Source organism: Tetrao urogallus (genome assembly GCF_951394365.1).
Source record: "Tetrao urogallus genome assembly, chromosome: 21".
Taxonomy (NCBI): Eukaryota; Metazoa; Chordata; class Aves; order Galliformes; family Phasianidae; genus Tetrao; species Tetrao urogallus.
Genome location: NC_136834.1, coordinates 3,877,285 through 4,140,019, shown reverse-complemented (window position 1 = coordinate 4,140,019; position 262,735 = coordinate 3,877,285). Strand labels below are relative to the sequence as shown.

Here is a 262,735-nt window from a genome sequence, read left to right as displayed (position 1 = left end):
GACCATCCCTCCTCTGCATCCCCCGAGTGCTGCGAGTGCTGTTCCCTCACCCCTGCAGTCTGTGTGTGTGCCAATCCTTTATCTCCTCTGGACCATGAGCACAAATTCGCTGAAGATAGGAACAAATGAATCACATTGAGCATTCAGAGCGCCATCCGAGCCTACCAAAATACCAGAGGTCCCATAAATCTGTCTGAGTGCGGCACAAAAGTGGTTTTATAGGGTCTGTTGGGTCCGTCTCAAACCGTGCTCCTCAGCGCTGCCTTCAGCCCCAACTTCTTGGCTTCTGCTAAATCCCTCCAGCTCTTCTCCTGCTCCCAAACCTCAGCTTCCGTCCCATAAACCAACACCTCAACACCCAAGAAAGGCCGCCCCTTGATCGTGCCTTATAATGACTTTGGGGATGCAATTATCTGAAGGAAGCGGCCCACAACAGAGCTGGTTTTGGGGAAGGATGCTCAGCACGGTGGGAAGAGCTCAACCTCCACCCCCCTTTATGGCCCTGGGATCCCAACCTCTGCGCAGCATAAAGGACTCCATGGCATTCTGCTCCCGTTACCCCCCAGCCAAATACATTTCAGCCCCCAGCAGATTGTTTTCGTCATTCCAATTAACGATTTGCATCGCGCTCCTCTAAATCACAGCGACGACCTCAGCTTGAGGTGGGAGAAAGCGACGGTGATGTTCTCCTCCCACACCTCACAAAGGGGAGAGGGGAAGCATTATGGATGCTGCGTTTGGATTCTTTTCTATTTGCTCGCTCCCTCCCAGCCCCACCCCACCATCTGCTTCCAAAGAGAAAAATGGATGTGCGAGCTTTTGGAGTGGGTTTGCCCCTCTCTTTCAAGCAGAACACATCAAACTTGTAGGTTTTGGGCAGAAGGACCGATGGAGTGCAGGCCATGGGTGGAGAGGAGTTGGCTTTCCAAAGGAGAGCGCTGAGCCTTTCTGCTCCTTGCTCTGCTGGCGCCGTTGGCTGAGCGACTGTGGGAAAAGTGAAACAAAATATTTGGCAAATCAACGCACAAAATAAATAAACAGTGTCGCTGACAAAAGTGTGTAAATCACCAGCTTGGTTCAGACGCTTTACGAGACAGCTATTGTAAACCTGGGGCTTGCAAAACCTCCAGTGAATCAAGCAAAGTGTGGCATTCAGCTTCTGAATGGGTGGGAGAACGGGAAGGGATGGATGCTGTGTGTGCTGCCCGGCACCTCTGGGTGTCTTTGCTTTGTGTCTCCAAGATTTTCTTGCAGGAGGGGCCTGGATTTGCAGGGAGAGGAGAAAGAAGCAAAGCAAAGCAATGTGGTGCTTACAGAGCAGTGGTGACAGGCCAGCAATGCACAGATCCTCACTGCTAGGAGCCCATTGCTGGGCTGGATGACAGCAGCCCATCACCTGCTCAGCTTCCAGCCCTGGCTACGCTTTGGTGATGCCCACGTTGTGTCTCACCCATCCCAGTGCCCAACACATCTCTGCCTCCTCACCTCCTGCCTCCAGCTGTCACCTTTGAAACAAGGCAGTCATTTTGCAGATCCTTTGAAGACGGTTTTGGTTTTGGTTGTGTTTTCTTTGTTTTTTCTTTCCCGTTTTAACATTGGCAAACTTGCTCCTTTCTGGCCGGGCTGAGTAACCCAGCCAAGGTCTCTCATTTATTGCGAGTTATTGCCTCTGTGTGATGACTGTGCAGCCACTCCCGCTGCGCTCAGCACTTCCACACCAGCATCTCGCTGCTGTTTGACCCTGAAGCACTTCCCTCTTATTGCCCCACTGTCAGACTTTCATTTCTTTCACTGCCACGGGAGCAGCACCTCCAAAATCACAGGGCTGCTCACCTCTCCCTGCCCCTCTGCACTCCCATAGTGTAGGAAACCCTACCAGGAAGCCCTCAAGGCCAAGCCCTCAAAGCAAATAGAAGAGCTGCGTGAGCTCCCAGCCAAGCAGAACCCCGACCTCAATCACAGCCAGCCACTCTCCCCATCCCATTTGTTGTCCCCCGCTTTCTCTGCCATTCGTTTGCCTCTGTGCTCTGAAGCTCCCCATCTCTGATAAGCTCTAAGACGTGTTTTGATGTGTTTTTATCCCCCCTTCACCACCACTTTTCTCTTTCAAGTTAATCCCTCTCGGTGTTTTCTGACGTTGTCAAATGGCTTTTGTGTTCTGTCAGAAAACCTCTTGATGTAGCTACGGAGCAGCTGCTAACAAGTCGCCCCTGGGATCCTCTATCTATGAGGCTGTCTGCCTGGATAATGATTTTCAAATAAGGAAATCTATTAATGAGGTCTCGACGGGAGAGGGGTGAGGGTCCCTATGGCCAAGGGAGAGTTGGGTGCTCGTCACTGGGGATGAGGTCCCCATGTAGCAGAAGGGGGACACAAGCACGGTGCGATGGCAGCAACCTGGACAGTCCTTCCCCTTCCTTCTGGGGGAAAGGCAGAGAGCAATCTGGGATCTAGGTAAAATTCAAAAGGGGAACTAAAAATTATTCTTCTCCCCATGTCAGGATGTTGGCTGTTCTATAACCGTTCTTTGGGTTTGTCAGCTTTGGGGTTGGTAGCACCCAAGGTTTAGGAGCAGCTGTGTGGATGTGGCACTGAGGGATGTGGTGGGATGGGTTGATGTTGGGCTTGGGGGTCTCAGTGGTCTTTCCAGCCTTCATGATTCCATGGTTCATTGGATTTGAGATCCAAGCTTTCCTCAACAACACGACCTCAAAACATCGACCTTGGGAGAGGAAAAGCATGCTGAGACGTGCTGACTTCATGCATGGCTTCACACATCACCTGCACACCTGACTTTGGGAGACGGGAGGCAAAACCCAACCCGTTGCCCATCAGAAGCATTGCAGTATGGCCGTGGGTTGGGCAGAAGCCAACATCCACGTGCACAGTGCCCACCCCACCGTGCCCTCCCAAAGCAGCTGCTTTACTCTCATAGAATCACAGCGTGGCTTGGGTTGGAAAGGACCCCAAAGATCATCAAGATCCAACCCCTCTACCACCAGGGAGGGCCACCAACCTCCAGGTTTGGTAGTAGACCGGATTGCCCAGGGTCCCATCCAACGTGGTCTCAACACCTCCAGGAACAGAGCATCCACAGCCTCTCCTGGTGATGAGCGCACGGAGGCGTCACCCCGCTGGGATGTGTTGGTGTGGTTTGGGAGTGGGGAGGAAGCATCCTATGAACCACGGTGACTCTTAATTAAAAGAGATTTAAAAGGAAACAGAGAGAAGATTCGGTGTGAACTTCAGGCCAAGCATTCCTCCATTATCAAAGCCCATCTTAAAAGACGAGCGCGAGGCTAATTGAATCGCCCTCGCGGGGTTTCTCTGCGGCCATGAAGGCTTCTTAATGTGGATTGATGGCATAAATCTGTTCTCCATTGAGGAAAAAGCCAACGCTGGCCCCGACATCTATCTTTCTCTCCAGAAAACCCATCTTGCTGGCCGCTTCCCTCGACCCCTCCCCAGGGAAGATGTCTCTATCCATTACCCCCAGCACGCAGTGAGAAGGGATGGAGGTCCGCTCACATCCCATTACTCCCCCTCCTGGATTTATGACGATCATGCTGGGATTAATTGAGAAAGTAAAAATGCTTCGTCGGGCGATCAATCTCCTCCGAGTTACTTACCTTGTCACCCGCTAATCACTGTAAAATAAAAGTGGCCCCTCTTCTCTGCATCTCAGCAAATGGGTTTCTGTAATACATCGCGAGGAATCTTTAAGAGGCATTTGAAAGCAGTAAGGAGACAAATTGGATTAGCTGTGGAGAAAGTGCAAACCCAAGCAATTTTTTGTCCCTATAAGCACAAATTTCCCCTCTCCGGCGCTGCAGGTAGCGGGGCAGCTGCTCCCATTTGGGTCCGAGAAATACATCCCATTTTCCTCCTGCAACAAACTCCTTCAAAAGGGAAGGCATTAACATTCAGGGCATGCAGGAATGGGGCTTTTTCCTTTTTTTCCCCCCATTTCTCAAGGTTTTAGTGCTCCGGAGGAGGGCACTTGGCAACGCCTGCAGAGCTGCTCCGCTCCCTCCTGCGCAGGGACATGCACAAAGCATCTGCATGGAGCAGGGCTGCGGAGGGACAGAGCATCCCGGCCCCACATCACCCCAACCCCATTTTATCAGCTCCAAAGATTTCCTTTTCTGCCTGAAAATCAGTTCCCCAGTGCAGATCCATGGGGTAACTGGGAATTATTCCATCCTCCCAGCACCGATGCTCAGAGCAATGCTGCATCTCGCGGGCGCTCCCCTCTGCATTCATTATTCTGTGCACACACACATGGAGCAGGGATCCGGGCTGGGTTAACCTCTTCCTTCCCAGTCCTCCCTGCAAAGCAAAGAAATGGTGCTGTGACAGAGTAGAACACCCCACCACAGCCTGCAGGATCCCCTGGCCACCCATGCCATGGCCCATAGGATGTCACCTCCCTTCCTTTCCACATGCGCTGGGGAAAATGGAGGTGATGTCAGTGACGGATGGATGCAGCAGCAATCCTGCATCCCCAGCATGTGATGATTTGCACAGCCTGCCCAAAGCAACCCCCACTCCTGCAGTATTGCATCGCTTGGGAGCTGAGCTGCCTGCAACACTGCTCTCTGAACAACTGCTCCACTCAGCAAGCAGCTTCTGCACAGGGGATCGTGCTCTTATCAGGAAGCATTGCTGGGCATTGCAAAGGGAAAAACCTGCAACCTGTGCCACAGACCAGAGCTCGGTGTTGCATCCAGCTGTCAGCAGGCAGCAGCCTTCCACCAGCAAGGCAAAAGCACAAGCTGGAGGATGCACAAGGAAGATGCATGGGCACACGCACCAGGGGATGCACAGGGGGATCCACAGCCCTGGAACCACTGCAGCAAAAGGCTGGATGTGAGGCACAGCCTTCTGCAGGGCCACTCAGTTTGCTGCAGGGATCGGGAGGAGAGCCAAGATGCAAGCACAGCAGGGCTGGGGACAGAGCTGCCATGCATTGTGTCATCTACTCGGCCCGTCAAAGAAGCACATTCCAGCTCCCCTTGGCAGCTATCAGCAGAGTCTTTCAATTAAAGAAAGTGCCCGGGTGAATTGCTGCCTCATCCATTAGGCTCATCTGAGTCAGGCGCTCGCAGACTTGTCTGCTTTCTGCTGCTCTTCATTTGGGAAATTAGTTTCTTCTCAAAAAAAGCAGGAAGGGAGAAGGAAGGATGAGGTTTGGGCAAAGGGAAAGGAATGACCACATGGTGATGAACCAAATCGTGCAGCAGGGGTGGAGTGGGGCGGGCAGTGCAATGCTCTGGGCAATGGGAGTGGATGGAGGCTGCAGGGAGGGCGATGCGATGCCCTCACACTCAGCACCACCTGCAGGTGTGCAGACACACTGGAGGGGCAGCCCTTGGTGCACACGGTGGGACTGGTGCTCCTGAGCCACACTGCTCCCAAATCATAGCACTGCTCCAGAGGAAAAAGCAATTGCTGCTCCTGAAAGCCACAGTGATGGAGGATTCATCTTCCTGTCCTCTTTGTGGGGGCTGCCATGGGCTTAGCCAGCACTGCGTTCGATCTTTTCCTTCCTGGAAGAAAATCAAGGCTGAATTTGCAAAAAAACAAAGAAAGAAAGTGACACAAGAGAATAATGTTCAATTAAAGCCACGCTAAGAGCAGGGCTGACCCAGGAGGATGAACGCAGTTAAAGTAAAAAGAAAGGATGGAGAGCTCTGGCAGCTGGAAGGCTCTGAAATGAAATGCCATAAAGCTTTACCAAGTGGTGGTGCCAAGATGCAGAGCTTGGATATGACTCACACCAATTGGGTTATCGACTGGCTGCTGCAGGAATGAGGAAATCAGGCCCTGAGTAATTAACGTGGCTCTGTAGTGTCACAGGTAAGAGGAGGAGCCAGGAGGTGTGGTTTTGGGCACTGCACTCTGTGACAGAGCAGACCTCACCCCCAGGTGTCCATGGAGCTGCACATAGCAGCAACAGGCCCTGATCTTGCCAAGCAGGGCAGCTGCTCAGGGATGAATCAGAAAAGCTGCAGGGCTGGTGGGGCAGTCAGAGTGATGCTGGAGTTGCATTGCTGGGTCTCACGTTGGGGTTGCATTGCTGGGTCCCACAACAGGGTTGCATTGCTGGATGTCACACTGGGGTGGGTTGCATTGCTGGGTCTCACACTGGGGTTGCATTGATGGAAGCCATACTGGGGTTGCATTGCTGGGTCCCATGCTGGGGTTGCATTGCTGGATGCCACACTGGAGTGGGTTGCATTGCTGGGTCTCACACTGGGGTTGCATTGCTGGGTCTTGCATTGGGGTTGCATTGCTGGATGTCACGTTGGAGTGGCTTGCATTGCTGTGGCTCACATTGGGGTTGCATTGCTGGGGCTCACATTGGGGTTGCATTGCTGGGGCTCACATTGGGGTTGCATTGCTGGGGCTCACATTGGGGTTGCATTGCTGGATCCCACACCAATGCTGCACTGCTGGGTCCCAGGAGGGAGCTGAAGCAGCTGTGCTTGGGACCATTTGCCTTTCCAATCCACCACTCTGCTCTGTTGCATCCCAGCTCAAACTTTTGCTGCGGTGCAAGAAGCCCTTCAAAAGACAAACCCAGCTTCTTTACGGGCTGGAAGCGGCGTCAGAGCATCCCTCCGTGGGTTCATCCCCGCAGGACACCGTGAGAGCCGTCCAGCAGCGCGCCTGCTAGGGGGCACAGCTTCTAAGCGGTCGCACGAAGTTGGGATGAAGCAGAAAGGCAACGACAGGAGCGGCTCGGTACGGCTGCAGGTGGCCTCTGGTGGCCTCTGGTGGCCTCGAACAGCCGTGCAGCTCAGGTCGCAATGCTGCCCGGCAGAGGGCACGCGTGGGCCGCGGAACGCGTCGGGGACACGGCGGGGGGGGACATGGGAGGACACGGGCAGCCCCCAGCACCGACGGCATCCGGCACGAATTCAGCGTCTCCAAACTGGGTGGCTTGGCGTATGCAGGATCCAGCTCGGCCCCGGTGGCTGCTGCTTTATTAAAACATCAGCAAGGACAGCAGACAGCAGCAGACCCCCGGTGGGGTCAATGAGCCGCGCTGCCAGGACAGCTCCTGCTGAGCATCGCCCCCCCTGCAGTGCTTTGTGCGGGATGGAGCTCCATCCAGCTCAGCTCAGAGGGAAAGAACATCTGAGCACTCTGCTAAGTGATGGTTTAGTCCTGTCCAGCACAACAGGGCTCTGGGAAGGAGCTGCTGCTGTCAAAGGGCACCTCCACAACGCTGCAGGTTGCACCAGGGAGGCCAGCACAGCCTAGAAGCATTCTCCCATCCGTTTCCATTCTCCGGTCCCAAACTGTGCCCTGTACCTCTGAGCCCAGGGCAGGTGTGCAGCTCACCTCACACCCCCAGGAACCCAGCAGCAGAGCTGGTTAACGAGCACCTCTCACAAGACACCATCACAGCACTGCCCAGCCCTCCCCAGGGCGCACGACGCACAAAACAAACACAGCAATGCTGCAAAACATCAACACCTGGGCGGCACCGAGAGGCACTTTGCTTCTCCCTTCCCTAACGCAGGGACGAACGACTGCTATCCATCCTATCAGGGGGGCGACGCGATGGGAAGAGCCCTCGCAATGCAGCCTGGCCCCACTATTGTGGCAGGGGAGAGAGAAGAGCAGGCCTGGAGCAGATTTCATTCTGCTGGCGAAGATCCATCACGGCGCTGCTGCGCTCCACGGCCATAGAGTCATCAAAGCGTCCGTCAGAGCTAAGCGGCACTGACAGCCGCGCAGCGGGAACAAAGGGGCCATAACACTTATTAATCATATCCCTCCCCGGTGAGCCCAGCCCATCAATCAGTCACCGTGGCCTTGTGCTTTGCATTCCCAGAGCAGCCGATCCCATGGCCGTCACGCTGCGGGATGCACCGTTGCTGGGACGACGCTCGCTGCCGTTTCCTGTTCCCCCAGATGTCGGCCATGTGTTTCCCATAAGCACTGGGATTGTCCCCAGGGCAGATGGAGCTGCGGGGCTCTTTCAGGCTTACCGAGGCAGCTCTGTGCACAGATGTTGCCCTGCGCTGCTGTTCTGAGTCCTGGTGGCTCTTCCCAGGTGCACAACGATCGCAGAAGGTTGGAAAAGAGCTCTGAGGTCCCCATCCCATCCCCATCCCATCCCCACTGACCTTGTCCCTCAGTGCCACATCCACGTCTCCTCCATACCCCGAGTCAGGAGATGGTCCTCTTACACCCAAACGTTGTACCTTGGCTGTATCTCATGTTGGGAAATGCCAGGAATCCCCAAAAAAGCATCCCCAAAAGATCTCCATCTTTAGGGTAATGCCCTCTGCCCAATGCAGGGATGGAGAAGTGACCATGAGAGCGAGGCACAGCTTGGTTCCATCTCCAAATCCTTGTTCCATTTGTGGGAAGCAGATTCATGGAGCAGACACATCCTTGTGCTCAGACCCTTCCATACCACGCACTGCCTGCCCTTCCCCACCCCCACCCCCCATTCCCACCCCCTCAGCCCCCGCTGTGTGGGTCAGAGCAAACAAAACCCACAGCAGAACACGCCGCCACCCAAACCCACCGCCCCATATTCCCCGTTGCCATGGGGATGTGACAGCAGTGGCACCCGGATGCAGCATCACCACATGGCCACCAAAATGGCACGTACCTGGTTGTGCCATGGCGAGCCAGAGCACAGCCTGGGAGAAGCTCTGAGCACGAGGGCTGGGGGGCTGAGTTTCATTACAAAAGTTCAAAAAGCAAAGGCAAAAACAAGCGTTGCACCCTTTCCTCATTTCCCTTTATTCCCACCCCAACCCAAACCAGAAAGCCTAAATTATGATTATTCTAGGCTCTGAAGCAGCAATAAGGCCCAGTTTTAGGGTGCTGAGCACTCAGCCACGTGCACGGATCCCAGTGGGGCTGACAGGAGGGGCTCCTCCACCCGTTTTGCACCTCCACCGTTTCACCTGCTGGTGAGAGCAGCATCTCAGTTGGGCTCTCTCTGCAATTGACCATGCCTGAAGTCGCTGCAGCCGATGCCAGGTTGTACACCCACCCCCGATGCTCCTCTCTCTGGGGCTGGGGGCACTTTTCCCACCCACAAACCCCATCCCGTGTGGGCAGCAGCAGCAGGATGCACCTTCCAGCTCTGCGCCATCTCCCCCTGCCGTGCACCGCGTTCCCACACTCTGGTTTTATGCTCCTTTCTCCCCCCTCCCACCCCGTCCCTTAATAAGATTAACCAAGAATAAATTACGCAGAGCCCACCCCTCTCTCCTCACCCCCCTCCCCACTCCCAGGAGGTTTCCCTGCGTGCTTTCTAATTAGCATCATTAATAGGGGTGGGGGGCAGCCCCGCTGCCACAATCGGAGCTGTCAGCGCTGTTCAAGCATCCCGGGGCTTTGTTCGTGGGCAGAAGGGAGCCCGGGGCTTAAGGCCACTCTCCTTTTGTGTGGGGCTGGGGGTGAGGGGGGGGGGGGGCGGGAGGAGTGGGGGGGTCTCCTTTTCCACCCTGATTTATCCCTAGGACCACCAGGAGAGGCAATGCCCCCGCAGCCCCTCACTCTGGACAGGTGATGGTGCTCCTCTTTCCCTCCCCATTGATTCATCCACGGGATTTCGAGCTGCTCCCAAAGGATGGATCCAAACAGGTGGCCGTCCCCAGTGCCACCACAGCCCCCTAACGATGGGCTGGGGGGGAGGGAGGGGAGAAGGAGGAGGAGGAGGAAAGGGGGGGGGGGGGAGGGAGCGGATGTGTTAACGGTTTCTGGTTCAGCGGAGGGAAAAATCCCCACAAAGGAAGGTGTACAAATATTGTGGGAAATCTATTGGCCCCATCATATTTGATGCCATTCAGGCGGGGTGAATTCCACGGCGAGGTCTCATTCAGGCGGCGTCAATGGGAAACTTTTAATTGAGAGGCACTTCATTCAGGGCCGGGGGTCATTCAGCTCCAGGGGCTTTCAGCAGAACAGAGGGGCCTTTCCAAACTCGAGCCAGAAGAAAAGCTGCTGTTTCCTGCACCCTGAGCCTGAATGCTGAAGGCTTTAATCCCCCTGGAAGGGAAAAGGGATTCTTAGCTTTATCTTTCTTTAATAATAATAATAAAAAATCATTTCTCAAGGAGGGGAAAAAGAAGGGAGGATAAAAAGGGAGGCTGGGCAGCTCCCGAGCATCACCTTCACTGCAGCACAGAATCACAAGGTTGGAAAGGACCTCCAAGATCATCCGATCCAACCGTACACCCATCACCACTATTTCTCCACTGAACCCCTCAGGACAACATCTACGAGTGCATCCCACAGCTCTTCCCTTGGAGTGCAATGGGATGTTCCACTTTAACACACCATTTCGGTGTCATACAAGGGAAAAGAATGAGAACGAGGTGGGAACACCCATCTTTTCCCCATCTGACATTGGGTCAGGGGGTCTGCGTCACCCTTCCCTGACCCCCCCCCCCCCCAACCCATCCTGAAACACAGCAGCATCTGCCCTATAACAGCATTCAATGCAGTGATGTGCCATGGGCTGGGCTGAGGGGATGGATACCCCACATTCCCTGATGGGGAGGGGAAAAAAAAAGGAGAGAAATGGAGAAGAAGGAATTAAAGAGCAGCAGGAGGGCTGGGATGCTGGTTTCCAGGGAGACAGCTCCATCCCTCCATCCTTCCCATCCCATCCCACATGGAGTGTGGCTGCAGCTCTGCCCCTGCTCCATCCCATCCTGGTCCCCTATGGTGAAAAGAAAGCTGCAGTGCAATGTGCTGTCGGATTTCCCCCCTGGAGCAGAGCACTGACTTTTCTCTTGGTCCCCTTTTGTGTCCCCATCAGCCCACCCACCAAACCTCATGCACAGGGGCCCAATGAAGTACCCACATACGCACCCGATTCGTTCTTGCACCAACACCCAATTCATTCACGTTTCACTGCTCCATTACACCCCGCTCGAGGAGCCAACGGGTTCACATCAGAGCTGCCAGCTCTGCCCCAGCTCCCAACCACCACATGCACGAGTGAACCTTCGCAGCACAGCCGAGCACCCGATTTGCTCACGCATCAGCACCTGGCAGCATCACATCCCCAGCGAGCACCCCGCTGGTCATCGCACGAGCAAACAGCTCTTGCATGCATGACACTGGAGCACCGTGCGTTGAATGTAGGGTTTCGGGGAAGCAGGAGCTGCCTTTTGCAGATGGCAGCTGTGAGATGCATGCAACGTCCCAGTGCCTGCAGGAAGCTCAGCCCTGCAGGGCAGCGGTGGCAGAGAGGGGAGGATGCACAGACATACAGGGGGTGCAGAAGGGGATGGATGCGTGGGATGAAGCAGGTATCTACAGCACGGCCCCGGCTTTCCCAGCTTGTTCCCCTCCCCTCACAAAGGCCGAGAAGGAGGAGAATGCCACAGAATAGCGCAGGGCCCATGAAAGCCCCCCGACAAACCCCATTGAAGCGGCGGTCCCGTTCCCATCTGTCAGAGGCCGCCCGGTGAATGGATGCGGGGGGGGGGTGGGGGGTGGGGGGCTGCCACAAAGAGGAAGAGACTGATTATGCTGTTATTTCTCCACTTTCAACCCCCATTAGGGGGACACGCCGGGCTTTTCTCAGGGTCTTTGGGATGCTTAAGCTGCCCATTTAGCAGCGGGAACGGTCCAATTAAAAGAAAGACAAAAGAGGAGCCCGGCCTATCTTAATTGAAATGGGTTTCAGTCTAATGAGGATTAGGTTCAAGAACAGACCTAAGGGAGCAATCCAATACCCATTACCCTCCCGGGCTGTACCACCACCAGAGCAGCAGTACTAGAGCCCTTCAGCCAGCGAGGGGCAGTGGGAGCTTCTGCAGCCCCGGGCCCAGGAGGAGGCTCCCACCGTTTCCATTTGCCTCTTTAGTAGCAAACCTCTCTGCAAAGGCCTGCCTGCAGCCCTGCCCTTCTCCCCAGCTCACTCTCTGCACACCGATCCCTTTGCTGTGCTCTCTGCCCTGCAGACACCCACCCTGCATGGTTAAGAAAGTCCTCTGTGGCTCGGGGTGCAACGTGCACAGCTCTGCTTTGCTTTGCAGCTTGCTGAAGTAGGAACATCCTGCACTGTGTCCACGGGAGTGATGTGGAACGAGGTTACAGATAACCAAGAAGTTGGACTTGATCTTCGTAGGAACTTCCAACTCTTCTGTTCTACTCTATTCTATCCTACTTTTTGTATTTCATCCCACTCCACTCCATTTCAACCCATCCCACCCCATCTTGCTCCACCCTATCCCACTCTATCTCATCTCACTCCATCCGTTTTCACCCCATCCCATCCCACCCCATCCCATTCCACCCCATCCCATCCCACCCCATCCCATCCCATCCCATCCCATCCCACCCCATCCCATCCCATCCCACCCCATCCCATCCCATCCCATCCCATCCCATCCCACCCCATCCCATCCCATCCCATCCCATCCCATCCCACCCCATCCCACCCCACCCCACCCCATCCCATCCCATCCCATCCCATCCCATCCCATCCCATCCCATCCCATCCCATCCCATCCCATCCCATCCCATCCCATCCCATCCCATCCCATTAAACAGCTTTAGCATCACCTGAACTAGTCCAGATTTTCACAGGGCTGCTAAAAGCCACAGCTCTGTCACGGGGCTTTTCCTCCTTCCTCTGTCCCGTCCCACCGCCAAGCTGCAGTGCGCTGAAACAGAACAAGAGAAAAAAACACCCATTTCATTTTATTTTGTTTTGTTTTATTTTACATCTGTGCAAAAACTGTTCAGCAACCCGGAGTTGACGCAGCGCCCGGTGCCACCAGAGGGCAGCGCGCACCCGTCGGGCCCGCGGATCTGGCACGGCTGGGATGTTGGGACACCGCTGTTGGCACGGCTGGGATTTTGGGACGTTGCTGCCGGCAGCTGAGCCGCTTCTTGCCAACTCTCCCCTCCATTCTGCAGCCGGACCATTCCCCAGCGCAGCTCCAACCCGAGCAGCGGAGCCGCTGCTCACCTCTCCCACCCAGATCCTTCCTCTTTCAGCATCTCTCCTCACCCCCCTCCCAGCCCCACGGATCCTTCCAAGCAAAACTTCCTGGATCATCTGGATTCCTGCAGCTCTCAGCTGCCAGGAGCCGGGAGGGAGGGAGGGAGCAGCACGCAGCCTGGGAGGCAGCTGGGATGAGAGACGCACGATTTTTTCTTTTTTCTTTTTTTTTTTTCTTTCCATTTTCTCATCTGAATTACGAGCTCCAATAAATAAGGCTGGAAATCTCACGCAGCGCCGGCCTCCTCCCAGGTATCCCACGCTCGGAGCCAGCGGAGGTGGCAGCGGGTGGTGCTCACGATTTATCACGTCGTTTTTTTTGTTTGGAGGGGGGATTTCTGGCGGTGACTGACAGTGGTTCCTTTCTGTTCTCATCTCCTCCAGCCCTCGCTTTGATAAGCACTGCTCAGCCTGCCCGCCTCCCCCCGGCGTTAATCACGCTTAGAGATGCTGCCCACGCCGCTGCTGGTTTCACCGGGTCGTGAAACTCTCATCCCGCCCACCTGCAGCAACCCAGCGCCAGCCTCAGCCTCCGGCAGAGCCGTGCGGAGCTCTGCTGGATGGAGAAAACCCCGCTGCTCATTAAGCCTGGCTGTTCATTAACCCCCATTGCTTATCTGCAGCCCCCCTTTCCCTCCCCTACCAAGAGTGATGCACTGAGGGGCACAGCTTCCCCAGGGATCTGTCCCATTTCTCCCATCCAATCCCATCTCATCCCACTCCACTCCATTCCATCCCATCCCGTTTCATCTCTTTTCACTCCATCCCACCCCATCCCATCCCACCCCACCCCATCCCATCCCATCCCATCGCATCCCATCCCATCCCATCGCATCCCATCCCATCCCATCGCATCCCATCCCATCCCATTCCACCTCATTCCACCCCATCCCACCCCACCCCATCCCATCCCATCCCACCCCATCCCACCCCACCCCATCCCTCCCCATTCCACCCCATCCCACCCCATCCCATCCCATCCCATCCCAGGGGCTCCGGAGGCTGCCAGGTTGGAGGAGATTGGGGTGAAGCTATTCTGAGCCTCACTTCCCTCCTGTTCTCCTCTTCCTGGTGTGGAGATCAGGGGCTGGGAGGGGAGGGGAGAGGTACAGGGATGGATGTGGGGTCGGTGCACAGCATCTGTGCCAGTGGGAAAAACCCCAGGTCACAGATGTGAGCAGTGTGCTCAGGCACACAAACTCTGTGCACAGCCCCTGTGCTCATCTCTGTGCCACGGCCCTTGATTTGCAGTGACTGTGCAGCTCCCTATTGCTCCACCATGGGCAAATGGCACTGTATCAGGAGAGCTCTCACCTGGACCCGGGCCCCAGTGTGGTCTGGAGGCTGGAAAAGGAGATTAAACACAGTGATTTGTTTCTCCACGCTGGGAGCAAAATAGGGCCGAGGGATTAGCATGGGGCGAATGCGTCCCGCCGCGGTGAGAAGTGCTCCCATCCCATCTCTGGTTGCAGACCCTATCTATCTGGCTGCAGCATCACATTCCCAAGCACAGGAGAATGTCTCTTCCCAAAGGGGGTATCAGGCTTTGCGGTACAATGCAGCCAGAAGCTGAGGAAGGGCAATAAAAGAAGACAAATGACATGCAGGTGCTGGCGGGGATCCCCTGGAATGAGCAGCACTCAGACCTCTCACCATCCCACATGCTTTTCCCACCGGCTCCCATTGCAGGGTGGTTTTCTTTTTTTTTCCTCCTGATGTGTGTGGTTCACGTGCACCGAACGTGCTGGGAATTTCTGCTCCCCAGGTAATGGATCCAGCTGCAAAGCTGCTGTGCTTTCTGGCCCAGGGTTTGCTCACTCAGGTCTGTCTCGTATTTTGAGGTTAAACCAAGCAAAATGTGACAGATTTAAGAGCAAAGCTGGGCGGGGGAGGACCTGGGGGGGGGGGGGGGGGGGGGGGAGAGGAGGGTTGAAAGCTGAGTGGGAAGCAAACAGAGCTGTAAAGCTGAGGTTGGCCTCTACAAAAGCCTCCCTTCCCCCCATGAACTGCCTCAACTTCCAAACCACCGCTGGTTGCGGTCCCTGAATTACAGCATGGTTTGATACCTGTAGGAACAGCACCAGAGCCATCAGAGGGTGAGCTTGGCAGTGTTACAGCCACCTGGCTGCACCCCCAGCCCCAAGGACTTGCTCTGCCTTGCAGAAAGAAGCAGGTCCTGCTCTGGGCTGGAGCAGCAGCACGGAGTCCCTGTGCCCTCACCGACTGGACTTTCACAACTCATCTCTGCTTCTCTGCAGGGAAGCTAAACCCAGTGCCTTTGGATGTTGCCCTCCACGAGGGTGCTCAGCATGGATGGGGATGGCGTGATGATGGGAATGCTGTGATGCTGGGGGTGCTGCGATGTTTGGAATGCTGTGGTGTTGAAGATGCTGTGATGTTTGGGATGCTGTGGTGTTGGGGATGCCGTAGTTATGGGGATGCTGTGGTTCTGGGGATGCTGCGATGTTTGGGATGCTGCAAAACTGGGGATGCTGTGATGTTGAGGATGCTACAGTGATGAGGATACAGCGATGTTTGAGATCATGCAACGATAGGGATGCCATGATGTTTGGGATGCTGTTGTATGGGATGCTGCAATATTGGGAATGCTGTGCTGTTGAGGATGCTACAGTGACAGGGATGCTGTGATGTTTGGGAAGCTGCAATACTGGGAATGCTGTGCTGTTGAGGATGCTACAATGACATGGATGCTGTGATGTTTGGGAAGCTGCTCAGTCCCCATATCTCACCAGCAGCAGCCCCATCCCTGGTCTCCTTCCAGGCAGGGAGGGCGTGCTGGGCTGACTCAGCAGCTGGATGGAGCCTGATAACGCCGCGTTATCAGCAGCCGTGGGGTTGATGGTTGCCTTGGGTGCTTTCCAGATCTCGATCCCTGCGGAGCCGCGGTGACTCACGGGGCGTGCCGGGAGGAGGGCACGCTTCCACGGCAGCGATTCGGAGCGGGCCGCCCCCGTTTCGGCAAATGAGGAAATCAGATTTGTGCCAAAGGAGCGTGGCCGCCTGACGGAGGCGTTTCGCAGTTGCTGCTGACACGATCCCATCTTTCAAACCGCACTGCGGGCGCCGGGGGATCCAGCAGCCACATCCCTGCTGCCAGCGGTGGTGCTGTGGAGGCGGGGATGCTGCGTGCGTCCCCGTGTGACATTTGTCACACTGCTGGGAGCCTGCTGGGGTGAGCCGAGCGGGCTGGAAGCGCTGCAGCTGGGAGAGCACCGGGCTGACTCACTGCAGTGTCAGGTTTGATGGCGAATGGGTTTTTCTGCACCTGCTGGCAAAGGGCAATGCTTCCCTCCAGGCCTGGCTCATCCTTGCAGCTTTTGCTGCCCGTCAGCCTGCCTCTCTGGCTCCTGGTGTGCATCCCCTGGGATGCTGCGTGCAGGCATCAGCAAGGAGAGCTTTCCAGGAAGGCTGCTGCTCACAGCCCCCTCCCTCCCACAGGGCGAGATCTGAAGACGTGCTTTGGTTGTTTTTTTCACATGTGCTGAGCACGCTCCTGCCATTTCCTTATCAAATTTCATTGCATTGATCTGAGGCACGGCTGTGAGCCAGACTCAGTTCCTTCTTAATGCATTTCTGGTGGGTACAAACGTCCTAACAGCATCCCAGCAGGGTTTCCTTGGCTCTGCCTTCGGCTCCCAGCCCTGCTGCCCCACATCCTGCACGCTCCAGGCTCATCCCTGGATCGGAGCCCATCACATCTGAGCACCCCGTGCTCGTTGTCCTCACGGGTGCAGACCTGCTGCTGACCATCCCTCGGCCACGTCCCCACGTGGTGGCTGTCCTTGTGGAGCTGGTGACAGCCAGACGTCGTCGTGACAGCCGGGTTCACACAGAGGCGAAGGGCAGAGCTCAGCTCCCACTCTGACTCACCAGCACAAGCAGCTCATTTAGCTAGTGCCCTATTGAGACATCTCAGCAGCCTCATCCAGAGCAGTAAAAGCCACAGACAGGACGTGGGGCCGGGTGTGGGGCTGAGCCCTGCTGCTGGCAGATCCTCCTGGAGCCGACTGGCAGCTCTGTCGATTGCAAAGGTGCTGCAGCAGCAGATTGGGTTTTGCTGAGGTAGGGATGGAGCAAAGCATCCCCCCACGGGGACAGCCCACCTGCCAGATAGCCATGGCTGCGTGGGGATGGGAGCTTGGAGCCCACAGCATCCGTGATGGGAAATGCAAACCAGATTTGGGAAAGGGTTATTTGTGCATCTGGCATTGCAGGGCAGGCATCATTAGCAAAGAGTGTGAGACAGATGTTGGGACAACAGCTGGGGACTGTCTGTCTGCAGAGCACTTCTGGTGAGCAAAATGCTTCGGAAAGAACAGGGAAGGGGAAAGGGGGGCTGATGGGACGGGCTGGTTGCCCTTAGCGCCTTGTCAGTGCTGACTGCATGAAAGCAGCCTTATTGCAAGGTGAGGAACACGTGCTGGGCCGTTCACAGCAGTGTGGGTGTTGCTGGGAGCATCGTGTCCCAGCTGTAATTGCTGGGCTGCAGGAGTTTCTCCCTGTTCTCCCGTGCCCAGACCTGCTCCTGCAGCAGCAGCCCTGCAGATAAGCAGGTGTCAGGATGGGGATTAGAGCCTATTTACCACCTCGCTGCCCAGACATGCAAAATAACAAAAGCAATTAGGAAAAGGTGGTGAGGACAGCAGTGCTAAACCGGGAGCAGGTTTGCATTTCTGTGCCCAGGGTAAGAGGGGTGAGTGCAGCCCAAAGCACTGAAGGAAAGGGCCAATGGCAAAGTGTGAGTCGCTAATTTGCTCCCGGTGGTGCAGCCACGGAAGGAATCCAGTCTGAATAAAGTCCTTTCTGCTCTGATTAATTGTCCCCCCCTGGTTACGAACAATGCAGAGCAACACAGGGATAATATTCACGCGAGGGAAATGGGGAAGACGGGCACCCAAACGCTGCCATTAACGAGGCTAAATAGCCAAGGCTGGCCCTGAACGCATTAAAGTGGCGGAGGGAGCCCTGGGAGGAAGGAATGTCCCCTATTAGCCGAGCCCCGAGTGGCCCTGCCACCACAATAGGGCCGAGCTGCCCTGCTCTGCACTGCCTGCTGCTGCCCCGGGTTCAGTTCAATGTCAGCCCAGCATCCACAAGCTGCAAATTACCAGAGGGCGTTGAGGCTCTTTCAGCCCCACTGAACCCTATCCACGGGGAAATAATCCCACTGCACATCGGGGAGTTCCTTCCAGCACTGCAGCTCGGTTGTACCCACAGCACGAAGGTTTTACAGATGGAGAGCTTTGGGGTTTCTTGCCAGCCACCCGTGGGGGAGGAATGCAGGGAGAGCTGCAAAGCTTGGCTGTATTCCTCTGGGTTCCCTGCAGGCTCAGTGTTGCCCTGGGCTGGGAACCCACTGCTGTTGGCATCTTTGCATCCCCAAGAAGTGAATGGTGCAGGAATACCAAAGCAATGGGAACCATCGCAGCGGTGCAACGGGGGACAGCTGTGCTCCAGCTGTGAGTCTCCCCCCCAGGTCACCTGTGGCTCAGCAGTTAATTGCCTTCCCTTTAAAGCAGGGAAATAAATGTGCTGGGTTTACTGGGCAGCCTGGGCATGTTTTATTGTTGCCACCCACCGCAGTCCGGACCCAACGCCGCCTTCAGGCGACGACCTCCGTGGCAGCAGAAGCACTGGGAGCAGTTGAAATGTGGCGGTAAGGATTTGGCTTCATCCTTAACCGCTGCCTTTCAGCACGTCATCCTTCATCCCTCTCTCAGCCTGCTGCTCCCCCAGCCAGCCCCGCTCCCATTGTTCCTCTGGGTTTATTTGTTTCGAAGAGCTGCATTTCCAGCTGATCGCTAGCATTTCTGGGGGAGTTTGTTGTTAATTTTTGTAGAACAGCCCCCAAAAGGCACCGAGCTTCGCTGCTGTGGGGTGAGCCTCATCCAACCCCACCTCTGTGCTGCACCCCAGCTCGCAGGGCGCAGTGTGGACGCTGTTGGGTTTGCTGTGTGTGGCATCACCCGTAGGTGTGGGGCTGAGGGTGTGTGGGATGTGACAGCCCCAGGGGCTGCAGGAGGCAGGATGGATGTCCCTGGTGCTCTGGCGGAGGTGGGAGTGGGATGCAAAGCACTGTGAGCAAGTCCCAAAGGCGCCTTCACTTCCCTTCTGCAGTGCGCTATGGAAGTCCCTAAAGACCTCAGACCTATATGGGATGCCCTGTAGGGGATGCTGGCAAAAAGAAGCCAAGCAAGTAGCAGCTTTGCTGACTGTTTCTAGTTGGAAAAGGAAGGGTTCGTGGCTGTTTCCTGTTGGGAAGGGAATGGTCTGTGGTTATTCCCCGTTGGGAAGGGTTCGTGGCTGTTTCCAATTGGGAAGGGAAGGGTTTGTGGCTGTTCTCAGTTGGGATGGGAAGGGCTCAGGGTTATTCCCCATTGGCAAGGGTTCGTGGCTGTCCCCAATTGGGAAGGGAAGGGTTTGTGGTTTATTCTCCATTGGGAAGGGGTTGTGGTGATGCCACGGGCTCAGCCCAGGGTCCCTGCCCCTGCCCATGTCGAGGCATTCCCATGAGAACAAATTCCTGTGCCCAGCCACCTCCACCTCCCCTCCTCTTCCCCCTGCTTAATTGCTTTGCAAATGTCAAATGTTTTGGCTCAGCATCCAGACCCCTGTCTGGCTCCTGCAGATACAGCCTAACCCTAGGGGAGCGCCGGGGCACCGGCCCCTCCGGTCCCCTCTTTGCCATAGCAGCGAGCCCCCGCCAGGATGGCCATTGTGTCCCCCTCCCCTGGACGGAGCACCTGGAGACCTCCTTGTAAAAACTTCATTTGCTGGGGAAAGCTTTGATTAAAGCTGCCTGGCGGGGGGCTGCCCCACTCCCGAGTCAATATTGGTTTTGGAGCAGATGGGGGTGAGATGGGGGCTGCGGGCTCGGGGCCGGGGGATGCCTTGGGGGCCCACGGCAGCGCTGCTGAGATCAAAGGGGGGCAGACCCGGCGAGGTGGGGCAGCCCCGCACGCTGGAAACCTCTGGGAACAAAAGCATCAAAGTAAATCAAATGAAACTAATTGAAGAGCTTTAGCATTAAATAACGAGGGAGAGGCTTTCATGAAACGCCAGCTTCTTCCCGTCAAAAAAAAAATCCGGGGGACTCGCTTCCAAGAAACCCAACGCAACCGTCCTTCACAACAACAATCCCTAAACCCAAACAGCGTGCACAAAAGGGAGAGATCAGGATGGATGTGTGAGCCCAGGGAGGGAGGTGGGCACCCCAAGCACGTTTTCCCATATCGCTCCAGGCCCTGGGATGCGGGCAAGTTGTGATGCAGGCACACAGGGATGCTCAGAGCAACGCTGCACTCGTCCAGATCCAGCTCCCAAAGCACCCTGCCTGCCCTGTCTGCACCAGCTGGGCCATAGGAGGTGTTTGCCCATTGCCACCAACGACACTTTCTCATCCTTTGGGTTTAACCCACTCTTGGCCGGGCGTGAGGTCAGTTTTCCATCCCAAAACAGAGTGGGAGCAGTGATGGGATCGACACACAGCCCCGCACCCCCCTGCCAGCCCCGCCTGGGAAATGAAAGCAGAGAGAAGCGGGGATGGTTTTCCCTGTGAGAAGGAAAGCCATTGAAATGTCCTCGTTAGCCGCTGGCTAAACCGGATTGTGGCCATGATGAAAGAAACCCACATGAAGACAATTAGACTAAATTATGTCCAGTCACAGAAGACAAGTTAACAGCGAAATGCGAGGCAGTCCGACTCCAGCCAGGCTCGATGTCTGGCTTACCCCATCGCTGCCACTCATACATCACCGATCAAGGGAAGCCCCTGCAGGTTGTTTTAAACCAGGGCCAGCAGGAGGTTGGGCTAATGAGTAAAATCTGAACATTCCTCAAATTTCCCATCCATCCCAGGGTGAGGGGAGGGTGGGGAAAGGGGGATGGGGACACGGCGGCTCACGGCGGAGTGACAAAGCGCTGGGAGCAGAGAGATGCCAACCCCACATGGAGCTGAGCTGTGCCAGCCTGGAGGAGAAGCCCTCCACCAAAGCATCCACCTCTCTGCCCATCCCAATAGGATGAAATGAAGGTGGGGTGATTAACGGAGTGGTTGCTGCCGTGGTTGGGCTGGGTTTATCCAGTGAAGCACCCTTCTGTGGGGTATGCAGGGATGTGGGTGCTGGGGGCACAGCTGGCACAAGGGATGCTCAGAGCAATGCGGGGCTGCTCAGCCCCCAGCGTTCCCGCAGAGACAACCCAAGAGCCCACTCAACTCCCAGCCTCATCCATAGCAAAGCCAATAAATAAATAAACCTCGCCCACCTCTTTGGGGTTCTTTAGCAGGGGTGTGTGGAGGAGGGGAAAGGTAATTAAAAGACATCAAAGAGAGGGCAGGAAGAAAAAAGGCATTTTCAAGAGGGAAGAAGAGGGGAAGCAGCCATTGCTGATCAATACAATCGCAATGCTTGAAGGCACAGAGCAACTCACCCATGGGACACCCCAAGGACCCTCCCCAGGAGCGAGACCCCAGCAGAGTCCCCTCCTTTAGCATCCCTGTGATGATGAAGGTGATTTTGGCTTCTTGATGTTGACAATGGCCAACTCTTTCTGCAAGGGAGCAGCGTGGGGATGTGGGGTACCAATGGGATGTGCAGCCATGGGGAGTGGGGTGGATGGATGCAGAGCCCACTGGGTTGAGCATGCGCAGCAAGTCAGAGCATAGGATTTTACTCATCCTTCGAGCCTTAAACCCATGAAATTAACACAAAAAAATGCAATTAGAAGAGAGGAAAAGACGGGAATTAATCAGTAATCAACTTCTACCCTTTCTCTTCGTTAATGAAACCAGCATATGGTCCCCATCCCGAAGACCAGCCGCCTCCTGCTCGTGGCTCCTCTCCCTCTGCCACGCTCGTTCCCTCCACCGCGTCCCCGTCTCCATCGCCCTCTCCCTGGGATTTTAATTACATTCATCTATTTCCACTCACTAGGTCTGTCACTTTGCAGTGGGGCCGCTGTAATTATGCTGTGGGAAGCAGAGCTCACTTCGCCGAACCCTGAGCGGATTAAGGATCCTCCGTGCCTTTTCCCACCCCTCTCTGCCAGGTACCTGCACAAAGATGACAGATGGTCAGGGACCATTTATTTCCCCTAATGAGCTGGTACAAAAGGAGATGGCTCCCAAAACGCGTGTATATTTTCGGTTAACTCAAAATGCCCCAAACTCCCGTGGCTTTGGTTGGGAGATTGGGAAGGGTCTGAACCTGGAGCGTGCCAATAAAATGGGGATTTGGGACTTCTGTGTGTGGGAAATAGGGTTGAGGGACGTTAAAAGTTTCAGCACATGCTCAGCTCAGCCAGAAGCCAACACAACCGTGAGGCTTAGGGCTGCTGATGGGCGCTGGGGGTTGCCAAAGGATGAGGAAGATAATTCCAACGTGCAGAGATTATGGCATGAAAAGGGCGCAGGGATGCGGAGCCTGAGCTGATGCAAAGCACCAGAGCTTGGAGGATCCACACAGATTTGTGCCAGTGGACGGCTAATCCACGCAACTTTGGGATTTAATCTCCATGAGCACCTTTTTCCCACGCTGCCTTACACCAGGCATGGGCGCCCACCTCCAGCCCGCAGCCCCCAGCCTCAAAGCTTTGGGATGGCACGGGTTTCTTACCCAGGAGAGAAACGGGTTTGCTGCTCCCATACATTTGCTGGAGGCAGCACCAACGGTGGGTCCCAAAGTCAGCGCTGAGGAATGGCGCCATGGCCAACGAGACTGTCCTGGGAGGAGAGGTGCTGGGAAAGCCAAGGGTCCTGACCCGTGCTGGTAATTAAAGACCCCAACTGTGGTTTTTTGCAATGGGCAGGGCTGTGCTGGCTGGGCTCCAGCTCGGGTAATTGCATTCAGCCCTGCAGCCCCGCGGGCGGCTCGGTGGCAGCTGTGACATGGCACAGTGAGCGCCGGGGCTGCGGGGCGACGTGGGGGCACCCAGATAAAAGGTGAGCATGGGGTATTCAGCGCCCAACCCCGCCGCTAGCTCATTAAAAGACAACATTTGCAGGTCCCCTTTAAACTGTTTATCCACTATTGAAAATACCATATGTTACACGTCCATGAAGATCAGCTTTCAGCCGCAAGATAAGCTGCCTCCATTTATTGTTCTTCCTTTTCTCCCTCCTCCCTCTCTCCCTCCCACCCCCTGGGCTTTTAATTACATCCATCGCCTCCCAGCCTGGGGATGGTGCCTCCTCACAGCCCTGCAAAGGAACAGGGCCCAATGCTTCCCTATGGAAGAGAGTGATGGTTTTGCTTCCCGCACGCAAGTCCTAAAGCGAGCGACATTTAGCAGCCGCCGTGAAATCTCAGCCAAGATTGGAATTTATTTTAAGACGCCGGCCTTTAAAATTTTCATTAAACCTTTTCCCCCTGTGATGCAGCAAGCTTCTGCAGGGACCGGGGGAACGGCGTGTTTGCATGCTTAGCACGTCAGGAGGGGAGGAGGGCGTTGCTTGGGTAAAGATGCCCCAGTGCACATCTTTGTGCTGGAGCAGGAGCTTGCCCCAGGCTCCCTAAGCTCTGGGTGGGCTCTTGCAGCGCTGCCTGCTGCTGCAGGGCTTGCTGGAAGCACGCTGCCAGCAGGGTTGGCTGCTTGCAGCTCTGTCAGCCTTCAAGCTGAAATTCTCTGTGACTTTTGCAGGGAAGGCAATGCCTGGAGGAGCACCGAGGGGATGAAGCAGCCTGCAGGAGATCTGCTGCCTTCTGTCCCTGCTGGATGCACGGCACGGGCTCTGCTTGCTGCTAGATCACCCCTTCCCATCAACACATCTGCGACACCGGGAACTTCTGCAGAGCACAGCTGCATGCAGGGTGCACCCAGGCACACGGCAAGGCAGCAGCTTCCAGCCCGAGCTGCCTTGTGTTCTGTGTGCAGCAGAGAGGTGTATCATTAATCTATTAATTATTCACACCGCGCCAGACGGGCGCGCGGAAGATCAGACGGGGATTGCTGGCTCCCAGCGAGCTCCTCGACTCTCCTTATGTCAAGAACTGCTCTTCAGTCACAGGCACGTTGTCACCGGCCACCTGCATGTGACAGGGCAATCTTTGTTAAAATCCCAATTAGCAGATAATAAGGGCAGCACGAAACAATCTCTCAAGCCAGATTGGCACCCGCCCTCCTATTCTTTTCTTTTTTTTTTTTGTCCTTTCCCTCTGTAAAATAAATATTTCTCGCCAAAACTTGAGGGCAAGAGGCAGCTCAGGTGAGTGGAGGAGGGACGGAGCAGAAGGGTGAAGGATGCTGGAGGGAAGCCATGCATAGAATCATAGCATTGTAGAGTCATAGAGATGTAGTATCATAGAACCTTAGAGCTGTAGAATCATAATGCCATAGAATCATAGAGTGATAGAGTCATAGAACCACGGCATCATAGAGTGATAGTCATAGAACCATGGAATCATAGAGTGATAGTCATAGAGCCATGGAATCATAGAGTGATAGAGTCATAGAACCATGGAATCACAGAACTGTAGAACTGTAGAATCATGGAATCATAAGATCATTCAATTATAGTCATGGAGTCGTGGACTCAAGGAACCATTGAATGATCAAACGGTTGGGTTGGAGGGACCATTAGATACAACCAAGTTCCAAGCCCACCATGGAGTCCATCCCGACCTGGATCCCACAGTGTTGGGTTGTTGGAAGGCCCTGAGCAGTTTCCTTTTCATTACTTGCTTGTAGCTGCCACAAACCATTAATGCAGTGTGATGAAGGCTGAGTGGGGCCAACAGGCCTGAAAGCCACTCTTTCATCCATGTCTTCAGTAAGAACAACTGGAGGAAGCTAGAAGAGCTCATGGTCTGCATGGTGCAAGGCATGGAGAGAGAAAGCTATAGAAGGAGATGTGAGATTCCCTTTGCAAGGCTTAGAGCAACAAGCATTGGGCTCAGTGAAGGTCTTTCCAACCTAGGAGCCATGATCCCATGAGGTACACAGTCCCAACCCTGGAGGTGCTCCAGACCATGGGGATGTGGCACAGAAGGTCAGTGGGCACGGTGGGGTGGGTTGGACGTGGTGATCTTGGAGGTGTTTCCAACCTGTGATCCCAAGCACCACGACTGCCACAACTTCACGGGGAGCAGCGTGCCAAGATGGGTGCCCTGTCCCCCCCACCTATCTAAGATCACTCCTCTTGCCATTCCAGGAGATTTTTTTTAGTACAAAATCAACACCATGAAAGATCGTGATCTTGTCAAAGGAAGACATCAGGGCACTTTTCTCATCACTGTGTGCACTGCGGTGACTCATTTGCTTATTTTTAACTGGGGCAGGTCCTACCGAAGGAAAAAAACGACTCCAAGCCTGAGTGACAGTGATGGGGGATGGAGTCCCAACGTTAATCTTCTCCATGCAGGTCTGAAGAAGTGGAAACCTCCACTGAACGCCACGTCGTCCCATAACCCTTGTAAACAAGGCGGACTTCTTCAAAATATTTATTTTAGGTATCAAATTGAATGTTCCAGCTCTTTGGGAATTCGATTCGCTCTTTCCAGGCAGGGATCCCAGTGCCTCAGCACACAGCTTTAAAGGCATTGCTCCACTCTTTTGGATTAGTGACCCATTCTAACAGGTCCTCATTGACCGCCGCTGTGGGTCTCTCAAAGAGTCCATTGGACGCAGCTTACAAAGGAGTTGAGCCGGAGATGAAGAGTTTACAAAAAGTTTGTAGGAAACCGTGGAGTCCTTTTAAAAGAGAATAAACTGCCACTGCTGTGTCTGGGCTGAGTTAATCTGATTAGGCCAAGCTCATCAACAGCCCTGCTGAAAGGAGTGAGGGGGAACTCAGGCTGGGGCGGCCCCAGAGAGAAACCAGGGACCTTTTTAGCATGGAAGTCAAACAAAACCCATTGTGGCAGAGCGTGCTCGCCTACAGATGGCAAAACGACACATCTTTGCAAAGGCAAAGTAAATATCCTTGATGGTTTTTCTTTTTTTTTTTCCTTTTTCTCCTCAGATGTGAGATTAACAGATATCAAAGTGAATGGGGCTGTGAAGCACTGTGGATACGTGTCCTGGCTGCTCAGGTTGATGAAGTTCACTTTCTCTGAGTAAAACGTGGAGGGATAGGCAGCCCTCACACCCAGCACTGCTTCTCCCTTGTCCCTTGGTAATTGCATGGGTATCTACATGGGAAGCAATGCAGACCCAGCGTCCACCAAAGCACACGGTGGTGGTGGGTTGGCAGTTGGGCTTGGTGATCCTAGAGGCCATTTCCAGCCTTAATGACTTGACAACTCTATGATTCCATGCTCCATCATCACCCGCTTTGGGCCGTCCCTCCGTGGATGACCAGGCAATGCACCACCAAGGCTCTGCAGCAGCCTCCTTGCAAACCCAACCACTGCATCTTCTCGTGGCCATAACATCCCTAAGCAGCAGCACTGCACTGCAAGTCACTGCACTTGGACAACGTGCTTGCATGATGCCCTTATATGATGCACTAGCAAGAAGCAATGACACCATGCACTTGTATGATGCACCAGCATGATGCACTTACACGATGCACCTCCACAATGCACTTGTATGATGCACTTCCACAATGCATTTCTATGATGCACCAGCATGATGCACTTACACGATGCACCTCCACAATGCACTCGTATGATGCACTTCCACAATGCATTTCTACGATGCACTTTGCACAGTGCAGCCAAGGAAACGCTGCCTACCAGGTCTTCTCTCCTCCCCCTTTTCACCAGGTTTCAGCACGGCAATCCTGCAGTTTTGACCTTGGAAAGCACTGCAGCATTTGACCAAACACCTGAACAAGACTTCAGCCCCCACTGCATCTCGTAGAGGCTGTGCAGGACCAGGCAGCGTTCATTGTGGGCAAAAGAAAACCCCTAATTAAACACCCCGTTGGGAAGTGACATCCCCACCACTGCTCTGCATTAGAGGAGCCAGGGCCGTGCTTGGATTTACCATAGGCAGCTCCTTAGCCAATATAATTAAGAACAGTATCAGTGGAAGGCATGTAAGGAGATTTTCTCCCCGAGGCCACCTAATACAGATGTAATTGACTCTATTTTCTGCTTTCTGCACATGGATTGCCGCAACTCAGCCCCTATTATCCGCCAACAAATGAACAGGATCCGCTGAAAGGACCTCTCCAGCCAGGGCCAGGCGCAGAGAATGGAGCACTGGGCTGTGTTAAATCCGGACACAACGCTCTCCTTCCCTCCCTTTTCATCTCCGCCGCCTTTTCAAGATGTTTTCCATGCGGGATAAGTCAGCAAGATTTGGGTTTTGGGCAAAGCGTTGGCACTCGGGGAAAGAAGGGAACATCTGTCCCAATCAGCTGTGCTATTCTGTGCCGCCCCACAAAACCGGGCGATGCCTTCAAGAGGGGCTTTGTGAGCACGGCTGCAATTTCCTTTCGCTGCGATTTCGAAGGGCGGGGAAGGAGGAAGGGAGGTGAGAAAAGAAATTAAACCCCATTGGCTTTGTGGTGAAAGAGGCCCTGAAAAAAAATCTCCATTTCTAACGCTGCAAAATCCCCGCCGCGTTCCCACAGCCATCCCCCAAAAGGATGTCCTCAGCAGCAGAGGCACAAGGAATAATAGTTTGTTAGTGCAGATAGCAATTTGCTTAGCAATACCCTTGCTTACAGCTGGAGGGGCCCCAACGCTTCCTTGGAGCAAGAGATGCTCTGAGCATCCCAATGGTGCACGTGGGATGTGGTGGTGCAATGATGCAAGGGATGCATCCCAATGATGCACGTGGGATGCAATGGTGCAAGGGATGCATCCCAATGGTACACGTGGGATGCAATGGTGCAAGGGATGCATCCCAATGGTGCACATGGGATGTGGTGGTGCAGTGGTGCAAGGGATGCATCCCAATGGTACACGTGGGATGCAATGGTGCAAGGGATGCATCCCAATGGTGCACATGGGATGTGGTGGTGCAATGGTGCAAGGGATGCATCCCAATGGTGCACGTGGGATGTGGTGGTGCAAGGGATGCACCCCAATGGTGCACATGGGATGCAATGGTGCAGTAGTGCAATGGATGCATCCCAATGGTGCAAACGGGATGCAATGGTGCAAGGGATGCATCGCAATGGTGCAAGGGATGCATCCCAATGATGTACATGGGATGCAATGGTACAAAGATTTTCCCTCTCCACTTTTGGGAGCCTTGGCCTGTCTGACCCTGCTAATTAACTGTGGCTGATCAGAGCACTGAGCTCCAGAGGGAAGACTTGTCCCATGCTGCCTCCCATGCAATCTGCCAGCCCTGATGTCTTCATTCCCTTCCAGCATCCCTTCATGGAACACAACCCCAAGCACACTGCGAGGCAAGGGATGAGCACAGGGGATAAGGTGGGAGAAATCTTGGGGGGTGACAGCCTGGCCACACACAAACAGCAGCAAAAGGGCCCAGCTGCCAGCCCCACACAGCCCCAGCAAAGCCCCTTGCAGCCCCCACCACCCTGGGCCGTTTCTCAGCTGCAAAGCTTTTCAAAGGGGCTCCCATGTTTTCCGAGCACGGCTGCAATCAAGTTGGGTTTAGGGATCAAAGTGCACGCATCTGAGGGAGCTGTTTGCGCTCCTCTGTCCTCTGATCCAACAGAAATACGGGGATTAAATCCGTGATGCAGCGCTTGGAGAGCAAAGAGCCCTTCAGGTAGTTTGGTGTGGGGGTTATGTGTGTGCAGGGGGGGGGTCTAAGTGTGCAAAGGCCGTTGCAACAGCAGCAGTGCAATCTGGTGCAGGAGGGTGTGAGCGTGCAGTGATGGGGGGAGCAAACGGGGAGGGGGGGGTTGTTGCAGGAAGGTGAAAGCAAAGCAGAAAAGCAAAGCATGGGGTGACAGCAGGCGTCGTGTTCTGTGCTGTGTGTGGTTTGGTTATGATCGGGTAAGAGGGAGTTTGTGAAGAGTCAAGGGGGTGGTGTGAAAGGAGAGTTGGAATTGCTATGGGGTTGGTGAAGGGAATGAGAAAGGATGGGGGGGGAGGGGGGAAGGAAGAAAAAAGAGAATAAGGGAAAAGGGAGAGAAGGAAAAAAGAAGAAAATGAGAAGAAAAGAAGAAAAAAGAAGAAAAAGGAAGGAAAGGGGAAAAAATGGAAGAAGGAAATAGAAGGAAAAAAGGAGGGGAAAAGGAGGGGAAAAGGAGGGGAAAAGGTGGGGAAAAGGTGGGGAAAAGGTGGGGAAAAGGAAGGGAAAAGGAAGGGAAAAGGAGGGGAAAAGGAGGGGAAAAGGAGGGGAAAAGGAGGGGAAAAGGAGGGGAAAAGGAGGGGAAAAGGAAGGGAAAAGGAAGGGAAAAGGAAGGGAAAAGGAAGGGAAAAGGAGGGGAAAAGGAGGGGAAAAGGAGGGGAAAAGGAGGGGAAAAGGAGGGGAAAAGGAGGGGGAAAAAAAGGAGAAAATGGAGAAAAAAAGGAGAGAAAAAGGAGGGGAAAAGGAGAAGAATGGAGGAGAAAAAAAAAGGAGAAAAAAAAGGAGAAAATAGAGAAAAAATGGAGAGAAAAAGGAGGGGAAAATGAGGGGAAAAGAAGGAGAAGAAAAAATGGAGGAAAAAAAAAAAGGAGAAAAAAGAGAAAAAAAAGGAGAAAAAGGGGGGAAAAGGAGAAAAAGGAGAAAAACGAGAGAAAGGAGAAAAACAGAGAAAAAGGAGAAAAAAAGGAGGGGAAAAAAAAAAAGGACGAAGAAGAAGAAAAAAAAAAAACAAAAAAAAAGCAAAAGGGAAAGAAGAAAGAAAAGTCAAGAGAGGGAAGAAAAACAAAAAAAGAAGGGAAAAGAAAAAGAAATAAAACCTAACAACCGAAAAAAGGACGAAGGACGCAGCGCGGCCCGCCGCTCGCCCCCCCGCCGCTCGTCCCCGCCCCACACGCACGCGCTCTGCGCACGGCCGCGCGCTCCCCCCCCTCCCCCCGTTTTCCCGCCCCTCCCAGCCCCGGGGCTGCCCTCGCGCGCGCGCCATGCCCGGGTGCGGCGGCGCGAGGCGGCGCGCGCTGTCGCGGGGCGGGGTTTTCCCATGCGGCTGCCGGCCGCGCGGCGGCACGTGCTCCGGGCGGGGGGGGCGGGGGGGGGCACGAGCGCCGCCGCCCGCCGCTCGTTGAGTGACAGCGGGCCCGCCGCCAGCCAATAGGAAGGAGCGCCGCCGCTCAGCCCGTCGGCCGTTGGCTCGCCAGGTCGGGAGAAGGGAGGGGGCGGTGCGCGTGACGGACGGGCGCGGGGAGGACGGCCAATCGGAACTCCGCGTCCGTCCGCCCCGCGCTGCTATTGGTTGAGGGGAGTGTGGGAACGGCCGCGGCGGCGGGTTCACACGAATGGGGAGCCGGCGGCGGGTATAAAAGGCGGGGGGGCGCCGCTCGCGGGCATTGCTGGTCTCGCCGCCGCCAGCGCTGCACGCGTTCGTTGCCCGCTTGGAGCGCCTTCCTTCCCGCGCTTCCTTTTTATTTTTTTTTTAACCTCTTTATTTTTTTTCCCCCAATTTCTTCGTTTTTAACTGAATTTCTTTTAGTTACTTTAATTCCCCTTTTTACCTCGCCATGCCCGCCGACACGGGCATGGAAAAACCCACCGCTTCCCCTATCGCGGGGGCGCCGGCCAACGCCAGCCACACGCCGGATAAACCGCGGAGCGCCAGCGAGCACCGGAAGGTAAATGGCAGCGGATGGCGGCGAGCCCGCGGCCGGGCCGAGGTCGGTGTGCGGGGTCAGGGGGCCGGGGCCGGGGGCGAGCAGCGGGCGGTGACGGTGTGCGCTGTGCCCGCAGTCCTCCAAACCCATCATGGAGAAGCGACGGCGGGCGCGCATCAACGAGAGCCTGGGGCAGCTGAAGATGCTCATCCTGGACGCGCTGAAAAAAGACGTGAGTACGGGCAACGCTGGGGTCTGTAAGGGGGGAGGGGTTGCCGCCGGGTTGTGATGCGGGGAGGGAGCTCTGAGTGCCGGTGTTGTTCCCGCAGAGCTCGCGGCACTCCAAGCTGGAGAAGGCTGACATCCTGGAGATGACGGTGAAGCACCTGAGGAACCTGCAGAGGGCACAGATGGCCGGTGAGCGACCCCCCCATCCTCACCCCCTGACCCCGGGGGCTGGAGCCCCCGGTGGTCCCCCAGCCCTTGGGGAGCCCCTAAGGAGCCCCTAAAGCTCATGCGAGGCTCGGACTGTCTTAGAGACCCCAAACTTGCATGGAAACTACTAGGAAGCTCTCAAACCCGTGCAAACCTCAGAAGCTCATGGGGATCCCCAATGAACCCGTGCAAACCTTCCAGAACTTGTAGGGAGCCCTAAAAACTCTTGCGGCCCCCAAATTCAAGCCTCAAAAAAATCTTAAGACCCAAGGAAGTTCGTGGAAATCCCCCCCCCCCAAAATCAACTTTGGGGAAAAACATTTAGGGATATGCCCAAACCCATGTGAACGTCCTAAACTTTTTGGGACCCCAATGAAATGATGCAATCCCCCAAAAAAGCTCTTAGTGCTCTTCCAAAAAAAAAAAAAAAGAAAGCAGCCTCTCAACACCACGCGAACCCAAGTACTTCAAAGGACCCCAAAAGCCTCTGCGAACACTAAGGACTCCCAGGAAGCTTCTTGAGACCTCCCTGCCAAGAAATTTGTTGTGTTTTTTTTTTTCCCTACAGCCGCCCTCAGTGCTGACCCCAGCGTGCTGGGCAAATACCGGGCTGGTTTCAATGAGTGCATGAACGAGGTGACGAGGTTCCTGTCCACGTGTGAGGGGGTGAACGCTGATGTGCGAGCCCGCCTGCTGGGCCACCTCTCTGCTTGCCTGGGGCAGATCGTGGCCATGAACTACCTGCCCCCCCCTCCTGCTGGCCAACCTGCACATCTGGCTCAACCTCTGCACGTCCAACTGCCTCCTACCACCACCGGAGCTGTGCCGGTGCCGTGCAAGCTGGAACCAACCGAAGCTCTTTCCCCTAAAGTCTATGGGGGTTTTCAGCTCGTTCCAGCTACCGACGGTCAATTTGCCTTCCTCATCCCCAACCCGACGTTCCCACCTGGCTCTGGACCGGTTATCCCACTCTACGCCAACTCCAACGTCCCAGTGTCCACAAGTGGAGGCTCTGGGAATTCATCCAGCACCCCGTCAGCATCCCCCGTGCAGGGTTTGACATCATTTGGGCACAGCGTGGTGCCCGCATCCCAGGCAGGCAGCCCTATTGCCGAGCGCAGGGAGTCCGTCTGGAGGCCGTGGTGACCAATCCCATCCCTCATCCCAAAAACTCTGCCTTGGCTCCGTTCTATGGAGCCCTGTTGTGGTTGTTGTATTTTTCCTAAGCAGATTTCAACACGAGGGGGGAAAAAAACAAACAAACAAAAAAACAAACAAAAAAAAAAAAACAAAAGGACCTCGCTAGGAACTCGCTATTTATTATTCTCAGAGGTTGGGATCTCGATTTGTATTTTTACTCCTTTGAAATGCCTTTATTTGAGATACTTTTTTTTTTTTTTTTTTTAATTAAGGAGAAATAAATGAGAAATAGTTTTGTAACAAAGAACTCAAAGTACGATGCCAAAGTTGTTTGTATCCCCGTCGGTCCGTGCGTGTGTTGCGTGTGCCTGTGTTGGAGACCTCCAAAAACAAAAAGGAACAAAATAATAATAATGCAGGTGTCGAAATAAACTCTTTGAAATAGAACTTTTACTTTCTCCTCTCATTTGAATGGGCAGAGACAAAGCCGACGCTGCAGGAAGGCGATAGGGGCCAGCTTTATGGCCTTGAGTGTGGCTGTAGGAGGGCTCCGTGCAGCAGATAGGGGAGGTGATGAGGGGCTGTGCGAGCACAGCTTCCTAAATGCGTGCTCCTGGAAGCTGGGCAATGCATGCTTGCTGCGTGAGATAATCCAACTTGAAGCTTTCGCTCCGTATTATGGCTCTGCATTACCTTTCCGTGGGGGTGGTGCGTGCAAAAGTTACTATCTCGGCCCACAAAAGAGGCAAGAGAGTCCGTCCCCATTGTGAGGAGGGTAATTAGAAGGTATAAAGGGTCTCATCGAGTATGCAGCGGGCTCTTTGGGAAGTTGGGAGCCCTATTGAAACGCCTGGGAACTCGGAGCTGAGGGTTAATGTGTGTCTTTTTTTTCTTGCTTTCTTTCTTCCCTTCTCTCTCCCTGCTCTCATTGACATGGCCAGATAGACTCCGATACTCAATGCTGTTGTAAATTCAATTGCCCGGCCTCACAATGCCGACCTCATAAAAGAGAATCACTCGGGGTTGTGGCTTTTATTTTATTTTCTTCCAGTAAGTATCGGAGCTGAGGAAAAGACAGTTTTGCCACCCATTCTGCCTCACCCCCAGCACTTGAATCCCGGCCAAGTGGAAGCAATGGCAGCCTCACCCACACGGAATTAACCGCTTCCAATTGTCACCAATTAATAAGGCCACGGTGAGGAGAAAGACCATTGAGTGGTATGGGAGGGAGGGAAGGCTGGTTGTGTGCTTTGCTCTGCGTTTGTGAGGTCAGGCCATTGGAGTCCTTGCAAGGGGAAGCCATGTGCGTGCCATTACAAGTCCAATGGATGCCATCTGGATGCCATCCTCACATCCAGCGCATGCCGTGCGTGTGCCACTGCCCTGTGCACTGATGCCCTGTGCAATGGATGCCCTGTCCCTTACCATTGCCACACCAGGGGCCACGATGCATCGTAACCACGTTTCTCATCCATCCTTGAATCCCCCAGCACCCCCACGTGCGATGCTCCTCACCCCCCTTCCCAACCCTCAGGGATCTCCTGGCTGCAACGCCCCCGATGATGGACGACATCCAAGAACTCCACATCATACCCTTTGTTTTGCTTTTCTTTTTTAAATACTGGCAATGCAACGTCATGTTTTGAGCTCTCAGCAAGCAGAATGTAGCAGTTAATGGGGTACAGAGCAAGGTGCCACTGCTGGAGGCCTTTTTGCACCTATGGCCAAGGTCAGCCCCAGGAACCCAACCCCAACGCATCATCGATCAGCACCGGGTGCCCCAGACACAAGGAGGGATCCATTTAAATCCAGAAGTTCCCAGGAGGTTTTGTTATGCAATCGCAGGCAGAAAATCACGTTACAGCCATTCTCCATCCCCCGCAGTCGCTGCCAACCCCTCCTCTGCTGTCTGCAGCCACCCGGGCAGCGCGGATCAGAGCCGCCTGTCTCCTGCCTGCAACCCAATCCATCCCCAGGGCTGCACCCTGCCTGCATCCCCTGCAGCCACCCCCCACACAGCGCCTTTCTCTTACAGCCGTCGGGCACCCTGAGCTGCATTCGCTGGAAGAAAACTGATTTTTGCACGTGTCTCTGCCAAAGGGATGCCCTGAAATGAAAAACCCAGCAGGGGACAGCTGGCAAAGCGCTCGGTGCAGGGACCCTGCGGTCACAGCCCTGCTCTCAGGGCCAGCACAGCCACACGCTTTGCTTTTGGCCTTGGGAGAGTCTCAGAACTGCTGCCTGGCTCTGGGAGGTGAATGACACCGAGCAACGTGAATGGCAGGAGCTCAAGAGCTGCAGCCAAACCGATGGGTGCCCTTAGCTCCAGAGAATGCAGGTTTGCGGCCTTTGGGTTGGTTTTGCACCAACCTGCCCACCTGCCCTGCTCTCCCCCCTGCTCAAAACCAAGGGGCTGCTGTGCTGTCTATGCAAGCCTTGATTTTTTTTTCACGCTGTGAGCTGAGTGCTCAATCTGCCCTTATCCTTGTCAAGGTGCAATAAAAGAGCAAAGTGTGCTGCTGCTGCTGGAAGGTGAAAGTCCACAAGGGTGGACGTGATGATAATGCCGGGGCAGCAGGAGAGCGTGGGCTGGGCACAGAGCAGCAAAGCAGCAGCAAAATGCTCTGTGTCCACCAGCTGAACGCCACAGCAATGCCTGCCATTGCACTTCTGGTTGCAAAGGGACAGAACAACTCCACTGCCACGGCTGCAATTGCATTTCTGGTTGCAAAGGGACAAAACTCCACCGCAACATTTGCAAACTGCAATTCCTGTTGCAAAGGGAAGGAGAAGAGGGAGAGCTGTAGGCACGCCTGCAGCTTGCAGAAAGCCGAATGTTGCAGCGGGGAGTTGGGCTCCAGCTGCACAATGCACCGTGCTGGTTCAGCTGCCTGCAGCACCGCAGCCCCATAGGAACTTCATGTAGGAAACGCTGCTCAGAGCAAGGAAAGTCTGCAGCCAAGCCCCAGGCAAGCAGCAAAGCTCAGGCTGGGAAAAGCACCCGAGCGCTGCCTGAAGCCTTCCGCTCTTCCCACCTCGTGCTCTCGTGCTTCCCAGGGAGGAAATTCGCTGCCGTTTCCCCCCCACCCCCCATAACCCCTCCGGCCCTCCCGCAGCTGTTTCCTCCCCGCCCCGCAGCTCCTTCCCGCATCCCGCCCTGCTGTGGGGGGCAGCGCTGAGGGGAGGGGAGAGGAGGGGAGGGGAGGGAGGGCAGACAGAGCCCAAAGGCTGAGATCTGGCCACCCCCCCACAGCCCGACTTGCCTTCCTGAAGGGGGGGGGGGGGGGGGGGGGGGGGGAGGCTTGCAGAAATAAATGAATAAATAAATCGGGAAGTCAGTAGAAGTAGTAATCAGTGGAATAATAAATAAAAATGGTAAACGGGATAAAAATAATATAATAAAAGAATAACATAACCTAGGGTTGTGCGAAGCTCGGGGGTGGGCTGGGAGCTGCCCCTCCCCACCACCGTCCCCGACCTCGCCTTTCCACTTTTGCAAAGAGGAAGCGAAATGAAATGAAATAAGAAAATAAACCGGGAGGGGAGAAGAAGAAAACGATGCGAAGAAAAGCAAAAAGAAAGGGAAAAAAAAAAAAAAAAAGCCAAAAAAAAAAAAAAAAAAGCCATGCAACAGAACGGCGCACCCCGCCCCGCGGCCAGGCGCGGCCGGCAGCAGGCGCGGTGCCGTCGGGGCGTGGGAAGGGCGCGTTCCCCCGGGCGCTCAGCCAGCAGCACGGCAATAGGACCGGCTATAGGACCGGCAATAGGACCGGCTATAGGACCGGCAATAGGACCGGCAATGGCCCCGGCAATGGGTTCAACCCGACCCGCACGCTCCCACTCCGCACCTGCCCCGCATCCCGACCCGGCGCACCCCGCACCTCCCCCACGGCTGCAGGAGGATTGACTCGGGCTGTTGGCTTGATGAATTGAAATGAAGTTCTGCTCCTCTCGTTGGGGTCGGGGTCACGGCACCGAGCTGCTTGGTCACATCCTTGTTCAGCCCCGATGGAATGCAGCTCTCCCAAAAGCGAGCGCTCAGCTCGAATCCCACCCTGCTGTCCCCTGTCTTCCACCCCACGCATCCATCATCACAACATAAGCACTGAACCTTCAGGTCCTGCTTGGAGGTGAAAATAGGAAAATCATTCAAGCCGTGCTTCTGTCACTTCAAAAAGCAGTGGTGAGGAAAGGGTGACTGTCCTGTCCCTCCAATTTGGAGAGAGGGGGCCAATGTTTGTGTGCGGATAACAAATTCCTGTATCTGAGCAAAGCATCTCTCTGGGGAAGGCAGGGAGGTTATTACAAGGTTAGGCCGAACTATTGTTAAATAAAGGGTTTTTTTCTTTTGTTTTGTTTTGTTGTTTTTTTTTTTTTCCTTTGCAATTCAAGAGCCCGTCATATTAGGCAGAGATAAATCACAGCCCCAAATGGCTCTTATGCAAGAGATGGATCCCACACACAGCAGAAGCACTGAGGGCAGGAGCCAGTGCTCGGAGTGTCCCATCAGCTCCCTCCTCCCTTCCCCCAGCCCGTGCAAGCAGGGCGATGCTCTCTCTTGGAGCAGCAGTGCAGAAAACATCAGCTCTTGGTGAGGGATCGGTGCTCAGCACCCCAACCAACCCCTCAGGATGGGTCGGATCCTGGGCTGAACGACTTCCATTTGCTCTTGGAGTGGGCAGAAGTGCGTTTCAAACCTCAATCCCGTGTGAGGAGGAGCTCAGAGCCTCCATTTCCACCTTTCTCTGACCCTGACCCATCGAGATGTGTTCATCCGGCTCAGCCTCCAGCCAAAGAATGGGACAGCAGCACCCAAAGAAACCGAGGGAGATGAGATGGACGACCCTCAGCTTTCTCATCTTGCCTGTTGCATTGCACTCAAGCAGCTGACAGCAGGCGTTAATGCAAGGAGAGGTGATGCAGCCTGCTGGGAACGGAGCTCCGTGCCACTGAGATGGGCTTTGCTCACGTCTTGCAAGCCACGGGCACAAGTGGAAATGTTTGCTTCCTTCATTCCCATAGAGAAAGCTGAAGGCTTGCAGGTGGGGGCTGGAAGCAACATGCTGAGCCCGGGATGACGCGTGCATCGCCAGAGGTGTCTGAGAGTGCATGCAAACGGCTTCTGAGAGAGGTGACAAGGGACGTCTGCCAGGCTGGGCGGCTGTGGATTCGCAGGCGCCTGCCTCTGTGCTCCTGCAGAGCCTGTAGCAACTTAAAAGCACAGCCTCCCCGCAGTGGCACGAGCAGAGCAGAGGGATTTTGCATCAGCCTTGGTTTGTGCAGCACAGAGGGCTTTCAGCATGGGATGCGATGCAGAGCGCGGCCCCAAATCCACCCCCAGCATTCATCTACCCTGTGCGTACACTGATGCACACTCAAATCTGGTGGCTTTTAACGTGTGACAGAGCAAAGTGTTTGCAAGTGTTGTTTTTAAGTGCAGGAGAGCAGAATCCTGAAGGTGATGGTGATGGATTTAATTCTGCATTCGCTGCTTAAAGCTTCTCCTGAGCAAATGGAGTTGTTGGGATGGAACTGCAAGTGCAAAGCCTGCTGGTTGCAGTCCAAACAAACCTTTGGGTCTCCTCACTGGGAAATCAAAGCCAAAGCAGAGTTGCGTGGGATGGAGGGATTCCTATGATTTGCTTTTCATATCTCTTTGATACAGCATGATAACACGCATGGGGCTCCGTGCATCCATGCCATTCCTGGGGCCACAATGAAGCCCGGATGTGTGCATCGCTTGTCATGGCAGCTCTTTGCAAAGGGAAAAACAGAGAGCAAGGAGGCAAACGAGGAGGCTTGCAGTGTAAAATTAGCTAAAGCTTGAGGCTTCCTAACAAAAACCCACCAGCGCCCTGCTTCTCTCCCCATCCTCTGCTTTGCCTTCGCTGCCTCCAATTCCTGGAGCAGAGCAGGGACAGAAAAGCACACAGCCCCTCCTTATCTGCTGACCCTTCGGGTTTCACCCGACCCCTTCCCTTGTCAAACCCTATAGCTCCGCTTAACAGCGATGCAGGCGAGCGCGTGCGCTGCGCCGAGCTGGGGAATGATTTGTTTGACCCATCTCATAATATATGGATGATGGAAGGCTCCCACTGATGACCTGTCAGGCAGCGCTGCAGCGCTGGGTGCTGGATGGGATGACACATTCACAGATAACAAACTTGGCTGTCAATCACTCGCGCTGTTAGACGTGGACTTGACGTGACAGCTATGGCTAACAACAGGTTTGATTGACGCCTCCACGAATTGCAGAATATGGAATGCGAATCGGAACGGGACTCGCCTCCAACTGGACGGAGCCGTGGTGCATTTTAAAACCCTGGGCAGAAAGCAAAGAGTTGGGAAGCACCTCCATGCCGTGCTTTGATTGCCTGCTGGGAGCTCTAAGCACCGAGCAACCCAATGGGGAGCACAGCTCCAAAGGCAACCGACCTGCTGCTGCTGTGCATGGCAACGTGCTGCAACCCTGGCACGTGCTGCAGCAAATGCTCCTCCACGCAGGGAGGGCATCTCTATCTCTGGCAGCTTTGCCCTGCCTGTCCTCCCCGCTCCCTCCCTGAACCCTTTCAGCTATTTTAGGCTGAAAGAATCCAGACAGGTCTGTCTCCGGGCGTAGGGAAGGAGGGGAAGTCAGCTGGTGAACCAGCGGCAGGCCAAGGCATGCTCGGGGCCGCGGCTTTGGGGAAGTTATTCATCTCGTCATTCACCCTTGGGTTTTCTTGGCCTGGTTTTCCCATCGCTAGGTCGGGGATTGCACTCAGCACGGAGGTATCCTGCCGGAGCTGTCGGGCTGGGAGTGGCCCACCTCCCCTCTGACAGAGGGCAGAAGGCATGGGAACGTGTCAGCCTGCCAAGATTGCACGCTGGAGGCGGAGGCGCTGGAAACTTGCCGCTGGCGGCTGCTTCGTGGCACGACGGCACTTCCAGGAGCTGCTGGTTTCACCTATCAACCTGCTGCAGGGAGAGGGGAACAGGCAGCCTGCCTCCACCCTCATGCTGCTGTGATCCCGTGATTCCATCGTCCGATGGTCCTACGACCTCACCATGTGCTCAGCCCCCGGCCCTTTCCCTGCTCGGTGAGCTGCACGGCACCAAGCCCTGCACCCAGGCTGGGCTCGCAGGTTGGGGCTGCACCCAGCATGCTGCTCCGACTGAGCCAGGAGGAATTAGCCCTGAGATGTTGAAACCTCTGTTTTATTGCAGACAGACGTCCCTGCAGGAGGGGGAGGGATGTGGCACAGCCTCCACCTCTCTGCGTGCGCGAGGCACCGGGTCACACTGCTTCACCCCAGAGCAGAGGAGGAAATGGCTTTGTGCCACCCACGGAGGTGATGGAGGCGGCAGCTCCCAGGTCCCCCTCTGGGTCACGAGGCTCCATCCCATAGCAGGGAGGGCTCATGCCGTGCCACAAAGCTGCTGCTTCCCACCCTCATCTGTTTGCTTTCCATCCCCGACCCACACCGCATCCCAAACCCCACAGCACTTTTGCAGGTACCTTTCCTTTCCTTTTGAACCTCTTAAATCAAACCTAACTCAGGCTCAGTGCAAACTGACGAGGGAAATCCGGAGCTGCTCGGGGCAAAAGCTAATGTGTTAAGCGCTGAGATATAGTCCAGATGTGGAGATCCCCAGGGCCACAACTGGGCTTTGAGCTGCTGGTTTGACACCTCTGGTTTAGACATTAAGGGTCCCACCGGGGAGGAAATCCTCATGGCCTGAGTTATGTGCTATTTACGGATGGGGCTCTGGGCAGCCCTTGAAAGAGCTCGCAATAAAACCTGGGATAATAGTAAATTATTAGCATAGGGTAGGAAAGGGGCTTTATTTTTTAAGGCAGCTGGTTTTATGGATTTTTTTTAATGCTGGATGAAGATAGAAATCCTCGTGCCTCCAAGGAATAAGAGAATGCAGGAGAGGCAGAGGAGTGCGTATGAAAGCTGCTGGTCCCATTTGGAAAAGCACTCAGCAAGCAATAAAACTGGAGCGAAATGGCTTGCATGCAATAGCAGAGACATCTCCCAGGCAGCCCCATTGCTCCGGACCCTCTGCTCTGCAACCCCATCCCTTCTCTAGGGCAGCCTAGGAGCGACAGGCTGGGGTTCAACCCTTGCCCCTGCCCTTCCCAGTGTGCGATGCTCTTAATTCTTTCCCTCTCTCCTAAAAAAATCACCACCATTCCCAGGGAGCCCCTCCCTATCCCGCGTGCTTTAAGGACGCTAACGCTGCGTCCGCACGGCTTTGCTCTGCTGTGACATGCCTGGAAGTGGCAGCAGTCCTCCTGCCCATCGCTGCCTGCCCTTGAGTTGTCTCCGTTCCCCTCCCAGCTTGATTTCCCTCTTGTCACTCTGTTGCCACGTTTGTTTTCCTCTCCGCTCGCTGTTAGCCATTGAGACAGAACATCCAGAGCAGCCCCGGGGCTCGTTTGAAGGGTGACAGAATGGAAAGGATGAGTTTATCCTATTGGAGAGATGCTGAGCTGTTCTCCTCGCACCAGGAGGGCAACGTCCCATCCATGGGGAGGACCTCATGCCCACCTGCATCCCGCTCCCCACCCTCTGTCCTCCTGGGGTACTGCTGAATGGCATTGCAGGGACTGAGTGGGGAAAGCACGGGAGGTCTGAAAATACACCAGAAATATGGGGGAGAGGGGACCTTAAGGTGGGCTGGGCTCAGCGATATCTCTGAGCTGCTCTGAGCAGTGCTGGTGCAGCAGCTCCCGGAGCCCATTGCATAGTGCTGGTTCCCTCCCAGCCGCTGACTCAGAGGTGTTGGTGCAGGGCACAGGGACCGGCCCGTCTCGCCCAGCTGGTGCTCAGGTGTGGCCACAGGATTGGCAAAATGAGCTCTGCAAGCTTGGAGAATCATAGAACTGTAAGAACATCTAGGCTGCTAACATCCTTCTAGAGCACCAAGTCCACCCAGCGGACTGGACTTCCAAGTCTCCTCCCCAAGCCGTGTCCCTTAGAGCCATGTCCTTGTGTCACTTACATACTTGCAGGGCTTGGGACTCCAGCAGTGCCCTGGACAGCCATTGCAGTGCATGACCATGAAGAAACCCTTCCTAATTCCCAACATGCAGCAAGCCCTGGAGGTGTTTACACCCTGCAGACTGCCCAGTGGAAGAGGCACAGCCCTGTTCACTGCCTCTGACGTCAGTTGTGTTGTATTGCAGGCAAACACTGGAAGAGGACGAGTCCCAGAGTTTGCAGAGATTCATTTGCAGGCTCTCTGCTTGGAGCACTCAAGCCCCAGAGAAAGCAAGATGCTATTTTCAATTAGTTTATTTCCACCTCCACTTTGCAGTCTGTGCTCCCAGCAAGCAGAACCCTCCACCTGCAGTGAGCTGGGAGCAGGACAAGGACCCATCCCCGACCCTTGGATCTCCCCTGCCTCCAGCCCAGCTGTTTTCTCACTTGCAAGGCTTCCCCAGCAGCACCAAGCCATAAAACAGGCCTGGTGAGGGGAGGTGCATGCTTTTTGGTTTGGAGGAATCCATCCTCTTGCTGAATAGCCCTTTCTTCTCCTTCCGTCTGTCCATCCATTGGGGCTGAGGCCACTTCTGATGTATTCTAAGCTCTTTGCCAGCACAGCCACCAGCCCTGATGGCTGTAAAAGCTTGAATCCACTTTTATAGCCCACTCCTTAGCAATGAACCCTGTCACCCCAGCTGGGGGCTGGAAATGCTCTCCAGACCTCCGTCACTGCTTGGTCACCTGCACGGTTTCCCTGTGCACAGTTGGAGACTCCACTGTGCTCCACTTTGTGCCCAGTGCCCTGGGCATTGCTGGGCAGAGCCTGGCCCCATTCCTTTTGCACTCTCAAAAGAGGAAGAAGCAATGCAAGGCAGAGCCATGCTGAGGCACTGCAGCATCCCCGGGTGCAGCAATGCAAGCTGGGCACCACCAAGCTGCAACCATGGGGTTGGATCTGGCTGATCTTTAAGGTCTTTCCCATTTGAAGCCATTCTGTTATTCCGTGGTTCTAAAATCCTACTAGTTCTATGACTCTGTGATTCTGCAGTTCTACGACTCTATGGTTCCAAGGTTCTGTGAGTTGATGGCTCAGTGGTTCACTGACTCTATGGCTCACTGACTCTATGGCTCACTGATTCTCTGGTTCCATGCTCCTGTGGTTCTGTGATCCTGTGGATTGACTGGTTGGGTTGATTTGATGGGCCAGTGGGTGGACTAGATAACCTTAAGTGGTCTTTTCCAACCTTAATGACTCTGTGATTCTATTCTCTGTTCCTCCAATTCATTGATTCTGTGATCTTATGGTTCTGTGGTTCTGTGGCTCTAAGATGCCTCCAGACCCTCCCCAGCTTCATGGATCTCCCCTGTACTGCTGTACTGTTTGGGGATTTGGGGCTGTGGATGGGCTGGGAGGCTGAAAGCAGCCATTTGGAAGGCGAGGAAGAACGGGAGAGAGAAAAAGTCAGTTTACAACGGGCACAGATGTTACAGGCTGCAAGAAACACGGAGAACATTAATCCATTAGGGACCAAATGGATGCCATAAAGTGGGATTTTTTGGTTTGTTCCAGTGCCTTTGATTGTAACTCCACGCTGCTGAGCATTTACCCAGGGGCTGGCTCAGCCTTCAGCACAGGCTTTGCAAATCAGGAAGGAGTTTCCTATGACGGTTTCCCCACTGCACAAATTCCCATCCCTTTACCATTGGAACAACTCAACCCACCCCCCCCAGCCCTCCCCTAGCACACGTGCCCAGCGCTGCATCTGCTCTCAGGCAGCAATTCCTGGGGCTAAAGAAAGAACCAAACCGTGCCATTCCCACGCGTTGCATGCGAGCCATTTCCTCCCTCTGCATTTATAGCCGTGCTCTTCTTGATGAGCAGAAGGGATGTTGGAAATAGCCGGGGTAATTAGCTAGCAAGAGAGAAGGATTCATTCCTGAACTTTGAAGCGGAGCAGCGTGCTAAAGGTCAGGATGTGAGGTGGGATTGGCGTCACTTCCTCTCTTTCAGTCTCACCTTACAGCCTTCCTTTGCTCCTCAGCCCACTATTAAATCATTCTGCAGAGTTCAAGAGACGAAGCTCCTCGGGTTGGTGAGCACAAAGCCACTGCACCGCAGCTGGTCCTGCAGGTGAACGCCTCCTGCAAGACTCCAGCCTTCCCTCTGTGCTTTCCCTCGCTCTCCCAGCTAAATGACAGCAATTTTCTTTCAAATGCAAGGAGCGGCAATAAACTTGGCAGGGAAATCATTCCCAAAGCAAATGGCCAGCCCGTGGCATGCAAAGAGAGGTGCTCTCATTGCAGTTGTATTTCTGGCAGCCCGGCCTCCGTGGATCCCAGGTTGAGAGCAAAGTCCTTTAAAAAAAGGAGTCGAAAGAATGAAGCCAAACCAGAATGGGCTAATAGATATCGTGAATGAAGAGGTTTTCTTGGCAGCATCTGCTAAGGATAAGAGCTAGATTTTTCCCACAGCCCAGCAAAGTGGGCTCTGGGATAGCGCTCTTTGGGATGGATGCGTCCCGCTGCACCTCTGGATGGCTCTGACAGCAGTAAAAGGCAAGGGACAGAAAGCAGCGAGGCTCTTTTAATATCACAGGCAGCATCCTGTCTCGTTGTCGCCTTTGGAAAAAGCTCCCTTCCCCAGGAGCAAACAGTGAGCATGTTACAGCATGAGCATTATGCACAGCTTGGCAACCGCGTCGCAGCGAGTGGCTGAACAGATTTTTCCCTTTTCCCTGCCTGGGGAAGATTTCCTTCTGTAGATCCATTGTTTTGAAAGCATTCCTCCTCCCGTGTTGCCATCTCCTGTTTGCTCGCTCTCGTGTGCTCCCATGGCACAGCGTTGCCTGGTTTCTCCCTGCATGGATGGCATGGAGGGGTCCGTGTGTCTGCAGTGAGGCTCTGCAGGTCTGGCTTTGGGGTTCTTCTGGACATTATCCATGTCATGGAATCGCACCTGGAGGAGGAGATGGGTTCAGAGTTGCTGTTCTCAGTTTGTTTTTGCAGGGAGCTGAAATGATGGGAGCTGGAGGCACCCGTAGAGGTGTTCCCAAACCGCAGAGATGTGGCACTGAGGTGCATAGTTCAGTGGGCAGGCGGTGGGACTGGATGCTCTCAGTCCTCTTTTTCAACCTTAATATTTCTATGATTGCATGTTCCTACGATGCACGATGCCCTGGCAGCCTGGAGTTACTCCAGTTTGAGTATAAGGGTGACATTCCTTAACATTCCCAGTCCTTGGTGGATGCTTTGACACATATCCCACACTGGAGATCACCCAGGGCAGGATCCCAGGACACAGCTGAGCTGCTCTGATGTCGGCCACCATTCTGCTCCAACATTCACCTCCATTCAGCTTCCAATCAAGTGGAAAGCAAACATCTCCGGGACATGGAGAGCCTTTTTCTTCCCCTCTTTATTCCTTTTCTCCCTCTCCTTCTTTCTTTCGCCAGACTCCAATGATCAACGGCTGAGATTTATAAAAAACACACACAAAAAAAAAACCCACAAAAAATAACAAGTTAAAAGAAAAATAAAGCAAGCAGGGGCTGAGGGCTGGGTGAGCTGCCTCGGCCGTGCGATGAATGGGCGGCACGGAGCGCGATGCGGCGCGGCGCGGGGCAGCGTGGTTGCCCATTGTAGGGCTGCCCGGGGTCAGGAGGGACCATATGTCACCATTCCATCGCGGGGGTCTCCATGGAGCCCCATGGGCCGGGCCCTTTGTCCCTATGTACCCCCCCTCATATATTCATGGCCCCTCCGTCGACAGAAACAAATTGATACATACAAGGCGCCCACCCCGTCGGGGCTCACATGACACATTTTAAGCAGACAATAAAAGGACATTTCAGACTGTTTAAAATCTTGAGAAAGGGCCGGTTTCCATGGCGATGGGATGGGAGGCCTGTTGCGGCCCATTAAACTCCAATCAGATGTAAATTTCTCCCCAGGCCTTGCTCCGTATTCATCTCAGATCGAGGGGGGGACCCGGGGCTGCAGAGCAACCCCCGACAATAACCAGTTTGTTTATCAATTCAGGTGCCGTTTAATTGGCTCCATTCAACCCCTTCTTTGTCTAAAGTAATAACCCCGACAAAGCCCGGCTGATTTATAATTTCCAGCACTCCATTAGATGGGCTTCTTTAAATCCTTCATGCCACCTCATCGCCCAGGAGGGATAAATGGTGGGGAGATGCTCCGCGTTGGTGCCCGACCATGGGGATGCTCCCAACGGCCCCGCTGCATCTCTGCGGTGTTTGCAGGGGGTGGCACACAGCTCTGACCTCCTGTTAAACTTTTGCACGGAGGAACGTTGGGGTTTGTTTGAGCACCGAGGTCTGGGAGGTTTGCAAAGGGTTGGGAGAAGGGGGAGGAAATGCCTTGAGCCCGGTTGGGGCGGGAGTGAGAGAAGGGTTGGTTTGGAGCATTGATCTGCATGGAGGGAGGGGTGCTGGGTTTTGGTTTTTAGGGGAAGTGGGCACCAAATGGGGTGAATCGAGTGGTCTGGAGGCTGCAGGCAGAGGGACTGCTCAATGCCCTATCTGATAGAGCATCCCAAGTTGGAAGGGACCCATACAGATCATTGAGTCCAACACCAGCCCCACACAGCACCACCCAAAGATCTGAAAGCGTTGTCTCAGTGCTTCTTGAACTCTAGCAGAGCACTGCCCAGGGGAGCCTGCCTGCCCCAGGCAGCTTCATCACCAAGAAACGCGTCCTAATGATGGCACCGCATAGCTGAGAGCTGCTGGATGGGATCGTGAAGGGAAAGCTGAAGACGTGGTGACTCAGCTTGGCTTTATTCCACCACCTGCTGCTGAGGCAAGGAGCTCCTGTGGGAAAGGAGCATGTGAGCCATGCAGATACAAGTGCCACAAGTGACAACCAGAGCTCCCAGCCTGCTGTGTGTGTGTGATCTGTCACATGGATGCACCAAGGGAGAGAAGGATGTGATCCCAACAAGGAGAATCATGTATCATAGAATGGCCTGGGTTGAAAAGGACCATCATCATCACCTTGTTTCAACCCACCTGCTATGTGCAGGATCACCAACCACCAGGCCAGGCTGATCCCAGTGAGAAGAAGAAAGCTGTGATCCACCAACAGGGAGAAGAAGGATTTTGTCCCGTCGAGGGAGAAGAAGCATTTTGTCTCAAACCTGGTTAATGTCATCCAGAGATGAGCTAAGAGCCCTATCTCTAAAGGCACAAAAGCAAGATGAGCAAAAATAACACCCAACCCAACAATCTTTGCTTGTGGGTGAGTTTTGTTGGTCCCTAACCAGACATCAAGGCTTGATTAAGGATCTGAGTAATTAAAAAGCTCCCAATTGCTTTTTCCTTACTCAGTGGATAGCAAGGAAAGCGTGCTGCTGGCTGATACTGGTGTGCTGGAGGAGCCCCAGCTCCACGCCTTGACCAAAGGATCCACTTTGCTGGGGGTCAGGAGGGAAAGGGAAGCAGAAGAGAAGGTCAGGGGTTAAACGGCAGCGCTGGGAAGCTTTTGCAAGTGAAAAGTGGGTTTTGCAAACCGGAGAGTAATCCCGAGGGTTTGCAGTGCCTTCAGGCTTGCTCCCCAACCTGGAAGCTTGCAGGGCGAGAAGGAGCAAACCCATGAATACATTATCATCCAGACAATGAGCTCACATCCCAATCTTTATTTTTCAAATGAGACTTAAAAAACAACAAAAAAAAAAAACCAAAAAAAACAACAACAAAAAAAGACCCCCACAACCCACCGGTGACACAAACATGAAAGCCCCCCTGATTTCTCTCCCTCTGTCATGCAGAGGAGCTGCTCCCCATCTCCCTGCTCTGCACACACGCACGCAGCTCGCCGATAGCGAGACACGGTCTAATTAAGAAGAAATCTACACAAACCCCTTACAAAGTCTGAGTGGCAGGTTATTATTGTAGCAAAGTGCAACCTCTGCCATTTTGTCAAGAAAGCCCATCAAATTAGGGAGAAATAAGATGTCCATCTGTTTCGTGAATGGCAGCGCCGCAGAAAAATCAGATTCACACAAGTTCCTTAAGTCCCAATTATTCCCAGATTATCTTTTGAGATCTGGAGATCTCCACTGAATAAACCTGTGGCCTCGTTACTGACAGCCTGGTGCATCTCTAAGGAGGGCAGGGTGGAATCTGGGGCTCTGGGTGAAGGTGTCAATCCCCGGTGACCTCAGGGCCAAGCGATGCAGCCTGGTGACAGCCACAAGCAAACAGGGGGAAGATTGCCTTGGGAAGTTAAAGGATAACGAGGGGGGAGGAGGGCTGGGTGTGTGGAGTGAGATTTCCAGCGTGTGTCTGTGCTGCTGGCACCTCATCCCAATGAGGAGACATTGGCATCACCCTACAGTTGGAAGGCAATGTCCCATAGTGTGGAACCCCTTTGTCTTCTTGCCACCACAGGACCATGAAATGAGCTCAGAGAGGTGGGCAGCCAGCACTCGTGTGTCTTCATGGCTCTGCTGGGCACGGTTGTTGCTCTGCTTGCTTCACAGCTCTCCCCGTCCTCTTCCAACACGCCCACAGAGCATGGATGCTTATGGAAAAAAAAATAATAATAAAAACACTTTTTACAGCCTTTTCTTCTTTTCCTTCATATATTTTTTTTTCCTTCCTATTCCAGGACTTTGATTGCAAACCCTTTTGTCTGTAGGCTCCAGGGAACTCCCTGTCTTGAAGGTGGTGCTGGCAGATGAGGGGGAAATTTGCAGCAGATTGAGGGCTGAGCCAGGAGAGAGAGCAGGCGGGGTGTGGGGGAGAGTGGAGGCTTTCTTTCTTTTTTTTTTTTGCTTTATTAAGTTGTTCTAACAATCAAGGCTTTCCAGAACATTGCTGGGAGCATACATGCTTCAAATCTGCATGCATTTCCACTTCAAACGCCGCACAGAATTATCCTTATTGCTAAAATTGGTGTCCCAGCTCCTCAATACGAAAGCTTCCGAGAGCTCCAAAGTCTCCGTTGGAACCTTAAGAAATATAAGAGAGAAAGAAAGAAAGAGAAAAGGCAGAAAGGAAGCTGCAGAAACCTCTGGTCATGGTGTTCCCTGCCTGGAAACGCTCCATTCTTTGGGAGAGCAAAGCACTGAAACATTCAAGAGGATGAAATCAAGAACCACGTCCGTGTTTGTGTTTCAAAGACCAAACTCCCCAAACTCTCCGTGTTCAGCATGAAAGCCAAGCACGTACCACGACCCAGCCCCTACCACTCCATTGGACAGTTTCCCAATTATAACACAAGTGCTTTTTGCCAAGAAATAAGCAAGCCAATGACAAGATGCTCGCAGTGATGAAACAGCACGCGTGCTAGAGCTTTAACCTGAGAAAGAAGCAAAGATCTGGAGGTCATCTTGGAGCAGCAGCACAGAGGCAACCAGGAAGGCAGTGGCAGCATGGAGTGGCATTTAATGCCTCCTGAGGAATTGTCTCCATCGTTTTTTGCTGGGCTGCTGAACATCACAGGATTTGGTGAGAGCGTTGGGATCCAGAAGGGAGGACAGAGCTGCAGTTTGGGATATCTAAGGGAAAAGCATAATATTCTTTAATATTTCTGATCTCCACGACCACCAGCCTACCCTGGAGCTCCCTGCCCCTTCTATGGGGCAGTCCCAGTGGCTGCTTCCATAGATCCACAAGGGAAAGGCTGGGGTCCCTGGTGCCAGCCTCTCTCCTCTCCTTCAAAGGCATCAATGGTGCAAAGAGGAAAGAAAAAAAGAATTAGAAAGTGACTCTTTATTGATGACCCTGATTGTTTTTTAATGTTCCTGGGGAAGGCAAAAATAAACAACAATCTGCTATATTGGAGTCGGGACACCTACCAGGTCAAACTATGCCTGCATTAAATTGTACGATGGGACCATTTCCATACAAATGCTGAAAAGAGGCATTGGCAAAAGAGAAAAGGCCAAAAAAAAAAAAAAAAAAGGAAAAAAAAAAGCCCTCCACAAGACACACAGACGCAAAAGTGAAACTCTTGATTTCATTGTGCGCTGGTGACAAGAGCAAACCCAAAATCAAAGAGTTTCATGGTCATTTTTCTATCAGAAAGTGATGCCGAGTGAATAACTTATTTACATGCCAATGTGCAGCGCTGAAATGGCCCAGGATGGGAAAAAAACAGCCCCTCTGTTATCGACAATGATAGCAGCAGATCCTGGGAGCCACCCCGGGAGGAGGACCTTAACGAGGCAATGGCTGCGGCTGGAGAATGGCAATGAGTTTTTAATTGGTGACACATTATATTTATCAAACTGACAGCGGAGGGGGAGAGCGGCAACCTCCTCGTTGTGTGTTTTCCTTACACGACTTCCTTTGAACCCATTCACGTGTGAAAAGAATTTAAAGGTTATTGGGTGGGGGGGGGGAAAGAGGAGTGTGGGGTGAGGGGGGGAGGAGAAACCCTTGTAATAATCCGGCGTCATCCTGAATGATAACACTGAATTATTCAGCAGGGTCCTTAAAAGGGTGCCTAAATCAAGGCTGAGACAAAGGTGGAGTGATGCCTTTGTGCTGCCACTGCCACTGCTGGTAGAGGGCAGGAGGAGGGAAGTGGGGCAGGATGGAGCCAGAGGAGCATCGCTTGGGTACCAGGATGGCCTGACTGCTGCGTGCTGGGCTCTCCTCCCTGATAACTTCAGTATGGAGGAGGGAGCACGTGTTGCACCTTCCAGAGTTTGGGTCCACCTTCCTACTTGCCCATTCGGAGGGTCATTTCCAAGTGCACAGCTTCACAGCTTCTGTTCTGGGTTGGTGCCTGAGCAAGCAGGTGTAGGAGGACACATGGTTAATTATGGCAAACCGTCAATGCTTTAGGTTGGAAAAGACCTTCAGATCACCACTCCGTCCCCCAGCTTGACCTACCGAGTCCCACCACTGAACCGTGTCCCTTAATGCCACATTTACACGTGGCTGGTGATGGGTCAACAGTTGGACTTGATCTTAGTGGTCCTTTCCAACCTCAGCGATTCTTGGGTCGTCCACCCTAACGCTCAACCACAATTTCCAAGACCAAATTCTTCCTGATAACCAATCTGGTATCCAATCTGATATCTGCTGATGCAACTTTTGCTCACATTGATTTATTTTTTTCCTGACCCAACCCCATCCAAGCTCACCAGGGTCGGAGAGCAGTTCAGGAAGAAGGGTGCTTGCTGTGCCAGGACACCAGTGCTGACCCACACATCCAGCTCCTGACAGCACATTGGAGGGACTGCAAGGTCAGGCACAATGCACAGCGCTGAAGCCAAGCCTCCTCCCAGCCCCTGGCTACAGTACTCAAATCTGGGCCTCTCTAAGCAAACAGATTGGAAAAAAAAAAAATCATAATACTGTCCTTGCCTGGAGTGTTAACCAACAAGAGGGAGAGCTTCATTCTTTCCTTTCTTGCCTTTGTGCTGTTTCACACTGGACAGAGGTAGGAGCAGCTTCCCCCCACCCCAGCCCTCTGCCTTTCAAGCCTGTCCTTTCATCATTTGTTGACCCAGAGTTTTAGTGTCCACATTTGCTTTTTCAAGCCCAGCTCAGGTGAAAGAGAAAGAAAGAGGCGAGAAGAGCCTAATGAAATATTTAAGATTTTCCAGGGAAAGTCTTGGAAGTGCTGACAAAGGTTTTGTTTGTTCCCGTCCTTTGTGAGAATTATTGGAGATGAGCCTGGAAGCAGGTTGCGAAAAGAGCCAGGGTCACTCCATATTGACGGGAACTGTGTTGGCATTGGTCACAGCTGTGCTGCCCGGGCTCCCAGCTGAGCCACCAGCCCCCCAGCTTTTGTCCCGCATTGTGAGCACCGATTTCATACAGAGTTTTTCCTTCCCCCCCCCCCCCCCCCCCACAACGCACACAGACCAGGGTGAAAAAAAAAAAGAAGGGGGTGACAATGTGATGGATTCCTTCACTGCTGCGCCGCATAATGAACCCAAACACTGCTGCCCTGGCATGAAGGAGGGGGGGGGTGTGTGTGGAAAAAAAAGCGTATCCCACTGCTTTCCTCCTTGGAACCTGATTTTTTCCCACTAACTGCTCCCTGATTTATGGAGCCTCTCTTGTGTAGAGCATATGTGGCTCCGGGCATTTGGCATTCGCTGACATTTTGCTTAAGCAACTGTGAAAGGGCAAATTTTCCTTGAAACTGAGCTGCAGAAGAAACACATTCAGCTCTTTCCCTTCTCCTGGGGACCCCGAGCATCCCTGCGGTGAGCAGATGGGGTGAGGAGGGCACCCCGTGCTCCACGCTGCCGCTCCATCCTGGGGTGCCAGATATCACAGAGCCAAGGGATCACAGAATCACTTGTTGGGATAACTCCCCGGGATTGCTGAGCCATGGGATGAAAGGGGTTTCCCAACTGGGCTCAGCGATGGCAGCTTTTGCTTGTCCTGCAGCTGGCACGCCTTCTCTGTGTGCTTTGTGCCAGGCTCAGCATGCAAAGGCATCGCAGAGGTGCGACTGCAGGGAGTTCTTTCAAAGCTCTGCCCTCAGAACTGACGTTGGGAGTAAGGCTGAAGTTCCAAACCTTGTGTGAGAATCTCAGGTTTTGTTCAAAGTGATCAAAATGTGGCTCAGAAATGTCATCAGAGGAAACGCCAGAGGCTGAAAAATGGCACGGCCAGCAGAACCCAACATCTCTCCATCTTCTGAGTGTCAAGGATTCTAAATCTCATTTTCCCTGTGCACGCCTTGGACTGACTCGTGATGAGATCTCTGGGGCCGTGGCTGCAGAGCATGGCAGGTTGGCTCCTACCACGTCTCCTTTGCTGTTTTCATGTTATCTGATTCACTGTGTGGCAACCCAGACTGCAGCAGAGGCTGGAACTGGATGGTCTTTAAAGTCCCTTCCAGCCTAAGCCATTCTATGACCCTGTGTCTTTCTGATCGTGCTTGAGATGGGCACCTTCATGTCTGAAGCAGAACTCAACCACGAGTAACAAAATGCAACAGGTCGTGGAGACCAGGAGAAACGGTGCAAAGAAAATCAGAGAAACCAAAGGAAGGAACCCCCAAACCAACTGCTGGCAGAGCAGAGCAGAGGAACCCTGGAGGCATAAGCCGTGATAAAAATGGTCTGGATGAGTTGGCAGCACTCTTCTGTAACCTTCAGAAATAGTCCCCGCCAGGTTCACTGACTCTTTCTCCTTCTCTGGATGCTATTTTAACTGGAAGATCTCAAAGTTCTTTTCTATATGTGGATCTATCATCATTCATCCCCGTTTGGCAAAGAGCTGAAATCGTGTCAGCTACAGCAGGATTGCTGATTTATTAGAAATTTGGAGAAGCTCTCGGATCTGGGAACAGACAGGTTTGTGTCACACGTTGCCTCCAAAGCAGGCAGGGTTAGATGCACAAAAAAGTTATTTTTAACAAATGGCATCAGCTGGTTGGCTGTAAAAATTGCTTGGAAATGTTTAGCAGTCACCAGAGAGAGGAAGAAGCACAGAGGAGAGTGAAGGATGCTCCCAACCACCAGCATGGAGGACGCATGGGTGTCCCCAGTGCTATGCAGGGGTGCTCAGTGCAGGGAGAGGGAGAGGCATGGCCTTTAAGGGTCGCTTCCAACTCAACCCATTCTAGCATCCTATCAAAAGACCTGCAGCTCTGAGCTGTCCTGTGGAGGGAAAACTAAACCAACGTGAGCATATTTTAAGATATCGTGGCAAAAAGGAATAAATCTGAACACCATTTCCATTAATACACAGTATGCACGAAGTAGGAGAAGGGTTAAGGTTTGGGGGGCATGGGGGTGATGGGTCTACAGTTGGACTTGGAGATCCTGGAGGTCCTTTTATCAAGGACACAGAATTGTATGAGTGATTGTATGAGTGGGCACAGTGGGGATGGGCTGAGGTTGGACTCGGGGATCTTACTGATCATTTCCAATCTGAATGGTAGTATGATTCCACGGTGAGATGTGCTGTGGACGTGCTGCTCTCTGATGACAGTCACCAGCAGAGGCTGTGGGTGCTTTCAAGAAGCAACCTGGAAGGGCAGGATGCTGCCTGATGGCTTCAGGATGTGCAGCCACCTCGGTCCCTGCTCCACCCTCCCCCACAAAGCTGTGCTCTGCCCCCCAAAAATACAAAAGGAATTTCACAGAAATGGCACTGGTGAGCTGTTCCTTTTGTCCGGGCACAATTCCCAACGCATCCCCTCCTCCCTGGCCGTGCCACGTCCTTTGCCTCCAGTGAACTCTGATGGGGCTCTATGGTGGGGTCAGCACCCGGCGGTGGGTCGCTGTGCCCGGAGCAAGAGGTCCAACGGGAGGAGTGGGAGCAGCACAGAGCCCCGAATCCTCCATTGCTTCAGCTGGGGGAGCCCGGGGGATTTTCTACACTTGTCTGATTCTAAATGCGTGCTGGCGGAGAGATCTGACACTCACAATGCACGTGGAGCCGGGTAATGAAGGAGCCTCAGATCCTCCATAATAGACAGGGTCAAAAGGCCTAGGCCAATTATACTGGCTTTCCCCAAATCTCTCCTTCCTTGATCCTCCCTCCTCTCCCACCGTCGTTTATTTGGAACTTAATTCTATGTGACTGTCCCAGTGCCAGGAGCTGGGGGGGGTGGGGGGATTGGTGGGGTGTGGGCAACGCTGGGGTTTGATGCCCATGGGTATGTGGTCAACCAACATCAGCAGCCTTCAGCTGGAGCCCAGTGGGTGTTACGGCTTCATGGGAGAGCTGGGGGTGCTCGGCGTGGGTCCGGTTCCAGTGGCTGCCCTACAAAGCCATGTCCTTACTGAGGGAAAGCAGCTGCAGCCAGCGGGCTGAAATAGGAATGGAGAACCCGGAATGTCCCAAATCCCCATCTGTGGGGTGTGGGAGCAGCCCCAGGGCTGGAGCTCACCAGTCCTGCTGCAATGGGAGACGCAGGAGTGCGGTTGAGCAATGTGCCGAGGCACGTGGGGACACGGGGACACAGCCTGGGGTGAAAGCCCTCAAACCAGAGGGCAGCGCAGCCCCAGACACCATCAGCCTCTCAAGTGCAAATTCCACCCTGGGGGCAGATTCTGTGGGCTCCTGAGCAGAAACTGCTGTTTTGTTCCACCCTGAATAAAGCCACCCTGTCACTTAATGAAACCAAGGCCAGAGCTGCATCTTTTCGCTTTGGTTCAGAACAAAATGATTTATGCGGTGGTATGAAAGGGTTGGGGTTCTTTTTTTTCTTTCTTTTTTTTTCTATTTTAAATCTAATTTCCTTCTAGATATTTTTTTTTATAGAAGTGTTTTGCAAGGAAGTTGGCATGCAAAGGCTTGGGAGTAAGAATAAATGAGAGCACTTCAGTAAGCTCTTTCAAAGCTGCTGGCTTCCTTCTTTCCTCTTCCTGGGTTTCCAGGGGAAGCGGCTGCTGCCCTGTAGGTTCACCACTGCATTTTGCAGCACAAAGTGGGGGTTTGCACGGGGTTGTAGCTCCTGGAATCAAGTGATCTCAGCAGAAAAATTAGCTTTCTGTTGAAAGAAAAAAAGAAAGCTTGCCCAAAGCCTTCACTGCTATGAGAAATAGCCCAGGATCAGAAGATGATCTGTTTTAAACCCCGTGTTTGTAAGGCGCTTTTGTGGTGGATTCATCTGCTCAAGCTGCCATTCTGCAAGAAGAATGAGAGCCCTGTGTAAAATGAAAACCTGTATTTTCCTACAGGATAGATACATTTTAATGCAGCAGGTGGACCCCGAGGAAAATTCTCAGGGAGAAACACTCTGCTGGAGGAGGAGATACCAAGAAAGTCCCACAAACCCACTCTGGACAGAGTCTTTGTTACTGCCATCAGCAATGGGTGGTGTGAGGGCAACTGTACAGCATGGGATGTCCGTCCTCCTTGTCCATCCATCCATCCATCCATCCATCCATCTGTCCATCCATTCATTCATCTATCCATCCACCCACATATCCATCCATTTTCCCATCCATTTTCCCATCCATTTTCCCATCCATCCATCCATCCATCCATCCATCCATCCATCCATCCATCCATCCATCCATCCATCCATCCATTTTCCCATCCATCCATCCATCCATCCATCCATCCATCCATCCATCCATCCATCCATCATCCATCCATCTGTTGTCCATCCCCTCATCCACCCACCCACCTATCCGTCTGTCTGTCCGTCTGTCCATCTGTCCAACCACCCACTTCCATAAGGACAGGCCCAGGTCCAACACCTGCACTCCCAACACCAAGGAGCTGCTGCCAAACTCACGGGGAAGAACAGAAGCCCAAGTTCACTGAATGCTCTGTGACAGCTGCTCAATGTTAATTCTGGTAGAGGCCAAGAACAGAAGGAGAAATCTCTGTGCATGGAGAGATGTCACCTCCGCTCCAAGTGATGCATTGCTAAGTAAACAAAGTGGAGGAGAAACTGAAGACAGAAATGAATTCCTTGGCTTGTTGTCCTTTGGTAGGTGAACATCTGAGAGCAGAGCCCAGTCCTTAGGGCTACATTTGGGGATAGCTTCTGTGGCTCCTGCCCCTATGGAGGGAGTGGAGGGGAGAAAGGTGCTGCCAGATCTGCTGGAGCTGCATGGATGCAATGGGTGGGACCCAGAAAAGGGTGACACGTCCCTCTGGGACACGAAGGAGCACATTAATGGGGCTGCAGTGCCGTGCACTGAAAGCAGGGACACTTCTTGCTTCTTGCGTGGGAGCAGCTGCTCCATGCCTGGCACGCGAGGCAGCATCGTTAGCTGTTATTAATGACCCCTGTGGCTCTCCCCATCCCGCAGAGGCATTCTGGCTCTAACAAGGCACAGCTGGAGCAAACTTCTGGGGCCGCCAACTGTGTGGCACAGCACCACAACCCCACAGCATCCATGGGGCAGCCTCAGTCTCTCCACCAACGCAAAGGGACAGAGAGAGCCGTGCCACCACCAGAAAGAGACCACAACCTCGACGTGAGACCGCGGCCGTCGCCCACGAGCCGCGGGGTTTGCACAGCACACGGCCGGCTCTGGCTGCAGCCCGGCGCCTTGGCAAGAAAGAGCGTGAGAAACCAGGGGGCGACACCCAAGTGTCATCACAGCTGCAAAAACTGCTGAGCAGAAAAGCCCTAATTACAAAAATATGCGCCCGGAGGCTTTTCCGTGATGAAAACAGAGCGGCGTTGTCGGCTCGCCAGGCAGCAGCGCGGGGCGGCTGTGCTCTGCTATGCGGTGGGGGGGGGGTTTGAGCTCGGGGGGGGGGGGGGTTTGAGCTCGGGGGGGGGGGGGGGACACCCCATAAAGCAGCGTTGTCATCGCCGAGTGTGGCATATCTGAGAGATGAAGGAAGAACATAACACACCCTATTAAAAGTAACAAAGCCCTTTTTCTTCCTGCTTTTATTTTTTTCTCCCTTCCTTCCCCCTCCTCCCCCCCCCATCCTCCCCATCCTCCCCAACTCCCGGCTCTTGGCTGCCGCTATTTACAAAGTGACTTCAGCAACTGATAAAGCATTTTAACCGCAGCCAAACGCCGTCCCGGCCTCACATGGCAACGCTGGGAGGAATGCACCGCCGCCGCACGGACGTGACATTAACATGGAATCTGCTCGGTTGGCGTGTGCAAAAAGCAGAAGGGAAAAAAAAAAGAGAAGAGAAAGGCATGTGCCACCGTGTTCCCAAGCCCTTGACACGTGTCTCAGAAGCGGGCAGTGCCACCGAGTCCGCGGGGCTGCACTGATTTAACCTCGGTGTCAACACGCCACAGAGGCAGCAGCGCCCATAGGATCCACGCTTTGCAAGGCAGAGTTTACCAGGCTGCACCTGCCGCCCCATCCCTGCCCCACAGCACCTGCAGGATGTGTCCTCGCCGCTGTCCCTGTCCCCAAGGAGCTCTCCTGCACGTTCTGGGTGCCCACTCCCAAATCCCATTGCACCAGGAGGTGTTGGGGCCTCCAGGAAATCTCTGCGGAGCACTCGTGCATTTGAGTAGCCTCAAGCTGGAGCAAACAAAGGTTATGGTCCAGGTGTAAATATGAAATATGTATCTTTATCTAATCAGGCTTGCATTTTTATCTTTACTGCCACTGGTGTTTAAATGTTTGTACTATTTTTTTTAACTAGCTCATGCAAGAGGGGCCATAAATCCAACCAATCTCCGTTGCAGCAGTCCATGACAACCACGGCCATCACCAACTGGCTGCTGAAATTGAGCGATGCTGCACCTCAAGCAATTATTCCATAGATAGAACCGGCTCCATCCAGCTGCACTTTGCCCTTCTGTCTTTTAGGATCCCTTGGTGAAGAGCCCAGCAGCTTCCTATAGGCTGTGGCACTGCTTGTGGCATTGCAAAGGGGGCTGCCCTCCACCCACACCGGGGGGCTGAGCGCCCGTAGAACCACCGGCAAGCTGCGAGCGTGGGGCTGCTCCTTGGCAGTGCAAGGGTCGGAGCGAAGGGGACAAATTCCAGCCATAAAAAAAAATAATAAAGTGCAGAAAAAGGAGTCAAGGTACATGAGGTGAGTCACCCGCTTGGAACCTTCCGAAGGAAACGTCTCAAACACCGCATTTTGGGGTATTAAGCAGGGCGGGGTGCGTCCCTGTGTTTGCAGTCCTACAGGGCCAGCGCTTGCCACATCCCCGTGGCCCTTATCGGTGTGCTGTGTGATAGCATCGCTGCTCGCGGCCAGGTAGCTGCCAGCCAGACAGGGAGGGGCAGAGGGCCATGGGAGCGATAAGCCCCATAGAAGGCAACGTGCTGCCTTCCACCCGACCCATTCCGGCTGCAAATGGGGGAAAAATAAATCTAGGGCAAAGCCGACCTCCGGACCCCCTCTCACTGCCGGTTCTGTCCCAGCGGTTGAAGTCTGGCTGCGGTGATTGATGCCCTGTTTTTAGAGCTCTGCATAATGACTGGAGCTGACCTATATCAGCAGATCGATGTCTGAACGGACTCTCTCTCCCAGAGCTGTCCCAGCCCTTCAAACCACCCCCACTGCGCCCTCCCAATGCGTCCTGGAAGGATGCCGTGAATTCGTGGCTCTGCGCACATCCCCTCCCCTTCCTTCCTTCTCTCCCCTGTTATTTTCTTGGTGTCTCTCCCTCTCAGCCTCCCCCCTGCTCGGTGAGAACAAACACTGCACTGCCGCTAATTCCCGTCGGCCCCAGCCAAAACATGGGAGCTGGTGGGAGGGATAAGGCTGCGTGCAGCTTCTATCTCCAGCAGCAAGCTGCACAAGGCAGCGCTGAGGACAGCATTCCCCCATGTCCACCCCCCGCAGCACTGGATAACCTCGGGCACAGAGCTTCCCACACACACACGTGGGTTACTCCGCGCTCCCAGCACGGTGCTTGGCTGCAGTGGGGTTTTGCTGTTGTTTGGGCAGTGCCTCATCCCGTGGGCACCCCATCCTAATCCCAGCGAACTGCCTTGAGCGTGGAGCATCCCACGCAGAAGGACCAGCTAGGAGCAAGGGGAACGCATCCGGCACCAAGGCAGCATTTTGGATGGTGTCTTCCCAAAGGCTCACTCATTGCAGAGACCTGAGGCCATATGAGAGCCCAGGATCCCGTAGGACACAGCACATTCATCATCCCACATTCAGATATGGGATTTTCAGCACTGAGCACAGCCCAAGCACGGGGCAAGAAACAGAGCGATTGCATTCCCCAGTCTCCTAAAAACCTGATCCATTTTCCAGTGACACGAGCTTTCTCTTTAATAGGGATACAAAACACATTGCTTTTTTGCCCAGGGACAAGTGTAACGTGCTTCTCTTCACTTCCATCTGCTCCCTGCTGCTGAGTGCTGGAGCTGGCTGGCTTTGCTGGGCTCCCCACCGCCCCCAGCCTTGACAGCAGAGGAAGAGGCAGCCCTGCTGTGTTTGGGACTGTATTGTTGCACGCTGCTCCCATCCCAGCCACATCCGAGCGCCGATGCCAAATTTGTCATTCCTGATATAAACCTCAGTGCTAAAAATAAGTGAGGAGGAACGAGCTCCCCACGTGCACTGCCTTCGGATGGCACAGGCTCTGACAGCACAGCCTCCCGCTCCCAAGGTCTGCCATAAATCCCTCTGCCCCTCTGCTGAGCCACCCTGATGCCTGCGCTGTGACCCCTGCAGAGCGCTCCTCCGAGGGCTGCAGAAGTGCAAAGCAGCACTAAAGCACAGACCCAGAGCCGTGGGTCCGCCGTGCCCCAGCCTGCTCAGCTGGATCCGCTCCCAGTGTTAAGTTTGGATCATTTTTGCTTCGTTGAATCCGTTTTAATTACCTTTTGCTGATTGCTTTTTTGCCCTTTGTTTCGAGCCTTTCGCATTTCTAATTACATCTCCGGGTTCTCCCATCGGTGGGCAATGGAGCTGGCTCTTATCAGCAAAGCAAGGGCTCAGGGTTTGCTTCCAGATGCTCTGATGTGCTGAAACCCAGCGCCGGGTCGTGTTTGTTTGTTTGCTTTCCTAGCACAGGAACCGAGCAGGTTTTCACAGCTTCTGCAGGAAAGGGGCCACCCATTCTGTGGTCTGCACTTTGCTAACGGACAATTGAAGGCTTGAAAGCAAACAGGAGGTTTGATCCACCTCCTGCTGCAAACTGGTGGTTCCTGTGCCTTTTTTGGGGGAGCAGCTGCACCAGAGAGCTAGGCTGAGACCTTAGCCAAACCAACCAAGCCACAGCAAGTGCTGGGACGCTCCAAACCCTGCTGTAGTTCCTGGAATGCGCCCAACCTCCCAAAGGTTTTTGGGAGAGAAGAGCACAGCCCAACCCCTGCCTGGTATCATCCCACGGTGACTCAAATCTGCACGGGTGTGGTCACAAGGAAGGAAGCATTGACCACCCACCCCATGCCAGCAATGCGCGTGCAAAGCCTTTCCAACGCAGAACCAAAGCACGGCAGAGCCTCCTCCTCGCTGTGACACACGGCTCCCTTCAACCTGGGGACACCTGGGTGGCCTCTAAACCAACGTGAGAGGTTTTCTCAGCTAGAAACCACTCCCTTATCCACGCTTTATGAGCGTGCTGGCAATGGACCTTGCACCCAGCCCTGCGCCGTGCTGCTCAACCTTCGCTCTTCCCATTCTACGTTCGCTGTTGACCTTGCCCAAGGTGCGGTTGGTTGTCGGCGGGTGCGTGCAGCAGCTTGCTGCCTGTCCCTTGCAGCATCCCTGCCTCAGGTGTGCCTCTGTTTCCCCAAAGGGAGCCAAGTCGTGGTCTGTGCAGCTCCTCCCGCCCTCTGCTCGGGTATGGCACGTGGGGACAGACCCTGGGAGCAAGGAACCCACTTGTCACCTGCTCCATCCAGCAGGATTTTCGCTCAGCTCTTTGGTGACGAGCGCACGGCGAAGGCAGCGTTCCTGCTTCTTATTTAACGACGCGTTGACAGGGAAGATGGAGGAGGCAGAAACCTAAATTCTGGAATCCCTCCAATTTTTTTTATTTTTTATTTTTTATTTTTTTTTTATTTTTTTATCCACGGGAGCCCGAGCCTTTCAGCATCGGGAAAGCAGCAACAGGAAACGAGTCAGGGGGAATTTTAGGAGCTGTTGAGATGGCTGCAGTGTTTGACATTCCCAGAACTCAGCAGGCAGGCAGCTGGCTGCTCCATTAATCCTTGCTGAGGCTCCCCACGGCCCCACCACCGCGCTGGGGCAAATCCCGCTTCAACCCCTGCGCTGTGCCACGGGGGCACGGAGCGGAGCATCCCTGGAACCGTGCAACAAAAAGAATACGAATAAAGAAACATTGGCATCCCCCAAATCACAGCTGGAGCCAGTTCCTACCTGCGGGAGGAAAAGCCAGACCTCCTCCCATCCCCATCCTCCATCCTCCTCCCCGAAACTGGAGCGCGGCCACGAGCCTAAAATAAACCCCGTGCGCACACACACGGAGCACTGCGGGGTGCTGGGGGGGCACGAGGCAGCGGGAGGGCGGCCGAGGGGTGAGGAAAAATTTCATGCTGGCCTCTTTAAAGGTGTGTTATTTGTTCAAGGCTGTCCAAACATTTGCAGAGTGCTGGCAGGCCCGGAATGTGTGCAAGAGCTCCGGCAGCGTGTCTCAGGCGTGGGAAAGCTCTGCTCTCCTCAACCTTTACAGGCTTGTTCCCCCTCAGGCAGCGATTCAATAAAACCCGCGCCAGAGATTTATTGAGCTGATAATGACAGCTTCAGTCAGCAGGCAGACACCGGCGAAGCCTCCAAAAAAATAAAATAATAAAATAAAGTGAAATGAAAAAAAAAAAAAATGGGGAAGAAATGCTGGCGCCCGGCCCAGGCTGCAGCTCCCCGCTGGGGGTCCCTGTGGGGGGTACAGGGTGGACAGTGCAGTGCAGGGGGTGGGGAGGGATGTGGTGTGCTGGTATCCCATGGGGTGCAGTGCTGGAGGTGTTGGAGGGCTCGCTGCTCTGCTCTTTGTGGGTTGTGCTGCAAGGAAGCAAACTGCAGCCACGTGCTGCCAGCAGTGCCATTCTGGTGCTTATGCCCCTTAGGGAAACCCTGGAAGAAAAAAGAGAAGAGGAACCCAGCCCGGCCCCCCAGGGCACCGTGCAGCCACACTGGGGTTAAATCCCTTAAACACACCTGTGCTTATCGAGCCCGTTTTAACCATGGGAAATGCAGGAGATAGAGGGGAAGTGACTCACCTGCAGGAGCTGGGAACAGACCCGCTCGCCAAGCACAGCGATAAGCGGGGTTCATGGCTCACTCTGGCACACAGCAATGCGTGGTACAGGGCAATGCATGGCACAGGGAATGCATGGTACAGGGCAATGCACTGCACAGGGAATGCATGGCACACAGCAATGCATGGCACAGGGAATGCATGGCACAGAGCAATGCATGGCACACAGCAGTGCATGGCATATGGCATTCCCTCCTGCAAACCCTGAGCGATGCAGCCCAGTGCTGTGCTTTAAGGAAACCTTTCCTGAGATAACCCTCAATGCACAGCCCTCTACCTCCTGTGGGCGCTCCTGGAGGCACAGAAAAACGTGTTGGGGTGTGAAAGGACCTCGTGTTGCCTCTCTGATTTAATTATTACCTTCTGTCCTCTTTGTGGCATTGCAATCATTTAGGTGAGCTTTCTCCACAGTGAGAGCGCTCGGTGGCACCAGGGGGTGGCTGTGCAGCCCCGTCCCCAAGCACAGCACCTCAAAGCCCATTGGGATGAAGGCATCCCAGGCAGAAGGGGAGCACGGGGGCGGCGGTTCCAGCGGGGCCTTTTGCAATTTGGCTGTCAACAGATAGGGCAACTGGTTTCTATAATAAACACCGGGGGATAGGTTTTCAAAGAGCGGAGGCCCTGCCTGCCCGGGGTGTGTGTAATTTGTAACAGAGCAAATCCAAGGGGCTGGCGGGCTGCCGCGCTCCGCTTGCGCTCGGCTCGCGGGTTTGGCCGCTGTTTGGTGAGTCCAGAGGGTGCAGGTTCCCTCTGAACACACAACCCCATCATGCTGAGGCTCTGTGGCTTTGCTGTTCGGTGTCCCAGAGCACGCGCTGTTGCCAGTGGCTGCGAAGGGCCCTCCTGCAGCTCCCCGGGGCCGTGAGCGCCGTGCGCACGGCATCTGCTTGGCTGCAAAGCTGTCCGCCTTCCGGCAGCTTTGAGAAACGTGTGACCTCCTGGCACGGCAGCCCGGCTCCCGTCGCAGTGGGGCGGCTCGCTCCCTGGGTGGCAGACAGCAGGGCAGCTCCCTGCTCCCAGCAGAAGCCACAAAGCTCTTGCACACATGCGCTCACGCACGCAGCCCTTCCAAAGGCTCTGCCGGCTCCCAGCATCTGTTCCACATCACTTTCCTCCTTCTGCAGGGCTCGCTCCATCCTTCCCCCAGATGTTTCCATCCCCCCCGTGGCACGAGGAACGCACAGAGCGAGCGCAGATGTCGGCGTTCTGCAGCCAGCTCTGGCCTGGGGCGTGCAGAACACTGGGCAGGGAGTGCCTTTGGAGCCCTGCACTAAAATCAGCCCTCCCCATCCTAGGGAGCACCCAGCAGCACCTCTCCCCCATCCCACCTCACTCCATTCCCCATGGGTCTGATCCACGTATCCCCATCGACACTGAGCTGAGACCTCCAGAGTGCAGATCCTACTGCTGGCACTTCATTTTGCAGGTGCATTACCGGCTCCTAACACACTCCCAGCATGAAAGCACAAGGGGAGTGATTGTCTGAGTATTTACCGAAGTTTAGGTCCGATAAGCCCTGTTGATTTTACAAGTGCTCCTCACAGCCCCGGGAATGGCTTTATGGCTGGAGCAAGCAGGTGGAATATTTTGCAGTGGAGAGGAAGGAGGGGAGACGCACCCACTGAGCCCACCATTATCTGCCTGTTTGCTGATCGTTTCTGTGCCATTTAACCCCTTGCTGAGCACCCCAGGGGGACTGGAGAGCTTTCCAACACCTCTGCCTGGCTCAAGGCAGTGTAGGAAAATCCCCATCAAATCAGTGCCTGGGCCTTGCATGGGTCCATTGGGCATCACTCCACCCAGGGGTGTGACACCCCAGAGGAGAACCCTGGGTGTTGGCAGACAGCTCATTTTCTGAGCTCTCATCCCCTTATAAAGTGCCTCCCCACACAGCTCCAGCAGCACTGCCTCCAGTGTGGTAACAGGACAAAAGGCTCTTGCAAAGCTGTAGATTTTCAAGCAATCAAGGTTTGTTCTGCTACCGACTTCACATGACCCTTCTGGCAGTCCTCATAATGGCACTCAGTCCTTCTCTATCTGTTCTCACTGCAGCTCTTTGCACACTGGCTTTATTTTAAAGGTGGAGGAAAATGAGCGTTGGTATGCCGAGGGCTGAACAAACCAAACCAAACAGAATCAAACTAAACCAGATCAAACCAAACTGAATCCAACCCAACCAAATGCAACCCAGCCCAACACAACTAAACTAAAAACAACTGGACCAAACCAAACCCAACCCAACCAAATCCAACCCCGCTCAAACCAACCCAACCAAATCCAACCCAGCCCAACCCAACTAAACTAAGAACAACTGGACCAAACCAAACACAACCCAACCAAATCCAACCCCACTCAAACCAACCCAACCCAACCAAAATAAAAACAACTGGACCAAACCAAACCAAACCCAACCAAACCCAACCAGAGTGTCTCAAATTAGGGACAACATAAATCAAGGCAGCAAAACTAATGGGCAAGCCATTGCAGTACCTGGGCAACATAAAGCTGTGCTTCCCTGCTGCAGGATGCACAGAGATCTGAAATGTGGAGAAAGTGCCAGCCTTCATTTTCCCCCCTTACTTATGTGCAGCACCAAGGGAGCCTTCTGGAGATGCCATTGACTGGGGTGAGGATGGGAGCTTGTTTTTTTTTTCATATAGAATTAGAAAAGGGCTTTGGCATCCTGAGGAAATGAGAGTATCTTTGCTCTTAGTACTCAGATATTAGAGCAGAGGAAGGCATTTGAAGTCAGACAAAATAAATAATTCAGTTTCTACATTAACACACCGGCTTCCTCTCCGCTGGCTCTGCCATTTGTCTGCGGCGCTGGAAAGCAGCCCTTCTTTCAGATGGCATTTAAGTATTTTCCTAAGTGCCTTTAGATTCAACAAAGCACTTAGGACCATGTTTTAAGCTGCACACCTGTTTAAGTGCTTTCTTGAACCGGGGCCGTCATACATCCCTGCCTCGCCGATAAGCATCCACGCAACATGCCGTGTGTGAGCACGTGTGCACAGCCCAGGCAGCACTCAAACCATGCACATACACACCCCTGCTTTTGCATGCATTCACATCTTGATGCCTATCTGCCTCTTGCGACAAATAAAGGCATCCAGACAAAGTGCCCTCTTGCAGAATAAAGCTGATAATTACTGTGAACATCCCTGCGTCGGGAGGCCCAGTGCTTTTGATGGGAGATGACAGCGCTCGGCTGCCCACGTGCTGCTCCCTGCTTGCAGCCTGCTGATACCCCAGGTCCCGGCAGAGCGGGTCACTGAGTAATTAGAGATATTGCTAATGGGTCGGAAACTTGCTGCAGCTTGCCCTGTGCTGTCACAGTGGCTCTGGGCTAGGAGGGACCTCAGCTGCTGCCTTGCATGCTATCCTTACCCTGCCGAGCAGGTCCACGGGGTAAAAGCTGCAAACAGCAACCAGGGTGCTATTAGTCGTGACAGTAATTAACTCCTGCAGGAGGCAAGCTCTGCAATACGTGCTGCTGGGCAGGGATGCAGGAGCGTGGCTCATCTGCTGGATCCTGCTCGTGCAGGACCCCCCAGTAGTGCTGCATGGAGGAGGACTGAGCTCGGGTTTCTGGTGGGTTTGCTATAGGGTGTGCTGAACGAAGCTCCGTCCTGCAGGACTGTCTGACATGGTGGGATTGTCCTCTGGCCCAAGTGGCATGGGTGGTGACATTGGAGAGGTGAGGAAGAGGTTGCAGGGATGTAGGGATGGAAGTGGGAATGGATGCAGGGATGGATGCAGGGATGAGGGGATGGATGGGTGTGGGGACAGGCTGGATGTGGGTCTCTGCCCCCAGCCCATCCCCTGCCTATGGGAAGCCTAAGCCTTACCCAGTGCCAGGCGACTGTGCAGCCCCAGGGTGAGCTGGGTGCTGGGTTAATGAGTGATGCATGGGGCAGGGAGAGAAAGGAAGGGACGGGGCTGCTGAGGTGAGCGTGGGAAGCCCTCACACGCCTTTTATGGGTTTGCTCTTATCAGCCAGCATTGCCTAACCTTGTGCTTGGCAATGTGGGAGAGGAGGGAGGGAAATCCCCCAGCACCACTGCTCCAAACACCACTGATTCTCATGACGTGGTCAGTGGGCACGGTGGTGATGGGCTGATAGTTGGACTGCTGGATCTCCGTGGTCTTTTCCAACCTCAATGATTCTGATTCTATCTGGTGAGCTGAAAGCCAGGCCATGTCCCACCGTCACACTTCTCTCTGTGTCTTCCCTTCCCCTCTTGTGCCTTTTCTAGATGGAAGGACACCCAAGCCATGCAATGAAAACCTCCGGCTGGTCCTTGCACTTTGAGCTGTTCAGGTGTAGCATTTCCACTCAGCCTCATTGGTAGCCTCAGTGTGAATCAGCTGTAAAAGAACAGGATCGCCCCGTCTGCAGAGCTCCCAGCCTCTTGGGGTTGAGTCAGCAGCAATCTGATGGACAAGACACAGCTGCTGCTTTGTGCCCCATGGGGCACTCCTAGGGCTGCTGCCAATGGGGACACTTCAATGGGTTTTGGGCAAAGTTCAGGCTCCGGGCAGCTTGGAAACGTGCTTGAAAAATGCGTGTGGCTCATCAGGACCTGCCTCTGAGTGCAAGGCAGGAGGATGGAGTCATAGAGGTGAGATGACTAGGAGGCATCCACCCAAGGGCTGGCTGCTCCACCCTGCGCACAGCGACACAGGGAGGTTCTCATTCATTGCAGCAGGCGTGCCAGCAAGCAGGCTGGAGCGTAGGAGGAAGGCAGTGGGGCATGGGGCTGTGGAGCAGGCAATGGGGCAGCTGTGGGTGCTGCTCTGCTTCGCTTTGCTCTGCTTATTTGCTTTGCATCCTTCGCATTGCTTTGCTCTGCTGCTGCGTGCAAGAGGGATGCAAAGTGTTGAGGTCCTTTCTGCAGCATTTAATAAGAGGGAAACAGGAGCACAGAGCAAAGCCCTCAGTTCACTCTTGCTGAAACTCAGATTAACTCAGTGACCGTGCAGGCTCACGTCTCAGGAAAAAAAAACCCACACAGGAATGCAATGGTTAATTACAGCTGCCCCACAGCGTTCCTCCTTGGGCTTCAGAGTGAACAACCCCAGTGCACTGCAGAGCTGGGAGCAGCTCTGCAATGGGGAAGTGATGGGAGGAGAGCAGAGTGGCAGCAGACAGCAACGCGCCGTGCTTTCCGTGTCGGGGAGTTCACGGGTGCAGCCTGGGGTGCACAGCACAGCCCTGCCCCATGCTGGCTCTGCCCCACTTCCCTCTGCACTGTTGGATGGTGTTTACACTTTGCAATGCAGAATAACACAGTTTGATATGGATCTGGCTTGGGGGAGAAAAAAAAAGAAGAGAGAAAAAGAAAGCAAAGCCCAAACTCTGCAGCTGGAAAAATACTGCGAGCCCCTGCAATGGCCAAGATCAACAGCAAGGACGGGCTGCTGCTCTCCAAGGGGATCCAGATGGGGTCAGCCAACCCAATTCTAACTGGTGTTCTGCTGGGGGTCCTGCTGCCCAGCCCCACCAACCCTGCTGTGTGCTGGGGGCTCTCCTGGGGGTTTCTCGGGGCAGTGGTGTTTGAGATTGCTCCTGGCTGTCACTTTGCCTCAAGCCCTAAAGGTGTTGTGGGGCTGCGGTGAGGGCTCGCCCTGCCTTCGCCCCTGCCCTGTCTCTGCCAATTGTCTCCAGGCCCCTCGGCTCTGCCCACCTTTCCACTTCAGCTCTTTTTCAATCTCCACCGCCTGATTGGCATGACACGGTTTGCAAGTATTGCCAAAGTCAATTCATCACATGTCTGTCCCTGGGAGTGAGCATTTCTCAGCGCAATTACTCCCCAAAGACTCATCCCATGCGCAGACCGGGGTTGAAAACCACGGTTTAATATCCTCATTAAATACTGATGAATAACTGCCCCCCATCAGTGCCATCCTGGAGGCAGCCTCTTGGAATCTCGGGGTACAGAGGCAGAGCTTTGGGATCTCATCCCAGCATTTATAGGATTGCACCAGAGCTCCCCCCTCCCCCGTGCTGCTCCCATGTCCCCTCCTGGGACCATGATGGGGGACAATGTGAAGGAGACAATGGGGCAGCCTGGCCACCCTCACACTGTGGGTGTTGCCTGCAGACACCAAGCACTGCCCTTGGCAGCTCCATGCAGAGCTGGGGAGGGCTTTTAAAGGTGGTGGGGGAGGGAGGCTTCCCCAGGGAAGGTTCAGATTGAAGCTGCACAGATTAAAACACGGCCAAAGCTGCTGCAGCGTGGCACAGATAGGATGCCAAGCTCATGCCCAGGAGATGCAGTGCATTCAGGGTCCCACACTGCAAACTCCCAGCGCCGTGGGATGTTGGGGAGGGGGCACACATACCCCAGCCAGCCAGGCAGGTGTCAGCAGCAATTAGCAACTCACACTCAGCCTGATCAGGGATCAACATTCACAAGTGCCCGGCGGTGCCAGACAGGGAGGAGGGGAGCATGCAGGACAATGTCTTCCGATGGCCCTGCTTTGCCAGGTGATATTGGCAGCCTGGTGGGAAGGACGCACAGCCCACCCACCCTCCTGCCTCCCCCTTGGTGCTTTGAGGTTATGGACTCAGGAAGCCTCATGTGTTGGTGCTGTGCTCTGTGCAAAGTCGTGCTTCGCTCCATGCAAAGCTGCAGCACTTCAGAGGGAAGCTGATGTAGGGTAGGTTGGCCAAACCAGTTGCAAAATGTTGTGTTGAGCTGGATGGTCCCATCACATAGGATGGGGCTGAAGTGAGCACACCATAAGGCAGCAGCACCCATTGCAAGGCAGCAGTGCCAGTGCACGGCTCAGAGCAGCCCTCTGGCTGTGCACCTCGAGCCAGGGGTAACCCACAGTGCAGCTGAGCAGGGAGGTGGGGAGCTGAGGATGGCTTTGAATGCAGGTGTTGCTCATCTCTGCAGCTCTCTGGGTGCTTTTTTAGCTGGAAAATACTTGGTGTGCTGCAACGGGTGTTTTCTCATAGACCTGGGGCTGGTTGACAGGCTGGATTTGCACCGTGGCTGAAGGGAGGCACTGGGGACCAGAAAACTTCGACCCAAAATGAGGCTCTGGGTCTGTGGTGAGAATCCTGGAGAGAGGAATTTGCTCGCAGCATCCATATTTTTGCTTGGAGCTGAGAGCACTTTCCCACCGGTGCTAACAACCTCAGTTGCTACACAGAGCTGGTTTTTGGAGCAGCATCTCCCAGCTCTCTCGGGCTCATTATCCTCATTTCAGCATGGAAGAAATGAGCGAGGGGGAGATGCTGCCCTTCGGCTCAGCTCCCAGCGCAGCACATCACGGAGTTCCAAAGGTCCCACAGCCTGCAGGGCCCATCCCATGGCCCCATAAGCCTTTCCCCTGCCCCCACAGGGCAGCTCCGAGCTGCTGAGGTTCCAACTGCTGCCCACAGGGAGAGCACAGCCTGCGGTCTGCTGCAGCACGCAGCTCGCGCGCAGCGATTGCCTGCGGATTAGCAAAGGTCAGGGATTACTGCTCCAGCCCTTCCCAGCCCTTCCTCCCCTGCAGGTTGGGGAGGATTTTGTTGGTTTAGGCTGAGCCGTGAGCGCATGGAAAAATCCCACCCAGCGTTTGGGGAGCCACGGGAGCAGGATTCCTGCAGCAGATGTCAGCGCTCTGGCAAAGGGAAAACACCCCACCCTTCAGCCTCCTCAGCGAGTTGGGGGATTCGTGGGATCCCTATGGGCAAACAGCTCCTTATCAGCAGCGCCGTGCTCTCCCGGCCCTGGCACAGCGTGGCAGCTCCCAGCACAGCCCTGCTCCTCCTCTCCCCGCCGTTCCCCTTTTCATCTCCCATCCGCCCATTTCCATTTGGCCCTGACAACTTTTATTTTATTTCTTTCTTTTTTCTTTTTTTTTTTTTCCCTCTCCTCTTTGCAGAACGTGGGAGGGATGAACGCTGTGGATAATTAATAACCCAGCGCTGCTCTGCTCTGCCTTCCCAGGAGCGCTCCCTCCACCTCTGCAAGCTCTCCCTCGCTCCCAGCCGTGCGCTGTCTCTTCCCGTCGCTGATAAATTGCAGCTGGCAGCTCCTCGGCTTATTTTGTGTGTGCTTGTGGGTTTGAGCTGGGGACAGGGGATGCTTATCAGCTCTCCGGAGGTGGCTGCTATTACGGCTTATCAGCCAGCCCCCATTTGCAGGAGCAGCTCCTGCACGTGGGTCGATGCAGGGTGGAATGGCAGAGCTTTCCCTGCTCCCCAGACCCTCATCCCAGTGCGTTGCTCAAGGCAGGTCCGAGGGGGTGAGGTTGTCCCCAAGGTGGGTTTGTGCCCCAAACCCCCCCGGGAGCTCCACACATCGGGAGGAGGATTTGCAGCTTGCAATTATGCTCCATTAAGGAGCGCTAATGGGGTTGGATTTGGTTGGGGCCACGTGGGCAGTAAGGTCAGGGCGGGACAATATCCTGTTGACATCACTCCCAAGGAGCACTTCACCAAAATGGGCCTTGCTGGAACTTCTCCTGGGTGCAAAACCCCAAAGTGGGGCACGGCCTCTTCCTTCTCCCCCGTTATGAGTGGGGTGAGGCACCTTAATTGGAGGGGTGGGGGAAGGGCTGTGCTGGCGTGGGGAGGGGGCGGCGGGTCTGGTTAACCTGCCTCATTAGTGGCCGTATGACATCATTATCTCACATTAGCGACACTCTTCCAAAGGTAATTGGGAAGCCTCTGGAATGGCCCCGTGACCTTTAATTAATGCAGTGGGGCCTTTTCCTTGTGCAATCCCTCCCTCCGCCTCCAGCAGCTGCTTCTTGTTAAGATGCCGGAGCGGGGCAGATCTGCTCCCACGCTGGGTTCTCTAAACCACGGCCTCGTGCAGAGGTGGGCAAGCTGTGGGCAGCCCCCTGGGTGCAGTCACAGCCTCAGACCCCCCACACATCCCATGGGGCAGAGCTGGGTTGCAATGCCACGCTCCTGCGGCCGGCGATCAGAGCACCGAGAGCTATCAGGGATGGAGTGTGCTCCTCCCAACCCTTTCATCTCCTTCCAGCTGTAATTCTGCTGTCTGCTCCTGCTTTGCAGTTGTTATTGTCTCTTCGGTTCGGCCTCAGCTGCTAAATCAATGGGCAGAGATGAGTCAGACAGGTAGCACGGATTTCCATTAGCGCCGTGTGTCTGTGCTGGCATTGCTATTAGTGGGGTTATTGCAGTGGCTCCAGCCCTGCATGGCACTGTGCTGTGCACATCCCAACATGCAGAGCCATTGCATCCAGGGGTGCCTTAAGTTCTGCTCAAGGAACCACGAGGCCTTTTGCAGCACGCAAAGCACCTCAGTCATTTAGAACATCCAGCCCAAGCCCAACTGGTGTGCAAATCCACCCCCCTTGCAAGGGAAAGGGGGAAGAAGAAATATTTTACTTTCGTGAACAAAAAAGTGCGCTTGAAATAGGATTCCCAGATGTGAGCAGGGAGACAGGAAGATGGGAGAGCTCTCTGTGATGGAAGGGCTTTGCTGGAAACAATAACATTTCTTCAAAAGACAATGGCCTAATAGAGGGAGGTGGGTTTATTTGCCCTGCTGGGAGGCAGATGGGTTCCCATTTCTGATGGTGCCACCAGAACCAGGATGTGAGCAGTGCTGGAGCATCACAGCTCCTGCTGCCTCCTGCTTCCTGCCCTCTGCATGGCCCAGCCAGGAGCATGGCAGCTTGTGGCACTGGTGGCACTGGGGTTACTGGTAGCACTGGTGGCAGTAGGGACACTGGAGTTACTGGTGGTACTGGGATGACCACGCACTCTGTGTTAGTGGCACTTGAATTCTCCAGCCAACTCTCCAATTCTCTCCAAGCACTGACATCTGTCCCTAGCCTGCTCAACTCCATCCCAACACAACATCTTCCCAACACAACAGCTTCCCAACACAACCCCGTTCCAATCCAAACCCCTCTCAACCCAACAGCATCCCAACCCAACTCCATCCCCATCCAACCTCATCCCAACACAACTCTATCTCCATCCAACCTCATCCCAACCCATCTCCATCCCCATCCAACCTCATCCCAACCCAACTCCATCTCCATCCAACCTCATCCCAACACAACTCCATCCCCATCCAACCTCATCCCAACACAACTCTATCTCCATCCAACCTCATCCCAACCCAACTCCATCCCCATCCAACCCCATCCCAACACAGTTCTATCCCCATCCAACCCTATCGCAACCTAACAGCCCAACCCCATCCCAATTCCATCCCACCCTACCCCAACACTGTCTCAAACCAATCCCATTCCAACACAATCCCATCCCATCCCATCCCATCCAACCCAACCCCATCACAACCCAACAGTATTGCAACCGAACCTCATCTCAACCCAGCAACATCCTAATCCAACAACGTTCCAACCTTGGAACTCCACAACCCAACCTCCTGGTCATTGCAGCCTCTTTTTAGGGTTGTGCACCAAGAGGTGAAAAATCGGGGTGGGGGGGGGGGAGCGCTGACTTTCTGGGTGGAAGTGACACCTAGTGGAAACGGCAGGGAAATGGTTTCTGCAGGTGAAGCACCGATCCTGCTGGCAGTGGGATTTGGGTGTCTGTGAGCTGGAGCTTGGGCCCAGCAAACTCATGGGGACAAAAAAAAGGACAAAGAGAGCAGAGCTGCTAGGGAAGGGCTTGGAGGCATCTCAGAGCGCACCGCGGAGAGGTGGCTGTGGGGTGACAGCTGTCACCTGGTGGTGGATGCTGGTCCCCAGCCACCGCCACCACAAACCACACTGTGTGTGACTGCGTCACGCCGCAGCGATGCAGCTTTACACCATAACCCAGCGGTGGCCCTGACTCCTTCTGCAGCTCCACGTGGGCGCAGCTGACGTCCCCTTGGCACAGGGACCCATCCTGCCAGCACGGAGCTGTGTCCCAAGGCTGCTGCACACCGAGAGCAGCCAACGCTTGCAGGGAAACCTGAAACCCAGCGAGACTTGGATGAGCAACCCGAAACTCAGGCCAGGATGCGAGGCTTTGGGAGAGCTTGGCGGGGTGTCAGCCAGGCGCAGGCTGGGTTTCGCAGCAGCCAAGGCGCTGACCTTTGAGTGAGCCCACTGGGAAGCATGGGCTGGGATGTTAACAGAGCCTGGGGACAGATTTCCATGCACACACATACACACAAAAAAAGGGGGGTTAGGGAAAAACAATGCCGACCTCTATGGTTTGGGGGTGATGATTCCCAGCCTCACCTGCCCCAAACCAGCAGAACCAGCCTGGTGGTTGCAGCACAGAGCTCGGAGTTTCAGTGCAAGGTTAACCCCTTCCTGGATCTGGAGATGTCTTTCTCTTTCCATCATGCTTGTTGTAATTGTCTACCTTGCTTCTTGCAAACCCATCCCTCCCTCTGTGCAGACACACTGTGATGGATCTGGATCAAGGCAGGGAGATCTTCTCTGTGACCCAGCCCACGCTGCACTGCCCCTGGAGTGGGTTCAGCCCAAAGAAACCCTTTGCACAAAAGAGGATCCTCAGTTTCCCTGAGCTCCATTCCCTTGCTCCTGGCTCCTTCTCCCACGCTCCATCCTGTGCCATCGGGCAGAGAGGGGCCTCATCTGCTGCGTTATTTCAGTCCCATCTCTAATTACAGGGTGACATCCGTTATTTATATCACATCCTGAGTGCCCAAGCAGCAATGTGTGGGCCTGGGAGCAGGCGGCAGCCGGAGGTACAGGAGCATCCCCCGAGCAGCATGGGGTGCAGCACGCCGTGCCTTCAGGGTCAGCCCAGAGGAAGGCAGGGAAGCGCCTGCAGATGTGCAGCTCCCCCGAGGATGGTGCGTGGGCTTCACCCCGGTCAACAAAATAAACACTTGGATGCCTCTCGCTCCGAGCCGTGCTCGCGTCCCGCGGGCCGGGGTGTGTGCAGTTCCTGTTGGGTTTGGTGCCGGTTGTCGATGTGACACCGCTAACAGCCCGCTGCTGGCTCTGGTTCCGTCCCGCTGCGCCTGCAGCTTTCATGTTCCCCGCTGCGGTCTGCGAGGCGGGGTGGAGGGCTCAAAGGGAAGGAAGCGGGCGCAGCCAAGGGGAGGAAGCCGGCTGGTTTCCCTTCTGCGTCTGCGAGCACGTGCAGGGAGCAGGGGGAGCAGGGCGCAGCCAGATCAGACGGCAGATAGGGCTGGCAGGCAGCAGCCCTCTTTCCTTCCCCATGTTCCCACTGGCTCTCTCCCCGTGTGCGTCAGCCTGCAGGATGCACAGGGCCGCGTGCTGCCGCGTGGCCGTGCAGTGCGTGACGGCAGCCGCGCAGGGGAGCTTCCTCCCTGCAGGACGGGGCCACAGCAGGGGCAGGGCAGCAGTTCCCAGCTATTTCTGGCTGCTGGGGTTATTTCTGGTTCTGATTGCCATCCCGTGGCTGCTCGGTTCCCCTGTGCGCACCCTATGATCCCACTGATGCTCTCCATGACCCATCTATGGGGCATCCCGTGGGGCTGTGATGCCCATAGGGTTGCGATACCCACCCCGTGGGGCTACAATCCCATGGACCCCATAGAGCACAGGGCAGAAATGTGCCGCCCGCCGCCTCGCCTCTGCCCCAGCAGCTTCTAAATAAGGAGCTGCCCTCCCCACAGCTCAGGTGACACGGGGACTATTTTTAGCAGTGAATGGAGCAGAGCTGAAGCTCTCTGCCCCCGTCAAGGGTACAGCATCATGTTGTGCTGGGGGGATTTTCCTGCATGGCTCTGTCACCACCTGGGGCTGTGGCACAGGTAGGATGCTCTGTTGTGGCCTCTCTGCTTCTCCTCCTGCTGCCGGGTCCCCCCTGCTGGCTCAGGGCTCTGTTGCATTTCCTACCCCAAAAAGCTGCAAACTTCTCTGCTTGGGTTGCACTGCATGCTCTCTCCTGCATGGCACTGGGCAGCAGGAAAGAGCCTCAGCTCTCTGCTTTTTTGCACAGGTTGGGGGCAAAGCAAGTGGGAAAAGGGAAGGAGAGATGCAATATCCTGGTGCTGTGCAGAGGGAATACCCGGAGCAGCCAAGAACGGAGTGGCCATGGCCATAGCCAGCTCAGCACCACCTGTGGGGTCTGCCACGAGCCATCCTCACGGGATGAGATCCCACTGATTCCAGCCCTGAAATGAGCAGGGCCGATGGCAAGGGGGCATGCTCCGCTAGTGATGCCATGCCCCCTCCTCACTCCCTGCTTTCTCCGGCCCCCTCCCCTTGCTGTGCTGCTGCAGGCATGGATAACTTCGAGTACAGCATCCAGCTGAACGACCGCGACTGGGCTGAGTTCTTGCGGGCGGTGGAGGAATGCAACCAAGAGCCGGCTGCCCTGGCCACAGCAGAGGAGCAGTGCCTCAGTGACATTGAGCAAGGGGACGGTGTGCCCGCTCCGTGCAGCATCAGGGCAGGCGCCGAGCCAGGGCTTGGCAAGGCGAGCTGTTCCCCACGTGGGCTGTGCGGAGAGGACGAAGCAGATCTGTGCTCATCCACTCTACGTGAAGGCAAGCAGCCCGTCTGCCCTCTGTTTGCTGCCATGCCCAGCGTGCAGGGCAGGCAGCCGCCTCATCCTCCTGCAGCTGAGGGCACCGCGGGGCAGGATGCAGCGTCGGGAGAGGGAGATGCTGGCAGCGGGGCCATGGAGCATGCTGAGCACCCTGCTGCGCCCTGTGCCCAAGGAGAAGACGCCGATAGGCAGCACTATGGGAGCCCAGTAGTGGCACAGGGTGGTGCCCAGGAGGCTACTGCATGGAAAAGCCATGCTGGGGTGCCAGGACCTACCCATGAGCACCCTGCTGCAGAGCCTGCTGCAGAGCTTGGGGAGAAAGCAGGCAGCCAGCCCAGCGTCCTGGAGGTGGTGAGACCCAAAGTGCCAGCATCAGCAAGGAAGAGCCGCAAGCAGCGTGGAGTTGGTGGCACCGAGGTGACCCCTGGGGACAAGGAGCCAGCAGGAAGCCCGGTGAGGGGCAGCACAGCATCCAGCAGGGCCCCCTCGTCCTCCCCACTGACCTCAAGGAAGGGCAAAGGGAAGGAGAAGGCGGCCAAAGCGGCACCCATGAGGCTGAGCAGTGAGGAGGCTGCGGAGAGCAAACGGCCGACGGGCAGCCCTGGTGTGGAGCTGGGGGTTGTGCCCCCCAACGTGTCCCCAAAACTGAAGGCAAAGGAGTCAGGAGCACAGTCACCAGGGAAGGCAAGGGCCACCAAGCTGGCCAGGCAGGTGGGGGGCACAGGGGCGTGTGACACTGTGCCAGTGGTGGTCACAGCACCGGACACCACGCCAGTGGTTGTCACCCCATCGGTTGTTGTCGCTATAGCAGATGCCACGCCAGTGGTTGTCACCACACCAGTGGTTGTCACTGGGCTGGGAGAGCTGTGCCAGGAGGGGAAGGCTCTCGGTCCCCAAAGTGTGGCTGCTGCTGCTGGGGGCTGCAGGGATTTCACAGCCAGCCCCCCCCAGGAGATGGGCTCCCCAACATTCACAGTTGGGGGCTCTCCTGGGGCTTGCACCCTGGATGTGACGTGGCCTGAGATGTGCGACTATTTGTTCTGTGAGTCCCAGGGGGAAGAAGAAGCAGCAGAGAACACGGTGGAGGGTGAGAAAACGCCCTTGGAAAGGGAAATATCCTTGCCTGAACTGTATGAGTATTTTTTCAATGAACCTGAAGGAAGTAGGAAAAAAGCCAAGCGTAAGGAGAGGAAGAGGAAGGAGTTCTTTGGCTTGCACCACGCTGAGCTGCAAAAGGAGGATCCCGAAGCGGCTACAGCCAAAGAGCCCCTGGTTGTCACAGTGCCTGAGCTGTATGAACACTTCTTCCCCGACAGACCCCAGCGCAGGGGGGGCTGGAGGGGATTTCTCTTCTCTTCACCAGCCTCTGAGGTGAGGAAAGCCGTGGGGGCTCTGATGTCCATCCTGCAGAGGCCAAAGCCACACAGCACAGCCCAAGTGCTGACCTCCCCATCACTGGCACGGAGTGGGTCCCACCTTGCCCTGGTGCCACTGGGAGGGGGTCCTGAGTATCCACCAGCTTTGGACATGGCCCTTGCACTGAGAGGTAAAGCAGCTGGAGCCCACGGCTGGCTCTGCATGGAGACTGCTGAGATCTGTGCGTTGCTGGCTTTGCACTGTGTATGCATGCAGCAAGGTGTGCACTGTGCATGCATTTAGCAGGGTGTGCAGTTTGCATGCATGCAGCAGGCTGTGTGCCGGCCCCAATCCCTCTCCTAGCTGGGTTAGTTGTCCCTATGGTTGTGCCATCCTGTGGAACAACATACACCAGTTCCTGGTGAGGGGATGGGAGGGAAAATGGCCAAATCCTTCTGCACCAAGGGACCCTGAGATATGCCAATGACTGCTGAGCTGCAGACTGATGATTTGGGAGAAAAAAGCACCAACTTTGGGGCTGCATCCTGAGCTTGCTCCCCTTCCCACAGGCAGACCCGAGGCCCCGCTGGCGCTGACCCACAAGGACATGTGCCTTGTCTTCTGTGCCTTTGCCTCCTGGGCGGTGAAGACCTCCGACCTGCAGGCTCCGGATGCCTGGAAAACCGGTGTGTGGTGTGTGGGGTTGGGGGAGGATGGGGTGTGCAGGGAGGAAGGCGGGGATCCCATCACTGAAATGTGCTGGTGGGAAAATGCAGCTGTTTTCCTGCTGTTCCAAAGGTGCTTTCTAACATCTCCTATAGGAATGTTGGTTCTGACACCTTGCTTAGGGTCTTTCCCTGTGAATAGGGTCTGTTGTCTTGCACGTAGCCCGCAAGAGACCCCAGTTTTATCCCAGAACAGCCTTTGCTGGTTGGGACCAAGGTGCCATTGAGGCGGCACCAAGATGGCATCGAGGTGGCTCCATGCTGATGGGAGAAATGTTCCCCACGAAGGTCACCAGGAAGCTGACACCCAGGCTGAGAATAGCATGCTAGCTAAAGCAGCTCCACACCTCGATCACAAGGAGCTCTTGGCCAGCTCTTCCTTGCCTTCTTAGTATCAGGGGCAGACGTGGGCACAGTGTGCCTCATGCCATGGGATTGCATAAAGCAGGGTGCAAGGAGCTTTTCTTGGGCACGTATGAGATGATCTGATCTCTGCTATGAGCCAAACTGAAAGATATTGCTGGGTGTTCAGAGAAGAGCTCCATCCATTTGTTCTGAGTTTTGGGTATTTTCTGCTTTTGGCTGGGATCAGGATGTCTGATGCGTGGTGGGACGGGGGCCTGGGATTACAAAAACTCCTGGCACTGTGTTGGCACCAAGTTAAGGCCATTGCCTTTGAGATATCAGGAGAGCTAACTCAAGAGATGCAGCTTGCTGCAATGGCTTTTTTCCCCAGTATCTCATATATAAGTTGTCATAAGCCATGCCAGACACAACCACCATCGTCATCCCAGCATCCACACCTTGTGTAGATATACTGTGATCAATGCAACATTGTCGCTCAATCCACCACCAACATGGTGCTCAATCCAACACCATCATGGTGCTCAATCCAATACCAACATGGTGCTCAATCCAATACCAACATGGTGCTCAATCCAACACCATCACGGTGTTCAATCCAATACCAACATGGTGCTCAATCCAATAGCATCATGGTGCTCAATCCAACACCATCATGGTGCTCAATCCAACACCATCATGGTGCTCAATCCAACACCAACATGGTGCTCAATCCAATATCATCGTGGTGCTCAATCCAACACCATTGTGGTGCTCAATCCAACACCATCATGGTGCTCAATCCAACACCATTGTGGTGCTCAATCCAATACCATCACGGTGTTCAACCCAACACCATCATGGTGCTCAATCCAACACCATCATGGTGCTCAATCCAATACCAACATGGTGCTCAATCCAACACCATCACGGTGTTCAATCCAATACCAACATGGTGCTCAATCCAACACCATCATGGTGCTCAATCCAATACCATCATGGTGCTCAATCCAACACCATCATGGTGCTCAATCCAATACCAACATGGTGCTCAATCCAACACCATCACGGTGTTCAATCCAATACCAACATGGTGCTCAATCCAACACCATCATGGTGCTCAATCCAACACCAACATGGTGCTCAATCCAACACCATCATGGTGCTCAATCCAACACCATCGTGGTGCTCAATCCAACACCATCATGGTGCTCAATCCAACACCATCATGGTGGTCAACCCAACACCAACATGGTGCTCAATCCAACACCATCGTGGTGCTCAATCCAACACCATCATGGTGCTCAATCCAACACCATCATGGTGCTCAACCCAACACCAACATGGTGCTCAATCCAACACCATCATGGTGCTCAATCCAACACCATCATGGTGCTCAATCCAATACCATCACGGTGTTCAATCCAATACCAACATGGTGCTCAATCCAGCACCACCATGGTGCTCAATCCAACACCATCATGGTGCTCAATCCAATACCATCATGGTGCTCAATCCAACATCATCATGGTGCTCAATCCAACATCATCATGGTGTTCAATCCAACACCAACATGGTGTTCAATCCAATACCATCATGGTGTTCAATCCAATACCAACATGGTGCTCAATCCAACACCATCATGGTGCTCAATCCAACACCACCATGGTGCTCAATCCAACACCACCATGGTGCTCAATCCAATACCATCGTTGTGCTCAATCCAACACCATTGTGGTGCTCAATCCAGCACCACCATGGTGCTCAATCCAACACCAACATGGTGCTCAATAACTCTCCACCAACGTGCTCAATCCATCACAACCGTGGTGCTCAGTCCTCTCACTTCTCAGCACACAAGTGAAGTCTGTGCTTCCTTCCCTTGAAACAGCCATCTGGTGGAGCTATGACCCATGTGCCCAAACTAGAGATCCAGATGTGGTCTCCAAGGTGTGGGCAGCGCAGGATGCACTGGGAACAACCCCATGAGATGGGGATACGTAGCAGGAGGTCTCATGGCCTCCAAGTTGGGAGAACGCTCTCTAGGTTGCAAGAAGCTCCCACCCTCACCATGGGAATGTGACGGGCTCTTTTGCAGTGTTCCTGGCAAGCTTTGGCACGCTGTCTGCCATCCGCTACTTCCGACGGCAGGTCAGGGAAGGACGGCCCCGCACCTAGCTCCAGGATAGCACGTACCCAAGGACAGCTGAGGATGGGCACCTTGTTCTTGGGCAGCACGAGGAACCCGGAGCCCAGCACTGAGAATTCTGAGGAGCCATCCCCAAAGGGGACAAGATGTCACGGGGAGCAGGATCCTTCCGGTGACAACACGGTAGGCGGTTTGTACCTGTGCTGGACAGGAGAGGAGCCTGGCATGGGCCAGCTCTGTTCTTTCTTTGCACACTTCTTGCATATTTATGCTGCCTGCAAGGAGCAAGATTGGCACCTTACCTCCCTGTGGGGGTCACCCACTGTCAAAACACCGAGATGGAGAGCAAAAAGAACAAACAGAAAAAGTGCTTCATGTTCTACAAAAGGGATCAGGGCTGTGCACTGGGAAGAGCCCTGGCAAGGACAGGAGCGTGTCGGAGGGGGCACAAGGAGTGTATATGTGGCTCCGATGGGTGCCAGCCCTGGGGTCTGTTTGTTCCATGCTGCTCCTGTCCTGGAGACATGGAGTGGGAGGAGGAGGAGGAGGGTGAGTGTGACCTTGTGGGGGACGAAGGGGTGAGAGGCAAAAACAAAATGGTTCTGTGTCTGGTCACCCAAGAGCATTATACATGAGGGTTTTCTGCGCTCACAAGTCTGTGAACAGCAGAAACGAGGGGTTGGGTAGGCACTTAGGGACCAGATCCACACAGGTACTGGGGAAATCTGCCCTAAAATCCCATGTGGGTCTGCCTAGGAGCTTTATAGGAGCAGCCCGATGCAACAAGGGGCAAGAAGAAGAGGTTCTGCTCTTCTTTTACAATACAGAGTGCCATGCATGGGTTGCACTGAAGACCTTAAGTGCAGAGCAGAGAGCACACAGTGCAATTATGCAGTGGGATACATAGCAGCACGTGATGAGGGAGAGATACTGGCTCTGTGTAGACTGTGTAGGAGCTGTACATTGGGTATGAGGAGTTGTGTGGAGGAAGAGAACAGACTAAATATGCTGGAAGCTTCCAATAAAGATCTATCTCCTTTAATACTTTGTGTGCATTCCCGTGTCTGCATGGTGAGCTCCTTCAGAGCCTGGGCTTTCCAGCGCTCACCTCTCTTAGCAGCCAGGTGAACCCGAGGTGCAAGTGGGAGCAGCCAGCAGCTCAGCATCTCAGCCCCACCACCACCATAGAAACGACCTTTTGGGTGCATCCTGGAGGCTTCGTGCGTGTCACCGAGGTGGGCGCAGTGCCACCCTGCCCTGCACGCAGCTCCCATGGCTGTCACCTCCTTGAAAAAGTCAGGCAGGTGCTGGCCTGCTTGCACCGTGTGCGCCGAGGGGGCAACGGCTCTGTGCTGCAATCTGCTTGGCCACAGCAGCTCCTTTTATATTTCAGTCACATCCCCTGTCATGAGATGAGAGCAAAGCTTCCTGCGGACATTTCTGTTAGGTCAGGGCTGTGTCATTGCCAGCAAGAGGGCTTCAGAGGGAGTGCTGGGAGCTGGAATGGCGCAGTGGGACCGTGCTGCTATTGCCACCTCCTGCTGTATCAGAGCAATGCCAGGAGGAGATACTTGAGTCTCACCCAGATGGAGCCCAGGAGCCAACACTGCAGCCATGCACCAGGGATGCAATTTAACCCAGTGCAGCTGTGGGGGCAGAGGGCTGCTGCTGAGGGTTGCAGTGCTGCCAGCAAGGCCGAGCAGCTTGCTGCAGGTGCATGGAGTGAATTGGAAAGCCCCTTCTTGAGACCCCCAGGACACGGGGGGAGAGTGAAGGCAAAGGGATGGCAAAGAGAGAACAACGCCTGCCAGAGGAAGGTGCGCTGTAATTGTAGGGCTCACAGTACCATTCCATTCTGAATAAATAGATCCTGTTGGTTATTAGTACACAGCTTCCCAACAAAAGGTAAACCTGGAACGACACAACGACAGCAGAAGACCCAACCCAACACACGCACCGCAGCACCGAGCCTCATCCACAGCTTCAACATTAAATACATCTCCGACTCAGCCACATGTACACATTAAATACATCAAATTCACTCAAACCTCGCAATGTAAACTTTGCTGGATACCTTCTGGAAAATACAGGTAAGTACAATGTAATACGTAGACATTCAAGTACAAAACGCTGCTGGGTTGCTTTGTGTGCACCAAAACAGAGATTTCATCGCTATGTTTGGTTTGCAGCCTCCGGAGGGGACAAAGGTTAAGAATTTGGAGCCTCAGGTAAAAAAGAAAACATTTGGGTTTGCTGCTGACCTCATATGTGCTGAGGGATCTGGCCAAGAGGCTGCAGAGCGATAGCACCCAGACTCTGTCCCCTGTTGTTTGTGCCCTGATCTCCCCAGGTGCCCCCAGATGCTGAGGGATGGGAGGAGGATGTGGCCCCCGTCCCCTCTTCCCCCCCGCAGTGGGAACCATTCTGGGATGTCCTTAACACTGCTCCCAGGGATCGCTGCGGATCCCTTTGCTTCCCACACCCACCGGGGTGGGAGAACAGAGCCCAGGGGTCATCCTGTGCCCGGTGAGACCTCTGTTCACACTTCATAGCAGGGTGCTGGGCTGTCCGGCTCCCTGCCCTCGGCGTCCCACAGGTTGTCATAGCTGAGCTCGCTCTGGAAGCTCTGCAGCTCAGCGTAGTCGTGGTACACTGCAGAGTCACGGTGCAGGCAGCCGCCTTCTGGCACATCGTAGGCACCCATGCCATCATCTGCAGGGAAACAGCACAGCCCTGAGAGTTCCTCCAAAGCAGCCTGATTCAGCTGCCTGCGGTCAGCAAGGAGGAGGGAAGGGCACACATGGGTCCCCGCGCTCCTCCTTCAGCCCTGCTCCAAAGACACCGATGGGGACATGGATGAGGCTGGAGATGGGGATGGAGAACCCAGCAGCACCCACGGGCCTCACCTGGTGGCTGCAGCAAGGGGCCCAGATGTTCCTCTGGCAGAGATGACACCTGGAAAGGAGGAGATGAACCGATTGGGATGGCACAGTACCGCAGCCCTGGGGTACCCCATGCCCTCCCCACTCCCCAGGTTGCACCCACACAACGGGCTCCAACCCTGAGAGAGACAAATCAAGTTCCCAGCCCCTCCCAGGTGCTTACAGAACAGCACTGCAGGGCTGCTCCCTGCCCCTGGGCTGCACTGACAAACTCACGTTGGCAAGGTATGGAGCATCTGCAGGAAGCTGGGGGTGTCTCTGTGCCCCGAGCACCTCCATCCAGTGCCTTCCGGGCAGGGGCTGGGCAATCTTCTGACACTGCAGGACCTAAACAGAGCAAATGGCAGAGCTGATGCCCACCATCGAGGCCCCCCACCAGATTGCTTCCCTACGGCAGCAGACAGGGCTGCTATTTCCACAAGCATCACAGTGAGGAAAACGGAAGGAATTGGAGAGGAGGAACCCTTACGTTGCTCATTTCCAGCTGTGCTGGGGGGTCCGCGGGGCGATGCGGTGTGCTATAGGTGCAGTAGGGCTCAGTGTACAGCGCAGGCAGGATGGGGTGCTGGGAGATGAGGCTGCACGGTGCCTGTTCCACATCCTGCGTGCCTGGACCACATCTGCCTTTGGGCTTCTTGGTGCTGTTGCCCCTCCGCAGCTCCTGCACAGGCAGCACGGTGCTTGGCCAGTTGGTGTGGGGCAGGCACTGCAAAAAGGCAAAGCTGGCTCTTTTCCATCAGCCTGGACCCACATGTAAGCAATGCATGGTCACCGCCTCGCTTGGGTGCTCCACCTGCTCCCTTCCCACTAATTTCCCAGGATTTGGGCATGGGTTTCACTCACATGGAGAGGTTGGGAATAACCAGGGCTGTGTGGCTCCTCCAGCAGCATGAAGGACTGAGCGTCGTGCAGTGAGCCGCTGTGCTGGGACAGGTGTGTCAGGGTGTTGGTCCCTTTCCCTCCAGATGCCCAAGAGTTGGTGCGGCCATCGGAGGCCAGTGAGCCTCTCCCACTGCCAGCAAACTGCAGGGGAAGAGAAAAGGGTTGCATCAGAGCAAACCTGAGCATCCCAACACCCTGCATTGACATGTGCTGCTCCATAGGGCTGAGCATCCTACAGATGGAGCTCCCTAGGGCTGAGCAACCCACGGATAGAGAACCCCAGGGCTGAGCATTCTACAGATGGAGCTCCCTTGGGCTGAGATACCTATGGATGGGGCTAAAGCTTCACAGTCCAGCTCAGCCTGGGCTCTTGCATCAGGGCCACCCATCCCCATCCCCACTGGATTTATACTGGTTTCCACACAAATCCGCAACAGCTGTTACCTGGCTGAGGTGTGGCAGCTTTGATCCTGAGAAACTCTCTGATCCGGACAAGGAGGAGTCAGCATTTCGAAACTGGGCAGTTTTGAGGCAGTAGAGCCACTCCTGGTAATCCTCATAGCTGCGGCAGATGACGCGGATGGAGTTGATCAGCCGGCCTGCGAGACAGCATCACGCGGGGCTGCTGCTGGGGCCGGGCTGCAGCCCACGGTGCCTCCCCCAGGAACCCATGGTCATTCCCATATCCATTCCCCATACCCTATCTCCATCCCCATCCCCACACTGCATCTCCATACCCCATTCCCCTTTAGCCATCCCCACACCCTATTCTCATCCCTCAACTCCATCCCCCATTCCCCATCCCCCATTCCCCATTGCCATCCCATACCCCATCCCCACACACCATACACCATCCCCATACCTCATCCCCAGGCACCAGATCCCTACACCACCATGGGACAAGAGGATCTCCCAGCCCAAATCCAGATTGCATCCAGCGCAGCCCTAAATATGTACCTTCTATTAAAAATGAGGTTTTCTCATTCTCTTCAAACAACACCTGGATGGCATTGAGTGGCAGCTCGCCCTGTTGGGGATAGAAGAAAATCACTGTCTCTTTTCTAGCCCTCTCGGCAACATTTTCCCACCTTTTAGCAGCTGATGTCTCCAAAACACTGCACAAGCGTTGTCCCCACAGAAGCTGACCTGCTGGCTGGGATTTCCAGCCTGGAAGCCAGGAATCTCCCCTCCATACCCTGCAAAGCCTCACAAAGACAGGGCTGAGCCCCACGGGTGCCAGCAGCTGAAACGTGAGCCCTGGGCTGTAGGGCACACACTTGTGGCTGCCACTCCGGTGGCACACATGGCAGAGGCTGAAGCGCTCTGTCCCCAACTCGTCCTCAGTGCTGAGCACAATGCAATCATTGCACGCACGTCCACAACGGCACTGCACAGCCATGGAGGTGGGTTGGTGCTGAGGGAGGGATGACAAACTCCTGCAGTATTTTTCCTGCGTAGGAAAGCCATTTATGGTCCGAGCAGTGCAGACCTTGGGAGGAAAAACTAAAGCAGCGCTCTGTGACTCAGTTTTCCCCTGTTGCTGCCGTAAGAAATGGACTTTGGTGCTGCCACGCATGGGCGGGGGCTGGCGTGGGGCAGGCACAGAGCATCCCTTGCAAACAGCCCTCCTGAGCATGGCAACCCCCAAAACCAGCAAGGAGAAGGGCCAGACTCTTTTCACATCGACGGGAGGGCTCAGCAGGCTTGTAGAAGCGCCGGGAGAAGGCTGCTGTGCCCCAGCATGCCCGTGGAAGAGCCGGTTCACAGGGAATCCCCTGCAGCCCCGCACCGTGGGAAGGCAGCACAGTGAAGGATGGGGAAGACAAATCCAGTTTAAGGTTTCAAAAGAGATGAGTTCATCCAGGAGCCCAACCCAAGGCCCCCTCGTGCAGCGTCCTCTTCCCAGGAGCTGCCGACAACGCGCTCCCGAAAACAAGCTCAGCCCGAGGTGTGGCACAGGAAAACACCCAGGCGGGTGTTCAGGGAGAGCTCTCATGGTGCATGGCCCCGCTCCAGCCCGTGGATGCTCCACGCAGCTCTTCCCACTCCAATTAAAAGCAGCCTGCACGCCGCAGGGCATGGCACGGATGTGGTGACATAGCATCCTGGCGCTGCGCACCTGTCGGCTGGGCACCGCGCTGCTTTTTTCTCTGCTCAAACCTGAAAAAAACAGCCTCGGAGTGCACGTGGCTTCTTGACAGCCCTTGGAGTGATGCCTGAGATGTTGGCTCGGGGGGCCATTCGCACTGCAGGTGATACAGGTGCAGCCCCCATACCATGCATGCTGCCTGGGTGCTGCTGACTTTCACCTCCTCCTCCCTGCATCGCGGTGCTCGGCAGCCAGCTCCTTTCCCGCAGGGCTTTGTAGGAGGGCAAGGTGTTTCTCATGGGAAGAGGGCTTGCAACACCCCGCTGCTGTTCACCTGCCAGCTGGCGAGGGAGGCAGAGCCCTTGCCAAGAGGAGGAGGGGAGCCAGGTAGAGGGAACAAAGAGCCGAAGCCGTGCTGTGGGTTGGGGAGAGAAAAGAGAGATGCTGGAGGATGAATGTACCTTAAAGTAGAGGCCATTGTGTTCTTCAGACACAATCACCAGCGTGGAGGGGTACAGCACCAGCAGGCGCTCGTGCTGCTCCTAGAGAAGGAAAAAAGCAGTGCTGAGCCCAGGGACAGTGCCCTCCTGCTCCATCCCCAGACACTGCAGCTGGGCCAGCAGAGCCCAGCACTGCCCCACGATATGCATTGAAGGGCTCTTCAGGGACACCACGGTGGTGCTACCTGGAAAGGCAGGTGCTGGAGCTTCACTTTGGAAACGCAGAGGACGTCACCGAGGGATTCCCGCTGGGTCCCCCTCCACTCCTGGACAGGCATGTTCTGCACCGACCACCGCAGCTCCTCCTTCCCCACCGAGCTCTGCTTCCAGTCATCCTAGAGATGGAGCAAAGCAGAGATGTGCCCTCCTCTTTGAAATGCTCATCGAGCTCCGGATATTGGGTGAGAATTTCCCCAGGCCCAACCCAAGGTGCTGCAAGAGGTGATGGGGGAGCAGTGTGCTGCAGAGCACAGCATCACCCAGCACTGAGCCCCTGCATCCCAGCCCCAAGCACCAACCTGAGCAATGAAGGGCAAGCCTAGGTTCCCTCCGTTCAAGTGGATCTGCTTCTCCAGGTGATAGAGCCACTGCTTCAGCTCTGGCTCCGTGGGGCAGAACACAATCAGAGGGTTCAGCAATGGACCTGGGTGTTGGAGAGATGTGTTGAGCTATGCAGCATCAAAGGGCACCACATGCTTCTTAGCTTTGCTTCGGCTGTAAATGTATAGACCAATGACTTCCCCATGTATGTATTCATTGCTGCACCTGTGCCAGACAAGCTGCAATGCAAGTGAAGGCTCACACCCCCTGCTACTCACTGCAGAGACACTCTAATGACGTTAATCATCACTTCTGGCAGGCTGCAGGATGGATGTTGGGATTAATAATTGACCAGTGATCTCAGATTATAACAAACTCAGTGAGATGGGGATTTGTGGGGCTCGGAAGGAATCAGATAAGCGAGTGCACGGGATAAACACGGTACTTTGCCCTTTGTGGAGCCTTTCATCTCATGAGACCTGTGTTAGTTATGAAGATCAGGTAATTAAGACTTCGAAACACCTCTGGCTTGTCAGAAATGCACTGACACAAAGACAGCAGGTGGGAGGGGGGAAGCTGAGGCAGAGCGGCTGCCCCTGCGTCACTCCGCTCAGCTCCATCTCACTGGCTGGATACAAGGAGTTATGCAGGTCCAGGGCTCACCCCTCTTTCCTGCCTTGGTTTCCTCATCTTTGCAATGGGGATCAAGAGATCCCCTGCACAGTAGGGAGTCAAGGTGCTAATAGCATTGCCCAGGAACTTGGGTGGCTATGGGTGTTTACCATGGCCCTGCAGAGCAGCAGTAATGACACAGCCGTGCTGAGCAACCTGTGCCAGCCTCGTGCTCCGTCCCACAGCCCCATCCTTCCTCTTTCTGCAGGAAGGCTTTGGGCCATCTCTGAGCCACTTCTACGAGCCAGGCTGGGCTGCTCACAGTCCCACCCGCAGCTGGACCACAAACCCAAGGCATAGCAACATTATCAGCATCTCATTTTTACTATCTCTGGGTGGCCATGGCATGGCTTTCTCTTCCTTGGCTCCGCATCTTTTTCAGCAATCCTTCCCTATTTCTGTGCACTCCAGGCTCTAACTACCACCCCTGGGGCCTTGGGGCTGCTGTAACTCAGCAAAGAAGCCTCTGGCCACACTGCAGACAGCTCATTATCCCTTGTATAAGCAAGGCGAGCGCTTGGAAAGCCTAAAAACTCTTGAAGGCAGCAGCGCTGACAGGGGAGTCCCCACTCAACCCTTTCCCTGCCCGCAGCCTTGGGCATCCCTACCAGCTAAGGATGCAGAGCATCAGTTCCCTGCCTCCTCTCTCCACGGTGTGGTTTTCTGCTTTGTCACCATGGGGCAGCTGTGGTTTCACCCACAGCCTCTCAAACCGTGGGGCACAGACCTGTGATGCGGAAGGCGTGCTGCTCCTCCTGCCCCGCGCTCCTCCTGCTCTCCACCTCACAGACATTCAGCTCTTTCAAAGGCAGCAGGCCCTGCGTGGGAAGGAGACACTGCCATTATTGGGGCAGCCCACAACAAAGAATGCCCCTTTTCCCATAGGTTGGGCTGCCAACAGCTGGAAACATCTGAACCTTCCGTCCAGCGCTGCTTCCAGATCTTGGAGAAAACCTCAGCAAAACCAAACGCAGGAATATGGGAATAGCACAAAGCGGAACTGAGCTGCTCTCTTCCCATTCCCAAACCCTTCACACATAGTGCAAAGGAATGATGACAAGCATGTGCTCCCATCTGGGGCTCTCAGAACAGGGGCTGTGAAAGATGCTAATTGCTGTGATGTCTTGGGGCCGCTGCTGGCACATTTAATTCCTTCTTAATTCCTTTAGGATTAATAATCCAAGGGGCTGTTTGTAAAGCAGGTGGGGGATTGGTGATGGTGTTTGCATTCTGCTGTGTGTCTGATGGCTGGCTTGCTGCGTGAGTCAAGAGAGCACATCGTCTTATTGCATTAACCTCAAGTGACCTAGAAGACAATAAATCATTTCTAAAAGGGATGAGTTTCCCCAACATCCACAAAGCAGCCATGCTTGGTTGTTGTTACTCACTCCTGCAGAGGGAGAACGCATTCAGGGTCGGTTTTGGCTGTGATTTTTCGGCTGTATGTGCATAATAGCCTTTAATGAACCCACATCACCAAAGGTTGCTGGTAGAGGCCCATCCCATCTTGGCCATCCCACCCAGTGCCCCCAGTTTGGCCGTGCTGCCCCTTGGAGGTTGCCCTACCTGGTAGGTGAGCCCATTGGAGCCCACGGACTGGAAGTAGAGGTGAGACTGGAAGAGCTCCAGGTAGCAATCATTGACCTCCTGCAGAAAACACGTTTGGGGTTTCTGGCAAACGTCTGCCACAGCTGTAGGTCCCATCGCCCAGCATTTCTTCCCCACATCCCAGCCCTGCAGGGTCAGGCTGTGAATTACCTGGCAGTGCTGAAACTTGAATTTGACCTTGGAATAATAGATGATTTTCCCCAGGTTCCTGACGACCGTTTTCCTCCGTCCTTTCTTGAACAGGCTGGGGAACCTCTGGTCCAGGTTTTCCTTCTGGTTTTCTTGGTTCTGAATGCTCTGTACCAAGGATTGGGGATAAACAAGTCAGAAGTGGGATGTGGGATGGATGGAGGAGGTGTCCCCCAGCACAGCACTCTGCATCTGCTCTGGATTTGGGGTCTCTGTGCTGAAATCAGCTTTGAGCTCAGCTGGCAGAGATGGGGATGTGTGCAGTGGGGGAGACGGGAGCTGGAGGGATGTTTTCTAGGATGGGAAAGGGAGTGTGCAGAAGCGTATTTAGGGTTTCCCAACCCTGACCTCCTGCCATCCTGACCCAATTGACTGGGACAAGGACCAAGCAAGGCTAAGACAGTACAGTTTGCCTTCCAGGCCAGGGGTTTCCCATGTTTCCTGAGCTCTGGTTCGATGGAAATTCCTTCCTTGTGCAACGGCACAAACCCACACCCCTATTGCACTCCACTGCCTGCAGCCCATGGGGTATTGCACACAGGCTCAGAGATACTCACTGCCAAGCAGAAGAGAGAGGATAAGAGCCACGAGCTCACCCTGAACCAGGCTGCAAGCCTGAGAGGGACCTTTTTTACCCCTTTACATGGGATATTTCCTCCCATGTCGAGGCGGGAGGGCTGCGGTGGTGACATGTTGAAGCAGCATTTCCAGGCACGCAGCAGGGAGCCGGGGGACAGCATAGAGACAGCAGCTGCGCCCCGTGATGAATGCAGAGCCAGCAGCACAAGCTCACCCCTGTGGGCCCCAGTGACTCACCCCGGTGGAATGGCACCAACCCCAGCCATCCCTGGTGCTCAGCGGCTCACAGGACCCTCATACCTGCAGAGCTGAGCTCCTTTTGCACCCACAGAGATGTCTGAAATCTCCTCCAGGTGCAGCTAAGCCCTTTGCTGCTGCGGTCTCCCTCCCAGCTCCACGCAGTGCCATGCACACACATCTGAGCCGTGGGGAGCTGCAGGCTGCCTGGTGATGCTCTCACCAGAGGCAATTAATGTCTGCTCCTGTGCTTCCCAGGCTCAAACCTCAGCACCCACAGGGCCCGGTGACTCAGTTTTTTTTCCCTCCACACCATCACCATCTGCCCTTGGAGAAGCCTGGAGCCAGCTCTTGTGTTTCCAGCTGCAGCCTGGGGTCAGGGCTGGAGGGGGCAGGGGAGCAGCTCTGACCCTGCATGGCCGGTGGGCAAAGGGAGGGATTGGGATTTTTCTCTCTTGAGAAAGATGTAATTGAGAAGGGCTTCCAAGCGCCAGCGGTCTTATCAGCACCGATCAGGTCTTTTGGTCAGGCAGGAAGAAGTGGGACAGCTCAGGTCAATTTTTTACCAGGCGGGGCTCTGTGTTTTTCTCCCATTTCTGCTCCACACGGGCTGCAGGCAGCACGGATCCCAGGCGAGCAGCTTTCTCCCAGGGCTCTGCAAGCAGTGCCAACCCCGACACCTCCTTGCCCTCCCCACATCTCCACTGCTCATCCCGCAGGTAGAGCCGGTTGCTGATTAACCTGCCCGTACCCTGCAGCCCCCGCTGACTCCCCGCTGAATCACCCTGCAGGAAGGGCTCAGTCCTTCGCACAGTTACCCAAAGCCAGAGCTGTGCTCCGGGCAATATCCTTCCCCTGAGGATTTACTGTGGCTGGGAGGGGTGGGAAGCAAAGGGAAGGGTGTGGTGTGGGAGCTGCACAAGGATGCTGGCCGTGGTGGGGTGGGAGCAGGGATTGGGGGATGCCCCCAGCACTGTGCACGCAGCTAGACTGACTCCATCCCCTCCCAGATGGAGGTGTCCCATCACAGGTGGTGCCGAGTTCCACTCAGGATGTCCCTCGTAGCACCATGCCTCAGTTTCCCCCTTTCCCCACATTCACGTGGCTCAATTGCCCTACAGCAGCACGCACTCAGCGCCGCCCCATCCGCAGCCCTGGACCACCCCGAGGTCCTGGGCAAACACACAGTGCAGCGTTCCCCGAGCACTGCTGGGATGCAGCCATATGGCCACGGGGCTGCTACGTGCCCGGGGCAGACCTGCCCTTCCTGATTATCTTCCCAGCTCTCATTGCTAAGACGCTGCCTGCTCCGTCTCATTCCAGCGTGGGAATGAATCATCCTACCTTTGAGTGTTCGCTCGCATTTTCCCTTCCTACCCAGAAACAAAGAACTGAGAACAGCGATGATGTTCCCACCACACTGCACTCCCCCCGAATCACACACGTAGAGATGCAGCATGTCCTTATCCCCCCCCCTGTGGGGATCCCAAGCACAGGGCTCACCCCTGAGCTGCCCTGCCGTGCAGCCTGGTGCACCTTTGGCCCTGGGATGGGTGGGAATGCAGCCTGTGGGGCAGGATGTGCTGGTACTTGCCTTCCCAGGGATGTACTGCAGGATTTTGTCTGTCGTTGTATCCCTCTCCCCATCGCCGTCTATGCCGAAGAAGCTGGGCAGCTTTTTCTTGCCATTTTGCCTATGGGGCAGGGGAAGAAACGGCACAGATCTGAGCTGATGCAGAGCGAGTTCTGCTCAGAAAAAAGGGAACTTGGAAAGCTCTGTGAGCGGTTTGCTGTGGGCTTTCTAATCACCCCAGCCCAGCACTGAGCTGATAACCGCCTGGAATGATTACAGCGGGTTTCGTGCTGCACCTGTTGGTGTTTCTTTGTTTTATTTTCCATTTCTTCACATCACCAAATGTTCTCAGCTGAGCCCGGTAGCAGCGATGTCTTATTGCAATGTGCCACCTCCGGCCCCACTGTGAGACCCTCAGGGCAGAGCTGCATGTGCACACGCACACACACGCATGCATGCATGCACACCACTGGTGTTATGGGGTCTTTGTGGTTTTCTTCTCTTCCCTTCCACCTCCAGTAGAGCCCCCCTGGTACAGCACACAAGGAGCCCCATCTGGGGCTGCAGTACCACCCTGCAGAGGTGTTTGCTTCCCATGGGGGCACAGCAGGGGTCAGGCAGAGTGCCAGGGTTTGGGGTTTTCCTTCTAAAGGGATAGGGATGGGTGGGATGGGTACACCGGGTTAGGGTGAGGGTGAGAGTTAGGGTTAGGTTTGGTTAAGGTTACCGTTAGGATTATGGCCAGTAACCCTATGGTTAGGGTTACCACCGGGGTTATGGTTAGGGTTACTGTTAAGGTTAGGGTTAGGATTAGGGTTAGGGCTACGGATAGGGTTATGGTTAGAGTGAGGGCAGCACATATAAAATGCAAAACAAAGGAATGCTGAGCGCTCAGCTCTGTGCCCCACAGTGGGGAGGTGATATTTCCCAACTCCAGTGAAATAAATCACGCTGTTCCTCGGGGCAGTGTGGCTGCAGCACTCCGGCACAGCACCACGATCCCCCCCCAAAGCGCCTCCAGCTGCCGTGGCACCACTCCAAACCCCCCAAACCTCCCATTGCTGGTGGAACAGAACACTCTTTGGGATTCCCAAGAAGAACTCAGCGCCGACCCCGTTCCCAACGAAAGCATTCGTACTCACTCTTTCTTCAGCGAAGGTTTCCTCCTGAAGGAGTGCCGGAACCCCCCAGGCGCCTGCGGGACGCACGCAATGTTCCCCATTCCAGCAGCCCAGGAGCACTGGGAGCACTGGGAGCAGAAGCAGAGCGTGTGTCACGCAGCCATGCCCCGCTTCCGTCTGTCGGCACTGACTTGTGGGTGTGAGCCGGCAGCAAACAGACTTTTGGCCCAGGGCTCTCACCGGCTGCTTCTCCTCCGCCCCGTGTAGGGCCGGGACGTTTGGGGAGGGGCTGCGTCCCAGGGCTGAGCCCAGCTCACCGCAGAGGATAGGGCTGAAGAAATGGCCCGGGAACATTCTTCTTCCAGGGAGTCAATGGTCACTGGAAGGGGAAAGGGATGAGGAAAGAGGTGGTGACGACGCGGAGTCGCTGATGACGGTGTGAAAGGTGGATGCAGAATGAATATCCTTGTCCTGCTGATTGAAAAAAGAAAAAAAAGCTGGGCTGGGTGGTCACAGCAAATAGGGAAACTCCATAGTGTTATGAATCAAACCCAAAGCATGCAGAGAGCTCACGGCTGAGGGTTCTGCGAGGAGATTCTTGGGTTGTGGCTGTTTACTTGCAGCATTTGGCACGGAAGGAGTTAATGGGGACAGTGCTATCTTGGTGGGTGAAGAAGGCCCCTGTGGCACTGAGGGGTTTGCAGGGTGCAGGTTTTGTCCCTGCAGAGTCACAGACCTGCCATAACCCGGCAGAGCAGCAGCAAAGGCAGATGCTGAGAAAGGAGATTTAAGCCCAAAGCAGCGTGTGTGTTTTGAACGGGAAGGTTCGTTCCGTGCTGGAACACCTCCCAGATTATGATGGATTCTCTGACATGGGGTTTTAAGACCGGGAGAGGATGTTTTTGCTTGCAGGGATGTTTGAACCATGCTGGGATTGGCTCTGTGAGGCCACAGGGACACGCTGGGGTTGTTGGACTCCGTTTGCACCCACCTTGTGTTGGAGCTGGACAAGAGCAGCACATCCCACAGTGCCAATCCCGCAGCTGGGGAGGGGGCTGCTAAGAGCAGAACATCTGCCAAAGGCTCCTGCACCTTCCACTTTTGAATCAGCCCCTTCTCCCACTCCTTGTATAACTCATTAACCCTTTGTGGCCAGGTAAAATCGTGGGACACCCCCTGCCCCCTGCAGGAGCCCCATATATCTTATGGCCGGGCACTTCTGCACACCCTGCACAGCCAAATGCTGGCGACTCCTGGCAGCCACCGAAGCTCACAGCCAACGGCAACAACTGGGATTTGGTCAGGAAAGGTCCGATTTCTGCTAAGAGCCGTGGCTAACACGCTCAGCACCGTGACCAGAAACGTGCTGTTCCTCCGCCGTGTTTGCCGGGCTCCAGACCTCGGAAAGACTTTTACAGTTATTTATAGAAGCCCGAAAGAGAAGCAGGAGCCTGGGGAGCAGACAGAAAGAGGACACGGCCGGGCTGCAGCCAAGCCAGTGTGACAGCACAGGGCTCTGCTGCAGGGCTGGGAGTGCGTGCACAGGAAAGTCCCCCCTCGGGCCCCACGGATGCGGTTACCCCTTGCCATGCAGCTCCACGCTGCCCTTTTCACCCCCTGCTCCCATGAAAGGGGTCTGGCACTGCCCCCAGCCAGCAGTGAGTGGCAGCAGCTCATGAAGGCAGATCCGAGCCCTCTCCTCCCGCCCCGGTGACAGCTGGAGGAAAGGAGGATGTTTCCCGTCTGGTTTTCATTTCCACGGCAGGGAAAGCTGTCAGCAGTGCTGGAGGCTCCTGGGGAGCCCAGGCTGGGATTTAAAGGCTGAGAGAGGTGTAAATCACTCTGCCTCCAAAGCCCCCATGCCTCGAGCTGGGTTTGTCCCAATGAGCTCCAGCAGGACCCCCTCCCCTTGCTTTGTCTTCCCAGCAGTGCTGTCTGAGTCCGCCAGGGAAGTGCAAAAGAAGGATGCAAAAGGCAGGATCCTGTATTCAAGAAAACGTCTTTATTGTACACGTTGGCTTTGTATTGCTTGTATCCCCTCCCCGGTCCCATGTAGTGCAAAAAATTCCTTGAAACGGAGTTCCACATAAATAAGTAGGGTAACTTACAGAGAAACCAAAGTGACGACGGTTGGACGTGGACACGGCGGGTCTGCTAGCGGCGAGGGGCGAGCTGTGCCCATAATGGGGTCAGCACTGCCAGCCACAGCGGGACCCCTGGGGGACACAGCGGGAGCCCCCCCGCCCAGGGGGACGGAGCTCACATGGGAAACAGCACATCTGGGGACGATTTGGGGTGAGACAGCACTCAGTGAGGACGGCAGAGGAGCCGCGGAGAGCTGGCGGTTCTCCTCCCCACGCAGGGACGGACACAGACGGACGCACGGCCCCGCTGAGGTCGTGCAGCACCAGAAGCAATCCCGACCCCGGTGTCAACCCGGGGGCAGGTGCCGACACCTCGTGTCCACACAGTGCGGGTCGGGGTGCTCCGGGGACGATTTCTCCCTTTCCTTCCTTCGTTTCCCACAGAGGAAAGCAGCGAGCACCTGCATAGTTAGGACATGGGGCGCGGGAGGCTCCCCAGGTTTCTGTTTTGCAGAACAGCCTCGGGGCTGGTATTGCTCAGGACCCAACCGGTGGGTGACAGAGGTGATGCTGCCCGTGCTGCTGATCCCCAGAGGAAGGACAGCATCGCCATTGCTGAAGGTTCCCACCGCCCTTCTTCCGTTCCTCTCGTTGGCCTCAGCAGCAGCATCTCCTTCGCAGAGGATCCTGGAGCTGCAGGAGTCCAGCAGCGTTACACTCCTCGTGTTGCTTACAGGGATGGTATGAAAAGAAGCCAGACCTCTCTCATGCACGCACACACACCCATGTACATGCACAGTGTCCATTTCACCCACGTCAGGGTTAATTTGAACTAAACTGGGGGGTCCTTGGCTCATCCCAAACTCAGCTTTCACCCCAAGGAGCGGAGAAAGCAGGGAACCCCCTATTGAAAATTTAGGCCAAATGCCATCACTGTGCAGATAGGGTGGACTTGATGATCTCAGCAGTCTTTCCAACCTTAGCGACTCTATGATTACGATCCTACAGGTAAAATATGAACTCTGTAAACGGGAAATGAGGAGTGTGGGAACGAGGAGAAAGGCATCAGCCTGAAACAAACAAACAAACAGTGTCACCATGTTCCCAAGGCCACAACTGGATGCTGTTGAGGTACCGGTGGCTGAGTCATTCCCCTCCAACGTGGGGAACACTCTCCCAGTCCAAGACTCACACCCTACAGCACACACACTGAAATCTAAGCAACCCCAGAGGTTCCATGGCACAGGTCTGGAAGGACAGGCTTGTGATTTACGGTGCTAATTGATTCCAACCTTCATTTGAAGTGGTTGCCTAATTGCCAAGGAGTTGCTAATTGCGCACGGTCCCTTCCGTGCTGTTTTCACTGTACATATGGTATCTCACACATGCACACACACCCACACATCTATAGAGAACGTCTTCCAGGACGCAGTCATCATCTCATCAACAATTAAGAAAAGTAATTGCATCCCTTCTGCTGCCTCCAAAGCAGATGGGATGGGGAATACCGGCAGGGTGTAAAAATAAAATGATATGAAGTCGTTAAAATTAAAATCTTGCGTTCAAATTAAAAAAAAAAAAGAAGGTGAAAAGTGAACGCCAACAAAAGTAACGCCAGGCAATCCTCCTTGTCTGGAAGGCTGGACCTTGCCATCAAGCTGGAATCTGCTCTGCAAAGAGGGAAACAGCAACAAGCTGCTCTGTTCCCAGCCAGACGGCGCAGTGGGATGCGTGGAGGGAGCAGGGATGGGTGCAGGCAGGTCCATCCCATCCGCTTGCATGGCTCCCCATGGCCGGTTGGGTCCCTGTGAATGAGGCTTTGTCTCCAAACTTCACCTCCTCCAGGCCCGGTCCCTTCGCTGGGCTTCATTTGTGTATTTTTAAGGCATCAATTAGACACCATTGAGAACCGTGTGGCGGCCTCAGAGTCTTTAACAGTGCACATTAGGCTTGGTCAAGAGTTTGGCTACAGTGACATTCGGAGGGACGCTGCACATCCAACCACGTCCCTGGGAGGAGCACTGCCCACCACGGCGAAGCCCCTGGGTTGGCTGTGCTGCCCACATGGCACCGGCTGGATTGCCTGAATCCAATAAGCAGCGATGGTTTTGAGGTCCCCTTCCCCAAAGAAAACACGTAACCCTTTGGGAGAGCGGTGAGATGAGTCCAGGGATGGAGGGTGGTCCCCAAGGAAGCACAGTTTGGGGCTCGCTGATCCGAGGCGTGTGCCAGGGATGGCTCCAGGCTCCATGGGAGCAGAGGGGCTGGGGATGGCAGCCAAGGCCTTCGCTCTGCTCCTACAGCGAGCGGCTGCCCCGCAGGACGGACCCCCGACCCCCTGGAGGTAAGGCAGGTCCCGATCCTTTGTCAAAGGCTCGTCGAGGACACGGAGAGAGTGGGAGATGAGGGAGGTGGGAAGTTGAGCAGTTCCAGCACGGCCACCCCAACGCTGCTGCGACGGGTGAACATGCAGGAGGCTGCCACCCATTTGTTGGTACGTGGGTTGTACTTCTCGATGGAGTTCAGGCTGGAGCTGCCGTCGTTGCCACCCACCGCGTACAGCCAGCCGTCCATGGCCACCAGGTCGTGGGTGCTCCTAGAAGGAGCACGCAGAGACAGTGCAGAGCTCAAACGCTGCCTCCAGTCTTTCCCTTTGCTCTGATATGCTGCTGCCTTTGTGTAGGGAGCACGGAGCCAGCAGGGCTAGCCAGCCCCCCCCCGGGCACTGTCTGCATTTCGCAGTGCCAAGTGAAGCAAGGCTCTTAGAGACAAGCTCCCAACCATCCCTGCAGCAGCTGCAACCCAGCAGTTCCTTACCTGCGGATGTTCATGGGTGCCACGCTCTCCCACGTGTTGGTTTTGGGGTTGTAACGCTCAACGGAGTTAAGGCAGCTGGTCCCATCATTTCCACCAGCCACGTAGAGCATCCCCTCCAGCACAGCCACCCCTGCGCTGCTCCGGCGGCTCAGCATGTTGGCAATGGGCGTCCACGTGTTGATCTGGGAAGGGGAAATATGGATTAATAAGCCACAGGTATGGGTCATTTTCCACGTGTCCCTGTGATGTTAGCCCTGGTAGGACAATTAGGGCAGTGCCCTAACCCTAATCCTAACCCTAACCCTAACCAAAAGACTTCTTGCAGGATCCCAGCTCTTTCCCCTTCATCCAAAAGGCCAGTGAGGAGCAACCCTCATTCCACTGCTACCTGGAGCAGAAGCAATGAGCTGCTTGCCCAGCAGCAAGCTGGACTACAGCACTTGTGGCTGCCACAAACACAAAGGGCCAAGCTGCCTTTCCAGCTCAGCTGCAGTCGGATAACAGCAAAATTTGCAAAGGAGAATTTCTCCTACAGGAAGAACTGCAGTGCCCCAGGAGAGACCTCTGCCGACAGCTCAGGAAAGCACAGTGCAGCTGGCAGAGCCCTTCCCTGAGCACTGCTCTGTGCCAGGCTACCAGCACGTCACAGCTGAACCCCAGCCATGGGAATCAAGCTGTATCAATTTAAATTTGCACAAGGCACAGCTGGGGCTTTACAGCTCACCAAAAGCTTCTGGAACTGATGCTTTGATCTTTCTGCAGCGATGCAGCCTGCTCTAACAGAGCTACAGGACCCCAGACCCAATCGCCCACTGCAATCCCAAGTAACTGCTGGGAAGGGGATGCAGCGAGGACCTCAGGCAATGAGGATAGAGAGGGCTCTGGGGGCTGAAAGTCTGAGAGAAAGATCTCAGAGTTTGCACGGGTGTTTTTGCTCTGGACTGCACCCAGTCCCTGCAAAAGAGCTGGACAAGGGGTCGAGACCTCCTCCATTTCGTGCACCTCCAAAGAGGCAGGCAGCTCTGTGCTGCACAGTGCTGGGAAGTGGACACATCCCAAGCTACAGCAGCTGTGTGCTACAGAACCACGTACAGCTGCTCGCTCACAGTCTGCAACATCCTCATGTGCCTGCTGGTTGGCTGCAGGGCTCCATCAGGCACCCACCAGGAGAGAAGGAGGAAGAGGAAAAGGAGGAGGAGGAAGAGGAGGAGGAGGAAGAAGAGGAGGAGGAGGAGGGTTACCAGGCATGCTTTCTTCTGTGATTACCTGGGGCTCATACTTTTCTACTGTGGCTAAGTGGGATGAGCTGTCATATCCCCCAACAGCATAGAGGTTGCCTTCTGCAAAGACAGTCATACACACACACAGATTAGCTACGAAGCACAGCTGCAGTCCCAGCACAGGATTTATGGGGTGCCCATGGGGGCTGTGGGCTGCATGCCCCCCACAGTGCCCCCGCTCCCCAGCAGCCAAGCAGCTCTCAGCACGGCTCCCCACTCCCCCCTGCCTTGCAGCACTGTGAAAGGTTCACCAGGCAATTTCTCAGCACTTCCCAAAGAACTCGCCCTCTCCTGCTGCTTCCTGACCTCCTCGTTACGGGAGCTGCGAGTGCTCCCTGCTGGAGCAGCAGGTTATTTTTAGAGGCAGGGGCTGGAGCATGGGGAAAGCCAATAAGGGCTGTGGCAGGCGGTGTGTGAGCTGTGATGGAAGGGAGGGAACCTCTGAGTCAGCACTGAGAGCTGAAAGCAGACTTGCAGGGAAGAGGCAGCAGGGGATACCTCGCAGCTGATGGTGGGATGGTGAGGAGCTGTGTGGGACACCAGCTGGGGAGGAGGTGGCACTTGCATCGACCCCACTTGCAATTAACCTCACTTGCATCGACCCCAGAGCTGCACTAAACAATCAAGTGGCCACTTCTCATCCTGCATCCTCCTTAGGGACAGAACTCAATGGAGTCGTGAGACATCGCACCTAATGCTGTGGCACCTCTTGTAGAGGCAGTTTTGACACCACACTACTACTTGGATAATTAGGAAAGGAACTGCCTTTCATAGGGGAGGAGAAATAAGGTGGCCTCCTCCTGCATCCAGCCCCCTCGCTCCAAGCTAGAAGGGAGCACACAGGGGCTGAGGAGCAAGTTGTGGGGTTCCCTGGGGAGCTGACTCCAGAATGTGATGAAACCCAACTACTGCAGAAACCAAGGAGCAGAGCAAAGGCAGGGAGCATGTCAGGACATAGCAGAGGGATGGCAGAGCTACCCAGACCCACAGCTGGGGAATGTGAGGAAGGTGGGGCAGGAATTTGGACAGGACGTCAGAAGGAACCACCAGAAATGCAAGAGACAGTCTGCACAGAAGCAGGTTGTGTCCTCATGCCAGCACCCACCTAGCGTTGCCACCCGGACGTAGCGTCTCCTGGTGCTCATGGCAGCGATGGATGTCCAGGTGCCTGTCAGAGGGTCGTACCGCTCTGCGCTGCAGCAGGCAGGGACACAGGAATTCAGGTGTGACACTGGCAAGGCCAAGCTCAAAGCCCTTTGACACAAGCCCTCCTGGGCAGCTCCCAAGGAAGCTTGGGAAAAGGGAGGGAAAAATGGAGGGAAGAACTAACAGAGGGGCCATCGTTTGGTTTGGGGCAGAGGGCTGCAAAATGGTGTTGTCTGTTTGTTTGTTTTTCCCTGAAGAAACTGCCTGGGCCAAAGACACTGGAAGACAGAGCTGGATTGCAAGAAAGCTACTCAGTCAGGAGCAGACCTCGTGGGCTTCCCAGCACCCAGCATCAAGGACAGAGCATGCAAGAGAAATGGAGGAGCCCGCAGCGAGCCATTCCCTACCTGTTCAGGCATGAGGCCCCATCGTATCCCCCAGCAGCGTAGAGAAGCCCATGAAGTGCTGCTACACCCAGGCAGCTCCTCCTTGTGCCCATGGACACCTCCGGCTGCCAGGAGTTGGTGACAGGATCGTAGGACTCCACCGTGGCCAAATCTGAGGTCCCATCATAACTGAAGGGAGAAAAAACAGAGAGTGTGAGAGCCGGGAAGTTCAGACTGTACGGTCTGTGAGCTGGACCCAGGGCCTGGCTCAGATCCCTGCTCCCACCCCTGTCCCTTTGTCCCCTTACCCGCCCACGGCGTACAGCTTGTTCCCAATGGCCGCGACGCCCACCCTGGCCCTGCGGGTCGACATGGAGGCCACCATGTGCCAGCGGTCCGTCCGCGTGTCGTAAGCCTCGCAGTCCCCGTGGATGGCAAACAGGCTGCCCCCACCTGCAAACAGAGCACTCATGGTCCCCGAGGCCAAGGGTAAACCTCGGGAAAGCTTGGAAAGCTGGAGCTTTGGGCAGGGTCTGAGGGCAATCCCCTCGTTGGGAGAGCCTTACCCACAGCAAAGAGCACAGTGCTGGCCCCCTCGCAGCGCCGTGGCCTGGTCCTGCTGTTGCTGAGGACCCCTCTCTGCTCAGGCATGAGGTGGTACTTGAGGGCTTCGATCAGCAGGTCCTTGCATTCCGAGTGGTGCCGCACCAGCAGCTCCGTGTCCACGTTGCTCATCAGGAAGTCCCGGCTCAGCAGGGGCAGCCTCACGCACTTCATGAGCTGAAAGGAGAGGGGTTGCATCCCGTCTGTGGGGTGGGAAGGGTCCGGCAGTGCAGCCCCCATTTCTCTCCTTCCCATTTCTGCCCACGGCCCATCCTCCGGCCACCCTACAGCTTCCTTAGAATCACAGAATTAAGGCTGGAGAAGACAATCTGGATCTAAGATCATCTAGCCCAACCGCCCAGCTGCCACCAATATTGCCCACTGCCCACATCCCTCGGTGCCACATCTCCACAGTTCTTGAACACCTCCAGGGATGGTGACACCCCCACCTCCTGGGCAGGTCTGTGCCAGTGCCTGACTGCTCTTTAAGAGAAGTTTTTGCCAATATCCAACCTGAACCTCACCTGGTGCAACGTGAGGCCATTCCCTCCCATCCTGCTCACCCACCCATGCCATACACAGGCGCTGCTGGGTTGAACCAGGTCACCTTCCCCAACGGACTCACCCTGGGGACATGCTGTCTCCTGCTGTCCACATCATGTTTGACCCAGCTGAGCACAGCCCGGTACACCTCCTCCTCTGATGGCACATTGAGGCTGTCACTAGAAATGAGGTCCAGCACCTGCGGAGAAGGATGCAAAAAGGCAACTCCCAGCTGGTGCAGCACAGGAGGAAGGGACCACGTTCCCACAGCAGGGAACTGGCCCAGCAGAGCAGCACAGAGAGGTACAAAGCAGCATCCTGCAGATGCTGGTGGCCGAGGGGTATACAGCTAAGGGCAGCTGGACCCCCAGCAGGCTGCAGCTGTGCCTCCCCCTCCTCCCAGAAACAGCTCTGCCCTCGGTCCCCTCCTTGGCTCATTCCCCCATTTCTGCGTCTGAAGCTGCTGCAACGCCTGACACTTTCAATAAACATCAGCGAGATCAGGCGGACGACTGTGCTTGCATAGGTCCCTTCAATATTTCATGGGATGGAGCCAGGTGCTCTGGCTGCTCGCAGTGTGCTCGCTTTGCCTGCCAAGGACAGAGCTGGAGCAGGTGGAGACTCATCCCCCCCTTGCTGCCATGCACCCCACAGCCCCAGGGATGGATGGAGCGAAGTGGCTCCCAGGTTTGTGCTCCCAGGGAGAAGGCAGAGCATTCAGAGCTCGGGTGGCAGGCACCAGTGACAGCAATTATCCTCCCCGTTGCCTTCCCATCCCCATTTCACAGGGGATTAAGCTCGCTCTCTGACAGTATTCTCCACATGTATTGTTTCCCCATCAAACAGAAAGGACCAAAGCACAGAATCTGGCTGCATTCCCCTGCTAAACCCTGTCCTGTTCTGACCATGCCATTCAAAAAGGAGCAAGAAAAGCTTTGCCAGTCCCACACCTCTGTGCTTCCATCAGGATCTCACCTGTTTAAGAGGCAGCAACATGAACTCCTCTGTCTTGGACACCTCCACGAAGTGCTGGAGGACGTATTTGTGGGCAGACTTGAGGAGGTCACTGCAGGAGTGCGTGTCGGCAAAGCCCCGGATCCCCAGGCAGTTGGATGGGTCGAGTTGGCTGAGCAGGAACTTGCAGCATGCGTCCCGCACCCCATTGAGCTGAAGCAGGCTGGCAGCAGGAAGAAGTGTCTGGGCAATGGAAAAGAATGGAGGGGAAAAAAAAAAGGAGCTTCCAGGGCAAGGAAACACCATTTCCATCACCAGTTTCAACAGTAGAACAGGTTTCATGAGCAACTTCATGCACACAAGCACATAGAGGACAAAGCACTCCTCGTTTCCAACAGGATGGAGTTTAAGAGCCAAAAAAGACACCCATGACTCCGCACAGGGCTAGGAAATGGCCACTGCAGTAGTGCTTTAAGCAGCACTCCCATTCACAGCAGCTGCAGGAGAGCAGATGACCACTGTTAGGTGCAGCAACAGCAGAAAGCCCTGAGCAGAGGGAGAGGAGAGCTCCAGAGGTAAGGCTTTGTGCGATAGATGGGTCTGGGGGGGCTCCTACCTGCACATTGCCCTCGCCCACCACGATCTCTGCTGTGTAAGCATATTGCACCAACTGCTCCAGGGCCTGTGGGTCGATGTCGTGCAGTGTCACATGGGTCTGGCGGCTCTCACTCATCTCATCTGGGGCAACACAGACACCAGATATGAGCAATAGCCCTCAGCATGTTTCTTTCTTGTCATCTAGCTCCTGTTCCATGTCTATGAGATGTTTGTGGCCTGGCTGAACTGTAGGCAGACAACACAGTGGTGCAGAAGGTTGTCTGGGAGAGGGGATGCAAGCTAGCAATAAACCATGAGCTCAGCTCTGCCTGATAAAGAGATGGCTCCTGGAAGAGCCCAGAGGCTACAGAAACGGGGATGTGAGGCTGCGCCCTTGGCTCCTTCCTCTTCTGGAGACAGAACCCTCCACCTCCACAGCCTGGCATCAAGGCCAAGGAAGGTCTCCTGCTCTCTTCTCAGCAGGGAGAAGCAGCAGTGCATTGCAGGGAATGGGTCTCACCCAAGCTACCAGGGTAGCTTCACAGAAGGGAGCCAAAGGAGGAAGTCTGCTTGCTCACATCGATGATACGCTGATGTCACACTTCCATGAGCTAGGAGATGGACGGAAAGGGTAGAGGTGTGCAGCAAAGAGAGGGATAGAGAGGAAGAGAGGAGGAGGCTACTTGCTTGTGAACATGGCGTGGAAGTAGGGGCTGCAGGACGCCAGCACCACCTTGTGGGCCTTGATCTCCTTGGTGCCCACGTGCAGCACGATGTCGCAGAGCAGCCCGCGCTGCCGCATGCGGTTCATGCACACGAAGGCGTCGTGGTAATGGCGCTTGGAGTTGTGTGAGATGCTGTGGCCATCGCGGTTGAGGAGCTGCACGCCGCCCTCCATGGCTGTGCTGGGAGCTCTCCCTTCTCGGCCTCACTGGAGTGAGAAAAACAACGTGTTATCCTGAAGGAATGGCTTGAGATCCACACAACTTCCATGGCTCTCAAGTATACGGGCTGAGGGTCTTCACAGCCCATCCGTGGGTCAGCATCCTCCTCACCTGCCATCAAAAGGGCACTGCTCCACAACATCTCCATCACATCACCAACCTCAGGCGCCCCACTGGGGCACACCTGTCTTGTATTGATTCAAATTCTTTGCTATGAGAGCGGTGAGGTGCTGGAACAGCTGCCCAGAGAGGCTGTGGATGCCCCGTCCATCCCTGGAGGTTGGATGGTGCCCTGGGCAGCCTGGGCTGGTATTAAATGTGGAGGTTGGTGGCCCTGCGTGTGGCAGGGGGGTTGGAGATTCATCATCCTTGAGGTCCCTTCCAACTTGGGCCATTCTGTGATTCTGTGATTAGACACAGCCTAAATAAGCTACAGTGGACAACAAACATGACCCGATGATCCTTATGGGTTCCCTTCCAACTCAGAATGTTCTCTGACTCTATAAAGCCTGAACAAGCAACAAACAGGACACGCTGCCCTCCTCTGCATCTCCTGGCACAGCCCAGCTGCCCAGGAGGGAGGAGGGGAGCATGGAGGAAGGAAGGAAGTCATCGTGCTGCATCCATCCACCAGCCCACGCATCCCTGAGGATAGAGATTCCCCTCTGCTCCCCATTGCCTCGCCACACCTCCACATCTCCAGCCTAAAAATAGAGCCCCCCACGCTGCGCCGGCTGAGCTGCTGAAGCTCTATTCATGTTCAAATAGCAGTTGTGTCATGTACTAGAGTCTGGGGGAGGGAAAAGATGAATAAACAGCTTTTTTGAGTGGGAGAGAGGCCTGCAATGCCCTCTTCTCCGTGCATCATCAGTGTGATGTGAGACTCCCTCTTCGCTGCCAGGGCAGGAGCGTCGTGAAAGCAATGCTTTCCAGCAGTGAGAGCAGGGTGCTCCGTGCCCTTCATGCCGTGAGTTAAGCACTGAGCTGAGCTCTGCAGAAAGCTGCAGCATCCCCAGGACATGCCTATAAGGAACACTTGTGGACCTTGCTGCATGAAGGCACTGCAATATCAGCACCTGGGACCAGATCTGATTTAGTAGAGGAGCAGATGTTGCTCTCACTCCTTTATTCCCCTCCCCTGGCTGCAAGCCTGAGGGTCCTCCCAGCCTGCTCCAGTTGGTGCCTCTCTTTAATGCACCACCAAGCATCCTTCTCTCCATCATCACTGTTGGGAGGGCATGGAGGGGACAAAGCAGGACAGGGTGCTTGTAGGGTGGGAAGGACAGCGTGCCTCCAGGGGGTGGCACAGGATGTGGTTGCAGAGGTGGGGACACACAGAGGGCACAGCTGAAGGGTACATTGCTGCCAGCGCATCCTCAGCTCCAGCAATCAAATGCATTTCCAAAGAGGGTCGGAAGCGTTGGGCTCTCTTCCCAGCCCTGCCACTGAGTCATTGCACAACTCCGGGCAAGCACAGATGCAGAAGTGACAAGGGTGACATTATTCCCTGCAGTGAACCTCTGAGCACGGTCAGAGCCCCACCAGCACCTCCTATGCCCCAGTGTTCTGTGCTGCCAGCTGTGCCATTGGGCTCCAAAGCAACCAAGCAGCACCCAAGGGAGACACCACCCCAACCCCCCTCCCACTGACCCAGGCACCCAGCAGCATCCCCACCCCATGGACAGGCCCTCCTTTAGGAGCTACACAAGGAAACAGCTCCTACAAAGCCCTCCTCCCTCCTGGCCCCATGCATCAGCACACGGAAAAGCAAACTTCATTCCCAGGAAATGAAAGCCTATGAGCCCTGCTAAGATATAATTAATGGGGAACATCATTTGGACCACAGGAGACAGTAAGGCAGTGTGCAGGGCTCCGGGGGGGAGGGAAGTCCATACAAACCCACTTTTGTGGGGTGTGCAGCAGCCCAAGTGCACGTGTTATGCATCAGCTGGAGCGGATGCAGCGCTGACTTGTAAGCACTCCTGGGTTATGACAAAAAAAAAGAGCAGGCGTTTGTTTGGCTCCTCTGCGACAGAGCGTGGCCATGCATAACAGCTCTGTTAATGAATGCAAATGATCCCTGCCCAAAGGGAGGCCTGTTCTCTCCGCACAAAAAAAAAATAAAACATATTTTGCTGAGAGTGAAGAGAAGCATGCTGAGCAATAAGCAGAGAGCAGAGCATCCTCTGGGGAGAAGCTCGCTGATGGCCCCTTCCCCAGCCAGCCCAGCAGAACGGCCCTTTGTTGGCTGCCCTGGGTGGAGGTTTCTGCCTGCCAGCAGATATCCTGCACAGCTGGCCAGGGGAGGGGACAGGGTGAAAACAGCCCTACACCAGCACTCAGAATCCCACTCTAACCCCACTGCGATGGGTCCTGAATCGTTTCCCAGCAAGCATCCTTCTGCATCCAGCATTCCCATAATGAACAGAGATACCCAGTTAATGTTAAAACTCAGAGAAAAGCCAGACTGGATGGAACAGGGGGCATAGGCAACTGCTGCCCAGCTCGGGTAGGGAAGCATCTTCCTCCCTCTTGGAGCCAGGCTGTGGAGAAGATGTTCTCCTGCATTCCAGGGACTGCTCCTTCCCTTCAGCAATCATGAGACACAATCATGAGCTGAGCTGGCAGGAACAATAGCTGCTGTTGTGCTGCTGCAGCGTGAGGCCACAAACACAGCAGTACGGACACCCAGGGACCTGGCTGGGCACAATGCAGGCTGCCCACACATCTCCCCTTCCATCTGGCATCACGGAGGTCCCGTGAAGCTGTGTGCTCTTGCTGAGCCACCCCTTCTGGTGCATCTCTGGGCTCTGAGGGCTGCGTTTGAAGAGAAGCTTTAAGCTAGCATCAGTAATCCTCTTGCAGCAGGCAGCTCTGAGACAGCAGCGCCGTTTGCACAAGCTGCAGCTGATGCACACTACCTGCCATTACACCTCCAACTGAGATAGCCCAAATTTTTGCTGATTTCAGAGGGCCTGACACGGCTCATGGTAGAATATATTGCTCTGCTACCACTCCCGCTCCCTTCCCGACAGCAAACATGATTGAAGCAGGTTGGAAATCATCCAGCTGTATACACCCAGGGCACTAAATCTGGGTAATTGCCCTCAGCAGAGCTTGTGCTGGCATCACTGGCACAGACAGGACACTCTGTGCCCTCACTACAGCACTGAGAAATTCAGCCTCTCCTCACTCTGCATTCATCCAGGGAATCTGAACGGACAGCACGCAGCAGCTCCTCTTTAACATGAGGTTAATCAAGTGTTCAGCCTGGAAGAGATGAAGTCACCAATTGTGAGGAAGCAGAGGGCACTAATAGCTCAGGAGCTGCAAGTGCACTGCTCCGAGCTGCAGATCCAGCACTGCTGCTGCAATGACCCCATGGGGTGGCAGAGCCCCCATATGGAGCTGGTTGTGTCCTCCCATCCCTCACATCCCCCTTCTGTTCCCCAAACCCTCGTGCTGTGGGTGGCAAGCAAGGCCTGTGCTGCTTCTGCAAGCAGTGGAATTAATCTGAGAGCCACAGACAGCGCTGAGTCTGCAGGACTGAGAATCCCCAGCTCTCAGTAGGGTTGTGTTGTGTGTGTTTTTTTAATGAATTAGGCATAAGTGACACGCACTGAATCCTCCTGTCTAGACATCTGCAGAGAAGTGACAAGCTGCCAGAGAGGATGTGGAGCCTTGGCAAGGGGGTGGGGAGGGCAGGGGAACACTGCACACAATTGCCAGCTCTACAGCACAGACACAGCGCTGGCTTCAGGCAAGAAGGGCATTCAGCACATTGACCTCGTCAGTGCCTTTCAGCAGCTCAGCGGGTTGTAATCAATAGGTTCTGGTGCATACAGAAGGCTGGAGGTCTCCTAATGGAAGCTTTTCTCCCCATTTCTCCTGGGGCGTTTTGTTTGGATCCCAGTTCCCCCAGCTTGTATTCAGAAATGCCTTTGCTGCCATAGGTGAAAAAAGAGAAAGGATTTCAGCCCTGCCTGCCTCGTGCCTCCCTGGGTGCACGCTCTGCTCCCTGCCCCATGCACACCCCACCCAGGCAGCCACTCTTCCTGCAGATATCCTCAATGCAGCTCTCAGGTTGCTTGCACAAGGGGGATGGGCTCAGCTCCATGCACAGCTGATGGACTCAGAGGCAGCTGTGCTGACATTTGGGTAACATCAAGTAATGGGTCAGGCCCGAATGGTTTCAGTTCCAGCAATGGGAAGAAACAAGCAATGGAAACTAATTCATAAAGATGCCTTTGAGATGCTCAGCAAAAGGTGCGGGTCTCCAGCTGCACTGGGATCACACAGCAGCTCCTACAGTCCAGCACAAAGCACACCAAAATCCAAACAAAAGCAAATCTTCCTGCCTCTGCCAAGGGCTGGAAATGTGGGCCATGTCCCAAATCCCCCTTCCCAGCATCACTCAGCATACAATGGAGAGCAGCTGTCACATCCAGCACTGCTTTATGGCACAAGCAGTGTCAAACCTCCACACAGAGGCATGGAGAAGGTCCCTTCAGGCAACAACTAACAGCTCCAACTGCACTACCCATCACAGTGGCACTCGTGAGCTCCTCTGACAGACACCTCTGACCCCAACTCGCTCTCCAGAAAGGCAAACAGAGTCACAAGCAGAGCCTGGGCCAGGTGCAGGCAGCCCCTGGGGGAGGAACACTGCACTCCTGGCTCCCAGTCTTGTCATGGAACACCCCAATGGCACCTTTTGCCATCGCCCTTCAATTAGCACTGTGCCCTCCCACCTGCCTGCTCTGCACAGCGATGGTGACTGCAGCGGGTGGCATCGGGCCAGCTTGGAACAGGCTGTGGTCAGTGGGCACCGTGGGGATGGGCTGGGATAGGATTTGGGGGCATTAGTGGTCTTCTCCTACCTGAATGATTTCATGATTCTCTGATTACTTTGCTGTGTTGCCTCGACATCAGGCAGGAGCTATGGATGTGGTGACACTCATGGGTTACTAACTGGCATCTCAAGGGAGTGCTGATGACATGAGGCAAGGTGACATGGGGGAGGAGGGTAGAAGAGACAAGGAAAAAGTTGAGAGAAGGACAAGGGACCTTCCTTGTCACCCAAGGTGCTAAGCAGTGGTTCCATTCAATCCTAGACCATCAAGCCAAGAGAGAGGGAACTACAATTCCTGCCATCTCCTGCTCTGAATGTTTGCTTCATTCGTGCATCAATCAGCTCTCAGGAAGGAAATTCCGACCTTTACATCCCAAATCCTTCAGCCTCACTCACTGCTATGCTGAATGCCAGAGTCAGGAGAGAAATTTGGGCTGCAGAGAGCAGAGATTCCAGAGGCGATTGCTTGGCTGCAATGATCCTAACCAGAAAGTTGTACTGAATCACAGAACCACAGAATCATTAAGGTTGATAAAGACCTCTAGGATCATCTAGTCCAACTCCAACCCATCACCACTGTGCCCACTATGTGAGCCCAAAAGTCCACAATGTCAGGTGACCTTTCTGCATTTGGGATCTGCACAGCACTCTGTGTCCCACGTGGAGCCAGCTTGGTGCTGCAAATGGGGCACCCAGCAGCTGAGGGAACATAAGGTTAGCTGCATTGTTTGCTTTTTCCTTACAGCCACAGCTATTTTGCTCTTAGGGAGGCTGGGTGACTTCCTCACTGGGACCAAACAAAGGAGCATCTCACAGAGCTCTGGCACGCAGGCATCACAAACCTGTTGCAGGATCCCTATACAATAGATGGATGGACAGGAGACCTCTGAGGCTCCTCTCAGTCCTTGGAGCCAATAAGTTGCCTCCATTCACCCGGCCACCATCAGCTCCCCGTGTTGCTGAATCACCCTGGAGCCGCTCTCCCTCCTGCAGAGACCCCATCATTCCAGGACAGCATCCGTGCACTCTGCTGACCCAGCCCAGCAGCTGGATGTGCTGGTGATGACTCCAACCCCCTGCTGCCCTGCTGGCTCCCAGCAAGAAGAGAGCTCCGTGCCCTGATGGTCACTGCAGAGGCCCCAAAACCTTCATCCCGCACTGCATCCCGCATCCCCCGGGTAGCACCAAACCGCGCTGACATTTCTCCCTTTGCCCTTCAGCTCCTCCGCAACAAACAGCACCCAACAGCTGCTGTGCGTCCACGGAGAGATGACACAAAATGAGACCGCAGAGCCACCGTCGGGCCCGGCAGCGCGACAACCCCGTTCTGCGCCTTGGGATGGCTCCGTGACCGGGCACACAACGGGCCGGTAAGAGGACAGCCTTAACGGGAGAGATGCGGAGCGCAGCGCTGCCCTTCCGCATCCCGGCGGTGCCAACTCGCTCCGGGGCTGCACCCACCGATCTCCCGGGACGCCTCATTGCGAGCCCCCGCCCGCAGCCCCACCGACCCCGAGCCACTCCATCCGCTCCGGCCAGGCCCTTCCCACCTCCGACCTGCCCCGATCGCCCGTACCGTTGCCGGCAGGGCCGTGCCCGCGCTACTCACGGCTCCGCACGGCCCGGCCCGCGGGATGCTGCGGGCTCCGCTCTGCCCGCGCCGCTGCCGCCAGCCCCGCGGCGGGGGCGGGGCCTGGAGGACAAAGGGGCGGGGCTAGAGGCGGGGCTAAAACATCGACAGCGGTTGAACAGCGCTAAGCCACGCCTACAAAAGAGTTAACCACGCCCGCGCGCTGCTTGGCCACACCCCCCACGCCGCGCGGCATGTTGGGAGCGGAAGTGCGGCTGCCGCGAGGAGCGCGCGGGCGGCATGGCGGCCGCCGGGAGGAGGTGAGGGCTGTGCGGGCGGGGAAGGCCCGGCTGGGAGCGGGGTGCGTTCCGTTCACCTCTCCCTCCTCACGTCTCTCCTTTGGCCCCGCAGGAAGCTGGAGGAGCTGAGCGTCGACGAGTTCCTCGCTAATGGCTTCGAGTCGGAGCCCGACGGCGGTTCAGAGGAGGAGGAGGCCCGGCCCAAGGCGGGGGGGAGGCGGCCCCGGCCCAAAGCGGCCGTTCGGTGAGGGTCTGGGGGTCGGGGCTGGGCTTCAGCCAGCTCTGCAAGGAGGGGGAGCAGGCCTGACTCTCGGGAGAGGCTGCGTGAGCTGCCTTTGTTTTTCTTGGGGAAGAGAAGGCTCTGGGGAGACCGCCGTGCTGCCATCCGGGGGGCTCGTAGAGGGCAGTGAGGCTCTGATGTTGCTGCCCAGAGCAGTGTGAGTGCCCCGTCCCAAGCCCAGGCTGAGCCTTGGGCAGTGTGATGTGGTGGGGGGCACCCAGCCCACAAATGGGGTTGGGGTCTGTGAGTGCTTTAAGGTCCCTTCCAACCAAAGGTATTCTATAATTCTGTGTTCTTAATCCTGAGTTAAAATAAGCTTTGATGAGGCCAGAGCAGGTGTTGGAGCCACAGCTCTGATTATCCAATCACCACTTTAATTAGCTGCAGGTGTGCATAGTGCCCAGTGGTTGCTTGCTTTTCATAGAGCACCAGCAGAAGCTTGAGCAATGAGTAAACATCTTTTAACTCTTCTCTATCAGAAAAAAAGGAAAGGCATCTGAGCATAAAGACCAGCTCGCCCGACTGAAGGAAAAGGATCCTGAATTTTACAAGTTCTTGGAAGAAAATGACCGCACGCTGCTGAACTTTGATGCTTCAGACAGTTCGGAGGAGGAGGAGGAGGAGGGAGGCTTGCACATCCCACCTGACTCATTAGAGGTACCAGAATGCTGAAATCAGTTATTTCAATTACATGTGAAGTGTTTTGAGTTTCAGTGCAGGTGTTAATTATATTTGGGCTGATGATTGCACTAGTGAAGGGGTTCTCCAAAGATCAGCTGCAGGTGTTTGTGCTTGTAACCCAGAAATCAGCTGTGGCTTTGAATTGAGCATGAGTTAAAGATTGTGAAGGCAGAGCCTTGCACCACCTTTTCCCTGTGGCTTTAGACTTGTATTTATTTCCTCAATGAAAGTTTATTTTACTTCAAGCCTTGACCTTGGTGATTTCAATTACTGCACATCATACTTATGTAGTGAAGCTGCAGGGCTGAAGTAGCTTTATTGCAATTTGTAATAACCTTAATTTTGTTACAGCTTTACACAATATTATATCTTTATCACAATGCTGATAACACAAGTTGTTGCTACTGCCTACTTGCCTCCTCTTTAGTTATTCAGTAAAAGAGATGGGACCACAAAATATATATATGAGCATTTTCTTAGTCTTGATATCAACTTTTTTAGGAAGCGAGTGATGAAGGTGAAGAAGATGAAGAAGAGCAGGAGAAAGTTAAACAGAAGAAAGTTGAATCCATCCCTGTGAGCTTGAAGATGGTTGAGGAATGGAAGAAAGCTGCAGAGGTGAGCAGGGAATTAGAATACAAAGCACTGGAGCGTATTCTTTTAAATGTTGGTCCACATGTTGCCACATCTAAAGGCTGTGTTTTAATTTGTTCATCTTTCACAGAAGTACAGAGGAGATGTGTGCTGGTCCTGCCCATAGAGTTTGTGTTAGTTCAGTGTGACTTATCTTTGCAGTTTTCACTTGGGCTGCAGTATTACTCTTGCTCTGAAGGGAAAGGTAATGAAAGAAATGAAGAGTGGTTCAGAAGCAGGCAGAATGATTAATTCCTGTTCTCTTCATTGCTGTGCGTTGTGTCTTGGACAGTTCCAAGAACTTACCTGAAGTCCCATTTTGAGCAATGTATTCTGATGAAATATCTTGCTGTATGTGACAGTGGGAGGGAAAGGTTAAGCTGGGTAATTACTTGCAGCTGTTTCTGCTTCTCCAATCTCTTGCCCCTCAACCAATTAAAAGCCTTAAACTTTTAAAGCAGGTGAAAGCCATTAGCAGTTGCTGACTGCCTTGATGCTTTGTCTTACATTAAAAGTTCTATTTTTACAGTTATAATAAATTCCAGCACTCCTATCCCTATAAAATACTTCAGAAGTTTGCTGTTTGGTTTTAATTCTTTCCTCAGAGAGGGCTAACACCAAGACTTTTCCATGAAATCACTCAAGCATTCAAAGCAGCTGTAGCAACTACCAAAGGAGACAGTGGTGGTGCTGATCCCAGCAAGTTTCAAGTCCTTGATGCTGCAGGTGAGTTAATTGCTGTGCTTTGTGTGAGAAGGGAATCCATTTTGGAGGGAAAGCTGCTCTGTTGGAAGAGAGTGAGGGTAAGCACTGATGGAGCAAACTTACCCTTTCCTCCTTGCTGTTGTCTTTAGGGCTGATCTTACAAGATTATTTTGTCTTTTCCCCCTATGATGTCCTGCAGTGTTGTTTGGAGCTCAGTTCTGCTGTCAAGTTCATATATCCCTAGCCAGGACCTCTCAAAATACTGCAGGTGTAGATCTCCTCTATAGAATTACTGTGCTGTAGCACAGATGAGATAGAACTTACCTCCCTTTTATGTGAGCTCCAGGCTGTATTCTGGGGGAGAGTCTATTTCTGACCAGAAATAATGGATCAGACTGGAAGCTTGTGGATACTGTAACTGTGGGAGTTACCTGCTTCTTCAGCTCTTTGAGGAGCTCTTCTCAGTTAGCTGAGAAGCTATGGAAAAAAAAATATATATATTTATAAAACAATCATTTGTAAATGCTTTAACTTTCTCTAACCAGTGTTCAATGCCCTTGTGTCCTTCTGTGTCCGGGACCTCTTCAACTGCCTGCAAAAGCTGCTGCTTGTGAAAGCCCCTAAGAACAAACAAAAGTAAGTCTGAGATTTGAGAATTGCAGGTGAGAGCTGTGTGAGATTATTTCAGAACTGCATTCTGGCATGAGGCTGGAAAAAGATGGCAGTTTCAGAGCTGCCTAGCCAAGTTTTCTTTTTCCCCTCTGAAAAGGCATCCTCTCTAATGTTAGACTCCAGCTGCTTGCACAGGGTTTACCAGAAGGGCATCTGTAACTGTGTGTGTTGTGTTCAAGAGCAGTGTTAAGGCATCGTGAGTCAGATCTCAGAGAAAGGAGGCCCAGGCCTTCTGCATACAGCGAGGCCAAGTACTTGAAGCAGTTGTTTCTACTGCCTGGCAGTACTGAGGAAACAAATCCACTGTTCTTCATGCTTTGCTGAAATCTAAATTTCATTTTTTTAAATCTAAGCCCAACTCTTGTTCACTTGCAGGATGGCCCTCCCTTCCAACAGTCCACTTTGGAGCAAATTGCGACTGGATGTAAGAATGTACCTGTCCTGTACCATCCAGGTAAGAAACCTCATGTTTGTGTTGCCAGCACTGGGCTGTGTATCTGTGGGCTTTTGATCTGGGTGTTTTGGAATGAGGCAGGTGAGCTTTTGCTCACCATCACTAAAAGGAGAGCCAAGCAGTCAACAAATTAATTAACAAGGCAGGTGTGCTGTGAGGCAGTGGTGGCAGGATGACCTAGCAGGAGCAGCATTTTGATCTGCAGAGCCTTTTCCTCAAGTTGTGGTGCTTCTTGCCAGTGGCAGATCTTGCAAGAGGCTCACTCAGTGAAGAGTCCTTGCAGTGCAAGGGGAATGAGAAAGATTTGGCCGTTTATAGTGAGGTGACAGTGACACTGGTGTTGTCTATAAGGTGTCTTAAACTATGTATACCCTGAGTTGTTACACTCCAAGCGAGGCTTTAAGTGATGAACCTGCATGCCAGCACCCTGTGCTCCTGTTTGCCAAGATGATGTAGGTTCAGGGCAGTGATTTAACCTGGCACAGTCTTGCTCTATTCCTGATATAGCTCAGGTTTTTTGGGCTTCCTTCTGGAGGAGGCTTTTGTTCCAGTCCTTTGGTAACGCAGTTACTTGAGAACAGCCAAATGAGATGCTTAGTAGTTAAAGGAAGACTGCAAACTAGCTAAGCTTGCTTTGTTTTTCCCTGTAGCTCCTGTCTTGTCTAACAGAAGCCTCTGTTGGAGCAGCAGTTCTCCAGCATGTCAATTCCATACTGCCTTATTATCTGTCCTTCCCAAAGCAGTGCCGGATACTTCTCAAGGTAAGGTGGCATGCTGTGGTTTCATGGTAGTCTGATCAAGGCTCTCTTTTTCTTTCAGTCCTTTCAGGGCTTGTGCTTCTCTTCTGGGCTTTCTGGGTGCTGTGAAACTCTTTCATGGTGAGATGATGGGCACAGTGCTGTGTGTTACTGCTGCTAGTCCCCACACAAAGTGTGGGTGTTCTGGGGAAGCTGTCTGTTTCCTTGCTGCAGATGGAGAACTTGCTGCCTGGGTGCTGAGGCTGTGTTTAGTCTGTGATGGTGTTACACTCTCAAGAGCTGGGGGTGGAATATTTTTGCAGAAACTTAGTCACAACTGCTAAGTGCTTAAGAGCAACAGAGGAGGTGTGGAAGAACAGAAAGAGGGCAACAGGGTGATGTGTTGGCATGAAAAGCTGCAACACATTTAAATGAAGCTGGGAATGCTCTGGTAAAGTATGTACACCTGGTATTGTTTGGTAACTGCTGTAGAGAGGACTTTGTTGGAAAGCTTTTCAGCCCTGCAATTGGACTGTTTCTGATTTCCTGAAGAATTTATTAGTAGAGGAAGTTGTTGCAAGCTTGCATCGTGATTATGGTGCTGCTGCACCAGATGCTTTCTGACAGAGCCATACATGTCCAGCTGAATCTGCAGGCTGAGCAGGTGAGGACAGGCAGGTCTGGGAAAACTTGAATCTGTTCACTTCCTCTTCAAGATGTTAAGGAGAGATACATGCATAAGGCAACCAGACATCAGTCAGAGCAGTGTTTGAGCTCATGTGGGATGTCTGTTAGCCCAGAGCTCTGCAGAGGCTGTACTCCCTCAAGCTGCTCCAGTTAGTGCTGCGATGCACTGGGTGCTCATCAGGTTTGTGCCACAGTGTATGTCAATAAAGCGACATCCATTTTTCAGAGGTGTGGATTTGTGAAGTTGTATTGATTGGGGGTGTATTAATGTAACACTTTGCATGCTGTTGTAGCTAGAGCATGAGGACAGAGTAGCTGTTGTGACAGATTCTGTAACTTATGGCCTGCCATCTTTGTAATCCTTCTCTTTCCCTTGCTTTGATGTGAAGGCAGGGGCCCAGACCCTTCTGTTAACAGGAGGGGCTCTGTGTCCCTTCACTTACCTGAATCTGTTCTATTCCAGCAAGCAATCCATTTGTGGAGCACGGGTGAAGAAACAGTGAGAGTGCTGTCCTTCCTTGTGCTGAACAAGATCTGCCGCCACAGGAAAGAGGTGTACCTGAGTCACTTGCTCAAGGTAAGCTTGGCATTTCTTTTACTCTGCAGCTTTCCTGAAGTCAGATGCAAAAACCTTAAGGCTTCATTGTGTGAAGTACAACAGGTATTGGCACCCCCAGAAAATTAACTGGGTGAAAATGTTAGGTTGAGGTGTGGTTGAGGTTTGTTACTACTGCCATTCTTGCTGAAGGCATGTAGGCAGAGTTTTAGCAGGCAGTGCAGTCTGTCTGCAGGATAAATACTACTCCAAAACCTTGAGGGCTTTCTTCAAGCAGCTGTTTGGTGCTGCTGAGCTGCTCTCATCTTTCAGCTAATAGCTGAGGATCCCAAGTGTAGTTTGCTTCGTTACTGTTCTTGCAAAGAGAGCCTTGTTAACCACTGTGACCAGCTGCAGGCATGGATGGCTCAAAGACATCCCAACAGTTCTGTCCTCTCTTTGCTTGGAGGAGCATGGCAATGTTCAAGCTCTGTGCTAAACAGCATAGAGGTGGGAAGATTCTCTTTCCTGGCTCTGCTGAGGAAGGAGCATGCTAAAACTACCTTTGCTTATTCTTCTGAAGTGGCTGTTCTCACAGAAGGAATCCTGTTAGGAAACACCAGGGGGTGGGGAAGGTTTTGTTCTGCCTTCAACGTGGTTTGTATCTCGTTCTCTTTCCCCGACAGCAAATGTACATTGCATTTGTGAAGAATTCAAGGTTTACCTCTCCCAATGTGCTGCCCATGATCAACTTCATGCAGCGCACGCTGGCAGAGATGTATGCCCTGGACACACACACCTCCTACCAGCATGCCTTCATCTACATCCGCCAGCTTGCCATTCATCTGCGCAGTGCAATGACCATAAAGAAGAAGGTGGGTGCCTGCCAGCATGGAAGGAGTCCCCCCCCCCCCTGTGGGGCACGTGTGGAGGGAGGGAAATTACTGCAGCTGCTTGAGGCTTTTGGTGTCTCCTAATTCTCAGTACTTATCCGATCCGTTTCATAATGTGCCAGGGAATAGTTTTGCCAGAGGCTGGGTGCTTCACAGCTGTCTGTGAATTCTTTTCTGTGTTAGTTTAGAGCTTCAGTAATGAAGGAGAGAACAGACTGCTGCAGAGTGGAAGTCACTTCCCTCTCTGCAGCTTGCCAAGAGTTTGACAAGCTTCCCCTTTTCTGTGTCGGACGTGCTGTTTTTCTTTGTGAAACTACAGTTTTGCTGTTGCAAAATCCCAGAGTAGAGGGGACCAGGAACGACCCTGATGTGTTCATCTTTCCACTGCTGTGCCCAAAGGTGCATCTGCCCCACTTGTCTGCAGCTGGTATTGCCAATCTGTACTACTTATAGGGCATCACTGAACAAAGCAGCTCAGACCTCTTGGGAGCAGTCCTGATTTGGGCCACCTCCAGTCTGACCTAGCAAATCTGAGTCAGATTGCTAATCCTGGCTTTATTCTTGTTTAGCAAAACAGATCCCTGTAGATTAATGGCTGAGCTGCTCCCAAACGTTGCAGGACTGGTAACCAGTTAAATCTCTTGGCTGTTCAGACATGGGGATAAATGAAGTCTGGGCTATATATTCTCTAATTGGATTGTGTTGGCTTCTTACACACTCAGTCTTGGCCCAGACAAGACTTAAATCCACTTGTTTTCACAGCTGGGGTGGGTTGTGGGAACTTTACGTGACATCAGCACAGCCAAAATGTACAAATCTCAGCAGTAAGCCAATTAATTTAAATTGAGTAGTGGGTGGTTATGGAAGGTGATTACAAGAGCAGGTTGTGCTGTACAAGAGAAGCTGAGAACAGGCCTTGGTACATCATAGTGAGCTGGGAGAGCTGTCATTTCCAGCTGCAGCCCAATCCCTGCCACAAGGTTTGGGCCAGTAGTTGCCATTAAGTATTTCTGCTCTTTCTTCAGTTCTTGCACACCTTGTTTCCATCACGTGAAAGAGTGACCTGGGCTTTGGAAGTGTGTATGAAAGATGGGTTGGAGCTGAGGCTCCCTCGAAAGCATAATCTCTTCAGAAATGTAATGCTTTGGATTGTGGGAAGTGCATGACTCCTTGGAAAGAGTGTCCTTAAGGGACTTGTTTAGTCTGACCCTAGAGAAGTTGCTTAAGCACAAGGCAGGTGTGGGTAGGGACTCGTCCAGAGGTTCTTTAAAAGCTCTTGGATTTGAGCTGCTCAGCCAGCCTGAAGCTGTTGGTTGTGTGCCAGACACAGCACTGAATTTGCTGGGTGATGCATGAGCCGCAGCTGGAGCTTTGGGTCTCTTTGGGCAAATTCTCTGTCCTCTTGGAGAATGCTGAGTAAAGGGCCTTGCAGAGAAACCAGAGCGATCTCTCAGGTCTTGATGTTGATTCCTTTTCTCCAGGAGAACTTCCAGTCTGTCTATAACTGGCAATATGTGCACTGCCTGTATTTCTGGTGTCGAGTTCTCAGCACGATTTATCCCAGCGAGGTCATGGAGCCATTGATCTATCCTCTGACACAAGTCATCATAGGCTGTATCAAGTAAGTCGTTTTTTCTCTCTGCTGGCAGTGCTGCTCTCATCTGATGCAGCAGAGCACTGGCTGAGGGGTGTTACTGCTGTGTGATTTGGAGTTAACGTTGCTTTGTGAGGAACTGTGAGCTGCATTTGATGGAAGCATTGTGAGCACGTGCCACAGAGGAATTAGAAGACTTCTGAAGGGGAATTCAGCACCTCTGTTTTCCCTAGCTAAGATCATGGGCTCAGGCATATGTAAAACCAGGTACTGTGCACAAAGGATTGGGCACAACTCCCAGTTGTACAGGGAGAAAATGTGCTTAACTGTCTTGCAGCAGAGAGTGCTAAACACAGAATCAAGTCTTCAGCTCTGAGAAGAACTGGGTTTCTGTGTGCATTTGTTGCTATCTGAAGTTCTAGGGGCATGCTTACTGTTTTTAGTATGTCTCTGCTGGGAGGTTGGTTTTTTTTCCTAGTGGTTTGTGTGCTTAGATAGAAACTGCTGTTAATGGGCATTGAGGGAATTTCTGAATCTCTGGTGATCTCTGAAATCCTGTTAGCTCTGTAACCAGATTCTCAGCTTTAAAGCACCACCCGCCTGGTCTTGAAAAACTCCCAAGTGGTGATGAAGATAAGCAGATTTAAACGATCGTTAGAGCATGCATACATCCTTACCCCATCCCCCATGTGCACAGGCTGCTTCTCACTGCTGCTGCAGAGCTTCAGCTGTCCTGCAGACAATTCAAGGCAGTTTTTTGCCTGTCTGAGTGGATAAATCAGCTAGCTGGGGCCAAGGAAAGGTGAATGGGGTGAGCCTCAGCAAGAGCAGCAAATAATAAATAATGCTCCTGTCTGATGTACAGGGCTGGTTGGCATGGCATACAATTACCATCTGACAATGCTTGAAAGGTTTGGATGGATTTTGGAGTGGGGAAAATAGAAATGGATCCCAGGTTAACAAAGCCAGTGTCTGGGATGTACAGAGTAGATATGTTAGCATGTATGGGATGTACAGGTAAGCGTGGATGGGAATGGTATGGCAGTGTGGGCTCCTGCCTGAGTCTGTACCCAGGAGCAGACTGCCTGTTCTTAGTTCTTGCTTAATTTCAGGCATTTCTGGAAGGCTCAGATAGGGGAATGGGGCTGCATGGTGTCGTGCTGAGCAGGCTGCTTTGCACAGGCAGTACGAGCTGTGCCCCTCTGTCCCCCTGCTGCTCAGCTGTGCCATGGGTGGGAGGGCAGGAAGCTGGGCATGCAGCCTCCCCTGCACAACCTTTCATTGCCCTGCTGGCGTAGCCCTCTTGGGAGCACCAGGAAGGTGATGGATAGCACTTGGAGGTGGAGATGCTCCTTCCCAAGTGCCTTTAGGCCGGGAGGTGGCGCCTGGCTCCACTGAAAAGCAGTGAGTGGGGATGTCTGTCTGTCTGCAGGGCTGCATTGGCTCCTCTTGCTGCCCCTGGGGCTCAGGTGGGGAAAGCACAGCTCCTCACAGGCTTTGTGCTCTAGGCAGGGACCAAAGCAGAATTAGAAACGCGATGGAAGCAAGATAATGAGGAGCAGGGAGTTGCTGCTAAAATGAAAATAAAATGCTTTCAAACTATTTTTAAGAGTACATTTCAGAAGAACGTGTTGAAGAGGCGTGTGAGCAAGATGCTGATGCAGAGAGGAGGAGTGCTGAATGGGGAAATGCTGGAGTTTGATGGCTTTTGCCTTAATGATGCTGAACAATGCTGCTTTGCTGCAGAAGCTCCTGGTTTTCTTCTTTTCCCCCCCATTCTGGAAAGGTTTTTTCTATCTTGTTCCTATCCCTAGCAGACAAGGTAGAAAGCCAAGCTGTAAACATGGTGCTCCTTCGTGGCTTACAGCTAAACAAATATTTGTGGTGCACTGAAGTTTTGCTTTCCATCCTGCTGCTGTGCTCAGAGGAGAGAAGGCTTGGAACCCTTGGGGTGACCCCTGGTCAGCTCTTCTTTGCAGAGCCAAAGCTGTGCTTTGTATTCCCTGTGCATCCAGCCAGCAGGAAGTTAAGCAGATTGGTGCATCGCAGAGCACTCTAAAATTAATGGTCTTGGTTTACAGTAAATCTATACATTTAACAGGTTTATCCCTTGATCAATTAATTCCTGAGAATGGCTTTCGTCATCTCCACTGGTGCCAGATCAGGGGTGCAAAGTAGATTTATTTCTATAATGGATCCAGTGATAATTATTTCACTATAGTGGGGTTAGGGGGAGAAGGATGGAGGTGATTTATGGTTTCTGGTCAAATGGTGTTGTTTTTTTTTTTTTTCCTGCTCCTGGGTTGCTCAGCAAGCTCTTCTTGGGTGGGGGGTGATGTACTGATCTATCAGATGTAAGGCTGTTGTTTGTTTTCCTTAATATAATTCCCAGACTTGTTAATGTAATGGTATCCATGTCTTCCAGGCTGAGGCAGTGCATGGTGAGAGGTTTCTGGAGTGGTAGGTTTGTGTCTGATGGGCACTGCATTGTCCTCTGCTGGCTTACATGGCATGGGGCAGCTCCTTCCCCATCAGAACCTGGCAACCTGGTGCTTGGGTTGCAGAAACTTGTTAGTATTACAGCTCCAGCACGTGTGAATTTCATTTCCCATTGTGGGATGGCTTCCACAGCTTGATTTGCTGTGTGATACTAAAGCTGTCTTCCTTTTCTAGTGTAGGAAGTGCTCCAGAACGTTGCTGAAGGCTGCAGATGCAGCTCCTGTATTAACATGACCTGATATCCTTTCCTCTTTCTGCTCTCTAGGCTGGTGCCCACAGCTCGTTTCTACCCTCTGCGCATGCACTGCATCCGTGCCCTCACCCTGCTGTCAGAGAACACCAGGACCTTCATCCCAGTGTTGCCATTCATCCTGGAGGTTAGTTGGCTCCTGCTGATCTAGCAGAGGCTGATGCCTGTTGTCTCATGCAGTAACACCCCTGAGCTGTGCTGTTACTCAGTCCTGTTGATGTATCTTAGGAAGAGTTTCTCGCAGCCACTTACAGAGGAGAAAGAAAGGAAAAACTCCTCCTAAGAATGAAGAATTTATTGAGGAAAAGTATCCCATAAAGGCAGCCTGGCAAAACAACATGTTCAGTTGAATTCTTGGGGCTCTGTTTCTCTTAAGATAATGCCCCATGTATCAGACTGCTGACATCTCTCCACGTAGATCTTGCTGTGGGGGCACAGAAGCAGTGCAGCCACGGCTCTTTGAAGAGGGGCCTTTGTGTGAGGGAACAGAGCAAGGTGAGGAACACAAAGCACCAGCAGGTCAGCATAAGGCAGGGCGTTCAACAGGAGTGAGGGAGGCTTCTATAATAAATGACCTGAGTCAGCCAGGCTCATTCCTAATCAAGTTCTGTTGAAGCAGAGGCTCTTGTGGTTTTGTGTTGTTGTAAATGTCCTTCACAAACCACATCCTCTGAGCCTGCGGGAGCCGGTGGTGTTTATAAATCTCCTCCTATCCCCCCTCCACTCTGCCCTGGCCCTGGCCTGTGTGGCTTTGCCATTCGCCTGCTTCCTTCCTCTTGTTCACACACATTTGAAATTCTGCCAGCCAGATTTAGTGATAGAGACATCTCTGCTCCGTGGTGGTGGAGCCTGGGGGGGAGGATGATTCCTCTGCTGCTTATTTTTTTCTAAAGCTCTGAGAGATGCTATTTTTCCCCTTGAGGTTGCCTCCCCCCTCCTTGTTGTGTTCTGGCCCCAACACCTTGGCTGTAATCTGTGTCAGGCTCCAGCCAGATGTTACCACACTCAGTGCTGAGCTTCCTCCCTGCTTCCACGAGCCCCTGACCACATCCTACCCTGCTGTATGAGGCATTGCTTAGCCCAGCTTGTCCAGACCTTGGTGACACGGGAGCAGGGGAAATGTCTGCATGCGTGTCGGGTGTGTTGCTCACATACTTTTGCATTCCTTTAACTTCAACTTGGAGTGTTAACCTCAAACTTCCCAGCAGCTGCCAGCCTTTCCCTTCTTCCTGCCCATCTCCTGCAAGGGATCCCTCAAACACCCTGAGGAATTCCTAGTAGCTGTTCTCTTTGCCCTTCTGTTTCTTCCCAACTCCTCTAGCAGAGGTCCCTGAATGCTCTTGCAAATCCTACTTTAGGAGCTGTACTGCAGCTTTGCAGGTGAGATGGCAGGAGCAGCAGCACACAGAGGAGAATTGAAATGCCTGAAGTCCAAGGTGTCTGGCGCTGCTGAGAGGAGAAACCATGTGCTGATGCCCAATTTAGTGCTTTACAATGAGCCTTTTCATACTAGCAAATCTACCCTCTTTGTAGAAGAAACTTCTTCCTTACGTCCAATTGAAATCTTGTCTTAGTTTGAAAGTTTCCCCTTGTCCTGCCTCAGCAGACCCTGCTAAAGGGTCTATCCCTTCTTATAGCCCCCTTTTGGCCATGGAGAGGCCCCTCTCAGCTCTCCCTACAGCCTTCCCTTCTCCAGGCTGCACAGCTCTCAGCCTGCCCTCACTGGGAGATGTTCCATCCCTGGGATCATTTTCATGGCCCTCCTCTGGATGCACTCCTGCAGGTCCATGTCTCCTGTACTGAGAACTCTACATCTGGACACAGTACTCCAGGTGATGTCTCACCAGTGTAGCAGAGGTACAGGATCACCTCCCTCACCCTGCTGGCCACGCTGCTTTTGATGCAGCCCGGAATGTGGTTGGAGTTCTGGGCAATGAGGGCACATTGCTGGCTTATATCCAGCTGCCAATACCCCCAAGTCATTTGCAGCAGGGCTGTGCTCTATCCTTACATCCCCCAGCTGGTGCTCATAGCAGGGATTGCTGTGGCCCACGTGCAGACCTTGCACTTGGATTTGTTGAAGCTGATCTTTGCTTTCAATGGGAGGGGCATAGCTTCCCCAGTTCCCACCTTCCAAATCTTCTGTTCCAGGGCTGGGCTGTGTGTTAAGTAGTCACTAGTGAAGACTGGGAGGAGGAGTTATTGAATAACTTTAAATTGGCATGCCAAGCCTGCCTGTGGGGAGATTTCCACCTTGTTTATCCACACCTGCCTTCCAGCAGATGAGCCACCAGTTCTCCTTCCAGTCAGCCTTCTCCTTGTCTGTTGTTCCCAGCTGCCTGTTTTGCTCACTAAGGGGGGAGTATGCCCTCCAAGACTTCTTTTTCCAGTTGATGTACCAGTAGAAGCCTTTCTTGCTCTTCTTCGTACCCCTTGCCAAGTTTAATTTCAGTTGAGCCTTGGTCTTCCTGACCTCAACTCTGTTCAGCCCAGCAGCATCCCCATACTCCTCCCAGGTTACCTGGCCCTGCTTCCAATGCCTGTGCATTTTCCTCTCACTCTCCAGGTTGAGACAAGGAATCGTGGAGACATCGTGATCTCATCATGAGACATAGGAATCTAATCAGTGCTGGTATTTTAAGCAGGAACAGACTTGAGGGGCATGGCTGGGGTCAGGGAGCAGATCGAAGCCTTCCCATGCTCCATTTGATGTGAAAGGCAGCAGACTGCCTGGTCTGTTGCTGCAGCTGAATCCAAGTGTGGTCAAGGAATGGCTCTGGACTTTGTGGCCCTGTTTTGTCTGCATCTGGAGCCACTTGTTTTTTTTTTTTGAGAAGGCTTTGTATAGCCTTAAAGTGGATTCTGAAAAGCTCTCTGTAAAGAGGGACTGTGTAACTGTTTCCCTTCCCCCTCACCATGAAGGAATAGCAGCCCTTGCTGCCTCTTGTCTCAGCCCTGTCGCTGCTGTGCTGTCAGGAGACAGCAGATGGAATGTTTGTGCAATTCCCATAGGCACAGGAATTCCCCAAGCCCCTGCCAATAGAAATAAGAACTGTCTGCTTGATGCATCGTGACAAGGGCTGATGCTCCCCAGCACGGACATCCAGCGTTGTGTCCTCTTTGGCTCTACTTTTCAGGATGGAGTAAAAGAAATTGCTGAAATTGCCTCTTAGGCAAGAGGAGATGGCTCAAGAGAGTGTAAAGCAGGCAGGCTTTTATTTTTGTGGTGTTCCTCCCCTCGAAGGGCCTGTGAGATCCCTGGCTTTTAATATTTTCTTCAGCACTTCAATTATTTTGTGACAGGCGTTAGTTTCTGCAGCAGGAGAACTGGTGGCTCATCTGCTGGAAGGCAGGTGTGGATAAACAAGGTGGAAATCTCCCCACAGGCAGGCTTGGCATGCCAATTTAAAATTAGCTTCCCTGTGGAGGGATTGGGAAAGAGGTTAACCCTGAGAAGCTTAGGAAGGTGAGAGTTTTTCACTTTGACACTTAAATGGCTTGAGTTCTGTTTTGGATGTGCTGCTTGCTTTGGAGAAGGGGCTTGAAGTCCAACATGTGGGTGGTGGATAGAGGATGCAAAGATTGTGGCTGGAGCTTAGTGCTGGACAATGTTAAACACTTAAGCACTGGTTTTGTGCAAGATCTGGGCTCTGCATCCTTTACACAGAGGAGAAATGAGATCTTTAGACTCACCAGGCTGAACTACTGCACCCACTGCATATACATTCTCATTCCTCTTTTGCATCCTCCTCCTCCCTGCACCACTGCACTGCAGCTTTTAAGTTGTGGATCACAACTCCTCGTGTGTCAGAAGTTGTTAGAGTGAAATGGTATCTGCCCAATCTAATGGACTCAAATAATGAGACAGTTGGCTTGGTGGAGAGCAAGGGTGGTTTATCTTCACTTTATCAAATCAAGGTATTGGATACCATCTCTCATAGCTTCCTCCCAGACAAGCTGGTGAATCGTGGACCAGATAAGTGAATGAGGGGTACTGAAAGCAGTCTCTATATTTGGAGATACTCAGAAGCTGCCTGGAGCTGGTTCTTGGAGGCCCTACTTTGGAGCAGATGACCTGCAGGAGACATTTCTCATCTCAACCTTTGTGTGACTGAAGAAGTGAAGACTTTTCTCGATGGCACCTAGTGACAGGATGAGATGCAGTATGTGCAAAATGCAAAACAGGGAATTAATATGTGCATCTAAAAAAAAAGGCAGCTCGTTTGAGCTGGAGCAGCTTAGCTGGGTGCCTTGGGTATGGAGGGAGGGTGGTAGAGCAGCTGGAGGGGAGCTGCAGGCAGGTCCTGCTGTGCTCAGCATCCCTGCTGTGTGCTGGCCTGGGGCAGCCTGCCTGGGGCTGATCAAAGCCCTGCCAGGGGGTTTCTGCTACAGCCTGAGAGAAAGAAACGAGATGGGGTAATAAAGTGGATGTGCTGTGGGTGCAGCCTTGGTTTTCTGTCAGCTCAGGCTGTATTTCTGTACGCACTGCCTCTCTAGAAACTGATCATGAGATTGCCCTAAATCCATCTCCTTCCTACCCGTGTTGCCCTGTCCGTTCCTCTGTCTGCAGATGCTCATCACATGGGTCACATCATTGGCTTCTGCCGTCTTCTGGCCCTCTCATCCATCATTATCCCCTTTCTACCATGCCACAGGATCCTTAGACATCAGTTATCCTTCCATTCTGGTCCCTAGCTGAGCTGTTCTATACAATCTTAAGCTGGGAACCATGTTTCCCCCCCCCTTCCTATGTTTCCTGATAGACTCCCTGGTGCCTCTGGTTGCATTCCCCTGCTTGCATCGTAGCATGTAGGCAGCTCATAGGCTTGGTGCCTTTTGCTTTAATGCATCTGACCTTAGGGATCAATACTATTGTTTTGGCCAAAGAAATAACCGTGCATAACGAGGTTTATAGCATCGATTCTCTAGGCTAGGGCTCTTTGTTTTCACAAGCCACCAAGCTTGTCCCTCCCTTCTGAATAACCTGGATTGACAAATAAAATATATATTAAAAAAAATCAATAGTTGCCTCCATGCTTTTCTGGCCTGGGGGCATCAGTGCGACCTGACCAACCCTTCTTTCCTTCCCACCTTGCCCTTCAGCAGTCTGTGTGCTGTATTGCCACATTCCTGGCTGGTTGGGGTCTGATGATGGATGCCTTGCTGCTGCATTGGGAGAATAGAAATTATTTCCTCCCCCAGAGTGAGATTTAAGATTGTTGAGGATTCTAGAGCCTGAGTGCCTTGGAGGCAGGGATGTGAGGTTGTGCATAGGTGCTCAAAAACACAGGTGGGCAGAACATGTGCTGTGTCAGCCCCCCTCCTAGGCTGTCATCTGCTGTGCAGATGTTTGCCAGTTGTTGACTGACTTTTCAAAATGAGAATGTATTACTAATGAGCCTCCCTTGGTTGCCCCTTCTAATCCCCTCATGGGGGCCTTTGAGAACGTGCCCTAATCAACTGGCTTTTGTAGTTCTTAGCATCTTTCTCCTGAGGTCTGCCCCTGCCAGGCTGGGAAAGGGCACATTTGAACTGAAACCTTTTGGTCCTTCTTGTGTCACGGGGCTTCGAGCAGCACAGCACACAGGCTCCCAAACTGTCCCTTGCTGGGACGTGTAAAGAAGGCCAGTACTCAGAAGAGGCAATCAGCATTTCTGTTCGCCTTCTCAGCTCTGCTGTTGACTGCGTGATCTCAGCAGGACTGTGGTGTGTTTTGGGATGTGATCATCTTTAGTCTCCTTTTCTTCTGTTGTAGATTTTCCAACAAGTGGATTTCAACAAGAGGCCGGGACGTATGAGTGCTAAACCTATAAACTTTGCAGTGATCTTGAAGCTTTCAAATGCCAACCTGCAGGAGAAAGCCTTCCGAGTAAGTGGAACCTCAGCTGCTCACAGTGCCCACCCTTAGAAACACGATCAAAAGTTGCCCCTGGCAGTGTGTTTTGTGATCACATCCCATAGGTTAGAGACTCATTTCCCAGGCTGGTTCCTATCTGATATCTATTTCTGCATTCCCTACCCAGGATGGACTCATCGACCAGCTCTATGACCTGATTCTTGAGTATCTTCATTGTCAAGCCCACAGCATTGGATTCCCAGAGCTGGTCCTCCCTACTGTCATTCAGGTAAGGTGTAAGGTATATCTTGGTCACACCAGGACTGTGAACAGAGTGGGACAAAGTCTTTTAACCTGACAACAAACTAAGTGTGAGCAGAGAGCTGCTCACCTCTTCCTAATCATCGTTTTTGGGGAACTCTGGGGAGAATGAAGGCATCGCATGTAAAACAAGGCTGAAGGTGGGTAAAAAGGGCTTTAGAATGAATCACTCTTCTGGAACACGAAGAGGGATGAGGTGCTATGTGATCCCTGTGGTGATGCATTTCTGACTGGTGAACACAATTCTTAATTGGTTCAGAATTGCCCAAATTGCTGTGTTACCTCACCGTAGTGCCTGTGCTCTCAGAGCTCACACTGCCTGCCTATGACCTCCACCATGTGCTCTCCAACAATCCCCAAATCCCAAATTCGTCCTTGCAAAAAGCCACAGTTCCCATTTCTGTCCCTCTTCCTCGCAGCACTGCTGCAAAGTTCTCTCCCTCTGCCACAGCTGCTCTTCCTCACCACTGACGTTTACATAATTCATTGTCTGTAATAAAACTGCCTCGTAGGGCTGTGCGTCTGGGTGTATTGTGCATAATCCTCCCCTAACACCTTGCTAGCTGGGTGGCTTTGGTTTAGAATGAGCTGCGACCTCTGCTTTGAGCAGCAAGATTGCTCAGTGCAAACATGTTGGAACTTGGAACTCGTCCCCTCCTTTCCTCTCCTTCCTCTCTATTTTTAACTCCTGAGTGGCAGGTGTCATGCTGGCTTGGCAGGGGGCTCTGTGGGGACACACACCTCTCCTTGATGCCACGAGCCAGCGTGTCTGCACACGTTGTCAGTGCAGTGCCTCCGGCTGACGTGGGAGCAGCATCTCAGCTGAGTCCCCGTGCTACAGATCCCCTTGTCTCTGCTCTGTGCAGCAGGCTGGCAGCTGCCAGGCACATGCCTTTGGCTGGGTCCCGCCGCCTGGCACGGGCACTGCCTGGCTGGCAGCATGCTGCTGCGGTTAATGGGAGCTGACAGGAGCTCTGGGCTCGAGGAGCAGCTCCTCCACTCGCTTATCAGCAGTGAACAAAGCCCTCTCCTCTCAGTCAGCAGCTGCTGGGGGCAGCAGGGCTGTCGGAGCCGGAATGAGGAGCGGCTGACAGCCCTCTGGCACTCAGAGCCCCGTGGCTTCCAAATGCGCCCTGAGACCAGGCTGTGTTTCTGCAGAGAATTAATGCTATTGGATTCCTATTTGGCTGCCGCTAACCACAGCCTCGTGGCGTCTGCTGGGCCAGGGTGCTGAGGTTAGCTTCCCAAAATCTTGGAGAGCCTTCGGGAAAATGTGTGGGGGGAAGGCTTTTCCCCTGGAACGCTTCCAGTTAACTATAAAAATCCATCTGTCCCATCCTTCCCCCTGCAATGAGCTCGCGCTGCTCAGCGCCGTGCTGCAGGGGCTGGCTTCCAGCTGGCCACGGCTGCAGCAGCTCTGGGAGAAGCGGGGCTGAGCTGCCTTCAGCCTGAACTTGGGAAGCCTGCAAGGCAGGAAGCAGCGGGCAGATCAAAGGGGAGTAGAGGCAGTGAGGAGGGAGGCAGCTCAAAGGCTGCTGTTTTCTAGCCAGCCAGCCAGCTGGGTTGACTCCTGGGCAGTCATTGCTTCCATAGGCTGGCTCCCTTCCGTAGGGTCCTATGTGGGCTAGGCAGGATTTGCAGAAGGGGAGGAGGTCCTGGTGACCCTACCAGCCTCTGCTCCCCAGTGAATGCTCCCTGTGCTCTGAGTGGGAGGTTGGGGTGGTTTTGGGTTCCCTGGCGCACACAGGCCCAGCTGCTTCAGATCACTCGTAGCTCCCTGTGTTGTTTGCTGTAAGAGGAGCTGAGGTTTTGCCGTGGTCTCTGCTGGTCTAAGGCATCGGTGTTTAAGGCTGGCAGTTGAACAGAATCAATCCCACTGATTACAGTGAGGAACCGACCGGGGATGTGAACGGCATAGACACATACAGGCACACATATGTTCTAATTGCTTTTATTCTGGAAAGCAGTGGTCGCTGTGTTTGGCAGAGGGGAAGAAAAGGCATTCGGAGAGTCCCTTTTTTTCCATCTTCTTTTGCCCTCTTGGTTGCTCCCTGCCTCTTCACACAGAGCTGAGATCTCATTACCTCCCGTTAATATCCGTGGCAGATAGCAGTGGGGCTGTGAGGGATTGCTGGGGTCAGGGAGAGGAGGGGGAGAGGAGAAATGAAGCATACAGCTGTGAGAGTGAGCATAGACAGCACCAACCTGCCCAGATAGAGCCTGAGATTTTGCAGGATTTCAGGTGACACTTCTGCAGCGAAAGAAAAATGATAATGTATGTGGCAGCGGATGAAATGGATCTGGGGCTGCAGCTGCGGGGATCAAGTGAGATAAATGGAATGACAAATGCATCTCTCGGTGGAGATAAATATGCAGCGCCTCTAAAAAATAAATATTTTAGGAAGGGTGGGTGAGGAGAGGCCAGGCTTGACCAGCAGGAGCATTTTGCTGCTGGTTTCTTTGTACTTGCTTGATGGGCTCTTTGCTTTGTGGAAAGGGAGAAAGGTGTTCGTGGATCAAACTCCCATTTGTCTGAGCTGGATGAGCACTGACAGGTGGGGATAAAGGACGAGAGGAGCCCTGCTGCTCCGTGATGGAGAGCATCCTGCAGGATTACACCCAGCAGAGCACGGTGCCCTGACAGAGGGGCACGTTTCATACCAACCCACTTGGCGTGTAGGCTTGGCAGGAGGGATGTGTACCCCTCCTTTGCCCATCTCTCTCTGTTGAGGCAGAGCTTTTGAAGCCATAATTAGAGGAGGCAGCACTGTGTTTGCTGACTTAGAAACCCATTATCTCAGTCCTGATAGCATCTGCAGGTCCTGGTGAGATGAAGGCCCTGTTGGGTCTCCTTCTCTATGTCAAATGCCTGGTGTATGCGTGGCTCTAGCAAGGAGCCTGCTCCTGCCCTCCATGTAGCTGTCCTGGGGCTAGTAAAAACTTCTAGCACACAGCATGCTGAGCTGGAATTCAAGCTATGGGTCAATCTGGAGACCCGCATCTCTCCTGGCATCAAGAGCATCCGCTGCAGCCTCACCGTTCAGCTTGGAGGTGTCAGGGCTGTGCATGGTGGTTGGTACTGGTGGGAAGAAGAGGGGCTTGCTTGGGGACGTGGCTACTGAGATAGACAATAACACAAAAACAGGCTCAGTGTGCAGTGAAATAGTCTCACTGTGTGAGAACAGCAGTGTGTTTCCTGCACAGAGAGAGAGCAAGAGCTGACTTTCTGCAAGTGGGATGGTCTGGCTGGCAGCAGTAGGGTTTGTGGTTTCCTGGCAGACTGGCTCTTGTCCCAACCATCCCACCTAAGCCCTTGGGTCTGAAAAGAAAGGAGTATCTAGGCACAGCAATGTGGGTTGTCCACAGCAGAGTCATTGTGTAAAGCTTTGTGTGGTGGCTGTGTGGGTTTGTGCCCTTGAAAAATAGGAGGTGCCAGTCAGAGCTGGGTCAGTAGTTCAGACACCAAGCCAACTTCACCCCACATGACCGTGCAGATGGCCATCTGGCATGACCTGCAGCTCCAGCAGCCCCACGCTTCTCACTGAGCTGTGCTGAAGACCCATTCTGCAGAAATTTCCAGTATCCAATATCTTCTCAATCTCTGCCTTCAATCCCAGCCTGCAGTCTCAAGCCACAGCCCTTGCTATTCCCTTCCCAACTGCTGTTTCCTTAACCCGCAGACACCTTCTCCCATCCAAGCTGTAGCTTCTCTGTGCTTTGGGCCACCTTGCATCCACTGTTGCTTCTTCTCTCTGCGCATTTGTCCACGGTCCCCCTTATTTCTGCCTAAGCACAGACCTGATACTTGCACTGCAACAGCATCTAGCAGCACCCCACGCTGCCACTGAGATGGGAGATGTCTTCTTGCTGAGGGACTCTGGAAACGATTACATTGCTTTCATTCTTCCTCTCCTTTCCCTCTTCCCAGCTCAAATCTTTCCTGAAGGAATGCAAGATTGCCAACTACTGCAAGCCTATCCGGCAGCTCCTGGAGAAACTGCAGGAAAATTCTGCCTACATCGCCAGCAGGCGTCAGAAAGCCACCTTCGGTGTGGCCAGCAGGGAGTCTGTGGTGAGTCTGCTGCTTCCATTTGGGCTTCCTGGAAAGACAGTCAGGCTCCGGCTGCTGGGGCCGAGGGGGTGGCAGGGGGGGAAGGGAGGAGGAGCAGATCATGGAATGGGAGCGTGGGGTCAGGCAGACGCTCGCAAACAACTGAGCTCGGCTGGGCTCTGATGCTGGAGCTGGCAAAGCTGTGCAACCAAGAGACTCATGGAAAATACAGCCCATAAATTACAGCCTTGTGTTGTTTGTAATACGCACGAGTGTGGAAGAGCCTTGCTTTGCTGGGGCAATACCCTTTGCTGGGAAGTTTCTTGCTTTTCGTTATCTGCTCCCAGTACATAGGTGGCAGTTTTTATCTAAGGTGAAGGGGGGGGATTCTGCCTCTCTGTAGGTTTCCTCCCAACCTGCAGAGAGCTGCCTCCAGCAGCACAGAACAGCTGACACGTGACAGTTCAGACTCCTGAGGCAAACCTTTCCTCGTGGAAACGGGATGATGGAAAAGTAAATCAGTAAAGTTGTGAGCTGTAAGAGCCACAATCAGGCATACTGCTCTCGAGGGACACTGGTGCTGTCTTCTGTCTGCTGTCCCTCCTGCTGATAAGATGCTGATCACAATTGATGCCTAGAAAAGCTACACTGGCCCTGGGTGATGTGTGGGGTCCGTCAGTTGAACCTCAGAGTAATTCTGCCTTAGTGCTGAGGTGGAGGAGAGTGGCTGGGGTGATGCTACAGACCTCCTCTTACCTTAGGAAATGAACTGTTGGCCATCTGACTAACAGGTCGAGAGATGCTGTCCTCCTGAATCAAAACTGGCATTGCTAGGGGTGTTATCTGCTTTCCTTAGTCCTTTGGGGACCTGCTGTCATGCTCAGCTGAAATTGGGGCCCTGTGTCAATTAAGCCTTGTTAGTGAAGCTCTGTTTGCTTTGCATTTGTATTTATTCAGCACAGTGCCCTCTGCAAGCCTGGTAGCAGGTGAACTGTGTGTGTGTGTGAGAAAGTGGTGGCTCTGATTCTTGCTTGGCAAGCAGGAGAGAGGTGAAAATATCTGCGTCTGGGAGGTCGTTGATGGGATCAGAGTGATGGCTCTTTGGCCATGTGGTATCACTGGATATCACTGCTAACAGGTGGAAATGGAGCAGAGCTGTGCTGCAGACTAATTCATCTTCGGACACGCAGGGGCAGTAACTGCAGGAAAATTATCCTTTGAAATCCTGCCATATCAATGCCTGGACACAGCAGTGTTGTTCTGGGATTAAGGGGCTGATAGAACTGGTTTGAAGAGATGAAATAGTCTCGGGTTCTGTAAACGCATTTCTGGCTGGGGCTGCTTTGCCAGAGGAATTATTTCCCGTCTGGAGCAAAGTGGTTAGGGTTTTGTTTTGTGTTTTTTTGCAGACAGGCAGTGCTGTGACCACCCACCCACACTGCAGAGGTAGAGATTTCAGCCCCCAGGGCTCTCTGTGGAATGATGGGCTGGGGAAGATCGTGGCTTAGAAAAAAAACAACCAAGGGTTTCCAACCACTCTACCACACAGTCTGCTTTTCCCAGCAGCTCTAGCTGCAGCCCCTGTTTTAAGAATGGATTATTTTAACATCTTGCTGCCTGCACAGCTCCTGGCTGATGCTGGTGCACCTGCTTGCCCAGGAGCATCGCAGCTTGGGTCTAGCAGGGCTGGTCCCAGTGGGGCAGCTGCAAGCAGCCTGCCTCTGGGAAAGGGGTTAGTGAGGGAAAGCAGGTTGAGGTTTGCCCAGCCTGGTGGGGCACTGCCTCTTCTGCAGTTTAAGGGGTACAGCAGCAATGCAAAGTGCTGCTTAGAGAGGATGCCTGGATTGCTAGTGCAAAATGTATTTCTGCATTGTGTCATTGCCCTGTGAGAGGAGGAAGCCTTTCTTCTCTTTGGGTTAATGGGCTCTCAGTGCTCTTGGGAGCAAAGCAAACAGCCTGCTCAGTGCTTCTCTGGCCTGGAGGATCCTGGCTTATCTCTGTGCCTGGGGACAAGCTCTGTGGCTCATGGCCACGCACTTTCCCCCCTGCTCCTTTGCAAATAGATGGTGTAGATTTCCAAGAAGGACCAAAACTCTCATAGAGACTGGGCTTCCCAGAATGGCTTGGACTGTCCCTCGTAATCTGAGCTGAGTTTGCCAGGCTGTCTCCAGTGTATGCAGGACACTGGCATTTCTGCAGGAGTAAATGCTGCCAGAAAAGGGAAGGGAGGAGGAAGCATGAAGAGGGAAAAGAGGGAGGCCAGAAGTATTTGCATGTCCCCCTTGCCAGCAAGAGCAATTGAAAGCAAATGCTCTCCGGTGTTCCCATCCATGCATTTGTGCTGCTCCACTCCAAGGAGCAGAGCCCAGATTCTGAGCTGATTCTTGCAAGCAGCATCCTGAAATGTGACATGCAGAGAAAAAAGTTGAAGCGAGCCTCATCTATGTGTGTGGAGGGCAATGATGTTATATTTGTACAGTCTTGGTCCCTGCTGGATGTCCCATAGCAGCACAGTGATGCAGAGGCAAAGAAGGAGAATTGCAAATAGTTGAGGTTGGTCGGGTGGCATCCACTCTCCAGACTCCTGTTGAAGTGTGCAGACTAGAAAGATAGTAGTGTTTCAGTGGCTTTTCTCTTTTTTTTTCCTTTCAATCTCTGCATGCAGCACACTCTGAAACCAAAAGAGCTGTCTCAGACAGAACAAATAGACATCTGGCTTCCTTGAGAAGAGCCTTTCTCAGAAGCTGTCCATACCGAGCAGCATCAACAAATGGCCTGATTACAGCTGGCAGCCTGATAGCAGCCTGATCTATAAGTGGGGTGACTTTGTACTGCTCAGGAATCCCTCCCTGTGCAATGTGGAGCTGTGCTGTCTGCCTGCCGGCGTCTGCAGCGGAGCTGCTGGAGCCAGTGGTGCACCAGCCCTGCCTGGATGCTCTTTATGGACCTGTATTAAGCCTCTCCCATTGCTCATCCCCTTTTTCTTCCACCTGTTAAATTCCTGCTTGCATCTCACGTCTCTGTTGCTGCACGAGGTGGACTTTTTGCAGTGGGATAGAGCAAAACCTCTGGGCACTGTGGTAACCCACGTAACAGGTACAGCTCCACGTGGATTTGAAATTGTCAAAAAGCATGTGAACACTTGGATTTGGAATGCTGCCCCCAACCTCTTTCAGCACTAACATTCCTAACAATTAAAGCCTGAAAGAGTTTTTAACCATCTCGTTGGCTTCCCAGTATTTGTGGTGTTTGCACCTCCACATCCTCCCAGCTTGGACAGAGGAAACAAGTTCAGCATTTCTTCCTTCTCTGCTCTCCCATGGTTGGGATGGGTCCAAGTCCCTGCAAGGAAATGTCTGTTTCAAAAATAAACACTTGGCTGTAGAACAGTGGGAAGAGGCAATCAAACTTCTTTTGTACTTAGATCTTGTAAATGCTTGCATGAGGTTTTTCTGAATTAAAACCAAGAGCTGAGCAGGCGATCAAATGCTCCCATCGAGAGAGCAGGGGATGGATTTTGTCCTGACAGATTCTCTGAGCTGTGCCTTTGATTCTCTTTGGAGAGCTGTCAGTCACACCACTCCCGACTCAGTGGTGGCCGTTGTGGCTGCCTGAATTCACACTCCGTCCTGCTTGCAGCCTTAGCCATGACTGCCAGCCTCCTACCCTGAGTGCAGTTTGGGAGAGGCTCTTCAACTCTTCACTCCCTGCATTTGCCAAGGTTGTATCGCAGAGCTGCTTTAAAACCTTCCCTAAATTATCACCCTCTCTGTCCACAGGAGCAATGGGAGAAGCAGGTCAGAGAGGAGGGGACACCTCTGACCAAGTACTACGCTCAGTGGAAGAAGCTAAGAGAGAAGGAGATACAACTGGAAATCACCGGCAAAGAAAGAGTAAGACCAGAACACCTTCCTTACTGCACATCACCTGTAAATATGGCAGGGGGAGAGCCATGTCCTGGCAGCAGTGCCTGTGTGCCCTGCCTGTACCCTAGGCACTATTAACTATTGGGCTAGCTTGCCCAAGTTAATAGAGCGTGGTTGAAGGAGTGCCAGGGTGAACTTGTCTCTGTCCCTGTTCAGGCTCGTGCTGCGTGACCATTGGAGAGGTGGGACCTGCTGTCTGCACAGAGGTGCCCAGCCTGCCATTTCTTTTATCTTCTGCCAAAAGGAAGGCTCTGTATCCACTCCTGCACAGTCTATGTGCAGGAGGTGGGGGTGGGAGCTGTGCTTACATTAGGAGTCTGAAGGAAAGCTGTCTCGATGCTAATGCAATGAAAGTGGCTGAGCTAGGCTGCTTGGCCAGGGAGCAGGAAATAGATGTAATTGGTGTCTCCAGCGTATGGTGGGGAACAATTAAAATAATCGATGGGACATGAGCATGACTGGCTTTGAGCCAGGTCCCAGAGTGCAGCAGAAGACGTGGGAGATCCTGGAAGCGTTCAGTGCTCTGTGCTGAGATAAGGGCAGGAGGCTGAGGTTCCCTGGGGTAACTGCAGGGCTGTTGCTTTGGCACAGCGTGGCTCAGGAGGATGACTTCAGAAACCAGGGGAAGTCTCAAGGGCAGTGATGGGGACTTGTTCCCTGCTGGAGAAAGTGGGCTGAACGGCTCAACTGCAGAGAGAGAGATTTTGGAGTTAGCTTTCAGATGGGCCTGTGGCTGCCTGACATCTTTGCTTGGTGAATGGGGCTGTTGTCTCTCTCGGTGGGGACTGCTAGCTTAATGATGCAGCATTGTGAGCCCCAGCAGGAGAGTGAACACCATGAGGCCCATTAGGGCTGGGAAAATCCATGTCCCATTAGCAGCCATTGGGGGGAAAAAATAATAACAGGAAAAAAAATCAGCCTGGATCTCAGCTGCCATGAGCTGCAGCTTGCCTTGTGTAACAGTGCTGACCCTGTCTGCACATTTGCTTTTCCCAATGGTTTTTAATGGGATGCAGACTAATCAGCTTCGTGAGACTCAGCAGATAGTAACCTTCTATCTGGGAATTAAAAGACTGACCTCCAAATTACCTGATTACTGCTGCTGGGTGCTGAGCACAGGCTGTATCTGTGAGCTGGGGCTCAGCACAAGTCCTCATTCCCTTGCTTTGGGATGGCTCCACAGCTGGTAGGGATTTCTGGGGCCTTTATTTTGAGGTGCCCAGCCCGAACAGTTGCAGCCCTGCTTGCAAACCTGTGTGATGTGTTGAAGGAATGCATGAGGGGTCACCGTGAGACCTTGGGTGATTTTTGCATTTCATTTGCTGCTGCTGCTGCTGCAGAGAACTGTGACCAGGGCTGTGGAAAACAGGGCTCACAACAGGGACCTGGGCAGTTGTCAGATCTGCTTTTTCCCTTCTGTTGGCTGTTCCTTGTGCAGGGACTGAGACACTTCCAACCCCAGCTCTGTCCTGGTTGGGCAGTGCCAGGCTCCTGTCTCACTGCTGCAGGAGAGCAGTGGCAGCTGGCTATGGGGTGCCATCAGGGCAGGAGCTTGGTGCTTTGCTCCCCTCTCTGTCCACCTTCTGACTTCCCATCCTGGTGCTGCAGATGATTCCCTGTAAGTACTCAGCTCCCACAATCAATATTGCTCAGCTGGGGACCATAACCATGAAACAGGTCGGGAGAAATTGCTGGAATTGGCTGCAGGAACAAATGCACAGCTCCTTCCCCTTCCCAGAGGGCTGCCTTTTGTGGATGGAGTGTGCCTGTCCCACTGGGGAAGCTCCTGGCAGGGCTGGGGAGGGCAGTAGGCAGAGAGGAGTGCATGGAGGGCTGATGGGTGGGAGAGCAAATGAGTTATTACTTGTAGGGTGAATGTTTCCAAGCAAGCTAATGTGTGCTAATGCATGAGTGCTTCCCAGGAGGTGTGCAGCCAGGCACAGGCAGCGGGCAGCTGATGTTCAGAGTGCACTTGGGATTTAATTTGCATTCTGATTATCTTCGCCCTGCTGGCCTGAGCCCTGGCAAGTAAATCCTCCCCCTAATCCCCCTCTGGAGAGGTGTAAAGAGCGGTGAGGTGGTGTCAATTGCAAGTACTTAATGGCATTGATATTGGCTGTGCCTGCAGCGGTGAGGCTTGGCCCACTGATCTCCATCGGGGCCAGCAACAGGGTGAGCCGTGGTGCAGACAGACCCTTCAGCACCTTACCACTGAGCTGTGCTGAGTGTGAAGCCAAAAAAACAGTGCTGCTATGGCTGCCACAGCTTTTGGCATCGGTGGAATATGTCAGAGATGACCAGAACGGCCTGCATGACTTGCATTCCAGAGCTCTGGGACAGCCAGCTTGTCAGGGGTGTCCTGGTGAAAAGCCAAGGTGCCAGCAGTGGGCTGCCCTTCAGCAGATGTAGTGTAGTGCATAAAGATCAGGGGGGCAGTGGTGCTCTGCATGTGTTGTTCACCTTGGCAATGGGCTCACAGATCTGTCTGCTGGTTGGCAGCAGGCAGACCAACTGCTCTCACAGGGCAGAGCCAAGTTCATGTGTCGTGCGTTTTATGTTCAGAAGTACAAACTGAGGTTGTTCTCACTGTTGGTTTTGTTGTTTCTTCCAGCTTGAAGATTTGAACTTCCCTGAAATTAAACGCAAGAAGCTAGATGAAAGGAAGGAGGAAGATAAGAAGGAATTCAAGGACCTGTTTGAGCTGGACACAGACTCTGATGAGGAGAACGTTGGATTCCCCATAAAAGGTACAGCTCTAGGGCTGGGCTGGGCTCCTTGTCCAGCTTTGTCTGTAATGTGGGGCAGTGTAGCTGACCTGGGACAAGAAGTGTTTGCTGTCTGTTGCACAGAGGGTGGAGATGCAGAAATCCATCTTCTGTTAGGGTAAGAATGTTGTTCTGCCTGATGGCACGCTTGGTCTCCACTCTGTAAGTCACTGCAAACAGTAACTGCTGTAGGGGCTGGCTACCAGAGCAATCATTGATGGGAGAATGGTCATCCTCTCCTTGTGTGCACTTCTGGTGCCTTTATTGCTCAGTTCATGACGTTGAAGGTTTTCCTGAGGAAGTCTGAACGCTCCAGAGATGGAGTGATGTCTCTCGCTGGCTGTGACCACGAGGGGGCCACAGTAAATTGTGGAAGCTGAAAAAGTTCACCTCGAGGCTTGAGAAAAACTTCTTTGTCACTGGGGAAAGTTTGGGCTATTGCAAGTCTAACCAATGTGTTATCATTTATGTAGAAGGGAGGCTTGCAGGAATGTGAGATTTTCTTGTTTAGAGGTTTGATCTGCAGATAGAGACTTGTGTGTGGCACACATGAGGTGTGAGCATCAGTCATGAGATTAGCACAGAAGTAATGCATGTTGGCTCCCTCACAGGGTGCTGTGATACAGGAGGAAGAAGCGGTCAGAAAACTGACCTTGCTGAGGCTGAGGTTGGTGTGTTTTTGTAGGATGAGGTCCTGTGCAGCAGCACACAAAGCTGTGTTTGGAGTTCTTACTGGAAAGAGCCAGTTCTGGAGTCCTGGGGACCTGTAGATCTCTGCAGAGGAGTTACTGAGAGGTCTCACTGGCTTACCTTGTGGCTTGAGCTCTGCAATGTCAGCACCAGCACTGCTGATTAATATGGGGGCTTTCTAAGTGAATGAAGAGGGCGATGGAGCTGTGCCAGTGAGCTCAGACCAAACTCCTAACCCTCTGAAGGGGACTTTCATACAGGTTTGCCTGCTCAGGGTCGCAGCATTGCACTCCTAACCAGGCAGTGCTGCCTTGTTCTGGTTGCTTTATTTTGGTCTGCGTCTGGCTGGAAGCTGCATGGGGATGAGTGAACAGCAACGTGAAAGGAAGGAGAGCAATGAGTTTTCAATCATTTCTTAATCTGGTGGATCTGAGGGGAGATTCCCCTTGCCCTCACCTTATGCTCTGTGCAGGTGGAGCTGAACGGACCCCCCCGGAGGGGCAGGAATGGTGCCCCTTTGGAGCAGGGAAAGCACTGGGCAGGCCAGAGTCGCTTGGTTGGCTCTGCAAGGCGTGAAGAGAAAGGAGTTTGCACCTTTTAGGAACCACCAAGCAGGCAAGGGTGGAAGGAGCCCTGTGGTGGGGAGGAAAGCGTGGATTTGATCAATGTGTGTCACCAAGGAGGTGGGGGAGCTCCTGCATTCCTCTCATTTCCCAGCTGACAGCTCTCCAGGGGGGGAGGCGGCCGCTCCTGGAGATTATTAATGGCTGGGAAAGAGGTGTGGGCAGCCTGGTGGTGCAGCAATTAAAGCGAGGAGGCAGCGTGCAGTGAGCCAGCCCAGCCGTCTGCGTTAGGTGCCGGTGTGCTGCTAATGAACTCAAACGGCTTTCTTCATTTATTCCACATGTAATCATATTACATCAATTCAATGCCAGGCCGGTGGGGGCCGGGGGTGTGGAAAGAGAGCTTAGTTCTATTCTTGTTTCCTAGCAGAATAATCACGGCAGAATTCCTGCTGCACGCAGGGTCCAGGGAAGGAGATACGCAATCCTAAGGAGCAGGGAGCTCGAGCCTGACAGGTGTGCTCCTCCCTAAGGCTCAACTTCTGCCTGCAGAATGCACCAGGACCTGCGTGCACGATACAAAAGGAGGCGTGCTCCGAGCTCAGGGTGTGCAGGAGCAGCCCGGCTCCACTCCCTGCCCACAGCTGCTCTCTCTGCGTGCTCCCAGCCGAGCTGTCGGCGCTGCCGCCGGCCCTGCCTGATGGATGAGCGCGCGCCACTGCCGGAGCTCTCAGGTGCCCATCAATATGCTCGGCGCCGGCAGCAGCGCTGCCATCCATCTCCTCAGCTCTCTGCATGGCTGCCCGGGAGGCTCCTGCTGTGAGATGTGGCTGTGGCTGCCCCTGGGGCCGCGGCGCTGACGGATGGCGGCGAGCGGCGAGCTGGCAGCCAGCTTATGGATGGCTCTGTGGCCAGCCCGGCTGGATCGGCTGCTGGGAAGGGAGGATAAGGCAAAAAAAAACCAACAAAAGAGATGCCAAAATGAGAAGGATGTGCACCAGTTTCTTAGCAGAGAGACTGACTGATGCGTGGGTTAATGGCAATTTTGGATGCAGGGGAAGGGAGGTTGCAGCAGTGAGCTGGGCTTAGCTTGGGGCTGAAAGGAGGTGAGCAGAGGCTGTGGCTGTGCTCTCCCTGTGCAGGGTGCCTTTGCCATTTAGACACGTGGTGATTCAGTGCTCGGGGGCAGTCTGATCCAGAGGCTCTGAGGTGCTTCTCTGCCCAGGCCGTGCACCCAGAGGCTCTTGGTGCTGCTTTCCTGACTGCTTTGGACCTGGTTAGGAGGGGATTTGCAGTGACATCTGGTTCTGGACCTTTCTGTTGTGACTTTTGGAGGGAATGAAGCTCAGAGGGTTTATAAGGATGCCCTGAACCATGCAGCCCATGTCTGCAGTTGTGTATAGCAGCTGAGGGATGGAGGCTGTACACTATTGCTCCCAGGAACCAGTCCTTCTCTTGGCCCAGCTTCATGTCTTGTGCTTTTGCTAAGTCTGTTCAGCAGCTCCATTTCTCCTCATTGTGCTCTGCTGTCCATCTCCCTCTCCTAGCACTCTCAGCTCCCTGAGCAGTGCAGGAAGGTGTTTTCCTGGCCATCTCAAATGCCTATTTGTGGATGAATTCAAGCCAGAAGCTTCTGAAATGCTATGGATCGTTCTCTGGGCTGTAGTGTGAAGGCCTTTGGTCAGCACACCAGCAAGAGCAGTGCGGTGAGGTTCCCTCCAGCACAGGGAGGTGAACGTTGGGGTGTTGGTGATGTGCCCTTTGTGTGTGCTTCCTGCTCTTGTGCTCCTCTTTGTGTTTCCATTGACAAAGTACAAATACTTACAGGGAAAGCCAAAGGCAAGGTGGCATCAGACGACAGCTCAGAAGGCAGCAGCAAGGAAGACTATGGCGAGGATGATGAGGATGAAGAGGGAGAGTATGAAATCGAGGAGGACGAGGAAGATTTAGAGGAAGACAGTGACTCAGATGGTGAGTAGTGCACCTGGGCAAAGGGAAAAGGAATTATTGATGACCGGAGGCTGGTCTGTATCCTGGGGTCTTTCCTACAAAGGAGCTGTCTTCTCTGTTCTTGCTCTGCTGCTGTTTTGAGCTGCAGGGTGTCAGGAGGGCTTCTCTCATACACACTGCGTGGACAGGGAGACCTGTCAGTTCTGTGCTCACACTGAGAGCTAAAGGGTTAAGGGCTTTGCAGCCCCTGCTCTAACAAGCCACCAGCCCCTTTCATCTCCGTGCAGGGGCCTCATGCAGCGAGGCTCAAACAAATGCTTGAAGTAGAGCCCACCCCAGCAGGCTTTGCTTGAAGGCTCCCCGTGGGTTACTCGTGCAGGGGAGTGTGGTGGGGGTACCTCACCTTTCCTTTGAGCAGTGCCAGGGGCACGAGGGGCTGCACAGGGGTAGCCCTTAGCAGTTGCTCCTCCCAGGATAGGTCAGCTAGGAGATGTTGGCCAAGCCTTGCATTCATCTGTTTTTGTTTTTTAACACTGTAGGTAAGCAGTGCAGGCTCTGCAAGAAGCAGCTTTGTTCCATGCTTGGTCCTGCTTGCTTCTCCCAGTGTGTAGTGTTGGTGTGGTGCTGGGCCAGCAGCTCTGTGCCATCCCTGCCTCCTGCACAGAGCTACAGCCAGCTCAGAGCCTTCTCTGTGCCCAGCAGCACAGTAACCACGTTCAGCTTCTGCCTGCCCCTGCCAACTCGCTGCGAGCTGAGCAGACGAGAGTGGGGGCTGCCAGGGCTCTGCTGCTCTGCTCTTTTCTGGATGGGTTTATCTTCACCATCACTTTGAGCCTGGGTGTGAGAGGACCAAGCCTCTGCTCCACTGCATGCCTTTGGGTGTCATGCGTGGTTGTGGGGAGCAGCCACAGAAGCTCCTGTGGTGCTGCCTTTCTTTACCAGTTTGGGGGGCGACGAGAGCAGGAAGGGGGAAAGAGTCCAAGTGAGAGCAGAACCTGATTTCATGTGGCAGATGGCTGTGGCTTGGCATGCACAGCCCACCCTCAGAGCCCAGAATAGATGGGTATTTGGTGCATGTTCTGACAACGTTAAAGGATGGAGAGAGAGCATTTTCCCTCTCTGTTCTTGGCATGTGCAGATGAGCTTAGTGTAGGGGGAGCAGGAACTCTTGGTCCTCCCTTTTTTCCCTCTTGGCTGTGCTCTCACTGGCTGAACACCCATGGGTGGCAGCAGGGCATCGCTCAGGGTGGATGGATGGGTCCTCCAGGCCTCCAGCTCCATGCTGAGCATCCCTGCCCTGCTATTCCACAAAGCACACAGGTCTGGTGGTGTAGCAGGGAAGAGCTCCAGCAGGTCAGAGCCTGTGAGACCAGAGGTAGGAACAGGCACAGCAGTGACTTCGCTCTCCAGTACTCTGAGCCAGCACTGTACATCACCCTGCAGTACTCTCCTACTACTATCTGGGAGCTGCAGCAACACTGATAAATTAATGAGTGTCTGGCATTAATTAGTGACGAGTTGCCTCCACCTGCCTCAGTACAGCAGGATTTACACCTCTCCCTCCTTCCACCCCCAGAGGAAGACAAGGCAGCCCCTCGGGGCTCACAGCGGGCACAGAGGAGCAGCCCCCAGGCGCTGTCACGTTCCGACCTCGAGCAGCTGGCCCAGGGCGAGGAGGATGTGGTGGAAGATTTGGCTTTCTCCGATGATGACTGAGCCCTCCCCGACCCTGCAGCCCCCCTGGCTGGTTCTCCAGGAGGCGGTAAGCTCTTGGGGCAGGAGGTGCTGCCCATGAGGACTGTTGCAGTGAGGCGCGGCGCTGAAGCTGCTTGGACTTTTGCAGGTTTTTCGACCCACGTTTTTTTGGTAATGTTCTGTGGTCACATCAAAGCCAGTCAAACTGGTGTAGGTAATAAAAAAGCCCGCATTAAAATCTGGTTTAAATAACACGGGGGTCAGTTTCAGCTCTTGCTGGAGCAGCTGACCAAGTGGGAAGGACAAGATCTTTGCACGAGGACCTCCTCTCTGCCCATCCAACCATCCCTGGGCTCTGGGGTTCTCTCCAGACCCTCCCCCCAAGGGCTCTCAGGGGTCATGTAGAGCATTTAGAGCTTTCTATCACTGCAAGTGGAAGCCTTTTATCAGCAGCACTGGAATCATTAGATCCATCTGCCATGCTGGCTTTATGTATACTGAAGAAATTCATCTTAAGGAACAAAGTGCTATGGGAGGACGCAAAGGGACGGGCTGAAAAATAGGATGGAGTAGGAAAAATTAAATCTAATAGTGTAAGGAAATACACAAGTGTCCTATAGCCCCATGCTAAGTGATAAGTCAGGGCCTGCAGATGTGACTGAGCCCTGCCTTCCTCCACAGTGCTGCTCCCAAAGATTACTGCACAGGTAAACAGGCAATTGCTGCAGTCATACAGCAGCGTGGGCTGTTTGCTTCTGCTTTATTCTGAGCTCACAATGTCTTTTTGGAGAGGCAGAAACAAGAACAGAAAGGGTGTATTTTTTTTTCCAACTGCACTGACAATAATTATCAGCCTCAGAGTCCCAGAAGGGGGGGGGGGGGGAGAGGAAGTTTCTTCCAAAATTAATAATTTATTGTTATATTTACAGCTCCCTCTGCGGGGGCAGAGCACCTGCTGCTTTACTGGGGCTTCAGAGCTCAGGGCTGAGGCTCTGTACCTCTGATGGCAGGGACACAAAAGAGCCAGGGATGGAAACATTGGGGCCCTGCCTTCAAGACAAACACGTTCACTTACCTTTACTTCTTGTAAGGTAGCTGGGCACGGTGCTCATTGCCCCCACTTCGCAGTGGCAGCAGCACAGCACACAGCAAGGAAAGCATACAGCCATGCCAGGGGCTCAGGAGGCCAGGTACTGTTTGTAAACGGAGTGGTGTCCTTTTTTATTCAAACTGATTGCTGGAAAGCATCTTTTTTTATTGTGATGTGATGGATAATGACAAGGGGGGGGGGGAGGAGTTGGGTTTTTTTGTTGTTTTTTTTTTTTTTTTTTCTTTTTTTTTACAATATAAAGAAGCTAATGTACCACCAAGCTATTGGGTAAGAAAAAAAAAAAAAAGATGGCAGCACGTGCAAGGTTTCAACAAAACAAAAAGAGGAGAGGGAAAGAGACAGAGAGAATAAGAAGTACCACATGTGATTGTTTGTGATTGTTGCTCACAACTGTACAGGTCACAGGAGGTTGCCCCCAGGAGTTACCATTGCATTCACAGTAGTCAAAACTCTGCCTGCTGTTGTTGCCCCCCCAGCATCCCCCCCCCCCCCTTTCTGGGGGCACACAGGGACCTCTGTCCCATGGTCTGCAGCAGGCCTGAATGTGCAACAACAGCCACCTCTGTAACAAGGCTTGAAAAAGAACAGGAATCCTACAAACCAACCAACAACCAAAAAAAACCCCAAAGGTGTATAAATGAGTCCACAGTACACGTGACTGGGGGAGGGGGGGAGGTTAACCCTGAACTCCCCCAATGAGCACACACTCATTTCTTCCTTAGAGCTCAAGCAAATCCAGCTCTGCAAGGCTGGGCAGAGTCCAGCAGTGTGTGCATGGGCAGCCCCACACTGCCTGTGCCGTACCATCCACACCAGAGTAAACATGGACCACAAACTTGCCTTTTTTTCTTCTTTTTTTTTTTTTTTCTCCTTTTTTGTGTGTGTGTGTGTGTTTGTGTAACTCGTTGTCTTGTCTTTGGTATTGTTTGCAAAAGTTCACTAGAGATGCATAGACACCTGAATGGAGGAACTGAGCGCAGTTTCCAGGGGAGAGGAGGAGATCCGTGGGAAGGGGGGAGCTCTGTTGGTGATGGATGTTGTGGCTCAGCAGCGCTGAGTCCTGATGGAGGAGCAGTGCCAGCCCCCCCCCCCCAGTGCCTGGAAGCTCCTCGAAGGCAAAAAGCATTCCCAACAATCACAGCTCTGCTTTCCCAGTGCGTGAGAAGGCGAAGGGAACGGTACCACAGCCCTCCAGCACCGCCTCCCTTCTCTTCTTCACTTGGCCTTGTCTCAATACATCTTTGGATCGTTTATTCCTTCCCTTTTGACAGGTTTTTTTTTACTGTTTTGTTTTTTTTTTTTTCCTTTTTAAGCCAAAAAAAAAAAGCAAAACGCATCCCAGAAAAATAACAACAAATCAAACCCTCCTTCCTCCTCGCTCCTCCGTCTCCCGCTGCTCAGGGAGGCTCTCCTGCTCCCCAAAAACCTTCCATTCGTTCGACCCATCCTTCAGTTCCAGGAGCAGCTGGGAGCTGTTAGGATGGTGGTTTGGTGGTGTCGCTGAGCCCAGCCCCAATGGATGGGTTCCCATTCTCCTGCTTGGGGGAGATGCGGCTGGCGGAAGGCAGAGCGCTGCTGAACGGGGAGGAGACGCTGCCCGTGGATGAGGGCCGCAGCTCAGCTGGAGGAAGGTCCCTCTCTGGTGGCCTGAGCCCTGGGGGCTGCAGGGGGAAAGCCATGGGGAATCCAGCCATGTAGAGCACCCTGCCCACTCGCTTGGCCACCTGTTGGAAAGGGAGGAGCGTTAAATGCAAGGGTTGCGTTTTCCTGCTGCTTGTTTTGTGCCTGTTCTATAAAGGGAAGCTCGCAGCACAGCGCTGAACCAAAGTCCACACTCCAGTGCTCAGGTCTTGCTGTCCCATGAAGGGTTTGTGGAAACATGGAGAACCTGCAGCCTGCTTACCTGGCCAGGTGAGGGGAATGTGGAACTCATGTACGTAGCCCCAGGTGAGGGGAACCAGGAGCCCCTGTACATGGCCAGATAAGGGGAATGTGGAACCCACGTACATGGCCAGGTCAGGGGAACCAGATGCCCATGTCCCTGCCAGGTAAGGGGAAGCTGGAGCTCATGTACCTGGCCAAGTGAGGGGAAGCTGGAGCTCATGTACCTGGCCAAGTAAGGGGAAGCTGGAGCTCATGTACCTGGCCAAGTGAGGGGAAGCTGGAGCTCATGTACCTGGCCAAGTGAGGGGAAGCTGGAGCCCATGTCCCTGGCCAAGTGAGGGGAAGCTGGAGCCCGTGTCCCTGGCCAAGTGAGGGGAAGCTGGAGCCCATGTACCTGGCCAAGTGAGGGGAAGCTGGAGCCCATGTACCTGGCCAGGTGAGGCTGCAGTGCTGGCAGTGGTGACAGCAGGTCCTGCTGCCCTCCTACCGGGGCTCCCTGCTGCTTCCCTCTGAGCTGGCTGAGGGATACCAGCCTGTTAGCTGTCACTGCAGGCAGCAATGGGCCAGTGGAACCCTTCTGCTCTCCTCCTGCTCACCCCAGACCTACCAGGAAGGCTACAGCACGGTCCATGCCCACTTCTGCACAGCAGGACCAACTCCAAGAGGAAGAGGGGGAAAAAAAAAAAGAGTCTGGCTATGGGGTGCACAGGAAGCCATGAGCCTGCAGCCTCTCCCTTCCCGCAGCCGCTCTTGCCTCCCAGCAAGGGCCAAAGGCCTCCCAACTTCCCAGCACCTACACAGCTGGTTCACATTTGAGCTTAAACAAAAACACAGGCATGTGCTCCAACCAGACAACTGGGGCATTATTCAGTTAGCAGCATCGGGACGCTGCTCCCCCCCTCGCTCCCCATGCCTTATTATAGAACTTTAAACACTATTGATTAAATTGAAGCAGGGTTTCTCTAGCTTCAGCCCGTATCTCACATTCTCCCCTACCAAATCCAATCTCGGTATGTCTGTGAGCTATTTGGCATCCACTGTTTTTTAAGAAACATAAGAGTTTTATTTCCTGCTGAATTGACCCACGGGGAACAATTGCCCACAGAACCTTTTTATTAGACTCCTCATAAACAGTGAGGGCTGTAGGGAAAGTAGTAAACTCACCATTATTGTTTTACCATCATACAACAAATGCACAGCTCGTGGGTTAGGGAAACCCTGTGTGAGCAGTGCCTGCGTGCAAGCTGCCATCCCAGCTACCAGCTACCAGCATGGCACCCTCTGGGGATGGCACCCTGTGCGTTGTGTCCTCTGCAGCCAGCTCCCCATTGGCAGTTAATGGAAGGCAATGAGAAGCTCATCAGGTAGATAGGTGAGCTTGTGGGGTGTTTTGGAGGCCGGAATGAGCCTGCTTGAAACCAGACTGAACGACCGAGTGCAGCTGGGGAAGGGGCCCTACCTGTGAGCGTATCTTCAGTGCTGGCCCCAGCTTCAGCCCCATGTTGTTCAGCAGGTGCTCCTCTGTCAGCAAGGGCAGGGTCTCACCATCAATGGCCTGCTCACGGAATACCTGCAGGGAAGGGAGCAGGAGCCGGGCTCAGCACTGCAGGCCATTATCCATGCACGAGACACAGGAGGAAAGCATCTCCACTCTGACAACCCCTGGGGTCACTCCTACTGTTTGGAGAAAGCGGAGCCATCTGGCTTGTAAAGCACAGCAGCCTTCAGTGGGCACACGCAGCCCTCACCCCTGCTGGCTGATAAAAAAGCAGCTCCACAGAACGCATTCTAATGCACCCAGCCTTGCTCAACTGTGCCATCTGAATGCATTTTTAAACCTGCCCCCATCTATCTCCGTGGGCAAGGTGATGCAGGAGTTCTGTGCTGTGAAGGGCTGCACACGTGGGCTTATTGCTCCTTCAAACTAAGCAAGCCAGGTTCTGGGCCACGTCAATCCCATGCCCATTGTGTTGGGTTTATTGGGTTCTTGCACCCCCTGGCCTTTTCCCACACGAGCATCCCAATCCCACAGCCTCCTCTGCAGGGGCTTGGCACGGCACTGCCATCACCCAGCAGCACAGCGAGGGCAGCTTTCCACTCCCTGTCAGATCGCAGGCAGTGTTTTTTATCGCTGGGCTCCACAAGCAAAACTGCTTATGACTGCAGTGTGTGTTTCTGCTCTTTGACCCTGCGAAACTTAATATGCCCGTTTCCTTCCTCCGAAGACAGCGTGGCCAGGAGCCAGCAGCCTCCCTCCCTTCAGTGCTAAAACCCAAACCAAGCAAAGCAAAGCAGCCGTCCTCCCCAGCTGTCCCACGGGTGCTGAGCCACCATGGGGACAAAGCTACGCATTGTTGCTGAAGCCTCATCTGCCCACGATGCCCGAGCAAAGCTGCCAAGAGCCGAGCTGTGTGCCCCCAGGGATGATGGCACGGATGGCATCCCCAGCACAGGGCATTACCTGAGTGTACTCAGTGCAGCCCGCCAGGTTGGACACGAAGCTGCACACGTCCTCCACCGTCCATTTGCTGATGTCCTCCAGTGCTGGGCTCTCATCGCCATCCAGAAAGAGACCTCCCATAGTGCCTGGGTCAGGGGTGGGAGGGAGGGGTGGGGAAAGGCACATAAATCATTAAAATCCCACACGGGCAACAGCCAGCCTGCAATCTGAATATTTTTCTCCAGCCACACATTCATCTTTAATGACCTGTCAATTAAAGCGTTGGGCAGGGTCAATTCATAGCTTCTTCCTCCTGGAGGTCCCCAGCTTAGCAAGGGGGGCAGGGAAAGGAAAAATCCTAGCTAATGCATTGCATGTGTGCAATGTGCTTCAGCTGCAGGGAAGAGACGGGGGGGGGAAGGGAGCAAAGAGAGGGGGGGAAAAAGGCACAGAACCCAGAGAAGCAGAAGCTCATTGCCCAGGCTGGGGGCTGTCCCCTGCTCCAGCCCTGCTCTGCCGTGCTGGCAGCTCGCACAATGATAACAAATAGGCAGCGGGCAGCTCGGAGGGATGCACCTTCTGTTCTAATAATGACATGTCACCGGGTGCTGCCGGCCCGGAGGATGCGAGAAGGGCAGCGTTGTTCCCTGCCAAGCCTCTGTCTGCCTCGGTGATAAATGATGGGCCGACGGAGCGGTAATGGATTGTGGAGCAGCACGCAGATGGGGCCCAGCGTGCGGCACCGAGCGGCGCTCATCGTCCCAAGGCAGTGCCCCATACAGGTGTCACAGCACGGCCCTCGTGTCCCTGCTGCAACCCAACCCAAAGCCGACCTGCCTGTCATTTTTCCTCCAGCCGTTTTGGAAGAGCTGGGAGCTCTCTGCAGCCTCTGCTACGGGGATGCACGGAGCAAAAGAGCCCTTAGGAAAAGACCCAGGGCTTGCTCTGCGAAGCAGCAGCGAAATCGGGAACGCTGATCGCTGCCAAAGCCTGCAGACAGCGCTGGTGATGGAAATGCAAAGCGATGATAATAAATGGCTGTTAAGGAACTGGCGGTGCCGGGGGCAGCGAGCCCACCCGCAGCACGGCTCCCTGCCGAGCCCCAGCGCCGCGCTGCCTCCTGCTAATTGCTCTGCTAATTGCTGCGAGCTGAGGTGGGTTCGGGCTTTTGGCTGAGAGAGGTGGTGCGGTGGTTTCCCTGCCTTGTCCCAGCCGTGCAGCTTGCTGCAGGGGGCGATTACACACACACACACACAGCCCAACGATTTGGGCTTGGAAACTGGGTGAGCGCCTCCCTTCCCAGCACACCACTTCTGGCCGTTCCCATTAAGAATTCCCACTGCCTCTTCCTGAAGCTGTCCATGGCCCCCGGGTGAAGGTCCCTGCAATGGGGAGATGCCTCCATCCATCACACTATCCAGCCTGTGCGTGTGGCTTGGACTCAACTTCGTCCCTGCTGGCAATTATCACCATCCTTGTCTTCCCTCAGTGCAAACGGAGACCTTTAAGCTCATTAAAAGGTGTTTGCTTCCCGCAGCCACAGAGAAGAACCATAGAATCATTAAGGTTGGAAAAGACCACTTAACACATCAAGACCCCCCCTGCCCCACCACCACCATGCCCGCACACACAACCACAGAGTCCTTAAAGCTGGAAAAGACCTCTAAGAGGCTGACCCACCACCATCACCACGTTCACTCGCAGAATCATCAAACCACAGAACCATTACGGTTGGAAAAGACCATCAGACCATCCCATGCAACGCCACGTCCCTCAGTGCCACATCTCCATGGTTTTTGAGCTCATCCACGGGCGGTGACTCCACCGCCTCCCTGGAGACCCTTTTCCCAACACCCAGCCCCGCTCTTCGGCGCGCTGCTGCACCCCGAAACCCACCTGCATGGAAGTAGGGGCTCATGGTGTAGGGGAAGCCGAAAGGCAGCGGCTGAGGCGGTGGGATGGAGGCTGGCGGCAGGTACTTCACCTCGCTCTTGTTGATGCCAGCACCAAGCAGGTGGCTGGGGGACTCAGCGCTGGAGGAGCTGCAGGGCGCATTCTGGCTGCCGGTCCCTTCGCCCAGCTCCTTGCCCCCCTCGCACCCTTTGCCCGTCTCTTTGCACTCCTTCAGCTCCGTGGCTGAGCCGCTGCTCTCTGCCTTCAAGCTCTCCGCTTTCTCATCGCTGACGTCGGCGTCGCTCTCCGAGTCCTTCATCTCCTCGTCATTACAGTCCTGTGCTCCGTCCCGCGCCCGCGGCTCCGCCGGTTCCTTGGCCTCGCTGGCTCCCTGCGGCTCGGCACGGTGATGTGCCGCCTTCCGGCTGCCCCGCCGCGGCTGTTCCTTGGGCGGCGTGGAGCTGCTGGGGATGCTGGGGTTGAGGGACAGCAGCGGTGCGTTGTTGTGCCGCAGCACCAGCATGGCGTTGCGTCGCGACAGCTCGTCCCGCAGCGGGTGGCCCTCGGGGATGTCGTGCACGTTGCGCAGGGCGGGGTGGTCCGGGGGCAAGCCGGGGTGCAGGCTTAGAGGGTCACCAGCCAGCAGCCGTTGCCGGTGAAGGTTCTCCAGCTCCTTCTGGCGGATGATCTCAGCCGACATCTCCAACCTGCAAGGAGAGAAATGGGGGAAAAAAATGGAGAGGGGGGCTCCAAAGCTTGCTAACCTCACTGGAGCCCGGGGGCGCCTCAAGTACAGCCCCTGCACACCCACAGCCATTTGTCTCGCCTGGCCAGGCTGCTTAGGTGCAGCTCCTCCAGACTGGCATCGTGCACCATTCCACAGGTGAAGGGGAAAGGCAGCGGGAGGCAAAACAAGGCAGCGGAAGGGTAGCAAAGGGAACAGAGGGCAATGGAAGGTAACAGAAGGCAAGGGGAGGAAAAGCAATGGAAGGGAAAGGAAAGGAATGGGAGGCAAGGGGAGGCAAGAGGATAACGGAAGGGAAGGCAAAGGAAGGCAACAGAACGAAAGGGAAAGGATAGAAGGTAATAGAAGGTTATGAAAGAGAAGGGGAAGTAATGGATGGCAACTGAAGGGAACGGAAGGCAATAGGAGACAATGAAATGTAATGGAAGCCAAGAGAAGGTAACAGGAAACAACAGAAGGCAACGGGAGGCAGTGGAAAGCAATGGGAGGCTTGTCTTCTGCACCAGCCCTCTGTACTCCTTACCTTGCCAGGTTTTGCTTTCGTAGCATCTCTTGCTGCCGTGCAAACATCTCTGCTTGCGCCGGCTGTAGGAACCCGTAACCTGGGGACAGGGAGAAGAACACTGGGTTATTCATCTCTGCGTGCAATCCTGGCTCACCCAGGAGGGCCAGCTCTCCAGAGGGCTGTGCAGGGAAGGGCTGTGCTCACCTGGTGTCTGGCACAAGGCTGAAGGCACCCCGAGGAAAGGAGGTCGCAAGTGGGGCCCCAGGGCAATATGGGGAGCGTTCTGGGGCGAGAGCAGAGGCGGCGGGTGGGTTATCTCCCTGCAGGAAACAGAAAAGAAATCCACGCTGAACACCTGGAAGCAGTGATGGGAAGGTGCTGGCTTAGGCAGAGCATCTCTTCTGTGCACCAAGGCCGAGATAAAAAGATGCCCACTGCCCATATGTAGAACTTGAAAAGAGGAATGCAAGCAGGGAGTGGAGTCCATGCCAAGAATTGCTTTGGGAGCTGGATGGGCCGGTCAGTGAGCTGCAGGAGATGTGAGGGGTGGGAAGGGGACAATGCACGGAAGCACGGCAGGTAGAGCTTGCTTGCTTGCAAAGAACAAAAAACAGGAGAAAACAAGAACATGCAAGAAAGGAATAGGAGCCAAGGTCTCTTCCATTAGTCAAATCTGCCCTGGGAGCCTGCAAGCAAATCTCTGCTTTCCGGCTGCACGTCTCTTAATTCCTTTTGATGGCCACTTACAACATTATTACCTTCACCGGGGCATCCAGAGGCAGAGCCAAGTGCTGCGCCATTTATTTTCATTTTACAGCATCTCCCCATAAAATCTGCTTTGGGAGAGACTGGAAGGCAGCGGGGAGGAACGGGGACGTGGGAGTGTGGGACAAGGGGAGAATCCCAGGCGGGGACGGATCGCCAGCAGGGCACACGGCGTGAGGTGCCACGGGCAGATGGCTGCACAGCACTGCAGCTTTCCAACGGCCACTGCAAGAGAAGGATGCCGCCCTCTGAAATTCCTCCCCTTCCCGGCCGCCTCCGGCTCTCCTTCCCTCCCTCCTTCCTCCCCTAGCTCTCCTCTAAACTAATTGCACAGCTCGCCGTGTCTGGAGGAGAGCCACGGATCGATCCGTCGCTGCTGAAATGTTAATGCTAATCGTATAACCGCTCCGCCAGCACCTCGCACTTCGGTGGCAGCTCCAATTAATCTCAGGTAACGCAGCGCCGTGACCTTCGGCTCCGAGCCGGGGCAGCAGCCAAGCGATGCTTATGTAATTACACCATGAAGTGTGTAATCACCTGCCCTAATCCCCGAGGCCTCACAATTAGCTGAGGCCTCGGTCGCTGGGCTGCCAAGTGCTTTGCCACCCCGGACAGCCTGCAGATGAATAACGGACAATTAAAGCGGCATGACGGGGGCGAGGAGGTGTCCGTTCGATCGTAATTAGCTGTAATCATGGGGAGACGAGGCTGGCAGACGTGCTGTTCGTTTGATAAGAAGCAATTTAGGGAACGGAGTCGGCTTTTAACCGTTCCCCGGCCAGGCAAACGCTGGGTGCAGCCCCGTATCTGTGGGCACGGAGAAGGGGAATCGGCGTGGGGAGAGCGGGGCTGCCCACAGAGATGCTTAAAAACCCAGATTTTAGCTGAGAAGAGTCAATCTGTGCTAGGGACCAGGGCTGGGCATGGGGAAAATGGAAGGCTCTCTGGTTAGAGGCAAGCAGAGCGTTAACCAGAGGATGGTTTTGTGCGTAAGGTTGCACGCTGTGATCCCAAAGGAATCCACACCCGCTCTTGCTCAGCCCCTCTGCTCCATGAGGAGCTGCGCCACCCCCGGCCCTGCAGGAGCTGAGATGCTCAGGGCTGGGAAGCGATGCTCTGCTGGGAAGGAGGGACCGTGCTGCCACGCACATGGCCAACAGCGGCGGGGACCCCAATGGGATGTGGAGATGCAGACCAAAAGCCAAAGCCTCGCGCCTTCCTCCCTCAGGCAGATCTCAGCCTTCAGCTGATCCTTCCCTTCCTCCTCTTCTTCTGCCTCCCTGACGAAGGGCTGAGCTGCACTCCCAGAGCACCAACGCAGCCCTGGGCCATCGCATCCGATAAGCCTCGCCTTTGCAACGAGCAATTCTGTGACCGTCAGAGTGCTCCTGCATATTGCCCCCAGCCCTCTTTTCCCCCCTGCCATGCCAGCTGGAGCCTCCCGAGCACAGTATTAGGGGATTTGCACTGCATGCTGCTAAATTTGATATGTCCTTTAACAGGAGACAAATGGTTCGCGAGGCTTAAAAAGTATCGACTTTTCCTTAACAATAAGCGCTAATGGCCTTCAAATAATCAATATTTAAAGTCATTATGGGGTTACACATTATACTGTTAAATCGGAGCCTCACGCTTTAACCCCATCGCATCCTCCCAGCGTGCTCCAAAGGCTGCGGTGCGAGATGGGAACGGGTCTGGGAACGCAGATTGGAAGCGGCAAGGCGTGGAAATAAATTTAGAACGGCTGGAAGAAGGGGGAATAAGAAGGCAGGAGAGCTCTGCTCCCTTCTGCTCTGCGTTTGATAGGAAGAGACACTTGAAACCCAAGGTAAGAGGCAGGCGGCACGCAGCTCGGGGCTGGCTGGCTGTGCTGGCAGCAGGCTGCAGCCATCATCACGACACCTCCCAGCTCCATCCTTCCTCCTTCCAAACCTTTTTCTAGCTCCAACCCCAACAGCCCTCCCCTACAACCTGCCTGCTGTAGGAGCTCCATCCCTGAACCCACCTGGAACCCCAGCCCTGCGCCCACCAAGCTGCTTCTGCTGCTGGGAATGGAGCAGCCTACATCCCACCTGCAGTCTGCCTCCACCACCACCTCCTCAATGCTCAGTGCCCACCTGAACCTCTGAAATTTCTTACCCCTCTGAAGCAGAGGTGCACAAAAGCTGCTTTGATTTACCCTGTGATAGAGAGCATGGCCCAAGTGCCCTGCTGACAGCTGCAGGCAGGACACATGCTAGGAGTTAACCCACAGCAAGAGCTACCCCATGGCAGGAGTTAACCCAGTGCTTTCCTGCTTAGCACTGTGCAGCATCCCAACAGCTCTCGGGGTGCTCAGGCACCCAAGGAGACTGCACCAGGAGCAGGATGCACAGACAGGGCTCTACTGCTGGTGTCTCAGGCCTGGAGCTGCTGGATTGGACCGTGCTTCCTTTGCTTCCCTGCCTCATTCACAGAATCACAGAATTGTAGGGGTTGGAAGGGACCTCCAGAAATCATCGAGTCCAACCCCCCTGCCAAAGCAGGTTCCCTACACCAATTGACACCCTCGTTCTGCTTGTGTGCAAGCTGGCACGGGGCTGCCAACATCCTGCTTTGTGCTGCTCTGCTTTGACTGCAGTTCTCAGGGACCTTCCTGGACCATATGCTTTCAAAGCAAGGAAAACAATCACAATGAGGGAAAGTGAGCCATAGGACTTCCTGAGGGCTGCACACACAGCTGGCACAGGTACCCAGCAGCCTTATGGATGGGCCACACCTGGGGGTGCTTCGTGCACCTGCACTGTGGGCATCCAAATGGGGGAGGAAGGGGGGGTGACCCAAAGGGCAGGGGAAGGTCTGCACCCAGCCCTATGGGATTCCTCTGCCCCGGATGGAAGGCGGAGGCTGCAGCTCCTGTGAGCATCCCCACCTCCCAGATCTGGTGGGGAGGCACGAAGCACTCAGTTCATTTCCCTCTGGAGTTGCTGATTGCAGAGGGCACGGCTGGGGAGGGGAGGGCCGGCTTCCCAGCACTGCTGGCAGCAGGAGAGAGAAGCCTCGCCTCCTTCTTCCTCCAAAAAAAAAAAATAAATAAATAAAAGGAAATTTCTTCTCTTTTTCTTCCATCCCAGCACATTCCTTCTGTCTCTCATCTGGAGAAGCCACAAAACACAAACTTCAACGTCTCCACTCGCTCCGGGTAGAGCCGGGCAGGGGGTCTGGGCTCCCCCACAGCCACAGGGTGGGCGCATCGCCTCCTGAACACCCCACGTTACACCTGCATGAGCTGCAGCCCCCCTCCCCAGCCCCACACCGGTGGGTTACCTGTCGGGGAAGTGGCTGTCCCTGTGCTGGGGGAGGCCCTGCTTCCTGCGTTGCGAGGACGAATTGCCAGCAGTGGGGATGTGAGCTTCCATCGCTCCCGGGTTCCGCGCAGCCGCCGCCGCCGCCACCTCTTGCCGAGCCCGGAGGAGATCTGGGGAGAAGGGAAGCGCTGAGCCCAAGCCCCGCTAACCCTGGGGTCCCTGGTATCCCCCCCCCTCCTCCTCCTCCCAGACACCCCCCCCAACCCCCTCCCTGCCCCACTTCCCCCTGCGCTGCTGCCGGCTCCCCGCGGGTGACAGCGCTCCTCCAGCTCCCCCCTCTCCCCGTGTCCCCCCTCCCCATCCTTCATCCCTGCGGCCCTCGGGCGACAGCCACCCCCCACCCATTTCTTCTTCCCCCCCCATCTCTGCTGTCACGCGGCGCTCACTCGGCGCAGCAGAGCCGCCTCCACCTCCGCAGGAGTTTGGCAGCAGAGGAAATTGTGCAACTCCGAGAGAAGCAGGGAGGAGGGGGGGGGGGGGGGGGATGGAGGAGAGAAGGAGGGGGGGCTTAATTGCCTCCCATGGCAGAGGGAGGGGAGGAGGAAAGGAGGCCCCCCCACAGCAGCAGCAGCAGGATGCTGGTCCTGCAGGTTGCTGCACGCCTGGTGCTGCTGCGGGACAGGAGAAGGCTGCTGTTCCCTCACCGAACCCATCCGCACCGTAAGACCCCCCCCCCCCCTAACAACAGCCATTTCCCCCCCCCCCCCCCACCTTCCCTCCTCCCCCCTCCTTTCCCTTTCTTTCTCTCAGCTCAAACCCCCACCGGACCGCATTAAAGCCCGGAGCACTCGGAGCCGGGGCACAGCGCTCCTTCCACGCTCATTAATTAATTACCTGCAGGACCCCAGGTCACCCCTCGCGGCGGTAATTCAGCCGCCTGGCGTGCAGCCAGCTGCAGCAGCCGCATCGATCCCCAGCGACCACAACAACCCACGCCACCCCCCCCCGATATCCCCTCACCCCCCCCCCCCCAATCACACACACACACAAGCTCTGCTATTTACAATCCTGCACTCTGACAGTTGGGAAATCAGATTGATGGACAGCGGGACGCCGCCGGTTGAGGTTCCAGGCGGGCTGGAGGGAAAAGAGGTTGAGGAAAAGGGGAGGCGGGGGGGGGGGGGGGGGGGGGGGGGGAAGCAATTAAAAAAAAAAAAAAAACAACCCTAAATTATTAACGTTTTTTTAAATTATTAATGGTATCGGTGCCTCCGTGCGAGCCGGCGGATAAACTGCGCTTTGTAGGGGCAGTAATAATTGATAGCTGCGGTGTGGAGCCCATCCAAAACGCACGAGTTCTGTCTCTGCTCCCAACGCTCAGGGTGACCCCTTCCGCCAAGGAGAAAACTGCCTCACAACCATTATATATATATACATACATTGGGCTTTTAAGGTAATGAGCTCCTTCAGTGGGGGGGAGAGGAGGGTGGCACTGGGGGGGTTCTGCCCCACGGAGCTCCGCAGCTCTGCATGGGTGTGGGAACACTGATGAGCCAATTCTGACACTCCAGCAACAGGAATCGCCTTCTTGCCCCCAGAGAAGCCAATCAAATCAAACAGAGTGGAAAAGAAGACAGCCTCTTCATTAACCTAACAAGGAGCCCTGGGGATTTGCGCTCCCAGACTGGAGATTCTCCTCCAGCTCCTGCTGGATGGATGGATGGATGGATGGAATGCTTCGCGGGTGCTGCTCGTGCTCCTTCCCCACAGCCCTGGCTGGGAAGCAGCAAAGGGGCTGTGGGTTCTGCACAGCACCACTCGTCAGCAGTGCTCCATGCTCTCTGCCCCCAGGCTGGAGCCATGCTGTCACCTCCTGCCTCTCCTGCACTGCCAGATGCAGGCAGCTGGGTCCCATCCATCCTCCCCGCAGCACAGGAGCCTGCAGCTTGCTTGCGTGGGGATGCTGAGCATCCCAAGGACGATGAGCTCCTGAGGATGCTGAGCCCTCCCCAGGGTGGAACCTCCATCTGCCTGGTGCCCCCTTTAGGCACAGCACAGCATCGTGCAGCCACGCTGCATTCAGGCAGCTTTGTCCCCATCTGATGGCAAACCCAGCAGTGACCCTTCCTGTCATGCAGCACCAACAGGCACCGCAGGGACTCCTCCCACACGACACTGCCCCAGCTCAGGGCACAAAGCAGGGATGGAACAAAGCAGGACCAGGGGTCCCCTGCTGTCCCTAAGCACACAACTCCACCTCAGAGGAGCAGACCGTCCTGGGAAGGCCTGCAGCCAGCTCCTTGGTGCTGGAAGCTGCAATCTACGTGCAACCTGGAAGCCCCCACTGCTGGGGACCAGAGTGAGCCCTGGGGATGCAACACCACTAAGTTCAAGAGATGACACCATGCAAGAACCTGTCCCACCGACTGCAGCATTTCCCCTGCATCTCAGCTGCATCTACACGTTTTAATTGTTTGTAAAGCCATAGGACACCTAATTCTTATTAAGGCAAAAGGCCGCCGACACCAATTTTGTCTGCATGCACAAACCTCCTGAGCTCACGCTGTCGATGCTTAACGACACCACATCCAAAGCCCATCAGCAAAGGGCATCCCACGGCACCACAACCACACGCAGCAGACTGGGAACAGCCCATCTGACAAAACCTGAGCTCCCCACCCCAAACCCCAAGCCCTACCTCCGTGGCTGGGCACTGCCATGCTGTTGGCCAGCTGGTAGAGCCGCTGCTGCTGCTGCTCCTCAAACGTGCCGTGCTCGTTCAGCGCCGACATCATGCGCCTGTAGTGCTCCCTCTGGGGTCATCTGAGGTCACTGAGTCCCTCCACGCAGAGGCGTGTGGGAGTTTTCTAAAGGACAGAAAGGTTTGGTGTTGGGACAATCTCCCTTTAGCTCTGGCACGTGCAGAACCCAATGAGGTGCCAGCTGTGTGCATACCCACGGCTTGGCCTCCAGCCACGGCCGGGCTCACACACAGCAACACCCACAATTGCTCTGTAGCACACACAGATGCTGGTCTTTAGCACAGGGACACAACCACACCACTGGAAGGACACCAACCTAGACGACCACAGAACCGCAGCATCGTTCAGATCCCCACCCCACCTTGCCCACTCCATGCCCCTCACAGTGCCACAGTCTCAGCACCCTGATGATGGCAAACCCCTCCACCCTCCCCGGGCAAGCCCATGCCCACACATGGCTGCTTTTGCATCTTCTTCCCCTTTGCCAGCTCTGATCCCACGGCAGGCAGTGAGGACAGCCAGGCAGTGCAGGAGCACACACAGCACACTGCTGCGGGTCTGTGCACGCAGCCCCACCGCCCCGAGGCCAACGTAATCACACCCAGGCTGGCAACGAGGAGATGAAAACACAGAAGCTCTGTGTTTACTGTAAGCAATGCACAGTGATTACCCTTCTCCCCCTCTGTGGTGGTTTTATCTCGGATCTCCTCCAGGGCCAAACCCTTCCCGTGATGGGGGAACTCCCAGCAACAAGGTGGGCAGGAGAACCACGGGACCCCCTACAGCGTGCCCCCCAGCCCCACACTGTGCCCCCAGTGCCAGGCAGGCACGCTGCCTGATGCCTTCCCTTCACAGCTTGGAGGATTGTCACCCCCCTCCCCCCATGCCCTGCCAGCCCTACACGCTCACATTTCCATATGAGGACGCCAGATACGTTCTGCTCTGCTTGACAGCCACTGCTGCACCGCCAGGGGCTCCTCCTGAGCATCCCAGGGGAGGGAGGGATGGTGGAGGGAGGGCTGCTGCCCTGTTGGGAGCACTCCCAGCCCTACAGGTGCTTTTCCCTGGGCCAGGGAAGGACTGGCCTGCTGGCTCTGGCTCTTTGCTATGACACGGGTCACCTTCCCTCTTCCAACAGTTGGGGTCCCAAATCCCACATGGGCAGCCCATGGAGTCTGTGGCACAGGATGCAAAGACACTTCTAACCCCCCTTCGGCCCCTTTACGTGGCAGAGAGTGGGCAAACTGAGACTCAGAAAGCATCTCCATCCCATTCTGAGGCCCAGAACACCTGCCAGGTGCCAAGAATTGCTGGGGAGCCCCCTGTGCTCGAGCACAACACAAACAGGGAACGTGGGGGCTGCCAGACAGCTCAGCTCAGACTTTCCACCCTGTCTTGCAAAGGGCAGGGAAAGACTTTCTGAGAAAAGAAGTGGGAGTGGAAAGTTTGCTTTTATGCCAGGCATCCTGGGAACCCCTCTCAGAACGAGTGGGGGAATCCCTGCCTGAGTCACCCGGAGCATTTGGATCCCGAGAGCAAAGCCCAGGGCTGTGCTCAGCCCTACAGGGCAGTGGGAAGGCAGAGGATGGGACAGCATGAGACCACTGCTCCCATGGCAAAACCATCCATCCATTGGGCTCTTCTGAGCAGAATCCCAATGCAACAGCAATAGGGCAGGTGGGTGATGAAAGGAGAAGAAGCCAAGGGCAGCATACAGGGGTTCCCCCTTTGCACCTCTCAGTGAAAAGCTAAGGTGCTCCTGTTGGAACAGAGAGCACAGGGGAGGTGGGACACGTGAAACAAAGATCTGGCACGCTGCAAGAAGTGACACGAGCATCCCATAACGTGGGGACAGGGAATCACCAGCAGAGAGGACATTCCATCAAACCAGGCACCATCACCTACAATACATCCAGACACACCAGCACGTCAGGTTTTCAGCCTGCAGGACCCCCCCCCCCCCCCCTCCAAGAACACACCTCCAGAGGACCCGGCCCTGACAGCTCTCATTCCTTCCCACAGCCAGGGGGACTGCAGATGGGGTGGGCACTGCTGGCAGCTCATTAGGCACAACTTCATAACAAAGCCTGCAAGCCAGCGGCCTGCACGCCCTCCTTTAGGCAACGCGGAGACAAACTCATTAGCTGCAGGCTCCATTACTCTGCTGGCTGTAAAGAAAGTTTTCAAATCGCCTTTGCAGCAAGGAGCCGTGGAACAAATCAGATTTTTAAATCCCCTCTAAAAGAGAAACCTTCTGCAGATCACATGTCTGCAGGAACGCTGCCAGGCGAGCAGCCAGGCAGCCCCATCCTCCCTTTAAGGGAGCAGATGCCAGCACGATAAGCCCCGCCGTATCTTTTATATTAAACACGTAATCAAGGCGTTCTGCCTCAAGAGCAGACACCCCTCAAACCCACCGCGAAGCTGCAGCTTGCTCTGCAGACCGCAAAGCCATCCTTCTCATTAAGAGGCAATTCCCCCCCCACTTTGATGAGATAAAGCCCCCCCCCCCATCTCAATTAAGTTAAGAAAGGAGAAGAAAGGGGCGGAGGGAGGTGGCACTTACCCTTTGGGGACTCACTTCGGGCTTTCTTGCTCTCTAACGGGCACTCACTGCTGCTGTTGGGAGAGCATACTCTTCTCTTGCCTAAAATGTCATCTAGGAGAGATGAGAGCTGGGTGTCAGAGGCTGCCCCGTGCAGAAGCAGCTGGGGGGGGCTCTGCTGCTCTCCAACGCGCGCTCACGTGCACTACAGGCAAAGGAAGAAGAAAAACCACCCCCCCAAAAAACCAAACCAAGCCCTAAAGTAAGAAAAATCATCATCCCGAGAGCCGCGCTCTGCTTTCCTAATCGCGCAGCCCCAAAGCGCGTAATGACTGCTGGAGCTCTGATCAATGCCACGCTCTCCAGCCATAAATCCCCAACCCGCCTCGTTTCCTTACTGAGTTTCATCGTTTGTTCTGCTGCCTTTTGTCCCCCCGGTGCTTCCACTCCTTTCATGCCCCGATGCAAAAAAAAACAACACGCCAAAAGCACAACAGCTCCGCGACTCTTCCCACCACCACCGTGTCTCTCTCTCTCCCTCTCTCTCTCTCTCTCTCTTCCCCCTCCTCCCTCCCTCTCTCTCCTCTTCAAAACCTCAAGGTCCTCTGCAATCTTTCCCCTCGGAAACGCTCGAGCCCTTTGCATTAGCGCAGCCCCACGAACCAAATACCCAATACACAATTACAGCATCCCCAAACGGATTCCGAATCGATAGCCTCCCATAATAACGCTGGGGAAACTGAAAGCATGATGTTGCATATGGGCAGGAAGGAAGAGGCTGTTTGTCACTGCGAGCATCAAATCCTCATCTATCAAGGGCTTGTTAAAGATGCAGCATCTTCGGGAGGAGAGCTCGCAAACAAGCAGCATCTGAGCCAGCACACAGAGCACCTGCAAGCAACGCTGCTGCAGCTTGCAGCATGCACTCGTTAGGGAAGGCTACACAGCCCCACGGTGCTATTTATGAGCAGGCAGATTCCAGGTGACATTGTGAGCCAAGCCAAGTGTCCTTCGTGCTCAGAGTCCCTGGGTGGGCCCAGGTGCTGCTCTGGGGCTGCACTTCCCCTGGCACTGAGCACCACGCTGCAGCTCAGGAGCATCCCCAGCTCTGCACAGCTACAAGTGGCATCTCCTGGCTTCCAGCAGCACAGGCTGCCCCCTGCACCACCCACCTGCTAGCACAGACAGCACCGAGCTGGCAGCAGAGCCCCAATAACTGCCATCAAACAGCAGTAATGGCAGAACAGACGGGAGGATGGAGCCGGCCAGAGTTCACATCCCAGGTGCGGAGCCACAAATCAGCCCTGGCTGCCTTCCACATCCCATCACTCCTCCTGCCTCAGTTTACCCTTGAAATAACTTCTCCCAGCCTGGCCAGCAGGCAGCAAACCCATGTGGGTTTTTCCTTTCCTTTCTTTTTTCCACTTCTGCCTCCTGCCTTCCACAACAGCCCAATTGGGAAGGATGTTATCAGCAGGACTGCGCTGCTATCAGGGCAGGGTAGGTGACGTTGCACACCCCCATGCAGACTGAGAAATGAAAATGCTTTTTTTTTCTAGTCACCGTGCTCTGACAACAGGATTTGAGAGCCTAAGGCAGCTGGGCAGGCTGGAAGCTCAGCTCTAGGCTTCCCCACAGAGCATCATCAAACCCAACCCCAGGAGATGACAATTCCCAGAACCACACCACGATGCTTTGGCAGCAGCTCCACAGGCTCAGTTCTCTCCAATCCCTCAGCGCAACGTGAATTACAGCCCTGCAGGGACACAGGGGATGTCCTTCCCCACCAGTATCAGAGCCCTGGGCTGCCCCCAGAAGCAGCCATGGGATGAGGGGCCGGGCAGGAGGAGCAGCAAGCCGGTCCCAGCCTTTGCCAGCAGGGATCAATGGAACAAAGGCAGAGCGCAGCGCAAGGTCATGGGAAGAGCGGGCTGTCCTTTAACAGAGGGCAAGGAGAATGGAAATGGGAATGATTGGAGGGCCAGGCAAAGGGGAGCAAAGGGTTTCTGCCACTTAGCAGCAAAACAAAGGCAGCATCCTCTAGCAGCAGGTCAGCTGGACGGCCCAGAGGACACGGCAGCAGCAGGCTTCAACTCTGCACCACCGCACCGCGTTCTCCCCACGCTCCGCTCCCTCTCCACATCCATTTGTTGGCTGTTGTTTGAAGTTAGCTGCAAGCTGTCACTCTCAGACCCGTGTGTCACACAGCACGGACCCGTGTCACCGTCTCAAGCACAAAGCAGCAGGATTCCCAACGCCCAGCACATCCTCCATCCACCCCTAGCTTGGATCCCCCTTCTCAGCTCTCACTGGCCATCTGCCTCTCCTCCCACCACGCAGGCAGCATCCCGCTCCTTCCCACCTCCCCATGCCCAGCCCCAAAACCTGCTCCAGTATTTCCCTTCCCAAGGAAGGAAGCAGGGCTGAGCCAACCTCTGACCTGTCTGGAATCGGGCTGGTTAATAAGGAAGGCACACTGATGTCCCCAGGTCTCCCAGCAAAATTCCCTTTTATGGCGTGCACCGTGCCATAAAAGGGTGGTAAATATTCATAGTATGGAAAACACTCACAGAGAGGATATACTGCACTTAAGAGAGAGATCTGGATTCATTTTATATGCTGCAGAGAGGCTGTTTAGCAATTGCAAACTTGTGAATCCCCCCTTTGCTTTTTGGAAGAGATGCATGGAAGGAGGCAGGGCTGGAGGTCCGGGCGTGCTGGGGACCTGCTGGCTTTGCAGTGCTGTGCCCTCAGCACCATTTAAATGTCCAATTGCTCTCATCCAACCCCTGCAAAGCCCCGCGCCGCTGCAGCCCGTGACAGCTCTGACAGCCAGACTCCTTAATTCCTTTTTCTTATTCCCTTAATCTGTCATCTTTATCAGGCTGAGGAAGTGCCAGGCAGCGTGCAGGAGCCCCGGCCCCGATCAATCTCCACATTACAGCTGACAGAATGGTGCTAATAACTTATTGATCCTATGTTTGCCAAGCCCCACTGGGGTGGGAAGGTTTCCATTGATTGGCTCCAAGGAAGGGGCTCTCAGCTGCCAGGGGGGGGAAAGCCATCCAACTGCCCTCTGCTGAGGAGCCCGGGGATGGAGGGAGGCTGGGAAGGGCCAACAGGAGGACAAGGGAGTGGATTTGATGCGTAGGAACCGACACATCCCTATGCACATCCATAGCAGCAGGGAGATGCCACCGTGCTGACAGTTTGTTTTCAGCTGCCTGTGAGACACCTGGGAGCGGAGGTGGAAGCAGAGGAGGTTATTTTTGGAAGGAGGATCATCTCGCTCTTCCCAGAGCTGCAAGGAAAGGGAGGAAAAGTTGCTGATTATATACAGCTGTTTGGGCTGCTGTGGGGAAGCCTCTCGCTGTGACCCTGCACCAAGGTGCCCCTGCCCAAAGCTACGCTGCAGCTGCACCTGCAGGGCACAGCAAAAGGCAACGCCAGGCATTTCCACACCAGGTTTGGCCATTTTTGCTTCATCTCCCAGGACCTTCACCTCCAAAGGATGCTGGGTGCCTCCTGCTGGGCTTCAGAAGAAATAAACAGGAACCTGAAGAAAGCACAAAGGGCAGACAAGCCTCCAGACAGGCACAGCACGGACCCTCCCACTGCCTAGGTGAGCAGCCAGCCTTCCTGCAAGCCAAGGTGCCCGGGCATCCAGCTCCCAGCTGTCCATGTGGTGATGATTTTCTGCTCAATTTAAGGCAACAATTCAATAGAAGCAGCTCGGCTGTTGTTGTTTTGCTTTGTTAAATGAAAACACGGCTGCATCCCAGCTCATTATGACACGCAGCCTCTGGGATGCTGTCTCTTACCATTAGCCACAACATCCCCGGGCCCAACCCTTCCTCTCCCCTCCCCTGCAGATGAAAGCTCCAGGTTGGTGCCTTAAAGCAGCCCCAAGGAAGGGGAGGCAGGCAGCTTCACCAGCCTCAAGTCCTCAAAGCCCCCAGACCCATTTTTAAACGCTAATCTGCTTCCATTCCCTCCCCAAACTTCTCCTCCTTTGCCCCCCTGGCAGAGCATTGAGTGGAAAGGTGTGACAGGAGTGTTAAAACAGAGGAACAAATAACCTTGGGGAGAGAAGGGAGAGAACCACAGACCACCCAGAGTTGGAAGGGACTCATTGCAGGGTGCTTCTCTCCATTAAGACCCCCTTCCAAGGTACTTTTCCCTTCCTCCTCCATTTGGCATATTACATCCTGCCATTCAGCAAGCACCAGAAGGGAAGGACAGAGCAGAAAACCACAAGAGAGGGGAGAGCATCCCCCCATCTCCAGTGAGCCTGGGGGCTGTGGGTATCACTCAATCGTCACAGCTCACCTCCAGGTTTCTCCACCCAGGACCAGCCTTACTTCCAGCATCTCTGCTAGAGAGCTTCAATTTTCAATGATGATCATCTATTTGTTTTTAAAATAAGAGTCAGTTTCAGGGCAGAGCAGGAGGAGATGGATGGGAGCCCAATGCAGACACAACCCTGATGTCCAAAGAGGAGCTGGGTATCATTTTAATCAAAGGGGAGCAGCAGAGAAGAGAGCTAAGTTCCCTTGCTCTACATCTCCAATCTGTACAGAGGTCTAGCAAAGAAGCCAGGAAAGACAAGGCAGGAAGCAGAGCTCTGCCTGCCCTACTGCTGATCTGCCTCTCCATGCCCTGCTGTTCTCATGCACTTCAGAGCAGCACAAGGTGTGCACCAGCAGCACAACCAGCACCTGTCCCCCGTGAGCCTTGCAGAGCAGCAAGAGCACCCTTCTCATTTCTGACTATAAATGCATTTCCCAGGCCCTGCAGCTCTCAGCTTTGCTGATCCAGACTTCTGCAGATGCTCGAGCCCTACCCTGCAGAGCCCAGAACTAACACATGCCATTCGTTCCCAGCAGTTTCAGTCCCTTTCTACATTGCAAAGAGCATTCAAGACCCAGCAATAATTCTGCTTTCCCAGTCCACGTTGTTCAGAACTACAGCCCTGCCTCTAATCATGGTCTCAACCATAAATCAAGCAGCTCTCACAGAATTCATCATAAACCAACCAACCCTGCCGACTTCGATCCTCTTCTTGGCCCCACGGGCCCTGCAATAAACAAGCCTCTGTTTGCACTGCCCTCTGCTCAGCCCAAGAGCCAAGTGCACCCACATTAGGCTCCTCACCCTGCCCTACAAGCACACCAGGAATGGTGTGAGCATCAGTTCCAGCTCACATTGCTGTCCTCGTTGCCTCAGCTGTGCATTTCTTCCTTCCCCTGCAATGGGAGAACCTCACACAACAGTTCCAGCAGGTACAAATGAGGACCTCTGCCTCTCATCTTTGCTGCTGCTTAGCGAGAAGTACGCTTTGCATTTCTGGCATGTTAAGGATCTCAGAATTTCAGCAGCACTGATAAGGGCCAGCCGTGTCCCTGTGAAGCAAACAACATTAAAAGACCATTCTAACACACGAGGTCAGCCGAGACACCCAGACACGAGGCAGGTCACAAGGAACAACTTATCTCCCCGGCCAGTTTGCCTCTCAGAGCTGTGTAATGAAGGAGAAAAGGAGATTCAGCCGTGCCAGCAAGGAGGGGGAGCTGCTGGGGCTGCTCTGCAGACAGCACAACCCCCCGTGCAGCCCCAGCCAGGAGGGAGCCTCATGCAGGAGGAGAAGCAGGGAAGCCTCTGATTAATGAAATTACAAATCAAGCCACGCTCTCTGCAAGGCCTTTCTGCTTCACTTGATGCTAGCCCGGGGATGTTGCACTTTGCTGGCACGAGCTGATTTGCAGTAGTTTAACACAGACCACTGGACGTGAGGATAACGCAGGGCTGAGATCTCAAAACACTGCAGCACTTCACATCCCCGAGAATTCCCTTCCACGTTCACCGCCACCCAGAACACCACGAAACCTCGCACAGCTCGCTCTGAACAACAAAGAGAACAGAACAGAGCCGCCCCAAGGAATGCACAAATCTGGGGCTGAAGGAGCAGGACCGGCTCCGGCCGCTTACCTGCAGCTCCCAAGCCAACATCCACGCTGTTCCTCTTGAATTCACAGCGGCTCTGGGTCTCTGGCATAACGAGCTGGCGGCTCTGATGCAGGTTGGAGATGATAGTGGAGAGGTCGTTATCACGGCTGCAACAGAGCAGAAAAGCACCAAGTTAAGGAAATCCTATTTGCCGCCACGTAATTGATTTTCGCGTGCGGATGCCTGCGTGAGCAGCTCAGGTTTACCCCAACCTGGGGGTGGGGGTTTCTCCTTGGGATCCATTCCCAAATCACCCCCCCCTTGGTTTGGGAGAGCAAACTGCTTCCCGTAAAGGGCTGAGCGGCCGCCAGCTGTCAGCTGTGCCAGATACACACAAGGTGCGTGGGCCGCGTGGATGGAAAAACTGAATTGCAGCTCCGTCCCAGCGCTCATAGGAAACTTGAACAGAGAGAACTGATAGTTTTCTATCAGCTGCCATCCCTTCTATCCTCGAGAAGTAAGATTTTCCATTCCGGCGCTGCTGGAACGCACCGTTGTTTGCTTGGAAACTGCTCTTCTGTTCAGAGAGAAGCCCACCGTGGATCTGCACGCGTGCAGCACTCAGAGCACATGGCACAGCTCTATCTACACAGCCCTCAGAGCACTATCTGCTCCTCTCCTTGCATCAGAATGCCGAGGAGCGGGCTGGGTCCAACCAGTTTTGGCTTCCTCCCTATGGAGAAGGACCCAAACTCAGAAAGACATTCAGTGCAGCCAAGCTCTTGCAAAACACTCCTCCATAAACGCAAACAGAAGAGCTGCGAGCCTCCCTTTGCCCTCCAATGCTCCCCCTCCACCTCCCCAGCAGCAGGTGCTCAGCAGGGCTGCTCCTCACCCATCTCCCTGCAGGAAGATGCCCCACGGGGGAGTGCAGCCCCCCAGCCCTACTCACGTGCCAAGCGTGCCCGCCCGGTGCTGCCACACACAGCACATGGCCACCGCTCCCGCTGCAGGAGATGGCCTCACCTGGGAGCAGCAGGACTGCACGCAGGGTGCATGGTCTGCACTCACCCAGCTCCCGCCTGCCCTTAAATATCCCCTTCTGATCCCCTTCTTCCCCTCCCTCAGCCCACTCTCAGCACCAGATCCTCGGCCCAGTGCACAAGCGGGGGCTAATCTGTCGTCTAGCTGCCGGCTAATCAGATAAGTTTAGGGCAGAAAGTCTTTCTAGACAGAGGTACTTTCCGCGGGCGTCTGGCTCCAGATTTTCACATGGTGAGGCAGACTGGAGAGGTTCTCCAACCTGCTGCTCCCCCCGGCATCCTCAGGGATGCTCAAATCCCAAAGCTGCTGAGCACCCGGTGCGTCTTCCTCCGCTAAACCCGCACGGATTGCTCCTTATGCAAGCAGGAGGCTCATGACTGAAACGAGCCCACAGGTGAGTGGGAAGCCCGTTTCTCCTTTGCCAAGCACTTTTGGGTCTTATCCTCTTTTAGCTGCCACCTTTAAGATGCATTATGCAAATGTTTTGGTGTCTTAAGTCATTTAGGGGATTAATGTGAAGTGATTATCAGTTCTTTTTAATCATGCCAATCAATAACTGGATGTCAGGGACAGAGGACAAATGCAGATAAACGCTGCCATCAGCACAACGCTCGGGAAGGGGTGGAGGAGAGGAGTGCAGGGGGAGAGAAAAATAGGATCGTGACATCTTTGCAATGGCAGAGCATCCTGCATCCCAATGAGCACCTCTCACAGCCAAACACACCAACCTATTCCTTCCTATGGAAGGAATGGGCTTCTGCCTACACTGAAACGCAGCTGCCTTCTACAGGGAAGGAAACTGCATCAAATCTTAAGCTTTTATCCCCAAAAGCCACCTATGTTTTTAGGAGGTGTCCCATCACATTTATCAACACCCCAGCACCGGCAGGGACACCTAAAAGACCTGACCCACGCCCAAGCAGGGCTGATGGCCATCCCTAAAATGCAGCTTTGCCCAATGGCTCTGCAGAAGACAAAGCTGACACGAAGGTGACATTGAGGGAAAAGGGACACAGAGCAAAGCACGTAGGATCAGACAGCTTTTAGCACATTGCACCATCCCCAGGAGCAGCTCTGCAGCACTCGTGTGTGCTGGGAGCTCACTCTGCCATCCCCTGCCTGTTCGAGACAGAAAACTTGCAGCATTTTCACCAGCAATCCTCTTAGACCTCCAATGAGCAAAGCCCAACTGACTGCCTTCATCCCAACACCTTTTACAAAGAAAATTAAGTAACAACACAAAAAAAGCCAACCTTGAGGAAGCTTAACTTGGAACTGAATCTCAGTCCTCCAGGTGCCCCCTCTGTCCCCCTGCAGCCAGCAGAGCATCCTCCCAGTCAGTCCTGCCCTACACCAACCCATCCCCACCACCACCAGCCCTACGCCACCAGCTCCACTTGCCCTAAAACCCCCCAAAAATAGTGTTTCTCAACAAAAAGCAGCTCCTGGAAAAATTCCCCCCAGCACTCACCTCTGCCAAAAGCCAACTGCACACTGCCCAACCACCAGCACTTATGCACAGTGAGCAGCACCTGGGCAGGGCTGGCCCACAGCTGGTCCTATCACCCAGCTGACCAATGCTGGCCCCAGGGCAGCTCCCTCTGGCCAGCTGGGCCCTGATTGCTCCGTCCTGCTCACCCTGGCTGCTGGTAATTTGTGCTCACATCTTTGCCTTCATGGCTGGACTTGGTGATCTCGGTGATGTCTTCCAACCTTCACCCCAGAATCACACCATTCAGGCTGGAAAAGACCACCAAGATCCCCATATGCAACGCCAACCCATGTCACAGTGAGCCTCTGTGTCACATCCCCACAGCTCCTGAGCAGCCCCAGGGATGGTGACAGCCCTGCAAGCAGACTCACTCACTGCAACCTTGTCGTGCACAGAACAGAGCTGCAGCGCACGCAGCCAGCACAGGACTGAAGACCCTTCTCTTACAGGGAACGCAATCCAGTTTGCAGGATACTAACATCCAAAACCAGGGATGACAACGGATAGCAGCACCTGAAACCTGGCTGCTTGTCCTGGCAAGCATTAAAGCACCACAAGACCAGCAACCGAAGCTCCCTGGAAGGAAAAATGAAACGGCTGGGAGAGCATCACCCCTACAGCTCCACTCCAGCGCAGCCCCACAGGCAGGAGCCCCACTGAGGGGATTGCAAAGAGCCACGTGGAGGATTTCCCCATCTGTACAGAAGGCTGTAATCCCCCCCCAGGTGCTCACTTGCAGCCCAGCAGGGCACAGGGCTCTGCTCTCCTTTGTCTCGCTGCCTGGTGCTGCCGACGCAGGCTCCCCCCACCCATGCACAAACACACATGCACACACAATCAGATTAAAGGTCTGATCCCTTCCAGTAGCATAATATTATATTTTAAAAACCGGATTAGAGAAGGGGGGCTTGAGCAAGATACACATCTCCCGAAAGGTCAAGGAGGAGACAAACAGCCTTCTGTGGGGCTGCAGGTTGCCATGGCAATACTGGGTTTGCATGGGGTTTGGGTAATTAATGCTTTAGGGCCAATGGTGACACAGGTGTTTGTGAGCAGCAGAGGTGCATGCCCTGAGCCTGGGCACTTCAGCTCCCAGAGCACTGCTGACAGCTTCATAACCCCCCATTCCTGGATGATGGGAGCTCTGATCTGCAGGTATCCCTGCTATTTTAGCTTTGCAATGCACTCCTAGCATGAGCAGCCTCGAGTCCACAACTGAGCTTCACCCAGCCCTGCATCTGAGCAGTGAACCCAGCCTAGCTGAACTCCTTTTGTCACTTCCAATCACAGCTGACGCGCTGCTCCCTATCTGAACCCATCGTCCTGGTTCTGTGACACTGCACTGAGCAGCTGCACAGAGCAGGATACGTTCAGGAAGGGTGGGGGTGGGAAAGGGGCAAAAAGAAGCGAGCGCTGATGGCTGAGGAAGGAATGGGATGCTGTGCTCACCGTGATGTCCCTCCTGCTATAGAGCTAAAGGACAGGCAGCAGTGCTGGGGACATCTCTAAGGCCAACTCTGGCCAACCACGTGGCGCAGAGCTCACACTGAACTAAACCTGAGGTCACTGTCGGTGTCTCGGTGACGTTTACTGCTGTGCTCTGCAGAGCCTCAGAAGGGAACCATCCCAGCACACATAGTGTATGCCATGCCTCTGCCTATTCTCCACTGCGAAGAACACCCCAGGCTGCTGCAAGCTGCCATCCCACGGGAACCCTGGCCTGTCACCGGGCTCTGCCTCGCTGCTAAGAAGGAGAAGGGGTTGGGTAATTACAAAAGCTTGGGCAGTTTCCAAATCCTAATGAACGGGAGCAGCAGATCCCCCCTGCAGGAGCGCAGGGAAGCGGTGATGAAGGCTCTCCCTGCCCAGAAGCTCGCCGTGCATCCCAGGGAAACGCAGCACTGAGACACGCTGCCAACTAATGGCTGCAAAAATTACCTCTGGAGGAAAAGAAACCGCCGCTAATGCTCTCTGCGAAGGCTCTGGCTGCTGTGCTATGCTTAATGGCACTGCCTGGCCCTCCGTCTCCCCAGCACGGGTGGCTCTGATGAGGCTCTGTAATGGCACAGTAATGGGGCACCAGCAGTCACTCGATAGCTGCAGTGCTTCCAGGAACAGGCACTCATGAGGCTGTCAGAGCAGCTGCCTGCATGGGGAGGTGCTCCCCACGGAGCCCCAGTGCAAACAGGGAAGGATGAGTCTATCAGATTTGCTATGCACAGCCATCCTCGTGGGGGTACCAATGGATCAGGAGGAGGCTGAGGGTACCAGGCATGCCACTAGCTTCTGTGAGTGACTTCTGGGAACATCAGGGTTGGGTGACTGGTTGTTTTGAGCAACACCTGCAACAGAACCCTCTGCCCAGCAGTGCTTGTGAAGTTAAGCAGGGGAGCAGGCAAGGATGGGGGGTACCCACAGCACCCTGGGGATGCTCAGCTGCTTCTGAGCCACATTCGAGCTGGGAGCGACGCCTGCTAAATGTGTTTTACTTACTGAGATTAGCGGCGGCTGCATCTTTAACAAGGAGAAGGATGGGGAGACTAATGGATGGAGACAATTAACCAAAAGATAAATCAGTGTCGCAGCCCTCGCAGCCAGCGGAGGCAGCCAGGCGCCCACGGGGCCTGGGGATGGGATGCAGGGCTCTGAGCGACTGCAAAGAGCGATGGCACGGAGTGGGAGGGCAGGGAAAGGGCAAAATTGGGCCAAAATTTCCATCGTTTCCAACAGTGGCTGCCTCCTGGTGCACTGCAGCCCTCCAAACAACAACAGAAACCTCACCAAGTGTCTGCATGGGGCGGCACGTGGGCATGGGGAGAGTGGGAGGCATCAGCCAGCGAGGTGCTACAGCCAAAGAGCTACAGATGGAGCTGCTGTATGGAGGGAGCCATGCTCTCCTACTGGCCTTTTGCTGATTTTCAATCGGCTGCAGGGCAAGTGGGGAGAACCAGGTCAGAAATAGATGGGTGTCTTCCAAGGGACGGGGAGCAGGGGAGAGATGCCGGGTTTGGAAGGGAGCAGAGACTCTGAGAGGTAGCAGGGAGGAAATAAAACCAAAAAATATTTCTTTTTAAATATGTTTCACCGGCTCTCCATCCCCTTAACGATCACTCAGTAACTGCAGGGATTATATTAAATTTTACCGATCGATACCGCTGCCATAAAACTGTCCCAGCCCTCTGCCCCTCCCTCTAATAAAGAATAAAGAATCCAATATGCAAAAGGAGGGATGCAGGGCGGCACGGGTTGGGGCAGGGAGAGCCGAGCAGCACGCAGGGCTCCCCCACCCCATCTCCTTCAGGCTCAGGGCTGTGTCTCAGCAATCCCCTGGCTCTGTGCTGTGCCATCCTCCTGTACCACTGAGTCCCTCCTGGGAGCACCAGTGATGCTGGAGAGCGTGGCTCCAAGGAAGCAGACAGCATCTGTCAGAGCTGGAGGTGGTTTGGTCTTTTGGTCGCTCTCCCCTCCTTGCTTTGCCCTCGCGACGGGAGCAGAGCGGTGTCAGAGCGCAGCGTGGGGATGGGGAGGGCATGTAAATCAGGGCTGTGCAGGGGGGGCATAATGAGCTTTTTATGGAAGCCATTAAAAGGAAAACCCAGACTGGTCTATAAATACTGTTGCATCATTACAGCTGCGAGAAACAACCTTATGTAACAGCGCGGCTACACAGCGCTGGGACTGGGGGAAGTAACAGCCCTGAGCTCTCTCTTGTTGGTAGTTCAGATTTTTCTACCCCCAAACTAAAACTGATCACCCATTTCCAAAGCAATGTGTGCACGGCAGCCCTTGAAGAAAACACATTTCCTGCAAGCAGACAGAACAGAGACCCTCCACCTCCAAACCCTGCGCGCATCCAGCAAAGTGGATCCCTAAGAGACAAACAGATCCTCTGCTGCTCTTTATCAGCACACCAGCTTCCAGCAAAGAAAAAGGGCCCTTCCTACTGCTGGAGGTGCTCCCCACCTTCCAGCCCAACAGAGCTACCGGGGGATGAGCAGCACTGCATGGGCACATTCCCATCCAGCAGTGCCCTGGCGTGGCCTTGCAGTGCCAGGCAAGGTCAGTGCCAGCACCAGGGGAAAGCTTGGGGCTCCTGAGTCAGCAGGGAAAGCTCTGCCCCCTCCCTGCTTATCAGCTGGGATGGCAGCATCCTGCTGATGGACACCTTCCCAGCTGGCAGGCGCTGGCCGTGGCAGGCAGAGCAGGATCAGCCCTAAAGCTGGGCGCAGCAGGATTTGGGTCAAGGATTTGGAGGCCGCGATCAGGCGACTCGAAAAGGAATGGGTGGGGGTGGGGGGAAGTTTGTAGCTGTGAAACAATAGGCAGCTGAGCTGCTGCCAGCCACTGTGCCATCACACGGGAAGATCAGCCCTGCGCAAAGGAGCTGCTCCTGCACACCTCCTGCACGCCTCTCCCATCCCCATCACCAGCAAAGCACTGGGGAGGCTTGGGAATGCCTTCTGGCTCCCCGTCCTCGTTTCTGTAGTTCATCTCCAACTTTTCCTACAGGTTGCAAAGCCCCAGAGCTGGCACTGACCTGGAGATCAGTGTCTGTAGCTTGCCACGTGCCCGACAGCACCGTGCAGCGCCAGGTGGGCATGGGGCTACACAGCACTCAGCACCCAACTCAGTGCTAACAGAGTGCATCCACAGCCATAGGACCATGCTGTACCCCAGGCGATCTTGCATCCTATGCACAAGATACGAGCAGGATTTCCAGCAAGCAAAGCTCAGAGCACGGCTGCCTCTCTTTCCATGGATCCCTTGGGTACATCTATATTGCTTCCAGTCTTCAAAACCAGTTTAAAATAAAAAATCCAGCCTTGCTCTGTCCTCCTCAGACATCAACCCTGCCCTGCCCTGCTGGAATCTCCTCCTTCCAAGGAGATGTCACCCATCAGACAGGGGCAAGATGTCCCTGTTGGCCACAGGTGTCCCCATTCAAAGCAGGGAGTTGGACCAGATGGCCTTTAATGGCCCCTTCCAACTCCAACCTTCTACAGCTCTGTGATGACAGAAGGGAAAGGAAAGGCAAGGGGACAGAGGCAAGAGGGAAGGGGGGGAGGTTCAGACACCTGCAGATCCCAAGCCAGCTCACACAGACCTAATTCTCCCTCCAGACTTATCTTGGGGGGAAAAAAAATCATCTTGCAATGTCCTGAGCAAAATGCTCATAAAATTTCATTAATGTTCATGACAGTTCATAAAAATGATCAGTAGAGCTGGCAACTCCAAAATGAGCTGGAAATAAGTTTAAAGATGTTTTTATTGTAATCCTGCTTCGTCGTTCAGCCCATAAATAAAAAGAAGATGGAACTACACCACACTGAAGCTGGACTGGAGATGGGGAAAAGATGAAGCACTGTGGTGAAGCACAAGCCTAGCCCACTGCTAAGGGCACCTCATGCTGACAGATAGCTGTGACACATGCCACAAAAGCACTCAGCACAGGGATGCCTGCATGGCACGCTGTGAGCCTCAGATTCCTCCTCCTGTTGCAGTGATGCAGACAGGGCTGCTGAGTTTGATGAGCTATCGTGCATCTCATAGAATCATTAAGGTTGGAAAAGACCTCTAAGATCCCTAAGTCCAACCCCAACCCATCCCAACGTGCCCATTGAGCGTGTCCCACAGTGCCACATCTCCACACTGAGCACCTCCAGAGATGCTGATCCCTCCTCCCTGGGCAGCTGTGCCAATGCATCACTGCTTTTTCAGGGAAGAAATATTTCCTACTGCCCAACCTGAATGTCGCCTGGCACAGCTTAAGGCTGTCACCTCTCATCCTAAATACCACAGTTGCAACCCCGGAGCCAAAAATCACCGTGCAACAGTACAGAGGGCATGATGACCTCAGACAGAGGGACACAACGCGTAACAGAAATGAGGAGAACAAACGAGACGGGGAAAAGCTCACTCACCATCAATGCCCTCACCCACCATCACTGCCCTTCCTGCTCCTCCACCTGCAGCCTGCAGGTGAGACCCCCATCCAGACCTGTGTGCAGCACGGGGATTACAGAAGTGATGCAGAACCCAGCAGCCCAGGCTGGCAAGAAGCCTGCAGCTCGGTTACAGTCTCTCTTCTGATTCTTATTAGCAGAGATGCGTGCCCAAATACACCGTGCATCGTCCCTTGAAAGCCCCCCAGCTCCCACCTTTGGTGCATGCAGCAGTGAGGCAGGATGGGCTCACAGCAGCCCATCTCCATGGCCCTGCCACAAGCACTATAGCACCCATACATCTCTGCTCCCAACATCCATCACACCCCGATCGATCCCTCCTGACCGCAGCCTGCAGCTCACCTTGGCCACAAATAAAGGAAGTTTTGCTAGCAGAGCAGGCAGAATGCAGCTGGGGGAGAGGCTCATGCACTTCCCAGCTATTTTGAGCCAGCTGCATTTACACATCCCAGCAACCAGCTCTATTTTGCCCTCCTTTCCATACACACACCTCCACCACCTGCTCCAGGTGATGCATCCCTCCCTCCTCCCAGAGCTGCACCGTCTCTCCGTTTCCCCACCCACCACCTCCCAGGGGCTTGCTGTGCTCCCACACGAACCCTCTGCTCAGTCCCCTCATTTACCACAACCACCCACCCCATCACTCACTCCACATCAGCCTCCCACGCTCGATCTCCACCCTTCTCCCTCCCAAAGCCCTTCCAAAAGCTCAGCTCCTTGCCAGACCCAAAGTCACACTCAGCCTCACCCCTCAGCAGCCAAGCAGCTGCTGCCTGCGTATGAGTGCAGGGAAGGGCTCAACGCTTCTCTGCCTGCAGCACCAGGCGGCCCAGAGGTCCCAATTTTCCTCCTTACAGTTTTTTTGGCAGCTCTGATTTGCACCGCAATCAATGGGCTGATCCTGCTGACACGCACAGCGCTCCCTGAAGCCTTGGACTCATCCGGATGCCGCGTTCCAACACTACTGAGTCATGGACAAACAGAGATGTTTTGCTCAGCCAATAAAAAGGACGTGTTGCTGACATGCAGCTGGTGCAATGGATGGAAGGTCTCTTTAAACATCCCAAATTCTGCTCATTTTCTCAATTCATTAAGCTGCCTGCTCTGAGCGGATGAAATATGGAAACAGTCAGATGAGCGATCTCAAATGGGTGATAAGGCACAAGTTTAGACAATGAGCGGTGGGAGCTGATGAGCTGCAGGAATCGCTCACAGATCCCACGTATGAAGGGCGAGACTGACTTAAATATGAAACCTGATTTCCCAGTAGGGTGTGAAGAGGGCGGTCAGAAACCTACTCCAGCAATGTGCCCTTGGAGCTGTGATTCGCCATGCAATCTAAAAGCAGAAGGACATCACTGTATGCATCAAGCACGCTCCCCAGAAGCAGCAACCTAGCATGCATCCATGCCAACAGCACAGGAATCCCTTGGTTGGGTTGTTCCACACGAGATCCCTTGCACCTGGACACACAGCTCTGCATCCTGCTTCTCTGAATCTGGTATGCGGACGGTGTCCTCCCCCATTCCCACCCCAACAGCCCCACAAAGTGTTCTGTCAATGATCATCAAAGCAAAAAGCTAACAAAATAATGGTGAAATGATCCTTTGAGATGAAAGGTTGCTTTTCAGCAGGTCAATGGAAACAGATCTTCTCCTCCCCGCTCATCCATCTGAGCACACACGTGTGTCAGAACCTGCACAAGCAAGACCAGAGGGTAAGACCAGACCCACAGGGAGGGGAGAAGCAAAGTCCTGAGGATCCCTCGCTCACTCACCTATAGATGCCCCACAGAACCCAGGCAGACCACCAGCAGCTCCCAGAGCCGACCTCCACTGGTGCCTCCAGCCACAGAATGACTTTCTCTCCCTCCTGCCCATCCCTTGGGGGTGTTTAGATGCACAAAAAGAGGATGGTTAAGCCAAGCAGCCTGAGGCACATCCTGCTGCCATGCAAAGCCCTCACAAAGCAGCTGGTGGAACATGAGTTGCAATGACAACTCAGCAGCTCCTCCCATTGCATCTCAGTGTCTACACGCTCTGCCTTCACGTGGATGCTTCGTGGGGCTCAAACCCATCAAAGCAAAGGTGGCCCGTGTTCTTCTATGCAAGTGGAGGCTGAGCTCCTTGGCTGAATCTCCCCAACTCTCTGCTCTTCTTCCTGACACAGAATGCCCTTGCTGATATCTATCAGCTACATGGATTTGGTGTGGCTTTACTTTACTTCTCATCTTCCAGCGAAACAAAAGAACACATCCCTTGACTCGGGCAGCTTTTGTCCCAGATCAAACAGGCACTGTTTGATGAACACGCTGCACTCACCCACCTGGAACATCCATCCCTGCCAGCACCAGGAGCTTCCTTGTACTTAGCACCTCTGCCTTCAGGAAGCACGTCCTGGTGCAGAGCTCTACCAGTCATAAAGGTGAGAGCTTTTTGTGTGCCCTGCCACGACGAGGATGAAACCATTCCTGCAGGCAGCCAACATCGTGAAGCCATGGCAGAAATAACCCAAAACTCAGCCCTATGTGACTCAGAAGCCCTCCCTGTATGGACCTACAAAGCACACAGCAGGCTGTCACGGGGATCCTTTCCATTCTGCAGCACACAGTCAGCTTCCCAGCAGTGTGAGTGGCAGCTGCAGTTCTGCAGGGCTCTATCTCCCCATCTGCCCCACTCAATCAGTGGGGCACAGCTCACTGCCAGCACTGCAGCTCCCTGGAGCTGTCTGCTCCTCCTGCTGTAAGCTGCAGGCTTTATCTGCTCGCAGCCAGCTCCTCTAGCAGCAGGCTGAAGGCTGCAGGGTGCTGTGGGTCACATCTGCCTCCCAGCTGCCAAACGCCTCTCCTGACCTCTCAGTCCCTCCTTCAGGTCTTCCAGATTAGAAGGCAAAAGCTTGCAGAAAAGAGACATAAAGGAAGAGATAACTAAGCAAACAGGCAGCACAGAGCTGTTCTGCAGCAGCCCATGGTGGGATGCCCCACTGACAGCAATGCACGACACAGCAGCACCTGGACTGAGTCAGGAGCAGCCTTGACACGCTCAGAACCTTTCGCTTTTTCCATTTCTCCTGCTCTTTTTCTCTCCCTGCATCACTTGACGAACTACACCAGTGCACTGCCTTTCCTCCCAACCCATTCCCCAAACATTTTTCCTTCTGCTTCTTCCACCTGCCCGGATTTGTTTCACTTCTCCTCCTTCCTGACCAACCCGCCCCATTCCAAACCCACTCCAAACCTGACCAACCCACCCCATTCCACCACTTCCCAATAAGACCACAGCTGCACAGCACTGACCGCAGCCACACTGCTTACACTCAGCCCTGCCTGCAAGGCTCAGTGCCAGAGCTGGACTAACAGGGAAGCCCAACGTGTCGGCCTGATGGCACGAGACAGGAGACACTCCTGGCCTAAAATACACTCTTTACAGGTTAGTGTCCATCCAGAGCTGCATGGCTGCATGCTGGTAGCACACACTGCCTCTTATCTATCCCTCGCTCCCCATCTGCAGCTGAGCCACCGCAGCTCTTTGCCACCAGCAGGAGAGCAGAGCGCAGGGAATGGGCTGCAACCTGTGCACGCTCATCTAGAACACGCTTCAGCTAACTATTTGAGGAGTAAGGTATCTGTGTAAGCAAATTCTACCTTAAAAAGGCAATTGTAAAGGAAGGGAGCTGCAAACAAAGGCTGAAAGCTAGTGTTAACTTCAAAGCTTGACAGAGATGGGAGAAAAGCACCTGGCAGCACAAGGACAGATCCTAATCTCCCCTCTCAGGACAATTCCCCTATCTCCAGCTTTGGGTTTTCTGCAGGCAGAACGCCTTGTACCCAATTACATGTCTTTATCCAGGGCAAGACTGACAGCAATTCCACGGTGGCTAAAGCCAACGAATCCAGGCATCCTCTGGCAGCTAGGAAAGGAAGATCAAAGCCAAGCCCATGACAGGTAAATTAGGATGGCAGCTCTCACAGCTGCTTGACTCCATGTAGCACAGAGACTACAGGTCCCACGTCCTGCCATGGGGTGGGGAGGACCAGCCCAACTGCTGGGGGCTGAGCTCTGCACATCACTGAGACCCTTCTGCCACGGTCTGGGCAGGAGAAAGCTAAACGAAGGCAGCAAGCAGGCAGAGGGAGCACAGGAAATGTGTCTGCTGCCATAAAAACCAGAGCAGTTTTACGCCACGAGGTTCAGAAATACTCATTTTTGAAGACAGGGATGCTGATTTCCAGAGGTGTTTGCACCCTGAGCCGTGGCTGTGCTGAACTGCAGCATCGTCGCTCAGCTGGCTATTAATTAGGGCTCGTGTCAGCGCTTCCATTACAAACCTCTGCCTTTTAGGGGTTTATAACTCAGCCATAAAACTTTGCTCTAGGCTGAAATTTATCATGAAAGGGTCCGCCTGGAAGGAATCCATTCTTTTCTATTTTAGAGTCCCAAAAGCTTACGGCCACAAAACAGGGATTTTACTCTGAGGACCGGCGAACAAAAGAAGCCCTTCAGCTGTTTTTTTTTACAGGAGCACTGGGTGAGATGTGCCTCCTGGACCGGCTCCGAGACGCCTCCTGGTTGGGGTGGGGGTTTTATATGCTGAATGTTGTAAATTTTAGGAATTATAAGGTTTTATGTTCCAGGGCCAAAGGCGGTGCTTACCTAATCACCAGTGAATCCCTCTGCCCCACCGGAGCGTGACTCGGTTCATGTTTCCCACCATTCCCTCCCCATTTCCTCCATTGAGCCACTTGGGGGAAGCAAGACTTAATTCCCACCCAACACTCCATTAAGCAGGGATGGATCTGTCTCTCCAGGCACACAGGTATGACCTTCACACACTGCTGCTGCCTGCGGAACAGCCCACGTCGTGCTCACGTGGGGACGTGTCAGTGCGTCTAACTGGCAGAGGCCATTGGTCCTTCAGCTCCTCGCTGCCCACCTTTGCTCTGATGGGAGCAGAAGGGAGGCAGAACCCAGCACTGCATTTGATGGAGCTGGGAGTCGCCGCTGATACTCTCTCATCCCATCTCTGATGCCTACATCAGCCACAATGCTGACAGCAATGTCCTTCGGAGGCGGTTAAACAGTGTCTTCCATTGGCTTACACATGCTGCACCAGCATCAGTTGTACTAATATCTTCCTACTGGTTTTTAATCTGTAACTGAACAGGAAGTTGACACGAAGCACCAGAAACTACCTGTAGCACAAAGAGAAGTCCTCGGTGCTTCTTGCCCCAAAATACTACCTTTGGTGTTGTACTGCTTCAAGCCTTTTGTGCAAAGCATCACTTTTGCAAACAAGATACATATTCCCATGCCAGTAAGGACACACATATGCCTGGGCCACCTCAATCTCACGTTCCTCCAAAAAGGGAGTACAGTAAACACACATCAAAAACAGCACTGGGCTGTTTTTTGATGGACAGAGATGGCCATGCTTTGTGCAGTGCACCCCAGGGTGCCACTGGCCTTCTTGGCCAGCAGGGCTCCCTGTTGGTTCACGGTCAACCATTGGTCAACTGTTGGTCAACCAAGACACCATCGGCCTTCTTGACCACCAGGGCTCACCGAGGGCTCATGGTCAACAGTTGGTCAACTGTTAGTCAACCACTGGTCAACTGTTGGTCAACCAGGATTCCAACGGCCCTCCTGGTCAGGAAGTCTCACTGAGGGCTCATGGTCAACTGTTGGTCAATCAAAGCCAATCACTTCTCTCTTTTCAAAATAGACTGTTTTCCCCCCAGCAGAACTTTCCCCACAACAAAAGAACAGAAGGAAGGATATTTGGGAAGGGGAGAAAGAGAAAGAAGGAAGAAAAACCCCACAGGACCGACAATTAGAAATGTTCATTTACATCTAACAGCATCCATACGCCAGTAACATACCGTAAATGCTTAGCCTACCATACAAAGAGGGTGCCCCAAAATGGTACCTGCAAGAGGTCTCTCGGAAGGAGATGTTTAAATCCCAGTGGGTGTGTATCCTGTCAACAAACAAATAAACAGAGATCAATGGCACATGCTGAACACGGCATCCTTTGCCATCACGACCCACCCTCTCCCCAGCTCTGCCCCTTTGCTGCAGGCACAGTCAAACCCCATGTATCCTATGGGGGCCTCACTGTGCTGGCAGTGAGACTCACAGCAGGGTGAAGGAGCCCCACTGCTGCTGCAGGCTTCCCAACATGCCCAAGGGCTGCAAGGTGTTGTCTCAACTGATGCAGGAAGGGCTGAGCACTGCCATTTTAAGAAGAAAACCCAAATATCTCTGCACTGTACTCCCTCCTTCACGCCCGCCCCGGCTGTAAATAAATTATTAGCAATTTCCCACCTCGGAAATTAATTTCCCATACTCTGTCACTCTGCCTGCTGACAAGCAGGAACAGCAGATTTGAGATGAATAACATCCTCAATCGAGGCAGGGCAGCCACGGGTTGTGCTGGCTCTTTTTTCCTCCCCCCCCCCCCTTTTCTCCTCTTTCCAACCTGGCAGCATCCACGCCGGCCCAGGGGGCTCAGGCAGATGCCTGACCTGTGCTCTGCTATCTTGGCATGCTACTGGGAGCATTGCTCCCCTGCCACCCCCAGCAGGGCCCTGACCCCCGCTGTCCCTCCCCGTCAGGGTGATTGATGAGCAGCCCCATAGGAAAAGCAGCAGCGTGAGCCGAGGGCAGCAGAACGAGCCTCATGCAAGCCTGCCTGATTTGAATGTGCTCTGAATTGGGCCAGCAAGCACTTCAGCATGAGCAGCGAAGTCAATGGGACTTAACCACTGCTCAGAAATCAGCTGAGAACAGTGCTTGGCACGGAAATAATTGCATATCCAAGGCTGCGAGTCTCCTCAACGCGAGCCTGCCTTTGTGCTCACCCATAGAGCAGCTCAGAAAGGAGTCCTGCTGATCTCTGAGCCATTCTTACAGGGGTGAGTACTTCTTTTAGGGCACTGTTCGATTTTATTAGATATTAAGCTCCACCGATAAAGCTGTGCTCAGAACTGTATTTATTAGTTCCACGTGTACCTATAGGCTTCACTACTCAGATACAGTGCTTCAGAAACCCACCCTGGCTTTCTGCCTCCCCAGCTTTTCATCTGCAAACAGAAACAGAACCCAAAGCTCAAAGCAAATTCAAGCTTCTCGTGGTTCTTATGGCCCAGGAGCACCAACCCTGCCCGCACAACAGTGCTGTTAGTGGGGCTGATTTTGCTCTGCTCCCTGGATGACAGTGAACAAAACTGCCTGGAAACGGAGCCAAGGGATCGTGCCCCTCCTTTTCTGTCTATTAAACATTGCTTGGGGCCCTCCAAAATGAATAAATAAATAAACGAAGGAACAACCATCCTCGATGAGCCTGAGCACCAGCCAACTTCAGAGTGTAAGAACACTGCTTGGGAGTGCTGTAAGCAAGGGAGGGAAAGCCTCAGATCCACACAGGGGCAGCTATCAGCTGAGATGGATAATTAAACACCCATATTTAGACAAATGAATAGGTGAGAATGAAATTAAATCCTAATTATCTTTTCTTTTGGGGGGGGGTGGGGTGGAGGAGAGGAATAGGGAGCAGAACCAAGCACTCCTTCCACGTCTCTACGCCGTTATCACCAATTAGATTTCTGAGCCTAATGCACATTTTGCTTTAACGGGTTATTCATCCAATTGAAATCAAATTACTAATAATTTGCAAGCTATCAGCTGCAGGAGCCCATCCTTGGGTCGTATGGGGAACGGTGAGCGAGAGACAGTTCCTCATGAATTAATAACAGAAAAGAGAGGGGAAAAAATGAATACCAGCCCCACGGCATGGCTAACGCTGTCTTCTACCTCCTCACCCACCCGGGATCTCTGACATGGGGTGATGTGCTGCAAAGCTCAGTGCAGCAGCCCAGGGCCCCACATGGGAGCTGCGCATGGGCTCCCCAGCTGCGTGTGGGTCAGCATCTGAGCGAGGAGGTGTCAGGGCTGGGTCCGTGCAGAGGGTGAAGTCACTCCTACATGTATGCAAAACAACCCCAAAGGGATGATGTAACAGGAAGGGCTGAGGCTACTCGAGGCATCCCTGGGAGCCCGCGCCGGATTGCGAATCCAGCCCAGGAAAGAAAGCGACAGAGCTGGCAAAATAAGGGAGCGCAGCTGGGATAGTTTGTAATTTTTAAGGTTTTTTTTCCTTCTTTTTTTTTTTTTTTTCCCTCTTTCCCCATCGTTCCCTTGGACCCCAGAGGACCCTGCAAGCTTTTTTGGCAGTGGTGAGGCCAAAGGAGTGAGCCGTCCTGCTGCTGGCTGCTGAGCCCCTGCCCGAGGCCGGCCTGCTCCCATGGCCACGTGGCGAGCGCTGTGCAGCCACATCCCACCTCTCCCCTGCAGCTGTCCTTTCCTCCTCCCCTTTGCTCCAGGGCCAGTTCTGTGCTGGATGGAGTCTATCTGCATCATTCTGTTTTACAGCACAACCTGGGGCTCTCTGCATAGAAGAGCAACCTCGAGATTCCAGCAAGACTGAGACCTGGGGTTGGAACGTCTTGGGGTTGGGATGTCTTGGCTACGCCAAGTGATGGAAGTGATGCTGTGTAGTGGGCACGATGGGGGTGGGTTGAGGTTGGACTTGATGATCTTAGAGGCCTTTTCCATCCTTAATGGCCATGCTGCAAGGAACTACAGGCAGCAACCAGGAGCACTCATGGCTCAGAATTTTGTTTGCTCCCCATCTCACACCTCAGCTCCCCTCCAGTTTCCCATCTCCTCGGGCAAGAAGGGACTTCTTCCCATTTCTTACTTTTTGTCCCATAACATCCCTGAGAATAAGGAGCCATTTTCCTTCTCTCCCTCCACAAATATATGGCCTCATTAGGACCACGACACAATTCCTGGCGCTCTGGACCAAGCCCAGTCCTCGCTTCCCAGACGGATCTTTAATTGAATATAGTGGCTGTTACTAAGTGGTGCACGGTTCAGAGAGAAAGAAGGGAGGGGAAGGGAAAGGGAAAAGCAAATGATGAGCTGCGGAGGAAGGAAGAAGGGGCTGCCTCTGCCAATTAACAGAAAATAGCCAGTGGAAGCTGTGAAAGAAACGTGTCCTAACAGCATCTCAGGAGGAGGTCAAGTGAGAGGACAGCAGAAGCAGTTCTGCGTTTATCCCATGTCAACCAGAAGGCATTGGGACCTCACAGCCCTGAAGCACAAAGAGAAGCACAAGGGCCACTCAATAACTTTCAGAGCCAAACAGAAAACCTCATCAAGCACTGGGACAGCCACAGCCAGAATGGCAACGCCGTGCTGCGTGCAGCGAGGCTGTAAGAGAGCAACATTTCTGGAACCAGCACTCTGAGCCAAAGAAAAAGGCTATTCCTCAGTAGCACTGCCCCAATAATCCTCAGAGCTTCTTCCCTGAGTGCTTACAGTCTGGGTATCAAGCTATGGTATCAGGCTCAGCAGATGCCTCTGGTTATATGAGACAAGATTTTAAGCCCTCTGTTTTCCAGACAGGCGGCATAACACCACGGCTACTTAACACACCCTGCAAAGCAGGCTAAGGAGGACTCAGAGGGTCTCACTACAAGATGAGAAACACTCACCTTTAAGCCTGGGTCACCTGGATTTCTAAGCAGATGAGCCAAGCTCCTTACGGTGCAAGATTCGGCTCCCTCGGCTTTATCACACATGTGCAAAGCAGCAAAGTGACACAGTTTTGCAAGGACTTGCTGGGAAATAAGCTGGCATGCAGTGAAATGCATCAGCTACAGGCATAGATAGCAGCTCTCTGCTCCTTCCTAGGATGGGGCCCTGAGCACATGACACATGGGTGTCCCCATTTTCTTGCAGGGCAGTGGGACCAGATGGCCTTTCATGGTCCATTCCAACTCATTCTGTGATTCTATGGTAACAGAACACCCTAAGGCAGCTTCCTCAGTGCTTAGACCTCCTCTGAAGGCCGCTGCCATAGGCAAAAGCCTGAGGGTCCATATGAGGGAGGCTAGAATGAGGGATGAACCACCAAACTAAGCTCCTGGCCCCTCTTCTCACCCCTTGGAGCAGCACACAGCATCCCCTCTTACCACAGAGAGAGCCAACAGAAAGAAAACAGAGAAAAGGGGAAAAAAACAAAGGCAATGATGTCCAAAGCAAAGATGCAGCTGTTGTACGAGCAAATGCACACAGGGGTGCACGGGGCCACTGGGGTATGGGACAACCACACAGCTCTGCTCAGGCCCCAACCCAGTCCTCCTGCTATCACAGTTTAACCTATTTCTCCCTCTCGGTGGGAGGCAATAAAGCCACAGCCCAATCCATAGCAGCCAGGGAGCACACAACAGGTGAATTAGGGGCAGCAGCAGATGGGGGGCTGGCTGTGCAGGCCCAGCTGGCGTGTCTGCACACTGTCTGCACCACTGCTCCTTGCTGGGGCCAGCACGAGACCTTCCAGGCAATGCACTGGCAGCCACTGAATGAGAAAACCCAGCTCCTTCATTTGGCAGAATTAAAAGCATAGTGAAAAGGGGGGTGCTGCCCCAAATCTGAGCAGGAGGGCTCCCTCGGCACCTTCTCCCCCCATGTGCATGCATAGGGCAGACACATCCCCAAACACTTCTTATTTCCCCATGAGAACCCCCAGCACTGCTGTCATTGATCACTCAGACTTTAATTACAGGTGGGCTTTATGAGAAGTGCTGGCTGTTCGGTCTCCCTGCTTCCAAGCTGAATGTACTGGCATCTGCTGGAAGCCAAGGGGGGAAACAGCTCATCTCCTCGGGAGTGAGAAGCACATAAAACATAAGAAAAGCAATTACATGCCTTCAGTTTCCACTCCTCTGTTTTTATAGGGCTTGTCTTAGGATCTGAGTGATTTTATGCATCGGAGAAAGATGACAATCAAGATGAGTTGCAATGATATGCATGGGAGGCTGAGACACTGCGCCTTTAGTTATTTATTTCCCTGCAGCTACAGGTCTTCCAAACATCGTATTTCTTCTGAGGGATGAGGGAACCCCAGATTTTGCAGCTGAATATTACTGGCACTAAGACTTTACATGGGAGCCCAAGTGAGAGTCACCAGAACGTAACCAAGAGCAATCCCTTCTCCTCTCCATGTAAGGGGAATGTATGGGGTACTGAGCAAGATGCAGCATCAAAATCTCAGTGTTGAGGTGTCTGACTGCCTGCTGCAACTCCACTACGCCCCATTTTGTGCTACAGAGACACTCCTGTGACCAGGAGATGCATTCTAACACTCGTGACTGAGAACATGTAACATCCATCATTGCTGCTACCTCCAGCCAAAGCTTTGCTCACCAACAGTAAACCACCCTGTTTCTATTGCATCAGAGTTTCTGGGCAAATGAGAGCAAAAGACAGCACTTATGACCCATTCACTGCTGGGCATTTTCCATATGGCTCCTTGATCATGCAATTAATTGGCTCCCCAGGCACAAAGACACAAAACTCTGGAGAGAGCATGCAACAAAGAACAGTCTGCAAATGCAGATGCCTTCAGTGCAAACACAAGGCCCACGATGCACGGCCCTCAGGAGCCCTAGAGCCCCAAACAGGAGCGAGCAACCACAAGAGAAGATCCCACTGCTCCTTCTGAACTCCAATGGGACACAACATTTGAATTTCAAGGCCTGCAGGTGACTCCACTGGGCAGCCCACACAGCTGCCCAGTGCCTTTGCCGTTGCAATGCCAACATGATGCAGGAAAGTACCTTCTTTTCATGATATTGATATGGAGATCCTCTTCCTGCTTCACTTCGGGGTGCTGACCATTGCCCTTGTCACTCTCTTCGCTGTCGTCACTATGCGAGAAAATGGAGGTCAGCTCTTTCTTGGGGATCCTGGTTGGGGGCAGGGGGATCGTCCTCTTCTCTGCCAGGCGACCCCGGTTCTGGCACAGGGCAGAAACAGTTGGAACAGGAAACAGTGGGAGAGAAAAAGAAGAAAAGAAGGATTTGGTTAGGCAGGGATTTGGTTAGGCAACCCGTCACTAAGAAGCTCCTCTCCAATGGTCGCTTTGGAAGGCAATGAGTTAGATTCCAGATTCCAAACAGGTACAGAGGGTGCTGCCTGTCTGCAAAAGCAGAGACACATCCACACCCTGCTCTTCCAGCTCTAGCATTCGACCACGCAGTTCCAGCCTCTCCCCACCTCTTCGCCCCTACGCTGGGTCTCAGCCACGCCAATAGGAAAGGAAGGTAGATGGGAGCACAGTAAGGCTCCAGCCTCTCCCTTTGGAATATTTCCTACCAAATGTTGCCAACTATCACAGCACAGCAGGCGAAATGGGCCATGGCACAGCAACGACATGACCCCAGTCATCCCTAACGCATTCGCAAGCCAGGTTCGTCTCCCGTACGGCACACAGTTGGCGAGGACAAATCTTAGAGAAGCAGCATGTTTTTAGCAAGCATTGGAACAACATGAAGAAAGATGTGTGAAAAGGGTCAAACAAATGCAACGCTGACCTCCCAGCCCAACCTGGTGAGATGGGAACATGCTGGGAGCGCCAGGCAGGCTCCGCAGGGAGAGCAGAGCAAAGCTCAGCCATGTGTTTTGCATTAAGCAAGTGAGGAACTTTCCATGAAGACAAAATGCAAGCTTCTTGTTTACCTCCGTCAATAAATTTCCACTTGCAGTCATTAAGGGGGAGCCCTAATTGCGGTGATAATTAGCTAAATCCATCTGGAAGGCATCACCCCAAGGAGGCACATGAGCCGTCCCATCCTGGTGCACTTCCAAGCTGAGCACACAGCTGCATGCAAGCTGCAGGAACCCAGCAAGAGGGGAGCTGAGCTGGCTTAGGAATGGGAAAACTCACACATAGGAGGAAAAAGGCAACGCCAGGAGGAGAGGGCACTGCTGCCACCAGACCTCAGCCCAGGATGGAGTGTGATGCGTTTCTCTGAAGTTGCAATTCATCCTAACAAAGTGGGGGGGAGGGAGGGGGTGCAAATCCCGGCATCAAAGTAATTGCCATCAGCTCTCTGCTGTGACTTCACAGGCTGAAGAGAATAGCACTGATCGGATACTACAAATCCTTTTATGGCCATTATGGTGCCTCCGAGCAGTTACCAGGCCTCAGTGACTACCCAGGGACTCATCAACCCTAATGAGAGCACGAGTGCAGCAAGAGGGGAGGTGTGAAAGCAGGACATGCAGCCCCCCGAGCTGCAGCACCCTCCTCCAGATGCTCATCCTTCGCCTTTCTGAAATCCCTCCCCTTCAATGCAGCAAACACACACACCCCAATGTAGAAATACACATACATATCCATACATCACACAGGCATTCCTGCATTCAGCATACAAACACACACCTGTGCAGGTATCACCCCACACCCAAATGCTCCCCTCGAGCACAAACACACAAGCAGATGGATAACACAGCAGCCCCATGCCCTTGCACCCCATGTGCACCCCAGCTCCCCAGATGCATATTTCAAAGCTGCATTTATTCTTGCCATGAGGTCGGGGGGCTATTTCATTTTACTTTCTACGTTCCCAGAAAATGACGACGGATGGAAGCAGCCCATTTTGCCTCTTAGGTTCACCTCCAGTGAATCAGCTGTGCTTTGGAGGCACCCAGCAGCAGGTCTGCACGCCCGCATCGTGCTGCTGGAGCATCCTTATCTGCCATTTCATCTCAAAAGCACAAGGATGTAAAATCAGTAAAGACACGAAGGAAAACAGGACCTTATGAACCCACAGCACTCACCATGAGGTGTAATTTGTTCTGTCAGCGCTGCGTGGCTCGGCCTGCCCTGCATCTCATCCCCCCAACCCCTTTTAATGACATCCCCCCATAAACTATCAGTTATTCATAGAGCTTTGAGAGCTCGCTGGGGGCTTCCCAAGCTGTTAGAACTGCCAGAATTCCCATTCTCAGCTTGCCTGGGCACTGCCAGCCCACCAGCCAGATCCTTGTGGGAGCAGAGCAAGGAGATGAGCAGGCACCATCCCCACTGGGATGCTCCATCAGCATCCCAACCCCAACGCATGGAGATGCCGTGATTCAACCCTCTGCAACCATCCTTTCTATCGGATTAAAAATAACCAGAACAACAACAAACCACCAAAACAACACAACTGCAGAAACAACAGCATGTGCAATCCTTTGGTTGGTCTGGGAGACACAGGGAGCAGGAGGGGCTGCTTGGGGGGGGGAGTAGGAGGGAGGTTGGTGTGCTGCCAATGCTGGGAGCTGAGGAATGCTAAATCTGTTCCATATGCGAAGGAAATCCTCAAGCCCAGACAGCATTTTCTCTCTCTCTCTCTTTTTTTTTTTTTAATTGATAATAAAGATATGGAAAAGGAAAGGGGGAGGCTCTGAGAGCCTGGAATCTTTTTCAAACAGCAACCCAGCCAAATGGCTTTGATTAGGGAAATTACACACCCACGGAGCCCACACACCCCTCGTTGGAGAAATGGCATCCATCACATTTAGCTCTGGCTGAGATGAGCAAAAACAGACAGGAAAGGGGCAGGTACCTGCCCAGTTAATCCCCTCCCCTGGGCCTTCATTAGGAACCTGTAGGCATCATCCTAAAGGCTACATCCCACGGGTTGGTGGCATCCTACAGACATCCCATGGGCTGACAGCATCCATTGGGCCAATGGTTTCCCATGGGTTGGTGGCATCCTACAGGCATATGGCACCCCATGGGCTGATGACATCCCATGAGTTGATGGCTTCCCACGGGTTGATGGCATCCTACAGGTGCATGGCATCCAACTGGCTGATGGCTTCCCATGGGTTGATGGCACCCCACGGGCTGATGGCTTCCCATGGGTTGATGGCATCCTACAGGCACGTGGCATCCCATGGGCTGACGAGACCCCACCTTTGCTGTTCCCCATCTCATACACATGAGGAGGACCAAAATCCAGGCCAGCCTTGGTTTCCAATCTCCTGAAGAAGACATTAGAAAACCTTGATTCTACTTCCTCCCCTTTTCGCTCAGCCACCATTTGCAGTGCAATATTTACACTGCTCAGCAGCCAAAAAGACAAGCAACCACCAGGCCATCATTCCCCAACAGTCAACCCCACCCTACAACTTTGCAGAGATCTGTTGTTCAGACAGACACTTATCAATCTGGGCAGAGCACTCCTTTATACGTGGTTGTTTTTAATAGGTGAAAGTACACTCCTATTTTCTTCCTGGAGTATTTTCTTCACATGCAAGCCTGGTGGTAGCCTCTGTTAGTCATCCATGTAGGTCATGGTGGCCCTTGCATTGATTTCAGGATAGCTGACCCAGCTCTGATGTCTGGGAGGCAGAGCAATGCTGGGCAATCACTGCATGGTGTCGGTCCATCCAACCACCTGTGTTCTGCAATGCACAGCTCTGCTTTCCCCCCCAGGAAGACCCACTCCCATTGCTTGTCTCAAACGAGGCAGGATCTCCACAACCCCCATCAGAGGATCCTTCAGAATAATCCATTTCCATTCAGCAATTTGAAATAACTTGCTGAGATTGTGCTCTGATTGTCCTTTACAGCCTTGAGTTAAAGAAGTGTCATCACCTCGTTACCTGATGGGATCCCATTACCAGCCAGCACTCAGCACCAGGCTCAGCCCTACCAATCCCAGTCCTCCCCACCTGCATGGGATGTGTTCTGAGATGGCAGAGCATGAGGAATCCTTCTCCTGAGAGCAACAGGAGGTTCCCATTGCAACACCTTCCTGGAGATGGACAGTGAACCAGAGGGATGCACACTGGAGGTTCAGTGAGGGTGTGCTTTGTGACACACATCTCCTCCACCAAAGAGCATCTAAATGATGAAAACTCTGAACTCCCAAAGAAGTCCTCAGGGCACCAAGATGTTTCAGGCACAAATACCCAAGCGAGATGGCAAACGTCCACTTCTCTACCAGCATAACAGCAGCCCACCGCAGTACAAACATCTCCCTGCCCTCCAGGGCTGGAGGCACCACCAGCAGCCATGCCACTGCTCCAAGCTACCACTTCCAGACACGTGCTGGGAGTCTCTTTGCTTAAATCCTTTCACCATTCAGGGCTGCCAGCACCCTGCTCTACACGAAGCCATCACTTCCAGTCCAAGCACTCCATGACCATTTTCAGGATATCCTACAGAATGATGTTTTAGAGTTTTATTCTGTTCTTATTGAGAGTGGGAAAGGATGTCAGAGAAGATTGCTCTGGACCACTGTGATCCAAAGCAACCCAATGACATCAAACTCAGCATCCTGCTCCAAGGGGCCACCAGAATGCCTTCTGCCCCTTGTATTGCTTACACTGTAAGCGTTGGGGACACAGAAGGATGCCTTGGTGACACACACAACAGGGCTGTAGGTACTATTATGGCTGCAGAAAACACGTGCTTTAAACCAAAAGAAAGTTACAGAGAAGGGAAGCTCTTCCCATCGATATTAACAACATTATTTCCCGAAGCCCTAAAGAAGCAGATGAACAAGATCTGTGAGCAGAAGGGAGTGTTTCCCATTTATTACCTCTGAGTGAGTTATAAAGCCTCAAGGATAATTTGTTAATAGACTCAGAGCTACGCTCTTCTGGAAAAGCCAACTGGAACTCACAGCCTTTGAAAGGAAATAGTCCAGGATAGAGAATCTATCAGCCCTTTGGAGCTACCCACTGTCAAATCCTCTTTGGAAGAGGCCTGAGGAGTGCTGTGCTCTTTGTTTTCTGTGCCTGTCCCACATCAAACAACTCTGCCCATTGCAGTCTGAGGTTGCAAAGAAGGAAGCGGAGATTTGAAGCCAGGTCCTCAGGCAATGTAAGTCAGTATTAAGGGAGTAGCAGCCAACTGACACCAACTGAGGACGTGGTACACCAATGCTGTCTCCTAAACAAAAGCAAACTCGGGCATTTTCCCCTTTGGTTCTTTCCTTCCTCACTCTTCCACTCTGGCGAAGACGAGGAGCAAAAGGGCATGGATGCATTCAGACACTCCTGGCACCTCCCTGCTCTGTTGCTGGGCTGGAGAAGGATGAGAGAACAAAACCATGTCCACCATTCCCCCAGGAATTAATGTCTGCTATCAGGTCTGAGAGAACACAGCCTTTCCCAGCAAGGCTGAACCAATCCAGCAAGAGGAATGGAGCGGGGCTTTGTGCTTATATTCTGCTCTGGTGAGACGTGCTGAAAGCAATTCTTGGAGATCCCAGAGGTTTCCAAGTGTGCTCAGCCAGAAGGAGACAGACGCAGGCTTTGCTCAGGAGAACAAGGACCGGCTCTGCACCTCCCCAGCAGTGGGTGGGCTGGGGTTGGGGATCTGCAAGGTCTGTTCTAACCTTCCCACGTGGAGTGCATGCACTTTGCCTTCTGGCTTCCCAGCAGAAGGTGCTCTGTGCTGCTGTTTTGTTTCTGTTTGGTTTCTTTTTTGCTTTCCTTCACAGTTCCCCCCCCATGCTGCCCACACCACCTCTGCAGCCACTGCTGCTACCCCCACTTCAGACCCCCCCCCCCCCACTGCACTGAGGGGACTTCCCAGCAAATCGCATTACTTTATTTGGTCAATTGGCCTACAGATTGATTTTCCTGTACAAATAATGAACATTTATGGTTATTTTCCCCACAGACTGCTTTATTTGCCATGGAACAAAGGGCAGATTTCCTTCAGGTTTCGAGACCCAAGCACACGACCTGCATTTACGCTGACCCCAGGCTGATGGACAGCCTTCTCTCCTATGCTCTGCAGCAGCACAGCCCAGCTCTGCACTGCTGGGATGCCAGCAGGGAGGAGAGGCAGGGCAGCGGGGCTGGCAGCCAGCAGGGCAGGGAATACAGCCAGCAGAGATGCAGAGATAGCTCCAAACACATCCCATTCCCACTAATGAGGATGCGACTTTCGAGACAGAGCCTCAAGCAAGTTCTGCAGGTCGCTCGGTGTGGGAATGAATGGGGCTTGAGCAGGGTCCAAATGTTAAGTTATTCTGCTTGGACCACCGTGGGTTATTTGCACACGCGGGGGGTTAACAGCCCGAGGGCTGCAGTGTGTGTGCTTAATGCAATGCATCACGGCTGGGGCTGCAGGGATAAAACCTCCCAGCCCAGAGCAGAGCCAGCAGGGTGCAGGACCTGAGGGTGAGGGAAAGGCAATTACCTCACCTGGAGAAAGACCTCAATTCCCCACCTGCAGTCCTCCGAGGAGGGGGGGCTGGCCCACAAAGTCTGACTTAAATCCAATTAAAAATTAACTGATTTTGAACAGCCAGCAGACAGGCTTTCTCAGAACCTTAATGCGGGGTGGAATTAATGAAAGGAGAGAGGCTGGGAGCACCAGGCAAGAGGCATAGCATGCACCCACATCCTGCTGAGCCAATTCCCTGCTGGCATCCCTTCCTGCCCTATGGCCTTGCTAAGGGCTGGCGTGCCCTCATCCAGCACAACGCAGCAGGAGGACGTGTCACCATCCAGACAGCATCCTTAACATCCACGGTCAAGGATCATGCACTGATGTCACAGCCTGAGCTGCACACCTCCAGGAGCCCAGTGCTGAATGGGAGCAGGCAGCACAAGGAAGGGGATGGCTGGCAGGGAGCGTTGGCAGTGCTGTGTTTTGAAGATCAACACAAAGAGAATATAAAAAGCCCCAACCCCGAGAGAGAGGTAAATAATTCATCAGAAGGATAAAAACAAGGAGCTCGGAGGGAAAAGAAAAATAACAAACAAACAAAAAAAAGAAATACCAAAGGGAAGGGTTTTTCTGAGCAAGGGGGGCACTTTGGGCTCCCATAGGAGTAGAAAGCATGATCAAAATGAAAACCAAGAGGAAGGTGGGTGCTTTAGGTTGTAAAGGTGGAACCCTCTGTCTCGGGGCTGGTACCACCTCTATCATGCATTCCAGCATCTCCTCGAGGTGGGAAGCGATGGGCCACCACCACTGCCAGCATCCCAAGCACGGGGGGAGGCTCTAAGGAGGAACCACATCCCCACCTCCCCATGGGGTGTGTGTGGAGGAGCACGGTGGGATGCTTCCACTGCCCTTTGAAGGAGGGGAACTCTGCACCTCAATAGGTGGCACTCTTCCTTCTCAAATCCCCGCACCTCAGAGCAAATGTAAGGTCCCAATTCATGACTTATGGGACATTTCCTGACCCTGTTCAAACCAAAACCCCAGCCAAAACCAAGCGATGCCAATCAAACCCACCAATTCTAACTGCCTGCTGCCATCCCAGCAAGACGCAACGCTTCCCTGCAGCTTCTTGCATGCCACCAAGCAGCTCGGTTCTGCTCCGCATTTGAAAAAATAACAAAGCCACTGTGAGAGCCAAAGTGCAGCACTGCCATCACAGCATCCTCCTGCAGCAGTCCTGCAGCCACGGAGCAGCTCTGCTCCCCCCCTGGGACATCTCCCAAGCGTTCTGCATCCTCGGGACGGTGCCACGCAACAAACCAGTCTGAGGACTCCCTGGCTGCTGTTCCAGTTCTACCTCTGCTCTCATTTAGCCAAATTCATTTTAAAAAAATAATAAATAAAAGAGAGATGATGTTTTGTGCCCCGGAGCCATGAAGGACTCGTTTGCTAAACCTCTGTAGGGGCCCTGTGGAGGGAATTAGTCATGGAGGTGAGTAATCCCCACTGTGTGAAGCAGAGCAGTGGCCCAGCAGGTTAACACACACAGGAGGGGAATGCTGACTCTTCCAGCTGCATTTAAACCACTCCTCTGGATCCCAACTCAAAACAAAAGCAGAATGCAAATACTCAAGTGCTGCACAACTCGAACTCCGGGATGCAGCCTTGGCACAGGCACAGAAACAACACAACCAAATAGCACAGACCAAATGTGCTACTGATGGATACGGGGAGAAAGCCGAAAAGCAGACCAGGTGAGCACCAAAACCATTCACCCGATGGATCTGGAGACATGAGATGGGGTCCAACCAGCCCTGGGTCTGATTGTTCTGCTAAAATAAAGAGGGATTGATGTACAAATCCCTCTGGACATTTCTGAAGGCTCAGCTGGATCCAGCTCTGCAGTGCATCCAGGCAGGAGAGCCACTCCTGACCAAAGCAGAGCAGAGGTAAAAGGACAGCAATACAGGCAGAACTCGGCCTGTTCAGACACTGAGTGCCAGCTGGAGCTGCAGAAAAATCCCCTCTGAAATCACATCTGAAGCGGGAAGGTAAAGGACAAAGACAAGGCATGGTGCATGCATCTAAAACAAGACAGCTACACGAGTCTAACTGTGGATCCCTCAGCAAAGACTGCAAAGTTTGCTATCCATCCCTGCAGAAACAGAACAAAGGAGTGATCCTGACCCAAACATCTCACCCTCTCCCCAGCCCTGCCCCTGTGCTGCAGGCACAGCCAACCCCAAACATCCCATGGGCCCCACTATGCTATCCAGCCCCACTGCTGGGGCTGAATCCAGCCCACCCTGCTGTCCCTGCCTTGGGAGCCCCCAGCAAACCTCCGTGCAGACAGCAGGGCCGAAAGGTTTGCTCCTCAATGATTTTCCACGTGGGATGAGTGGTGGATTTAATTAATTGCATGGTGCTTGTGAGCCGGCACAGGTGTTCTCTAAGTCTAAAATGATTAAATAAAGCAAGCATAAGCTAAATAACATTTTGATATGTGCCGTGCATGCTTAAATATTCAAATCATGAGTGCGATATTAATAAGATATATCAAAGTTCACGTTGATATAAAGCAGATTTATCACGCTATATATAGCATAGCTGGGCCTTACAGCATCACAGAGGTGGCAAAAGCAATAAGAAACTAATCTGTTGGTAGGCAAGCAGCCATATTCATGTTTGATGGGCTCACACAGCCAGCCACAGGAGGACTGGAAAGCTCTCTTTATTTTCTGGTTTGGAAGACCTGCCACAAGCAAGGGCTGCTGGCTCCCTGCAGCAGACACCTACAGGTCCCCCATTCCCAGCTGAGCCTAACAGATTGCATGTGGTGCTTTGCAGCTCTTGTGGGCAGGCTTCAACCCCAACGACACCGGGGTCCAACAGATGAACCTTCTGGGGAAGCACGGAGGAGATGCTCCCCTATTTCTGCATGGCACATGCCAACATTGACAGCTTGCCATGCTCCACGCCAGCCCTGGCTAACAGTGTGGCACTGCCAGCAAGCCAACCCTGCTCCAAGGCACTTGCTGGGTCTGATGGGGTGTTATGGCTCATGTGGGGATGGAGCTGGATGAGGGGTGCTTGCAATTTTACTAATTCCTTCGTTTACACAGAGGGCAACAAGCCCTCAGCACTGCTGCCACAGCAGCCCCATCCCTGGAGGCACTGAAAGCTATGGATGAGGCCCTGAGCAGCCTGAGCAGCGGGGGACACCCAGCCCTGGGACTTCAAGGCCCCCAACCCTTCTGACATTCATCCCTTGGAAACTTCCCGACCTGTCTGTAAACGCTGACTTGTTCAGGGCAGGAAGCAATCATGGTTTCAGCCCGTTGCTAGACGGGAACGGCGGGACTGTCAGAGAAGCTGAAAAAATAAGAACGTTCAATAAATATTTCATTTCTGCTCTGGGAGAAAAAGCGACCTCCAACTTGGTATGGAAATGAAATATTTCTCATTCCAGCAGCAAATGAGGAGGTTTCCAAACGGAGACTTCTCCAGTTATGTAGCTCGAACCCAGCAGACACACTCGGTTTCAGCGCAGTTAGCCAGAGAAGTTCTTCCCACACTTGACTCGGATTTTTAATGAGTCTCAGAGCAATGAGGAAATCCAAAGTAAATGGGAAAACACAGCACGGCACTGTGTTTATAAAACATAACTGGGATAGTCCAAAGAGCTTTCTAACCCCCAGGAGAAGTTCATTTTATAGCACTAATGGTCGCTGAGGTCTCTGGTTCCTGCAGTGCGTGGATCTCAGCATTCCCATCTCCAGAGGCAGCAGGAGCTGCTCTCCCAGCCTGCATATGGGGAAGCAGAATCACTGCAAGGTGTCAGCACTGTATTCCCAAAGGCCACACATGGCACCAAACACAGCTCCACTCCCTGATGGGAAAGGGAAGGAGGGGTATCTGGGCACCGAGGAACGCAGTGCAAACCGTGGTTTTTGTTCTGAAGTTACAGATTGGGTTTTTCTTCATCAAGCTCTGAGACTGAATAGTTTTCTTTTGGCTGGAGATGCCTGTCTGTCCATGGGAATGCGCAGTAGGATCACTGCCAACTGACATCTCACAGTCTGATGTCTATTATTTTGGGATTCAGTGGTAATAAATAGCAACCAGTCAAAGCAAAACGTCTGTCCAAAATTCCCTGTGCTTTGCCACTGGCACACATGGTTTCCAGCCATCCCACGTGATCGCCAACGTCAATGTCAACCAGCCAAACGGCCAACCACCTAACTACCCAGCCACCCCATCACCCAACCAACCAACTACCCAGCCACCCAACCACCCAACTACCTGATCACCCCATCACCCAACCACCCCTTCATCTAACCACCCAACTATCCAACTACCCAACTATCCAACATGCCAACCAACCAACCACCCAACTACCTGATCACCCCATCACCCAACCCACTCCATCATCCAACCACCCAACTATCCAACTACCCACCTATCCACCTTCCCAACTATCCAACCTGCCAACCAACCAAACACCCAACTACCAGCCACCCAACTACCAACCACCCAACTACCTGATCACCCCATCACCCAACCACCCCCATCATCCAACCACCCAACTATTCCAACTACCCAACTATCCAACTACCCAACCTGCCAACCAACCAACCACCCAACTACCCAATCACCCCATCATCCAACCACCCAACTACTCAACCACCCAACTACTCAACCATCCAACCTGTCCTTGGGTGTCAGAGGACGAGCCAGCATGTAACACAGCACTACAGGAAAAGTACTATGCACTGAGATGGCAACCAAAAAATAGGAGGAAGAGCACATTTCCAACAAGCTAAGGGCAGTTTGTTTGTGATACAATTCAAAACATCCATGCAAGTGAAAGCCAGGGTGCAATCCTCACCACAAAGACTTCTGCACCGCGTGTGTTTCCAATTCATTTCCCTTTGTCAGATCGGAGGGACCTCCCCAGGTGGAGGCTGGCCTCCAAGCATGGGAAATCATTGAAGGAACTGATATCTCACTGAACTCACTCCTGCTCTCTACTGCACTGCTATCAGAGTTACAAAGCCAGATCCTCCCCGGGCTGATACCCTGGATCCTGCACAGTTGGTTCAGGGTGATGCAGGGCACCAGAGCAGGATTGTGCCAAGGGCAATGTGACTGCCCTAGGCTCACTCCCACCCAATACGGGGGGGGATGCAGCGGTACAGAGAGAGCAGGGATCAGGACTCCCACCAAAGCAATGAGGTTACACTCAGTAAGTCAGCTTTTCAGCATCTGGAAGAAAAGCACAGTAACAGTGAGAGCCTGTAGTTTCAAACAGCCTCTCAAGACCCTTCTTGAGATTCTGCAGTGTCTTAAAGACAATAGCAGAGGCACTGATGGAACTAAATCCTCCAAAAGCAAGGATGATTTCTGCCCTCTGCACCCACAAGGGGACAGAAATGCTTATCAGCCTTGCTAAATTACTTTTATTGAACTTGTATCAGAGAAATCCATCACAGCAACGTAAGGTTGAGACTCAGCAGAGACCCACAGTGCTGATACCAACAAGCTCAGGTCGGTGGGCACAGGGCAGGTCCCAGCAGCTTCAGGCACTGCACGCACCAAAAACACAGAGCTGCCCACCCAGCCATCACACCCAGCTTATTTTCTTTCATTTTTCCTTTCTGCTGACCCCACAGCACAGCCATACTTCAGGCTAATGGTGTACAATTTTTAAGTAACGACTCCAAGCTCGAGTTCATTGAACCATCGCTGAAGGGTCTTGTAGGCTTTCCTCTCTAAGTGTGCTTTACGGTTAAGTGGGTGAATCACAAGGGGGAAATAAAAGGGGAATTGATATCATAGCTCCCTCTGGGAAGGAAAAAAATGAAAGGGATGTTTGTGCGGTTCACCCCATATCACAGCAAAAGAGATCTTCAGAGTCACAGCTGTGACAAATGGTGGGAAAAGTTATCGATCTCCGAGAATTCATTTTTACTACGAGGGCTGCTGCTTTTACTTATTTCATAAAGGCCCGGCGTCAAATCACGGCGAATTCCAGGATTATCTAATTCCATCCCATCTCGTTCAATCACTGAGGCTGCAGACTGTGGCAGAACGGGATGCTTGCCCTTTCCCATCTCGGGGGTTCTCTCTGGTTGCCGTGGCAACGCGGCACAAGCGCGAGTACCACCTATCGCATCCATCTCTGGCTAAGGAGAAAGGATGGGGTTACAAGCAGGAGTTTGCAGCCTGATGGGGAGAGATAGGCACAACGGGAGCTGCCGTCCCAGAGGAATGCACACGCAGCTCTGCGTTAGCGAGGCCCTGGGGATATGATGATAACCTCCTGGGGATAGGATGCCCACAGGGAGATGGCAAACTGCTCCAGCAGCGTGCTCTGCTTTCCTTCCAGAGGAGAGTTTGATACTGAGGAGCTGTGGGAGTGAAGAGCCCCTGAGCTGTTCCCAATGACCCACAGTCGAATCATCTCCCCACACTGAGTGGGCATCGGCTGCAAGCCAAAGGTCAGAGTCAGATGCACGCGCTGGATGACCAGGATGCCACATCCCTCTTCTAGCATCAACAGCTCCAAAGCCTTCCTGCTTCTGAATTACCTGGAAACGACTCAAGATTCTCCTTTCCCAACTGATTGGCACAATGTAAGAAACCCCTCCTGCCCATCACCTTACAGCTGCGGAGCAAGGCTGCAGTAAGCAGAACCTTTCCTCCCTTGCTTAGGAATTCTCTTCTTCCATCCCTCCTGCTCCTCAGACAGGTTACAACAAAACCCCCCGTCAGACTGTATTTATGACCCAGGGGAATGTGCAATTTCCTCTCCCCTTTCACTGTTTTGTTGTGTTTCTTTTTTTAATAACAGAGCCAAAAATAAAAGAAAGGAAATGCATTACCCCAGCAGTGGAGGCTGTACATACAGAAGATTTACCTTCAGACAGGAGCAGAATGAGAGCAAAGCAGGGGAGCTGGAGGATGCTCTCCATCCTCCTTACAGACCTGCAACCACAAATAACCCTTTGGGGGATGTCTTTCATTGCCCTCAGCACAAAGTTGGACTGTGGAGCTTGATGATGAGCTTTCCACTGCCATCTACCAGCAGCGAGGAGGGTGAGCATTTTCAAATGGAAAAGGGCCCTGAAGTGGTGAGAAGGGTGTTGGCACTGTGGAGATGATGTATGTTGATCTCAGGGAGGGCAGAGACACCCCACGTGTCAGCACAGCATCTGCTGCACAGCAAGAAGCCCTCCAGATAAAGGGCCAGTGCAAGAGGGAACCAGAGCAAGGCAATGCAGAAGGAATAGGGAGAGAGAAAAGGGGGAAAAAGTGGTTTTACAAGCATGAAATCTTGACCAAGCACTGCTCCATCACAAGTGCCACAGAGCTCTTTCCCAATGTCTGAGGCAGAAGTGACCTCTCTGATGCTCTCCAGTGACCTGAGAAGTTCATCAGCTCCATCAACGTGAACTACTTGGCAGTTGCAAACCTCCGGAAAGGAAAACCAAGAGAGTTTATGAGGGAGTTAATTCTGCTCCTCTGCTCACCTCTGCCATTTGGATCCCGTGTTCACTGAAGGCATTTGCCACCAGGCTCCAAATTAGCACTGATCCCTCTGAATGAGTCCAGCAGGTTTGGATGCAGACCACTGCAAATTAAAACCAGGTGTCTGTGCCCTGAAGCAGCAGAGACAGCCCTAAGCAGTTTAATGACATCTCTAAATAATTTTGACAGCAAAATTACTTATCCTATCTCACCTTTACACTGCCCTTGACACACTGCTAACAAGACGATGCTGCTTTTGCTGCTTTTATATATTTATTTAGCTACCTTGCATCAATTTCCCTCTCCACAGGCTGATGGACTCGTTGAGCACAGGGAAGCAGCTCAGCACAACACTGACACTCCTGCAGCAGCAGGTGGGTTAGCAATCCTATAACCTGGAGCTCCACAGCAAGACAGCATTATTGTCCCAAGCTACTCCTGCATCTCTGCTGCTCACTCGCTGCGATCCAATCAATATTTCCCTTTCCAGAGGCTGTTTAATAACCCATCAAATGGAACCCAGTGCACAACAATGCCTTGCTGGGTGGGCAGAATGCCTCCTGCAGTGCCTCCTGCCCCGCTGCCAGCACTCAGGTTTGGGACAGGCTTTTATTAAGATGTCCAACTTCACTCGGAGGTGTGCAGCCCAACACACCTGAGCAGAGCCTATCTGAAAACAAAAGCCAGCCCCCAATAAACACAGCTGGATTAACAGCAACGATCCCAACCTGCATGAAACTAACAAAAATAATAATAAATTGACAAAGAGCTCGTGGGGATGAGAACTTTTACAAGCTTGCTTTACAGGAAGGCTTTCTGCACATCCATAAGGCGGCCCCCAGAGAAAGCAGAGCTATGAGCACAGAGCCCACAGCTCTCCAGCTCCAATCCCTGAGGCTGGAGAAGCTCGGAAAGGCACCCACGTCCCATCCTGCTGAACAGACTGAACCCTGTGTCTGCAGCAGCCAGCTTTGCTGCGCAGCAGCGGGCAAAGTGCTTCTGCACAAGGCAGTCCTGCAGGGCTGGTGGCTCTGAGGTCCTGGATTCAGGACGAGGGTCTCACTGCCCCTCTCTGCGGCCCCGCTCAGCTCAGCGTTGGGCCCCTCAGGCAGAGCTGTGGACCAACGCCTTCACTCCGGGAGGCAGCAGTAGAAAACAGCACCAACAAAGCGAAAAGGAGCCAACAGCAAGGATCACACATAAATCAACTCACCAGCAAAATGCCACCCCAGTAACCGAACAAACGAGCGCAGTCACTGGCCAAGTTCTGCACAATTACCATGTGTCCTGACACGCAACGAAGGAGATGGAGGGAAAAAAAAATGTGCTTTTTGTTTTGCTTGAACGCAGCGTGCCTGACAGCTTTCTACAAGCTTCCTTCCTCACCTGTGAGCTGAGCCCCCAGACCGCAGCATGGGCATCCCCCAAGGAACCCTCCCATGAGCAGGAGGATGAGGAGAAGCCCAATGGTGGTCCTAGCTCACATCCAGAGGCAGCACAACTCGCATGAAGCACACCGTGAGGGTCCTGCTCCAACATGGGGAACATCACCAGCAAATGTGGGTTAGAACCCACCCAGGGCTGTACACAAGAGGGTGAACAGGGCGAACTGTGCCAGCCTGCAGCTGACACATGTGGGCATGAGGAGACCCCTGCTCACAGCTCACAGCTGCTTGCCCCTAAAAAATGTAGGGACTGAGAGTATGGCTTCTCCACCCAGATCTGGAAAACCTCCGGCGTAAGGCTTGGGGGGAAGAGAAAGGAGAATGGGAAAATCGGTCGGATGGACAGATGGACAGACAGAGGGAGGGAGGGAGGGAGGGATACATGGAGGGGTGGACACATGGATGGATGGATGGATGGACGGAGGGATGAATGGAGGGATGTAAGAATGGACGGAGGAATGGAAAGAGGGATGGAGGGAGGGATGGAGGGATGGAAGAATGGATGCATGGACAGATGGAGGGATGGACAGATGCATGGATGGATGGACGGATCAATGGAAGGAGAGAGGAATGGGTGGAAGAACAGATGCATGGAGGGATAGACAGAGGATGGGAGGGATGGACAGGTAGAAGGATGGACACATGGATGGATGGAGGAAGGGAGGAATGGAGGGATAGAGGAATGGAGGAATGTGTGGAAAGATGGAGAGCCAGATAAGACGCATGGATGGAAGGACAGATAGAAGAATGCACGCATGAACGGATGGACAGATGGAGGGCGGGAGGAACGGATGAACAGACTGAAGCAATGGGGGGTTGAAGGACGGACACACGGATCGACGGACGCCGGCGCGGGGGCGGTCGCTGCCCGGGGCTCGGAGGCGCCAGCGAAGCCGACGCGCCGCGGCTGCTCCCCCTCCGCCTCGCAGGAAACCGGCGGTCGGTGGCGGAGCCCCGGCGCCGGCCGCCGTCTGCAGCTGCAGCAAACGAGCTGCGACGGGGCGGCGGGGCGGCGGGGCCGGGCGCGGCGGGGGCCGGGCGCCGCTTTCCCCGGCCGCGGCGGGGGAGCCCCCGGCACTGCCGGCCCCGAGGCCCCGGGGGGGCGGCGGGCGGGGGCGGCGCGGCGCCAGGCCGGGCTGCGGGCGGCGGGGCCGGGCTCGGGGCCGCGGCGGGGAGCGGGGGCAGAGCTCGGCCGGGGGCCCAACGGAGGGGGACGGCGGCGGAAGGCCCCGCGGTGCTCCGGGGCGGCGGCGGCGGCGGAAACGCGATGCGGAGGGGAGGAACGGCCGGGCCGGCTCGGCTGCCCGCACGTCCGAAGCGCGGACGGCCGTCGGTCACCGGGAGACGCGGCGCGCACCGGGAAACGCGGATCGGAAGGCGGCTCTCCAGGGGGTTCCTCCCCACCGCCCCCCTCCCGCAAAGCGCCCGGCGGGGAGCGAGAGGAGGCGAGCGCTGAAGGATCCGTTTCTCCTTTCCCAAAACAACGCGGCCCCTCTTTTCCTCTGTCTGAACTTCTCAGATTCGGTTCTATTTTAGAGCCGCTTTTAATACAGCCTTTGTTCCACGCGCAGCTGCCTCCCCCCCCGTGCGCGCGCGGCATCCCCGCATGGCTATCGACACGAGGTGGCATTTCGGCCCGAAGACGCCCAGCAAGCTGTCACACAGCCGACTCCACGCTGCAGTGAGCTCCGTCCACACACAGCATCACGCCCTGCCCCACAAGCTCACAGCAACGGCACAAATCCTGCATGAACCCCGGCGCCGCTGGGCTGGCCGTGGGAGCAGGCAGTGCTGCTGTGGACGGGTCCTTGTGTGAGCTGATGGAATGCTGGATTGTTGCTCTAAGCCCCTTCCCACATCCATGTGTGCATCTCTATATATAGCAATATGGATGCACGTCGACAGGACACAGAAATGATTTACAGTGGTTCCATCGTTCAGCACCATGAAGATGCTCCATGTGAATGAAGGACGTCCATCAGATCTCATAGAAACAACAGATGAAACAGCAGCTAATTTCAGTGGATTAAAAGAAGGGTCTCCACTGGTAGCAGTGCTCTGAGTCACTCTCCAGCCCAGGACCCGTTTGAGCATGGCTCTGCAGTCTAGTTCTGATGTTATGGTTATTTCTGGTCTTATGGTTATTTCTGGATGTGACAAAATGCCTTTCATGCCCTACTTGAGTCCATTGATCGCTCCAACATCTTTCCTGGGGAAAACGTGGGCAACAGAGAATCAGAAAACCCAAGGAACCCAAACCTGGGCGAAGATCTACAAATACACTGATTGCCACCTATGAAATGAACGCTGCAGAAGCACTGAGTGCTTAAGATGAGTTTGTTCCCCGCTCAGCTTAACTATAAAAAATCATTAACAGCTCCCAAAGCCCGGCTGCCTCCAACACATGGGTGCGGCCATAACGCTTCATTCAGCCGTTCTGCACCTCTAAGAGAGAAGAAGGAAGGAGCTGCTCAGTGCTGTGCCCACGGAGCACAGCTGCAGTGCATCCTTCAGCCCGGCTCCCCCACCTGCCGGCCGTGGGACCAGAACCGCGATCACAAGAGGCAGAGAAGGTTGGGATGGGAGGGTGGGAGGCGGAGGAGAGGGGAGATGTCTTAACTAAAGCACATAGTTGAACAATCGTCTTACCACTGGAGACGAAATTCGACACCCAGGGCAATCACAGATTGGAGGATGTACCTGTAAGATTCCTTTGGACATAAGAGTCTTCAAACTTTTCCCTGGGCGCAGAGAAGGAGAAAAAAGAAAGAAAAAAAAAAAGAAACGAAAAAAGGTTAAGCACCTCAGCAGAAGGAAAGTGCTCCGCATTCAGCCCTCCCATCCCTGCCCCAATCCTGCCCCCTCTCCCCCCCCTTCAGCCCTATGCGGGGTCGCTCCCGCAGCCCGGACCCCCGCGGTTTGCCCCCCCGGCTGCCTTCATCCTCCCTCCTCACCCCGCAGGATCTGCGCTCTCCCACAGGCAGCAGCTCAGCTCTTTTTTTCCTTTTTTTTTTTTAAAGGAGTGCAATAACGATCATTATGAGCGGCCCCTGAAGTTATTCCCCTTTCCTCCAGCGATCAATAAACACGCCGAGGTGTCAGCCACCTCCTAATAGCTCCGCAGCCCCCCGGGCTGCCACCTCCGGCTCTCGCTAATTACATGTCACGCCGCTCTCCCCCCCCCCCCCCCCCCCCCCCGCCTTCCATCACCCCCCCCCTTCCTTCCCTCTCCCCCGCTCCGTGGCCGCTGGGCTCCCCCCGCCTCCACCTGCCGCCCGCACCGGCCCCGCAAAGAGGAAGGCTGGGGGGGGGGGGGGGGGGGTTGAGGAGGGGAGCAAAGCGCAGCTCCGTGTGCGGGAGGTCCCGCAGCGCTCCGCCGTCGGGAACACCTCCCACCACCCCCCCCCCCCCCAATCCCCCCCAGCCGCCGCCGCTCCGTCCTCACCCTCCGCTCCCCGCGGTGCCCCCGCCGCGCCCCGCAATCCGCCGCGCTCTGCCCGCACGGAGCCCAACTTCTCTCCCGAAGAGAGGAGGAGACGCCTCCCCCCCCAGCCCCCCCCCCCGCACACACACACACACACACACACACACACACACACACACACGCACACACGCGCGCACACCTCCCCTCCTCCTCTTCTCCTTCCTCCCCCCGCAAACCGGCTGGGGAAAAAACAAAAACACAAAAAAACTTCGGGGTACCCGGGGGGGCGGGCGGGGGGCACGGAGGCACCGCTCGGGTTCTGAGCATCCCGCGGACCCCCCCGCCCCGCACGACCCCGCACGGCTCCTCACCTTTGTGCCTGATGCTGCGCTTCCAATCCTTGGCCGTCTCCCTGCCGCTGACAAATTGGAACTCGTTGGGGGTGAGCCACTCGCCCCGGTAGCGGATGGAGGGTCCTTTGCTCCCCTGGCACAACTTATTGATGTAGAGCAGCGCCTTGTTCTCCCCGCACTCCACCTCGATGCAAGGCTCTCCGTTGTCAAAGAAGGGCTGGAAATCCGGGATGGAGGAGAACCTCTCCAGCATCAGGTCCTCGGGGAGGTGGGGGGGGTGCGGGGGGTGGGGGCTCTCGTGGAAGCCCAGGTACGCGCGGTGGGCGAAGATCTGCTCGTACGCCGGCGGGTGCGGGGCCACCACCGGCATGGCAGCGGCGGCCAGAGGGGCGAGGTAGTCGGGGAGGGTCTCCATGGGTTGGTTGAAGGCCGCCAAGGCCAGCTCTTCCCTGTCAAGTCGCTCCTTCTTGATGGCAGGCATGGTGCCGCCGCGCTCCCCCGTCTCTCCAAAGCGCAGCGGCGGCTCAAACGTCTCCGGCTCAACTTGCCCCGGCTCTGGCTGGAGTTGGGATGGAACGCGCCAGCAGCAGCAGCAACAGCAGCAGCAACACGAGCACCTTTGGCGCCCGGGTGCCGGGGGTGGCGGGGCTCCCCCGGAGCAGCCCACGGGCAGCCCCCCCGGCCCGGCTCCCCAGCGCGGCTCCCACGGAGCGCTTAATGGAGCGGTGCAGCCCCGGGAGCTGCCGTGCGGTGCGCAGAGCTTCCCCTCCGGACTGCAACCTGACATCTCGGAGAGGTCTGTGCCGCCGGAGACATTATTTTGGTTGCAAAAAAAAAAAAAGAAAGAAAAGAAAAAAAAAAACACACAACACACACACACGCGCGCACACACACAGAAAAAAGGGGGGGAAAAAAAAAGAAAAAAAAAAAAAAAAGAAGAAAAAAAAAAAAGACCCACGCTTATTGATTCCCCCAGATCGACCCACCTTCTCGCCAGGCTGCAGGGCTCCCCGCCGCCCAGCCAGCCCCCTTCCGCCCCCCCCCCCCCCTCCCCGCTCTTTTCCTTTCAACTGACACCTGGTTTATTTATTTATATGCCATAATTAAAATTAAACGCTGCGCTCCTCCGCACCGCCCCCCCTCCCCCCCCTTCCCAACCCGGCTCTGCCCGCGGGGCTCCGCGCACCGGCGGCGAACTTTCCCGCAGCTCCACCTGCCCCGACCGCCGCCGTTGGGGGGCGGGTGAGGTGGGGGGAGGGCGGGGGGGAGGTTTGACGGCCGCTCCCGCTTTGACGGGGCTTTGATGGGAGATGCCCACACGCGGTCCTCCGGAGCTCCGGGCTTCGCCCGCAGCCCCGAGCGCCGCCCCCCGCCGGGCACAGCCGGGCTCCCCTCCACGCGGCTCCCGCTGCACGCAGTTCGGGCTCTCGGAGCAAAGCCGCTCCTCCGCCGCCACCGCCGCCGCTCCTCGAACTTGGCCCATTTCAACAAGCGGAGGCGCTGGCAAACGGCGCGCCGACGGCGGGGGGGCGAGGGGGTGAACGACGGGCGGCGGGGCTGCGCCGGGGGGCAGCCAGCACGGCTCCGGCACGGCCATCCCCACCGCCAGCCCGCCCCGATACGCCTGGCACAGCACTGGCAAGCTGCCTCCTTTTCTTTTTTTTTTTCCTTTTTCTAATTCATCCTGCTGTGATGGGATGAAGGGAATGGAAATGGTTTCGCGAGGTGGGGAGGGGGGAGGCTGAGCGTAAGGAAAAAGCTTTTTGTGCTTTTTGCACTGGTGCAAGGATTGGAGTGCTTCCCCATCCCTGCAGGCACACCGGGTCGGTGCTCCGAGCATTGATGGGTGTCCCTGTTTGGTGGAGTGGGAGCAGATGGCCTTTAAAGGTCCCTTCCAACTTCAGTTCTGTGTTTTGTGTTCGGAGCTGTGTTGGGTGTGCTGTTAGGTCCATCGAGGACAGCCCCAGGGGGACAACACAGCCCAAAATGAAGTGATGTGATTGGTGGAAATTCGGCACATTAACAAGACGGAGTTCCCTACCTTTGGATGCTACATGGGAGTAACTGTGCAGGAAGAATCCTACCTGGAATTGAAAAGAAAGTATCCCTTGAATACAGCACAAGAGATGCCCCACAAGGTCCTACAAGGTGACAGAAGGAAGAGAGCTGCGTATCCCAACCCCATCCAGAACAGGCACCACAATGCCCAGCTTTGTCCCAATGTGTCCCTTGTGTTTCCCATCTCCTTGCAGGAGGAGGTGCCACGTTAACCCTGCCTGCCTGCCAGGGAGGAAAAGACTCGCTCACATCCCTCCTATCTGCTCTCCAATAGGATCTCATGGTGCTCCTTCTGGCCCCTCTGCTCCCAGCTCCTACCACACCTGCTGGTGGTCCATGCTGGGATGAGCCACCGCTTCCAACCCATACAGGTGGGGGCAAACAGCCTTCTGAGGTTCAGTGGGTCTGGGGATGGAAAACAAGCCCCAAACCTCACCTCCTGACACTGCCTGGCCACGCTCCTTCCCCTCGCCTGTTTATCCTCAAGGAATGCAAGCTCTGGGAGCAATCCTCCCTCTTCCAGTTCTAATGAAGGAGGCAGATACACAGACCCATCAAACCCTCTCATTTAGGCTTTCAGGCTTAGGCTCTCATTCTTAATGCCTCCGATTTCTCAAGGTGACAGGGGAAAAATCACTTTCTATTATCACCTAATGAACCAAGAACAATGCTTGGAAGAGGCACTGGGAGATGCAGGCATTGAGGCCACACTCTGAGCAGAAACCTTCCCCTTTACAGGAAAAGCTGATTGCCCAGAGGGTTTTCCCACTGCAAGTCAGCTCGGCTTCTTTTTCTCTCTAAAGAAATCAGGCTCAAATCTGAACCTGGTCCTAAGTGAAGAGAATATGCTTTGTCTTTGACAGGCAGCATCTACCTGGCTGTGCTTTGACCCTGAACAAACCCGAGCACTTGATGCTATGGGTGGAGATTGGGCACTGGAAGAGGAGGGCTTTGTGATGGGGATGGCGTGGGCCAGGCTGCTTCCTGCATGCACACGAGGCTTCCTGGCAGAACTCAGTAATGTTTGGAAGGATTCGGGAGGCGCAGCTTCCAGCTGATGCCATCCATCCCTTACAGGCTGAAACTGTACTACTGAAACTCACTACCAAGTCCTCCCAGCCCCTCCTGCTGCAATAAAGCACCACAGCTGTCTCTGGGTGTCCGAACCCATCTGCAGCATCCTGAAGCTGCCAGGATGAGCATCAACACGTTCACCATCAGACAGATGCAAGCGAATCCATGCAGGCGTGGTTTAAGAAAGAACCAGGTCTGCTTTGCCAACACACCACTGGGATGTGTTGTAAGGTGTGGGGGAAGAATCACCAGGACTTTCTGTGTCTTTCTGTGTTTCCAGGGCACCAGCAAAGCAAACGCATCATCCTTCATTTGCTCAGAGAAGCACTGTGGCAGTAAAGGGAATAAATAGTGATCATTTTCTATCCTCTGGTCCCTCACTTCTGGATCACATCACGCAAGCCTGAAACAAAACTCCGGACCTTTTGTGTCTCTCAATGTGTCAACAGCAGCACAGAGAGAGCTGTCCTGCAGAGCACATTACAAGGAGAGATTGTGCTTCAAGCACCAAGTTAACAGATAAGGATTTCCCTCCTCCTTCTGCCACCAGTTTCACAAATTACTTACACTGGACAGGCCTGCGTTTCTCTACCTGGAAGAGGAGGGGGAGCTTTCTAAATGTGACTTGTTATTTAGATGCATAAAAAGAGCACTTAGAGCAATCACCAGCAAAACGAGTTTGCAGTTTCAGCCACTGGACAGCTTCCCCCTGCTTCTCTCTGTATTAACTATCTTCTTTGTTGGCCCAGATTGCAATTAAAACCACATCTTTCCCTCTCTACTATTCCTCTCTCTTCAGATGTTATTTATCACTCATTTGTAACTGTTGTGAAAGACGTGAGATATCAAAGCTGTAATGCAGAAGAAAGCTTCCATCAGACTCTTTTTTTAATCTTAAAGCCTTTTTTCTGTGCTACTTTAATCTGCTCCATGGCTAGGAAAAACTCACTCTATCAAAAGATGGTGAAACGATGCTCATGATGCATTAATCCAAAGCCTGGCTGTGTCCCAATGCTTGTACATCACCCTCTGCCTCGCTTCCTGCCTGCACTCACAGCAACAAAAAGATGCTCTGGAGGACCATCCGTGGGCCTGCAGTCTGCTGCTGGGTTACACCAATAACAAACGAGTGGCCACAGGGATGAAGACACCATGGAGCACCATTCCAGCATCTACAGAAGAACAAGCTGTGGGCTGCCCCCTCACTCATATGTGTATACAAACAGAGAGAGCACAACTGTTTAGACTCGGCAGATGAACTGTTAGCTAATCCTCCAGGAGCAAAGTGTCACAAGGCTCTGGTGTCACCAAGTTCTAACTACTTCAGTGCATGCTGGAGAGGGCAAATTAAAGACTAGGCAGAGCCTGCTCTGACCAATTTAGGAGGTGCTTAAGTTCTGTGCTGCCCAAGCTGGCTTCCAGCTTCCCAGCACGGTAATTAGTGCTAATACACTCTAAAGCCTTTAAATCACTGTGCACCTCTGCAGCCAGGTGCTGTGCTATCCTAATTCTCCTCCTTTCTACAAATGGGTGTTGAGCAACCGTGCCTGGCACACAGCTGGGCTGCTGCTTCTGCTCAACTGCTGTCGCAGCCACGCTGAACCTCACCTATGGACAGGGCCAGACCCTCTCAGTCTCTTCACAGTCATCTGGAAGAAGTGCAGCTCTCTGCTCTTTCCCTTGCTTTGCTTCATAGCAAATGCCCGTGGCCGAGGGAAGCTGCAGCTAGTTAGCACTGAGCTTTATTTGTTTGTCACACTTCCAAGCTCCAACTTTGCTCCATGTGGGCTCAGGCATTCCTGCTTCTATTTCTGCGTATTTTGCTCTGCTGTGTGACTGCAGCGATCCACGAAGCAGCTCCAGATTTGGGCTCTCTGCTCATAAGCCATCTCCAGAGGTGGGGACAGCCACCAAGCACCAATGCACTGCTGCATGGTGCAGCACGAGGGTTACATCTGCTCTGCTTTGTGCCCTGAGAAGACAAGAAGAGCTCCAGTATTCAACCTGAGGGTCTCTGTGTGCTGGCGGGGGAGAGACAGCCTGCTGAAATATTAGCTTGGCTCTATGGGAGCAGCCAGATTTTCAGTTGCAGCCATATGGTAACCTGCATCACGTCCTCCTAACAGATGTGCCAACAGCTGGAGGGGCAGAAAGATGGGTTCTATCACACGTTTTATTTCTCACTGTCCTGGAAAGAGGTAGGAGGAAGCTGGGACCAATGAGGGCGAGCAGTGGAGGGAAGAGATCTTTTCAAGTTCCCCTTTCCCCTTTTAAGTCCATCAGGCATGCAGGCATTCCTCACATGTGCTTTGCACCCAGAAGCAGTGCTGCCATTAGCCATAAAGCACTGCACACAGGTTAAGGCTGCGCTGACCCTAAAATAAAAAGCCTAATCCATTGTAAATATCCAGGAGATGCTCAAGCCTATTCCCACCCAACCGCTCACTCCTTCCTTCCAGCCTTTCAGGGAGCCTGTCCCAGTGGTCTGAGCTAATTACAGCTACAGCAAAACTCCAATTAGGATGCACATCTATATGCTAACGAGTGCAAGGCTCTCCCTGTCTCCTGCTAACACCCAAGAAAGCAGACCCAGCACAGCTCACCAGGGACTCTGCTGTGTCTGACTACAAGAATGCTCATTGTTCCAATCTAGTTGGCATTTTCATTGCAACCACCACTACCATGTTACTGCTCTCAGAAAACAACAGAAGTTTCCCTTTTGCTGGTGGAAGCAAACAGCCCTCCCCAACCCATCCTTCTCTACCACTCACACAAAGAGCTTCAGCCGGCAGTTGCTTCTGTTGCAACAGTGTCCTCCCCAGCCCCAAGAACACCAGGATGCACAGCTGCCATCTCTGAGGGACTGTCAATGGTTAAGCTGACAGCTGGCACGGTGCTTACTGGAAACTGGCCTTGGGGTCGGTTCTTAGGCCAGATATTTGCCACAGGCATCATTCCCACCTTGGAAGCTGTTCTGAGAGAGGTATTTTTGTGATCTTATTACTCAACCGAAGAAAGGCGTTCTATTTGGATTAATAATAGAGATCGTGCTGTTATATCCACAGCACTTTAACTGTGCCGGTGCTTCTGCAACTCTTTCTCGAGCAGACAGACCTTTCTCAGTCCCTGCTGATGTTCTTGGAGTTCTACTCAGACTCACTACTGCAGTAAGGACTGAAAAAGGCCACTAAATCAGCAAACCTACTGACTGGAAGAGTGGGACAGCAATGAGATGCAAGCTTAACGCAATTCTTGAGCAGGAGGAAGGCAGCACTCAGTTCTGTGCTCCATGAAACTTGAGTGAGAAAGGGATGAAACCTCAGGGGCACGCAGGGGAAGGAAAAAGGGTATTTAGGAGACCATATAAAAGAGCCCTATTGATAGCTGCATGGGGACAAGCAGGAGAATGGTGACCCAAGCACCCCTCCAGCTGCACGCAGAACATTCCCCTGCTGCTGTCTAAGGACCAACACACGTCTCTCTTTCCATCAGCTCCCCAAAACCCCTCAGCCAGCAGCATCCGGAACCCCAATCCAATTAGAAAGCAAAACACAGGCAGATCAAAGAGGTCTGCAGCTCTCCTGAGAACGAGCTGGAGCGTGGGATAATTAGTAGCTGCTGACTGCTGCTAACCGCCTCTCATGTTAGCCTCTCCTTGGCCTTCTCACCTGCATGGGCAGCCCCTTCCAGCCCCCTCCATGCTGTGACTCTTTCGGGGTGGATCATGCAGAGGGGCTACAGGTGGTGCCCCTCAAAGCAAGGCCGTTCTCCCCCCTGTGCTGTGGCAGTACTCCAAAACACGGGGGCACATCCTGATCCATCACTCTCATCGCTTCCCTTGGGGCAGGCCCACATCACAACCCCTCCAACAAGACCCACAGGGAGCTGCAGGCACGCAAACCCATCCTGTGCACGAGCAGTCTGCATGCAAAGCAACACAGACAGAAATAAAGCCGACCTGGGAAGCACTAGGAGAGGAGGAGATCTCTAGATTATAGGCACCCAGGGAATGTAGCACATAAACTCAGCTCAGGGGTCGCATTCGTTTTTATCTTAGACCTCCCAACTTTCCATACGGTGACTCAACAGAACTACAACCAATGCAAATCACCAAATCACAGCGTGGGGATTTTGAGCAGAAAATGCTCAAAAGCAGCAGCACGCTGCATGGCCGCACGTGTGTGCCAGAGCAGCACAGCTGGGTCTCAACAGCCCCAAACTGCACAATCAAAGCGCCTGCAGCTCTCCCCGGGCAAATATCAGGCTGTGCATTATGTAGATCCTGAGTAAGGATGTGCCCATCGGTGCCAGGAGCCTCAGCCCCCCCACCGCGCACTGCAAGCACGCAGGCTGAGAGCCAACGCCGCCTCTAGCTCCACCAAAGCCAACCGCTCTCAGCGGCAGATTCCTCGCTCTCCATCTCATCTCCAGCCTGCTGGAACCCCGCAGCCCCAACGCAAGCCGTTCCTCTCCATGTTCCCTCCGCACACCCGGCAAAAGCCATCGACGGGCCGCCGGCCGGCCCCGTCGCTGCTCGGGAACCCCCCCGGAGGACCCCCCGCTCCCCCCCCCCCCCCCCCCCCCCTCCCGCCGCCGCCGCCGCCGCCACGGCTTGCTGGCAGCAGCCCCGGAGCCGCAGCGCTGCCGCCGGGGAGAGAGGTAATAAATAACCCGGGGAGCGCGGCGCGGAGCCCGGCGGGCGGCGCAGACTCTGACCTGACAAATACCCACTGGAAAATCAGCACCTCCCGCCCCCGGGAGCCTGGAGCCAGCCCCGGACCGGCCCCAGACGTGTGTGTGTGTGTGGGGGGGGGGGGCTGAGCAAACAGCGCGGAGCTGAGCAGCCAGACGGCCCCGCCGCCCGCCCCGTCGGGTTGCGCCGTGCAGAGCAGCCGGGGGCGGGCGGGGAGGGCATGGCTGCGCACATGCACGCGCTGTAGATACACAACTACGCGTCCGTATGCGCGCACCGTGCTTCTCCCCATCGTCCCGAGTTGAATTCCCAACCCGCCCGCCGCTTTGACGGAGCTGGGGTCTGGCAAACAGCGCCCAACCCGCAATGCTTCGGATGCTCCCCCCCCCAACCAACGGCCTCACCTGCTCCGCCGGGAGACAGCACGGCACCCAGGGGGACGAGCAGGGAGGGGGCGGCCGCTTGATTTTCTGCTCTATGCAATAAAGTGTGATTATAAGGAATGTAAGAGGGAGCACAGCTTGAATTCCAATTGGTGGAGAGCCTGTTGTTAACCATCAGGGAACTATTTATTCTCTAGCCTTACTGATGCTCCTTGGTCAATAATGATAAAGGGGGGAAAAAAATAGAAAGTTGAAGCCATTATAAAGAGGCAATCGCATTAGAGAGGGAGCAGCAACAGCCCCCTCGGAATCCATGCTCCCATGGCTGGAGCGCTCAGACCGCTTGCCTTCTCAGCACTGCCTTGCCATAAATGAGCCATTCCTCAGCACCTGGTGGCCATTGGGGACACAGAGCAGCCCCAGCTCTGAGCCATCTCTGGAGGTATTTCATCCCTAAAGCACACGGCTGGATGGCTGAGCAGCGCCTCGGGAAGGGGAGCACTGTCTGTTGATGCTCTCACACACACACAGACTGCAGATATGTGCGCCCCAAGCCCTGCTTTGCTCACACAGTGTGACAATTTGCTGCTTGCACCCCACAGCCTCCAGTCACCATCAGAGGACAAAGGTCAGCCCCGTCCCAAACAACCCATGCACTCCAAAGCCCCGTTCTTTCTTGTATTACTGAATTCCACACGAGCTTTGCCAACGTTTCAAATAGGATCAGAGTCATGCTGGGCCAGCTTTAGAAACCTGTGGCATCCAGGCTGGATGCCAGATCCCAAAATCCAAATACTGTGCAGGAATCAATGCAGGGAGGGACCCACACGGCTTCCTCCGCCCCACACAGTGATCCCACTGCCCCACATAGGTGATCCACACCCATTCACAGAGCAAGAATGTCTGCCCCCATGTCATGGTCCTAAAGGATGGGTTGGGGTTGGACTTGGGGATCACAGTCATCTTCTCCAATGCGAATGATTCCATGGTGTATGATCTTCCCTCTCTGTTTTTCTTCCCCCTGTTACCAGCTGCTGTCTGGACTGGCATTTCCAAAGTCTCCTTCTCAGACAGCTCCATCTCCATTCCATTTCTTTGAACACACCAGTTGCAGCCTGCAGGGCAGGTTCCCTGCTCCAGCCTTCCAGCCTGGGGGGCTGTGCAGTTCTCTTTGCACACAGACAAGGGAACATCCAGGGTACAGCTCCCCCCCAAACAGCACAGCTGGAGATCAGGGCACCTCTGTGCCAGAGGCAGGCAGGAGGTTCCTTCCCAGATGCTACTGGCACCCAGCATCACTTCCTTCATATCTGTTACCCACATGTACATACCAACATGTAACACTGCCTCGTAGGATGTTCTATCAGTGCAAAATGTCCCCAGATTGTGAACTGTTTGAAGAGCAGCACAGAGCAAAGCTGTCAGGAAGCAATCCAGGGAAGGTCCTCCCCCCAGCACAAGGATCAGCTTTCAGGGAGTTCAACAAAATCTCTTCTAATATGCAAGATGAAAATGGAGATGCAGAAGAATAAAGCAGGGCTGTGGTTCCCTGCTGGCCAGCAACAAGCAGCTCCCATTGGTGCTGCAGTGGAATGGGACCACAATGCTGGACAAAAGCTGGATGCATCCCCTTGGTACAAGCGAGCCCAAGGCCTTCTGCTGAAGCCAAGCCATGAGGCTTGTTATGGCTTGGAAGAAAAGCGAGACTTTGCTGCTTCAGGAGAAAGCTGGGGCTGCATGCTGGGAGCTCCTTGGGGACAGGGGTATCAATCTTAATAAAGCCACAGCGTGGCAGATAAATCATAATAAGGAATAACAATATATAATAAGGATGAATAATATTAAAGAGGATCGTGGGAGAGAGAGAGCCTGCATGCCTGCAAACACAGCAGCACCAACACAGAGGTGCAGAGAAAAGAAGGCTCTTACTGTATTTCAAAGGGAGCACATTAGCCACAAGCAAACAGTGCAAGGGAGGGACTGCTCAGCCCACTGAGTGTGTGTTGAAAAGGCAGATAAGCCCAGCGTCGAGATCCAAGAAAAAATATATTTATCATTGTTATTAACAATAATAGAAATAAAACCAACTTTAATAGCAGGCTGGGTTTGATGCATTCCCCAAATAGGAGGATTTATTAGTTTAAAGCCCGTGTGTTTATTTGTTTTCCTCTCTTTCCACTCCTGCCCCTCTTCCAACCCTCCTGAATTTTTAATGCACCATTTCTAATGTCAGACGTTTTTCTTGCAAAGGTTTTTCTGACATAACTTTATATCGCTACATCCTTCTGCTGCTGCCATTCCCCATCCTTGTTAGAGCCTCCACTCCCCTAATGAAGTTCATCTCCTGCCTGGATAGTAAAATCAAATGGATACAGGGCTGGAGAGAGCCACAGTGAGGTGTGTGCATGTTTGTGTGCTCAGGAGTGCAGGGACACCCAAGCAGGGCAGCACCAACCTGCTCTCCTGCAGCCCTGCCATGTCCCTGCATGGCTCTGTGTGTGTGCATGCTTTGCACAGATGTCATTTCATAGTGCTGACGGTGCAACTGGAAGGAGATGGGAAGATGCACACTGCAGGAGCCAGGAGTTTGAGATTTCCCATTCAACAAAGCACCAGGATGCACAGAAGCCCAGTGGTTCTTAGCACCTTCATTTCAGGGATGCCCTGATAGAGTTTTGCAGTGATAACCAATGGGCAAGAGCCCATCTGCCCCTCTGTGCCTCCCAGCTTTAGCAAAGAGGAGAACATCCAACCTCCACCATCTTCCTTTTGTTTCCATCCATGGAGAGTTATATGTGTGATGTTTCTACAACTTCTGCCATTCTTCCAGCTGCTGATAAAGCTCCTTGATAACCACGTGCAATGGAGCTGGGTCTCCTGCTGCCACTGGGATACACAGCTTTCAAACACCCACATTAACACCACATGCATTTGTGATTCCAGCACTGCCCTGGACCTTTAAACCCCAAAAATCTCCACCTGGTCCTTCTTGACAGACAGACTCTAAAATTCAACACCCAGCGCCGTTCTGTCTCCGTTTGGCTGACACTGAAGCACACTTTACACTGCAATCTTAATTGAAATTTCAGGTAGAAATAAATGTAGCCACCTCTCGTTCCTTAATGGATCCTGAGCTGCTTCCTCACTCTGTGACCATTCCTGGCACGACAAGCAGTATCTGTTTTAAACAAGGCCATAATTATGAAGTCTGTGGGTAAATGCAGGGCAGGACAGCGACGCGATGCCATCCTTACCTGACCAGAAAAGCTGGAGCAGCAGGGGCTGAGCAGGCAGGGAAATGCACGTTGCAATGCAAGAACTGCTCTTTTCATTCCCTGCTGCCCTTCTACTGTGGATGCTGCTCAGAATGTCTGTCCCTAGCACAGGACAAGGGGTGCCATCAATCCCTGCGTGCCCTGAGGCCATCATTATGTGCTTCTGTGGAGCCAGCAAGCTCCAGCCTTCTTCCAGGAGAAGGCAAACACTGTTTGTTGGATCTATCTTGAGTTTAAAACATGCACCTCCTCTTGGTAGAACTGCACATTTGCTGTCTTTCTGGACCACAGCTAACGTGCAATGAAGTAATTCTGAAGCAGCTCACAGTGACAGCTGCCCGTGGTGTCTCACACGTGGCAAGGTGTGGACGTGAGCTTGCTCTTGGGAAGCCTTCTCACCATAAAAGACCTGCTGAGACCTCCTCCCAATCCAAATGAATATGCCTGTCCCAAGGCAAGTACTGATCAAGGAGAAGAGAGTCCTGAAAACCGCAGTGAAATTAAGACAAAGCTATTGGTTTTGCGCAGACAGACCCCTGCAATGGGTGGCATATGAAGGCAAGAAGGGAAAGAATGGGGCCTTCATGAGGATGGGTGGATCACAGAAGAGGAAGGAGCGACACAACCAAGAGCTTTGGAGGGAAGATGGTATTTTCCCCTGAGCAGACAATGAGACCAGCAGTGTTCTGCTCTAAGGAAAACAATGGACACAACAGCAAAGCAACAGCTGCACTGTCTGCAGACCAATTATTTAAATGATGGAAATGCATGTAAGTTTTTGAGGGGAGAGTACCTTTTTTTATCCAGTGGGCATCCACCAGGAGGGCAAAAGCCAGCCCTGCTGCACAGATCCCATTCCCTGAGATGCTACAGACACCCAGCAGGTTCCCAGCTGCTGCAGGGCACATCCCAGCCATCTCTGCTTTGAATGCTTAGGAGGTGCAGGCTGTGCTGTGTTAATATGCAAAGTGTGCCTGCCTTCCCAATTAAATGGGAAATGCTATGGTTAAAACCAGTCAGAAGATATTAGATGGAACTGTGGGCTTTACTTCCTACACGCTGCAGCCCCATAGGAGTGCAGATGGAGCACATGCCAGGGAGATTACCAAAGGTGAAACAGAGCTGGGAATGGAAAAATGCTTCATAAGAAGGGGGAAAAAATGAAGTAGGGCTGCATTAACACAGAACCTCATCCTGGTCTCTCTGGACCACACACCTCTGGGAGAACAACACCGTGCACTGCTGCTCCTAAAAGCCAAATTTTGGTGCATCATTTAGAGGGGAGAACACTACAGAAGTGGAACAAAACATAGCATGAGGCTCCTGAGCTTCACCCTTAGAGCTGAGTGGGACAGGCCCCTCCTATGCCCCTCTTAGCATCAGTGCTGAGTTCTCCTCTGCCACCCATCTGGGACAGGAACAGAAACCGCAGCGGAGCAGTGCAGCACGCCGGATCATTACAATGAAACCCATGAAGATGAGAAGACAAAGCAAGAAATGTTACTAACTGATTGGAGAGACCCCTCTGCCTTGCTGGGAAGGGCTCTCCCAATCACCTGCATGGCTCTAACCCTCCTGGCTGTGCTCTGCAGCTCAGCCCCAGGCCATGCAGCCTCGCTCTTGCTGTGCCTGCAAGCATTGCTGCTCCCTGTGCCCGTGTTTCATGACGTGCATTTAATTAACAGTGATGGTGAAGTCAGGTGTATTTATGGGGACTTCTCATCCTCACACTCACAGCTGCAGTTGCTATGGGTTTCCTACCGGAGTTTGCGCTTTCCTCCCCACCCCCACCACGTAACGTGCACCAGAATAAAGTCTAATAAATTCTGCTGTGTAATTGGCTGTATATTTTAGGAGTCCATCCATCCCCGTGCTGTGAAAACAGAGGCCCTCAAAAATACACTGCGAGGACAGAAAGCTCTCAATGGGGGGGGGAGAGGAGTCCAAAGCTGTCTGCTGATCTGACAGCACTCAGGAGGATAACAGGGATGGAGCAGTAACAGCACTTGGTGCATGGCAGCATTCCCTCCTGCCAGCTGTTTGCATGGTTCTGCACGAGCATCCTCACCTGGTATCAGTGTGGGGAAGTCTCCCTGCATGGCCAGATTGACACGGAGCTGAAGAAAGGTCATCAATTGCCTCCAGGGCAAAGAATCCAAACAGAATGCTGTAAAACAAGGAAGGGGGCAGGAATGAGACAGCTTTCCTATGGGCTGCTCGTCCGAGTCAAAGGAGAAAAAGCAAAAAGGATGGAAACATCAGAAAACACACAGCATTGCACCCAGAAATGCACGTCTGAAAAACACCACCCAAACTCTTCTATTTTTCAGTCATGTCTCTCCATTTCAGCCCTCCATTCACGATTTTCCACATTCCATGTTCACGTCCAACGTTAATGTCATTTAAACACCACCTTTTTTTACCGTTTTCCTCTCCTGCAGGCTTCTGATTTCCCCTGCTGCTTAAGCTCTCCAAAAAGCTGCCCTACCTCCACCATGAGAATAAAACACCCACCTGGCAGCAGACAGCTTTATTCTGTTGATCACAAGTCTGCCAGCCCCGTTTATGACTGGACGTGAGATCTCCAAATCTGGATTTATGCGTGGCAGCAGAGCGGCGGGTCAATGAGATTACAAGTATGTTCATCAGAGAGCTGTGAGGCAATTGGAGACGCATGGTTCCGTGGTGATTGGGAGTTCAGTACGAGACAACCAGCACTAATGAAACCCTGACAGTCCCTGAAAACATTATTCATTACTGCAGCCCTCAGCAACACCCCCTCAACCAAAAGGGGGGGGGGGGGGGAGCAGCTCTCCCCCTCCTCCCTATTCAGATGAAGCCATCTGGGAGATAGTGCTGTTGATAACGGACTGAGTTAACAATAGGAGCACTTCTTTAGCATATTTTTCACTCAAAGAGTGGTGATGCACTGGAACAGGTTGCCCAAGGAGGCTGTGGATGCCCCATCTCTGCAGGCATTCAAGGCCAGGCTGGATGTGGCTCTGGGCAGCCTGGGCTGCTGGTTGGTGAGCTGCACACAGCAGGGGGTTGGAACTGGATGAGCACTGTGCTCCTTTGCAACCCAGGTGATTCTATGATATGCTTCACACAATGAAAATGGGGCTCCTGGACAAAGCTTTACCCCTCATACCTCCAGCACAGGGCTCAGTGAGCCCAGCCAGGTCATGCAGGCTGAGCCACAGCAAACTCTAAGGTAGTTTGGTTAGGTTACGGTTGGACTTGATGATTTTTAAGGTCTTTTCCAACCTGAGCTATTCTATGATTCTAAACCCCACGTCGTCCTCTTCCCTCTTTCAGGGACTTCATTTTCCATCCGTGCCCCTTTTCTTCATTCTCATCACCTAGAGATTTGAACTCAACACCACAGGATGCAACCGTGCTGGTGGGGAAGACACCCCAAACCTCACAGCCACGTGGGCTTCATCTGAATAAACCAGATTCTCACCTCATACCATGCAAGCAGGGGCTCCCCTGGCCCAGCTATAGGGCTGTGATGCTCCACCCCAGCACACCCTGTACCAGTGCAGAGCACGTGGAGGGCAATGCTTCGGGGTTGGACCGGCTGCAGCACTTAACACAAATAAAAGCAGCAGCAGCAAAGCGCCGGCAGCGCCGCTCTGATTACAGAGCCATTCATTTTCTGGTCGTTAATAATTTGTGCAATAAAAGATTGCGTGCCTTTCTGAGTTAGTAGGAGTTATTGGCACAAATTTCCCTCCGCGCTGGTGTGAGTCTGTGCTTGGAACATAAATTATGAGTTTCTTATCACACTCCTCCTCATTTTTCATGCTGCCATGCTTGGATCGCCAGCAGCCCCTCTGTCTCGGTCCTATTTTATGCAGCGAGAGAAGGCAGAGAGGATGGTTATTCCATCTTTAATTACACAAATCCCTTCTGCGTTGCATCCTTCTCAAGCCCCCTCCCCACCTGCACAACGAAGGTGTCCACAGCTGCAGGTGCTCCTCACTCAGGTGATGCTTCACCCCCTTCCATTTTCCAACTATTTCCAGGCCAGGGGGTGGAAATGCATGAAGCACTGAGACTCATTTAAAAGCTATGGAAACATCCTTCTAATTTCTCTGATGCTGAAACGCTCGTTAGTGATGCTAATTGTTTTGTTAAACATGGCAGCTCACACATAAACCACACCAACATCCCTGGACCTTTCCATATGTCAGCCTGATGGCTTTCTGCATTCAGAGCATCTCTTTCGGCGGTGTCCCCGGAACGTTTGCACCAACATCTGCTCAACTTCAAAAGAAGTGCTGACAGCCCCAGACGACAGAACATGTCTGGCATCTCCAGCCGTGCTTGCCAAGGGCTGTGCAAACCCCACGCTCCTGCAGATAAGTGCACTGATAAAATCACAGAGTCAATAAGGTTGGAAAAGACCGGTAAGATCACCCAGTCCGACCATGGACTCACCCCACCGTGCCCACCGATCACATCCCATGCCACAGATACCCACATCTGTGTCCCTGAACACACAGCTCTGGATGCTCAGCCACTCCATGCCATTAATACAGAATCACAGAATTGTTAAGGTTGGAAAAGCCCACTAAGACCACCTGGTCCAACCACCCACCCATCCCCACCGTGCCAGTCAGGAGCTCTGCCTTCTCTTTGCTGCGCTCGCTGATGGAAGAGTGCTTTTCTCTGCAGCACTTCTGCACCCACATCACCTCACTTCATCCTTCCCCATCCCCTGATTGCAGCCTCTGCCTCCCAGAGCCTTCCCTGGCTCCACACTGGGAATACCATCCCATGGTGGGGCTGTGCATGCTGGAGTTGTCTATGAGAAGGCCAACAAGCATTGGGGAGCTGCAGGGTGGGATCACAGTGAGTGCTATTCAGCTTCACCGAGCGTTTTCTCCTGCTAAGTGCAAGTGGCCCTACGGAGACCCAATGGTGCCCATCAATAACGGAGTGATGTGACACACTTAGGGCACCCCTGTGTATATATATATGCTTTAAGGAAGGCGTGCTGCCCCACTGCAAGAGGATTTATACCGGGGGCCTCAGGCAGGTGTAGCACACGCATAAGAGTGCACTGTCACTTGGAGAGTGATCCATGGCCCAGTGCTTGGCACGTCTCTGGTGATTATACCACACTGGTGAGCCACTGATCATCTCCAAGTGATGCTTATGTCTGCAGGGTAACATCCAACACGTCCACGCCAGGCTCCAGATGCCCACCCTGCATTCCCTTCCTCCCCAGCACAGCTAGCTGCTGCTAGCCACCAGCACTGCCAGCCACCAGCTGCCATGAGCATATATAAAACTAACAGAAATAGAACACAAACAGTTGCGTGCTTTCTCACCTATCCAATCATTCCAAGTTGGGAATACCAGCATCACAGAACAAAGGCTCCAAGTTCCCAGCTGCAGCCTGCGACCTCTGGCACAAAATGGCACTAACAGACACCAAAGATGACCTTTCCATTAGCAAAAGCAATCATTCTGCACTGTGTGTCTTCTGGCTACGAGGCACAACTCCTGGGCTCTCCCCCTGCTCTCTCAGATCCCCATTCTGTTTGCACTGCTCTTGACTTCTTTTCCTGCTCCCAGCTTGGATTCTCTGGGTTAAACCTGTGGACCAAACTGACAATCCAGGCTGCAAACCACCCCCCAGAAAGGGAGCTCCTCAGTCACCCTGTTCTCAAGAGGGCAGCTCTCCAAGCCATTCAGGTTGGAAAAGCCCACCAAGTCCGTGCCCACTAAACCACATCAAAACGATGCCTTTCCCCACATCCCTTTCTCTTTTCCCTGCAGCCAGAGTGCCACTGCTTTATTTCACTGCTGGGAGCCAGGGAATTGCAGCACCCCCAAGTACCAAGAACTGGGCAAAACCAACCCGCTGTTCCCACATTCCTGAACGTATCCCTACTTTAGTTGAATTTCCACATCAGTTTCCTGCATGAGCAGAGCTATGCCTTGTTTTTGCTTCCAGCCCCGTGGATGTTTGCTGCCTTACGATTCCGTGCACAAAGATTCTGAGATAGCAACTTATTACGTTCAGCTCAGCTGTGGAAAAACTGAGCCACAGAGCGTTTGGCACTGCAGAGTCAGGAGCCAGGGAGAGCAGACAGCTCTGCTTCCCTACGCAGCAGCCAGACGGCTCTAAAAGGGATGGCGCACGATGCCTGTAAGCACAGCATAATTAATCTTCTTCCTTACACATCCTACTACGAAATTTTAGTGGTTTTTTGGAAGTGTTTTTCCCATCTCTTCCCCCCCCCCCCCCCCCCCTTTGAGCTTTTCGCCTATCTCCCGAAAAATCTGCCGTTGTGCACGCACGAGCTGTGCTGCACTTAATGAGGCACTTCAGGTTCAATGAGGTCCTTCATCTTTTCAGCTCCAGCTCTCTGCTTCTCCCTTCCAGGCATCTCAGCTGGCTCCTGCACATCCCTGCCGTGGTCCCCCATCTCCTGGGGGTTGCAGCTCAGCGCTGCCCCTCGCCCTGCCTGAGGCGGTGGCAGTGGGGTGAGGACCCCCAGGTGCTGTTCTTGGATCTGTCACTCATTTGCTGTGACCCTGACAGCGAGGCAGGAAAGAGCAATTCTCAGACGTGGGCACCTCATACAATGCTGTGCGCCGGGGATGATAAGCATCCATAGTTCTTATTAAAAAAGAGCAATAATTATGACTGCATCCCAAGCCTCGTACTTCTCTCTTCCCTTCTGCTTTCACATCTCATTAATCCCAACCCCATCTCCCCTCTTGCAGCCGAGACTGATGCAAGCTCCATCCATGAGCACAACCTCTGCTCCCCGTGCTCTGCTGCCCATGAAGCCTTCCCACGTGTGCCCCAGAGCTGAGCAGAGCAGCACAGCACCCAACCACCTCCTGCAGACCCTTCAGCAAGCAGAACCCATTCCCATTTTCCTCCTTGGGATCCACTTGGCACTGTAACACTCTCACTGCTGCGGCCAACAAGCGTAACGAATGCGTTAGGTCTGTGTGCTGCTATATGCAAGTATGGGAACGCTGAGTTTTTAGCCAATAGGTCCAAAGAGGTTAAAAACAAAATCATCCTACAGGTCCTTCCCGGAGCCATCAGCCCCTCATACAAGGCTTTCTGATCCTTCCACGCTGTTTGGTACTGCGTGTGTTTGCACAGAGCCAGAACTTTATTACGCCACACATGTACTGCTCTGCATCCCACGGACTGGCTGATCATCCGATCATCTCCGCCACGACATCAAAACGGCCGCCTGACCGCGCCATCACCGCACGATGCGGATTCGAAGCGCGGAGCCGCTCCCCGGGAGCGACACGGCAGGGGGTGGGGAGGAGAAGGAGAGGGGGGAGGAGAAGGAGGAGGCAGCCGGGGCTGAGCCGCGTGGGGCCGGCGGGGCTCCGGGAGCGCTGCCCGGGGCCGGCCCAGCCGGCGCCGCCGCCCCCTCCCCGCCTGACCCCGGGGCGCTGCGGTCGGAGCCGCCGCGGCAGCGGAGCCGGAGCGGCGCTGAGCCGCCGGCACGCCGCAATTAGCGGGGCGGCCCCGCCTGCTTTCCCCCGGGGCGCTGCGGGGCGGCGCGGAGCGGAGCGGCAACAGCCGCCGTCAGCGCTGCCTACGCGCTCCACGGGCGGCCGGGGCCGGGCTGGCGGGGGGAGGTTTGACAGGGCGATAGAGCAGGGACACACACGGACATACAGAGATGTGTGCCGAGCAGGGGGAAGGAAAAGGGAGAGGAGGGAAGGAATAAGGAGAAAGGAAAAGAGGAGTGGAAGAGGGGGAAGAGAAAGGGGAAAGGGAGAAGAAATGGGAAGGGAGAAGAAATGGGAAGGGAGAAGAAATGGGAAGGGAGAAGAAATGGGAAGGGGAAGGAGAAGGGGAAGGGAGAGGAGGAAGAAATGGAGAGAAGGGAAGGGAAGGGAAAGGGAAAGAGAAAGAGGAAAGAGGAAAGGAAAAGGGGGAAGAAATGGAGAGAAGGGGAAAAGGAAAAAGGAGAAAGAAAAGGGAAGGAAAAGGGGGGAGGAAAAGAGGAAAGGAAAAAGAAAGGAATAGAGGAAGGGGGGAGGAAAGGAGGGAGGAAAAAGGAGAAGGAAAAGGGGGAGGGAAAAGAGGAAAGGGGAAAAGAGAGAAGGAAAAGAGAAAAGGAGGGAAGAAAAGAGGAAAAGGAGGAAGGAGAAGCAGAGCACTGCACCAGACTTTTCGCCTCCGCGCAGGTTACCACCAAGCTACAGGAATTCCCAGGCGACATCAAACAGTGTCACACACAGTGCCTTCCCCTCCCAGCAGCCCAGATGTGTTCATTAGAGCACAGGCTGCATCCAGTGATGAAAACGTGCCTTGGACACTGAGGTGCTGGGCACAGGAAAAGGCTCCTGTGTCACCATGCTCCAGCTGAGCTGGAATGGAACCCTCTGCCTTACCCAGAAGATCCCATGCAGCCCCACTAAGCCAGCTGCTTCAACAACTGCATGGGGACCGTGTTTAAATCACCCCCTGTCTGACCTGACAGCTCTCAGAGGGGATGTCCTCCTCCTGGATTCATTTTCAAACACTAAAAAAATATACCCTGTATAAGATGGAGGGATTTTTCTGTTCTGACACGACAGTTAAAAATCTCACCCATTTATCACGATGGTCCCACGTTCAATTCTGCCTCCCTGGAAATCACTTTGGGAATGGGAAAGACAGATTGTGCCTCATCCATGACACCTCAGTGAAATGCCATCACCTCTCATCACTAAATGATGATGTTTTGCCCCGTCTCATCGAGTCACATCGAGGAGGAGTTGAGTTTGCATTGCTGAGAAAATGAAACAGAGCAATCTCAGAATGCCTACCCTAAAATAGGACAAAAATCAAAGTCCTTCCAGCTGATATTAGCCTGGGGAAAGCAGAGCATGCACAGAGGGACAGGATGCCCATTAATAAGAGATGTGCCCCCTAACAGCACTAGAAGCATGGGAATGATGGAAACATGAGGAAGAGGACTGTGTTAATGCCTGTGGATGTGAGGCAGAACTTGCCAGCAGGATGTTGGGGCAGTCATACCTGGGAGCATCCCAGCACTGCTGGCCCTGATTGAGAAAGAACTGCAGTCATGCAGCTGTGCAAGCAGAAGCCAGGAAGGAGCAGCAGTTCTGGCACAGCTCTCCTTGACTTCAGTGAGAACTTCACCTGAGGAGGGGTGCTGGATTTCACACCTCATCAGGAAACTCACCTACACAGCCAGCCTGCTGCCAGACGGCCTCTGCAAGGCAGCCCTACCCCTCCTGCCTCAGGTCAGCAGTACTGAGCCCCAAAGGTGGGACCCTGGTTCACCTCCAAGCACTGGTATGGCCTCATAGCAAATGGGAGAGAGGAATTTGATTTTATCAGAAGAGTTCTACAAGTACAACCTTAAAAGGATGCAGCTGTACTGTCACGACGCGTGCATTACCTTAGCATGGCTTAGAAAAACTACATGGCTTCTGTTACGCGGGTATAGGGGAAGGATCTGAGATGACATGGGAGAGCTGCCTCATAAAATAAGAGATGGGGAGAAAGGAGCTGCTTCCCACCCTCTCCTCCTGCCATTGGGGAGCACTGATGCAGGCTCTGGGTTCCCGGCCCTGCAGCAGGCAGCCCATGGGGTGCTGGGCAGATGCTGAACGCAGTGATGCTGGCAGCCCCACAAATCCATTCCTCGGGTTGGTGCTCGCACTGACCCTTCCCCATTCATCACAGCAGTTCTGTCACTCACAGTGAATGACACAGCACGACACCACATAAATGATCCCTGACCTCCAGCTCCTCCAGATTAGGTTGAGGTCACCAGGAGGGCAGGAGGGAGAAGTCTGTCTGTCAGAGCCAGGGATTAGCAGCACGGAGCTGAACGGCATTCTCACATCAGCTCAGCCACCTCCATCAGCAGCACAGGCTGTTGGGAGCTAATCCCAATGCTCTGCTTTGCTCACGGGTGGCAAAATGCTTCTGGGTCACAGTGCAGGAGCCCAGCATCCACGAGCAGGCAGGGAAGGAAGGCAAAGCATCCTAGTGGTCACCAAGTTTGGGGCCACATCCTCAAATTCCTGCACAGAACTGCTGGGTTGGCTGAGACTTAGTGGTCAGATCAGGAGAGGGGGGTTATCTGCTGTTCTCCAAACCAGCATCTCTAGCCAGGTTATCCTTCCATGCTCATCCAAGACAGTGGCATCAATGAAGACAGGAATGACACTGCTCTGGGGTCATTATCTCTAGGGAGATTCCCTAGAAGAGGCACAAGAAATAGGAAATGGGAGCCTAGGAAAATCAAACATGGCATATTTTACCCAACATTTGCCCAGAATGTTCACTAAAGTGCTGTCTGAGGGAAGAGGCAGCAGGGAGATGGACATCTGCATCCCCCAAATCAAACCAAGCACAGAGCCAGCAAGAAAAAAGGTTCTTTGCATCCCTCTTCCTCCCCATGCACCTGTACAGGGTTAAGCATATTCAAACCTGCTCTCTTATCATGCATTATGCAAGGGCACGACCCAGCAGTGAGGGTTCCATCACACAGCTGCTGTCCAAGGAGAATGTCTACATACTGATTCCTCCCTACAGGAGAAGGCAGACTGGAAAGGAAAAAAAGTCTTTACAGGAAAGAGATGAGCATAGTAGATTCCTCACTTGTAATTCTATCAGAGATGATTAAATCTGCTACCCCTAAATAAGGTCATTTTTCTGTCTTTTTTTTTCCTCTAGCCTTTCCCCTCCTTTGTCTGCTTCCTCTGGGCAGGCACCAGCATCAGGCTTCTCCATGCATCATCTGAATCTTTTTTCCTCTCAGCAAAGCAGACTTCCCAAAAATAGACAAAGGTGTGATTTCAAGCCACTGAAGAAGGTTTTCCCTTTCGAACCAGATTTATTTCAGTTGATTTTATATCGTAATTTCAAATGAAACTGAAAAAGGAACGTGGCACACATTCACTTTCCAAACAGCCTTTGTCTCATTCATTTAATCACTGGCCCAATCACAAAGGCACAGCAGCAGAACGTGTGCACAACTCAGCTCCTCTGGTGTAAAATCCAGCAGTTTGGTGTAAGACCACTGCATCTCTACATAGAATGACAGCTTCTCAGCTTCCCAAATCAACATTTCTTCTCCTTATGTAACTCCTGCTCATGGTTACAGACCACCTTCCTCCTACAAAGCCACACAGTGGGAATTGGTATCCAAAGCCAAAAGTCACACCAGCTAGAAGGCAGCCTGTAGGGTGGTGATGCACTGGAACAGGCTGCCCAAGGAGGCTGTGGATGCCCCATCCCTGCAGGCATTCAAGGCCAGGCTGGATGTGGCCCTGGGCAGCCTGGGCTGCTGGTTGGTGACCTGCACACAGCAGGGGGTTGGAACTGGGTGAGCACTGTGGTCCTTTCCAACCCAGGCCATTCTATGATTCTGTGATAATAAATGCAACTGAAGGGGCTCCATCCCTCCAGCTCTGCTCTTCTTGAACAGCAGACACAGATATCTGGTTACCAAAGGTAATGTGGTTGCTGTTCTGACAGTCCTTCCCCCTCCTGGCTGCTACACTCCAGCTAAAGCAATAGACTCTGTGCCTTTTTAACACTACAACAGGCATGGAAGGGATGCCCTGGGAAGGCAAGTGGCCTGCAGCATGGTTCCTCCATTAGAATGTAGTCGGCACAGGGAGAAGATGGAGCAGCTTTGTCCTATGGACATATCAAAAATAGCTGACCTGCTTGCAGGCACTGCTGAGGTTGTCGTGATGTGACTGACCCGCTTTTTCCATGCTTGAAGGTAGCTTTAAAGATGTCTCGTGATGCCACAGCAGTCCTTTCGTGGCACTTCACAACGTGAGGTGGCTTACTAAATTTGGGCAGAAAGCGAGCGCAGGAAATGTTGACCTTTGAACGCACAGCATGTGATGTCAGGAAGAAGGCTTTGACTCAGAGCAGTCAATATGTCTGCTCACAAACATCACAAACAGAAATACCAGGTGCCTGATGAGCAGAGGAGCTAACAGGTCTATCGAGAGCAGCATCTCCTTCTGTGCACGCCATCCTCCTCTCAATAAAGAACACAAACTGAGTGCTCCCATACCTGGAGCTGGGGGCTCCAAAGTGGGGCTCAATGCCAAGCTCAAGGACACAGCAAGGATAGCCAGCAGCACATGGAGGGGGAGGGAAGCAATGCAGGAGGAGAGGAAGGGGACGGGGAGGCAAATAAATAAGGACAATGCACAATTTATGAAGACAAGAAGGTAGTAAGTGCTATTCACCCAGAGTGTAAATTGGTATTGATGTCACAACACAGCCCAGCCAAAAAATAATGATGATGATAATTTAGGGCTTGTGCTATATCTCACTCAAAGCCACGGTCCCATCCAACAGCAACTCCCACCCTGCCGCCTTCTTCCCCTTCTCTGTTCATTGGTGTCCTCCTAAATCAAATACACTCAATGCTGATTTGATTAGATTCCCTTCTTTTATTTATCATCCATCCCTCACTCTTCCACTCTCAAGTTCTCAGTGGGCATCTTGCTCATTTTCTGGCACCAGGCAGTGCTTGGAGGAACAAGCCCATCTCCAGAGGAGTTACAATCCTCAGGCCGGTCAGGATTCGTGCATCCTTCCCAGCCCTCATCTGTCATCCTTTAATCTCGCCTGTTTTATGCTCCAGATCCCGGCTACCCAGTCCTGACTTCCCAGCTTTATAGCCCTGACTTACTTCCCTCCTGTAACATTTTACTGCTCGGTTATCGGCCCTGAGGGGCCTCATTTACACAAGCGCTGTTTTCGCTATAGTTAAGACTAATTCACTGGGCTGCAGTTGGCTCTTGCATCCCGCATTCAGCTCAGCTCCCTGTCTCCTCTCTCCTGCAGGGAGGCAAAGGATTTTCTAACGGATGGGAGATTTATTTTCTTTCCTTTTTGAATTTTTTTTTTTTTTTTAATTACCGTTATTAATCCCCTTTTGGGTGTTCCAAAGCCTGAATTGAATTCTCCCCCAGTGCCTGCTGCGATTCTGCCTGTTTCCCTTTGGTGCACGCGTGCCCTCTGCGTAAGGTCTGTGGGACCTTGAGAAGGAGACTTGCTCAGGGATCCACTCTTTCCATCCAGCTGTAAAAGGAGTGCAGCCCTGGGAAGGCCATGACTGCACTCACCGTTCCAGCTGGGCCTGCAGTTTATTCTGCTTACAGACCAGCTTTCCTACAAAGCACAGCACAGTGTCCTTCCCTCACGCTGACCCCCCCAGAGCCACAGCATCACCTACAGAACAACAGGAGCCAACCAGGGCCACCTGCACAGCCTTCCTGTGCCCCCAGGGCTGCACCTACTGTGCCCAGACCAAGCAGGACCAACAGGCAACGTGCAATGCCCAAACTGAATCCATTCGACCTCCCAAGCAAACGAGAGAGAAATCCCAATTGCAGAATCCCATCAGAACCTCCCACGTGCAGTGAATCTGCCCAGTTCTGTTTCAGGGAGCTATGTAGCATCAGCTTAATTCCAGATAGCACGGTAACAATGTCAACTCCGTGCAAGAGAAAATGTGAATTTGTAAATAATGCCATCCTTTGCTGTCCGCCCTGACGGGATCAAAAGCTTATTGCTAACATTTTTTTTTAAATTAGATTTTCCAACCTATTGTAAGAGATAAATAGATATTATCCCTATTTTATTGACAGATAAACTGTGGCACGGAGGAATTAAATGAGTTGCCTAAGGTCAGACAATGAACAGTTTAGAGACTGGATCAATGGAGTCATTCTTTTCTTCTCATTTCGGTGTTTCTGGACGGCCAACCCTGCAGGGCTTTGGCACACACTTGCAAATCATTTTCTGAAACCACCAATATTGGCATAACTCCGTTCCTATGGATGCCACGGACAGAATCACAGCGTCTTATTATCTTAAATGGCAACAAAGCAAAAGCAGCACCAAGTGCAGGTTAGAATCTCACCCAAAGGCAGAATCGATAGATCTCCAGAGGACCTGGCAATATTAAAAAAGATGGGCTTCTGGCTACTGTGGGATTGCACATAAATAACAATATTCCACAGCCACAGTTTCTCTATTTATTTCACTTAAATTAGTTTCCTTGGCAAAAATGACCACAAACAGATCCTTACCCCTTCTTTTCTTTCAACCACGTATGCATAAACTCATGCAAAAATACCCCTTTTTAATAAACAGGGATGTACCTGCATACACCCCACGTTCACATGACCCTAAAGAAATGGGATTATATTCCTTAGAGGCCTCCAGCTACGAGACTCTGAAATGGGAGCCCAAATAACACAGGCTCATCTCTCCAGGTTCTGAAAGCAGCTTTTAGATGGTACGTTCAGCAGCTGGTAAACTCTATGCAGACAGTCCCCATCCCATAAGCAACATGTGTTATGTCCTGTACGCTACCAGATCCCAGAACAACACGTTCAGTGCAGGTGGCAGCACTTGGCCACCATGCTTCTCTGTAACTTCCATTCCCCAACTCCTTCCAGTTCACGTGTCATAGAAGTGGGGACTGCACGTGTGCTTGTCTTGTAGCACACTGATGATACATTCAAATCTTTTAAATGTGTGTTCAGACATAGGAAAGAGTAGGTCAACACCTAGTGTGGTTAATGAGTGTCTCCATCATGATGTCTCCATAAGGAAGCACTCAAAGGACAGCAGATATGCTGGAGAAAACATCCCAGGTGGTTTTCAGGCCTGTGGACGTGGTTCTGTGGACTTAAGAGTGGTGAAAAAGCACTTCCTACAAGCTTAGCAATCCCTCCTTGTCCCCTGAATTATTTGGAGAACAAAGCACCCAGTGTTCCAGCATTCCTATCTCCAGAGAGAGCATCCGAACCACAAGTGAGAAAGAAATGGCACATACCACCTCCCTTGTGCTGGTGATCCCAATGCTGTCAGTGTTTTATAGGAATTGTGCTCTTGCACGTTTTTGGAGCTCCAGACTGCAGCTCACAGCGATGGCACACCTGGAAAATAAAGGAAAAACTTCAGGAAAGACTGCACTTCAGAGGCAGCCACTGAAGAGCAGTTATTAAATGGGAAGATGTGCAAATGGCCTTCTGGTGAGCTGCTAGTGCTGTGGACTTGAGCAGCTGCTGCTGTTGCTCCAGCTTCAAGGTAGGAGATGATGATAGAGGATGGGGTGAAAGGCGAAAGGAAGGACAGGAGAACCAAGAGGAGCATTCCTTTGCACATCTCTTCTTTTGCCCTTCTTGGATAAGCAGAACTCCCCACCTTGCACCACACCTCAGAGTCCATCAGCAGGCTGAAAACAGGGATTTTTCACAGAAATGAGGCAGAGACTGCAGGAACTGGGGGCAGATCTGCTCCAAGATTCATCCACCCTGGCACCCCCCCAAAAAACAACCCCAAATCTACAGAAAGCAGCTTTTCCTTCCTGATAAACTTTCATCCAGAGGTCCTTGCGATTGGAACAGCGATTCTCACTGGCTGCAATTAGATGGAGGCCATTGCAGCTCCCTCCCGTGGGACCTGACAACCAGCACAGCTATGCCCTAATTTGAAACCCCCTCACCTCCCCATTCTCTATGCTGCTACCAAATTTATGCCATTTTTCCTAGCAAGACTGAGACTATTTCCTCACGCTGCACAGGCTCCAAGAGGGTTAAAAGCCATCTTGCTCTGGATACACTCTGCACGACTCTTAATTTCTAAAGCACTGCGTTTCAAGCCATAAACTCAGACCGTTATTTACTTTCTTGCAGATGACACGGAGCCAGCTTCTCCCTGTCTCTCCCTCTGTCTGCTCTGCTGCCTTTTGGAGGCATCCTTTGGTACTGCTGCCTGGCTCAGGGACTTCCCAAGTCAGTGCCTGGATGGCAAATTGCTGCCAAGCAATGGCCCAGGAGAGGGAAGCAGGGAAGCTCTGTTTCCTTGCTCTGGGGGGGGAGGCAATGGGCAGAAGGGCACAGGGGAACAGAACAAACTTGTTCTCAGAGCAGCATGGCGCCCAGGCCAGCAGGTCTCTTTTATCCTGTTTCAGTTCAGTAAAAGCGTCAATTAACTCCACATTAATTATTAAATCAGAACAATGCGTCTCTGGGTTCCGACAGCTAAATTCTGTTACTGCTGTTTCTTAGGGGAGCTCGGCTAGCCTTACAACTTAGGACATAAATATCTTTCTTCAAGGAGTTTCTGGGTTGTTGTTTTTATTCTCCTCTCTGTGGGTGCATTTTTAATCACAGTCCCTTACCCGTGCATGGAGGGAAGCATTTCTGAGCCTGCTGCACCTCAAAAACATCACACCTAACACACACAGCTCTTCCAGGCTCTGAAAGAGCCACGAGAGTTCCTCCACCCTGCAAGCATTTGCACAGCCCCTCTGGGAGGGGCTGCTTCCTCCTAAAACACTGCAGGGCATCCAGGTACACCATGCTATTTAATTCTACTGCTGCTTCTCACCCTTCCCCTCTGTTGATGCTCCACTTAATTCTACCAATTAAAGCCAGTCTGGAAATATTTCTTCTTCTCCCACTGCTGCTAGACACACGCTCTTACTGTGTGCTCTTCTGCTCCCATAGGATGGTGTTCACCACCAAGCAGACAGCCCTCCCCATACATACCCTGCTCATCCCATCACTATCCCTTTTCTTGCCCCAGACATTTTGGTGGCAAATGGAAAAGGTCTCCTGAAGGACACCTTGCTGGAAGGTCTTTTCTCTGCCATCCACTCATGAAGCTCTACGACTTCCTAAGGTATGAATGGCTCCAGCGCTGCAAAATGCTTTTATTTCTTATGTGAATTTAATGCCTTTGGGAAAGAGCCAACCTAATAGAATTGAATGTAAAAGCTTTATAGGTACCAAACGGGCGCAGCAAAGTCTGACAGAATATCTGTACACTGTCTTAACTGGAAGGAAAAAGCTCTGGGGGTCAGAGGGTCTTCATTTCCCAAGCAAGGAAGACACCAGCTTTATGGACAAAGAGAGAAGCTTCTCCCTCTCCTCCCATCCTCATCTTTCTCTAGCAATTCTCTCCCTTTCTTTCCCTCATCGAGAGTTTTTGCTTCACTACTCACTGTGTGCAGAATGCAGTAATGTGATTAGAAGCTCCTGGCTGGTTGGTCAGCCATCATTTTCATCTCTCTGCACTGCTTGGGTTTCTTTTCCTACCCAAACTGTGGGAGCTGGCACAGCTTCGTGCCTGACCTGCAGTGCCACTGAATACGTGAGATTTGTTTTGCCTTTGTTGGAAATGACTGCAATATTTGCTGTAGCAGACTGACTGTCAGCTCATGTCCCCCTCAGTGGTGCCACCGACCGCAGCCCTCCAGTTCTCTTGGCAGAAACGGTGAGGGGGAAGAAAAACCTAAAACAAACACATTTGTCTTAGATAAGCTGCTCGCACACTTGTTTTTCAAAAACAGAACGGTCTAGACAGGACCAGCAGTACAAATTTACTTTTCATCTTGCAAATGTTTCAAGACGCTCTGCACAATGTTGCCTGCATGACTTGCCTGGGAGCGGAGCATCGGCGCGCGCTGTGCTCAGAGCATTCCTGCTCTTGCACTTCCCAGGTGTGAGGTCGTCCTCTGAGCTGGGAACACAACAACCGGCTCAGAGTGTGGGAAGGGTGGATGTCTGGAGTGTGTGTGGCACAACCAGCCTCAAAAGTGAGGTGCTGGGCAGTGCTGCAACGAGCACAAATTCAGCCCCTTCTGCTCCATGCTTCCCTGTGTGCCCCTTTGGCGAGTTGAGCACTGGCTGATGAAAATCAAGCTCTTCATCCCCTGTGCTGCAGCCCCACATTTGCAAAATCCGCCTTTCAAAGAGTTGTTAAGATCTGGGATGAAAGCTGCTATTATGCCTTACAGTTAATTAGGTAATCATTATTATTTATTATCACAGGAGCGTCTGGAGAAATGGTATGAAAGCAGAATAGCAAGCTTGACCTTCTGTACTCACACCTCGATCTGGTTGGATATACAGACATTATTTATCACACGTTCCTTTGCTACCTGGAAAGTTCCTCACGAGAGGAGTCTGTTCTGCAAGAAGTTTTGCAACAATCCAGAATGCCACAGCACAAATTCCGTGACGGCGTATTACCATCATCAATAATAATTATCAGAAATCATGATAATTACCAGCAAAGCTGCCTGCTGCAGATAGCAACATCCATCTCAGAAGGACAGCTGTGCACACTGAGGCTTGTCTGCCTCAGAGGAGTCCACCCGTTCACTGTGGAAGGTGGAAAACGTCCAATGCAGGGCTCTGTGATGCTCCTGCTTACAGCAGATTTATGTCAGTGCAGCTCCTCTGACAGCAGCAGGATTGCTCTTCTGCACCAGGATCAGGGCCAGCTTCTCTGCAGGGGAAAAGAGAAAAGAAGGAAGCTGAACTGTCTGCATTTGTGTCTGTGCCTCACACTGTGCCCTGTTTAAAGCAAGGCAGCAGAGGGATGCTTCTCCCTTCCACCAGCAGGGCCTGATGAGGGCAGTAAGAATTGCTCATGGCTACATCCTTCATGTGGGCATCTCACAGCCGGGCAGGTAGGGATGCTGTCCCCATGCTTCAGGTGCACAGAGGCCACATGGAACAGCTGGAGAAGCTGGGAATACAGTTAAGAAAGCCCAGCTTCATAGGCCCTCAGTACAGCTTGCAGATGGCACCCATAAACCGCAGCAGTGAGGCAAGTCAGGCTGGTCATTTTGATGAATGAGTTCACACACAGCCCCTAAGCTCAGCTTAGCAACACCAAGCACAAAAGGGAGCCTGATCCAGAACTGCCCAGTGACCATTCCATGGGCTTCACCCCCAGCACATGCCAGCAGAGCCCACCAGAATCGGACCCACGGGAGCAAGGAGGAGGCCCTGCTGTCTCACCCTGGACCAGGAATCCATTCTCAGAGGATTAATTATCTGTACTGTTAAGCAAACACGGGCTGAGCAGGGCTGCTCCTAATCGAAAACAGCCTGCTTGTTTATTTCCATCATTTTTTTTCCTCCCATTGTCTATTTTGATGCTTGTAAAAAAGCAAAGCTGGGAGCTGCGTGCCCACGGTCTCCTTGCAGCAGCCTGCAAAGCCCCCATCAGCCAGGAAGGCACAGCAGAGATGTTGTGAGCTCCCAGGTCTCTCCAGTGCAAGGACTGCATGGCCAGACAGGTTACAGGGGAGAGTTATTAAAACCAGCTGAACTTGAGCAATACTGGGCAGCTTGTAACATTATTTTTGTTAATGTAGCTGCTTATAGGCCCCAGTTTTTCTTTTATTTTTTTGGCACAGGACCGACCACATACCTAACGCCTGAACAAAAGTGGGAATACTGGAGGATTAGGAATACCTAAATTTATGGCAGGATTAGCTGGAGTTTTATCCTGCCTGACAAAGAGCTAAAAAGCACAATCAAGAAGACATTCCAACCCCATTATCTCCTATCCCTGCTGTGAAGAATGCAGAAAGATCACACCCAAAAAAAGAGTTTATGACATCCTCTGGAGGTATCTCAGTCTGTGACCAGAAATCAGCACGTTAGTTGAATAATCCTACACAAAAACAGTAATAATTCTGTAAGAATTAGACAAAAAAAATATATATATATTTCTTCTCTTGCTTACATCACTTCTGCATAAAACAAAGCTAATGAAAAGAGAACCAAGCCCAAAGAAAATATTTGGTTAGATCTCATTCCTCTGCCAAAGAAATTTACTGCTGAGCTTAATGGAGTAGGACCAGCACCAGAAATACCTGCGTCCTCCACGCAGCCCTATCACTCAGGGCTCTGTTTGGATGTTGGCTGAGAAATCAGCACGGCTGTGACCAGAACAAACCATCCAGGTGTTAATCCAGCACACCTTTCCTACAGCATGCTTCAACGTCCTTGCTGCTGAGCAGGGACATCAGCTGCATGCACCTCTTGCAGCTCCGGGGCTCTGGTGGCTCAATGCACAGGGACAAAAGTTGGGCTGGAGCCAGGCGAGAACAAGGGACAGAGCCAGGGGAAGGGGGAGGATGGGGAAGAACTGGGAGCTGATTTTTATATGGGAAGGTTCTCAGCACTGCTGCAAGCCACACACATGCAGTTACAAAGCATTTTCTCTTTAGAATTCCATCTTTTTGAGTCTTCGCTCCTACGCTGGTCTGGACATTTTAAACACACAGATCTTGCAATCCAGAGGAATGGGGTGGGGGGGAGAAGGGAGGGAGGCACCAACAGTGCTATTTTTCAGCAGTAAACACTCGCTCACTGCAAGCCTGTGTAAAAACATTTGAGAAGCACCACCGGAGCAGAATAAAGCCTTCCTCCCCTCCCCAGGCCCAAAGCTTGGCTGGGGCAGCTCCAGCTCAGCCCACTCCCCAGCTCTGCCAACCCCCCAGCTCTGCCCATGGATGCTGGGGCAGCAGTGGGACCCCCAAGGGCGGCCGCCCACCCACCACAGCTGGCAGCCAAAGGCACAGCATGGAGCCAGCAGCAGCCCCAGATAGCACAGGAATGGGGGCAGCTTCCTGGAAAGAACCCCGGGGATGGTGGGGAATGATGGGGAGTTTTTGCCATCTCACCCCCCCCCCATTTCTCTTTTCAGCAAACCAGCACGGTCCTTCTTTTGTGATGAGAGAGAGACAGTGGTGGAAGATGCTAGGGGAGCTCATTCCTCCTTGATATTTAAGGAGATAAAGTTGATTTCTTGCTATCTTTTTGTTTTTATGACTCCTCCAAAATGGTTGAAAACGTTTAACAGTCTAGCTGTGACATAATGAGAGGAAAGGTTTCATATGGAGTGTTGATAATGGCTGAAGAACTGTGCTCCAGCAGGTGAAATGTGACAATTACTCCTTATTTTCAAAACCAAAAGCAGAGCTGGGTGGTTCAATGCTACCTGAGGCTTAGACATGCACAAAGAATGAGAAACGCTGTGTATGTGAACCCTGAACTAGAAAGTTTACCATGGTCAAGACTATTCTGCACTATAAACCATACCCCAACCTCCAGATCCTTTGATACAGGCTGCTTTCACCAAATTGCAACACTAGCGAGAAGAGATGAGCTGTGCTGGAGACATCTTTATCATCCGAAATCTCTCGCCACCAGCACCCAAGCTGAACAATTACACTCTTAATAACAACTTCAATAATTCAATATATAGAAACTGAGCATTAATGGTTGCCCATCCCAACCTGCACGTTGCTGCGTTCTGCCTCTTGCTGGTGTTCTGTAATTTATATGATCACACAATCCCTCTGCTGACACCGATGGAGGCAGGAATTCACTCTGTGATACAGCCTGCAAGAAAACATTCAGATGCTTCAGCTTTTAAATATGCCACAGATGGAAAGTATCGTTGGTGGTGCGTTAACAGAAACTCTCTGCTGCCTCCTTCCTGAGTGCTGGCCACTGCTGGCACGACAGCACTCAGATAAGAGCTGAAAATTACAGGTTTGGATGATTAACTCCATTTCACCCTCAGATGTTCTATATTGTAATGATTGAAGAAGAGACTGCTGTGATCACTGGGTCAGTGCTCCATGGTTTTACTTAGCTTGCATCTGCCTCTTGAAAAAGTTGGGCTTTGCAAGGTAGACCTCGTGTCTGTGTTGTGACAGCATCTGCTGAGCAGCATAAAGGACTCAGCTATGGGAAATCACGAGCACAAGGACCATGAGAGGAAGCCTGAGAGGAAAAGGATTTAGCAAGTAATAAGGATGGGCATGTGCCCACACCCCAGTGACTTCAGTGGAGACCACTCACCTGAGTTAAAGGGCAGCTTTCCCCTTTGCTGTTGTTCCTTGTTTCAGCTGAAAGGAGGTTAGGAGGCATTGGCTTAGTGCACGTTTTCATAGCCACAGTGGGGTTAGCTGTGGGAGTTCCTTGTTTATTAGCTGCGTATTAAATATGCATGACAGGAAAAAGAAAACACTGAACATGAACATAAATCCCCCTTAGATGCCACACAGCCGTGCAGCTGAACGGTGGGCACTGAGACAGCATCTCCAGGCTGAGTCACATCCACGCTGTGCATCGTGCTGCTTCCCACCAAGGGAACGGCTGCAAAGGTTGACTGGAAGAGCAGGAGGAGCTCCAGCCCCTCCAACAGCCCAGTGCCCAGATCCCTGGTGCTGGCAGCCTCCCCGTGGGTTCTGCCAATGGTCCTCATGCTCCTGCATCCTCCCAGGGCTGCACCCACCCCAGTGCTGCCGTGCCTCCTGGTTGAAGGAGAGGCCTAAAATGGACACAGCTGAGGTCTTTTCTTGCTGTTGGAAGCCAACACGCTGCTGCGAGCTCCCAGTCTGTGACAAACTCACACTCAGTCGATCATTTCACAATCACTGTTACTCAGAGCCTCCACCAAGAGCACCCAGCTCTGTATGGCCAATCTGAGGTCACTCCTTTTGCATTTTAATTGACCACAGGAGCATTCCCCTTTGCTGTTACCATTACCATGCAGAGAAGAGTGAATTAATGGCTGCCAGCCCACATGGAATTTATTGTTTTTTACATTACAGTACCTTTCTCTTTCACCTTTGCAGCCATCAACTCTGGTCACTCCTTCCCACCTTCGCTCTCCGTGAGTGTGCAGAGTTACAGCTGTGATGGAAAGCAGTCCTACATGGAAACAGAAGGGAAGGGAGTATGGGCTCTGATTGGAAAAGCACACACACATGTGCATGGAGCAGGCAGGGAGGTGATAAACCCCACCTATCTGTGAGGAAGGAAGGACTTCGTTAAGCACAAAAAGGAAAAATAGAGATATTGACCCAGTCCTCCCCCCACCAAGCTTGGTCTCCACCAAGCCTGCAGCTATAGGAAGGGCTGCCTTCTGACCTTGCCAGACATGTGCAGCACCTTCTGCCTCGCTGAGTATTTTTCATTTTGGAAAAAATTAACGAAAAAATAATGATAATGAGAACCCTCTGTGGCTTTCTCAGCTCCGCTGCAAGGAATGGGATCCAGACAAACTGCTGGAGGGGAGGAAGGCTTTTGGATTCTGTGTTTTATTTTATTAGGTGTAAGTGAGTTATTTTGATTATGTTGGCAAGAAGTGGGAATAAAAAAGCCTTATGTACAGCAGCGCTGTCCCCTCTCAACCCACCTCCCCATGCACACGTGCACTGCTCAGCACCCAGTGCCATGCAGCTTGGCCAGCAAAGGCCCAGGGAGGCAAACTGACAGCCATGCCTCTGCATCCTGCAGTGCTCTGCCTTGCTGGGAGGCAGAAATGCTTTAAATTGAGTGGACTGGGCGGGGGAAGGGTTGTTGTTGTTTGAAACTGAAGCACGGAGGTAGGGAAGGAACAACAACACGTGCAAAGCCTCCAAGTTTTTTCCCCCCAGCGCTGGGCATTGCACTCAGGGGATTTCCCATGAATGAGTGGCATTCCTTTCAAGCTGCCACGGAGCTCTCTGTGTGTGGTGACATCGTGGCTGAGCTGCAGCACAGTGACAATGATGGGCAGCATCTGCCAGGCCTGAGGCCCCAGGGAAATCAGTGCTCCTTCCTGACACCTCTTACCTGCCGGCGGGGGGAGCGGGCTCCATCCTCTGCCCCTGAGCTTTGTGTGATCTTCACATCAGTCCTCCTGCTCACCAGTTCCCTGATCTGCAAAACATTCAGTGAGGTCACTGCCAGCTGGGACTTTACAACCACGGCCACATTTTACGCTGTGGCCAATCGGAGCTAAATGGAGACACCAGGCTTGGATGCTTCAGCTTAAAAACATGGGAGGAAATAAAAAGCTGTCTCTCCTTCAGCACTGTCAGCGCAAGGAGCAGATGCCTGAGATGTGAAGTACAATGCTGGGATAATTCAAAATATTTCACATTCTTTACGGCTGACATTGTCCCCCCCCCAGTGCAGGTCTCCCAGTGCGGCCAAAAGCAGGCAGCACGCTTTGCAAGTCTGATGCTGAGCGAACATTTAAATGGGAAACACGAGAGGCAGATCCAAGGCCATTCAGAATTGCATTAAAGCATATCAGGGCTCCAGCTGCCTGTGTAGCAGCAGCGTCATCCTCCCGGGCACACTCCCTATGACAGGGATGTCTGTGTGGTCCAGAATGCCAGCAGGCTCCTCCCCTACCAGAGAAATCAGGGAATTCTGAGATCCGCTGTCTTCACGCTGCCAGGAAGGACCCAGAGCATGCCACAGAGTTTAAGTCATTTACAACCTAATTTGTGCAAAGATCTCAGTGATTGACCTGACTGCCTGCATGGGAGGGTGGTCCTGCGTGGTTGCTTGCGTGCGTGCACGTGTACGTTCATGCATACATACATATACATACATGAACATAAGGAACAGTTGGAACGAGCAGCAATTAAAATGAACATAAAAGCCAATCAGAGGCAAATACCTGTCTGCCAGTCCCTCCTTGCCAAGCTGGAGCTGGAACCATTCAACGAGGGAAGACAGGAGCGCTGCAGATCAGACAGGGTTTATTTTTAACTTCAGTTTTGCCTTCTTTTCTAAGGGGATTTCGAAGCACTCACTGCACGTGTGCTTAGGACAGCCCCTCATTCCCCCATCCCCTTTGGCTCTCAGCCTGCAGCACTGCTCCCCCTGACCTGGGGAAAGGCACACAACTGTTTCCCCATAGCGAAGCCAATAACTGAGAGAGGAATTTGTCAGCATCTGCCTTGCTTGTTGGTGTCACAGGAGCAACCTGGATGGCTCTGGCAGTGTGCGTAGAGCCAAACCAGCATGCCATGCTGGCACAGCCTCTGTCCTCAGCACAGACCTGGGGAGGGGAGAACAAGGGACGAATAAACACTGTGTGCAGGGATGAATTCTTCCCATGGAGCTCCAGACACATAACTCAGCCTCGTTCCTGTTGGAATGAATGGCAGAACGTTGCTACAGGCAATGTTACATGGAGCAGGAGACCCGGAGCTCCCCGCAGAGCATGGAGAGGAAGGTCAGGCTTCCTCCCCCCGACCTGCATCCTGCCTGAGGGGTCTCGTGCTCCCAGCACAGCTGTGAGCTGCTGAACGTGCTGCTCCAGAGCAGGGCTGCACCCAGGGGACAAAGCAGCGCCTGGTGCAGGCATGGGGGTATGGAGATCTCTGCACGAGATGGAAATTTCTGAAGTGCAACTGAGCCTCCATCATCCTCAGGGATGCAACAGGAGAAAACAACACACAACTTTTGCTTTGTGTGCCCCCCTCTGCAAAGTGTTCATCCTCACCCAGGGACAGCTTGGTTGCAGTGATGGGGATAGGGCCGGGCTCTCAGCTCCCCTTGCTGGATGTTGGGAAGGGCTGCAAGGGAAAGAACACTGGGAGTTGGAATACCTTAGGCTTCACCCAAACCTGCCTGCCCACAGAGGGAGGTTTCACGCATGAAGATGTTTGTGGCAGGCGGTCAGGCAGCACTTGGGCTTTTCTCTCAGCCCTCCTAACAGAGATGAGCTTCCCAAGGACAATGGGAAACGATGGTACAGGGGACACCTCCAGTGCCTGGCTGTGCTGTAACACTTCCACAAGAGAGCAGAGGGAAGGCATCAGTTTAAGAGAAGAAAACCAGCCGTTCCACTGACAGCGCCCACCCTGCACCTCCCAGCCCACCTGCCCTTGTGCACACACTGCAGGAGCGTGTTTGCAGCTAACAAAACTCTTCTGTGCTGTCTGAAGGCCCTGGGGTTTACCTTCTGCTCAAGTGCTGCTTGAGCTGAAACACGTTTATTAAGAAGGGATGGAAACTGCAGCAAGAGCCGAGCATTCAGCAGCTGTCGCAGCCAGCAGCAAGCTCCTTGGGGTGTGCAGCCCATGGAACAAGCTACGGTGCAGTGCTGCATTTTACTTTCCCTGAGCTGAAAGAGCAGTGATGGAAGTCCATTTATAGAACAAACCTTCCTGCCTTCAGACCCTACACCAGGTCAAGTTCGAAGCAAAGAGCTCTTCTTTCCCCATCTCTGCAGACAGAGCTCTAACCCAGGCTGTGCACTGCCTCCAGAGCCTGGAGCTCAGCTCCCAGCAATGGCAGCAGCAGTGCCTCACCCTGCTCTCATCTGTCAGGACAGGGATCAAGGGGCTCGCTTGCTGTATGACCTGTGGGGGCAAGGCACTTGACCTCCAGATGCAAGTCAGCCAATGGAGCTCAAGCAGCAGCAGAAAAAAACCCAAACAGCATCAAGGAGCCCTTTAGAAAAGCAATGTTGAGCTGGAGCAGTGTTTTCCAAGGAAGAGAAGCTACCAGCACATGCAGGGCGCAGCTCCCTGACTGCAGAGCACAGTGATGACATCAGCTCTCTGTACGGCCACTTGTCCCCGTCCCACACTGGAAAAACACTTCATTTTTTTGTCTCTCAGGTTCAGTATCAGTTCAAGCATATGTGGTTTCAACCACATTCAGCAACCTTTAAGCAGGCAACGGTCAGAACCAGCAGTGAGGCCGGGCCAGCACCAAGCACAGCACTCCCGCCTGCTGTCAACAAGAGGCATTTCTCTGCTGCAGACCAAGCCCAAGGGGTTTGTGTTCTCGATGCTTCTCTGTGTGATGGAAATCAGCTACCTACACGCTGGTATTTTATTGGAACCTCTTTAACCACCAGGCATTTCTTCTCAAGAGCAAGCAATCTGTGAATGAGACGCAGATCACCGAGGGCTGCCTGCCTGGGGAGCAGTGTGGGAAGGGGAGCACCCTAGTGCTCCCTAGACACCTCGGTGTCTTTCAGATCCGCCTTGCAGCACACTGCATGCCAAGCAGCCCAGCTGCTGGCTGAAGGAGGAGGCAGCAAGGTGATGGCTCTTCCTAGGAAATGGAAAGGGTGCAGGAAGAGGGATGGAGCTGCTGGCTGACCCAGCCTGCAGTGAGTGTGATAACTCACTGTGCATGGACAGGACTCATCTTGCTACTGCAAGGACTGATTTCCTAACTCCACCATCTGGCCTGAGTGCAATGAGCCTGCTCAGGTTCTCAGAGCTGCTGCAGGCGGTGCTCGTTACACACCAGGGAGCAGTAAGTTCAGTGCTGTACTGCTGCAGAGCACGTAGGGGTGGTCTGCACCAGCAGAGCCACTTCTCATCCACACACAGGCCAGGCAGAGGGCTGGAAATAAGGGCCATGTGTTTTTCAACTTACATTCTAAAATGCTCCTGAAGGACGAGCAGCATCTCACCACGGCTTCAGTGGGTCTCAGCATCAGCGCTGTGGGTCTTTCATTTCTGCACAGCCATCCTGCCCTTATATTTTAGCAGAAATACAAACTGTGGCACCATGCAAGGACTCGCAGCAATGTGGGTCTTGACTAACGTATGGCACAGCAAGGACATCTGTCTGCAGGGGGAAGGAGGGCACGAGGCCACTGCAGCAGAGAGATGCTGTGTGTGCTGGCAGCATCATCAGCTGAAGGAGAAGAATTTCTGCACCAGAAAATGTCAGTGAGTTTGACCTAAACTTGAACAGGAACATTTCACTGGAACAGGCTGCCCAAAGAGGCTGTGGATGCCCCATCCCTGCAGGCATTCAAGGCCAGGCTGGATGTGGCTCTGGGCAGCCTGGTCTGGTGGCTGGCGACCCTGCACACAGCAGAGGGTTGGAACTGGATGAGATTGTGGTGCTTTTCAACCCAGCCACTCTATGATTCTAGGATTCTACGACTGACGCAACAGCTCAGGTGAAAGAAAAGCAGGGCGTAACTCCAGCACAGAAACCAGAGGAGTGAAGGAGCTCAGAGCACTGCTTGCACCTTCGTTGCCTACAGAACGAGTGAGGAAAGGTCCTCACTGTGCTCCAGAGCCCAGCTCCTCCCCGCCAGGAGTTCTGATAAGGAGACATGTTGAGGTGGGAATATTCATGAGCAGCCCTTTGTTTCTATTGCAATTAACGGGAGAGGTTCACACCTACAGCCAGAATTAGAAATTCAAAGGAAGAAATCAATCAGTAACAGGTGCACATTCACCCAGGCATTGTAAGAAGAGGCCCACCAGACAGAGCCCTGCTATGCCCTGACATCCAAGCATTTTGCTCACATGCCTCCCCTATCCTTTTCCATTCACCAGACTTTCACCATCCCCACGGATGAAGCTCCATGCTGCTCCAGCATCAGAAATATCACGGCCATCCATACTGTTTTTACATTTGCTTTGAGCAGCTACACGCACTGTTATTAATCTTCTTGCCTCGCAGACGGTGGTGCCCTTAGGACCACCTGTGCTCTCTGGCTTTGCCCCCACTACACTGGGATGCATCCCAGCCCCTCTGCCCTGAGCTTTTCACTTTGTTTGAGGGAATCAAAGCTGAATGTCATCCCTGTCTGTGCAGGTCAGGTGTTGGCTGGGGGCCCACGGCACCCATTAATCAATGCTTGCACTGATTGCATGGTAATGCTGGGGGGATGTGGGAAGGGGGTGGGGAGGTGCAGCGATACACCTGGAAAATACCCTTCCAGATGGGATCACAGAATGGGACGTCTGAGCAAAACCCATCCAAGTAGGGGGTGCCTGATTTCCATCAGCCTTTCTTTGGGCCCCCAAGGACTGAAAGCAGAAAACAAAACGCAGAGAAACAACACCAAAAAGCATCAAAGCAAGAAAGGCATCGGCATCTCCAAAAACAAAACAGAAAAAAAAAAAAAAAAAAAAAGGAAAAGAAGGGTGGGGAAACCTCCTCAGCATTGACAGCAGCGCTTTTTGAACTTCATTGGTGGCACAGTCTCACATTTCCAAGGCTCTCGACGCAGGCGTTGGCTCCAGTGGTGAGACCATCTGCATCTCTGTTTTGCTGGGACTGCTTTCATGCCGAGGGCCGGGAAAGGGATGGAAAAGGATTCCATGAGAACCGCGTCTGGAGCTCCCACCCTCTCTCCCTGCTCCACCCCTCGCCCAGAGGGAGGGAGGGGAGGGCGAATGGAGAACTCCAACCCCCTTGTGCTGCTTTCCAGTAGCAGCCAACAGCTGCACCACGCAGCGCTCACCCGACAGCCCTCACCCAGCCTGCAGGGACGTGTGGGGACGTTCAGGATGGGAAGATCTGACCTGGTTATCAAGGAACACTTCCTACCAAAAGCAAACATCTCAGCGAAGGAAAACGCCGTGTCTCCGTTGAAGACATGGAAGATCATTGAGGTGAATGACTGCAGGACCTCAGCCGGGCAGGGAAAGCCCCCAGAGCATCCCTGCATTTGGGGAGTGATGCCAGGATGCATTGCGGCGGTGTTGGCCTTCATTTTAGAGATGAAGCAACATGTGCAGGGTGAAGAGAGGCAACAGACACAGGACTCAGCTCCCAGCAAGCAGTGGCATCAGCTCCCAGCAGCTGCCACTGAGCGAGGCAGGCTCTTGTCTCCATCAAAGCAACGTTTGCAGGGTCTGGAAGAGTCGGGGTGGGAGCTGCCTCACTGCTGGGGTAGGACTGGGAAGGGAGGCACAGGCTAGCACAGTGACACTGGGAAAAATCTGCATTTCATTGTATTGAGAACTATTCTCACACTTCTAGAGCCAGCAGCTCTGCTCCATAGGCGTGCTAATCATCCGAGAGTCACTGGGGGAACCACTTGTGCCTGCCTCTCCTCAGGGGAACACGCAGACAGCTTTTCATTCCTGCGTTCGGTTTCCTCTCTACCCTTCCCTTTCCATTCTGGCTGGCCATGCAGATCGCCCAAGCCTCCCTCCTGCCACTGTTGCTGCAGCAGCCCTTTCCTGAAACTGCTCTATGGGTGGAAAGCACTTAACTTCACCCTGCCCCCGAGGCACCCTGCAGCACACAGTCTGCAGCCACATCAGCCATGCTGACAGGACAGAGCTCTCAGCATTGCCAAAGCAGTGCACAGCCAAACCCTCCAAGCACCCAAACCCTGAGCACACCTTGCCCCTCTCTGGCCCTCCATGAAGCCTCCCTGCCCCACTGCTCACTCCATCCATCTCCATCCCCAAGCTCAGACTCCCCGCACACCCCCAGGCTCCCTTACCTCTCACTGCTGGCAGCCCCACTCTGCAACCTCACCACTCTCCATCTTCTATTTCCACACACCGCATCCCACAAACCTCTCCCCTGCAGCTGTCACACGCTGCTTTTCATTCCACACGTCGTTCAGACACCCCTCTCTTCCCCAGGTTCCTATCAATCAGCCCTGCCATACCTTTTTCACAAACCTTCCTGCCTATGCTCGCTCAGTCGCACTAATTAACGGCTCTCACTCACTCTTCCCCATGCTCCCCACCTGCAGCCTTGCACAAAGCCTTTCACACAGCCCTGGCTGGCAGGGCCAGGTTGTCACTGTTCCTGGGATCCAAACAGCTGGGAACTGCCCTGCTGGAAGAATCCCTCAGCCCTTCCGAAGGCTGGAGGATGGATGTGTGACATCAGCCAGGCTGCTCGGGGAAGCAGCGCAGTCACCAAATCCCTGAAGGCATTCAAGGAACACACAGATGTGGCACTTGGGGACGTGGTGGGGACGTGATGCTCCTGGAGGCCTTTTCCAGCCCTAATGATTGACTGTGTGATCTTGATGTGTTTTCGCTGCCAGCCTCCCCTCTCACACACACTGTAACACCCCACGGCCCTCCCAATACCTCTGCACTCCTGCCAGTGCTGCTGGCTCTGTGGCCAACATGCCCCATTCCTGGCTGCTCAGAGCCCCACACTGAGGGACGCGGGGCCTCCTGGTTGCTGACCCCCTCACCAGAGGGAAATGCACATTTTACAGACACAAAAGCAGAGGAGAAGAGAAAGCAGCAAGCGGCAACAGCACAGAAAAAGAAAGGAGCTGGGCGAGATGCTCTGCGAGTGCCACCCCATCTCACTTTCCACCCGCAGCCCCCAGCATTTCGGTTTCGGCGCTGGGCTTTCCCCTTCCTCAGCCCACCCTGGGGAGGACTCCCAGCCCTCCAACACGCATTTTGTGCCGCAGAAACCCCCCCCCCCTGCCCTCCCACGCTCCATCTGGTTACGGTTGTGCACCGTGACGCGTTTCCTCTGCGGTCTGTTTGCTTTTTTTAGCCAAACCCGAGAGCGGGAGCGAAACACCCTGTTTGCTTTGGGGATGTACCACCCCCCCACGCACACGTTTGTTATGGAAGCTCTGCGTGGTGGGCTGGAGGAAGGTTGGCTCTTGTTTTTTGTTATTTCTTTTCCCCCCCTCCCCAAGTGAAGCGAATAACCGGAGTCCTGACGGCATCTGCTGTAGATTAGGAAAAGCTTTATGAGGCTGTTGATGTTGAAAAGCACTGTCAGGTGATGATAGGGCAATGTGATTGGAATGGTTTGGGTGAGAGGGAGCACCTCAGTGCCCTCGTGCCCAGACAGCACTGAGCTGAGCCGGCTCCATGCACGCCACGTCCTGGTGATGCCATGTGTGCTCAGCCCTGCATTACTTAGCAGGCACATAAAATCAGAGCCTCCCAGCTACTCACTCAAGTAACACACATGGATCTTAAGGCTGAAGGGAGTCCCGGGGACTGCTTCCCCAGCCCAGCTTAGCTTAGAGCCCGCAGAGCTGTGGGCACAGGAAGGGGACCTGAGCCCCTCAGCTCCCAGCCCCAGGCAAACACAAGCTCTGGGATTTGTTGCATCCTGTGCTTTGGCAACTGACGGCTGCAACAGCCAAACATTCCCACTCAGTTCATGCTGCAAGTCTCTGCTCTTACCCAGCCCGCTATTTCAGCAGGAACAACACAGATGCTGTTGGCCTTCATTAAATATGTTTACAGCTTAAGCAGTCATTTACTAGAAGCTCTCCTCCTTCAACGCTCACCCCACCCACACCGGGCCCTTATCCTCCCCAAGGATAAACTCTTACGTAGCTCAGATTCCTCCAGCAGCCACCTCCACCGTGGCTGGGTGGCAGCTGCACTCTGTGCAGGGATGCAAAGTCCAGCAGCCGTCCCCAGCCCACCCTGTGATCGGCTCCATCAGCTCCAGCAGGCATTTCAAACCTCCCTGGGTTCACGGCCTCTTTGCCAAACGTGTGCATGTGCGCGCACAGCCCATTAATCCTCTTTACTCCAAGTTTGATTTAATTTATCATTAGGTTTGGATGAGTAATTTTATCCCGCGACACAATTCAAGGTGATAGATGAGACCTCGGGCAGGTGATGGCTCTGCTTCCCCCCTCCTCTGCTCCCCCCCTCCTGAGAAAGCAGAGCCTGCAGGAGGAGATTCAGTGCTGCTCCACTGCCCAGAGCTGAAGAAGAGCGCAGCCCTCAGCACCCAGCTGCCATGCATCATGCTGTATCCCACCACGCTGCAGGTGAGCACTGCAGGTGCTGAGGGCAGCATGTAGTCGTGTTGTCTCCAGAGAGTGCTCATTCAAACCAAATTAGCCAGCCTGCCTGCCTGCCTCAACCTGAATGATATTCCAAGGAGAAAACATTGCCTCTGCAGCAAGACCCTCGGTACGCTCAAATCCAAACATCGATAATGATGCATTCAGCTGTTCTGTTTTATTAAATTCCTTTAAGGACATGCCTTGGATTGTCGTGGTTTCCAAGCAGGTTGTCCTACTGCCACGCAACTTACAAGTCCTGTTTGACTGCACACTCCACAATGCAAGGACTCAGGGGCAGTCCTGGGTGCACCTGGCCACCCACTCATGCATGCAGAGAGGTGAGCACATGCACACGCCTGTGTCTGCTGCAATACAACAGACCGACACACACCACACCTTGAGGTGCACGTTTTCATTCATCTCAACACGCACGTCCTTCCTTTTGCTTTGTGGTTCTGTTGCAAAGCTCTTTTCGGGTCCCCTCTGCACCCCCCCACACACACAAACCTGTCTCAAAGCCCAGCCACGGGCACGGTTCTCACCCAGCTGAGAGCTGCTCCATTTTGTGGTTGCAGGGACTGCTGTGCCCCAATGGCATCCTCTGAAGCCAAACTTCCCTGGGGCAGTGTGGGTGTCCCCATTCCTTACCCTGCAGTGCCCCTCATGGCCACCTTGGGAAAGAGTCACAAGTTGGAGTTGCACAGCACTGCAGCACGCGATGGTGATGTGCCACTTTGGATTCCCAATTACCAGAACCAAATACTTCCATGATCCACGAAGAGCCAGCAAACTGTGAGGCCTTGCTGCGTCAATGGACACACATCAGAGGTTGCACAGTTGAGGAATGAAAGTGCAGAGTGACCCAGGGATGGTACTGAAAGGCACCCGAGGAGCTGAGCATGTTGGAAGTCCCTGAGATCTGGACTTGAATGACAGTATTGATATTACAATGCATAAAAAACGGAGACATCAGAGAGATCTAAGCAAGGCAGACTGCTCCTAGAAAAGAGCAGATCTATGGACTGAGGATTGCAGCTCAGGGAAGCAGGAGGAGCATCCCACAGCAGTGCTGGCTGCAGGCAGAGCTGTGCTGGGTCTGCACGGAGGAAGGGGTTAATGAGAACAGAGGAGAGAACAGCACAGAGAAAATGAGAAGTGACATTCTGGCCAACGGAGCATCTCCAGGCAGAGGAAAGGCCCAGAGAACTCAGCGCTTCTATTTTCTGCCCTGCCTGAGGATGAGCTCTGCAATGAAGCTTCGCCTTTCATCTCCTCCCTGCATTTGAACGGAGCTGTGATGCCTCAGTGAGGGTTCATCTAAAAGCCTCTGACTGAACCCACACTTCTTGAGAGCTGCCCACCATCACACAGGGGGAGTGCTGTGGTTAAATCACCATAGGAAGGACTGCCTTCCACCTGCTGCCTTCCTGGGGAATTCCTCTGCCTGGCAATGTGCAATAGAGCAAGAAAGCACACGGCAATCTGTAGGGCTTTTTGGTTTTCTATTGGTAAGGAGCAAACCTCAAAGCCACAGTGCTGACCAGAGAGTCACCCCGGCTGCTGCAATGGACACTGGTGTGTATGAGTTACAGGGAAGGCAGGATGAAGTCAGGACGGCTCAGAAAAGAACCATAACATTTTCCCAGCATCCTTGAGAGAGGCAGCTGCCCCCTTTAAGGCGTGGGACACTTGGAATACTGTCCATGCCATGAGGTTCAGATGAGAAATGAGTCAGTAGTAAGAAAATACGAGAAGAAACACACCTAGCAATAAAGATTCTCGTGAGCACGAAGGATACACAATTAAGAAGGATGTATGCATGTTTATAAGCCTTCAGTCCACTTCAAGCAGTAAGAGCATTAACTGTGCACCTTCTCTTCTCCTTTGCCATGGAAGACAAGGGAGAGGCTCCTGTTCAGAAAGCCCTTTCCAGAGGCAATCAGAACTCAGCCTCAGCAGGCACCAGAATCTCTATGGGAGAACTTATGACTGGCTTATTGAAGGCCTGCTTAAGGGTAGAACAGCACAACATCAATAACCCAATGCTGCTAATTCAGCAAGACATCTTTAAGGGATGCAGATTGCTGCTGAACAATGAACTATTTACAGTTCTCATTAAGCCCTATCAGCTCGAGAACTTCACCTCAGCCCTTTACAAAGTGGTGAATTTGATTCTTGCATACATACCCAAAATAAAAGCAAGGATAGCAAAGAGCTGTGTGTCAGTTAGCTGACAGCACGGCGTGACGGGAGCTGAGCAAAAGGGCTCTGAGGAATCAAGCAGGTGCTGGGCCAGGGATGGCGAGGAGCATCCCAGAGGTGATGCTAACTGTGCATGTCAGGTACCAGAGTGAGTCAGGATGGATTTGTATCCTTTCTCATTCTCTCTCCATGGACAGAACTGTCCAGCTGGAAAGAAAGCAGCAGTGTGACTTTCACTTCCCCAGCAGCAATGCCAGAGCCAGGGGAGAGCACACCTCCACCACTGCTGCTGCTTGCCATGCAATCACAAGGCTCTCCTGGGAGCACATTTCATGCAGCCTTCACTCCTGTATGTCCAAGCCCTGTATCCTTCTCACTCCAAAAGAAAGGACCCTCGGGTCTTTCTCTGCAGAGCTTCTTTCCAGCACCCAACCTGTACTGGTGCATGCAGTTATTCCCCCCCAGGTGCACAACTCTACCCTTTCTCTTGTTAAACCTCATTAGCTTTCTCCCTGTCCCACTCTCCAACCAGTCCAGGTCTTGCTGAGCAGCATCACAGCTTCCAGGTGCATCCTCCCTTCTAAAGAGGAGATGGAAAAGGATGGACAACCACACCAACAGACTCTGGGGATGCAGGGTGTGAGCAGGTGGAATTTGGGAATGTCTTCTTCATGCTCTGTAATTTAATTCTGCAAAGCATATTGTAAAGCAATGCGTTAGAGGGTGGTGGGCTGATGCTTAGGTTTTTTTGGGAAGGAAATGCCTGCCAACAGCTTCCCAGAGGGGTGCAGTGTCAAAACACATTAGCCTATTGCAAATGAAAAAACAGATGCAAAGTCTGAGGCCTGGGAGAAGCAACGGCAGCCCAAGCTTTGTGCATGCTAATTCAGCTTAAAGGAACACTCCTGTGTTCTTTGCTTGCAAGGCTTTTTTTTCCATCTCTTTGCTCTTTGTAGGAGCAACTTAGAAACGAACACCTCATACAGAGTCACAACCCAACACTGGAAACTGTAGAGAGCCCAGGGAGAGAACAGAGCCACCTGAAGGCAGTAAGGCAGCACCAGGTCCTGCCCAGCACTGCACCACCCACCTGATCTCAGACACCACGTGCATTACGTTGGGGAAAAGAGCAACAAGGCAGCTCCTCCTGCCCACCTGCATGGATAGAGAAAGCATTTTTCCACCCAGCACCACAAGTGTGGATGGATGCAGCATTGCCTTTACCTCAGGTTTAGCTCTGAAATGGAACTTGAGGAGTAAAACGGCAAGACAGGCAGCTCCAATCTTGGAACTTCATCTCGGAGGGAGCCATAAGGAGCAGCATTCTCCCGCAGGCAGGATGCAGCAGAGAGCTCCAGCTCTGGCTCTGCTGCTCATGCACAGAGGTGGGCAGAGCTGACAAGGCTCCGGGCAGAGCCCAGCCAGCTGCAGCACAGCCAACCTGCCCTTCCATCTGCTAGGACTGGCTGCCAGCAGCCCTGGGAGCCTTCCCCCAATTGCTGGATAATGCAATGCAGGTGACACAGCACAGTAATAAAAATCCCAAGAGGAGCATCCCGAGGAGCCCTCCATCCCCACTACACCCACACTCTGTATGCAGTGCAGGACTGGTTTCCATGATGCTGCTGACAAGGAAAGAAGGGCAGGGAAGCCCCTCACCGGGGCCTGTGGCCGCCTGGCTGTGCCTCCCCGCTGCTCCTGCCCGTCCTCACGGTGATGGATGGCTATTGGTTCTGGCTTCACCCGACACAGAAATCTGTCACCTCATGCCAGGGAGACGTGACAGCAAATCCATCAACACGGAGCCAGCAGGCGCTGCCAGATCGCTTTCAAGGCCACCGGGGGCTGGAACCTTCCTCTCCCCCCCCCCTCCTTTACACAAGTCTCAGTAAATCACCATCTGAACAAACCCATTTGGCCCTTACAGCACGCATCCAAACTCCAGCAGCTCTGAATTTGCGTATTACTGCCTCGCTTTTGCAAATGAAGTTATTTTTTCCACGAGTGAGTCGCTATCAGAGCTTCACACGTGGCCTTTTTTGTTACTACCAAAGCCTGGGTGCAAACTCCAGCAGTACATCACACGTACAAATGCTTTTCCTTCTGCTCCAAACACACTGAGACACGATGACTGTCGTGCTGCTTCGAGCTCTCCAAGCTCCCCATGCTGGGGGGTCTGAAGCTGCTTAGCATTCCCCCTTCCCGAGGGCAGCCAGGGGCATCAGCATAATGAAGAGCAGCTTCTGCTCTTGCTCTGCCTCCTTGCAAAGGCACGAGGGTTGATTAAGAATTGCTTCTGACAAGCACTTATTCTGCCCAGGATGCAAAAAGGAGGAGGGTTATGCTGGCCATGCCCCATTGCCCCACGTTCCCATTGCACCACCTAACCCAACACTGCTGCACAGCCACAAATGCTGCTCTGGGGTGGGACGCCCCACAGGACATCCCAGGCACGGCATGATGAACGGGTTTGCAGGTGCCATGATCCAGCCAGAGGGCTGCTGGCCCAAAGAACAGCACCTTCTTCCTCTAAGGGGCAGCCCAGCCCCAGCGCTGCTAACCTGCTGTAAATTCGACTGCCTTGGAGATTTAATATTTGAAATGCTGACCCCCTCATTGATTGCGCTCAGCCTTTAAAATCTTTAATTTACTTATTTATTTGGGTTTTCAGCCTCGCTTGCATTTGCAGCTAATTAAAAAGCTCATTAGCCTGCACCCCGAGCCGATTCCCTGGGCTTTATGTACTGTACACCATTCCCCCTGCAAGTCCAAGCCCCGGCTGTGCCTGCTCGCCTTGCTTCCTACCTCCCCAGCTTTATGAGGTGTTCCATATTTTGAATGCTATTCCTCCTTCCCCCGATTATTTTGGTTTTTTTAAGTTACCATTTGCAGCAGCCTTCAGGAAACCCAGCAGCCGTGCTGGCCATACACAGGAACTGCGTCTCATGTTCGCCCACAGACCCAAAACACTGCTGTGCCAATCCGTGCCAGCACGCTCCTGGTGTTTGCATTCCACGAGGTTAAAACCAAAACCACTGCTGGTTTGGCTTCTGCAGCCATGCCTACAGAAACACGGGAGGATTTCAGACTTTGCAGCCTCCCTGCTTCCCCACATCCACACCCCCTGTCTGAAATCACCACCTCCTCCCCTATTTCTCACCCTGCAGGCTCCTCTTTGCACCTACAAACCCATTCCGGTGCCAGGCAGCAGATTCCCAGCATCTGTGTGCCAGGGTCTGGGACCCACACACACATCCCCCCCCAGGCACTGCAGTGCTGTGTCAGCAGCAGGTTATGCATTGCTGCAGGCATCGCTCAGCCTGCCCAAGGCCAAAAGGGCTGCGGGTCGCCCCCCCCCCCCCCAACTCCCCATTGCTTTGCTTCCTTTCTTTCCTTGCTGGAACCCAGCGAGCTGTTCATCAGCCTGGCCTTCGCACAGCTCTTCCCGGCGGTCACGGGCCCCGGCCCTCAGCCAAGGTCAATCCCAGGGGATGTTGGGAACGCTTTGAAAATTAAATCTCCCCAGCAGTCACGAGGCTGCAAACGCCACGAGGTTGCCTGACCTCGGCTGGAACGCGGCAGGAGAAATGCAGAAGCGGCGGCGGCCGTTGGCCTGGGGCTGCCCTTGGGTAACGCCTGGGGAGAGCAACGCTGCGGGGAGCCGGGCTGCAAGCTGCATTTCAGGATCCTGCACCTGGGAGACACTTTGCTTCAGGAGTGTTTCTGAGCGCTGCTGACAGCCAGTGGGGAAAGCAAAGAGCGCAGCCCTGCAGGCAGCAGGCAGCTGCAGGTGCCTTCGAGCACTTTGTCGTGGACACCCTGCAGGTCTCCACAGTCTGCACTGGAGATGCTCCAGTTAATGCAACCTCTTCAGCTTGCCCCCTCCCTGCAGGGAGCCAAACAGGAGGTTCAGGGAGGACTGATGGATGCAAGATGGACAGGAGATGCTTTGCGATTGGGTCCATCTGCCCTCTCCAGTTCAGAGCTCCCAGGGCTGAACGAGGCAAGCACACAGCTCACAGTGCTGTGCTGCAGAGCCTCCCACAGCCTCAGGCCCTGCAGCCTGTGGACTATTTTGGTCTGGAGGCCTGGATGCTTCTGAGCATCACATTTGTGCAGCACTTCTCCTACGCTCCCTCCCTTTTCAGTCCCCCCCCAGAGCAGACCCAGATGGAACTCCCAGCCGGGGTGATTTGTAATTAGGACTCGATGGCTATTATCCCCTGACAGCTGAGAGTGGTATCCAGGCAGCCTGGCGGCCGCAGAAAGAATGTGGGGGTTTAGGGAAGGAGGGATGATGTGAGTGCTTTTCAACCGTGCCATATTGCTCCAGCCTCAGTGACAGCATCCCACCTGCCAGGCCCGACTCCAAGGGCAGCGTCAGTGCAAAAGGGCAGAGCTGGGGAACAGACTGGGGGGCAGAGAGCTCCCACCCAGCTAGGGCAGCCAGGACAGGACAGGCTGCTGAGCACGAGGTGCCAGCTCTGATTTCAGAGCTCATCCCCGGGTCGGCGCCAGCTGGGCTTCGTGTTGGAATTCCTCCGGGTGACGCACGGCTCCGGAGCGCAGCCTGAGATGGAGCAGGTGCCTGGATTTGCTGCATGCACAGCTAGGCTTCCCAAAACAGGGTCCTCCTGCTTTAAAAAAGCAACGCCTGGATCAAGGGGTCCATCCACGTGTCTGCTGCAGCCCTTGCTCAGATTCTTCCCTGCCTGCTCTGCCTGCTGCCCCAAGAGCTGTGCTCCCTCCTGCTGGAAGGGAGTTAAGAGGCCTGGCTGCCCCAGGTCCAGGCAGCTCCCACCAACCCAACCCAGGGAGTTTCCCTCAAGATGGGAAAATCAGTTTGACTTTCCTAGCAAGCCAGCAATGCCCTGAGACGCTCCAGCCTTGCCCTTTGAGACTGCACTCCTTCGCAGCACATCAGGCTTTGAAACAAGCACTAAATCTGTCAGACAAGCTGCAAGAAAAAGGTAAAACCCAATGCAAGCCATCTCACAGGTAGCCTTCACCATCCAAGGACTCAGGACAACAGCAGAACATCAATTAACAGGGGCCAACGAGGGATACGAGTGCACCCCAGAAAACGGGCTGCAACCAGAAGCCATCCCCACACTGTGCACTGCACACCCCTGCAGCACCAACATTCCCCTTTTTTCCTGTGCAGCCTGCACCGCTGCTGGCTCAATACGACGTCAGATTTATTCCTGCTTGGAGACCTTTGGGCGGCCTCCCCTGCAGATCACACACTGCAGCCTCAGCACAGAGGTTGGGTAAGGGGGGGGGGACGGAGGTTTTGTGCCCTCCTACACCGAGCACTGGCAAGGCTGGAGGAAGTGAGTCAGGCTGGGGTGGGGGCTGTGGAGCTGGTGGACCCCCCCCCACCCCCGAGCAGCGGGTGGGCTCTGCCTAGGGATCAGTTCCTGTTTGTGTCCCAAGTGAATCATTCCCAGCAGCTGTCACCGTGCCTGCTGCACTCCTCATGTGCTTTCTATTAGCTGAGAAAACAAGCTGGGCTGCTCCCCAGCGCGTGGGGCTTGCCTGAGGGTGGGGGGGTTGAAGGGGGACCTGGGACAGCTGCTGTGCTGCCCCCCCTGCACCAGGCACTGCCAGCCCCAGGTCACGGTGCAGAACACAGCCCTGCTCTGCCTGCTGCCCCAAGCACATCCCCTGCAGCCGTTCACAGGCAGGATGACAGGCCATGGTGTGCTGGGAGAAAAGGGGCTGCGGGTGTGCAAAGCGTGGCCACGGACTGAAAGAGCACGAAGAGAACAGCTCAGGCTTCAGTCCCCTCCAGCGTGGGTCACTCCCCTATGGGAAAAATGCTACGGCTGTGCTTTCCATCCTCAGCCAAAAATAATCAGCGAGCTGCTGGGGGGCAGAGAGCCTGGGGGGGGGGAGGAGGGGGATTTCTCTTCTCAGGCTGCAGCTCATAATGAGAAATGCATTCCTTCCCTCCCCACCTCTTGCCATAGCAGGCGTGGGGCCAGCTCCAGGAGACACGCAGTGTGAAGCCCAGACGAGCACTGCTCTGCTTGTCCTACAGACAGACAGTCTGCAAGCTAAAATAGGATGTCGGTGCCTTCGTCCCATTGCTGCTCTCATTCCAGCCCCGTCGCATGTAGCACAAGGTAAATGAAAGACCTGCAGGTATGGAGATGGAGGGAAGGGATGCTGTGCCACCAGCAAGGTGGGACCTGGACCCTCCTGGCACCACAGGGTGCCAAACTAAATACAAGCCCGTGTTACAGGGCAGCTGATGCATGCAGGTAGAAGCACATCACGGCTTCCAGCTTCTCCTCTCCAGGAGGCACTGCTGGCTGCTCCAGCACAGCACACTGCTTTCCCTGCATTCCCACTGCTGACCCTGTGCTGTGACTGCTGTGCTTCCAACCACCACACCTCCCAGCCAGCAGCTCGGCTTCTCTCCAGAGGATGCTCAGAGGAAAACGCAGGTCAGAATAACCTTTCACCCTAAGCTCCTCAGCATCTCCCTGTCCATGTCATTATCGGCAGGGCTGCAGGATGCCAGGCTAATTGCCGTGCCTTTCAGGCAGCGGTGGTGCCAGGGATCGAACTGCTGTCCCCGGGGAGCAGCAGCAGAGCAGCACAGCCCTTTCTTAGCAGAATTTCTCCATTTCCTTGGCTTCAAACCATGCCTCTGTTCTACCCTCTCTCCGCTGAGGCTCAAGCCGTGACTTCTAGGGAAGCCCAGCTGCCTCAGCAGGTCCAGGCTCGTTAATGAGCAATTAGCTCCTAGCCTAATTGGGCAGCAGAATGGCTAATGAGCCCAGCCACGGTTGTCTGTGCCCTCATTATCCTGCGCTCAGCCAGTGGTAATACTGAACCTCTGTCCCATTTCCGTCATGCCACGATCAGAGCAGTGCCTGCAAGCTCAGACGTGCCGGGCGCTCGCTGCTCTGGGTGTCTTTGCTGCTTCCTGCTGCAGTCCTGGAGCAGCTCCTCACCACCACCCTCCCCCCCCCAGCCCCTGCTCCTCTTCTCACACCTCTTTTGGTGTATTTCTATTTGCAATAAACGCACATTAAGTATTTGCATCTGTGTAAGTACAGGTGGACACACGCACACCTACCGGTGACAACGAATTCCTGCCTGAGGAACACGAGTGCTCAGCACAGCCACAGTGCAATGCACAACACACCGTGCCCTGCTCCAGCACATGCCAGCAAGGAGGGCCACCACCTTCCCCAGCAGCCAGGGTTTGGACAATCCAACTCACATCATCGCGCCGCCTGCTGCTGCGCTGAACCGCTCTCCTTCTGGCATTGATGATTCCATCTTCCTGCTGCCCTTGATAAGGCTTTCCGTCGGCTGCTGATGGTTTTAAACGGGGCCCCTTCTGCCTCCAGGGCACCTTTTTATATTAGATTATCTCAACACATCACACCCACTTTTTAGTCGCTTCGCTGCCTTCCTGTTAAGAACCAAAATGAGTTTTCAGCTGCTCCTTTGCCCTCGGAGGACTCGTGTGACCTTGCTCTGCCCCACCTAGCGGCTCTCCTCTTAGGTGCTCCATGGAATCAGTCTGTGTGAGGGCTCCCATCGCCTCCAAACAGCCGCACACGACTCTCACACCTCCATGTGAAATTCACTTCCAGCAAACCGTGTATTTTGGGACATCCTCACATCTTTTCCCTTGCCGGTGGGAAAAGAGAAGCACGGTGACGTGCACAGGACTGACAGCAGCCCCAGGCTCCATGGGCACTCAGCAAGCACAGCACAGCGCGTGCTTCCAAGTTTCTCCTCTTACTGTGGGCTCCTCTTTCTCAGGAAGCTTTTGTGCAGCCCCGTTTGTCCCTCCTGGCTCCCCACCTCCTCTAGTTAATATCTTATTTATTGCATCCCAGTGCTCACAAGTGAGCTCCTTCCCCAATGGCTGCTAATTAGAGTGGGTGTCTTTCCAGAGCCCGTGGATGCAGACAGAACACAGACACTGCAATTCACAGCAAGCACTCAGCATCCACACACACTGCCCAAAGACACCACCTGAATGGATGCATTTTACCCCACGAGTCCAGGTATCAGCAAGCAGAACTAATATCACGTTTAACCTAGCACTCAGTCTCTACACAGCATTAACAGCAGCCATCTCTCATCCCCTGCAGAAGGGGAGGACAGGCTGCCCAGCCCCACGTAGCATCACACAAGAGGCAACTCAAAGCAAGCCCTGCTAAGGACACATGAATTCCCTCCCCCCACTCCAAAACAGGCTGCAAAGGCTGGTGCTAAGCTGCCCAGGAAAGGCTCCAAGCAGTTGCAGCAGCACTCCTGGTCCTGGGGACACAGCTTGCAGAGAAGCCAGCACCAAACACCAGCAAGATGAGCACCAAGCTCTGCCTGAATAAGCAGGGCAACCAACTGGGACAAAAAAAAGGCATTTCTCTGCTTAGATTCAACATCAAGACCGGACCCAACGCACATTCTGCTGGCGGATTTGCATGCACAAGTGGCACCATGCACCAATTCAGCACGCATCTATACACACACTCACTGCATTCACAGACACAGACACCACAGGTGCTGGCTGCTGGGTCCCTCTGCATCACCCATGGCTGCTCCATGCTCCAGCACAGAGCGCTCTCTGCAGCACTGACAAACACAGCTGGTATTCCCAGCACAGACAAGGCTCTGCTCCAACCCCCCAAGAGTTTGCCACCGATAATTAGAGATATTGCAAAACACAGCTAATTACAACCGTCATTAATTGGCTTTCAACCATTCTTTCTGACCGACTGCTGCGAGACCCCCAGCTCCTGGAAACAGCCCATGGGTAGAGAGGGCTGCAGTCCTTTCCTGAGCATCTGCTGCCATCAGGTGGAGAACATCAGCCTGGCACCCACGGCTGGGAAACAGGAGCCAGGATTCAGGGCGAGCCAGCCTCTTTCCCTCTGTTTTATCCACAGGGAGAGCAGAATGTGGCTGGGATGCATGGCAGAACCAAACAGAACCTGCATGGACTGGGGAACCCACTGACCCCAGCACGTCAGGGGGCTCCCAGGGAGGCCTGGAGCCATGGACTGGTCCTCTCTCCAGTGGGCTCTGTGCAAGGAGGTCACCCAAAACCAAACCCAAGAGCCTGAGCTGTGCCCACCCCACGCAGCCTCACACCATTTTCCCCTTCTTCTATTTCTCATTCCAGCAGAGGCACCAGCTTACAAAACAAACGTGGCCCTATTACCCCAGAACAACACGTTTGCAATAAGCATATAAAAGACCATTTCTTAATGGGGACGAATTGATTGGGAGCATTAACTTGTAGCCACTTCTGACAGGCAGCCCAAGGCAGGGAACCAACATTTACATTTAGATGAAGGTGCTCCCAACAGCTCCTGCCCCCAGGTTTGTCTCCAGAAGGAATGAGTGAAACCAGGAGCTCTGCTGTAAGCAGCTCAGAAGGACAACAAAGGAAAACAGCCCTGCGAGCACCACTGCCAGCACAGCGAGATCTGAAGTCACAGCATCAGCAGCAAAGCAACACCCAGCAGTGACACAAGAGCACCAGCACCAACTGCCCGATGCCCCATTGGGTACAGCAGGGTTTGATGCACAGACTTGGTGATGCTGCAGAGCACCAACATCCCCCACCAACAGCAGTGACCAACAGCAGGCAGCGGTGCTGGCATTGAGAGGCTCCTCCACACCAGGACTATGCAATGCTTGAACGAATAAAAGCAACAGATGCAAGAATAACCAATGCAATTATGCTTGACTGCTTGATCTGTCAGAAAGGAATACGTATCCTGCCATCAGTCAGCTTCGGTCCAGTTTCCAGTTGGAAACCGAACCACCAGAACAGGGAAGAAAAGGAATTATTTTCACCTGGGTAATCAATACCACCTGCAATAAAACTCAGAGCAGGCCAGGCCTCAACGCAGCAGCTTGGTGGATGGAGGAGGGTAGAAAAAGGCAAATAGCATGAAGCTGTGGCTGTGCATTGTGACGGATGCATTCAGCAGCACTACCAGGCCACGAACATTCGACTCCCTGACTTGTAATTGCCTGTGCTTTGCCAGTGAGTTTCATCCAATCCATCTGCAATGGCAGGCTTGCATCTCACACCCTGGATTCATGGTCTGCTCCACCAAAACCTCATGCAATGTGAAACGCAGCGCTGCTATCACACAAAGCTCTTTTCCAAAGCCAATGCCCCCCATCCCACTGCAACTCCTCCCCATGCACACGTTTCCCATGCAGCATGCAGCCCTGCAGCTCCGCGCTGTGAGCCAAGCAAGGCTGTACAGAGCCCTTATGCTGACATTGCCCAGAACAGCACCCAGGAGCAGAAAACACCCAGCAAAGCCATCCACAGCAACGACACCCATTGGTAAGTCTTATGCTAAGCCAGCTGTGCATCCTTGCTGTGCTTTGGCGCAAGGAAAAGCCGCTTTGTTAACGACAGAGCTGGGCGTGCGCGCAGCAAAGCAGGGCGTGCTTTCAGCCTCCCTCCCCCATTGCACACCTGTTGGCACTGCACGAACCGGGCTGCCCGCGGGGGTCCATCGCAGCACCGCAGGGTCGTCGGCTGCCTGAAGGACACTGAGGGACACTGCCCGGTGTCGC

At 53.6% G+C, this 262,735-nt stretch overlaps 6 protein-coding genes across 7 annotated transcripts; 3 read left to right on the top strand and 3 right to left on the bottom strand.

The window, feature by feature from the left end:
* Positions 1 to 30,516: 30,516 nt before the first annotated feature.
* HES4 (hes family bHLH transcription factor 4) lies at positions 30,517 to 32,187 on the top strand (the record flags this gene model as incomplete). 2 transcript variants are annotated; one of them, XM_079545517.1, is made up of 4 exons in its annotated part: positions 30,517 to 30,627; positions 30,743 to 30,838; positions 30,936 to 31,023; positions 31,610 to 32,187. In XM_079545517.1, the coding sequence occupies 4 exons, from the start codon at positions 30,517 to 30,519 to the stop codon at positions 32,185 to 32,187; spliced, it is 873 nt and encodes a 290-aa protein (XP_079401643.1). The 2 variants fall into 2 exon arrangements, with proteins under 2 accessions (XP_079401643.1, XP_079401642.1); XM_079545516.1 differs by having other exon boundaries at positions 30,517 to 30,669.
* Positions 32,188 to 74,905: 42,718 nt separating this feature from the next.
* On the top strand, positions 74,906 to 79,773 carry PERM1 (PPARGC1 and ESRR induced regulator, muscle 1; the record flags this gene model as incomplete). The annotated part of the gene is made up of 3 exons (XM_079545596.1): positions 74,906 to 76,718; positions 77,098 to 77,214; positions 79,694 to 79,773. The coding sequence occupies 3 exons, from the start codon at positions 74,906 to 74,908 to the stop codon at positions 79,771 to 79,773; spliced, it is 2,010 nt and encodes a 669-aa protein (XP_079401722.1).
* Positions 79,774 to 82,283: 2,510 nt separating this feature from the next.
* Positions 82,284 to 92,777, bottom strand: PLEKHN1 (pleckstrin homology domain containing N1; the record flags this gene model as incomplete). The annotated part of the gene is made up of 14 exons (XM_079545555.1): positions 82,284 to 82,456; positions 82,651 to 82,699; positions 83,156 to 83,392; positions 83,530 to 83,709; positions 84,013 to 84,167; positions 84,526 to 84,595; positions 86,119 to 86,199; positions 86,343 to 86,492; positions 86,676 to 86,800; positions 88,097 to 88,187; positions 88,936 to 89,016; positions 89,128 to 89,274; positions 91,577 to 91,676; positions 92,698 to 92,777. The coding sequence occupies 14 exons, from the start codon at positions 92,775 to 92,777 to the stop codon at positions 82,284 to 82,286; spliced, it is 1,719 nt and encodes a 572-aa protein (XP_079401681.1).
* A 4,350-nt stretch (positions 92,778 to 97,127) lies between these two features.
* On the bottom strand, positions 97,128 to 103,984 carry KLHL17 (kelch like family member 17; the record flags this gene model as incomplete). Its single annotated transcript, XM_079545407.1, has 11 exons — positions 97,128 to 97,356; positions 97,578 to 97,759; positions 98,844 to 98,917; positions 99,963 to 100,051; positions 100,411 to 100,578; positions 100,698 to 100,842; positions 100,956 to 101,169; positions 101,618 to 101,734; positions 102,511 to 102,732; positions 103,106 to 103,227; positions 103,774 to 103,984. 11 exons carry the CDS (start codon positions 103,982 to 103,984, stop codon positions 97,128 to 97,130), a joined length of 1,773 nt encoding a protein of 590 aa, XP_079401533.1.
* A 6,768-nt stretch (positions 103,985 to 110,752) lies between these two features.
* On the top strand, positions 110,753 to 143,189 carry NOC2L (NOC2 like nucleolar associated transcriptional repressor; the record flags this gene model as incomplete). The annotated part of the gene is made up of 19 exons (XM_079545650.1): positions 110,753 to 110,772; positions 110,864 to 110,995; positions 111,511 to 111,688; positions 112,214 to 112,330; positions 112,951 to 113,071; positions 113,596 to 113,686; positions 114,098 to 114,176; positions 114,827 to 114,937; positions 116,064 to 116,177; positions 116,822 to 117,010; positions 118,510 to 118,649; positions 121,387 to 121,498; positions 127,127 to 127,240; positions 127,395 to 127,496; positions 131,457 to 131,600; positions 135,359 to 135,472; positions 138,117 to 138,252; positions 141,351 to 141,494; positions 143,050 to 143,189. The coding sequence occupies 19 exons, from the start codon at positions 110,753 to 110,755 to the stop codon at positions 143,187 to 143,189; spliced, it is 2,298 nt and encodes a 765-aa protein (XP_079401776.1).
* Positions 143,190 to 145,754: 2,565 nt separating this feature from the next.
* Positions 145,755 to 214,630, bottom strand: SAMD11 (sterile alpha motif domain containing 11; the record flags this gene model as incomplete). Its single annotated transcript, XM_079545668.1, is given in 19 exon segments — positions 145,755 to 146,003; positions 147,623 to 147,733; positions 148,625 to 148,749; positions 150,500 to 151,203; positions 151,765 to 151,843; positions 151,951 to 152,066; positions 155,818 to 155,968; positions 158,497 to 158,608; positions 158,610 to 158,624; positions 158,626 to 158,643; positions 158,646 to 158,665; positions 161,127 to 161,219; positions 167,094 to 167,218; positions 181,476 to 181,526; positions 187,234 to 187,412; positions 205,208 to 205,299; positions 206,354 to 207,133; positions 208,377 to 208,419; positions 214,565 to 214,630. Coding segments are annotated over 17 exon segments (3,009 nt in total). The 5' UTR covers positions 207,123 to 207,133; positions 208,377 to 208,419; positions 214,565 to 214,630.
* Positions 214,631 to 262,735: the final 48,105 nt, after the last annotated feature.